This window comes from Pteronotus mesoamericanus, unplaced genomic scaffold (genome assembly GCF_021234165.1).
Source record: "Pteronotus mesoamericanus isolate MK-2021 breed Mesoamerican mustached bat unplaced genomic scaffold, CSHL_Meso_final contig_221, whole genome shotgun sequence".
NCBI classification, from domain to species: domain Eukaryota; kingdom Metazoa; phylum Chordata; class Mammalia; order Chiroptera; family Mormoopidae; genus Pteronotus; species Pteronotus mesoamericanus.
Window position 1 is genome coordinate 18,902,959 of NW_026555092.1, and position 231,724 is coordinate 19,134,682.

Here is a 231,724-nt window from a genome sequence, read left to right on the forward strand (position 1 = left end):
GGGCCCAATAGTAGCCAGCAGGCTGGCCTTTCTGATTTATTCCATCTATAGGATATTGCCTCAGAGGAAAGGGCCTTGTTCCGGATACGGATGCTCCCTGGCCAAATCGGGTGCCCTGATGCGTCTTTGATGGAGAAACCCATACTTTGTCACACAGAGGTGGAGCGGTTGGCTCTCTGGGCCTTACTTCAAAGGTAACTAGTGGAGAAGGTGGTGACAGGAGAGGTCTTCCTGCTACCAATCCTGAGTCCCCTGGGTTCAGGGCATTAATGAGACTTAGCACCTTATTCTCCTTTTCTTCCTGTGTCTTACTATGTGGGAGAGGTTTTGAGGTCACTTCCCTTCTCTTCACCATGAAGCAGTTCTCTGTCGCTGGTGAAACCCTATTATGCAATGACATAAATGCATTGACATAACGGATTTTGTCCCTTTTGTCCAACTGCTGGCAATACTGTTCCAATTGCTTAATGATACAGTAACTCAGGGAACCATCCACAGGCCACCCTTCCTCACAATCCAAAACACGCTTAGGCCAAACAGAGTTACAGTAATAAGTCAATACCTCCTTAGACATTGAATAACTGCAGTGACTATTCCAGTCCTCCAAAATTCTACTCAGGGGCTCCCCCTAGGGGCCAGCCTAGAACTGCTCTTATTGTTGCCGCAGCACACGCAAAAAACTTTAACAAGAAAAACACAGACCACGTGGAAGCTGCATATATCCCAAACTATTGTCCACAATCCAATTCCATTATTCCAAAATAGTGCTCAGAAACAAATTTTCAACCAAACAATCTCACTTCTCCAATCTCTTCCCAGGTCTGTGATCCATTTCCTTTTCACCTTGCCCGCGTGTTTATGCAGCGGGTGTCCTCAAGAGGTGTGCAGAGAAATTCTGAGACTGGGAAATTCCAGCCTTGCTCTCCCACTCCCGAGGTGGGTCAGCATGCCACGGGCGATTCTCAGCCCCACGTTCAGGCGCTAAGAAGTGTCAACAGAACATCAGGCTATGCAGTTCCGGAACAGATTTAGGGTCCTATTGTCCATCTCCAAAAACCTAACTCTCAATGCCAGAATTAGGTGAAAAGGGAGTATTTATTAAAAGTTATACAGATTTAGAATGATGAGAGAATTCTGTTTTTAAGTCCCCAAATCCCCCAAGCGGCCAAAAACACACAGTCCTGCCTCCCCTTGCCAAACCACGTCAGTCAGAGAAAGCTCAGCTAGGCTAGAGCAGTTTCCAGCAGCATCAGCGGGACCTCGGTGTTCTCCAACTCTAGTGAATTGCTACCCTACGGGCACCTAAGTTTAAATACTCCCTCCGAGTCTTCTCCTCTCCCATGATTTCTTGTATTTCCCGGGAGTTCCTTGCTTTTCCATGCAGGCGAGGTAAAGCTTTTCCCCCACTACCTGCTGTCAGTCCCACACAGACGTGTCTAAAGGTCTAAATGCTTCCGAGCCTCTCCAGGCAGGGTGACTCCTCCTCCCCTAAGGAGGTGCAAGTTAGCCTTGTCCAGCCTCGGGTGGCACAGCTATTATAACTAGCATTTCTATAGTACTAGCCAGCTGTTATTTATATGTAAAGTATCTCTTCATCACTGTGCTGCGACTCTTCCCAGACCCCAAGCTAGGCTTGTGAGGGGTTCTAGGGCTTCTCGGCCTACACCCGTTCCGATGAACCTCGTTCCACACCTGTTACAAACAGATAGTACTAACATAATACAAAAAAAAAATAGATTCTGTTTCCTAGAGCTGGTTCCCAACCACCAGTTCCACTCCCTGGCAGCCACGGTGACCTGTCTCTAATTCACCAGAGTTTGAAAGTCAAACTCTTAGGACAGCCATAACGTGCCAGTTTTTCTTATCCCCGGACTGAGCTCGATTCTAAGGAAGGAAAAGCCCGCCATTTCCTCTACCTTCCGGCGGAGGGGGGGGAACTAGGGGGCGGGGGGCGGGGGGCGAGGCCGCTTCACCGGAACTGTCGAGTGAATGCTTCTTGGGCTTTACCGATGCAGATCATGATTGGCTGTTACTCAGTATTATGTTAATGAAGTGGCTGGGTGTTTTTCAATTTAAACTTTCATTTCCACTAAAAATGTTAGCATTCATTGTTAAGTGATTGCATTTGAAAGACTGAACACGTTGGAAAGCCTCTTTCTTTGCCAGCGGAACCAGAACGAGAGTAACTGTCTTACCATGACTACAATGTGTATGGCTATTATAGACCTAGCAGAGGCGGCAAAGCAACCTTTAAGACTATACTTTCAGGGATCATTTCTATAGTTCTTTACTAGAGAAGTTCCTCTGAACGTGTAGAGCACCCGAAACCACGAGGAAGAGACGGGGTGTTCTCTCCTGAGCGTGAAGCTGGCATTTGGTGTTGCTTCAGTAACTGTCACTTGCCATTGATGATCGTTCTTGTTTTCCCTTTGGGAGAGCTAGAGGGAGAGAACGCTGTCTGAGTGGTTTCTTGTTTTCTGGAGGTTTTAAGAAAAGATGTTTGCGAATCTGCCTTGTGCATTTCACTGTTTCAGTACAGAAAGCATGTGGTTTATTGAACTGTTGTTGTTTGACTTCCGGTTAAAGCGTTTTCAATGCATTTGTGCTGGTGGTTGGTGTAAGAAGGTTTATTTTCTTTTATCAATGTTACCATTATTGGGGAGTTTTTGTTTAGGTATTTTTATTCACCGGCTTTTATTTATTTTAAATCCTACATTTTTAGAAAACTTTTTATAAAGTTAATTTTTAGAGAGGAGAAATAAGGGAGAAAAAGAAGAAAGGAAACGTCAGTGTGTGGTTACCTTTTAAAGGTGCCTTACTGGGAACTCGGCCCACAACCCAGGCGTGCTCCCTGTCTGGAAATTTACCCTTGGGTTCTCTGGCCGGCGCTTAAGCCACAGAGCCACACCAGGTGGGGCTCATTCACCAACTTTTAAAGGAAAACATTTTGCTGTTCCACCCATTCATGCATCTAACGGTTCACCTCTTGTATGTACCCTGACCAGGGATCCAACCTGCAACCAACCAACTTAGCACCAACCAGGACAGTTTATTATTTTTTTTTTTTTTAAAGAAAAAGAGATTATCATTCTTTTCATTTATTTTAGAGAGAGATAGGGAAAAACATCAATTTTGTGTTCCACTCATTTAGGCATTCATTGGTTGCTTCTTTATGTGCCCTGACTCCCAGTTTTTCATTTTTGCTAGGCAAAGTTGTATTTTTAATGGAGCCAAATTTACCAAGATTTTATATTTTCTGGATTTTGCGTCATACTTAAAAAGGCTTTCTTCACATACATATTATTAAGAAAAATTCACTCATGTTTTCTTCAATTATTTCATATAATTTTATTTTTTACATTTAGATCCCCGGCCTGTTTGAAGTTTATTCTGTTACATGTTTATTCAACTGTGAATCCAGTTTTCTGTTTTTCTAAATGGCTGAAACTACTAGTACAAGGTAAGAGCTGATTGCTCCCGGAAATTTTGGCAAAAATTATCTGAACCATTGCAACTTGGAGTTTTGGAGATGGAAGATTTTAAAATTATCATTAATTCAATTTCTTTAGTGGGTATTAGGCTACCCAAGTGTGCTAATTTTTTTTGTTATGGCAGTTTTGACATACTACACATTTTTTCTAGAATTTTATCCATTTTATGTAAGTTTTAAAATTTATTGACATAAAGTTCATTAATTTAAAATAAATATTTTTAGTCTGTCGTATCTGTCCTTTTTTCCTCTTTCATTCTGTATTTTATTTATTTGCATATTTTTATCACTCTCATCAGGTTTATTTAGCATATAAAGACTTTCAAATAACTAATTTTTTTTGCAGTTTTATAACTTTATTCAGATGAGATCGGGTGTGTTCAGGGTGGTATGTCTGTAGATGTTTTATAACTTTATTCAACAATCAGCAGTTAGTTCTCATCCACAGTACCTGTAGCTTTTTCAAAGTGGTGACAGGCATGTAGGTAATCAAAGCCTAGACCTTGTTTAGTGAATCTTCATCGTCACTGTGTTTTTTGGACAACCGCGCTGGAATACAGTGTGGGACATTCCTTAACCCTTTGGCCCAGACAGCTTTGTTGAGCCTGGAGTCCACGTGCACATCTGAAGTGCCCATCTCCTTCGTGGCAAATTTTGGGTCTCCACTCCATGGATGTGCTTGTGAATGGCAATGGTGTATTCTCCGGTAACTACATCATTAACGGCAGAACTACCTTTTTTCTTACCACTCTTCTTTGCAAGAGCCATTCTTCCAGACCCAAGTTGGAAAGACAAACAACTAGTTTTTAAAATTCTCTATAAATCTCTTTTTCACTGGCTTCTGCCTTTTCCTCACCTCATTTCTTTGAATCCCACCCAACCTTGTAGCTTTTCCCCAAATTATTAAACAAGGTATCAGGAATATTTTCTGTTAGAAATGTTTTCCGATTCAGGTTAAAGAAAACATAAACCCTGGCTGGTGTGGCTCAGTGGACTGAGTGCCGGCCTGTGAACAAAAGATCGCCAGTTTAATTCTCAGTCAGGGCACATGCGTGGGTTGCAGGCAAGTTCCCCAGCCTGGGACTGCAAGAGGCAACCGATGGATGTATCTCTTGCATATCAATGTTTCTATCCTTCTCTTTCTCCTTCCCTTCCCCCCTCTCTAACAATAAATAAATGAAATCTTTTAAAAAACATGAATAAAGGTGACTTAAACAAATAGGTGGGTTCTGTTTTTCTTTGTTTTGTTTTGTTACACAACAAGGAGCCTGGGTGTAGGTGGTTGCTGGCGTTGGTTCAGTTGTTTAACCAGGAACCTTCTTGGGCTCTTCCTACCTTCCTACTTGGCTCCTGAACATGTTGGATATTTTTATCTGATGACTATCCGCCTACCTCATGATCACAAGGCAGCTGTCACAACTCCAGACAGAACATCAATGTCCAAGGCAAGAAAAAAGGGTTATAAGATGTTATAAGAAAAGCCTCCTCATGCCATTCCCTTCTATTAGAAAATAACATATCCTGCTCAGAAGTCCCCCAGAACAATCCCACTTCTGTCTCATTGGCCAGAACTATGTGTCACATGGTTCTGCATGAGAATCTGGGAAAGCAAGTATGTGGCTTTTTAATTTTATTTCATTTTTTTAAAGTATATTATATTCATTATGCTATTACAGTTGCCCCAATTCTTCCCCCTTTTCCCCCTCCACCCAGTACCCCCACCCTCAGGCAGTCCCACACCTTTGTCCATGTCCATGGGTCATGATTATAAGTCCTTTGGCTACTCCATTTTCTATACTGCACTTCACATCCCCGTGGCTATTCTCTAACTGCCAATTTGTACTTCTTAATCCCCTCACCTATTTACCCCTTCCCCAAGACCCCCTCCTACCTGGCAACCATCAACATGCTCTCGGTATCCACGATTCTGTTTCTGTTCTCCTTGTTTGCTTTGTTTTTTAGATTCAGTTGTTGATAGATATGTATTTATTGCCATTTTATTGTTCATAGTTTTGATCTTTTTCTTAAGTCCCTTTAACATTTCATATAATAATAGTTTGGTGATAATAAACTCCTTTAGTTTTTTCTTGTCTAGGAAGCTCTTTATCTGCCTTTCAATTCTAAATTACAGCTTTGTTGGGTTGAGCAATCTTGGCTGTCAGCCCCCATTTTTCATGACTTTGAATATTTTTTGCCAATCCCTTCTAGCTTGCAAAGTTTCTTTTCAGAGATCAGCTGACAGTCTTATGGGAGCATGTGCCTTTTTTAGTCTCCAATGTAGAGATGAGTAAGGAAAAAGGGAGCTGGGAATGGCTATCGTGTGTGTCAGAAACAACAAACTCATTTGTTTTCAATCTTCCTTGTTTTCTTTATCACTTCCTGATGCCTTTTGGATGAAGCTTCATTCTAGTCTTGTTGCTCATCTTTTCATTTTGGCTGTAATCATTCTGCTATTCAACCCATGTATGGATTGAGGCAATGGGGCAGGTAATGATCCACCCAGGACCCTGGGGAGAGGGGTCGGGAGGGAAGGGGCAGTGGTGAGCGCAACTAAAACAATCTCTCCCTCAGCTTCACCGACATCTCAAGACACCTGACCCTCTTCCATTCTGAATGCAGTCTTCCCACAACTGGTTCCGAGCCACCTTCTGTCTCATAATGGATTTCTCAATTTTTACTTTAGTTTCTCAAATCCTCAACCCATCTTCTCTTCTTTTTCATTGTTGTTAAATAGAAAATTTAAAGCAAACAAAAGTTGAGTGCAAGGATGCCATTTCAATTCATGACTACCATTACTTTCTGTATCTCCACACGTCACCTCTTGCCCCCTGGGTTATTTTAAAACAAATCTTATTTCTAGTAACTTTCCTTGCTCTAAAGTCTGCACTGTTTGAAATTAACACAGCTACTCACACTTTCTTTTGATTAGTGTCAGCATGGTATATCTATCTCCAACTATTTATTTTTATTCTATATGTGTCTTTGTATATAAAGTGGGTTTCTTATAGAAACATTAAGTTGGGTCTTGGATTTTTTATCCCTCCGTGCTTTGGCCATCATGAGCTTGTTCTCTGTAACTATTTGTTTTGTTTCGTTTTTTAAATCAATTTTAGAGAAAGGAACAGGGGAGGGGGAAACAAACATTGACTTGTTCCACTTATTTATTCATTCATTCATTGATTCTTGTTTGTGCTTTGACCAGGGATCGAACTTACAACCTTGGTATAAAGTGATGACACTCTAACCAACTGAGTGACCTGGCCAGGGTCGGGGTTTTTTCTGAATCACTTGAAAGTTGAAAACATCACGACTCTTTAGCTCTATGTATTTCAGCATGCATCTCCCAAGAATAAGAACATTCTCCCACATAATCATGGTATGATTACTGTACTTAAATAATTCCCCAAAATTTTTCATATTTAGCCCATACCAAAATTTCCCCAATTACTCCAATTTTTTTTTAAAAAGATTTTATTTATTTATTTTTAGAAAGGGGAAGGAAGAGAGGGAAACATCAATGTGTGGTTGCATCTCACATGGCCCCCTACTGGGCACCTGGGCCCACATCCCAGGCATGTGTCCTGCACTGGGAATCAAACTGGTGACCATTTAGTTCACAGTCTGGTACTCAATCCACTGAGCCACACCAGCCAGGGCTCCAAATTTTTTAAAACCATGATCCAATTCACGCTTTGCATTTGGTTTTGTATTTTCTCTTTTAATCTAGAACATTCTTTGTATTTTTTTTTTTTTTCTTGATAGAGACTTTGTGGAGACCAGGCAAGATGTTTTGTAAACTTCCTGCATCTTAAATTTGCCTGATTATCCCTCATGGTGTTGTTCAGTTTATTCCTTTGTCCCCTGTTTTTGTTGGAAACAAGAACGTAAATCTAGAGGATGGACTGGATTTAGGTTATACATTTTTTGCATTACTATCTCCTGAATAATGCTATATACTTCATATTGTACCCTATCAGGAGACACATAATGTGAGCTTGCCCCACTACTAGTGATGCCATGTTGGATCACTTGGTTACAGTGATAAGTGACATATTTTTCCAAAGGTATGCTTTGCCTTTGCAAATTGTTAATGGAAATAATCTGTGGAGCAATACTCTAGGACTGTGCAACATCCTATACTCAGTAACCTTTTACCGAGCATCCACTGAATCATTTTTTTTCCCATTGGATATTATAGTATAGTTGCACTGAGTATTCTGCCCCCCCCCCACAGTGTCTGCATTTTTAAATGTTTTTCTAGTATTTTTTCATATTGCTCTATCCTTTTCAATGATTTTTCTTTTTTATATCATTTTATTTTCAATTATGTTTTGTATTATTTTATTATTATTATTTCTTTTTGTGGGGAGGAGGGGAAGGGAGGGAGAAAGAAAGAGAGAGACAAATTGATGTGAGAGAGAAACATCTATCAGTTGCCTCTCTTAGTGCCCTGACTGGGACCAAACTTGCAACCCAGGCATGTGCCCTGACCAGGAATTGAACTCACAAACTTTTGCTTTGTGGGAGGATGACCAACCAACTGAGCCACACTGGTCAGGGCATTGCTGTCATTTTTATATTAAACATACCAATTGTTGCCCTGGCTGGTGTGGCTCAGTAGATTGAGTGCCAGCCTGGGAATCAAAGGGTTGCCTGTTTGATTCCCAGTCAGGACAGATGCTGGGATTGTGGGCCAGGCCCCCAGTGGGGGGTGCCCTGGAGGCAACCACGCATTAATATTTCTCTCCCTCTCTTTCTCCCTTCCTTCTCCCTCTGTAAAAATGAATAAATAAAATCTTTAAAAAAAGAAAAAACATACCAATTGTATAGACTGTGATTGTTCTATTACCTGTTTGAGGAGGGAAGGGCTTTTCCCCATCTCTGTCACAGTGAGGTGTCCATGGTAATATGCTGTGGTTCCTAGCATATGTGAGTGCTCATACTCTAACAACTTTGTGTTTGCTAAGGTTCTAAGGGATTCATTATTCTGACCACGGGTCTCTCCAGGGTCAACTCCCCTTGTTGCTCTGACTTTTCTCTCCATTGTTGGCACAAAAGGAATTCTCAACTTTGGGAACTGAGTTTCCTGTGGGAGTTGCTGGGTTTTGGACCCCTCGATATTAATTTTTTTTTCACTTCAAATTCCTACAACAGGAGGGTATTTGAATCAGAAACAAGTTATGAGGGTTAGAGCTTTATCACCCATGCACAGCCAGGAGAAATTCCCTGGGTCTTCCCAAGGTTAGGAAACTGGAAATAAGGCCCCCTACAAAAACCCGTGTGCCCCAAGGGTTCCACATTGGTCTTGGAAAACAGCAGGCAAGTTTGCAGCTATCTGGACCCACATGTGGAAAAAGCAAAAAAGGCAGAGATGGGTCTGAATTTACATCATCCTCCTAACACAGGAGGTACAGAAAATAATATAGTGAACCTCCATGATTCATGTAAAAAATAAAATTTCTGTATTGTTGAAGTACCCCTCTCCAATAATCACATTATTCTCTCTGCCAGAGGCAACTGCTTTCCTGAATCTTAGTGTTTATCATTCTCAAACATATCTTTATTCCTTTATTACATATGTATGTATCCCTAAACAATATCCCATTTCTCTCTCTAGCATGGCTCTCATCCTCAACATTTCACTAAGAATGCGCAAAGCCACCAATGACTTAGGTGCTAGCAAATTTAAAGAATACGTCTATGTCCTTGTCTTAGTTGCCCTCTGTGCAGCTCTCTACAGTTATTTTTTCTTTCACTTCTTCTGAAGGTTCCACTCCCTGGTGTTTCTCATCCGTTCAAATAACCCTAATCTCAGCGCCTTTGCTCTCCTTCCTCTGCCCGAACGCAAAATGCTGGCCTGCCCATGGCCCAGTTATGGGTCTTCTCATCTCCAGCTATACCCTCTCCCTAGGATGTCTCCTTCAGTTCCCTGACTTTAAATTCTCTACATAAAATGACTGCCAAACCTCTATCTCGGACCTTGATCTTTCCTTGAGCTCCTAGCTTACGTAGACAACTGCTCATTTGACTTCTCCACTCTTTCCTTTTTTTAAAGATTTTATTTATTTCTTTTTAGAGAGAGGGGAAAGGAAGGAGAGAGGGAGAGAAACATCAGCGTGGTTGCCCACTGGGGACCTGGCCCACAACCCAGGCAAGTGCCCTGACTGGGAATCAAATTGGTGACCCTTTGGTTCACAGGCCGGCACTCACCCCATTGAGCCACACCAGCCCGAGACTGATATCTCCACTTTTAAGTCTTCAGGACATCTGACTCAACATGATCAAAATGAAACCCTTGACCTACTCTGTTAGGGGGTCGGTGATGTGGACTGTGAAAGAATTCACAAAGACAAGAAAATATAGAGAATAAAGATTTTAAAATTTTTTTAAAATTGATTTTCGAGAGACGGAAGGAGGTTAGGGGAGAGAGAAATATTGACTTGCTGTTCCACCCATCCATGGATTCACTGGTTGATTCTTTTTTTTATTTTTTTAAGATTTGATTTATTTATTTATTTTCAGAGAAAGGGGAAGGGAGCAAGAAAGAGGAAAAGAAACATCAATGCGTCTTGCGTCTCGTAGGCCCCCAAGTGGGGACCTGGTCTGCAACCCAGGCTTGTGCCCTGGCTGGGAATCAAACCGGTGACCACCCTTTGGTTGGCAGGCTGGTGCTCGATCCACTGAAGCACACCAGCCAGGGCTGAGAATAGTTTTCATTCACTCTCCAAGGAAGGAGAGGCATGGTGTGGAGAGATACACCAGCATTGAGGGGGGGGGACTTTGAGTTTTTATTGGATTGTAATTGGAAAAAAAAGGTTTGGGGGGGGTCGCTGCTGTGCGGCCCCTGGGCTGCTGGGGCGCTGTAGCGGGGGCTGCAGTTTGTTCCAGTGTTATCTTCTGCTGTGGCTGTAGGGGGCGGTTAGTTCTGTTCTTGCCTCCCCTAATTTCCAGTCCTGGAGACAAACTCAGAAAACTAAAATGGCTGTCATGCTTAACAAGGTCATTGACCTACTAGGCAAATGGTGCCACACTAGCAAACGGGGCTGGCTTTGTCCTTTCATACCCCACTGCCCAACCTCTTTCCTTCACGACCCTACTCCCTTTTCAGGAAATGGTTCATCATCCACTCAGTGTCTTGTCAGAAACCAGGAGTCATCCATGATAACCCTTTCTTCACCCCCATGCCCAACCTGTCAACCTAAATAAAGAGGGAAACTGAAGCAAGCTTGGATTACCAGAAGCTGAGTTTAGGTGGGAATAGCAGAGGAATTGCAATTTGGAAACACATGCTGTAGCAAGCTACAGGCTAGTCTGCTGGGCGTTTGGGACAGGATGTATATATGGGCAAGAAGCACAAAGAGGGGAAATTCAGCCAGAGTCCACGCAGCGAATTCACTGGTTTGAGGATGAGGACAGATTTTGTTGTTGTTGTTGTTGTTGTTTATGCTGTTACAGCTGCCACATTCTTCTCCCTCTTTGCCCTCCTCCACCCAGCCCGTCCCCCACGTCCATAGTCAATCCCCACACCAGTGTCCAATGTCCATCGGTCCTACATATGCTCTTTGACTAATCCCGTCGCCCTCTCTCAAACAGTTCCCACCTCCCTCCTCCCCTCTTACCGCTGTCAGGGTACTCCATTGATTCTATGCCTCTGGTTCTATTTTGCTCACTAGTTTATTTTGTTCATTAGATTGCTCTTAGAAGTGAGATCCTTGAGGAAAGATTCTTATAGGTGTTCATTGGTCAGGAGATAAGTCTCTCCATCTTCTGTAATTCAGGCATTTATGGGAAATCAGTCTTTCAGTTTCTTGTTTGTGTTTTTGTTTTGTTTTGTTTTTGTTTTGAGAGAAGGGAAGTGGTAGGGAGAGAAACAAAACTGATTTGTTGTTCTACTTATTTATGCATCCAGTGGTTGATTCTTATATACGCCCTGAACAAGGATGGAACCCTCAGTCTGGCCTGTGGGGATGACAGTCTAACCAACCAACGGAGCTATCTGGCCAGGGAGGCTCTCAATTCTTAAGTTCCTTTCCTCTGAGGGCATGTGTGAGATTCTCCATTTCATATTCTCTGGTTTCATTATAGATTGAAATCCTTTCACAAACCCAACAGCAAGACACATTCACTCCACTTTCCAAACAAGATACACCTTTAATGCATTCTATCAGCTACATTTCCATTGTCACTACCCCAGGCTAGGCTGGCATAGTCTCTTGCCTGCTAAATGGCCTCACTTCCAGTCTTGCCCCTTCAAATCGGTTCTCCACACAGCAGCAAGAATGATACACACAACATCAAATGTATCTCAGATCTTGTCACTCCTCTGCTTATATTTCAATGGCTTCTCATTAGAATAAAAGCCAAAATTATTACAAGCTACAAGATGCTAAATGATTTCACTTCTCTCTCCCTTACCTACTGCTTTGCAACCACACTGGCTTCTTTCAGTTCTTCCAACCAAGTTTTTTCCTACCTCAGCGCCTTTGTACACACCATTCTCAAATCTTAGTCCAGAAGGCTCTCCTCTTTGATATGGCCTGTCCCTCCTTGTTTTGCAGACTCAGGTTAAATCTTGTTACTGGAAAGGGGACCTTGCCTTGAGCTGGTTTGCCTAGGGCTGGCCGGTAGTGTGTGGGTTCCTGACTTTGTGTCAGAAAGATTTCACAGCACAAGTCTGGATGATTTTTAGAGCACGTTTATTAAGCTGGGGACAGTGAAACAAGGAGGGCTTAGATATTGGAAGCAATAGGACAGCCTAAGTGGGCTGCCTTGGCTGTCTAGAAATGTTAGAGCAAAGAAATGAGCCTTGGCAGAGTTGCTTTAGCTCACTAAGAAGTCAGAAAGAGGGGAACTTGAGGACAGGGTCAGGGCTTAACCCAGGAAGAGCTGCTATTGCCCACTGCTCCCAGCCTTGTGGGGTCCCTTAGAATTTAGGAGATGCATGCCTGCCGGGGAAGAGGAAGGCAGGCTGTGGGCATGCTCCTGGCAGGGAGAGCACCTGCTGGGACCTTCCTTTTGAGCGTTTTTAAAAGATGGAGTTTTGGGGAGGCCTTTGGGAGGATCTCAATAGAGTATTCATCAGCTTTATGCTGATGTACCAAAATGAGATTTTTTTCCCCTCTTAACTTCATCTGTCCTTGGGTGTGGTTGGCAAACGACACTAATTGGATTTCTGCTCTCTAGCTTCCTGAGTGGGGTGATTTAAGCTACTTACCCTCTGGTAGGGAAGTGTAAACCATTTACTCCCAAGTGTCCTTGGTTACAGAAGATAAGATTTTGCGATTTACTAGATGGACACAAACTGCTTGGCATCTAGATTTACAAGATGGCTCCCAACTTCTTGTTTGACTACCTCAGTTTCCCTGCTTGTCCTGGCTTACTGTCCTGTCTCAGTCTCACTTCAAAGATTTCTTTTCTGGCCACTTTACCTAAAGTAGGTTCCTCCATGATCGTATTCTCTATTTCAGCTCTGTTTCCCTCAGAGCACTTACCACAGTTTGTAACTTACTTGTTATTTACTTCGTTTTGTCCTCCGTTCATATCAGACTGTTAGGTCAAGGGGAGTAAGAATTACTATGTCACAAAACAAAACAAAACTAAACTATCTCTAGCACCTATCAACATGCCTAGTACGTAGTACACACAATACAAATCTAGTGAATCGGTGACTTCAATGCACTTTAAACATAATGCCTCCCCTAAACTTTGCAGTAAGACGGCAAAAGAGAAAACATGCCCCACATTGTTTGTAAAGAAGGAAACCCAGTCAAGTTTCTAACTTGTCCGTGGTCACCGACTAGTAACTGAGGGAGTCATGACTGGAACCCATGTCTGTAGGTCTCCAGAGCCCTCACTCACACACCATCCCGAAGATTCCCAGTTTTGGGGTACCCAACAATACAGAAGCACTAGACAACAAAGAGAGGAAGAGACCCACCCCCCCGCCCGAGGGCCTCGCGAAGTTCCCAGGAAGCCCTGCGCTCGGAGGTGTGGCAGACGAGTGGGCGGTGCCAGGCGCCGGAAGCCCGGCCGGAGACTACGTATCCCAGAAGGCTTGGCTGGGCGCCGCTGACTGGTGCAAGCGAGGCCGGCGACAGCGTGAGGACGTTCAGGGACGCTGGCGCGCGGGATTTAAACTGGGCAGTTTACGCGGCGTCAAGACTTTGTAGGTTTAGCAGAGTTGTAGGTTCTTGCTGTTTGGTGTTTTTTCCTGGCTCATCTCCGGACTGCCTGATGGACTCGTCGCTTCAGGCCCGCTTGTTCCCCGGTCTCGACATCAAGATCCAACGCAGTAATGGTGAGGGGCGGGGTCCCGAGGCCAGGGGGACCCGCGGGCGAGAGAGGGCTGAAATTACTGCCCCTAACCCCAAACGGCAGGCCCCTGAGACACTGTTGGGGATTCCCCTCACCCCGTAGATCCGGGTTTCCGCACTGGCGATGGGTCTTCCTTACCCAGGGCCAGGCAGGGGGTTCTGCGCAGGCGGTTGATCCTCTTCCCGTCCTCTGGGAGTAGGCGGGGCTCCTCCAACTCAACCGATCTCCAAGGGAATTTAGGATTGCAACATTAACTTCCCTTCTAAAATGCTCTTCTGAAACTGCCCTGGTCTTGTAGGGACCTCGGCTTCCTGGCCCGTATACTCGCCTGTAAATATTGTGCACTTGCAATATGTCAGGCACTGGGATTCAGGGTAACGAGACAGACCAGATCCCTGCTCTTTAGGAGCTTACAATTCTCTCTCTCTTTGGTTAAGAAGCTTCCGCAGCTCTCGCAGGTCTAATACACGTGTCATTGGGAGAACCGTCAGGAAGTAGGGAAACTATGAGGGCGCTAGAGCCTCAGTGCTGTGTTGAGGAACAGTTCGCCCAAGTACTGGAGTAACTCTTCTGTCCAGCGATACCTTTACTTTACTCTGTAGCTCTCTTTTGAGTGGCACTAAATCCTTATACCCTGAAACTCGGTTTTAAGACTGGTTCTCTGCCTACCTCACTATGGGATGTTCTAAGGGTGAAGTGTCAGGACTACTGTTAGAAAGAAAGGAAGCTGTCCTTTCCTTCAGGTCAGCTTCACACTGAGAGTCTCCGTGAGGTCCTAAAAGTGAACGAGATGGGTAACTCTGGCTTTTTCATTACTATAGGCTTAATTCACAGTGCCAATATAAGGACTGTGGACTTGGAGAAAGCCTGTGTTTCAGTGGAATGGACAGAAGGAGGTGCCACAAAAGGCAAAGAGGTAGGTTCTACCTAAAAGATCTGTGTGAAAATGGAACTTGTGAGAGCCTTCTTGTTGTCGTTGTTTCCTTTTTTCAATTAGCCATAATCGCGCCTCAGGTACACCTCAATGGCGGTGATACTGCCACTGCACAAAGCTGAGAGCCTTGTTTTTGATGCTGTGTTGTCCTCCCTGGTCTCAAACATGGTCCTCTTTGGATGCATTGGCATTTTGCTTAGTAAAACCTATTCCAAATTGAAGCAATCAACAGTTTCCGGTGTGTTTGTAGAAAGCAAACTGCACAGCATCCTAAAACCTTGCTCACCCAAGCTAGCTTCTTCTGAATGCATAGGATAATTGTTTGGGGAGCAAAATTGATAATCTAATTGAGAAAACAAAAGTATATTTCTGAGACACCAAATAACAGAAGGCAACGTGTGATAAATTGCACAGGTGAATAGTGCTGGAACAGATCAGAGTCGGAACTCACTGAGGATGAGCTGGGCTGCGGGCAGGCAGGTTTAGCAGATAGCCCTCCTGGGGGTAAGTGAAGAAGCTGGCTCCAGGCAGCAGAAGGCTCAGGGTGCTGGGTCTTCATCTCTGGCACTTAAGATGTTTGAGATTTTATTCTGTAGGCAGTGGGGTGCCTTGGAAGGATTTTGAGGAGAGAACAGCTGTGACTAAGACATTTATATTTTAGAGGCATTGAAGTGTGTAGAGACCATCAGGCTAGGAGTATGACAACCTGGATTCTAATCTGTCACTGCCATTATTTTATGTGTTCTCAGACATGTTTCTGCCCCCCTTAGAAATTCAATTTTCTCATTTATAAAATGAGAATGATAACATCTACTTCATAGAGTTGTTGTGAGGACTTATTCAACAAATCCTTTTGTGCCATTTCCAAAATGCGAGACAAGAGAAAGTACAATACAAAAGAAAACAAACAAAAAAGTGCCATATAGTGAGTGTGTTTGGTGCTGGGGATACAGGGTGAGTAAGACAAACCTGGACCCTCCTTCATGGAACTTTGAGATAACACATGTAAAGGGCTTGCTTAGCATGCTGTCTTATGGTAGGTATGCCGATATTTAGATGGTGTATTTGAGAAATAAAAGGATCGAATACTTTACATTATCTTGCCTTGAATCAAGAAGTTCCTAAAATTTCTTTCAACCAGCTATGAGTTCCATATAATTTGTTTTTGTTTTGTTTTGTTTGGAAGTACAGCTCTTGTTGGGTGTCACTCTAGCTCAAATATTGCCCATGGAGTAAGGTCCAAACTTCTTGTGAGGCATTCAAAGCGTTTTCAAGATTTTGATCCAATCAAGCTTTTTCTTTGTTTCACACAAAGCATCCTGTGCCAGGGCAAATGGGGCAGCTCTCCGCTCTGTGACCATGCCTAGTGCCTTGCTGCCTTCACACTCTTATTCCTTCCTTTTGGGATGTTCACACTCATTCATCAATGTGCAAATAGATTAATGTCAGAACTAGAATTAGGACTCTAGTCTCCTATGCTTATGCTCTCTGTAGTTTACAGGTTTGAAATGGGGGAGGGATGTGTAGTAGGGGTCTGTAGCTGTGGAAGAAAAATGGATACACACATAGTTACTGGCATACTTGCCAACTTTTGCATTTGGTTATTCTGTCTTCCTTGTCTACCTCATGCTGCTTTGGTTTCTAGCTCTTTATACATGACTTCTCTCCCCCCTTTAGAATGTTGAGCTCACTGAAGGCAAGGGTGATGATATATGTCTTAATTGATCTTTGAATACCTTCTTCCTACTGCCTTACTAATGCAGAGTAAATTTTTTAATGAGCCAATTAATAAGTAGGAGGTAAAACTCTTACCCTGGTGTTTGCACCTGCTGTGAAGTATGCTGATGAAGTTTGAGTTGTTCCTAGAGAGCTCAGTACTCTGGTGATGTAAACCTAGAATTGTGACCTCATTGCAGGCATGAGCAGAACACTGTGACTGGGGAAGAAGTTTCTGGGCCCATTAAAATATGTAGGTAGACTTAGGGTTAGGTAGCAGCTCTTGGGAACTCATCCCCGACCATAAGATCCTGAAGGGCCCTCCATTTTAACCATCACTGGGGCAGTTAGAACTTGTTTCTTTCTCTGTATCAGCCAGCAAGAGGTGTTTGAGTCACTGTGCCCAGCTGGACCCTACTGCCCAGCATAACAGTCAGGGAGCCAGCTGGCCTAGATCTACTGTGGACTGACTGACTGCCTGCCTGCCTGCCTGTCTGCCTCTTCACCTTGTTCTCATCACTGACATCTACCATTAGCTTGGAAATCAGAAAACAATATCCATCTAGATGGTAAACCACAACTAAGAAATAAATATTTGTTTATAACTGTTACTACTTGGTGGAACTTAAAGTCGGTAAAGTCTGAATCTAGAGATAGCCTTGGTTGCAGAGATGCAATTGGTTTGCACAACCAATATCGTTTCATTAAGAACTTCTCTTTGCTCCTTGCAGATTGATTTTGATGATGTGGCCGCAATAAACCCAGAGCTCTTACAGCTTCTTCCCTTACATCCAAAGGATAATCTGCCCCTGCAGGTGAATGTAACGGTAGGTGCCTGATCTGGCTGCAGCCACTGCCCCAGACGACACTTGGCATGTTAGCTCTTTGCTGGGTACTGTTTAGGGACTGCCTAGGACTTCTGGACAGCACATGGGCCCTTGAGAATTGAAAAGAGCCATATATCATGGTGGTGTTTTTTATTTTTCAGAGACAAAAACGCAGGTCAGCCAACTCCAAGATTCCCGCTCCAAAGGAAGGTAAATGGATTTCAACTGGCTTATTGTCATGGGGTTGTGCCCGGAATGATTTTCCTGGAGCTCAGGCAGCTGTGAAGTAGACTCATTGCTCCAGTTTAACAGGTGGCTTCTTTGTGATCTGAGTCCTGCAGTAACTTCCAAGCATCTTCCTCAGTGAGGAAGAATCCAGCCTATAAGGAGGAGGAAATGGGGAGGTATCAGTCAAAGGGTACAAAGTTTCAGTTATGTAAGATAAATAAGTTCTAGAGGTCTAATGTACAGCATAGGGCCTATGATTAACAATATTGTGTTTGTCTACTTAAAAATTTACTCTAAGGGTAGATCTTGTGTTAGTGTTCTTACCGCAAAAGGAAAAATAACCAAAACAAGGGGAGCGGGAGGAAACTTTTGGAGGTGATGGATAAGTTTATGGCATCGAGCGTGATGCTGGTTTCATGGATGCATAGTTATCTCCAAACCCAGTAAGTTGTATACATCAGATATCTACAGCTTTTGTATGTCAGTCATTCCTCAAAACAGTTTTTAAAAAACAAATGAATGTAGCCATTCAACCTACAGCTTTTAGGCCAACCCCTCGGGGAACTGGTGCATTTGGGAAATTTGCTGACTGGCCTAGAAGTCTTCGCTGTGGAATCCAGAGCAGTAATCAGCCATTGGCAGGCTTGTTTTCTTTCCCCGGGGTGAGGTGGTGAGCAAGCTGTGAGAAAAGCTAGTTCTGGGCTGTTTAGAAGTATAGTTGATGGTGCTATGGAGATCTGGGGGTAGGGTAGAGTGGGTGGAAGTTCAGCAATGCCTCAGCCTAGGAGAAAGTTGCACTTTCTCTGCAGAAGTTAGCATAAACCTACTTTGACTGCAATAGTCTGTGGCCACAGTGGGCAGCTATGGGCACATTACCCAAGAAATCCAGCTTATTTTTCAGAACCAGCTATACTTGCACGGCCTATTCCAGTCCAGAGAATATCACTGCCCTGCATGATCTAGTTACCTCAGGGGCCAAGATAACCACTTGGCTCGGGCTTCAGGTTCCTGGGGGTCCAGGGTGAAAGGTGGCGCAGTTGCAAGCTTGGGCTGGGCATGAGTGACATGGTGTTGGCCCCCTCTTGCTGGCCTGCAGCATGGATGGGAGGGGCAGCAGTCTCGCTCCACATGCACGACCCCAAGGGATATTGCCACACAGCTCCTTTGATGGAAAAAATCTTTATAAAGGTGCATGTTAATGCACAGTGGAGATGAAACAAGATTTAAAATCTTTTGGGACATGGGAAACGTAATAATTCGTGCTCTTTATGAAAGGCATGGATTATATAGTGCCATCAGATCAGCCTAAATTTAGGAGACTCAGAAATTCGGTATGGGTTGATTGTTGCCTATATGACACTACATGTTCTATTTCCAACTTTTATCTTATAGGTGAATCATTTCTCTCTCATGGAGGGAAACTATACAGATGGGTAGAAGTTGATAAGAATTCAAATATAACTCATTTGTTTCTCTCAATTAAGCCTTCTTTTAAGATTTCAGAAAATCAAGGTAGCTGATTCCATGGGTTTCTGATGGCTCAGGGTTGGCTCTGTAAAGCTTCCTGGAGCAATGGTAAAAGTCGAGACTCTGGAATCTGACAGTCCTGGGTTCATATCCTGACCCTGACACTTATAATTGAGTGACATTGAGCACATTGCTCAATTTCTCTGAGCTTTAAGTTCCGTTCCCTCAGATGGAAATACTGATATTTCCCTTATAATGTTGTTCTGAGGCATGGGAAGAGTGCTGCAGAATGGTAGGTATGGGGTTAGGTCGGTCTCTCTAGGAATGATTTCATATTGGCTCTAGGTCCCTCCATTTACTCAAGACAGATGCTCTTGTGGGAGATCTTGCCCTCAGGAGCCCTCGGATTTGCAGAATGTGAACAAATTCATTTGGGGTCAGCAGTACTTAGAATAATTTTTGCTTTCCTGGTGGTCTGGACCCATCTCACCCTGTATAGAACCTTGGAGGGTTGCCCCCATCAGTCCTCCTGATCATACTATGCTGATTGCCCCCTGGTTCCTCAGGTCTCCGAAGCCGCTCCACTCGCATGTCCACTCTCTCAGAGGCTCGCATCCCCACTCAGGAGAATGATATGGAGGTGGAGCTGTCTGCACCTGCAAATCCCCGCAAGCACTTTTCAGTTCCTGGTGAGTAATGAATCCCTGCTTCCTGAATCCGTGCTCCCTAAATCCGTGCTCCCTGTTTGAGGCCCCGGAGCAGCTCCTCACACATTACCCTGAACCTGTTCTTGAATATCCTAAGATTCCTACACACCCTTGGCTGAACCTGTTCTTGAATATCCTAAGATTCCTACACATCCTTGGCTTAGTACTTGTTCTGCACCTGCCCCACAGCTCCCTTATCAAGAAACTGTTTTTTTTTAACTTTATTGAAACATAATATATAGTATATACAGAAAAGTGAACATATCATTGAGTATATAGTTCTCAAACACAGTCATAAAACCAATACTCAAATCAAACAGCATTACCAGTACCCAAAAGTCCCCCTCAGGTGCCCTTCCAGTTCCTAAGCCCCCAGTGGAACGTATAATCTTCTGATAGCATAAATTAGCTTTTTCTCTTTTTGAATTTTATATATATGGAATTTAAAAATGTTTAATTTAAACTTTTATTAGATACGTAAAGTAGATGCAGATTTTGTAAGACACACAGTCATTATATCTTACATACAGAGTCCTGCAGAAGTAACGCCTGCTTGAGTGTGGTTGGTAGGGTAATAATATGGTTGTAATAATTTATAGTTTTAATTTGAACATTTCACTGAAAATGTCATGGTGTGCTTGAGTGTGATATTGTTATGTTACAGAATTACATGCTTATGATTTTGTAATAAAAAAGGGTGTTATTTGTGCTGGACCCTGTATACCAAATTTAGCCCTTACAAAATGAAGATAAACAAAAAAGGATCATGACCGAATATAGAAAGTAACGGTCGTCCTGGGTTGTACCTTTCTGGGTTGTATAGTTACTTGTTGTCCATGTTTCCATTATTTCTGGCTTTTCGGTCTTAGCTTCTGTTAACCACCTGAGTTCCAAGGCTTTTGAGAAGTCAGAAAGGTCTGGCCTAAGAACCCATGCTTGTGTCAAGCCTAAGGAATTCAGGCATTTAAAGGCTTTTCCCTCCATGGTGAAGGCTATACTGAGGTATTCACACACCCTTTTAAAATTTTTTGACCCCAGGAGCCAGCCCCTGAAAAGATACTGGTGTGGTTCAGGGTGTGGGCCGAGGTGACAGGAAAAGCCCAAGCTCTGCTCACGCTGTAGGAGCCTGAGCCCTCGCTGAGCTGGCAGCCAGTAGCCCTTCTGGCCTGTGACCCACTAGGGTTCAGCTGAGTACAGCTGTGGTAGCCTGCCTCCTTCTCCAATGACTCTTGTTCCCCTACAGCGGGCCCCCCTAGGAACGCCTGCCCTGCAGTGGCTGAAATACCATTTCCAATCGTCAGCGAGGAAGTGGAAGAGCAAGTTCATTCCATCCAAGGCAGCTCTTCTGCAAACCCCGTGAACTCAGGTAGACACACAGAGCTGTCTGCTGCCCTGCTCCTAGTGCAGGACAAGTAGTTGCATCCTGTCTCATACCTGGCCTGCCTTGGTACCTGAGTTCAAACCACGTTTGTCACTTGAGTGGTGTGTTTTCTTTTGGCCATGGAATCTATTTTTCATAAGAGGTGACCCTGTCCCCCTAAGCTGGCAAGAACCTTCTGATGTAATAGAGGTGTCACAGATATAGTGTTTTAGCTGATACCTGAATAACTATTAAGACCAAGTAGAAATACTCTTACCTTTTCTGGTTGTTGAGAAAATGCCACAGAGGTTTGGTTTGGGGAGAGCTTGGGTTAGACCTGGGGTATCACATTAGCAAGTCTTTACTTTGTGGGTTTGGCAAGAATCACATCTACTGCTTCCTTTCCTTGTGTTTGGTGATTTAAGTACAAGGGTCTAGAGAAGGCCTAGTCCTGGGAAAGGCCCAGGACTCAGTACAACAGCCAGAGAAGAGCAGGCTGGCTGGCCTAGGCAAGGGAAAGAACAAGCTTTCCTCCCTCTCCACCCTTCCTTCCCCAGTTCGGAGGAAGTCATGTATTGTGAAGGAAATGGAAAAAATGAAGAACAAACGAGAAGAGAAGAGGGCCCAGAACTCTGAAATGAGAATAAAACGAGCTCAGGTACCTTTCTTGGGAAGCTAGGGCCAGGGATTTTGGTGGGTATCCTTAACTGCAATGTTAACAGCAACACAGATACAGCTGGACCCCAGCATTACTGAGGCTCCAATTCTGATATCCAGGAAGTTAAACTGTTGTCTCATGAGAATTCAGAGAACAAATCAGTTATTTTTCTGAGGGCCTTTAGATGAGGACTACTTCATGCTGGTTGTCCAGTGGGCACGCCCATCGCATAGTGCAGTGGGCAGCAGGGCTGCGGGACACCATCGCCTGCTTTCCCCCAGCCTCCTAGTTGTGTGCATGTGTGGTGCTGCAATGCAGCTCTAGTTTGGAGCATTTCCCTTCAGTTGGGTTAATTGCTTTGGGGAATCCTACCCTAACCTCCTAAGATGTGAGACAGTGGCCCTCGCCCCAGTTCCCAGAGTGGTTTGGTGCATGCCTAGGCACTCCTGCCGATCTCTCTTCCTAGGTTTTGTCCCTGGGCTCTCAGCCTAGAGCTGGGATGGGTGGAAGTGAGATCATGTTGGGGGTTTTGTCAACTAATGGGCCAACATGAAGAGAGGTTGCTTCTGCTTAGCACTGAGGTCTGGGAGCACTTACATCTTAGCAGTCAGTTTTTGTTTTTGTTTTTTGCTCTTGTCTCTAACAGGAGTATGACAACAGCTTTCCAAACTGGGAATTTGCCCGGATGATTAAAGAATTTCGGGCTACTTTGGACTGTCATCCACTTACTATGACTGATCCTGTAAGTAAACCCAATAAAAAGACAGAAAACTTCTCTTTAAAGGAGTGAGCTTCTGGGCTCTCCCTCCTGGGAGCACGCCCATACCTCTTCTCTTCTCTCAGGAGTGCGTCTCCTAAACTGTAAGGGACCCCACGAGGCTGGCGACCAGGGGAGCGGTGGGCAGCGGCATCTTGTCCTGAGCTAACCCCCTGAACCCGTCTCCAAAGCCTCCTTTTTTCTGACTCCTCAGTAAGCCAAACATCTCTGTCTAGGCTGTCTCTTGTTGCTGCTTCTATCCTAAGCTCTTTCTTATTTCAGTGTCCCCAGGTTTAATAAATGTACGCTAAAAATATAAATAAATAAATAAATAAATAAATAAATAAATAAGCAAGCAAGCAAGCAAGCAAGCAAGCAAGCTGTGAGCCCTGGCTGGGCAGCTCAGTTGGTTAGAGCATTGTCCCAGTATGCCAAGGTTGCAGGTTTTGCTTCCTGGTCAGAGCACATACAAGAATAAGCCAATGAATTCATCAATAAGTGTTTCTCTCCTCTCTCTCTCTCTAAAATCAGTAACTTAAAAAAGAAATTTTAAAGGCATGAGAGTATTGAAAACTCTTCACTCACACTTAAGGGTATATTTAATATCCTTGGTGGGCTGGAGTTAGTGAGTCTGATCTTTTCTCTCTCTCTCTTTTTTTTTCCATTTCCAAATGCTTTATTTATTTGTTTTTAGAGAGAGGGGAAGGTAGAGAAGGAGAGAAACATCAATCGCTTGCCTCTCGCATGCCCCCAACAGGGGACCTGGCCCTCAACCCAGGCATGTCCTGATCGGGAATGGAACCAGCAACCTTTCAGTTCTCGGGCTGGCACTCAATCCACTGAGCCACACCAACCAGGGCAAGATTCTGATCTTTATAAACTCCCCTCCACTCCCACCCTCCCCACTTTCATAGGTTGGCCAAATTCCTACTAAGAATCATGAAAGTATGTTGAAACCTGTAGACAGCAGAGTGAAAAGACTGGGAAGAAAATTCAGAGCTACCCTCTTGTGCTCTTGAGTAACTAATGGGGGAGGCAGGGTCCTGGTATTACATCTTGTCCCCTGAATGGGCCAGACATGGGATTAGAAGGGGAGGGGTTCTGGAGAAGCTTTCTTTAATACTGTCCTAACCTTTTATTGGTTGGTTCTCTCCTCTCATCCTCTTGAAGATTGAAGAGCATAGGATATGCGTTTGTGTTAGGAAACGCCCGCTGAATAAACAAGGTAAACTGCATTCAGTCAGAAAGAGGTTTTGGAGTAACTGAGGGTTCCCATATCTAGAAAGCATCCCCTGAAAATACTCTCCTTCTGCAGAATTGGCCAAGAAAGAAATAGATGTGATTTCTGTTCCTAGCAAGTGTCTGCTCTTCGTACACGAACCCAAGTTAAAAGTGGACTTAACAAAGTATCTGGAGAACCAGGCATTCTGCTTTGACTTTGCATTTGATGAAACAGCTTCAAATGAAGTCGTCTATAGGTTAGTCCCTTGCCTCCTCCTCCCACCCCCCATCCCCCATCCGCCCCTTTGGTCTTTTCCATGCAAGGCAGTGTGGTAACACTGCTCACGGGCATACTGAACTCTAAAGCCCTCCCTTGCGCCTCTCACGTTTCCTTTGCATCAGCCATCACATAGAGCTGGTTTTGGTTCTGGTTCCTCCGCTGCCATTTGCCATTTTGCAGCTTTAGCAGCGCATCCTTGAATGGGTCAGAAGTGAGGTGACCCAGACCCACTGCATTCTCTGAGGCTGGTCTGGGCAGGCTTCAGGGCTGCTTCCAGTGCCGTGTGCAGCCGCCCCGTTACCCACTCGGCAAACTCTAGGACTGCCGTGCCTAATAGAGCACCCACTAACCTCATGTGGCTATATAATAAAAGTTAAATAAAATTGAAAATTCAATTCTTTAGTCACATAAGCCACATTTCGAGTGTTTGATAGCCACATGTGGAAATAGCTACCCTTGGGCAGCACAGAGAGAGAATAGTCCCATCATCACAGATAGTTTTACTGGACAACATTGCTCCAAACCAGAGGCCGACAAACTTCTGGGCCATTTTTGGTTCACAATCCCTTTTTATATGATTCTCAAACCAAGGATGATTTTTATATTTTTAAAGGATTGTTCTGTTCTATTCTAGTCTAGTCTAGTCTATTCTATTTTTAAAGATTTTAGCCCTGGCTGGTGTGGCTCAGTGGACTGAGCGCCGGCCTGCAAACCAAAGAGTCACTGGTTCAATTCCCAGTGTAGGGCACATGCGAGGGTTGCGGGCCAGGTCCCCAGCAGGGAGCGTGCGAAATACAACCACACATTGATGTTTCTCTCCCTCTCTTTCTCCCTCCCTTCCTCTCTCTCTAAAAATAAATAAAATCTTTTTTTCTGTAGGGGGAGAGAAACATCAATCCTGCTAAAGGATTGTTTTAAAACAATCTGACAGACCTACATGGCCCACAAAGCCTAAACTATTTAAGACTCCTACTTTAGAGGGTTCCCTCTGACCTTTGTAATATGTCTTATGCTGGGAGTCAGCTGCTAAGTTCAGGCTTTCATCTTATGTCTCCAGAGTCAGAAGAGGGGCTGGTGGCTTGGAGTGCGGGCCATCAGCTTGCTCTTGGCAAGTCAGTCCAGCCTCCTTAAATCAGCTAGGAGAATTTCAGATTTGTAAGTGGGGCTGGGATCAGGTTGGGACCATTTTGCAGGAGAGGATTACTAGTGTTCGGAAGGAGGAATCAAGGACCCAGGAATTCTTCAGTGGAAGGGCAGCAGGACCATGTTCTGGGGTGCACATTTTGCTCAGAGATATACACTCTTCTCTATCCCTTCTAGGTTCACAGCAAGGCCACTGGTACATACAATTTTCCAAGGTGGAAAAGCAACCTGTTTTGCATATGGTCAGACAGGAAGTGGCAAGACACATGTGAGTATTTAGGCATGGCTGGGCATGAGTTTGCCCATGGGGCAACACTGGGTTTCTGAAAAAGAAGACAGTGAGTTTCTTGTAGAAAATCCCCTCTGCACAGGTACCCATCACCAAATATGCTTGCTGTGCCAGATGCAGAGAAAGGCCTTAGCAGGTCCAGCCTTCTGGCTTTGGTGTGGCCTGCTGTGGTGATGGAGCCAGTAGTGCTCTAGCCAAGGCCAAGGGCCCTTTACCAAGGTCTTCCATCCCTTTCCTTTGCAGACTATGGGCGGAAACCTCTCTGGGAAAGCCCAGAATGCATCCAAAGGGATCTATGCAATGGCCTGTAAGTAGTATGCTCTGCTGCAGTGGGCTTGGGCACATGAAGCAGGTTGCTCACTTAATCTGTGATCTCTCCCATAGCCCACGATGTCTTCCTCCTGAAGAATCAGCCCCGTTACCGGAACCTGGGCCTGGAAGTCTATGTGACATTCTTTGAGATTTATAATGGGAAGGTAGCTGCTCTGTCTCTGCTGTCAGGGGGCCCGGAACTCTAAAACCTTGAAGTTGGCTCGGAATGGTAGAAGCCAAACACTGTGGGCTGTGTAGCTTTTGGGCTACTTTGCCCTTACATGTCAGAGGCGGGGGGTTATCTGATGGTGGGATAGTAATCACACTCAACAAGTATGGCAGGACTACTCAGCTCCTTCTCAGATGGGCGGTTTGCCCTGTGTGTGCCTTGTGCTCCCCTCGACCCACCTCCTTCATAACTCTTTTTCCTTTGATCATGTGTGTGTATTCTCATACTCATATTCACCCTTCCTCTCTCATTTCCAACCCTCCGTCTGTGTGTGTGTAAATAAACAAATAAATACATATACATCTCATGTTTTGGCATAGTTGTCTTCCTCAGAGTGGGACCTAGATAATAATAATAGCTAATGTTGATTATTAATATGTGCTAACCACTATTCTAAGCACTTGTTTCAATTCATTTGTTAATCACAACACCCTACAAGGAAGTATTACTGTCACTATTCTGCAGATGAGAAATAAGCCTAGAATGAGTGGTTAAGTACTATTCAGGCTCACACAGCTCGTAAAGTAGCAGAGTTGCATCAAATTGAGGCAGCTGGATTCAGAACCCACGCCCTCTGTTAGTCTACCTAACTCAGCCTCTGTGTGCCCTTCCTCCTGCCTGCCCTTGCCTAAGCTGGGACAGTCCCTGGTGGAGGGAGGGGGCAGGTGGGCTGCCCAGTGCTTGATGGCCTTCCCCTTGTTCCCCTGCCTGGCACAGCTGTTCGACCTGCTCAACAAGAAGGCCAAGCTGCGCGTTCTGGAGGACGGGAAGCAGCAGGTGCAGGTGCTGGGACTGCAGGAGCACCCGGTTAACTGTGCTGATGATGTCATCAAGATGATTGACATAGGAAGTGCCTGCAGGTCAGAATTCTGGCAAGGGGAAGGGGCCACTTCCTAGTGCCCAATTCAGGTTGACAAAGATTAGCTCTGAGCACAGTGTGGTTCCACAGAGGCCCACTTTCTCCAGCTTGGGGAGGGCTGTGAAGGCCTCTGCAATAAGGGGTCTCAAAGAGGCTCACCAGGAGCGACTCAAAATGTCTTAAATCTAACCAAGGCGGGCTTTATTCCCGGCCTCTCACTCCAAAGGCTTGCTTCCTGACTTCTCTCTTTACCGTTCCTTCCCTCTGTGATGGAAGACAGGAACCCTGGGTCTGTCCTAGGCTGCAAGGGCTGGGGCCACGGCCTCTGTGCAGAGGTGGGGAAGTGGCACGGGCGTGCTGGGCAGCTTATGGAGGCCCAGGGAGCAAGCTGCCCTCCGCAGGGCCCTCAAGTTCTGGCAAATGGTTCACGACAACCTCTCCTTCCCTTTGTGCCTTGCAACAGAAGTAGCTCATCTTTCCCCATGTCCTTATGGGTCCCAGGTCTGGCCAAGCCCCTAGCATAGAATCCAATATTGGGGCTGCCAGGAAAACATACAAGGTCTACAGCTGGAGGGAGAGCTTCTGCCCAGGGAAGGCAGAACAGAAAGTGGGGACAAAAATACAGGACGACTTAGACTCCTGACCTGTGTCCTGCTTTGAACAGGGAACTCACTGCTATGGCCTGGGGTGCTATGGTGGCTGGTGACTTCAGGAGCTCATAGCTTTTCTTTGTCCTCCTTTACCACAGGACCTCTGGGCAGACATTTGCCAACTCCAACTCTTCCCGCTCCCATGCCTGCTTCCAGATTCTTCTTCGAGCCAAAGGGAGAGTGCATGGCAAGTTCTCTTTGGTGGATCTAGCAGGGAACGAACGAGGTGCAGACACTTCTAGTGCTGACCGGCAGACCCGCATGGAAGGCGCAGAAATCAACAAAAGTCTCCTGGCTCTGAAGGTAGTAGGGGCTAGCTAGAGGAGGCTGGTCTGGGGGACGGCTGGTGGAGGGAGGAAGTGGGCAGCATGAGAGGAAGGAAAGGACCTTAGTTGCACCTGCTGCCTCACAGGAGTGTATCAGGGCCCTGGGACAGAACAAGGCTCACACCCCATTCCGCGAGAGCAAGCTGACACAGGTGCTACGGGACTCCTTTATCGGGGAGAACTCAAGGACCTGCATGGTGAGTAGGGGTGCTTTTAGTCCTGTCCTAGGTAGGAGGCCTGGTGCCCTTGGCTCTCTGGATTTCTGGGCTCTAACTTGACTGGACTTCACCCTGTATTTCAATACCAGGCTCCCCTTTGACTACCCAAGAAGTGGGGAAAGGAGGTACTCCCATTACTGTATGTCCGTGCCATTCTGGGTTTGGGGGAGGTCATTCCTCCCTTACCTGGTGGAAAGGAAGCTACAGAATCCGGAAGGCAGACCTTTGGGGGAGCCAGAGAGGAAGTCCTGGCTTCCGTGGCTTTCCCTTAGCTCAGTTCCTTGGCTCACAGCCTAGAAAATAGGAAAGGGCTATGGCCCTGAGTGGCTTTTTGTCCCTTCTTATCTCTAAGCCCTTCTAGCTAGAGTCTGCCCTAACTTCCCTGGAGGGAATATCTTCTCCCTGGTCTGCTGGGGAAGATAGGGATTTCTGACTAAGCTCTAAACCCTTCTCCCTGAGACATTATCCCTGAGCCTGGGCAACTGAGGGTTCCAGTAGGAGCCACAGAGCCTTAAGGTGTGACCTTGGTTTGAGGAATGGGTCAGTAAAGAGATAAAGAAGGAGGGGGGTGATAAGATATGCTTTTAAAGGCAGGGAATCAATTTTTTTAAATACTTTTCATACTTTTTAAAAATTGCATTGAGAGAGAGAAGAAGGGGGAGAGAGACATTAATTTGTTGTTCCACTTATTTATGCATTCATTGGTTGCTATTTGTATGCGCCCTGACTAGATATCAAACCTGCAACCTTGGTGTATTTGGATGACACTCTAACCAACAGAGATACCCAGCCAAGGCAGGAATCAATTCTTAAAGAGCCTTAATCTGCAGTGCCCATGTTGCCTTGCACAGAGTGGGTGCTAAATGAGCTCTCCCTTCAATACCATGTGGGTGTCAGCAGCCTGGAGAAACTCCTGGCAGCCTCTCCCCATGGTCCCCAACCTCTCTCTCCCCATGATCCTCGACCTTTCACCACCCATTCCCTCTTTTGCAGATTGCCATGATCTCACCAGGCATAAGCTCCTGTGAATACACTTTAAATACACTAAGATACGCAGACAGGTACCAGTACCTATGGCCAGGTGGGGTGGGGAACAGGGTGTGGGAGTGGGAAAAAGAATGGCAGTGATGAAAGAGGGAGGAGGCTCTGGGGTTAAGTGCCTACTATCTAGTCGTCTGTGATTCAGTGAACCTGAGGCTTGGGAGTTCGGACATGGTGCTAGGTCTGTGCCAAACCCTCCAGGCCCCGGTAGGGAGACAGCATGCATTAGGGTCCTTTCATAGGCCAAAGGCAAAGCTGCTACTCCATCCCCTTGAAGCCTCAAACCTGACAGTCTTTTTTTAAAAAGACTATTTATTTTTAGAGAGAGGGCAATGGAGAGAGAAAAAGAGGGAGAGAAACATCAATGTGTGGTTGTCTCTTGCACGCCCCCCTGCTGGGGACCTGGCCCGCAACCCAGGCATGTGCCCTGACTGGAGTCGAACTGACGACCCTTTGGTTCGCAGGCCAGCGCTCAGTCCACTGATCCACACCATCCAGGGCTGATAGTCTTAAGTGGTACAGCATTCTTGTGAATGCCAAGGAGCTTGCTATGGAATCCAATACCTTCTTGTTTCCTCAGGGTCAAGGAGCTGAGCCCCTACAGTGGGCCCAGTGGGGAGCAGCCAACTCAGATGGAAATAGAAGAGACAGAAGCCAGCTCTAATGGATCCCTGATCGCAGACAATGTAAGGTGCAGGGTGGGGCCAAGCAAGACAAACATGGCCTGCTGAGATGGGAACTAGGCCATACTGTGTATCTTTCCTTTTGGCCCCCTTAGTTTTCCAAGGAAGAAGAGGAACTGTCTTCCCAGATGTCCAGCTTTAATGAAGCCATGACCCAGATCAGGGAGCTGGAGGAGAGGGCCGTAGAAGAGCTGAAGGAGATCATACAGGTGGGAAGCTGGCCCTGGCCAGGGAGGGACTAGATATCCCCCCTGGCACAGGCCTGCAAGTGTGCTCAGCACCATTCCTTGAATGTGACCTGGGCTTTGTTCCCACAGGTCCTCAGGTTGGCATGGCAAGAGGCAACCCTCTACCCCCACATTCCTTAATTCTCTACTTATTCATCCATCTGCTCTTGTAAGGCAGCTAATACCACATCCTCTTCTTTAGTCTGGCACACACAAGCTTTCCTCCATCCTTCTAGCTGGAGCTAGTCTTGCTCAGCCATGCTTCTGATTGGGGCTTTTGGAGGGTGGTTTACATGCAGGGACCTCGTTATTCAGTGAATGTCCAGTGAGTACTTTTTATATGCCAGCTCCTGTACTGAGACCAAGGACCAGAACTATGAAGTATGGATAGTAGACCCTAAAGAAAGACTTGATCAACCCTGATTCTTCTATTTACGAGCCAATTTCCTTGTGAAAGTCATTTAGTCTCACTAGGCCACAAACCAAAGGGTTGCTGGTTTGATTCCTGGTCAGGGCACATGCCTGGGTTGCAGGCCAGGTCCTTAGCAGGTCCCCTGCAGGTCCCCAGTTAGGGGGGTGCCAAAGATAACCTATTGATGTATCTCTCGCACATTGATGTTTCCTTCCCCCTCAAAAATAAATAATCTTCCCCCCCCCCCCCCATTGGCCTTATGGTTCAACCAGAGGCCCAGACTTTGTTATGAGGGCAGTGGATGCCCTTGAAGGGAGTTAAATGGAGTGGTGCCGTGGCCGTATGAGAGCTTTGGGTACATCATTGTAACCACAGTGTGCAGTCTGGTTTGGGGACATGGGGAGAGTGTAAATGGAGGCATCTGGGAGGTGAGAGCTGTTAGGAGATCGTTGGTAAAAGAGGTGTTGGTGCCTAGACTGAATGTAACAACGACCATGGTATTGGAATAAGGGCATGAGATTCAAGAACCATTTAAAGAGTGGACTTGATAGGATTTAGGGACAAGAAAGGTGAAAGAAGCCCTGGCTGGTGTGGCTCAGTGGATTGAGCACCAGCCTGTGAACCAAAGGGTCACTGGTTTTGTTCCCAGTCAGGGCACATGCCTGGGTTGCTGGCCAGGTCCCCAGTAGGGGGCATGTGAGAGGCACACACATTGATGTTTCTCTCCCTCTCTTTCTCCCTCCCGTCCCCTCTCTCTAAAAATAAACACTTTTTTTTTTTTTAAGGTGAAAGAATAAAGTTGTTGCTCAGATTTTTGGCTTGGGCATCAAGACAGATAACAACATTCAATGGATATGATAGGGACAGGAGGGGGTATAAGGGGATTAAATGGTAATGGGGGGAAAATACAAACAAACAGACGAGGACATGTCTGGGGTAGGGGAGAGGATGAATTCAGTGTGGGCACTCCTGCAAGAGTCAGGAGGTAGGGTGTGGGCCAGGCCTGGAGGAGTGGGCTCCTTGTATGGGCATCTGCATTGCAGTAGGGCCCCAGGAATGATTTGCTAAATCGGTGTGGTCGCTGTTTGAACTAACAAGGCCATCCCTGTGTCGTTGCAGCAAGGGCCAGGCTGGCTTGAGCTCTCCGAGATGACTGAACAGCCAGACTATGACCTGGAGACCTTTGTGAACAAGGCAGAGTCTGCCCTCGCCCAGCAAGCCAAGCACTTCTCAGCCCTGCAAGGTGGGTGCAGTTGGACGGGACACAGCAGGATGGGGCGTCTGCAGGTTACGGCAGCTCTGCCCTGAGGGGATGGGACCTCTGAGACACCCACTAACCCCGAGTGTGCTGCCTCCCCTTCCTTCTAGATATCATCAAGGCCTTGCGCCTGGCCATGCAGCTGGAAGAGCAGGCCAGCAAACAAATAAGCAGCAAGAAACGGCCCCAGTGACAACTGCAAATAAATGATACTTGGTTTCACACCAGCCTTTTCACCACCTAACCCCTCCCCAGTGAACTTTGGGCTCAGGTTCTGAGCTGGAACAGGCTTTGATAAATGCCAAGCATTGGGGCATCAGGGCCAGGGCAGATGGGGAGGGCATCAGAGTGACAGGGACACTTTTGCCTCGACTGTAGCCTTGAAGGGAGCAAGGATGGGAGAATGGGACTTTCAGATATCCTGTGTGGCCCTTCTCTCCCAGTGGGGAAGCCTTGTTGGCATCGAGTGTTCCCTTGTCGGCCTTCTGCCTGTGGACTGGCCGCTGGTGGAGGGCTGCTGGGGTTGTCCTGGCTCTGGGGACGGGGACGGAGTCTTTAGTACAGCTCCGCTGGCTGTGGCCTGCCATCCACACCCTTGGTCTGGCTACTAATATGTCTTGTACTTTAAAAAGGTTTCTAGAACCTCTTCCTCCCTTGATGTTTTTTGAGATCCAAGAGGATCCCTTCTGTCTTCTGTTTTGTGTTTATACGTTGTGTCTAACAATAAAGAAAGAGGAAAAAAATCAGTCTGTTGAGTGGCGTGTGGGAAGGGCCTGGGAAATGACTGAACCTTCTGGAACTAAGAACACTACTGCAACTCTGTGTGATGCTGGTTCTGTCCTCTACCTGGGAAACCGAATCCACACCTGCAGTTAAGTGACATGTTGAGGATCCAACCCTGTCTTGTTCAGTGATGCTTACTAGGTCCCAGGTCCTGTCCTGGGAACAGGAACCGTAAGCAGAAAGGAGATGGTGCCTTGTCAGTTACAGCTGACTCAACACATGTTAGATTCTGTGGGGCTTTCACTGCCTGTGAAGCTGGGGAGATCCCAGCTGGCCAAGGACATCAGATTGCGTCTTCCTGACCCTCTGACCCTCAATAAAATGGTTTGACCCTCCCTCCTGCCAAAAAAAAAAAAAGATACTGTGGGAACACTGACAAGAAAGCACTCAGCTTGCTACATGGGAAAGCATTCCGATTTGGTCTTGAAAAATGAGAAGTTTCCTGATTAGATTGAAGGACCAAACATAGGGTATGGGCAGTTTGGGGACTGGAGGACTACAGATTTAGTGTCTGAAGCATGAATTACATAAGTGGTAACGTGCCACTAAAAGGTTTTTTGCCTCAGGGTCACACAATCAAATGTTTTAGAAAGGTCTCAGAGAGACAGGCAGGGAGCAGGGGGCACATGGGCTCCTGCAGAAACTCAGAGAAAGGTGGGGCTGAATAGATCAAGCTCTGGCCCTCTAAGCCTTGGCTACTTCATTTGTAAAATAGGGTATTCTCTGCCTTATGGTGAGAATACATGAACTTGAGGTACAATTAAATAACCAATTCAGCTGGATTCAGAAATTCAGCTGAATCAGATGTTTGACAGAACTGGCACTAGCTCTAAGGTCTTTAAAGCTTCCAAATAACCTTTCACCCTCATTTGTAAAATGTGGCCACCAGTACCAGCCTCATGGAAATGAAAAGAGGAAATGAAAGAATGCCACCAGCCTAATGTGGCTCAGGGGACTGAGCACCAGCCTGCAAACCAAAGGGTCGCCAGTTTGATTCCGTCAGGGCACATTGCCTGGGTTGCAGGCCAGGTCCCCAGTTGGGGGCTTACAAGAGGCAACCACATATTGATGTTTCTCTCTCCCCTCCAGTCCCCTTTCTCTAAAAATAAATCTTTAAAAACATGTCACGAGCCCAAGCCTGACCACCTTCTCATGTGGAGTACCATCTGAGTCCCTAACTGGTCTCCTGTTTGAATTAACTCCCATGACCTATTCTCCCCAACCAGCCAAGGAAATCTGTACGTTATTCCCTGCTTGGAAACCCTTAATAGCATCCCTCTGCACAAAGGTTAAATTCTGAATGTCCCCCCTGGCTGGTGTGGCTCAGTGGCCTGAGCGACAGCCTGTGAATTAGAAGGTCGTCGGTTTGATTCCCAGTCAGGGCACATGCCTGGGTTGCAGGCCAGGTCCCTTGTTGAGGGTGGGCAAGAGTCAACCAGTAGATGTATCTCCCACATCAATATTTCTCTCTCCTCCCTCCCTTCCCCTCTCTCTAAAATAAATAAAATCTTTAAAAAAAAAATTCTAAATGCCCTACCATGGCATATTAGGCCCTGCCCAATCACCTCTTATCTATTGGTCCAGTGGAAATGTAATTTGGGCAGAACAGTTTGGTAGCTAAAAACCCAGCTTGTGAAGCCACACTGCAGGGTGGGATCCTAGCTCTGTGACTACAGAACCTTCAGTGGGTTGTTTAACCTTTTTGTGCTGTCTGTGAAGTGGGAATACTGGTATGGAATCATGAATATTGAGTTAATATACATACAGCAGTAAGTACAATGTCTCACATTTAGTAAGTTCTAGCTATTTAGGCACATAAGAACAAAGATTTTTGTTAACATTTAATCCTGTATCAACAATGTCTAGAACAGAGTAAGCACACACAATGTTTTTGAATGAATGAATACATCCACTCACTGTTCTCCAATCACACTTGCCTTTATTTCTTGAATATGTCAGGGTTGTTTTCTTTTAAATAACAGCTTTTTTGAGATGTAATTCACATAGTATAATATTCACCCTTTTAAAGTGTACAGTTCAGTGGTTTTTAGTATACTCTAATTGGGCAACTGCCCTGGCTTGTGTAGCTGAGTGGATTGAGTGCTGGCCTGTGAACTGAAAGGTCTCCGGGTTTGATTCCTGGTCAAGGCACATGCCTGGGTTGCAGGCCAGGTCCCCAGTTGGGGGCATGCAAGAGGCAACCAGTCAACCAGTCGATATATCACTCGACGATGTCCCTCTCCCTCTTTCTCCCCCACTTCCCGTCTCTCTAAAAATAAATAAAATCTTTAATTGGGCAACTATCACCACTAAAATTCCAGAATGTTTTCATCACCCAAAATGAAACCCCATGCCCATTAGCTTTCACCCCCAATTCCCTTTTCCCCCAGTCCTAGGAAAGCACTATTATTTCTCTATGGATTTCTTTATTCTGGACATTTCATATAAATGGAATCATACAATGTGTAGTCTTTGTGTCTGGCTTCTTTGACTTAGCATGTGTTCTGAAGGATCATGTAGCATGCATCAGTACTTCATTCCTTTTTGTGGTCAAATAATATTCTATTGTATGGATATGTCTTCTTTTGTTTATTCATCAGTTGAACATTTTGGGTTATTTCCACTTTAGCATTATGAGTAAGTCTTTCAGGCTAGGAGCATCATGTACAAGTTTTTAAGCATATGTTTTCAATTCTTGGGTATATCCAAGTCCTTCAACCATTTTTAAATTGGATTGTCTTTATTGTTGACTTTTAAGAGCTCTATATATTCTGGATACTAGACTCTTATAAGAGATAAAATTTGCAAATATTTTCCCTCATTCTGACCTTGGCTGAGTATCTCAGTTGGTTAGGGTGCCGTCCTGATGCACCAAGGTTGCAGGTTCTTTCTCCCGGTCAGGACACACACCAGAGGGAACCAATGAATGCATAGGTGAGTGGAACAAGTGGATGTTTCTCTCTCTAAAAATTAATAAAAAATAGATAAAAATATTTTCCCTTATTTTGTGGGTTGTCTTTCACTTTCTTGATCATATCCTTTGAAGCACAAACGTTTAACTTTGATGAAGTTCCACTTACCTTTTTTCTATTGTTGCTTGTGCTTTTAGTGTCATATCTCAGAATCCATTGCCAAGTCCAAGGCTATGAAGGTTTATGTTTTCTTCTAAGAATTTTATGGCCTTATATTTAGGTCATTGATCTATTTTAATTTTTGGACGTGATGTGAGGTAGGGGTCTGAATTCATTCCTTTGCATGTGGATATCCAGGTTTGCCTGTACCATTTGTTGATAAAACTAATATTTTCTTGCCCTGGCTGGTGTGGCTCAGTGGCCTGAGTGCCAACCTGTGAACCAGAAGGCTGCCAGTTCGATTCCCAGTCAGGGCACATGCCTGGGTTGCGGTCCAAGTCCTCACTTGGGGACTTGTGGTAGGCAACTGATGGATGTATCTCTTGTACATTGATGTTTCTCTCCCTTTCTCCCAACCTTCTCCTCTCTAAAAAAAAAAAAAATATATATATATATATATATGTATATGTATATGTATATGTATATGTATATGTATATGTATATGTATATATACCTGTGTCCTGGTTAGACTGTGGGTGATGGAGTAATTTGGGAGATCACTTTTTAAGGTGACTAATGAAAAAAGGGCCAAAGGCATAATATGATCAATGTTAATGGTCTCAAAGCAAATGGAATGGTGGCCAGCTGGAGTACTACAGGGGAGCAGAAGAGAGGCTCTCTCCAGGATGACATGGAATTACACAGCCCCTATTCCTGGGTCTTCCAGTCCCTGGTCAGAAATTTAGATTTTACTGCAAATGTGCTGGAACGCCACTGGCAGGTTGAAGATACAGAAGAAGGGATAATGTTAGAATCCCTCCCAATGAATGGGACAGGATCTGGAGTAAAAGGGCCTATTCATCCAACACAACTTTAAAAAACTTTTCAAAGAAGTTTTAAAAAACAGCCCTCTGCTTTGTGTTCCTCTTCAGCCACCACCCTAATTCTCCCCTCTTTAAACTTCTCAAAAAATTATCTACCTATACTGTATTTTTTAATTTCCCCATTTCAAGTTTTTGAAAAATACTAATCAAATTTTTGTTCACTGCACAGAAACTACTCTTGCCAATGCCACTTAATAATCTAATAATCACTTTTAGTCTTCCTTTTTTTAAAAAAAAAGTTGTATTTATTTATTTTTAGAGAGGGAGAAAGGGAGGAAAACACTGATGCAGGAGGGAAACATCAATCAGTTGCCTCTCATACACGCCCGGACTGGGGAGAACCTAGGCATGTGCCCCAGCTGGGAATCGAACCAGCAATGATCCCCACCTGGGCCACACCAGTCAAGGCTTAGTCTTTTAACTAGACAGCACAGTAGCCTAAGACCATGACATGACCCTCACCCTGTCTCACTCTAATTGCTCCTCTGGCTTCTTGGCCAGCTTCTTTTCTCTGCCTGGCCTTAAATGTTGCCATTCCTCAAGCCTTGAACCTAGGCCCTCTTCTTGTATTTCTTTTAATTTTTTTTTCTTTTTGCATTTCTTTACGGCAGATGTTGGCAAACTACTCTGCATTGAATGAGCCCATGAACTTATGTTTGTGTTTGAAAAAAAATTCCAAAGCATATTTCATGGCAAATCCCAGTATCCATAGTTTTATTGGAGCACAGCCACATCTATTTGTTTATCTTTGTCTATGGCTGTGACACAGACACTATAGCCCACAAAACCTAAAGTACTTATCCTTTAGAAGGAAAGTCTGCCTTAACCTGTTTCCCTAGATTACACGCATTCTGGTAGCATTAATTGCCATTTATATACCAATGATTCCCAGAATAACATCTGTCCAGATCTCTTTTATAAGGATAACCAGACATGAACATTCAGTTGTCAGGGAGAGGGAGAATTCCCCTCTTATAGCTTCTTTAATTCTTATGGCTGGACAAGTAACAAAACAATAAAATTGACATAAGGCTAGATTAATAGAAGAAAAAGCAATTTAACGTGCACATGGGAGAATCACAGTATGATGTTCATATAATAAAACGAGGCTCCAATAAATAATCAAACCAGGCATCTTTTAACATTTTTTAGATAATAAATTTGTAAGAAACTGACAGGACAAAGGAAGTTAGTGCTAAGCAAGTTTTGGGCTTGGGTAGTAAATTAGTAAATTAGTAAAAGCCAATGCTTATTTGCACAGACCGTTCAGCTCTGAGCTGTTTATCAGTAAGGGGTGTCTTTCAGGTGCAGGGAGAACAACTTTCACATGGGAGATTTATTTCCTGCATTCAAGGAGACAAGGGAGAGTCAATGTGCCCTTCTGCTTGGCAAGTAACTTTAAAGTAACCAATATGCCATTACGTGATTACATTGGGGTGGCTTGGTTTGGGCCCCTACATTGTCATTCCCACTTACACAAGTCACCAAGATCTCAAAACATGTCCAGCACAGCTCCTACCTTAGCCTACCCACCCCACTTCAGTAAAAATGGCCCCAATATTCATCCAACTGTTAAGTGAGTTATTGGAAATCCTATACACATCTCCCTCTCTTTAAACTCCTACATCCAATTTCTCACCAAATTCTTTCATCTTACCGTCTTTCACCCTCGTCCAACGCATCCGCAACCACATCTCTCATCCCGGACCACTGAAAAAGCTTCTAAAACGAGTCTTTTCACAAGGTAAACAAAGCCAGGCTACTCTCCTTTGGTGGTGCCCTAGACACAGTCTTCAACCTGCAGCAAAGCTTACACAGCACATGCCGCGAGACTCCCCAACCCAATCTTTCCCTCGGACTTCAGAGCTCAGAAGAGCCTACTAGGCCCGGGGAGCTCTTGCGCGGTCGCAGACTCTAGCCACTGCAGGCGTTTCTACGGTCCCGTCGCAAAAAACGTCGTAACTGCATCGCAGTTTCAACGTTTACGGCGGGACTGCGTTTTACAAACCGGACTGTGACTCCTTCCGTTCTCTCTTTCCAGCCGGCGCCAAGCCATGGGTGAGTTTAGCTTTGTGACGGGGCCCGGGTAGGGGAGCGAGATCAATCCGGTACCATCCTGCCTCGCAGCCAAGTTAGCAGAGTCAGCGTCCCGATTCTCAGCAACGAACAGCCATGAGGATGGTAGTGCCCGGGTTTGGGCTGCCGAGGCTGGCTCTGGAGCCCGCAAGAAGGGCCCGAGCCGAGGCGGCCGGGGCACCAACATGGCTGCCGTGTTAAATGGTCCGGGCTGGGCAGCACGCAAATGATGACACTTTAGTACTGCTGCAGACTCCCGAATGCTCAGTGGGGAGGCCAACCTTGGAGAACTGAGTGTGCGGCCCGTCCTGCGCCGGGGCTTGGACCTGGCGAGGGCCGCCCCTCGTCTCAGTGGTTCAAGCCTCCGTCCCTGCTCCCACATACAGGCATTTCTCGGGACAACTGGCACAAGCGCCGCAAGACTGGGGGCAAGAGGAAGCCCTACCACAAGAAGCGAAAATATGAGCTGGGGCGCCCTGCTGCCAACACTAAGGTGCGTGCGGGTGCTTCACCTTAGTGCGTCTCCGTGGTTCGTGGTGCGGACTCTGCGCATGGCTGTTGAATCTCGCAGGGGCTCCGGAATGTTCTGGGGCTGAGCGGCATCCTCACGTTTACTGGTTGGGTGAATCCTAAAGAGACTGCACGGAGACGTGGTGTGTGTTAGGATTGAAGGGAGCAGGCTCCGCAAATTATAATCAGAAGGCTGGTGTTTTTGTTGCGTGGACACTTGATTTACAGTGTTTGAAACCAAGTTGTTTTTCCCCCCCGTTCCGTTGGAGGTAACTAGTGATGAAGAAAATACCCTTAGGCGTGGCGTGGCCGTCTTGGTCACCTATGTGCCACTTGCCAATGCTAGGATTTGTCATAGTTACACTGACTGTTGCCTCCATCCAGCCCAGGTTGATTTTTCCTCTCATCTTAGCTTTTTTCATAACGTAGTTTCTGTCTCCTTGTTTTCTAGATTGGCCCGCGCCGCATACACACAGTTCGTGTGCGAGGAGGCAACAAGAAGTACCGAGCCTTGAGGCTGGACGTGGGCAACTTCTCCTGGGGCTCAGAGTGTGAGTGAGGCCCCTGTGGAGGGGGGCGTAACTCAGCACCCAAAGCCTTCTAAGCTTCAGTAGGTGCTTTTAGCAGGAAGGTCCATGGCCTCCACTGAGAAACTGAAGTTTCTTCTTGAAAGACCCTGGGGATGTAACCAGGGAGGAAGGGGAAGAGTCTAGAGACTATGATGTGTGGTTGTCAGCCACCTGTGGAAAGATGGGTTTGTAGATGAGCTGATGCCCTGTGGCTGGGTAAAGGCGTAGAGTAGGCCCTGTTACTGTTATAGGGTGGGGGTGGGAAGGCAAGGCCAGTTAGCCTCCGGTTTACATAGCTTGATTCTGAATTTTTCCTGTAAGCAGGTTGTACACGCAAAACAAGAATTATCGATGTTGTCTACAATGCATCCAACAATGAACTGGTCCGTACCAAGACCCTAGTAAAGAACTGCATCGTGCTCATTGACAGCACACCGTACCGACAGTGGTACGAATCCCACTATGCACTGCCCCTGGGCCGCAAGAAGGGGGCCAAGCTGGTACGTATTTGGGGAGCCAGCCTCCCTATAGGGATGGGGGGAGGGCAACCTGATTCCAGCCTTCTTGTGATGAAAATTCCGTCCAGTTCTGCTACTGAAGGGAGAGAGATGAAAGCCTTTAGTGCTGAGGAAGGCAGCAGGAGTTGGGCTGTGTGGGGTTTGAGGCCGTGGTGGCATTCCTTCCTGAGTTAGGATTTGGGGACCCCCAGCCAACCTATCTGTGTCTCCTTTATTCAGACTCCTGAAGAGGAAGAAATTTTAAACAAAAAACGGTCAAAGAAAATTCAGAAGAAATATGATGAAAGGAAAAAGAATGCCAAAATCAGCAGTCTTCTGGAGGAGCAGTTCCAGCAGGGCAAGCTTCTCGGTAAGGTGGCTGTTGCATTGGGATAGGGGGGTGGGTCACAAGATATGGTGTGCCCACTACATTTTACCCTTACTTTAGTCCTTCCGACAACCAGCCGTGTGGTCTAGAGGGTCCACCACAACAGTTTAGTGATAAATGTACAAATACAAATCAACATTTGGTTAACCCATTAGTGTGAAGCTAAAATACTGAATTATGGGCATCTGCCTGTGAGTTTCAGGAGCAGTATTTTGAGAAGTCAGAGTCTAGGCCAAGGGGACTGTCTCAGTGATGAAAACTTTGTCCAGTTCTGCTACTGATTTTAAGTGACGATAAAGTATATCTGAGGAGACAGCAAGTTTCATGCCTTCCCCTAGGATACCTGAACCAATGGGGGTTTTCTTAAGAGCACATAGGTAATGGGTAGGGCCAAGTTATTATTTTGCTAAGGACCACATACTCTCTTGCAGCATGCATCGCTTCAAGACCAGGCCAGTGTGGCCGAGCAGATGGCTATGTGCTAGAAGGCAAAGAGCTGGAGTTCTATCTGAGGAAAATTAAGGCCCGGAAAGGCAAATAAATCTTCTCTCCTTTGTTTAAAGCTCACGATAAAAAAACAAAAGGCTCGCGTAATAAAGGTGTTCATTCTTATGTTGTCTGGATGCTTGATCAGCATGCTGTAGCGTACCCCAATTACTTCTCCCTGAAGGCCAGGTCTATTAAGTAGGCTGTGCCTTAGTATACCGTATTTTGCTGTGTATAATGGGCACCTTTTTGCCCAAGTTTTTGAGGGAAAAGTTAGGATGCGCATTACATGTGGGAAGTTACTGTTACATAAAACTTATTGTACCGTAACATGTTCAAAAATAAATGCTAAAATTTATTTTCAATACAAAAAACAAGTATCTAGATAATTGAAAAATTCAGAACGATTCTTTCCTGAAAGTTTGGGCCAAAAACGTGGGTGGGCATTATACACGGTGAGATGTGGTACTAGGGGGACCATTTCTCACCCCAAAGAAGGGACAAGGATGTGGCATGTAGGCCAAGCAGAGAGCACTGAGGCCCCCAACGATATTGCAGTGTTAATGGACCGAGACTGAACCAATGTTGCATCCAAAGTGGGTTCTTTCAGCCCTGACTGGTGTGGCTCACTGGGCTGGGTGTTGTCTTGCAAACCCAAAAGATCACCAGTTTATTTCAGTCAGGGCATCTGCCTGGGTTGCAAGGCCAGGTCCCCAGTAGGGGGGCATGTGAAAGGCAACCAATTCATGGGTTTTTTTTTTTTTTCTCCCTTCCCTGCTCTAAAAAAATCTTAGAAAGATCTGTACCCTTTGGACCTTGTTTTTTATTTCAGAGTTTTCAGCCTGGGTTCCTGGGTGATCTAGAAATCTTGAACTTTGGTCCAAATTTGTGTTGTTTTAAGCAAGTTATAATTTTCTCTTGAGCCCTAATCCCTTCCCCCTCACTAAAAAGTATGTTAGATTACCAGTGATTCGTGCATTGCTAAATCTGAGGGTTGGTTCTTTGTCTTCAGTTTGGTTACATTGTCTTTGTCACCCTAGTGAGTTGTCTGACCACAGAATTTTAAGTTGCAGTCCCTTCCAAACTGTTCTTTGCCTGTTTATTTTCCCCCTATCCTGGCATTAGTTTTGTTTGCTTGTCTGTTTTGCCCTATCTTGGAATATAACATTCGGGGGACAGGGATATTTGTTTCCTGCTGTGTCTCTAGTATCTGGAGAGGTGTGTAGCAATATGCCAGACACTCAAATGTGTGCTAAATTAATGAGTTCCTGAAGACTTGATCCAATTTAAAGTTAATGGAAAGTGCAAACACATCTTTACAAGTAAGTGCAAAATCCAGTTGGTTCATCTTGGCTAAATTGCAATTATGTGAATAGGCAGTTGGAAAAGGGTGAACTAGAAAATGGACCCCTTTTTTGAGTACAGAAACAAGGACAAAAGTAGTCCTAGCTGGGTGGGTGGCTCAGTTGGGGCGTCATCCTGTGCACCTAAAGGTTGTGGTCAATTGATGTTTCTAAAACCAACAAACATCCTCAGGTGAGGATTTTAAAACATAAATCAACCCAACCCTCTAACCTTACCATTGGTTTTGGGGAGAACTGGCCTCTGCCTTCCTCCCCAGTGAGGGTCTTCACACTCCACCTTAAAAGCTAACGTTTATTGAGAGCTCTGTCGGGTATATCAGAGCAACACTCGATATTTTTGCCCTTTTTTGGGGGGGGGGGGGGGGGGGTACGTGGATCTTGCAGTAAAAACCAGAAGACCCACTAGACAAATTCAAAAAGCTGGAAGCACTACTTTGCCTTTTTAAATTTGAGTTCTGCAAGGCACTGATCTTTATTACTCCTCCTTCACTCTACCTCTAAACCAAAACAGGACCAGTAGTTTCTCTCTAAGGGAGTCTACTGCCTTCACAGACGACTGTTCTTGTCCTAGAGCACGGCTACCCCTCTGTAAATCCAGCAAAGAAAACCTCAGGTACCTTCTCAGTGAGTGTCTATGGAGAGGTGCTATTGTCCACATTATAGAATTGGCCATTTGAAAGGCTTTGAAATGCTCAATATCCCATGATCACCCAGCAGTAAAGCAGCAAAACCAGTATTTAGTCAGCTGACAAGTGACAGAGGCTACACTCAACCTCTTTTTAAACACTCCTGCCTTCCCTCTTAAATCCTGGAATTTGTTATCCTTGGGTCTTTTGTTCATTTTTGACATTCACCAATTCCTTTAGTGAAGGCTGAGCTTAGAAGATGGGAACCTAAGAGGAGCTCAGTTTAGCAATGAGTCCAATCTAGTGCTCTGGGCTGTCTTCCAAAAGGTTCTCTTACCAGAAACCGAGTGCTACCAGCACCCAACTCCCCCCCCCCCCCAGGAGGAGGACTGCAGCTTTCAGCCCTGACATTTACCCACCTCGCGCCCTTTTGGTGGAAGTGCAGAAAGTGTAGCCTCCGTGGTGTCAGGATGACTGAGTGCGCCTCCGAGTTCAATCCGCCTCCAGGGCAGATTCCCAAACCCTTTATCATCACACAGGATGCCAGTTCAATTCTAAACAATTGTAACTGCACAAGTAATACATTCTCATTGTAAACAAAACAAAAAAAATTACAGATAAAGCAAAACTGCCCTACACACACTTTGATCCCTCTTCAGAGTAAGGTATATTCTAAACATCTTACGTTTGATTCAAATTGTGATCCTTGAACTCCGTTCCAGATCTAATGAATCAGAAACGTGGCAGTGGCACCTAGAATTTAAGCCCTTCGGTAAAGCTCCTGCTCAAGTGTGAGAACTGGCCTAGCGCCCGCCCATTGCGGGGCGGGGCGGGAAATGAACCGCACCTGGCTGTAGTCCTCTCTGTCTCGGCCCAGGTATCCTTACATTCTCACTTCCCGAAACCATCCTACCTTCTCCCGCCAAGGTGGACACATTCCCAGCCTTGGCTCAGGCCCTTCCCGCCATCTTCCTCTTCCAAGCTTCGTCCCTTAGTGCCCCGGCTCGGAGCACACAGGAAGTGCCGCTCTACTAGTGCCGGAGGGCAGGATGGGGCACTGCCTGGAAAATGGGCAGTGAGGGGCGGACGCGGGTGGGGTCGGGCCTGGGGGAGGCTGGCAGGGTGGCCCGGCCTGGCTCAGGGGCCTCTGCTCAGGCCTCCCGGGCCTGGTCCCCAGAACCCGCCGCTTCCTGGATGCAGCCTGTGGTCTCATGGTCGCCTCCCTCCTCGGCCCGGGAGCGCAGCAGAGGAGGGATCCGGGGAAGTTCTCGTGCGCAGCCGAAGTTCTGGGGTCAGGACACGGCTGAGCAGCGGGGGTCCACGCAGCCCGCACTGGCAAAGCCAAGCCAAGGAGGGGTGCATCCACCTGCAGGGCCTGGTCGAGGTCGTTTCTCTCGCGGAGGCCGGGCAAATGAGCTTCCGCCGCGGGCCTTCCGGGTGGACTAGCTCTCCAGAGGAAGGCGGGAAGGACCGAGTCCCTGGCGCCCAAAGCATGGGCGGGGACCTGGGGATCGCGTGACGGTTCAAGTCCTGCCTCCTCCAGCGACGGCCACTCACCGCAGTGTGAAAGTGGATCCTAGAAAGGAAGGCCTCACCGATTGGGCCACCGACAGTGTAGAGCGGCTGCGCCGAGCCATCTTCCCAGTACAGGCCCTTCTTCGCGCGAGGCAGTTTCTGCTACAGGTCGACCACAGATAGCAGGGACACCTGGGGTGGGCAGCGAGTCACAAAGATCCTCCTCTCCTCCATACTGGGGCTCTGTCCCCGGACCCCTGCTCACCTGCAAGTTGCAGTCAATGAGCTGATCGGTTTCAAAGTCATCGTCATCCTGATCAAAGGGGTTGATGATCTGTTCAGCGACCTGCAGGTTGTAAGACAGTTTTCTTCTATATCCTCTGTCCCCAAAGTTGGGATGGGCCCTGGGTCCATGTCTCTACAGAGTGTGCCAGCATAACCACCTGAGGTGGCCACCTAGAGTCAGCCAGCATAGAAGAACAGCAGAGCCGTGAGGCACATACATGTCCAGGTCCCCCAGCACTGGCCCTACTCTTGGCCAGGCTCCAGAGGCTTCTGAAGTTTGCAAGACCCTGCCTCTGGCTCCACACACTGGACACCAACCAGGAAGAGGGCAAACAATGAGGATATTGCTATGGTCACCACCTGGAGAAGGGGAAGCTTGGCCGAATGAGACAGGGAGAAATGCTATCCCTGTCCCTAAGGACCTGTGGAGGGGTGTGGGGGTCTCACAGGTAATGAAAACATATAGCAAGGTGTGGCAGCACCAGAGAGAATGGGGTCATCTTCATAGGAGACTAGGGAGGCTTTGAGGATGAGCCCTTGGCTGTTCAGTGGCTGTTCCGTTTCTCACTAGACTAAACAGCCCCAGGGCAGGTACCATCTCTAATTCTTCTCAGGGTCTCACACGCAGTGCGGAACATACAGTAGGCACTGTGACTGGGAGGTGAGAGGCAGTTACCTGGGGGTAGACAAGAGGGATGCTCGTCCAGTCACAGTGAAACAGCTTGCTGCAGTTGGCTCAGTACTTCTTCAGCTCCTAATAGAAGAGTGGGAAGAGGAGGTCGGTGAAGGTGAGGAATGAAAAATGGGAAACAACAGGGGAGCCCAGCACAAACTAGGCCTGGCCGTGGAGGCTCATTCTATTCTCAGAGGTGTTATCAGGCTGGGGTACCTGTGATGGGAAGCAATTTAGCAAAGTCACTGTAAGAACAGAATCTGGAGGCTGAATGTTTGAGTATAGATTCCAGCTTCCCTAATTATTTGTATGACTTGGGCAAATTTCTTTTCCACTCTGTGCCTCAGTTTCCTCATCTGTGAAAGGGGGATGGCAATAATAGATAGAATATACCTTACCCTTGAGCACCTATCTCAAGGACTGTGAGGGCGAAATATGTTAATATAGTCCAGTGCTTCCAACAATGTGCAGTACCTACTTGGTACCATATAAATGCTAAGTATCAAAATCATTATTCCAGCCCTGACTGGTGTGGCTCAGTGGATTGAGCACTGGCCTGTGAACCAAAGAGTCACCAGTTCGATTCCCATTCAAGGCACATGCCTGGGTTGCAGGCCAGGTCCCCAGTAGGGGGTGCTCAAGAGGCAACCACACATAGATGTTTCTCTCCCTCCCTTTCTTCCTCCCTTCCCCTTCTCTAAAAATAAATAAATAATTTTTTAAAAAAAATTATTATTCCAGTTTGCGAAGCTAGGGGAAGGAGGGCAGATGGGACTGCTCCTAGGCTGACCCATTTCCAGGAGTGGGCAGAGAGCAATGCCATCATGATTTGCCCATCCCTCTGGGCCTGGGCTCCTGGGTTGGCAAACCAGACACAGGGGACCCAGTGCTTGTTGAAGTCAGATTTCAGGCTCTCAAACGTTTTTCTCTCTTCCTGAGGCATGAAACCTGCAGTGATAAAGCAGGTGGGGGATAGACTCTGCCTCTAAAAGCTGGGACCCTGGGGCCCTGGAGCTTCCGGTGCTGACAGCGCAGCATGAGCACTGACGCCCGGCTGGCACAGCGGACAAGGGTGCGGCGCAGCAGGCAGCCATGCTGGTCCAGGCTGTGCACCGTGGCCAAGATGACACATATCAGCTGGTCAGGCAGCAGGATGCTTGTATACTGGGCCCACCAGCTGTTCACTGCCAAGGTCACATAGAAACCTGGTTGCCACCAAGGGTAGGGGGAACAGGAAGGGAAGATGGAAGGCTGGGGAGCCAGCTTACCTTGCCACTCAGCCAGACCACCTGGTCCAGGCCACGCTGAACCAAGGCAGAGGGAAGGACACATTTAGCTCTTGCCCTGCCTCGCTGTCAGGAAGAGAGACTCTTCCTCTGGTCCCAACCAGATGTTCTGGGAGGAAGGAATGCAACTCTTCTCAGGTAGAGAAGTGGTGGTTCAAGGTCAGGCAATGGTTAACTCGGAACTCTGCTTCCCATGAGGGTGAGAACCGGGTGTCATATTTCTCTAGCTCCCCTCCAGTGCCCAGAGGTTGGTGATGCCAGGCTGCAGGTAGCATGGGCCTTGTTTGGAGTGAGCATCCAGCAAGTGATGGGCAAATCCTGGCCCCCAGGAAATCCTGGACCTGACACCCAGCTCCTGTTCCTTCCCAGCTTGCTCTGGTTGACCTCCAGGCTGTGCTACTGGGGTAATTCTGACACTCAGAGCTATCAACCCAACCCAAAGATCAGGGAAGACAGTAAGGAACATACCAGGAAGAATTAGAGGGAGTCTTACCCAGGACAAAAGAAAATGGGATGAGGTCCGCAGAGCAGTTGCAATATCGGACCACCTGAGCATACATATGCCTCTGTTCCTGGGTCAGCAGCAGCCTGGGGAAGGTCAAGTGTAGGCCTAGGTTAGAGTGAGGTGGGCAGCCGAGTCTCCCACAGACCAGCCAGCCCTGAGACCTCACCCTCGCACTGGTAGGTGATGCTGAGCAGAGCACACAGAACAATGAAGAGTAGGAACTCTTTGCAGAGGAGCTCATAGATAATTCCCCTCCAATGGAGGAGCAGCCAAGAGAAACCTCCAAAGCGGGCCTCTGCCACTTTGAGGGTGTACTCAACTGCCATGGCCCTGGGGACCAGGGGTAAGAGGTCACAGGAGTTGCCCCCAGAGCTGTCCCTCTTCCCTACTAAGCATTTTCTTTCTGTTTTTTAAGCTGTTTTGTTTTTTAGCAAGAGAGACATAGAGAAACATCTATTTGTTGTTCCATTTATTTATTCATTCATTGGTTGATTCTTGTATGTGCCTGACACGCATACAAGATCAAACCCGCAACCTTGGTATATTGGGACGATGATCGAACCAACTGAGCTACCCAGCCAGGAACTCAAGCCTTCTTCTTAGCTCGCCTTCTCATCACCAAGCTTAGTTCCCCAGGCAACCTCCCTTCAAGTCCGGTCATACGCACCCCAGACTCCACCCTGTGTCAGTAGATAAGGTGAGAGGAAGCTGCAGAGTCCACAAAGCACACCCCCATTCCTTTCAGGACTCAGTGGCTGAGGGCGTGCCAGCTTGGGATGGGGAGCTGAGATCGAGGCTCTCTCATACACAAGGCTTCCCCAGGCTCCTCTTCCCCTTGTAGAGCTAAGAATAACCAGATCTCGAACCGCTAAAAACAGGAGATTCAACTCTAGCCCAGACCCACCACCATCCCTTCGGGTCTTGTTCTCGAAGCTGATAGCTCGTTTCCTGTGGCCGAGGACAGTGTCACCCCCACCCCACACCTGTCTACCTGCTCTGGGCAGCAGCCTACATTGAGGAAGGAGAACCAGGCTAGCTTTCATCCCCACCCCCCATACACACACCGAAGTACCTCCTGGGCCCATTCAATTTGATTGGACTGGGATTATCATTGATGGATTGAAGCTGCCATCCAGCCTCCCCTGGCCCTGGGAATTAGCTATGTCTCTCTACCTCTGCAGGGCCAGGCTGGCCTCTCAGGGATGGAAATGCCATCTGAATTGACCCCACAGCTCACCCAGATGACAACATGTCCTTGAAGTCAGGATGACAGGGATTACTGTCCCACACTGGTCCAGGTGAGAAAACAGATGCATGATACATTGTTACAATCATAACAGCTGCTGATCACAGAGCCCTGACTAAGTGGCAGGCACTGTGCCAGAGGCACGGCTACATCATCCTCTCACAGAATCCTCATTGCAACCCCATGAGGTAGGAATCATCCCTATTTTACAGACGAGGCTCCAAGAGGCAGATGACTTGCCCAAAATCATACGGCTGGGATATGTTGGATGCGGGATTCAAAGCTGGAGTCGATGGACTTCAGAGACTGGAATTGGTCCATCCGGACCTAAACAAGGGTTCATACCCTGGGACCAGGGTCCTGTCACCAGTCACATTGCCAGGCTTCTAGTCCATGCTCTGGGGGGCCTGGCCCAGCCCTTCCCCATTCCCATTCCACGGGCCTGACGAGGCCACAGATCGGGGACTCAGGCCTAGGAATGCAGACCCCTTCAGCCATGTCCGGCATCCTGACTTAGGGGTGCCCAGGATCTTCAGCGGCATTTCCGCTTCTGGGCTTCAATTTCTTCATCTTTCAAACACGAGATAATACCCAAGGCGCCAGCTCAGTTGTCCACCCAGTGCCAAGTTCACCCACAGAAACCCAGGAGTGGAGGTCCCTCTTCTGACCTGTTTGGGGAGCCCCTTCCCCCACACTGTGAACAGGTTCCTCCCCACAAGTGTTTCCTAAACAGAGCCCCAGTTTGGGAGTCAGGCACACCTGGGATTAAATTCCCGCTCTCTGGCTCTTTGTAACCTTGTTCGAGTTACCTACTCTCTGAATCTCAGTTTCCTCCTCTGCGAAACAGGATCGATAACACCTTCCTCACAGGGCAACTGGGAGTGTTCGAAGGAGTGGTCCAGACAGAGCCTGGAGCACCGCAGGCTTGGAGCGTGGGCTGCTATTACCATGAAAAGCCAAATCCCTTTTGCTTCTACTTACCGGTCCTCTGTTGCCTCCCATAACTTGGCAATCTTTCAGAGATGAAGAGACAGAGCTTTCCCCCGATGCCTCACCAGCCTGTCCCCAAGCCAAACGGTGCCAGGGCCTGGTTTTTACACTGGATACACAAGGCCCTCTGAGACGCCCCATGTCATTTTTACCCTGCATCACCAGCCGCAGGTCCTGCTCCTTCCCGCTGTTCCTTCACCATCCAGCTCAGACCCTCCTCTGGGAAGCCTGCTGTGACCTTCCCCCAGGCCACTCCTCAAAACCCTCTGGGTTTTCTCTCCTCTCGCAGCAGGTAATCCTACTGGTCTGTGATCTGCCTGCAGGGAGCTCTCCCCTCCAGCCTGGGAAGACCCTTGAGGACAAGACTGGATCTGATTCATCTTGGTAAAGCTGGACAGGACTTGAACCCAGGCAGGTTTTCCTTTCTTTTTTATTTATTTATTTACTCATTTTTGTCCCTTTTAACCTGAGAGACATCCGGTCCCCCTCCTTCTATCTCATAAAGGATTTCTTGGATGAGCAAGGTCTAGAAACCTATCATGGCCTGAGGAGTTGCATTCTTCCAGGGCCCAGGTGAGATGTCAATATGAGGAGAGAGTAAGGTCTGACCCGGGGAGGATGAGATACCAGCTCTGGGGCCCCGGCCGTGGTGGCCGTGCAGCCCTTTCCCAAGCTCCGATCTGGGGCTTTCCCAGAGCTTTCTGAGCTGCTTATGTCTTAGAGTTGCTTGAACCTCGGAAGCCATGCTCTGGGAGCAGAGGAGCTCGGGGGGCTTCTCTCTGACCGCGGTCCTTGAGGTCAGCCCAGCTGGCTGCATTTCCGTCCTCCACCCCCATCCCCATCCATCGCCCTCACACTTTGCCTGTTACCAGCTCTGGATTACTGGGCAGGGATTTCCCACAGAGCCTCCAATAGGGGTTCAGGACTTGAAGCCTCTGCCAGAGAAAGGGATTGGTCCCCAGGCCTTACCCAGCCCCTTCCACCTGAGTCTGCTTATCTCCCTTCCCAGGCGCTGACAGGTCCCCTTTGGTTTATGGACCAGGAGAGGGAACCAGTCCGCCTGTAAATCATCTGGCCACCCTTCTTTATCATCCTCTAGCTCTTGCCCCTCCTCTCGCCTGGCTCCCTCTCTTCGGTTCCTAACCACCAGTGCCCTCTCCCCTCCTCACAGCCCAGAGCTGGATTTATGGCTTGGCAGTTTACAGCATGGAGTCTGGAGCCAGGCTGGTCAGGTTCAAACCCAGACTCCATTGTGAACTACTTTTGTGACCTTGGGCAAGCCACTTAATGGCTTTGGGCTTAATTTCCCAAGGAGGAGATGGGAATGATCATGCCTATCTCATAGAATTGTTGTGAATGTTAAATGAATTAATATTTACAAAGTGCTGAGAATAGCAAAGCACATGGTAAGTCTGAAATGCTACTGAAGCTATAAGCATCTATCTCTCTTCTCTCCGGTATGGCTTTAGCACTTCCACCTCTGCACCCACCAAGAACTATCTGAGGTCTCTATTGCTGAATCCAATAGCCCTTCCTGCATTCTAGCCTTACTTGGCATCTCTCATTCTGTAAAAAAAAAAAAAAAAAAAAATTTAAGATTTTATTTATTTACTTCTTAGAGAGAGGGGAAAGGAGGTAGAAAGAGAGGGAGAGAAACATCAATGTGTGAGAGAGACATCAATTGGTTGCCTCTTACAGGCACCCAACTGGGGAACCAGCTCGCAACCCAGGCATGTGCCTTGACTGGGAATCGAACCTGCAACCTTTTGGTAAGTCTAAAATGCTACTGAGGTTATACTGAGACCTATACTGAGGCTGTCTTTCAATCCACTGAGCCACACTAGCCAGGGGATTTTTTTTTTTTTAATTGATTTGAGAGAGAGAGAAAAATTGATTTTTGTTGTTCCGCTTAGTTATGCATTCATTGGTTGATTTTTGTATGTTCCCTGACCGGGAGTAGAACCTACAGCCTTAGTGTATTACGAGAGCACTCTCTCACCAACTGAGTTACCCCACCAGGGCTTGCATCTTTCATTCTTGAAAGCCTCCCTTAGTTCTGTGACCTGACACTATCAAGAGATTCTTGATTCTGAGCTGCCGAGTGGGCAAGGAGTGTGGACATGTGCTCACTAGGGGTAGCAGGCCTGACAGCATCCTCTGGGGGCTGGAGATCCAGAAAGCTCAGCAAAACCTCAGCAGGGACAGGGGCTGTGAGAGTCCTGGGGGGAGGAGAAAGGGCACTAGTAAGGGAGACATGGAGACACAGAGCATTGTAGGAGGACAGGCGCAAGGACAGAGAACCAGGAACCCCTAGAAGACTCAGCGAAAGGCAAATGATGGAGTCGGATATCTTGGGTTCAGATCTTAGCTCTGCCCCTTGGTAGCTGCTGGTGACCTTAGGCAAGAAGCTTAACCCCTTGGGTGTCCGTTTCCTCATCTGTGAAATGAGGATAACAACCATAGGCACATCATAATGTTACTGTCAATAAGATAAATGCTGAGCGCCACTGCCTGGTACGTAGCAGGTGCATAAGGCCCGTTAGTGGCAGCATGTGTTACACTGAGGAAGGAGGCAGAGCAGGCCGCCAGGCCCTTCAGTCACAGCACCTGGGAGGACCTCCACTGCTGTCCCGGCTCCCGGAGGAGGGCTCAAGAACCTTGTTAACCCCCCGAGGGGAGAAGATAGTGAAGGGTTACAGAATATGCCTGAATAATAAAATACCCTCAAATATGCCATTTCAGCATATTGATTACTTTGAGCTGCAGGCACTTGAAAAACAGCAACTGCAGAAAGAGGCTTTCCTTGAACTTCCCCTATCTGCCTGAAGACAGATCCTCCAAAAGGAACTCAATTGTCATAAATCCCCCTCCTGGGAGTTTCATCTCATATCACAGGAGAGACAGAAAATCTATATCACATCCAGACAAATTTTGTCACAAACTATCATATCTCCTATCTATCCTTCGATGGGTCTATTCATCTTTCCTAGAAATCATTTACTACACCCTAAGGGGCTTACATTCTCCTTCCCCTCTCCTTACGATGATGTTTAAACATGATTTCTAAGCCACATAGGAGAATGGCTCATTTTTCCCTGGGTATCTCCCATGTACATATAAGTTACACATGTAAATAAACTTGTTTGTTTTTCTTTTGTTAATCTTTTTGCTGAAGAATCCCATCTGAAAAGCTAAGATGAGTAGAGGTAGTTTGGACTCCTCTCCAAAGTCCTAACGTACCCTACCTTAGAATTATGACTGTATTTGGAGGCAGGGCCTTTAAAGATGTATGAAATAGTGTTAAAATGAGGCCTTTAGGTGGGTCCTAATGTGCTCTGACTGGTGTCTTTATCAGAAGAGTTTAGAACACAGAAAAAGATCAGGTGAAGTCAGACGGAGAGGAATGCATCTCTATTCTCAGAAGAAATTAACCTAATCAATGCCTTAATCTTGGACTTCCAAGCCTCCAGAACTGTGAGAAAGTAAATTTCTGTTGTTTAAGCCATCTAGTCTGTGGTATTTTTATATGGCAACCATAGAAAACTAATACTAGTACATTTTGCTTTATTTTTCAAAGTAAAATTGCAATATCAAATATGCCTTTTAAGACTATACATGCCTCATCCCCATTTCCCCTGCGGGTTCGTCCCCTCTGGTCTCAGCACTACAATTTCTCCGGTGGAAAATTGTCAACCTGCAGGATAAAGATCAAATTCCTGAGTCTGGCTCGGAAGGCCTTCCCGCCCACCGTCCTCTCTTACCCCCCTCATCATAGCTACGACTATTTCTCCATATCTCAGGCTGTTTTGGTTCTCCCTTCAGTGGCCATGAAGGAGAAGTAGGCTCTTGCGGGCCTGGTGAGGGATTGTGTGGAATGGCTATACGGAGGGAGGGTGAAATGGAGACAAGACTAAAGCAGGGAGACCAGCAAGGCACCATAGCAATAATCCCGACCAGACAGACTGTGACCCAGGTGACGGTGTGGGGGACCGACGGAGTCAAAGTGGATAGATTTCAGAGATATTTGGGAGATAAAATTGATAGGAATTGGGTACTCAAATATTTGTTGACTTTCTTGACTATTCTTTTTAAAGTAGGCTCTTTAGTTACTTTTCCGTTTACTTCCTTCATAACACTTTAAACAGCCTGCAATTACCCTATTTATGTATCTGTCTGTTATATATTTCCATCATGAAGATTGAAAATTAGAGCCCTGGCTGGTGTGGCTCAGTGGATTGAGCAATGACCAGTGAACTAAGGGGTCACTGGTTCAATTTCCCAGTCTAGGGCACATGCCTGGGTTGCGGGCCAGGACCCCCTTGGGGGGGCACGTGAGAGGCAACCACACACTGATGTTTTTTTCCCTCTCTTTCTCCTTCCCTTCCCCTCTCTCTAAAAATAAATAAGTAAAATCTTTTTTAAAAAGACTGGTCAAGGTTACTGTCCTTTAATAAAAAGACTGCTCAAGGTTACAGTCCTTTAATTTACAATCTTTTTTAAAAAACTATTTTATTTATTTATTTTTAGAGAGGGGGCGGGAGGGAGAAAGAGTGGGAGAGAAACAGCCATGTGTGAGAGAAACGTCACCTGCTGCCTCTCGCACACCCCCAGCCAGATACATGCCCTGCAATTTAGGCATGTGGCCTCACCAGGAACTGAACAGGCTGGTGCTCAATCCACGGGGCCGGGCTTGACTAGTCTTACTCAGACTGTGCTAGGCATTTAGCAGGTGCTGTCAATAAATCTTTGAGAACTGAATGGCTTATGATTGATTCGATCATGGAGTGAGGGCAGAAAGGTGAGCGGGACAAGGCCAGGAGGAGGTATGTGACCCTAGGACAAACTCTCAGAGGGGATAAGACCTCATCTCTCTCTGTCTCTGGCCCGGGGAAGGGTGGGCATGGACCAGGGTTCTAGAGGTCCAGATGGTGCCCGGACCACCTGCCCAATTGTCCATTTCTAGATCTGAGAAAATCCCATTCCCATTCTCCATCTTCTGGCCTGGCTGCTGGCTAAGGGCAGTGGGTGCTTTCAGGGAAAGGGAACGGGGGGGGGGGGGGGGGGGGGGACTCCGCCGGAACCCTCGACCTGCCCCTCGAGTGTGAAAGTGGGTAGCAAAAAATGTGGCCCGGCGCATGGTAAAAACCTTGAATGCCAGACTCTGCTTGGCATTCAAGGTTTTTCCCAAAACTCAACCCCGGGCCCTGCTCCGCTCCCATCCCCCTGTCCCCTGCACAAACCGGGTACGACTCGGGAGTGTGCAATGTCTCCCGGGCCCTAAAGAGGGCAGCATTGGGCAGGGCCTGGAAAGCTCTGGCCAGGTACTTAAGCACTTAAAACGGCAATGTAGGTGACGCCCCGCGTGAAAGTCAGCGCCGCCCCTGCCTCTCCCCTCTCGGCTGGAACGCTGGTCCACCTAGTTGCTGGGGAAACTCCTCAGATGCCCAGAATCCACTCGGACTTCGGCATAAACCCCAAAGGACTGGGAAAGAATTGGCCCCCCAGTCATCAGGGCGGGTGGATGGGGACGGAGCAACGGCTGGCCCCTACAGCCTCACGGGCTCGACATGCTGACTAGCAGTAAGGCTGCGTGTTTAAGGCGTGAGCAGAAGGCTGGGTCTCGAGGTGGGTCGGGTGGGAGGAGGGGTTTCCTGATGACGTAAGGCATGGGGAGGGACGTAGCTTCCCGGTGACTCGCCGCCAGGAAGAGGGCGGGCCCTTAATGACGAGACGCCGGGGAGGGGGCAGGCGTTCATTGATAAAAACGCCGGCTGCCTCAGGCGCGAGCCCAGCGTAGCAAATCCAGGCAGCCCAGCGCAGCGCCGCGCACCGCCGCGGCCGGGCGGAACCGAGAACAAGCCCGGCCCGCGCCGCGACGCCCAGTCCGCATGGAGCCCGCGGCTGGCATCATGTCCCCGCGCCCCATCCAGCGTGCGGCCGCTCCGCCCGCGCCCCCCGCCGGGCCCGGGCCGCCTCCTAGTGCCATGCCCGGACTTGAACTGGAGACACTGGCCGGGCCGCCGGCCCCGGCCCCCGGGCGCCTCATCACAGACCCCGGCAGCGGCCGCACCTACTTCAAAGGCCGCCTGTTGGGCAAGGTGAGCGGGGGTGGTGCTAGCGAGGGTGAAGTGGGGCCCTTGCCATCCTCTTTGCCCGCGCTGGTCGCGATGGGGGCGCTTGGGACCTCTGCGGGCCAGTTCCAGCCTCCCGTGGAGCACCATGTCTGATGCCCCCTCCTCATAGGGGGGATTTGCCCGTTGCTACGAAGCTACAGACACGGAGACCGGCAACGCCTACGCGGTCAAAGTCATCTCGCAGAGCCGCATCACCAAGCCGCATCAACGCGAGAAGGTGGGCCCGAGCCCAGGCCCAGAGGACAAGGGGTGGGTTGGGGACTGTGGCGTGGGAGCCCTTGAAGGATGACAATCCTGAACCCCTATTGCAGATTCTAAATGAGATCGAGCTGCACCGCGGCCTGCAGCACCGCCACATCGTGCGTTTTTCGCACCACTTTGAGGATGCTGACAACATATATATTTTCCTGGAGCTCTGCAGCCGAAAGGTGAGGGATGGTGATGCGGAGTGTGGGTAGAGGGGCCTTAAGATCCAAAGCTGGAGATCCTGTCTCTTCTTCATCGAGCACAGATGGCGGGAGGGTCAGGGAGGGTAGACAAGGGACTGAGGCAGTGGCTCTCTGTAGTCTCTGGCCCACATCTGGAAGGCCCGGCACACCCTGTTGGAGCCAGAGGTGCGCTACTACCTGCGGCAGATCCTTTCGGGACTCAAGTACTTGCACCAGCGAGGCATCTTGCACCGAGACCTCAAGCTGGGTGAGACTTCTGGGCCCCGCAGGTGAGGGTGGGGGTGGGGTGAGGGTGGGGTGAGGGTGGGATGAGGGTGGGGGTAGGGAGGCGGAGAGAAAGGAGTCTGACGCACCTCTCTGCCTCTGTCCAGGAAATTTTTTTATCACTGAGAACATGGAACTGAAGATGGGGGATTTTGGGCTGGCAACCCGGCTGGAGCCCCCAGAGCGTAGGAAGAAGTGAGTGTTTAAGGCGGGGGTTGGGATGGGGTGGGGGTTGGCCACAGTCTATGTGTGACACAGATGATGTGCATGACAGACAGTATGTGGGAAGCACGATGACTGCCTGATGTGTGTGTGTGTGTGTGTGTGTGTGTGTGTTGGGGGGGGGTAGATGGGGACGAGATGATGGGCTGTTTGTGTGTGACGGTGGAGGTGACAGCCTGGGTCACTGGGACCGGTGGGGAGGCTGAGGGTCCTAAGGGTGTCTGAGCCCTTGTGACAGGTGGGGGTATAAGGATTCTTGGAGGTGTATGACTGATCGCCTGTGTGGATGGGGGAAGGTGACACAAGTGCTGTGTGTGAGAGACAGACTGAGAGTGTGGGAATGGCAGCACGTGACACCCTGTGTGTGTAAGAAGACCCTGCTGTGGCCATGACTGGGTGTGAGCGACACAGATAGCATGTGTGGCAGATGAGTGTTGATGGGGGATGTGACAGCTGGTGTCGGTGTGTGTATGTGGCACAGACCATAGGAAGTGACAGCCTGTGTGGATGTCTGGCAGACGGGAAAAGGGAAGGGGTCGATGGTGGGCCCTCTGTTGACCCTGGAGGAGGAGACTGGGTTGGGGCCACGGCCTCTCCCGGTCCTACAGAGCAGCTGAGCAGCTGGGCCAGGCGGGTGGGCGGGGACTCAGCTGCCACCCGCAGCCTCCATTGTCCCGGGACAAGCAGGAGTTCTCTGGCCTTTGGTGACAGGCAGCTGCTTTCTCTGGACTCACAGTGGGGGCAGGGCTGGGGCTGGGCTGGGTCTGAACCTCCCCTTCTCCTCCGTACTTCTTTTTAGGACCATCTGTGGCACCCCTAACTACGTGGCTCCAGAAGTGCTGCAGAGGCAGGGCCACGGCCCAGAAGCAGATGTGTGGTCCCTGGGCTGTGTCATGTGAGTCCTAGGTCATCTGCATACAATGGGTGCATGGGTGGGGCATACCTTCCACTTCGTTCCGGATCACTTATCTCTGTCCCACAGGTACACGCTGCTGTGTGGGAGTCCCCCCTTTGAGACAGTCGACCTGAAGGAGACGTACCGCTGCATCAAACAGGTTCACTACACGCTACCCGCCAGCCTCTCACTGCCTGCCCGGCAGCTCCTGGCAGCCATCCTTCGAGCCTCGCCCCAGGACCGCCCTTCAATTGACCAGATCCTGCGCCATGACTTCTTTACCAAGGTCTTTGGCTTACCAGACACCTGAGTCCAGTTTGCACATTCCCAGGGGGTTGAATGGGGGCAGGTGGAGGACCCCCGGGGCCCCTCTTTTCTGCTCACGTGGCTCCACTCCTCAGGGCTACACCCCCGACCGGCTCCCTGTCAACAGCTGCGTGACGGTCCCAGACCTGATACCTCACAACCCAGCTAGGATTCTGTTTGTCAAAGTTACCAAGAGCCTCTTTGGCAGGAAAAAGAACAAGAGTGAGTGTGGGATGCCAGTGGTTTTGAGGGGACAGAGCGGCAGCGGGGGGCTTGTTACACACACATACCTTGTGGTGGTGTGAGAGTGAGTGCCTGTGAGCCTCTGGGGAGAGCGTGTGCTACACAGGCACATAGGTGTGCCAGCCTTTATTACCCCTGTGGGAAGCAGGATACTGAGGGTTGTATCTGCCCCCATCCAGGTAAGAACCAACCTGAGGAACGGGATGAGGTTTCCTGTTTGGTGAGCGGCCTCACTCGGACATCCATTGGCCCTCAGGATGCCAGGCCTGAGGTGAGGCGCTCACGTGAGCGGTGTTCCCCTGACTCACCCCCATCCTAGCAGCTGCGGGAAGCTCGGGATAAAAGAGGCTGCTGAAGCATCTTGCCTTGCGGTGGCCTAATTGGCTGTGTCTCATTCGCCAGGCAGGGCTGACCTGGGCTGCCCTGGGTGCCAGGGCAGGGTTGGGCCATGGACTCTCAAGGGTTTGGATTTCGGGGCCTACCTCACTCCCTTGCCCTACCCACCCCTGCAGGCGCCAGCAGCTTCTGGTCCAGCACCCCCCAGCCTGGTAGAGACAGCACCTGAAGACAGCTCACCCCGTGGGACGCTGGCGAGTAGCGGAGATGGTGAGCAGCCAGGAATATGAGAGGTGCTAGAGGTTGCTGGGGCAGAGGTCAGGGGCCAGAGGAAAAGAGTGGCAGAAGGCCATAGCCTGGGTTCTAGGGGACGAAGGCCTAATTCTGAGTACCCGTTTCCCTTCAGGGTTTGAAGAAGGTCTGACTGCGGCCACAGTGGTGGAGTCAGCCCTCTGTGCTCTGAGAAACTGCCTGGCCTTCATGCCCCCAGGTGAGGCTGGGGTCTGGTACCTGTGAATGGTGGTGGGAACTCTTTGGCTGGGAGGCGAGGAACAGGTCCTTACTCCTTCCTCTCCTGTGACAGCGGAGCAGAACCCAGCTCCCCTGGCACAGCCAGAGCCTCTGGTGTGGGTCAGCAAGTGGGTTGACTACTCCAACAAGTTTGGCTTTGGGTATCAGCTGTCCAGCCGCCGAGTGGCTGTGCTCTTCAACAATGGCACACACATGGCCCTGTCGGCCAACAGAAAGTAAGTGCTGTTGCGGGGCGCCTCGTATCCAGGCCATTGTACCTAACCGGGATGCATCTTGGTAGGGGCTCCTGGGCTTGGGGACCTGGGGTCTTTCAGGGGAGGGGCATCAGTGCGGGGCTCGCTCTGACCTCTGCCTCCTCTCCTGCAGGACTGTGCATTACAACCCCACCAGCACAAAGCACTTCTCCTTCTCTGTGGGTGCCGTGCCTCGGGCCCTGAAGCCTCAGTTGAGTGTCTTGCGGTATTTCGCCTCCTACATGGAGCAGCGCCTCATGAAGGTGTGTGGACCGGGGTGGGGCACATTGAGGACTAACGTTCTAGTCCTTTCCTGTTCCCCTTCATGGGCCTCGAAGCTAAAGGCTGAACCTCTAAGGGAGATATCAATGGGGAGGGGTTCGACTCATGTCAGACAAGTGACTTGTCCCTGCTCCCAGGGTGGCGATCTGCCCAGTGTGGAAGAAGTGGAGGTACCTGTCCCCCCACTTTTACTGCAGTGGGTCAAGACCGATCAGGCCCTACTCATGCTGTTTAGTGACGGCACCGTCCAGGTAAGAGCTCCCCCGGGAGTTGAGGGAAGGTCTGGGAGGCCCAGGATGGTGGGGAGGAAATGCCATGGAGCCTACACCCTGATCAATGCCACCCGTCTGTGCACAGGTGAACTTCTATGGAGACCACACCAAGCTGATCCTCAGCGGCTGGGAGCCCCTCCTTGTGACCTTTGTTGCCCGCAATCGTAGTGCTTGTACTTACCTCGCTTCCCACCTTCGGCAGCTGGGCTGTTCCCCTGACCTGCAGCAGCGGCTCCGTTATACTCTGCACCTGCTCCGGGACCGCTGCTCAGCCTAGGCCCCAGCCCGGAGAGCGGGCTCTGACCCAAGCTGTCAGGCCTGAGGCCTGTGCCTGTAAGGCTCTGGCCCTTTCCTCTGTGGCCCTCCCTGTCCCTTTGGTGCCTCACTGGGGGCTCTGGACCTAATCCCCCAGGGAATCAGGGACCAGCTTTACTGGGGTTGGAGGCTACCTGTCCTAGCTGCCTCCTACCCCTTCTCCAAGAGAAGCCTGAGCCTTAGCCCCCAGCTAGGGGGCGTTATTTATGGACCACTTTTATTTATTGACAGACATTTATTTATTGGGATGTGCGCCCTAGGGAGAGTCTCCTTCTGGGATAATAAACCGTTTTTGCAGAAGTCGGACATCTCCTTACTCATAGTAGAGACCGTGGACCGTGGCCACTGCAAAGAGCGAGGCGTTGGAGAAGGTGGCGGAGGCCACACCATCATGCGCTGCGTCCCAGAGTGCACGGCTGGCCACGTGCACCCCCTGGCCTGTGTGCTGGCCCAGGACCACGCTGCACACCAGCTTGTAGCGCGGCAGGCTAAGCTCTCTCAGGCGAATGTGCACCAGTTCGCACAGCTCCCGGGCCAGCCTCCCAGCCTTGGTGCCAGAGTAGCATGTGTCTTGTAGTCCCGCAGCCAGCACTTCCTCCAGCGCACGTTGTGCTCTCGTGGCCTCCCAGTGCTCCCCCGGCGCTGGCTCAGTGCGATATGAAGGCGCCATCCTTCGGGGAAGTGCCAACGGCAACCCTGAGAAGCTGACTCGTGATCCTAAAGGGGGCACTGGGCCCAAGGATGGTCGCCGACCCCCAGGACCCACACCTGGTCCAGCCAGTGAACTGCGGCGCGAAAAGGATGAGGCCAGACCCAGCATGGAGCCACCACGGGAGGCTGGGCCCAGACCTGCTGGTCGAGCCTCAATGCTGGGCAGGTGGCCTGGAGGCCGCACCAATGACAGTTTCAGTCCGGGGTCTTTGGTTGTCTCCTCCTCCTGGTGTCCCGGGGGCACAGGCCTGCCAGCCATCGACCTGCTGGCTGAAAACCCACACTTGGATTGGGTGGCTTTCACTTGCCATCTTTGAGTGCCACCCAGTTTCTTACTCAGTAATAAGGGTTTTTACCCCCTAACCCCTTCTTACCTGTGTTTTTGATACAGGTAAATCAAATATTCCAGGGCTGAGTGGAGTCCTAGGTGCTTAGAGGGTTAAGGGCTGTTAGGGGCACAAGCAAGGGAAGAGATGCTGCTTAGACTGTCATCTTGGGCTAGTCCCTGCCTCCTGAGCTCCACTTTCCCCTGGGCACCATAGAGGTTAGCTAATTAAGCTCCCTTTCTCCCTTCCACCTGACTGCCAGCAGAAGGGAGAGGTATCTCCCTTTTGGCTTAGTTTAAACAGTGCTGCCTCCAACCCCTAACCAGGAGGAAGGACAGACAGACCCAACTCTAACCCCGGTCCTTCTTGCCCTGTGAGTATCGAATCCAGGCACCTTCCACCCCTGCCTACTCCTACAATGATGGGCACAAATTTCTCACAAGTGGCTGAGGCTGGAGGCAGGTGACTCATGAAACTCCTTCCACCCTCTGCATTTGGCCTCTGGCCCTACCTCCAAAATCAGTCCTGGGATGGCTGCCCGAAACTCCCGCAGGCACCGAGTCACAGCCTTCGGCCTCCCGCTCTCAGCCTGGCTGGCCTGAGCGGCCAGTGGGAAAATAAGGGCCCCTTGCCTGTGTTGTGGTGTTGCCATGGGTTGCTGGGCGAAGCACTCCTCCCTTCCTAGTTCCCTCCCTCCATCCTGGCTCTGGCTTAACCTGGGAGTGTTACTACTGTGAGCACGTGCTGAGTATAGCCTGCCTGAGTCATCAGGGGAAAGGGGACAACAGAGCCTTAGAGCCCAGGATCAGTCTACCATGACAAGGACAACTGAGGGAGTGGACATAGAGAGGGCTCTGGTCAGAAAGGTGTCCCTATTCCAGAGCTTTTAAGCCACTGTCCATTTCTCCCCTTGTGAAGAATGGCTCTTCACTCTTCACTGGTGAGTAAGTCTGCGAGGCCTGAGATAGGAGGAGGCCTTGAGACTGTGGGGGTGGCCGCTCAGGAATCAGGATCCCGCCCCACAGGAAGGAGCACATCAGAACTCTCTCCACGACTACCATCTCTCCTTCAGTCTAAACAAGAGCAAACATTTCCGCTCCCAGAGCAGAGCGCAGGCGGGGCTTGGCTGACTTCCTGAACTGAAGGCTGCCTTAGCACCCTGGAGGGAGGGGTGGAGGGGGTGCTCGCGTTCGGCTAGGCCTCCAGCCTCCTGGCTCCTGCTGACCCAAGTACTCTGGGGTTTGTCCCCAGCTTGCCACCTCTTGTGTTGCATTTCAGGGATGCCAGTGGCCGTGACTCCTTTGTCAGAGCTGACAACTCCTCACCTGACTCCTCTCTGGGAGAGACAGGACTGCCCCCTCCCAAATAAGCCCTGTCTGGGCCCTGAAACCTGTTCAGGGCTTTCCCTGGGTAAGGGCCCCTTGCCTGTTTTGTGAGGTTGTCATGGGTTGCTGGGCAAGCACTCCCTTCCTGGTTCCCTCCCTTGTGGAGGGGTTTTTCCCAGACATGGCTAACTTGATCCTAACCCTGTGTGTGGGTGGAGGGGTAGGAGGGGCAGGGAGTTTGAACGCTGAACCTAGGACAGGCAAAGGCCAGGGTGTTAAAACCCTCGGACTCTGCTTAGGCCCCTGCTGAGGTCTGAAGTTTTCCCTAGGCCTGTGGGAGTTGGGCGTGGCCTCCTCAGGCCAGGCTCCAGTTTCCTTGGAAACCCACAGGCTTCCCACCCTAGCGGGTGCCTGGGCAGGCTCCCAGCTGGGGCCTCATTTGCAGCTAGCCTCTCCTCCCTGTCTGGTCAGCTCCACCTCAGCCTCTCTTGGTCCCCTCCCTGAGGCCCCAGCCCCAAGCCCAGCCCCTGGTCTTCTCCACCAGCCTCTAATGCCTTCTTCAGGAACCTGGGGATCTCCTGCCCCATCCCTAAACAGCTTCTCAGCAAACAGGCCTCCCAAGCTCCTGCCCCTCCCTCTCAGGCCTTTTAGTCTCCTTGCCAGCTCTAAGGCCTGGCCAGGCCTCCTCCTCTTTCCCACCTACTGCCTCCCACATACCAGCGACCACAGGCCTCCTAGGCTATTCCACCCACTTGCTCCCCTGCCCCACCCCATCCATGGAGACCCCCGGACTGGTTGTGCATGGGGAGGCTGAGCCCTTTTCCACAGCGCTCCGAAGCCTCGTCAACAACCGCCTATACAGGTGAGGGGGTTGGCCCTGACTGCGGGTTTTGACAGCTGGCTCTGCTGGCCCCACGACTCTGAGGAAGCCCTGGGTACAGAAGAGGCAGGGAATTAGGACTTGACCCTCTTGCTGAACTCAGGGTCCATGATATCCTGAGAGCCAGAGGCGGAGGGCAGTGGGGACTGCAACCCAGAGTGACTGTGTAACCTCAGGCAAAGGCCTTCCGTTTCTTGGCTCTTGGGCTCCTGGCAGAGAAGAGCCCTCTGTCCCCTGGATCCTGAGAGATGAGATGTAACTTGAGTCCTACCGTGGGGAGTCAGAGGAGCAGATGACCCTGTTGTGGGAACTGGGGATTCACAAGAGGAACAAAGTTCACGGGACTGAGCCAGTCTCGGAGTGGAAGTAGTTCAAGGGTGCTGCCTGGGGCTCACTGTCGGCCTGGGACGCAGGTGGTGTCCAAAGCGCGGGATAGAGTATGGGGACAGGACTGGTCGGGAGAACTAGAAAGCAGCTTTCTGACCTCACTGGCTCAGAGCAGGGCTCCTCTGCCAAGGGGTGGTGACTCCCACAGTCCTACTGCTTTGGGGATCACAGTTTGGTCTGAGTAGCGGGAACCCCAGGCCTTGGGTCAGGGACTTAGAGGCTCCAGAAACTCATGCCTCCTACTCACTATGTTGTCAGAGGCCTAGAGGCTAGGGCAGGAAGTGATCAGGAAGATGGAAAATGTGGTCTGGCCTCTTGATGGTGCATTACTGCCACGTCTGTTTGCAGCTAATGCACCCTGCACCCCCATCCTCCCACCCCCTCCTGCCTGGAGGAAACTGAAAAAGCTGAGTCTGCAGTCTGTGGAGGAGGAGCCAAGAAGAACTTCTCTTGCCCCAGGACTCAGGCTGGGGAGGGGAGGGGAATGCGGGAGCAATCTGGCATCAGATGCCCCCTCAGTGATCCAGCATAGCCACTTCCCCCGAGACCTGAGAGTTCGGAATTGCCATCTAGATTCATGGGGGAGAAACCTGAGACTCAAAAGGTAGAAAGTCATTTGCCTTAGGTACTATAGAATGGAGCTGGGACTAGAACCTAGGCCTGTATGTCCCAGACCTTCGGCTGGAAGGACTAAGCCCTGTCTCTTTTGTGACAGATAAGAAACTAAAGGCCCAGAATGGGCAAATGCAAAGCCTAGCATCGCACCGTACACTCTGACCTCTTCTCCCTGGCTCTCTGCTCTTCTTTCCCACAGTGATGTTCGCTTTGTGGTCGGTCAAGAACGGCAGGAGGTGTTTGCCCACCGGTGCTTGTTGGCCTGTAGATGCAATTTTTTCCAACGACTTCTGGGCCCAGAGCCAGGTCCGGGGGTGCCTGGCCCTGTGGTGCTAAGTACTGTGCCAGCTGAGGCCTTCCTGGCAGTGCTGGAGTTCTTGTACACCAACAGTGTCAAGCTGCACCGCCATTCTGTAAGCCCACTGGGCAGGGATCTGAGAGGGTGGGGGTGGGCTGGGGGGCAGGGAGAACTCCCTTCCACTCCAACCACCCATTTTGCAGGTGCTGGAGGTGCTGACGGCAGCTGTGGAGTATGGGCTGGAGGAACTGAGAGAGGTGGGTTCATGTGGCAGGCCCCTGCCTCTGTTCCCTCGTCTCCCTTGCTTCTGTTAGACTCGGTTCATACCCTGCCTCACGACTCACACTCATTCTGTCCTGGAGAAGAACATGTGCCAATGCAGAGAGAAGTACAGATATCTCTCTGTGGAAACAGGCATTTATGTGTGCCTGTGTGCAAAAGGATACACGCATGCCTTGTGCGTGCTGTGGGGGCATAAGACATGTTTATGGCTGGTGTTGTAGACACCAAGATAAGACAGCTTTGATCCTTGTTCTTCAAAGAGAGATAAACAGCTTCCAGGAAACCAATTCAAAGATAATCAGATACCATCATAGTTCCGACCATAAATGATGCCGACTGGAAATGCAGCGGTGTTATTCCCATGACCTGCCAGGCAGCTTCCAGGAAACCAATTTGAAGACGATCAGATACCATTGTAGTTGCGACCATAAATGATGCCGACTGGCAATGCAGCAGCATTATTCCCAAAGAGAGACAGACACGTGAAAACTCTCCTGTGTGGAGGACTGGGCTATATGGCCTCTTCAGTCTCCAACTTGACCTCCCCTAACCCAGTGGCATAAGAAGTGTGATAAATGAGGGTAAATGGTGCTGAGACTGTACAGAGGGTCTCTCTCCCTCTAGTCTCACCACCAGGGAGAGAGGAGGGCAAGGCTTCCTGGAGAAGGAAACATTTGTGTTGGGTCACGTAGAACAGGTAGGAGTTTGTTCAGAGGGGGAGTGAAAGATGGCATTCTAGTCACCGGAGCACAAAAGGAGCTGGTGAGACTTTCAGTGTGGCTGGACGGAGAGTGTGAGAGGAGGCAAGGGAGAGATGAGATTGGAGAGGGTGCCAGGGGCTGGTTCATGCAGGACCTTCAAGAATTTGGACTTCTTTTACCTAGAGGGTGGTGGAGATTCACTGGAGGTTTCCCGTAAGGGAGTAAAGATTTGGAAGTTAAGGGGAGATGGGACTGGGAGAGATGGGAAAGACTTGCCAGTCCTCTAGAAATGGAGGTGGCAGTGGAAGCCCAGGGAAGCACTTCATGGCTTTGAGGGAAGTGGAACTGGCATGACCCAGTGTTTTTCTGGATGTGAGGATGAAATGAAGCTGTCATGGATGAAAATCAACTTTCTAGTTGTGTTTTTGAGTGTCTTTAAGTCAGGAGAGGGGACAAGTAGAGGAAGATAAGCATCCCAAGTGAAAGGGGGAGTGGAAATTTTGCATGGCTCTTCCCTAGTCTGATTAGCGGTGAGGGTGCTAGAAGGTAGGCAGCTGGGCTGGGCTTGTCAAGCAAGGCTCAGGGCCTAGTGATTCCCTGCCTCCCTTGGCCTGGGAGTCAGTGGGCCTGGGGCTGCTAGGAGCCTAGGCAGCTGACTGCTCCGAGCCTGCTCACTACTTCTGGGGTGGAGTTGGGGCCGGGGGCAAGGGTACCTCAGCACAACCCACATTCATTTCTGTTGCCAGATATGCCTGGAGTTTGTGGTTAAGGTGCTGGATGTGGAGCTGGTTTGTGAGGCCCTGCAGGTGGGTGTTGCTGGACCCAGGCAGGTAGTCCCAAGTGTGGAGGGCTGGGCTACATGGCCTTTCATGTCTAACTTGATCTCCCTCATTTTGCTCCAGGTGGCTGTAACTTTTGGCCTGGGACCATTGCAAGAGCGTTGCATAGCCTTCATAGAGACCCACAGCCAGGTACAGCTTCTCATTTTCATACTCACAAACCCCCGCACCTCATTCTGCTCTTCCCTGACCAGTTCTCGGATCCACAGGAGGCGCTTCGGACCCGCGGTTTCCTGGAGCTGTCAGCGTCCGCGTTGCTGCCTCTGCTGCGCAGTGACAAGCTTTGTGTGGACGAAGCTGATCTTATCCTGGCGGCCCGAAGCTGGGCGCGCGTGGGCGCGGTGAGCGGGGCGAAGGGGAACGTGGACTGAGGGTGCTGAAGAATCGGGCCGCAGGAACCCGGCCAGTGGGCAGCGGGCAGCCGGCCAGGTGCCCCCGCGCACCTGCGCTCAGGGCTGGTGTTTGCAGGCAGTGCTGGAGAGGCCTGTGGCAGAGGTAGCGGCCCCAGTTGTGCGGGAGTTGAGACTGGCCCTGCTGGCCCCAGCGGAGCTGAGCGCCCTGGAAGAGCAAAATCGGCGGGAGCCGCTCATTCCGGTGCGGACGCGAGGAACCAGGCTCAGATCAACTGAACAGCGTGGGGGAAAGGCGCGGGAGGGAGGGCGGCTGAGGGTTGCAGAGTGAGGCTGGGGTGGGGGGGACTGCAGGACTCCACGGTGATTGGCTTTCCCTTGCAGGTGGAGCAGATCGTGGAAGCGTGGAAATGCCACGCTATGCGGAGAGGGGATGCAGCCCGGGGTGCCTCCTGCCGCCGCCGGAGGGGCACCCTGCCCCGGGAGCATCATCGCTTTCTGGACCTGCCCTTTAAGTGACCAAAAGCCAGATCTTGCGAGGAACGCTGGGCCTGTCTCAAACTACATCTCCCGACATGCTCAGCCTTCGGAGCGGGCTTCCCCTCCCAGCCTGCTCGGCGAGTGGGGCGCGGGAAGGACGCTGCCGCCTGGCGCCTCGCTCTGTGGGTGGGGCCGAGGAGGAGGAGGAGGAGTGGAGAGCGTGGGCTTGGCCTGGGCCTTAGCTCGTGGCCACGCTAAAATCCAAAATGGTTCTCCCTCGCACCATACCCTAACTCGACACCCGGTCCCTGGGCTCTCCCGCCCGCCCCGTGTACTCTTAAAACCACCTCATAGCTTTTCAGCTCGGCCCCGTCTCAATTTCAGAACCGCTCCTGGGGATTGCTTTCTAAGTGTCCCACGGACACCTCAGACTCAGTTCCAAACTGTGCTTCCTCTTCTTTCCCCCATGGTGTCTTCTTTTGACCCATGGTGTTTCTCAGTTCCGTGGGTGCCCAAGCCAAGAAGCGTGGATCTCGTCCTGGCCTTAGTCCTTTTCTTCACATCTGCTTCCCGTGGCTTCTACCGTCTAAGAGACTAAAGGGCAGCCGAATATGCCAAGCCAAAACATGCCCCTTTTGGCCTAAGGATTATTTTAAGCTGATTATTTTGAGAAACAGGAGAAGCTCTGAAAATAGAGTACAAGTTACCCTTTTGTAAGGGAAATATATACTTATAAAGGAAATTTCTATTTGTAAGGGCTCCTCCCTCTTTGTACCAGGAAAAGAATGACTAACTCAAGAGAACTCTCAGTGGGGAAAAGGCACCACTGAAATCTGCCTGACAAGCCTTACCCTGTTTACTGTGCTTCCCCTGGTGGCCCTGCACTTTTCTTTCTTCTGTCTTAGCTGAGGATGGTATTTAAGCAGGTATTTTAGGCCGTCTTTGGGAGTTACTCATTTTTCCCTCGGTATCTCCCATGTATACAGGAAGTATATATGTTAATAAACTTATGTTTGTATTTCTCGTTTATGTATATTTTTATTAAAACTTTTTTTTTTTTTTTAAATTCAGGGGTTTCAGCCAAGAGCTCAGAGTAGAAGGGAAATTATTTTTCCTCCTTTACAAGATTTTTACAGCTCATTCCCCTCTTTCAGCCTTAGTTCTGTCAGTACTATCTGGGGCAAGAATTACTGCTAGATTCTAATTAGTCTTTCTGCTTTCGTTCTAGTGCCCTCGCCCCCCAGACCATTTCCCACACTGTTACAGACTTATCTAAGCTTGTCAGCCTTACTCCCTTTATTCAGCCTCTCAACTTCCCCAGTGCCCTTATGACAAAATAGAATCTATTTCACTTTCAGGGCACTCAAAATTTACTGGTGGCTGCAAATAGCAGCTGTTCTTTCGTGAATTCATTGGTCCTGAAGGCACTAGTCCTCTAGCTCTGGATTTACTCTTCTGGTGATTGAAGACTCCCCGTGCTACCTCTCTCATTCATCACACACTTTATCTTCCTGAGGAACTGACTCTCCCTGGAGGAGGATCCCTAGAGTGGGGCCCTGTTAATTTCTGCTTCCTCAGTGTCTCTCACTTAGACAGTGCTCTGTAAATGTTCCTTTATGACTTTTTTCCTTATTTAAATGCTATTTTATTCCATAAAGAGTGTGGCTCCAGAAGAGGCACCCTTAATCACTGTGCTACTGATGGGGTTCAGGACATGCTACCCCAAAATATGGCACCTTGGCATATTGAATATTTTAAACTGAAGGAATTTGAGAAAACAGGAAAGTCACTTTGACGTCCCCAAACCACTGCGTTCCACCCTACTCCATCCCACTGCACCCTCCCCACCGTGCCCCACCCTGCCCCACCCTACCTGTGACACAGAGAGATCTGATCAGATCACTGTGGAGGAATAGAGAGGCGGCAGCGTAGGACGAGTTTGCTGAGACAATGGTATGCAGTCTAGGATGGGATTGGCTGAGAAGCTGAATGATTCCAGAGCTCATGGAAAAAAGGAGAGCAGGGGCTCTCTGGCTCTCTCCCTCCAGTGTGCCTGGGTGATTGTGCTGCAGCTGCCTGCCTTCCCCAAAAGTGCCTTTTACTGAAGAAGTTCATAGGCCTGGGGCGTGACTACTCACCATGACCTGCCCGGTTAGGATTTTCTAAGATCACCCTGTGAGGTTAGTTTCAGTTAGATTTATTATGGTGCCTCTTTCCACCTACATCCCTTTTGCTAAAAGGAAAGATAGTGTTGGAGAGGAAAAAGTTTTCTTTGCCCCTTTTAGGATCTCTGGTTGGATCTGAAATCAAACTGACAAAGACATTAACAGGAGAAAAAGCATATACATTTATTTAAGTTTTACATGGCATGGGAACTGAAGCCTGGAAGAAAAGGTTAAACATGAATATTTTTATGCTAGGTTTGATGAAGACCGGACAGTTATAGAGAAATATGACAGGTTAAAGAGTGTGAGGTAAGTGTAACTGGGGGAAATTAAGCAACCCCTCCAGGTTACAATTCTTCTTGGAGACCCTTTGTCTTTGGAGATAAGGATGACAACTTTCCTCCTGGTATAGGGAAGGTTCCTCTCACCTGAGGATTTCAAGACCTGCTTTTAGGGAGGAGGGAGTAGGTGAGGGTGTTACTGCATAGCAAGTGGGGTCCTGCTGGCCCCCCGCAACCCTGTAAGCAAAATTCCAGAGGCAAAGGTTTAGTGATAAAAGAAAGGAGTCCTTATTCAAAAGCTTCATACTTTTGGAATAACAGCTTTCCACATACATTAGTCACCTAAGCCTATCAATTAAGGCTAAACTCTTTAACACCTAAGTTCTATCATTTCCCCTGCTAGTTTTAATTATTTTATTTCTATACAATTATTTACAAACTAAAACAACACAAGATACAAAAGCTACACAATTTTGTAAGAACGGCAGGCTTCTGCTTTAGAGCCCACCCCTCTAGACACCCAAAGAAGAATAACCCTGTCACCCTCTGCCAGGCCAGCCCGATCCTAGGCTGTGCTCAGAGTTTCTCCTCTAAAATACTGTCCGTTGGGGAAGGCAGGCAGCTGCAGCACAATCACCCAGGCACACTGGAGGGAGAGAGCCAGAGAGCCCCTGCTCTCCTTTTTTCCGTGAGCTCTGGAATCATTCAGCTTCTCAGCCAATCCCATCCTAGACTGCATACCATTGTCTCAGCAAACTCCTCCTACGCTGCGGTCTCCCTATTCCTCCCCAGGGATCTGATCAGATCTCTCTGTGTCACGGGCAGGGTGGGGCAGGGCGGGGAGGGTGCAGTGGGATGGAGTAGGGTGGAGCACAGTGGTTTGGGGACGTCAAAGTGACTTTCCTGTTTTCTCAAATTCCTTCAGTTTAAAATATTCAATATGCCAAGGTGCCATATTTTGGGGTAGCGTGTCCTGAACCCCATCAGTGATTAAGGGTGCCTCTTCTGGAACCACACCGCCTGCGTTTGAATCCCAGCGCCACCACTTTCTGGCTATGTCACTTGAGTGAGGCTATTTAACCTATCCATGCCTCACTTTTCTTATTTATAAAATGGATGTAATAAGAGATCCTATTCAGTAGGTTTCTTAGGAAGATGGATTTTGTAAAGTGCTTAGAACTGTAGTGGGACAGATTAAATACTGTATATGTGATTTAGAAAATACATCTATTCATCCATTTGTTCCACAAATATTCATTGAGTATTCACGTGCTGTGCCAGACATTGATTTTTAGGTCATGGCATCCATCAGAGAACAAGTCAGGAAAGTCCCTGCCTCACGAAACTTACATTCTAGGAGGAGAAACATGCACAGAGAAGTAAAGAAATTAATGGATGCTATAAGCAGAGTAGTCTGAACTCGAAGAAAAATAAAGCCTGTGTTCAAAGGATAAATGGTGAGATGGTGGGAGTGGGATTGTTTCATTGAAGGTGGTGAGTGTAAACCTTTGATGAGATAATTTTGTTCTAGAGAACTGAAGGCGCAGGAAGGAGCACAAACTTCATGTTTTGGGGAAAGGCAGGAGAATGGGGGGGAGGAGCGGGGGGGAGAGAGAGAGAGAGAGAGAGAGAGAGAGATCAGGGTAACTATTTTTTTAAAATTTATTTACTTTTAGAGAGAGGGAAAGGAAGGAAGAAAGAGAGAAAAAGGAATAAATGTGTAAGAGATACATCGATGGGTTGCCTCTCCTAGAGCTGCAACTGTAACCCAGGTGTTCGTCCTGACTGGTAATTGAACTGGTGACTTTTCAGTTAAAAGACCAGTGCTCAGTGCCCTGAACTACACCAGCCAAGGCCAGATTTGCATTTAAAAAATAATTTGGTTGTGCCTTGGCTGGTGTGGCTCAGTGGGCTGAGCACTAGCCTACAAACTGGTCAACCCATCCATGTTTCTTTCTCAAGTCAATGTTTCTCTTCCTCTCTCTGAAGTAAATAAATAAATCTTTAAATATAAAAAACAAAAAATAAAAATATGTAAGTAAATAAAAGCACTTAAAAAATAATTTGGCTGAAAATTAAGAGAGACAAAGAGAGAGTGGGATGGTAGAATGCAGTCTAAGGAGACGAGTTGCATAAATCCATGAACAGGGCTCTTAAACTAGGATGATGGCAGTGGGGGAGGTAAAATGGGGTTGTAGGAAGCGTAATTCTTTGAATGGGACCTGCTGATACCTGCAGAATTTGGAAGGTCACCAGCTGAGAGATTTTCACAATAAGCTACTCACAATTTACTAAAATGGTGTACATGTAATTGGTTAAAAGAACTTCAGTTTTTGTTTCTTCACCTGTAGGATATTTAAAATAATGCAATAACTATTGTAGAAAAAAAGAGTTGACCCAAGGCAGTTTCTGTTTTTGAACTTATAAAAATTAGCCTCATAAAACATGAGGCCTCAAAAATTGTTTGGAAACTCGCAATTGTTTCTCTCCACGGAAATCTTTAGTAAAAGGCGAAAGATTTGTTCGTTATGAAGAGAAACCAGAGTATGCTTCCCCGTTTCAGCTCGGAACCTGCCAGAGCAAGCCAACCGTCTGCACATTTACGGTTAATGCCTGCGCGGTTCGCGCTCCCGGCCTCCTGTTTGTATGGACCGCACATTTCCAACAAGCAGTGTGCCCTGCAACAGTGGACAGATTCCCGTGGGCTGGAACTAAAGCGACGTGGACTGTTTTCGTAGTGCACCACGGGTATGCAAATCGCAGGCTGATTTGTGACACCAGCTGCCTCCGCGGGGCGGCGCCATGGGGACGCTGGGGCGATAGGTTTTCCTCTCTCCTCTGAGGGTCCACCAGCAACCCGCACCCGGTTTGCCCTGAGAGGAGGTGTTTTAACGTCAGTGCTAGGGGCCGAGTTCCTTAGGGGGCTGGGATTAAGTCCCACTCGTTGAGGTTTAGTCCCGTCATTCGTTAATACCTTCACGGACTCCCCAGTTCTCAGAACAGAAGTAGAGACTGTCCAGCACAATCAGGGGAGACACATCATCCCCTCCCCACAAGGGGATTGGCATCCAATTTATCTTTTTTTTTTTTCCTAAGGTTTATTTATTTACTTCTAGAGGGAAGGGGAAGGAAAGAGAGGGGAAGGGAGGGAGAAAGGGAGAAAAACATCAGTGTGTGAGAGGTAGATCAATCAGTTGCCGTTCGCACATCCCCAACACCCCAGCCTGGGACCTAGCCCTCAACCCTGGCATGTGCAGGGACTGGGAATCAAACTGGCAGCCTTTTGGCTCACAGGGCGCCTTTCAATCCACTAAGCCAGACCAGCCAGGGCAGCATCCAATTTACCCTGAAGGATATAGCTCAGGAGAGGTGGAACAGTGTTCTAGGGGAGGGAATAGCAGAAGAGAAATTATGGGACATGAACACCGAAAGTAATTCAGCCTGTGTACAACGTGATGTGCCTGAATGAGGGCGTGTCTGGCAGGGCTCCATCCCAAGGAGAGGTGGGGTGACAGCAGAGGCTAAGTGGAGCTGGGCCTGAAAATGGCTTGGATTTTATCTTGTCAGTGATGGGAGGGGTGAGAAGGCGTTGAAATGAGAGAGCTGAGTACTGCGAGGTGCCACACAGGGTACACTGCCTTGCAAGCAGTGAGACTTGTTTCAGGGACTGGTTGTGGTCAGTGCCCCGGAACCGACCATTCCTGGGGTGGTCAAGCTCCAATTGGCTGGAATCACTTCAGCTGCTGCCATACTAGGACACACCCTTCATTCCATGTTTCAGGGTTTTCCCTAAGCATGCAATCAGAGCAAAACACTTTCGACAAAGTTAACATCTACACAAAATATAAAAATAGAGAGCCCCGCCCTGGCCAGCGTGGCTTGGTTGGTTGGAGCATCTTCCCGCACGCCAAAAGGTTGCGGGCTTGGCGGCTGGTCAGGGCCCATACCTAGGATGCAGGTTCCACCCCCAGTCGCTGCATGTTTGGGAGGCAACCGATTGGTGTTCTCTCTCTCTCTCTCTCCCCTTCTCTCTCTCTTTCTGTAATCAATAAATGTATCACCGGACGAGGATTAAATTTTTTAAAATCTTTAAAAAAATACCTTTTTTATGCCCTGGCTGGTGTGGTTCAGTGGATTGAGCACCAGCCTGTGAACTGAAAGGCTGCTGGTTCAATTCCCAGTCAGGGCACATGTCTGGGTTGTGGGCCAAGTAGGTGAGAGGCAGCCTATTGATGTTTCTCTCCCTCTCTTCCACGCTCTCTAAAAGTAAATAAATAAAATCTAAAAAATATACCCTTTTTAAAAAATAGAGAGCACTTACGAGATGCCAGGTCATTTCTTACATAAAGGATTTCATCTCCTGATGGTGTGGCTCAGTGGATTGAGCACCAGCCTGTGAAGTGAATGGTTGCTGGTTCAATTCCCAGTCAGGGTACATGCCTGGGTTGCAGGTCAGGTCCCCAGCTGGAGGTGTGCGAGAGGTAACCGACCAATGTATCTCCCACACATTGATGTTTCTCTCCCTCTCTTTCTCCCTCCCTCCTCCTTTCTCTGAAAATAAACAAGTAAAATTTCAAAAGAGAAAAAAGGATTTCATTTAAAATCCTAAAAGAAAAAGATACGATATAGTCTCTAATCTTCCCATTTCACAGAGGAAGACGCTGAGGCTCGGGGAGGTTGGCTAACTTCCCCAGGTCGCGCAGCTGGGAAGCAGCACAGTGGGCGGAGAGCTCTGGCATTGTGCCAGCCTGCTGGGCTCACCATGGTTGGCCAAGGGGCAGCTCTGGGACCACTTTCTTTCCCCAGGGCTTCCTGACCACCCAGGGCAGCCGGAACCTGCGGGCTGCCCGGGCCCTGGAGCACACGTTTGCCCCGGTGACCGACGGGGCCGTCTCCACGTTGCTGGGCCTGCTTATGCTTGCTGGTTCCAACTTTGACTTCATCGTAAGGTAGGGGAGGGCTCCGGGCAGGGCGGCAGGGCCTGCCTATGCTGACCTCAGTCCAGTGGTGTTAGGGCCACTAGTGGCCCTAATACCACCGGACCCAAATCCAGCCAGCCTCTGTCCCTTGGGCAGGTGGGATGCACCCCCTACTCTAGATTCCAAGCCAACTACTCAGTTCTCTTAAAGTCTTTTTAGGTATTTTAGTGTTGATTCAGTTGCATTAGGCTTATGGAGTGATTTTTTTCACTTTCGGTCAGAACATAATCATCTGGCCTTCAGTGTGGTGGGTGAGGGGTGAGAAGGCAGAGCTCTCAGGGTGGCGAGTGGGCGGCTGGGGCCTGGGTGTGTATTTATTTGTATCTATTGAGACCGAGCCCTGGAATAGCTGGGGAAAGGCAATACCCCCGCCCTCCACCCCCACGCTCCTTGGGGTCAGGCGGTGCTCTAGCCCAAGGATGTGGCCAGGGTCTTCAAGACCCCTGTGCAGTGGGGCTGTTCTGCCTTCAGAGAACAAACAGCTTAAATACTGTGCCTCACTCATTGCTAACACACTTTCTGAACAGTCCCGCGCCCACGTCCTGCCCCCCATGCTAATCCCCTGGATGACTGGCCAAAGGTGACTCTGTGACACCAGGCTGACAGCTCACTGGCAGAGGCCTCTGCCTTGGAGGTTGGTCTGGGCACAAAACTCCTAAAATCTCTCCCCAGACCCTGCTGTCCCCATCTTTTCAATTGGCCACTTTCCTGATCTCCCATTTCACTTCCCATCCGTGTACAGCTGTGCCCCCCACCCGTGCCCCACCTGCTGCCGAAACAGGACGGTGGGCGATGAGTGGGTGACGTGTGCAGGGTTGGGTTATGAGCGCTCTGAATGCCACATAGTTGGTTTTGACACCAAAAACATTTATATCATTTTGTATGGTGAGCATTTAACCCAGACCATTATCAAGTATATGACAACACGTTTGCTGAATACAGTCTTCATTTCCAGGTGAATTAACTAGAACTACAGTTAGGTGTCAAAAACTTAGAACCTGGGAACTTTCCGACTTAGGAATAGAGTGGGCCTAGGACCTTACGTCTTGACATTTCTACTCACAAACTTCGAACTCTGTTGGAAAGAAAAGCACCAAAGTCATTTGAGGTGAGTTCATATAGAATATATTTTACTCTTTAAAAATAAAACTTTCAGCATAGCTAACATCTGTATGAACTACAAAAATAAACATCTCCATATAAATAAGTTATGTGGTCGGAGGCGGGCAGGGATACAGGGCCTGCCCAGGAGTCACGGAGCAGTGGGGGGCCGGGCCTGACAAGGGTGCCAGAGGGTCCCTCGGGCTTGGTCTGCCAGGGGCAGCAGTGCGGGGTGGGGTGGCGGGAGCAGGGCTGCACCGCAGCCTGAAGTGCTGGCTTTTACCCCCACCCAGAGACGGGCACACAGGACCCGGGCTGGACGGCTGCTCATGGCCCAGAGGGTGTCGGTTCCGTACGGGGATCAGGGAGGTCAGTGATAGCCGAGTCAGGGACAGGGTGCTGGCAGACAGGTGGCAGCAGCAGAGCTCGCCAGGAGTCTGTCCTGCACTCAGGAACCCGCCCCTTGCTTCCCAGTGGCCTTGTGTGGCCCAAGCAGGGTCTCCATGCTTCAGCCGCTCTTTCACTCAGAGGCTGGACATGGTGCCCTAGAAGTGAGGTTGCTGGAGTTGCTGGCAGCTGGTGTGGCAGCAGGGGACCAAGTAGGCTCTTCAGAGGCTGGGTGGGTGTAGGCACCAGGCAGCGGGGGCGGGTGCAGGGCGATGGTCATGGAGGTAGTCACTCTGGCAAAGCTCTGGGGCAGGGTCGGGGGCAGCCCCCACCGGAGCCCTCCTGCTCGTGGAGCCGAGGGGTTCAGGACCTGCGGGCTCTCCTTGTACATCTGTACCACCTGGGGAGAGACACCATCCCCAGTGAGCCCAGGGGCTGCTGGAGCCACAGTCCCCTTCATCGCCTCCCTGGTGCATCGCCATGGTTGTTGGGAAGCCTTGTTGGCCTCCAGCAGCATATGACAGCTGACAAGGGACAGGGTGTCAAGGCCCAGGACAAACTGTGCACCTTGTTCTGGACCCTAAAGGCTAAAGCCTAAAGTGGGTTCTGTAAGGCAGCCCGGAGAACCCTGGCCAGGTAGCTGAGGTGGTTAGAGTGTGGTCTTGATACACTGAGGTGGCAGGATCGATCCCTGGTCAGGGCACATATAAGAATCAATCAATGAATGCATAAATAAATGGAACAAATTGATGTTTCTATCTCCCTCTCTCTAAAATTAGTAAATAATAATAATAAAAAAAGGCAGCAGCAGCCAGGAGCGATGAGGGGCAGGACACGGTGTCTGGGCAAAATGTCCTTTCAGTTGGTGGCACCTCGTGGGGAGGGTCTTTGTGAGTTGAGCCCTGTCTCTTGGCCACTGAGGGCATTTTGTCCTGGCTCTGTCCTTTCCCCTGCCTGTCCCACCTCATCCGCTGGGCTGGGGAGCGTATGGTCACCTCTGGCGGGGGGCCCAGGAGGGACAGCAGCACAGGCAGCAGCACGAGCCCGTGGAGGAGGCCCAGGAGTGTGAGCACTGTCAGCACCATGAAGAAGTACCTAGGCGGGGGTGCGAGGTCAGCTTGGAGGACTCTGAGGTCAGCATAGGCAGGCCCTGCCACCCTGCCCGGAGCCCTCCCCTACCTTACGATGAAGTCAAAGTTGGAACCAGCAAGCATAAGCAGGCCCAGCAACGTGGAGACGGCCCCGTCGGTCACCGGGGCAAACGTGTGCTCCAGGGCCCGGGCAGCCCGCAGGTTCCGGCTGCCCTGGGTGGTCAGGAAGCCCTGGGGAAAGAAAGTGGTCCCAGAGCTGCCCCTTGGCCAACCATGGCCAGCTCTTGTGTCCCCAACTTCTGTGCATCTGTCCCCGGGGTCATCCACGCCTTGGCCCAAAGAAGGCCAGGTGAGCCAAGTTCCTGGAAACTGTCCGGGCAGCACGCACGGGTCTGTTTAGGTAACACTGTATAGGTAAATCTGGTGAGACACAGACCTAGAAAAGGTTGGCAAACTACAGCCTGTCACCTATTTTTGTAAATAAATTTTTGTTTAAATGCAGCCACACTCATTCACTTCTGTATGGCTGGTGGCTGTTTTACTGCTGCACCAGCAGAGTTGCAATAGACACTAAATGACCTGCCGAGCCTGAAGAATTCACTGCCTGGCCCTTTATGGAAACAGTTTGCTGTACCCTGGTCTTGGAGGATGGACATTAAAGTGATGAGTTACTTCTCAGGGTGGCGTTTGAGAGGGTTTTTATTCTTTGTACTTTTCTACATGCTAACACCCCCCAACCAGGAGTGTATACTGTTCTTATGACCAGAATAATAGTAGGGCTGCTCTGGGCGGAAAAGGAAGGGAGCTGTTCGTGGGGTCCGGCCAGGCCTGTGCCGGCACCTCCAGCAAGTCCACGGCTCCCTCTGCCTCCCTCCCCTCCTCTGGCCTGGGCTGCCTCAGTTCTACCTGTCTTGGCAGAAGCCCTCCTTTACCCATATGGCCACCTGCTGCCAACCTGCTTCTCTGATCCCCTTCACAGTAAAACCATCCGAAGGAATCACTGGTTCCCATATTCTCTCCTCCATTCTGTCCTTACCCCATTCTGGTCAGGGCTTTGTCCCCTTCTCTCTACTGAATCGGCTGCTTATTTATTTATTTAGTTATTTATCACCACACTCTAGAATATAAGCTCCTCGAAGCCCATTTATATTGCTATTATAGCTCCAATTCTTAAATAGCCCCCAGCATAGTAGGTGCCTGATGAATATCTGTTGTATTCTGAACCAGCTGGCCCGCCCGCCCCCCCGCAGTGCCTGTGCTCACCAGAGCCACGTGGACTGTGAACTCGACACCAATGCCCACAGAGGCCACAAGGATCACCACGGGAATGGCACTCAGCTTGATGCCCAGGAAACCCATGATGCCGAAGAGCTCCACAGTCATCATTGCGAGGACCAGCACCTGGGAAGGACAGAGCTCACCCAGGGGTCCTGGGAGGGGCGCTGGTGGGATGGGCAGGAGAGGGTGGGGGAGCCGTGGGTCTCTCCAGTCCCAGCCCTACAGGACTCACTATGAGGCCAGCTGTCCAGGGATTGAGCAGCAGCAGGGCACAGACGAGGAAAGTGCAGACCAGCAGGATGCAGACCGCCAGCAGGAAGCAGCGCCGCAGGCCCAGATACTGCTCCCAGAAGAGGAAGGGGGAGCCGCTGGGGTAGGCGCGCACCCCGGCCTGGCCTGCCTCAGCGCACGCTGCCCGGGCCCCCTCGATGGCCTCCACGAAATCCGAAGTCTTCTGGAGGCCATGCAGTAGGAAGGGGAACTGGGCAAACTCCAGGGGCTGGGCCGCCGGGACTGTGGAGGGGACGGGGTGGCAAGGAGAGGGAAGGGCGGCCATTGAGCACAGGGCGCTGTAGGCAGGGCCGTAGGGTAGGGCTTGTGTGGGCCCAGGCCAAGGCTCTTGCTGGCTGCCCCCGGACTCACTGCGAAGGTTCTCCCCGGTGGTGTCATACTTGTCGTGCAGCCACTCGGGAGGTGGGGGATAGAAGTTGGCCTGCGAGGCTGCCAGGCCCAGGGGGTCACTGCTCACCCACACGGTCAGCCCCACGTAGAAGAGCTCGGGTGGAATCAGCCCCTCCTTGTCCACCAGCTTCCTCGTGGTCAACTGCAGAGGCAGGGAGGGCTGAAGGCCTGGGCCTATGAGGTCCGGGACCCCTCCGTCCTCCCTGACTCTTCCAGCCCTCTGCCAACCTGGCTGAAATCCAGAGGCTCCCGAGCATCACCGGTCTGGATGAGCAGCTTGTAGGCCAGGGCTCCATCCTCAGAGCCATTGCGGTACGAGTGGCGGGTAATGCGCCCAGAAGCCCAGTCCTGGTCAAATGAAGCCTGGATTCCTGGGGGAGAACAGGGTCGGGTGCAGTTAGCCTGCGGCCCCAGGGCTTCGGCCTGCAGCAGCCCTCCCTCCAGTCTCCTCGCCTCGTACCCTGCAGCCAGTTGCGGTAATAGTGCAGCCAGGTGCGGGGCGCCTGAGTGGCAGGTGGGGGCAGCACGGCCTTGAGGGAACTGAAGCGCTGGTGCAGATCAAAGAGGGCGCGTTGGGAGTGGGCGTAGTCAAAGCCACCCTGTGTCACCAGGGCCACCTCGTACAGGGAGAAGTACCTGAGCTGGGCGCTCAGGAAGGCATGCTCCTTGGTGCCCCGAGGCACCACATCTGTCAGGGCCAGCCCGTCCTGTACCAAGGTCGCTCCGTAGAGGCTCAGGCCCAGAAGAGCCCCAAAGAGTCCCAGCACCACAGCCTGTGGGGAATGACAACTCGGGTGGAGGCCCAGGGATGCCGCCAGCCAGCAGATGCTGGGCTAGGCCCCCCACCCTGGCCCACGCCAACTCCTCCAGGCTTGGGGTCTTACCTTGGCGTGTGACTGGAGCAGCAAGGGCGCAAACTGATAGCGGGCGAAATAGGCAAGATTCCAGCGGGCACAGGCCGGAGACTTGCAGGCTGCCTTCTGCCTTGTCCCTTCCACCTGGCCTAGGAGGTCCCGTGTGGACCCTCCTGGGCTAAAGAGCTCCGAGCTCAGCGGGTCAGAAGGCGGGGGCACCAGGTGGGCATGGGGAGGCAGGCTGGCGACCACGTGCTGGCTGCCGGCTTCGCAGTGGGCAAAGGCTTGGACGGTGGCAGTCAGATGGGCAATGCCCACTGGTACTGTCCTGTCCGCCAGCTCCTGGGGCAGAATCTGAATCACCCGAGCAGAGCAGGGGCTGAAAGAGGCAGAGAGACAGGGTGACAGGTCTGTGCCTGGAAATGCCACTGAGGGGACAAGACGGGGCCAAGGAAAGAAACCCTGGCGGGGTGGGAGTGGGGGTGCAGGGACAGTACCTGGAGAAGCAGCAGAGCACATCAAGGCGCTGGCAGTGGCGCCGGCGCAGGTCCAGGCTGAGGACCGCTGGGAAGACAAGCATCACAGCTGCGAAGTTGCAGCCGACCACGATGGCTGCCTGGGGGGTGGACAGGGAGGGCGCAAAGGCTGGATGAAGCACGTGTCCAGGCCCACGCCCACCCTGCGCCCGGACCCCTTTGTGAAGCCTCACCTGCAAGGAGAAGGCCCGCAGAGCGGGGATGGGAACCAGGGCGGCCATGAAGAAGGCGACCATGTTGTTGATGGACGTGAGTGCGACACTGGGGCCTGTGCGTTGCAGACACTCGCCCATACGCTCCTGCCAGGACAGGGGAGGGGGCCGTGAGCCCTCAAGGTAGAGTGAAGGGGAGGCTTGGGAACTCGGGGCGGTAGAGGAAGGACAACGACCACAGAGCGGCTAATATATACTGAGCACTAAGTACGTGTCTAAGCACTCGACTCGCATTATCTCACCGATCCTCACATCAACCCCTACGACACAAGCACGATTTTTACACCCGTTTGTAGATGAAGGAGCTGAGGGCACAGAGAGGTTAATTACCAGCCCAAGGGCACCCAAACGAGGAGGCTCTTAACCCCTATGCCGAACTCAGAAGAGCCCAGGCTGGAGGGTGAGGCCGCACCTGGAGAGGGGTCCCTGGTGGAGCCTCTGTAAAGGCATGAGCCAGCAGGAATATGTCATCCACGCCGATGCCCAGTGCCAAGAAGGGCAGCACCTGGAGGGGCACAGGGGCGGGCAGCTGGAGGAACCGCGTAGCCTGAGCCGTGAGCACCCGCGTCTGCCCTACAGTCCTGGTGTACCTGGGTAGTGGCGGCATTGAAGGCGATGCCGAGCAGGGCGCAGAGCCCGAGGCCCGAGGCCACAGCCAGGGCTACCAGCAGTACCCCGGCGAGGCCCACGGCACCCTGGGACTGGGCACAGTCCCACCGCAGCATTGTCACACAGGCGTAGGCCAGCTGTGGGGAGAGAGGACGCTGCCTTGGACAGGGGTTCCCAGGGCAGGCACCAGGTGGCGTTGGGGGCAAGGTGCCAGGAGTGGGACCCACCATAAGCAGATAGCCTCCCACCACGCGGGCAGCACTGACTTCAGAGAAAGCGTGCAGGATGTCATCCAGGGTGGTGGAGGAGAAGGCGTGGATCTGCTGGGACCCGTTCTCAGGCAGGGCCTCCTGCGCCAGCTGCAGAGGCAGGGTGGGTCTGAGGGGCAGGCGGGGGTGGGGGAAGAGGCCTCGGGGCGCCGCTCTGCCCGTCCCCTCACCGACCTGCACAAAGCGCCGCTGCCAGGCCTGCAGCACTGTGCCAGCCTGCTCCTCGCTCCAGCCGATGTCATGTGTCTGGTAGTCACCCCGGAAGTGCTCATACAGCTGGCGGGGACTCATCAGCAGGAAGGTGCTCTGCAGGGCCTCTGCCCTGGGGCGGGGGGCAGGAGAGCCAGGTTCCGAGCTGGTCTGAACACCCCACGCGGGGTGTGCAGGCGGCTTTTGACAGAGCTGCCTGGAATCGGAGCGTGATTCCCAGTCTGGGGTCCCCTTGCCCAGTCCCCGGGGAGGCCCTACCTCAGCAGCTGTCCTTGGGGGTCTCTGGCCATGCCTCCCAGCAGCAATTCCTCCTGCCAGTGCATGAACTTGTGGGAGAAACCGTGGCAGCCCCCGCTCAATTCCTGAGCCACGTTGGGAGCCTGCAGGGGGGCGGCAGAGGGGCTTATTACTCTAGGCCCTGGCAGTGGATAGCTGGTGTCCCTGGGCTGGGACCTCCAGGGACCACGGAGCTCAGAGGGCCTACAGTGCAGGTAACTGTCTTCTGAGCTGCTCGCCCATGCTTTACGTGAGCAGCAGAGAGCAGGCCACAAGGGGGAGCAGGGCCTGCGGGCAGGCTGCTGGGAAGAGCTGGCATCATTTTGCTCGGTTTTTGGAAAAAGGTCACATTCACAGGGCCACAAAGATACACAGGAAACTAGGTGTGATACTTGTGCTTAGCTAATTTGTCCTCAGTTTCCCTGTACAAGTCTATTTTGATAAAGCCCAGCCTTTCTGTGCTTAGAAAAGGACGAAGGGATTCACATTGCCACCAGAGGGTTTCTTGGGGGAACTGAGTGAGAACAGAACACTCCAGGTGCCCGGCACCGTGACGACAGGGTAACAACATCCGGGAGACGGAGGGCAGAGCACAGAGCAGTCTGCTCTCTCCCGTAACAGGGGAACATATGAGGAGGGGAAAGGGACAGAAAATAGCCTTTCTGTGGCAGACCTGGCTGGAACCCACCTGCCTGCTGTGATGGTTAGGAGCGCTAGACGGGCAGTGAAGGTCCTCAGGGTTCAGACAGGGCCGCCCCACGTAGGCCTGGCCCACCTGTGCCTTGTCAAGCAGTTCCCGGAAGCCCTCGAGGGAGGCAAAGGGGCCCAGCTCCTCCAGGAGCTGCTCAGGATCCAGGTTGGTCCACTGGATGTCAGGACGGCCGCTGAGGGAGAGACCATGGCTGGTGAGAATCAGGGATCAATTCCCACCCCTCCGAACTGCTACGAGGGGACCTGCGCTGTGCCCTACCCTCCTCCATATGGAGGGTGTGCAGGGCTAAGCTTCCCGGAGAGGCAGGCTGCGCCGGCCCCCCAGGCTGCGGCAGTGGGCTGAGTGAGTCACCAGGACAGGTGGGAAAGGCTCAGAAAAGCCCCACCAAGTCTCTCCCCAAGCCTCCTACCCTTAGTTCCAGTGCACGACCATATGGGCGTCTGCCTCTGATAGGTCTTCTCTCCAGCCTGGGCAACAGTTCAGCTGACACCTAGCTTAAGTCCCCCTGGCAAAGTTTCTTTCTGGGGATCTCCTTTCTTCTTTGCCCAGGGCTTACTGATCTTTGTTTTGTTCTGCCTGAGTCAGACAGGTCTGCCTTTCCTGTGCTGTGATGAGAGCGGGGCGTGGAGAGGGCCCGGGGCAGCCTGTGCTCTGACCCTGGCCTGGGAAGTCATTAGGCCCTTGGGAACGTTTCGATCGTCATCTTTAATCCCACCCTCTTTTCCGCTGGGGAAGCCCCCGAACAGGAGAGGGCAGGGCCCTGGGAGCAGCCATAGTGGCACTCACGGCAAGTAGGCAGAGCCCCCTTGGAGCTTGGCTCCCTCCCAGAAGCAGTCGAGGGGGGTGAGGATCACGCACGGGAACAGCTTCTCAATCATCTGCCAGGGACACCGCGGGCCACATCAGTCCTGCCTCTGGGCTCCTTTCCCCATGACCTTTGTCGGATGCCCTCTACAACCCCCTCCCCCCGACCTTTAGCCTCCTGGAGTCTCTGAGCCTCCCCTACTGCAGAGAAGGTTCCACCTCCACGCTGTCTCACAGAACAGCTCCGGATACTCACCCGCTCAATCATTCCATTTTCAATCAGGGGAACTCCTGACTTGTAGCAGATTTTGTTCAAGTCCCAGGACCTGCAGTAGCCAGGGGCACAGGAGATCAGCAGACAAGGGGATTCTAGCCCTGCCATCACCCCCAGGTGCCTCACCCCCAGCTGCTCAGGGGATCAGCCAGACTCACTTTCCATAGAGTGATACTTGCACTTTACTGGCGGTGAGGGCTGCCTGGAGGTGGAGTCGAAGTGCCTCGGGTGTTAGGACGTTCTCTCCCTCCTGACGTGGGGTCTGTATCAACATCTGGGAGGTGTACGCAGCCTCCTCTCCCAGCTTCTCTTTGGTATACCGCAGCTCCTGGCTCACCCGGCTGCCCACTGCCAGGGCAGAGAGAGAAAAGGCTCAGGGGAAGGAGCCTTGGTGGATCAGAGCTCTGGGGGATGTGGGATCCTATCCCGTGGATGCCTCCCAGGAGAGGTCGGTGATGGCCACACCGAGTCCCCAGGCTCCTGTCCCTCCACTCAGAATCTGAAGTTCTGCCAGGAAAGCCAGAGCCTCAGTTGCATGGCTCTGTGGAACTCTCGTGTGGTCTAAGATTTAAGCATGAACCAGGCTGGCAAGGTTTGGGGCATATAGCTTAAAGAACGAGAGATCATCCCTGGCCCGTGTGGCTCAGTTGGTTGGGCGTTGTCCCAATGACCGAAGGGCCGCGAGTTCATTTCCAGGTTGGGGCCTATGTTTGGGTTGTGGGCTCAGTCCCTCATTGGGGCGAGTACGGGAGGCAACTGGTCAGTTTCTCTCTCACATAGATCTTTCCCCCTCTCTCTTCTCTCTCCTTTCCCCTCTCTCTAAAAGAAACAAGCATATGCTTGGGCGACGATATAAAAAATATATATATAATATGAGAGCAGTATGAGGCGGGCCAGGGCTGGGGTTACGGGTGCATCCTGGTAAGGGAGCTCTCTCTCAGTTCCTCTCTGCTCTGGTGGGGCAGACAAGAGGGACAAAAGGGGGCCAGCGGGGAGGCTGCCATTGGAAGGGTCTCCTAAAAGAACAGGCCCAGGGCTGGGGCTGGTTCCTAGCTCAGGTTGCCCCAGGCGGTGAATTATATCCATACACCCTTTTGTAAACTGTTCTGCCAGGAGGGTAGGGATGGGAGGGCCTGGTAATCATAGGCCTGGAGGTGGCACAGGCCAGGCGCAGGAGCAGATCGTCTCTCAGTGTGATGCTGTCAACATGCTGCTTTCGCTCACGCTAGAGGTACCTGGGACCAGCTCATGCACCTGGGCAGAGGCGAGAGCAAAGTAGGTCACGGGGAAGAAAGGGTTCCAGATGCCTCCCACCGGTCTTACTGGCCAGACCACAGGGAGTCCCAGGGACAGGCCTGCCTCAGTCTCCTTGATCTTAGCTCCCCCCATGTCACTAGGGCTTGGGGGAAGTGAGGACGCTGCAAGGGGATATGACGCACCGGTCTGGAGGGTGAGGGACAGTGTCAAACCACCCCACAGGCTTTATAGACTCGGTCTGGCCTTAGACCCACTTCTGCCTCTACCTGTTTGGGACCCCTTCCCGCTGGTCCCCCCCCCCCCCGCCCCCCGCCGCCGGAGGCCCACGTGTGCTGCTTCCCTGAGATGCCAGCCCCACCTGGCATCATCATGCTCCCAAATCCCTTTTGCAAACCCATGTAATCTCACTCATGAGAGCCCCAAACCCTTGGTAACCCCCCAAAACAGATTTACCTATATGCTCACCCCGCCCCCTCCCCGCCCAATCACATTCCTGGCCTGCTCCTCACGAATCCAGAGTCACACAGCGGCCCTGCCCACTGCCATCTACTCTTTTTCTTCCTTCTCACTCCCTCTGCTCTCCCAGGCCAGGGCTGCAGTGCTTGTTTCACGGCGCTGAGGCCGGAGCTGCCACGGGACGGGGGGACAGGTCAGGCTCCCCACAGTGAGTGAGGGTGCTGAGGGGGTGGAAGGCGTCTGGAGAGAGCGAATAAGGAAGCGGAGAAAGAAACACTGACAACTTCAAATACATCAAAGAGAACAAAGAATCCTGAGGAAAAATGAGAAAGAAAGATGAAACGCAGCTGACAATGACGACGATAGACACAAGGACAGATTATATGGGCCAGGAGAGACAGCTGGTGCAGGGGAGAGCGTGAAGGCTCTGTACGGACCGGGCTTCGCGCCCTGGCTCTAACACTTAGTCAGTGCTTGGGGCAAATTCCTTAGTTTCCTTGACCCTTAATTTCCTCATCTGTCAAATGGGGATAGTGCCTACCTTGGTAGAACTAGAATCAATTCTAAAGTACCTAGGAAAGTACCTAGGAAATTGTCCGGTACCTAGTAGGCACAGATGTGGAGTTATTATTCAATAGTTGCTGGGAGAGAAATGATGTAACAGAAAAATGAGAAAGAACTGGAGGGAAAAAATGGCTGTGAGTGGGGAGGAAGTAGGAAAATGGGAGGAGACATCAAGATCGACATTTGTTAAAAACTATAGAAGACAGAGGTGTAGGTAAACATGGCTCTTGTCTTTGTACAATACAGGAAAATTACAACTGAACTACAGGACAACTATCACTCAGAACCACCTGGAAATTGAGCTGTATGGAAATCTGACTACTAAGGAATTAAAGAAACCACATTCATCCAGATGGGTAGGAGGGGTGGAGACCTGGAGATGTGGAGACAAGGAACAGGCTGGTCCCACACCCACGTGTGGTGAATAAAAATCAGGAAGGCTATCTGGGGAGTGAGGGATCCCAGTGCAACACCAGACCACACAGACCAGGGTTCCAGTGCCAGGAAGATAAGTCCTCACAACTTCTGCCTGTAAAAACCAGTCGGGTTTGGGTCAGCGGAAGAAACTGCAGGATTCTCAGGTGTCTTCTCTTGAAGGGCCCGTATATGGACTTACTTCCTCTGGGCTCCAGCACCAGGGCAGCAGCTTGAAGGACATCAGTGGCCTACAGAGAGGAACTGAAGTGTCTGGCATCAGGGTGAGAGCTGCGGGACAGCTTCCCCATGGACGGAACTGCAGGCAATGGTCATTGTTCCTTTTCTGAGTCCTCCCCCACACAGAGCCACAGTGCAGGGGCACCATATCTGCAGCTCCATCAACCTGACTCGTGCAGTTTACCTAGCCCTGGTGATTGATTACCTACGGCTCCGCCCCATCCAATTTACGGGCCCACCCAAGCTGTTAACAGCAGCTTATCCATATGAGTGGCTTGGCTTGGTACAGGCTCCAGACCTTCCTATATCCGTGCAACAAGCAACAGCTGAACCCAGCCACTGTACCTCTTGCTAGGAGGTCCCAACACTAGCAGCAGCCATCTGCAGATTGCTTTATAGCTTACACCAAGCGGCCTCAAACAGAACACAGGTGGTGGCTGACCTTGGCTTGCACCACCTGGGAAACCCCAGAGCTTGTGCATCCAGTGGAAGATACAGATCATGTTGGAGCACCACAACCAAACCACCTCCAAAAGCCACAAAGGGAGATGGTTGGTGGCCATGGGTCACAGCCAGTCCTGTCAGCTGTCCGAACTGGGTAAATGCCTCCTGTTGACCTGCTAATAGCAATCAGGACTCAACTACAAGAGGACAGAGTACTCAGCCCACACACAGGGCGCACCTCAAGTACCCAGCTTGGGTGATAGGGGAGGCCTGTGCCACTCGGCCCTACAGGACACCTACATTAGGCCATGCTACCAAGACAGGGAGTCAAAGCAGCTCTACCTAATACATAGAAACAAACACAGGGAGGCTGCCAAAATAAGGAGACAAAGAAACATGGCACAAATGAAAGAACAGATCAAAACTCCAAAAAAGAACTAAACAAAATGGAGATAAACAATCTATCAGATGCAGAATTCAAAACACTGGTTATAAGGATGCTTAAGGAACTCAGCGCATATTTCAACAGCATAAAAATGATCCAGTCAGAAATGAAGGAGATACTAATTGAAATAAAGAACAATTTATAGGGAATCAACATAGTGGAGTGGATGAAGCCAAGAATCAAATCAATGATTTGGAACATAAGGAAGCAAAAGACATCCAATCAGAACAGCAAGAAGAAAAAAGAATTAAAAAAAAACCCCAAAAAACCCCAAGCATAGTGTAAGAAGCCTCTGGGGCAACTTCAAGTACACCAACATTTGCATCATAGGGGTGCCAGAAGGAAAACAGAAAGAGCAAGAAATCAGAAATTTCTCTGAGCCCTGAATGGTGTGGCTCAATGGATTGAGTGCCAGTCTGCAAACCAAAGGGTTGTCTGTTTGATTCCTAGTCAGGGCACATGCCCAGTTTGAAGGCTAGGTCCCCACTTGGGGGCATGCGAGGGGCAACCAAACACTGATATTTCTCTCCCTCTTTTTCTCCCTCCCTTTCTCTAAAAATAAATAAATAAAATCTTAAAAAAAAAAAAAAAAGAAAGAAACCTATTTGAACAACTAATAAAAGAAAACTTCCCTAATTTGGTGAAGGAAATAGACATACAAGTCCAGGAAGCACAGAGAGTCCCAAACAAGATGGACGCAGAGGCCCACACTAAGACACATGATAATTAAAATACCAAAGGTTAAAGATAAAGGGAGAATCTTAAAAACAGCAAGAGAAAAGCAGATAGTTATCTACAAAGAAGTTCCCATAAGACTATCAGCTGATTTCTCAAAAGAAACTTTGCAGGCTAGTAGGGATTGGCCAGAATTATTCAAAGTGATGAAAAACAAAGACCTACAACCTATATTACTCTACCCAGCAAACCTATAATTTAGAATGGAAGGGCAGATAAAGAGTTTCCCAGATAAGGAAACACTAAAGGAGTTCATCATCACCAAACCATTATTATATGAAATGTTAAAGAGACTTATTTAAGAAAAAGAAGATCAAAGCTATGGACAAGAAAATCACAATAAATTCATGTCTATCAACAACTGAATCTAAAAAACAAACTAAGCAAACAAGAACATAGAAAGAATCATGGAAACAGAGAGTGTTTTGATGTTTTCCAGATGGGAGGGAGGTACAGGAGAATAGGTGAATAGGTGAGGGGGATAAGGTGTACAAATAGGTGGTTACAGAATAGCCATGGGGATGTAAAGTACAGTGTAGGAAATGGAGTGGTCAAAGAACATATTCACCTGACCCATGGACATGAACATTGGTGTGGGGATTGCCTGAGGGAATGAGGGGTGTTGGGTGGAGGGGGGCAATGGGAGAAAAATTGGGACAACTGTAAAAGTGTAATCAGTTGAAAAACAAACAAACAGAAAACCTTTGATGTCTAGACCTGACCAGGTAACTCGTGTGGTTAAAGTGCTGTCCCAATATGCCAAGGTTGCGGGTTTGACCCCTGGGCACTTAAAATAGTCAACCAGTGAATGCATGGATAGGTGGAACAACAAATTGATGTTTCTCTCCGCCCCCCCCCACCTCTATATCTCTAAAATCAATAAACAAAAATTAAGAAACCAAAACTTTAATGCCTACAAAGGTGAGAATATAACTGTGAGCCAGCATGTAAAAAGAGCCCACCTTATAGGTAATTCTATAAATGTAAATTGGAAGAGCAATAAATTACTATCTATCTAATTAACAAAAATAAAAAACTGATGGCACTCACTGCTGGCTTACAGGAGTGCACTCTAACCTACCATAGGAGTATAATTTGGTACAATATTTGGGGAACAGCAATATTGCAGTATGTATCAAGAAATGTTCATAATCTTTGGTCTCGAAGTTTCACCTGTAAGGGCCTGTAGGCTATTGTAGGGTCTCAGGCCACCACTGAGTGAAATGGGAGCCATGGCAGGGCTTGAGCAGAGACGTGAGATGATCTGACCTTTTCATTGCTTAACAATATATTCTGGAGCAAGCTGTGAATGATGAGTAGCCGTTGGCCAGGGGAAGAAGTCAGGAAAAGACATTCTGAACCAAGTGTGTGCAGGGAACTGCCGAAGGCTAAGCACTGCTGGACCGCTTTCACCAGAGCAGAGACAATGCCTCAGAAGCAACCAAGAGTAGAACGTGTGCGAAGAAGCTTGGACTTGATTCCGGAGAGTCCCCAGGACCTAGTAGAAAGCGGTGGGAGGACCCTTACTGGGGACTGCCTTGGCAAGACTTAGATACACCACAGGAGGGCAGTGTGGAGGCAGATTTGAAGGTGAAGAGGAGATCAGTCACCTCTTCAACGGACCTTGATTTCATTGGCCATCCTCTGAAAGGCCTCGTGATTCGGGGCAGCCGGGCCCCTCTGATTAGTCTCGGAAGCCAACTGCAGTCATTCCATTGCCTTTGCTCAGTGACGATTTAGCCAAAGGGTGCTACACATTCTTGCCAAAGTGGCCATATGTGAAGTCAGTAGAAGACTTTGGTAAATTTTTCCTCACTTTTAAAAAGGGATGCAAGAGAGGGATGACTTCGTTTTTCTGCTGCTGAAGCAGCCACAGCAAGGAGGTGAGAAGCCTGAGGACAAGAGCCCAACATGCTGAAGAAGGCAGAGGAGAAAGAGAGCAAGGACGCGGGTTCTTGCTGACATCCTTAGGTTGCTGAAGTGACCATTCTGGAACTCCTCTACTGTCCACTGCCAGATTTCCTGTTACAGAGGACAGTAAATCTGTCTTCTCCTTTCCTCCCTCCCTCCCTCCTTTCCTTTCTTTCTCTTTCATGTGGCTGAAAGTATTCTAAATGACAGAATCAGAAGCTCACTGCCAGAGACTGAAAAAGGACTCAACTAGGGCAATGGCCACAGAAGTGGGAAGGAGGGTCTGTTACGAGAGAAGTTCAAAAGGAAGGATTCGCTGGTTTAGTAACTAACTGGGCACGCAAGGAGAACAGATGCCAACTTCCAAGGTTTTAGAAAGAAAATCTGGGTGTTCCACCAACTGCTGATGTGTGGCCATGTCTTGCCTTCTAGATAGAGTGGCTATGTGTTTATCTTCAGGGACAGCTCCAATTTCAAACCATCTCTTTCACAGTTTCTGTAAGCGCTGGCTGGGCTATACGCTGTGATTTTTATTTTAATAATCCATCTCTGAGCCCTTTAGCTTCAGTCACATTCCAGTTCTCACCATGACAAAGCTGGAGAGAAGACCCTGAACTTAGGTTCAGAACTCTGATAGCCAAGGTCTTGCTTCTGTCTTTGCTTTCTGTATTAGCAAAATGGAAGAGAATAGAGCATACCTTTCTATCCTCACCTTGATTAGCTCCTCCTTGCCTAGGGCATTGCTGGGAGAAGCCTCGACTACGGAAGTACCAAGAAAAGACCAGGTCAAGATCATTGCTTTTACCTCACCCCCAGCCCTAGCCAATACAGAACAGAGCAGTATTCTGAAATGAAGGAAAAAGTCCTAGGAATTGGCTAGGACCTTCTTACACCACTCTCCCACAAATAACAGCAAAAATCTGGTGGGATCTAGCCTGCCCTGAGCTGGAATAAGGAGAGAGGATGAAGAAACATCGAGGTTCAAGCAGTGTTGAGATGAGGAAGACCTGAGGAATGGAGAAGAAGGAAGAGGGAGAGACAGCTTCTATTGTGGCAGGAAATCCAAGAGTAATTCAGGACCACCCAGGCAGCAGTGGTGTGGGTGAGGATGTGTATGTGCGTGTACGCACATGTGTGTCCCGGGGCTGGGGGCAGGCAGGCAGGCACAGAGAAACATCTGCTCTGGACGCCAGGGCTGGCCTGGAGTTGTGTATGTGAGAGTCTGCAGAGGGCTGGGGGTAGGGTGGGGATGGGGTGTGGGAGCCCAAAGGCAGGCAGGCAGGCTCCAAGAAACATCTGCTCTGGATCCTAGAGCTTGCCAGCATTTGAAATAACTCAAGGGTGTGAGACTCTAACCTGAGCCCTGCCCTTGGGTGTGGGCCAGGGCTGGGGGTGTTTTGGGGAATCACAAATGCACATTTTTAGGCAAGAACTGAGGGGAGTTTGACTCTGTTAAAGGGCTGCCATATGAAACCAGGCCCCAGGAGAGAGTTACGCTGAAAGTATTCATAAGAAACCATTTTTATCTAATACTTCCTTTAGGAAGTGAGGATTTGGTTTCACTGGACCCTGCTGTTGCTTCAAAGTGCAGATTCACTAAATGTGAGCAGGGGGCCTGGGTGCAGGGGACCTCTGTCTTAGAGTCCTGCCAGGTGATTTTACTCAGTTTCCCCAGCCCTCCAGTTATAACTTTTCTGGTTCTCCTGGTCAGATGTGATCGCTCCCTGCCTTCTCTTATACAGCATAATCATATGCTGCTTTGTATTATATTGTATACTGTATTCCAGTGCATGTTTTACTTTCCTTGCTACTGAAAGATGGGTCTTTTTTAGTTGCCTTTGCATAATCCTGCCACGAAGTTCAAAAATTCACATAAAAGGTGGGCAGTAAATGCTAAACGCACTCACAAATCACGATTCTCTGCACCTACGCACAGGACTCTGTTGTCTGCAGATGTCCATTTACAGGTGAGGGAAAGAGCAGAGCTCCCAGATGCCCAAGGCTCTAGCGGGCAGCTGCCCTCTCCAGACCCAGAGACAAGCCCACTAGAACTCAGGAGCCAGCTCCTCACCCTGTCCTTGTCCTGCGCTCACCGTACCCAAGCTGCTATGGTCGGTGTCCACAACTCACCTTCTACCCAGAGCTGCTCTAGGTCTGTCTCAATGATGGCCACGCGGAGACCCAGTGCGAGGGCCCCAAAGGCCAACAGTCCCAGGAAGAGTACTTTGCCACAGTGTCTCTGGATCCTGCAGCCCAGAGAGAAGAGCAGGCCCTGGAAGTAAGCGCGAAGCCAGAGCGGAGCCTTCAGGCTCCCAGCTAGGATCTGGGATGGAAAGAGAAGGGTCATAGGCATTACTGCACCAAGGCATGAAATCCTTCTTCTCTTTTCTCCCTATGTGTACCCTTTACCAAGCCCTAGCTTCTTGGTTTCTGGATGCTGGATGCTGGACGATCTACATAGACAGAGGGCCAAACTTGGAATAAGATTTAACTCCATTCCCTGTCCCCCCACCCAATACACACCTGAGGAAGGCAGAAACTCGTTTTCTGAGAGTAGGATACATGTATACACACCTGTTCTCAGGCGGACAGAAGCGAACCCACGGACACTCTCACAGGCCAGATGCAGAACACACACACACACACACACACACACACACACACACACACACACACACCCCCACCCACCCCCCCCACCCACCCACCCCGCTACCTGCCCCTTTCCCAGGCAGGCGTAAACACAAGGCACTTAGAAACATTGCACCTTGCATAGGCCTGGGTGACTGTTCCTAGACCCAGTCCCGAGCTTCCTTCTTCCGGCTTCTCCTTCACTCACCTGGGGTGCTGCGGATCTAGCTGGGGGTGTGTAGTCTGGGGGCAGTTCCCCGAGGGGTGGCGGCCCTGCCATGCTGGCGGGGATGGGGGGCCTGGGCGCCCCCAACCCGCGTTATCTGGAAGCCCCCATAGGCTGGCCTGATCCCTCTGGAGCGCGGGGTCACTCAAGCGCGGGGCTGGGTGAGCGTCTGGTGCGGACGGATTGCGGTGGCTGTGACCCAGAGGAGAACAAGGTGGGGCGGGCCGGGGCGGGCGGCGGCCGGACCGAGTACCGTGTGCCCGTAGAGCTACCAGCCGGCGAGGTCCGGGGCGGCTCGAGGTCGCGACGGCAGTGCCGAGAAGGCGTCTGCCGCCGCAGAAAAAGGGAGAGGGCAGGGGCGACGCTCTCCCATTGGCTGAGGAGCCCGCAAATTACCCGGATCCGCTGCTAGGCAACAGCGCCGCGGGGGGCAGTGCTGGAGACCACCCAGGCAGGGCCACCCCTAGTCTTGCTTCCCAGCCCGCCCGCGGGGCCCTCGGGGAGGAAGAGGGTGGGAGATCACGGAGAGGCACGGCGCTGGCCAAGTATAAGTGAGGAGAGGCCAAAGCTGCGAAAGGGTATCTGCTGGCCGACCCAGCCAAGACCCAAACCCTTCTTTTCCCTCTTCTCTGCCTGTATTCTCGCCCCATTCAGGCCACTCTCTTCACTGAGGCCAGAGTCATCTCTAACATGCAAATCTGCTAACTCTAAAACACAAAGCCCACTTGGAGCAGAGCGCTCAGCGTGATCTAACTGAAGCCGCATCTCCCCCGGTTTCTCCACACCCACCTAGTGTTTCTTCCAGCCCAGCTGTGGCACATGGAATTGCTTACAAGCACCATGTTACGCCTTGCGAATCTGTGTTCGTACACGTTGTGGCCCTTTTGTTTCAGCAGGCAACCTTCATAACTGACCACACATCCATCACCCCTCTTTGAAGCCTTCCTTGATTCACACCTCCCTTCTGACAGTTTGCTGCTTCTTTTGCGCTCCTTGTAGCACTCAGTTTGTGTATGTATTATTGCATTTATGATAATTTATGTACTTGAAAGTCTGCCTCCCTCACTAGAAAATAACCAGATGCTCGATAACTGTTTTTGAGTAATTGAGAGTTGAATAACCAAGGTGGAAAGGACTAGAAACAGGGAATGGTCCATTTGTTAAATTTTCATCAACTATCCCATCTGAATGCGCCGTTTCTGCTAGGCTCCTGACTGCTTAACCTTGAGAGGCAGAAGAGGGTAAAAATCAACTTTCTAAAATTTGGGGAAAATAATCTCCAATAATTTCATTACTCTAATACAACTCCTATCTCCGGCCAATTCCTTGGTCAGTTCTTCCAGACTTGTTTATCATTACATCATAAATATTTCATGTTACTACATAGTCTTTGTATCAATCATTTGGAGACCATCCTTAGGACAGATTCCCAGAAGTGGGGGTGTTGGGTCAAAAAGTAGAACATTCTTATGGCTCTGGCTAAAGATTGCCAAATCGCTTTTCGAAAACTTGTGTCAATTACCATCTGCTCCAGAGCTTCGGTTCTGGGGAAAAGGAACCTTTTATGCTGAGGCCGTGAATGCCTAACAGGTTTGTCACTTCCACTGGTCCATTCATGTAGCAAAAAGTGCCTGTGGAGCAACTAATATGTGCATGATGCCTTTGGCCAAGTGGTAACGGCACATTAAAAGCAGCGTATGTGCACAGCACTTCGTTACTCCCTGTTGTAGAGCAGTGGGCCCTGCTGTGGATAAAAATAGTGTGCCCTGAGCCATTGTCTGGAAATAGAAATAGCCTCTAAACTAGGCTGTTTGGGCCCCTAGACTGCTCTTGGGGCTATAGCCAAAGACGGGTATGGCCGGGTGTCATCAGGACCGCAAGTGGAGAGCATCTGCTGGAAGTTGCTCTTGAGACCTGTCCCTTCTTATCGGAGTCTGCAAGCCATAAACCCCGTGGAGAATAGATTTGTAATTACCTGGGCCTTGGGACGACTCTCCCTCCGCAGCAGGCCCATCATTTGTAACAACTGTGGTGAGGTCCAGCATGCCTATGGATGCTTCCCGGGTAGGGCCCGCCTGCTGAGAAAACTTTTTGCCTCGTAGGTCAAAGGCCGGAGTGGGAGGACTTGGGTCTGTAGTTCTAACCATTCCAACTCAGGGCCTCGTGCTCTCTGGCTGCTCCAAGCTCCAAAATGACCTTTCTTCTCCCCAACAAAGTGATTTCCTGAGTGCAGCTGAGCTCAGCCAGAGAGAACTAAAGTCACAGACCCCAGGGAACAGGAAGGGGAGTAGAAGCTCCTTTTTTCTCGCTGCAAGCAGCCTGCTTCACTGGGCAACAGCCTGGATCACTGTCACTTTGGCTGGACCTAGGTATGTGTTTTGGGTCCAAACTAGAGAAGTTGTACAAAGAATAACAAGAGAAAAGCAATCTAATTAAATTCATTATCACCAAGGAGTAAGTTTAATTACTGATTAATGAAACAAACATCTCTGCAGGCTGCATGCTGCTCAGGATGGCTATGAATGTGGCCCAACACAAAATCGCAAATTTACTTAAAACATTCTGAGATTTTTTTTGTGTGTGTGATTACGTGTTGCAACGTATTTAAAGTGTGGCCCGAGACAACTCTTTTTCCAGTGTGACCCAGAGACGCCAAAAGGTTGGACGCCCCTGTTGGGGTTTCTTATGTGTCCTATCCCTTTGTTAAACTCTCTGGGGTTGCAGAGTACCTTACCTGTTTTTTTAGAAGTTCATACTTAAGGGAGAGAACAGAGACCACAGGGGAAACCGCTGCGAGCTGTGGACACAGGGGGTTTCCAGAAGTTGAGGAATTGGATCAGGGAGGTGGGACAATGACTGAATCTAACAGAAGATGTGATTCAGGGTATGGATCTTTAATTTACTGGCCGTGAGATCTTGGGCAAATCACATAAGCTTTGACCTGGACATAAAGATTAAATGAGGTAATGTATGTGGCTGAGGAACAGTGCCAGGAAAAGGGAGGACACACACACACACACACACACACACACACACACACACACCCCTCACCCCCCCACCCCCCCCTCCCCGGGGTGAAGTGACCAGCTGGGCTTCGGGGTAGGCTCCATGGGCCAGGAGCCAGGGCAGGCCTTTCTTCTTGGCACTCCCCCGAGCTTCTCATTCGCCACGCTTTGGGATCTCTGGGCCAGGCAATCAATGACCCTGAGATGTGAAGGGGCCCTGGCAGCCCTGTTGTCACCCATTAAGTTTAGGGGCCAAGCCTGGGAAAGTAAGCCCCTTCCCCACTGACAGCTTTAGGTCAATAGCTCATGTCAAGTCTCTAGTGCCAGAGGCTGCAACCAGAGACCAGAGACTGCCTTTCACCATGGGGGTGGGGTAAGAAGAGAGGCTACGAATCATAGCAGAATCTCCCCATTTGTCCATGGCAAAAGCCCATGACGTAATCCTTCTGGGTGGTGGGAGACGGCTCAGGTCGAGGACAGGTCACCCTGGCCTCCAGCAGAATGTGTTCTCCTGCCCAGCTTCGTTTCCTCCCTGTCAGCTCCATCAGAGCTGAACTTTCTAAACCTTCTGTCTGGGTGGTCCTCCCCACATCGCTCTCCCCCATTCTTCAAACACATTTAACTATTTAGAAAGCAGTATAAGAAAGCCTGGCTTATGTACCTCCTGAGGGGTACGGATGGCTATGGATATCGAAAAGTATACTCTTCAATTTTCTGGAAATAGAAATAGCTTCTAAACTAGGTTGTACAGGCCCTGGATTGCTCTTGGGGCTCCGGCTAAAGACAATTCCCTCCTCGCTCTACAGTGGATGGGAGGGCCATAGGCAGGGTATTGCGGTGAAGGACTGAGAAGTTTAGCCTCTGGCCTTGGGAAAAAGCTTGGAGGGTGACCTTGGCAGTCAGTTCCCTCAGAGGCTTAGGAAGCTCTTGCCGGCAGGTAGGGGTGAGGTGGGAGTGGAGGAGAAATCCCTGGAGTGGTAGCCATCAGCTCTTGTCTGACCTAGTAACTCCCAGAACTCTGTTCCTCATCACCTCCCCAGAGTCCTCCCTGATCTGTCACCCAAGGTCCCCTTCTTCCTCTCCTCCACCTCCCTCATGGAGCATCACTGAGAGGCACAGCAGATCCCGTCAGTCCTTTTCCTGTCTGGCCCTGCTGGCTTCTGTCCCACAGAGAGGTAGCTGGCCCGTGAATATTCAGTTGTGCGCTGTATTTCAGACATACCCAAACCCTCTGTAGCTGCTGCCAAAAGAAAACAAAAACTGTCCCTGCCTTCTGGCAGACAAATAGAGCAAAGAGAAGAGAAATCAAAGCATCTTGGGCAGCCAGCCAGTCCTGCAATTATTAGAGACAATAGCAGCAGTGTCCTGAGCTGGGGGCTGCTCTCAGCTGGGACTCAAACTCAGTAAGGCCTTCCCTGGGGAACGCTTGCCCTGCCTGTCTCCCCCAGGTCTCATCTGTTTCCTGGTGTAGTGGCTGCTCATGGGCTTGTGCAAAGGAAGGAAGAGGAAAGGTTTTTCCTCTACATACTGTAAGGGGTTCCCAGGGCTCAGTGGGGAAGATCAAGAAGTGTGGGAAGGCTCTGGGACAGTTGAATCAATCACTTCTCCTCCCTCATCTAACCCTCCCTCCAAACCTGCCTTGCTCCATCCCCTTTCTGTGGTCAAGGAGCAGTTTTCTGGCCTCTTGGGCCACCCAGACCTCAAGGGTCAGAAAGCTCTGAGAGAGGAGACAAGACCTGAGAATAGGAAGGACCTTTATTATTTTTTTTACATTATTATTATTTTTTTAAAGATTGTATTTAGTTTTAGAGAGAAGGGAAGGGAGAGAGGGAGAGAAACATGGGTGTGTGAGCGATACATCAATCAGTTGCCTCTCACACACCCTTAACTGGGGACTTGGGCTGCGATCCAGGCATGTGCCCTGACTGGGAATCGAACTGGCAGCCTTTTGGTTTGCAGGCAGGCACTCAGTCTACTAAGCCACAGCAGCCAGGGTGAGGAAGGGCCAGGGTGAGGAAGGGCCAGGGTGAGGAAGGGCCTTTAAACGTTACCCAGTTCAGCCCTGGCCGGGTAGTTGTCAGTTTGGAGCGTCGACCCCATATGCCAAGGTTGTGGGTTCAATCCCCCGTCAGGGCACATACAAGAAGCAACTAATGAATGTATAAATAAGTGGAACAACAAATCTGTGTTTCTCTCTCTCTCTCTCCCTGCTCCTCCTTCCCCTCTCTCTGTGGAGTGCAATAAATTACCAAAAAAAAAAAAAAAAAAAAAAAAAAAAAAAGGAACCAGTCCAACTCTCCCTGTTTACAGTTGGGGAAACTCAGACTCAGGGACAGAGGAGAGGCAGCGGCTTGGCCAAAGCCAAGCAACATTACGGAGGGCAGGTCTTCTTTCCTCCAGGCCAGGACTGTCTTCAGCCTCATCTGGGCCCCACAAGTTTAAGTTCGGTGCCAAAGAGGACCGCCTTGGGCACCACCACAACTCTTAAGTCCCACTCCTGCCGCTGCAGCCCTATTCAGCCATTTCTGCTGGGCCACTTCAGCTTCTGTCTGATTAGGACAAACTTTCAGGAACCTTGTTTTGACCAGTGAGAAGAACGTGGAGCTGCAGAGCTCCCAAGATGGGGCTGGTGGAGGTGGCTATCCCCTGGGAAGGAATGCTCATCCCGTCAGTCTCCCACAAGTTCAGTGAGAGCAACACTAAGATTCAGGCAAGATCACTCAAATGAGCTTAAGAGACTTCAGATTTTTGAGGCAATGTAGAAACCAGTACTTTTATGATTATAATTACTGCCACCCACAGTGAGCACATCAAGAGAAACCTTTACTTTGTTAACCCTGGGTGGTGAAATCTCACCCCAGGAACCACTTTTATCTTCCACCAAACTCCTGCAGGTTGTGAAAGCAGCACAGGGATCGGTAAGAGCAGCGTGCACGTGCATCTCGGAGAGGGGTGCTAAAGGGAAGGTGGATAGGACTCTAGAAGAGCTGTGAGCAAGGAAATGTCATTTCTCAATTATCTGAAGCAGGAGAGTCTGTATAATTAGGATATGAAGACAGAAATACAACCGGAGAAGGGTCAGAAAGAATTTCAAACCATGATATAGTTTCCTGGATGAACAGATCACACTAAGGGGAGGTGGGAAGGAGTCTGGCTTCTCAGACCATGGCTTTCTTTTATTGCTCTTGCCCCACTAAAACTGGTGAGGATAGGTTTGATGACGAGGCAAGGGCTGCCTTCTGCTGGCTTTAAGAGTCTCCAAGGGACATAGTTGAACTGCAGAAATTGGCTACAGGCTGGGAGGGTGGGGGAGGGAATGGCAGGAGTTAGAGGGTGAGGCTGGGGGTGGGGAGATGGCAGGGGCTGGGAATCTGCGTGGCAGGTATGGAGGCAGAGTATTAATAAGTCCTGGGCTGAGACTCATGGGCCAGGCGGCCCCAGATAGGCAGCTGTACAGGGGACATGTCAGGCAGAGGTGGCACTGCCAGCAGCTAGGCCTGCGGGCCAGGGACTGAAGTACCTTCAGATCCTTCCAGGTGGGATGTGCTTTTGCGGGCTAGGGCTAGGCTAGCCCAGCCAGTTGGAAGGCCACCCTCCTAGGAGCTTTACCGCTGGACAGCCGCTGCCCCTGCCTAGTAACTTCAGTACATGGGAGCTTGGCGATTGTGTCCTATTTTGTTCCACACACTGGCTCTAGATGGTGTTTACCATTTGACTCATCAACACACACTGTGTATCCCTGGCCCCCCCAGTATGGAGCGTGGCACTACTTCGTAAGTCTCCAGCATGCCTTTGGGAGCCCTTCTTTATTGGGAAATAAATACAGAGTCAAACAGATGGGCCAGCCAACATCTGTAGTTCTGGGGGCCAAGAGGAAGATGTCTGACTTGCTCAGAACTCAGATCTCCATGAGTTGGTCATTCCCCACGATCACCTCATTTACTCGTTTGGCTACAAAAGAAAAGGAAAAGGTTGTTTGAAAACTGTCAGCAACAGATGCCATTTCAAACCTAATTACTTCTAATTTTGTGTTTATAAACATTTATTCCTCTCTTATGTGACGCTGCTCTTAAGAAGCTCTTAGGAATATAACTTGCCAAAGGGACTATAGGAGAGACAGTATCTTCCCACACAGCAGGAGGGGACTGACTCTGTACACCTGGCTTTTGGGAAGACTTCATGTAGGAGAGGAACTGGAGCTGGGTCTTAAATGATGAATAGAATTTTTTTCAGGAAGTATATCAAAGGGAAGGCATTCCAGGCTATTAGAATAACATAAGCACCCTGGCTGGGCAGCTCAGTTGGTTAGAGCATCAGCCGAATATGCCAGGGTTGTGGGTTTGATCCCGGGTCAGGGCACACACAGGAAGCAACCAATGAATGCAAAAGTGGAACAAGAAATCAGTCTTTCTCTCTCCCTTCCTTCCCCTCTCTCTCTTAAATCAATAATAGTAATAAAAAATAAAAAAAAAATAACAGCATGAGCAAAAACATAAAGATGTATGAAAGGGGAACATGAAATACTGTGGTGTGGCTTGGGGACAGGAAATGAGGGAAATGAGTGAGGAGAAATAAGACTAAATGGTTAAATGAAGATATCCAAAGGGAAAAGGGAAATGCCTCATATGTAACATGGAAATAACAGCAGCAACTGTATAGGGTTGTTGTGAGGATTCAATGAATTAAAGAATCATTGAGTGCTCAATAAATAGTGGCAGCTATTATTTTTGTAAAGCTCAGACCCCTATAACCCTCCACGTCCTGACTCTTGCCTACCTCTTTAGCTCCATCTTCCACCATTCTCCGCTTGTACCTAAAGCAGTAGTATTTTATAGCTCTAGACCTCAGCACATGCTGTTCCACCACGACTTTCTCCCCTACCACACTGTACCCTAAATGCCCTAATCAAGCACCTCCATTATGGGGTGCCACCCCTTCTGAATTGCCCGTTTTCTGCTTTGTGAAAACACACCACCTAATACATATCTCTGTCTCTACATTATTGTATCATTCTCTTCTACTTCTGTAAGACTCTTGAGGGCAGGGGTAGTGTATTTATGATCATACCCCAGTGTCTTGCACAGCTACGGGCACATGAACGATTTCAGAGATTTGTGGTAACGGTTATGTGAGCAGAGAGCTACAGTTGAAAGGAGGTAAAGGTTGGTAGAGTAGAGAAGTTCAGGAAATTATGAAGCAGGGGTGTTAGATGGTTCACTGATGAATGTTTTTAAGTTGTCCAAGATATCTCGAAAAGGGAGGGAAGAGGAATACTGCGAACCCTCAATATATTTAAGGGAGTGCCCTTAAAGCTGACTAGTGATGTGATGAAAGGTAAGAGGAGGGTTAGCTTTCAGGAACAAGAGCTATAGAAAGGAGGCAGGGAGCCAATGGTCTGATAGGGACAAGGGGAACCAGGAGTGTCACGTCTATTTCTTGCCTATAGGTATGGGACAGATGCAGGAGACAGAAGTTTTTTAGGGTTCTATTGGCTCTGACAGAAAAGGTTGACCAGCTGGCTGAAAATGTATTCTTTTTGGGCTAGCTTCCCATGGCCTCTAAAGGTCTAGTACCTTTCTTGCCACACTTAGGGGCTTGAGTGTGACCCTAATAGGTGAGGCAGACGCTTTGTCTTTCCTGAGGCTCTACTTCAGTCTCAGAGGGCTTTGGTGCAGCAAATGAAGATCCTTGATGATGGGACCAAGTCTGATCATGAGACGTTTGGGTGTGTTCACACGGCCCACAGCTGGAGCCTCTTTCTGCTCTGCCACTGGAGGGGGGTTTCTGACTGAAGCTTTGGAGACCTTTGAGATTTCAGACATGTTCTTCTGTTCTACTCACTTTTCTAGCTTGTTTTTTTGCTACATCTCCCTTGTACCCTATACTCTAGATTTTCTAAATGATTTCCAGTTTCCAACACATCAATTTGTTTTTTGGCCTTTAGGTACTTGCTTACTTACATGGTTCCCCTTTGCTTGAGAGGTTTTTCCCTTCTGTATATTTGGTAAATAGCCCAAAATTTCAGGATTTGGCCTTAATCCCTTCCTTTAAGATGGTGCTCTCGACCCTTGTGCCAAGAACTGATCCATTTTTCTTTTATGCTCTTAGTCCTGATAATCCTCCACCATGATACCTGTGAAATTTTACTGTACTTATTTCTTTACTCATCTGTCTCTCTACATAGACTGTGAGCAGCTAGACAGCAAGAGGGAAGTCTTATTCATTTTTATATATGCCTTATTAGAGCCTAGAATATAGTAGGCAGTAACTCTTTGTTGAATATTTGGGTATTTTGGGGGTTAAGTGAGAGTAGAGATTTAGAGAAAAAAGCCTATGCAGAGGAGTAGGTCTCCAATCTCCTTCTCCAAGGGATTATAATTGGCACGTCTCATGCATTAGAACAACAGTGCTTGGGGATCCAGAATCCTCATGCTTAATTCTCTCACTTTCTCCAAGGGATGAGAAAGCTAGGTCTCCATCTTGCACAAAATTTGCCGTTATGGCACCGCATCGGACAGAGGCAATCTCATGTGAGATGAAAGGGACAGGAAAGAGAGGAAGAAACAGTGACAATGTAGGAAAGGAAAGAGCTCCTGAGTCATAAAGATCTGAATTCTAATTAGACTTTGAGCAAACTGTTCCAAGTCTTTGGGCTTTAGTTTCCTCACAAAGTTGGGTGGGTTCAATAAGGTAACTGATGTAAAGAGCCCGGCATGGTGCTTTGATAAGTATTAAACAGAGATTACAGAATGGTGCTGGGGCTGGCCCGCGTACTCCTGCCCTGGGAGGTGCTCCTTTTTACACTTGTGGCCATCTGCTTCCTTCAGGGAGCGGGATGGGGAGGAGGCCCAGACAGCGCTCAGGCCGCCAAATCCCCTAGGGCAGGGCTAGTCTGGAGTGTGACTGTCAATCAGGCTCCACCCTTGAGATAAAACTGACCAGAAAAGAACAAAGGAAATGCTTTTCTGATTAGCTTCCCAGGGCACCTCCAAAAGTCGTACTTTACCCTTTATCCCTCTATAGCCATGAGTCAGCCTCATCCTGTCATATCTAGACCTTGACATTTGTTCCTCCTTCATCCAGTTTCTTCTTAGTCTCTAGGGATACTGGGCTGTTCTGAAGACAGTCCTAGTTCCAACTAATGTTCTTCTTGGCCCTCGGTGCTCCAGACCAGAGGGGCCAATGAGGTGCCTGACCGGGTCAGACAATGCTTTCTTGTGCTCTGCCAGGCTCCAAATAAAAACCTGAGCCTTCACTGGCTTGCCTTCTCTACTCTCCTCTGCCCTCTGGTCTGCTCTTGGCCTGGGGGTGGAAGAAAACTCACTGGGCTTCAGGGGAGAGAGATTACATCTGGTATTTTGGAGGTAGACATATTTTCATGGAGATTTAGTAAGGTGGGGGAAACGTAAAGGGGAGCAACAAGCAGTTCTAGTTCTACTGGGCCAGGGTTGGAAGAGGGCTCCAATAAACATCCTGCAAAAGTTCTGGACTGCACTCAGGTTGGAAAAGATCTTAAAGGTAAGAATATAAGGGAGAATGGTAAGTTGGGGAAAAAAACAATTGGATGGAAAGCAATGAGAAGTCCCATATGAAAAGCTACTCTGTTGGGAAGCTGGGAAGGATTCCGGCCAGCCAGGACTGGACCCACACACCCATCAGGTCTACTTTCATGGCCAAAAGACTGATCGCTGTAGTCACAGGACAGAGATCCAAGTTCTCTCACTGATAGTGATATAAGACTCAGACGAAGTGTTCAATTGAAGTCTCCAAGGTATTGACTTTGTTGGCTCTGGCTTTTCTATTGGCTTGGGCAGGAGGTCAAACTTGGTTGCCAGGATTTTTGCCAGAGATAATTTCATTAACTGAGTCTGATGGGGTGGGGTGAAAAAAGCCAAAACTGTTACAAATGGCTTGTCCTCCTAGTAGTGTTGGAATATGGTAGAAAAGCCTACACTGAGTCACATTTTTGAGATAAGAGACTGCTATGGATATGGTAACTCTGTGGTATGCAAATGATTGGAATTTGGAGAGGGGACAGCATTACTTCTCAGGATGAATGTTTGAGTGCTTTTCCCCCGAAATTATTCCATGTGAGTAAGACTGACTGGGGATTTGCCATCTATTGAGCTCTTTGCTAATGAAGACCTGAGTTGTTGATGTTTATCTGGGTCATCCTTAGTAACAGGTTTTGAGGAGCTGCAATGATGGCTAGGCATTTGCTTTATTCATATGGTTCAGCCTCAAGGACAAGTGATAGTGGGGACAGGTGACTGGCCAGGAGAACTTGTAGCAGGAAGGCACTGACTACTGTGCTGGATACACCGGTCCCCCGCGTAGAGGACAGAGTGGGAAGCGTTGGGCTTCTCCAGTTTACCAGACAACTTCCCTGGATACCTCTCCTTCAGGAGGACCATTAAGGGGTCTTCTTGTTAAAAACATGGGCACATAGTATTAGAGCCAGAAAGCCCAGGAGACACTGAAGCCCAGCCCTGCGCTCCCTGGTGGGAGATGCCATGCCTCAAACCCTCAGTATCTGGCATTCAGTTGTCATTATGAATTCTATACAGGAATAAAAAGGAGTCCTTGCAAAGTAAAAGGGAGGAACACCATTACTTTGTTGGAAATGGGGAGGAGAAGCAGGAACTGTGAAATTCCAGGTTCCGGTGCACAAGAAAGGGGGGACCTCTAGGGTGCTGGCAAATGGAGTTCACTCATTCAAATAAGCCTGTGGAGTAAACTCTTAAAAACAACAAAAGGAAGCAGCTCCTGGTTCCAGGAGAGACTGAAAGAAGAAAGCAGTGGGGGATGTTTCTACTTTTTGTTGAGCAGGAGATAGTTTACAAAGACAAAGGGGCAGGAAGGAGGTGGAAGAAACACTGTGTGGGGGTCACAAACCCAAATAGAAGAGAACAAAGGACAGAGAAATACAATGAGACGGGGAAGGGGCAGGATAACAAAGCAAGCCCACAGACCAGCTGAACAGCTGCTTTTGAAACAGTGGGGACCCTTTCCAAGGCCTTCCACAGAGTCAGAGAAAAGGCTGGGGGTTCTGAATCCTATTTTTAAGAAACTACCAACAGACTTCGGCTGCTCAAGAAACAAGTTCCTTTGCAACCTCAGGGTAGGCCTTGGTGAGCTCATATGTTGCGGAGGAGGAAGGAGCTAAGACCTGAGGTTCCTGAAGATCAGAAAGAGCTTGGATATGGAGTCAAATACATTTTTTCCTATTGGTCTGGGAAAGATGGACTAAAAGGAGAAACAGGGTATCACTGATCAAATTCTGCGGGGCAAGTCAGGAGTGGCTTCTTCCGTTGGTCTTCTTAAAGGCCAGTTGGCAATAATTGAGGCTGCAGACCCATTTCTGTCATCTACTAGCTCTGTACCTTGGGTAAATTTCAACTTTTCAAAGTCTCAGTTTCCACTTCACCAAATGGGTCAATAACGAATCCGATGTCAGACGGCTTTGACCAGGATCCAGTAAGACAGTGTATGTGAAAACATTTTAAAGCTGTAAACAATAGCTGTAAGCCAACAGCATTCCAGGAGAACAGCACCGTCCATGCCTGCAGGGCTGGAGTCTCAGCTGGTGTCCCAGCCCTCTCGCCCGGGCTCCTACCCTCAGCCTGTGTGTGATCACAGCAGAAAGTGCTGGTAGCCAGCGCGCTGCTGCTGACCAACACTCCTGCTCAAAGGTTCTCTGCTAAGACCCTGCGTAGAGTGTCTGCCAGTAATTAAACTAAAAACACCAGTGTTCTTTGAAGCTAGGGCATGGACATATGACATTGGCTTGACCTATCAGGCGCTGCAACCTCAAACCTTGGGCTGGAAACTAGTGATACAAAGAAGGGGGAACCAGAGAGAATCTACTCTGGGGCTGCTGAGTGGTTGGAGAAGCAGCGCGAGCCGTCCCAGTGTTCAGTGGGAATGGCAGCAGTGTCTTCACCAGAACGGGTTGGGGTATAAATCCTTGGCTGTAACTTCTTTTCTTTCTTTCTTTGTTATTAAATATTTTATTTATTTATTTTTAGAGAGGGGGAAGGGAGAGTGAAGGAGAGGGAGCGAGACAGATGTGCAAGGGAAACATCGATCGGTTGCCTTCTGCATGCCCCTGACCAGGAACCTGGCATGCAACCCAGGCATGTGCCCTGACTGGGAATTGAACCGGCGTTCAGTTTGCAGGACGACATTCAACCCAACTGAGTTACACCAGTCAGGGCTATAACTTATCTTCTATGCCTGATTTTGCAGCCATTGAAGAGCTGTGAGCTAGCTCTTCACCTGTGCTAGCTCAGTGAATTCTTTATCAGCTTAAATCAGTTAGTTTATTATGCTTATAACAAAGAACCTTATTGGTAAATTGGTGATATCCAGGAAAGGCCTTTCAGAAACGGCAATTCTCACATGCAGAGGAAGAAAGTGCTTGGAATGTGAAAAGAGAGGCAGTGAAGAGGATAGTTCCATCCAGGCTCAAGAGGAGAAGAGTGAAAGATGGCTTCAAGCCAAGGCCACATCTCCCTAGTTCAGTTATCAGTGCTGCATGTGGTTCTTTTATTAGTATAAGTTTAGAAAAAAAGCAAGGAGAGCTCCATGATAATTGCAACTATCTCCTGGAGCACTTTCCAACCTGAAATCCCCCAAAATATGCTTTATGGATCCAAAATTCATTCACTCATTCTTCCCCCCTGCGCCCCGACCCCCGGGCCCTGCCCAATCTACTATGGACCAGGACTTGCTCTGAGAGCTAGGATACATGTTGGAATAAGTCAATCTTTGCCCTTGAGGACCTCAGTCCAGTAGGGGAGGTAGATTCATAGATAATTGCTGTAACTTGTGAAAGTACTTTAATAAAGGTGTTGACAAAGTACAGGGGTGCAGAAAAGGAAGGAATGCTCCGTTTGGCTGTAGGGAGTCATGGGAAGAGTCAGAGAAGGTTCTATAGAGAAGAAAACACTTGGGCAGAGTCTTCAAGAAAGGAATTCCAGAGGGAGAAGGGGTGTGTCAAGGCATGGAGAGGCACAACAGCATGGAGTGTGGAGCTCTAAGTCCGCTGGTGTGCTCCAGGAGTTAGGTGTACTCCTCATAACATTTAACTGTATTTAATTCTCATAAAAATTCTCCAAGATAGGTATTGTTAGCTCAATTTTTCTAGTTTTGAAAATCTGAGGCCTAGAGATTAAGAATTTAACTTCGCCCTGACTGGTATGGCTCAGTTGGCTGGGCATCATCCCACAAAGTGAAAGGTCACTGGTTCAATTTCCAGTCAGGGCTCATGCCTAGGTTGCGGGTTCGGTCCCAGGTCAGGGCATGTACAATAGGCAATAGATCGATGTTTCTCTCTCACATTGATGATTCTCTCCCTCTTTTTCTCCCTCCCTTCCCCTCTCTCTAAAAATAAACACATTTTTAAAAATGTTTAAACAAATTTTAACCTGGTACACATCTAATGAGTTGTACAGCTGAGACCTGAATTCAGGTCTGATTGATTCTAAAGCTCAAAAGGGAGGTGTGTGACTTCATAAAAGGAGAAAAACAGTGAAGAAGGCCTTTATTTATTGGGGAGAAGGAAAATGATGTGGCTTCTACCAATACAGAATTGGTGGGGCACATTCCTTCAGGAACTCTCCCACTCCACCCTATTTTAGGTTTAGGAATAATCTCAAAAGGAATTAGCCATTCCTATTATCTTGAGCTTTGTCTATTTTTTGTCTAAAAACATTCAGCCAAATTATGGACCATTCACATTTTCCCAGCCCAGCAGGGAAACCCTGATGTTCCTATGTCTCTCAAGCATTATATATCCCTTCTACAGCTACAGAGCAGAGTGAGCTAACAGCACAGCTCATAACATCACCTCTAAGTGGTTGAGAATGGCTCTGAATGAATGGCTTTTGAAGAAGTTGCCAGGAGTCTGTGGGGCTATCTCCCTTAAGTATTGCATCAGGTCAGATGAAGTGCTCAAGGCCTTCATGAGGTCAGAGCCTTTGTTGGATTACTGGCCTTTCTCTCTCATATCCAGGAGTCCTTGTAAACTATTAAAGCCAATCAGGGCCATTTGATATATTTGTTATGTTTTTAACTTTTGGATAGTAAGGATGCATACATATCTGAGCTTATCTGTACAATGAATTCTTAAAAATGGAAATAAGTCAAATTTAAAAAATTTGACAATGATGTCAATTCCCTTGCAAGAATAACTTTATCAGTTTATGTTCTCACCTGCAGTGTATGCATGTGCTTGTTCCCTAGTCCTCACCAGCACTGAGCATTATCAGTGTGACAGGTAAGAAATGGCATCTGTGATTGTAATTTGGGTTTTGTTTACCTTTGGCTTCAATCCTCTGGCCATTTCCAACGAGGCAGTCCTTGACGTCTGCTCCCTTCTCGATCACAGCATTGTTGCAGATGACGCTGCCCTGGATGATGCACCTGTAACACAGTAGCTAAGTTAGGGAGCACTCCGGGCTCCCGTTACCGTCTTCACCACTATGGGCTGGGGGTTCTGGCTCCTCCAGAGGCTAGGAATAGCTGCTGCTCAGTTCAGGTAACCGCTGCATGCCTGAAGTTATCACTAGAAGACAGAAGGGCTCAGCTGGGTCAAGGGAGGGCCTGGCTTTCGGGAAGCCCAGAGTTTGGATATGGTCACAGTGATCTTCCTCCTAAAAGCCTGAAAAGAGCAGACACTCTGACTTCAGATTTTTAGGCACCCCAGACCTAAATTCCATCCAATCCTTCCTCCGTTAGTTGAGGGTGGAAGCTGGTGCTGGTCGCTGGGCTGACCTATCCCTCCTGCCCCTTGCCTGGGAATATATACCAAATTTCATTTATAGCTCAGATGCCGTGAATCTTCCTAGGAGATGGGCTGTGGAAATAACGGGTGCCTCAGAGCTCTCACCACAGACTGTGGTTAAAACCATATTCATTTAGGAAAAACAGGATGCTTTTCAAACTATCTGCATGCCACGTAAAAGACTACTCCAGACCCTAACGCCACACTCCCAAGAGTAGCACTGCTGGCTCTTAACATTTAAATGTGTTTAAAAAGCATCTTCCTGGCTCTTGGAATGTGGTGGGTGAGAGGAAAGAGAGAGAAGATTTTGAAACTCTCCACGAGCATTTATTGCAACCTACTCCATGCTGAATACTATGTTAAATATTCTATGTATATTACAGGAGTGTCTTACAAATCTAGCCATTTCATCAGAAAAATCACCTGGATAATGTTAAAAATAACAAACAAAAACCCTCTCAATGTGCTGGCCCCATCAAACTTTTTGGTAGGTCTAGGATGAAGGGCCTTGCGTATTTAATTAGGAAAAAAAGCTTCCTAGATGATGGTTGAGAGTATCATTTTTACCTCTGATGTAGTAAAAATAACCACATTTTGTAGATAAGGCAACAGAGAAGTTAAACCATTTACTCAAAACCACGAAACTGCCAAGGAGCAGATTCAAATCTAGGTCTGCCTGACTCCAGAATCTGTGCATTTAACCAAAACACCATACAAATAAATTAAGAAGAGGAAAGACTGGAGGAAGCCTGGATCTGCCGAGTTGCTTTGCAGAGCTGAGATGGCTCTGGAAGGAGCTCTGCCTTAACAAGGCAATATTCAGTGCCCTAAAGAGTCAGGGGCAGATGGAGGGAAGAAAGAGGTGAGTAAGAAGGGTGTGAGCATCCATCTAAACAAAACAAAACAAACACAACAGCCCTGACCAGTGTGGCTCAGTTGGTTGGGTGTTGTCCCGCAAAGTGAAACGTCCCAGTCAGGGCACATGCCTGAGTTGTGGGTTCGGTCCTGGCCAGGGCACGTACAAGAAGCAACTGATCAATGTTTCTCTTTCATATTGATGTTTCTCTTCTTCTCTTTCTCCCTCCCATTCCCTCTATCTAAAAATATATAAATAAAATCTTAAAAAAAAATTTCCAAGAATGAAAAAACAAAACAAAACACCAACTAAGGAAAAATCCTCAGGCAACCTAGGAGGCATGGGGGATGGAGAAGGGGTATTCCAAGGACTGAAACTATTGATGCACAGCCTGTTAAAAAAGATTCTCTCGAGTGCCAAACCTTTAGTAAAATGAAAAAAAAAACCACCAAAAACAAAACACAACCCCCCCCCCCAAACCTAGCATTTTATGTCATTCCAAAATCTTTTTACCTCTATGCTGTGGGAAAGCAGTAAATGGCCAAGGCCATAGCACCTTTGCTGTATGTGCTAGAGATGGGCGGGGACAGTGTTAGTTTGTGGTTTGTTTGTTTTTTTGGCTCAAACTCAGAATGTACTCACTAGGTGGGCATTGAGGGACCTTCCACAACTTTCCAACTTGCTCTCTATGTTAGGAAAAGCAGTCCAGTCAGAAGTTAGAGTGGTTCCTGCTCCTTGGGGGAAACTCTCCCCTGTAGAATAGTAGGGAATTACAGAAAACTTCAGATACATAGGCTCCTGGGACAGGGCAGGCTTGCAACTGGCTACCAGTTTGTCACTGAAAAAACTGGGGGGTTAGGGGCACACTTCCTGCTCAGGAGTTTTAAGAGCCCATGAAAGCATGCTCTGGAGCTGGGCAAGATGTAAACATGGTCAGCAGACAAAAAACAGCCAACAGAAACTCAAGCAGCCATAATTAGAGACTAGTAACTGGCTATTTTGGAATCTGGGATGTGAGTGGGAACCATTTCTGAAAGGAGGCGACTGGAATGACTGAGGTCGGAGCCCCCCAGCAATGGAGAGCCTGGGTTCTCCTTGTGCTGAGCAGGCCTGACTGAGGTCTTCAGAACCTCTTATGTGGCTTTTCTTATCTGTTTTGTGTGTGGTGTCCTCTGAGACACACAAACCACTACTGCACAGTCTGCAGATGTGACCGGGAAAAAGTGGGTTGACTCATGCGAAGCCGGGGGTTCCCCTGAGGGTCTTGGTCAGTGGATCAAGGCTTTGAGGTGAACACCTAACAAGATGGTTTGTGAGAGTGAAGCTCTTTTCTACCACTTGTTTCTTCAATTGTTGCCCATAATCATTGCTGCAGTCACAAGTCACCTCCATTAGCAAAGCTGAGGTACTCTGCAAAAATTTCAAGTCACTATACCCTTCCCTCTGTCCAGAAGGAAACCCTAAGATTAAAGATTTTACTGAAAATGTTTGTGTTTGTTCATGCTAGAGGTGCCACTGTATTAAACAAGTCTTCTCCAGCTTGCCAGTCCACAGTAATGCCTCTTCTGCTCACGCTTAAAGCGGGAGGGGAGGCAGCTTCCTATGTATTGTAACTCAAGAAAAGAACCGGCGCCAGTACCAGCACTACGGTTTTTGCTTCTAGTTTTAACTTTCCACATGGTACTAAGGAGCCTGCTGTGCCAACGCCTGGTTTTGTTCTCTAAGAAGCTGCTCGGAGACAGCTAAGATTCCTGGGGCTTTGGTCTTCATTTCTCCTTGGTGGGCTTAAATTTTAAGCAAAGCTGCGGGTCTTGGTAAATTACCCTGGAAACTCTAATGCTTAAGTGGAGAGAAGGCCATGAGAAAACAGAGGACTTCAATAAGTTCACCGCTTGGCCAGGAACACTGTGCGACAGGCTTCAGCAGACGACATGAGAAGGAAGCCCTGGCCTGGGGAGCAAGAGTGATTCCAAACTGTTGTTTCTCTTCTGGCTCCAGTCAGGACTTTCTTCACCTTAGTCCAGGAGGAAAGGGAACTCACATAAATCGAACGTCTAACAACTTCTCCATTACACAGAGCACTTTATATTCATGTGTAACTTAATCTTTTTAGCAAACCTGTAGGGATAGTGGTATTTATTCTAATTTTTAGAGAAAATTGAAGCTCGCAGAGGTTGAGCAATGTGCCTAAGCCTACACAGTGGTGACTCTCCACTGTGTCATGGGCTTCTGCCTCAGGTGTTGACTCGGGAGCACTTGGCGAAGAGCCATGAAACTTCTGTTACTGAGGACAGGCAGGCTCTTCTCCAGAGGTTAGCTGGCAGGCTTTCTAAACATACTCATAATCTTTTCTAGGCATGTGACTAAAGGCCTGACTCATTACTTCAGCCCAAAGATTAGCGCTGACTCATCCATATCTTCCCAGATGCCAAAGCCTCTTAACCTTAATCCAGTGATTTTCAATCTTTTTCACCCCCATGGTACACATAAACTAATTACTAAAATTCTGCAGCACACACAAAATATACTTTTTTGTCAATCTGACAAAAAAAAAAGGTATAATTTTGACTGATTTACAAAAAAATAAAATAAAAAGTAACCACCTACCCTTTTTGTTCCTAAGCGACTTAAAAAATCAGGTGCCTATACTTGTATGTAAGGATTTCTCGTACCAAGAATTAGCCAGTCAGATGTAATCTTATGTGACGTGACCAATAAGATGTTATTGTATGACCTACATATTTATGGTTCAAGACAGGGCATTCACACCAGACGGCTATTTTTGTTTTTGGTTGTCATTTTTTTAATTTGACAATCTAAGGAAAAAGAGGTCAGTGCCCTTGACTAAATAGTCAGGTACTCAATGTTTAAAAATTCTCACAGCACACTGGTTGAAAGTCACTGCTCTAGATGAAGAACCATATATTATTTTTAATAAAATGTTTCAGGCATAGAGAAGTCCAGAGAATATAAAGAACACCTGTGTACACACCAAACAGCCCACGAAACAAGCACTACAACCTGCCGCGCATCTTTCTTTGGTCCCATTTCCCTCCTTCCATCAGAGGTAACCACTATTTGACTCTGGTGTTTACTGTTCTTAAGCATTCTAACTACACCTGGATGCAGTATTCTAACCACACGTGCCCTACACAGGCCTTGTATCTCCACAAATCTGCTCCTCCCTCACCCTTCCTCGAGTACTCCACCATCTTCCCTGTTTCCCCAACTAGAAACCTGGGCTTCACCTACCAGCTGTCCTCTTCCTTACCCTTTTTATCCTTTCCTTGCTCATTCTCTGTCAGTTTCCTTAGATACCACTTCTTACTTCTAAAATTCCTGATGTTCTCCAAGATTTTATCTTAGCTTCTCTCCTTTTAATGCCACACACTATCCCTTAGTGATCTTCCCTACTCCCATGGCTTCAGTTACCACCTCTATGCCAACTATTCCTAAATCTGCACTCTCCCTAGTGGACAGAATCTCCACTGATTTTTGCAGCCAGATGTTATGTGGGCTCCTCTTCCCAGCTCTGGTGCTCTGGACTGGGAGCCCTGCTTGGGGTTGAGACCCTATGCTCCTCGGTGGGGGCAAGGAGAGTGGTTTGCACCTACAGTGGCCCTCTGGGTTCTCAGTCGTTACAGGTGGGTGTGGGGCCAGTCCTTTTCTCTGCCCTTCCTACCAGTCCTGATGTGGCTTCTTCTGTAAATCCTTCGTTATAAGATTTCTGTTAGCTAGTCTATTTAGTTGATTATTCCGGTTGATTGTTGTGTACTCTACCATTATCTTGGATACCTCCACCCTCTTTTTTTTAACCAGGATTATTTCAGTAGACTTCTTGCCTCCATGTTTACCCTCTTCAGATCCTCCTCCACACTGAAGCCAAAATGATCTTCATGAAATGTGAATTTAATCATGTTATTCCTTTGCTTTAAACTCTTAAATTACCATTACCTATTAAACTCCTTAGGGGATAGTCTATGATTTGGTCTTTGTACATCTATACAGACTTGTTTCCTGTTGTATTATTCTTCTTTGAATTGTATATTGCAATTATTAAGAATTGTTTAAGATTCTTTTATGTAACAAATACGTATATATTGAGTCCCTATAGGCCCTCAAGATATAACAGTGAAACAGAAAGATGAGGTACTTCCATCCTCAAAATAACAATTTACTTGTGAGAGACAGGTGAACAAGATAAGGACAGACAGTAAAAATGCTATAAAGGAAATAAAAGAGGTTGATGTGACAGAGAGTATTGGGACAGATTACGTCTGATCAGAATAGTCAGCAGAGCCTCTTCTTAGATGGTGAAATCTATCTGAGCTATCAAAATGGGGAGATGTTTCTAAAATAAAATGTTATCATATTTTTAATTTCCCAGAGGTCTTTTTCTGTTCTTTGAAATGACAGGTTACTTGAAAGTGTCTTTCTCTCCCTGCAGAGCCTCTGTTTCTTCTAAGTTGCTTCTCCCAACCTCACGCTGGCAGCCAAGGGAGGCAGCGCAGCTTTTGCTGGCCCTGCAGCCCTCCCCTACACTTCTCTCCTATCTGTTCCTGGGCGGAGAAATCAACAGATGTCTGAGCTACGCTCAATCTCGGCTGATCCAGCCTAGTGGTTTTCAAAATCTGTTTTACAGATCTGCTTCACATACTATAGGAAGGATAAGTTCCCCACTGTATTCCAAAGCACTATGGTTTTATCAGTTTTGAATACTGAGTTTCTGCATAAGATTTATTTTAAGAAAAAGTCTGAAAACCATTTATTTTGTAATAATCCTCCTCTCTCCCATCACCTATGCTTGCTTTTTATACAAGGAAAAATCTGAAGTCCATACAGAGGAAGAATCCTATTAAACATCATTCAAGTTTTCTTACTCTAAGTACAGGCTGTTCATAAACATGGTTTTCGACACTATGGGATCTCAAAATGGGTGACTATTCTCCATAACTTAAAACAGAGAAACTCTCCCTCAAAACAGTGTGTGGCTTATATGTCCAGTACCCTTGGGCCTCTGCCTTCTTCAGGGCTGCTCTGGACACATACAAGGGAAGGTGACCCTTAGATATTGGTAGTGTCATTCCAGCATTGCCAGTGGCTCACTATTATGCCATCCCATCAAGTAGGATATCAAAGCAAGAGATGGCAGTTTCTTACAGGACCATATTTGTCACATGTGTGAGAAGCCACTGGAAATCCTTTTGGAGACCATTTCATTATGGAGCCAAAACTAAGACCTCAAAGGGCCTAGAACATTCCTCCCTTCACCTTTTCCTCTTTTTCCCTTTCCCCAGTCTGAGCCCTTTCCCAGGCTGGACTGGCCCCCAAAGCTTCCAAGGGGTACCAGGGTCTTGCCTCAAGTGGTCACAAGGGGAAACATACCCTTCCTCCACAGTGACTGAGTTCATGAGAAGGCAACTGGTGATAGTCACTCTGTCTCTTATGACACAGGATGAACCAATGACCGAATGCTTAATGGATGACTTCTCCCCAACCTGTGTATCTGGACCGATGAGGCAGTCACCTCCAACCTGCAAAAGGCAAATATAAAACTTTGTCCACTCATCTCAGCCAATACAAACTAACCCCCCAGATCCCTTAGTGGGGTCTAATAGGGTATTTTCTCAGAGACACTTCAGGAAGAGGGACCATCATCAGTATTTCTCAGGGTCACAAGGTTACATAATATCTCTGGGACCAACTCAAACTTATACACTCATGCACTTGGGTATATAGATGTGCTTTCTCGCAGAGAGTGCTCAAATAAGGGTAAGAAAAGGGAGAGAGATGGAAAACTCCTGTATATGAATCCCAGGACCTTCTTTACAGGGTTTGTATAGCTGGGGTCAGCATCTGTGCAGGCAGATTCTAGAGTGCCTGAGCTAGAAAATGAAATCCTACAACCAGAACCCAGTTAGGATTTCCCTGGGGCTAATGAGGTTCCAGGCTGGTGAGCCAATCCAGCTTCACAAGGATACGCCTCAAGGCATCCACAGATTGTCCTATACCTGCCCTGCCCAAGATGGTACTTACCAAGTGCCTGTTGACTATCTGGGCTGATGAATGGACCAGCGATTCTTCTGGACAAAGAATAGGTAGCAATTTCGGCACCTTGAGGAAAGAGGTTTGGTCATTAGAGAAAGACCAGAACACACTTGAAAGCACCTTAGGTAGAGCCCAATGCCAGTGAGAGATGTGGGGAAAGTTCAGCCACAGCTTCCTATCTGGATGAGGCAGAGCAGGAGGCTGTTGTATTTCCCCTAGGATGAGGATTAGTTATGAAGTAGCTTCTAGATGGTCTTATCCTTAGTTTCTGAGCTAAGAGTATCCTCCCTGAAAGTAATGCCATGTCCCTCAGCTGGGAGGTAGTGAGATGGGAGAGGAGGCCTAATGAGGGCAAGGAGCATCCTGAATCTTGACTGTAGCTATCCTAGGTTCCTGCTCACCTCCTGGACCACTGTGGCGGGCATGAGCTGAGAATTAGAGTAATGTTAGACAAATTCCATGATCAGGACAGACCCAGAGAAAGCATCCATATTCTTCACCAGCTAAAATAAAATGCTGAAGGGAAAGTTTCCACCATTCTCTCTCTAGTATGAGAACACTGAAAAGGTTATGAGTATGGAGAGTTTTCGCTCTGGACCCCTTAAGAAGGCACAGATAGTGTGCCTCCCTATGACTCTGCAGCATGGGCAGACTGATATGATATCCTACTGTGTGTGGTGGCCACAATGGCTGAGGGTGGCCTTGCCGGACTGGCGGCACTAGCAGTATGAATGCTAATCCCTGTCCCAATCCCTGGGCTCGCTATTACACCCCAGCCAAGGCCATTCGGGCCTGTCTGCGGCATAGCCTGCGCGGGCACTTCAGAGGATACTTCTCTAGCCTCAGGCTGTCCATGGACCTGTTTTTGACTTGTCTGACAGACTCTAGTCATAGAACTGAAGGAAGAGAACTAAAAGTCAAATTAAAGAAGGTTTCTAATGGCTCTGACCCTAAACTGGGGCTAACTTTATCCAGGACTGCTCTGAGTGAACATGGGACTAGTTGTGATTTTTCACACACTCTCTGGACTGGATTCCCTTGGATCTATAACCAATCCAGGTCGAGGCCAGCTTGGGGTCTGGGGCTGAGGCTATACCCGCTGCATGGTGTGGGTCCTGAAGATTCCTGAGCCAGGTTTTCTTCAGGGACTCAATCCTAATCCCAACTCTCAACATCTTTTATCACTCTACCTCACCTCTCCATCCCATTCCCCAGCTTACACCTGCACGGAGTTTTCACAAGGTTCTACCAGGAACCATGTCAACAGCTAATCTTCACGTGATCTCATCCCTGTTGTCCTTGAATGCCACTCATCTGTCTTTTCCCATTCTCGTTTCAACCCTTCACTGCTCTGCATTTCCTTTCATGGTCTCAACATCCCTCTCTCCTAAAACCTTCCTCCTCCTGCGCCTGCTCCATAATAAAGAGCTCCCTTATACCCCTGGCCCCTTCACTGTCCCCTCTGCATCCCTCAACTAAACTAAAACCTGGCCTGTCTTTCACAGCGCTGCTTCCCCTTCAAAAGAAGCTACTCATTTGTCATGTCTCATAAATCTCAGGGTTAAAGAAAAGGGGTTAGCAAGACTCTAACCTCTAATGCTGTCTCCAGACATTTCTCTCTCATAGATGTTTCTTCCTTGAGGCTTTGCCATCTGGCTATTCTATACTCTGTTCCTTTACCTTCTTAGGAAAGCCTCCTCTTTGTGCCTATGTTCACCACGGTAATGATTATGCAGTATTTAAATATTTGTTTGTGAAGTAGTGTAGAGATCCCCGTGCTGAGCAGAATACAGGAAAGCTACTGAACCCAGATGCCTTCCGGGAGACCTTAGCCTTCCCCTGGAGTCACCAAGGCTCTGTCTCTATGGACCAGGCCCTCTGCTGCTACTTTTGCTATACTTGGGTACCTCTGGTCCCTCCTGACATTTCAGATCTTTCTCAACCTTAGGAATGACAGGGATTCTGAACAAGTCACTGTCTACCTAATGAAGAAATAAGACAAAAGACTTACTCTGGCCCTGGCCGGGTGGCTCAGTTGGTTGGAGCATTGTCCCATATGCCAAAGGGTTGTGGGTTTGATTCCTGGTCAGGGCACATACCTAGGTTGCAGGTTTGATCCTGCAATGGGGCACGTAGGGGAGACAACCAATCGATGTTTCTCTCTCACATCTATGTTTCTCTCTCTCTCTCTTTTTCAACCTTCCTCTCTCTCTAAAATCAATAAACATATTTTTGGTTGAGGATTTAGAAAAAGAAAAGACTCAGTCTGTTTCTAGGGAAGAAGCTTCCATGATTTCTCTTGTAAACCCATCCTCTCACCTGTCTGTTTGCTTCTATGTAGAGTCCCAGGGTGCTCAATCGAAGGCAGAGCCCGTCTTTCATGATGTGGACATAGCAGCGCACCTGTGATCTGGACAAGTCTTCCCATGTGTCTCCTCGACAGGCATTCCAGCAGCCATCATAGGGAGCAAAGGTCAGTGTGTTGTCCTCTTTTATAAAACTGTAAATATCTTCAGAACAAACACCCAAACCAAGCAAGTGAATGAGAGAGATGAGAGAGGGGATATACACTCAGTTAAGTTTTGAAAGAGGGTACAGCTTACACCTCTCCTGCTGGGACTCACCCACGCAGCATGGACCCTGAGGAAATCCCACTAAAGCCTCAAAGACTAAGTAAAATTAAAAGAGGCAATGTGCTTTCTGGTACATTTGAAATATTGTATGATACAAAAGTGTTTAAAAAGAGGTTCTAAAGCAAGTTTAACCAATAACCAAGCATTACCGGGGAAAAAAATAGGTGACTCTTGTAAATCATGAAGCAACACAAGCAAGTGTCCAGGTTTTAGCGACCTGCCATATTGTCAGCCTGGCCTCTATCACCATATCTGGGAGTTGTACTAAGACAGAAATAACACAGAATAGTTGGGCTCTAGTTTCTCAACTCTTACAATAATCATTTGGGATCTTTTATTTTATGATAAGAAAACTGGGGTTCAGAAGGCTGAGTACACCAAAAAGCAACCTAAATCTATCTACATATCACAGCTGAGGCAAATTGGGCAGTATGTTATCTAAGGTCAAATAAAATGTCCTGTTTTGCAAAAAAAAAAAAAGGAAGAAGATTAAGTAACCTCCCTCAGATCACAGAGCTAATAATTCATTTCATAAATATATATTTTGAGGCAGGGATATGAGAGCAAACAAGACAGACCTTGCCCTTATACCCTGGGAAGGAGACCTCTGGCCGGCCTCTGGTTGGACTGTAATTGTACACCTTTCTTCCCTTGACAGAAGCGGCTGAGTTTAGTCAGGAGTGGGGCTGCCCAGAGCCTAGAAAACAGGGGAACTGAGAAGTGGCGGGCAGAGTTTAAAGTTAAAATGGTCTAACGAGGAACACAGTCAAACCAGAGCTATGAACCAGAGAATGGACCTGAGGCATGATCAGTCTGTCTCTGAAGAGCACAGTGACAGGATCTGCTTGAGCAAGCTTACCCAGAGCTCAGTGAGTGGCACAGCGAGCCTGTCTTGCCGGGTGGCTAGACAAAACTCTGTTGCCTTGGGACAGGCATCTTAGGCTGGGCTAAGCTACCCGGGCACTCTTTCCAAGGGCGCTACTCCCCCGACCATATTATGCCAACCCAAACACTAACCTAGGGACTTGAGCTCCTTTTTCTTTAGATCCTCCTCTTTTTCTTCTTGTCCTTGTTGTGAGGAAGCTGAGGAAAACTGTTTTCTTACTAGGTATGGAATCAGTTCACTCCGGACGGACGTGATTGACCTAGGAAGAAAGAATGGTCGAATATGAGAAATCTTACCGTCTGGATCCTGGTGGGCTCTAAAACTCTGGGCATCCAAGGAAAAGCCAAATTCCTTCTGCCATGCCACCTTGGGACTGCTAGAGATCAAAAGTGGCATGAACGTGGCAGTTTTGGAGAAGCAGTGGATCTAAGTTTTCTATCAGCTTTATGCTTCAGGAAAAGGGAGGGTAATATACTGAGTCTCGGATTCCCCTCTCATGATCTATGCAGAAAAAGTCTTTCTCAAAGCCCCATCTACCTGGCATGCATGTGTATATGTTAACATGGTGCCTTGACTCTTAACTGGCAGTAACCTATGAGAAGACAGAATGCTCTGATTGTTTGAAAAAAGTTGTCTAAAAAACTTTCTCCATAAAGGCTTTGCTTATCTTGTTAGCTTAATCCTAAGTATTGTGTATATATGTATTTTTAAAGATTTTATTTATTTATTTTTAGAGAGAGGGGAAGGGAGGGAGAACGTTAGGGAGAGAAACATCAATGTGTGATAGAAATGTCCATTGGTGCCTCTCACCCCCGACTGGGAATCAAACCCGTGACCTTTCGCTTTACGGGATGATGCTCAACCAACTGACCCATGCTGGTCAGGGTAGTACTGTATATTTTTTGTTGGTATTATAAATGGTGTCTTTTAAGCAATTATTTTCTTCTTATTGTTGATTTATAGAAATTCAGCTTATTCTCTGTTTTGATCTTACAGCCAATCGCTGTGCTAAAAATCTTATTAATTCCAATAATTTATCTGTAGATTCTGACAATCATGCAGCTATGAAAACAACAATTTTCTTTCTTCCTTCCTAATCCCTATATATTTTGTTTTCCTTATTTTATTGTATTTGACCTCCAATAAAAGGTATAAGACCTCCAAAAAAAGGTATAAGACCTCCAATATAATGCTGAGAAGAAGCCCTGATAGTAGTCATCTTTATTTGTTCTTTTTTTTTCAAAAAGAAGATTTACTTATTTATTTTTAGACAGAGAGGAACGGAAGGAGAAAGAGAGGGATAAAAAATCAATGTGTGATTGCCTCTCACAGACCCCCAACTGGGGACCTGGCCTGCAACCCAGGCTGTGCCCTGACTGGGAATCAAACCTGCGACCCTTTGGTTCACAAGCTGGTGCTCAATTCACTGAGCCACACCAGCCAGGGCTATTTGTTCTGACTTCAAAAAGAATTCTTCTAATATTTTATCATTTAGACTGAATATTATTATAGTTATTTTTTTCATTATCAAAGCTACCATTTATCGATTGTCTTCTTTGTGTAGCAATGGGTTTTCATGCTTTATAGGTAATAGCTGGCACATGTTATAAGCCTTTTTGTATATATCTTTTATCAGATTAATAAAGTTCTCTTTTATTCCTAATTTGTTATGAGCTTTCATCAATGAACGGGTATTGAATTTTATTTAAAAAAATTTTTTTGCATCTATGGAGCTCATATTTTTTTCTCCTTTAGTCTGTTTGGTGATGACTTTCTTTTTCCTAATAATAACAGCTGTGCTATTCAAAGACTGTATACAAGATTTTTGCTCTGTACATCCTCACAATAGACAGACTACAGGAGATTCACTCTACGCAAATTATCGAATTCTACAATTTTAGGCCATTCTTAAGTTTCTTGTCCATCACCTTTTCTTAGCTCCTATGAAACTACTCTCCTGATGTGATTCAGATTCTGTAAATGTAAAATCCAGAAGTACTTAGTGACTAAGTACTTCTATGCAGATTTCATCCTTTAATCTATCTAACAGTTGGCTCCCTCATATTACAACCGGTGTACTTACTTACCAATGACTATCAAAGAATTTCTAGAACAAAGTTAACTTGAATTTACTTTTACATGTCATAAGATTAGCCTAGGACAGCAATTTTCAACCTTTTTCATCTCATGGCACACATAAACTACTCAAATTCTGCAGCATACCAAAAAATATTTTTGCCAACCTGACAAAAAACTAGGTATAATTTTGATTCATTCACACTGGATGGCTATGGTGGTGTTGGCTGTTGTCATTTTTAAATTTGACAATCTAAGGGAAAAGAGGTCAGTGACCCTGACTAAATAGTCAGGTACTGCATGTTTTAAAAATTCTTGTGGCACACCAGTGTGCCTCTTGCAGCACACCAGTTGAAAATTGCTGGCTAGGACAGTATGTACAGAAAATAAGATCAACGATCAACATGTAAAGGGCTTCTAGAGGCAAAAAAATTCCAGCACTATGTTTATGTTACATTACAAGCAGTAAGTAACTTTGGCCAAGGGCTTTAGAGCTATTCATTTGGCCTTTTTGGGTCTCAGAAAGCATAGTGCTTCCCTGATGAGACAGGATTTGGAGCCTAAATGACTAGGACTCAGTAACGGGGAAGAAGAGGCCTGATCCTTAGTACAGTGAACATGCTTTTGATTTATACTGAGCAAAGGAAATGAAAGCACAGAGGGGTGAGAGACTAGCACATAATTTTTGATTTTCTCTCTCATACTGTGACCTTGTTAGAATTTTAAATCACTAATTAATTTATTTAGCATTTAACAAGCATCTATTAATATGCCAGTAACTGCACTAAACCTTGGTAATAAACAGTTTCTGACTTCAAACAACTCATAATCTGGAGGACAGTAGCCTGATTATGAATTTAAGGAGAAGGGTAGAAGGAGATGAGGCTGATTAAGTAGTAAGGAGCCAGATCACAGAGGCCTTATGTGGTAATTTTTAAGCAGAAAAATGACAGGCTCAGTTTTATTTCTTAGTAAGATGATTCTGGTAGCAGAAATAGGCCTGGAATAAGGAGGTTGAAGCCAGGGAGGCCATTAACAAGACTAAAAACAGCCCTATAAACCTGATTGCTAATGTGTACCCCCCCCCCCCCTTCAAAGCTCTGCAAGCTGACAGAGGACCACACAGATGGAGTGCAGGTAGGAAGGCAAGACAGAGGCAGAGGCTGAGGAGGGTAAGCGAAATTATGAACCCTGGAGCTACACAGTTCATGGTTTTTGTCATTTTTTGAAGGATCAAGCCAAAACATCTTTGAAAGATTCTGTGTAAGCTGGAAGCTCTTGTACTGAATTTCAATGTGATTTTTCTTCTGATCATTTGATGGAGATTAAAAATTTCCATATGAATACAAAGAATGAAACATTTACTCTTAGCTCTTTTTTCTCCCCTTTTAATGCACCAAACCAGTGTTTGTAGCAAATGTTCCTGGGCCCCCTCTGGTGGAAAACAAGTCAGTTCCCTTTGAAGAAATGACAAAGCATGGCCCGCTGGGGAATTTCAGAGGCATGATATTTACACAATGGGCCAAACAGAACTGCCACTGCAAGAAGCAAGCTAGCAGGCCCTGGCACACAGCCCTTTCAGGAGATCATGTACCAGAGGACATGAGGCAGTCCGGCCAGTTCCCACCTGCCTCTCCTAGCACTCAACAGCAGGTCAAGTCCCATAATGCAATTGGCTCAGCAGCATAATGGAGGCCAAAATTCCTCTTCGTGTTTCCTACTCAAAGTAGAACCAGTTCAAAACTGTGCTAAGAAGTGGGGCAGGCCACTGTGAACCACTGCGAACATCCTGACCTTGGGGTTGAAGACCAGCAGCTGGATCCACTCAAAGCCCCTGGCCTGGGTCACTCACTTTCTCCCTTCCCTCTTATACACACACAGCCTTCCCAGAAACACCTGCCTCATGAAATTGTAAGCTCCTAAGAAAAAAGAAATCACAAAGGAGAACAACAGACTTGATCACTAGCAGTAAACGAACAACTGCACCAAATTAAAAAGACAAAATAACTGCTTTAGATAGGACAAAAGATTAATATCCTATAGATATAAATGTTCAAAAATATAAAAATATTTTTTAAGAAATAAAAATTAAATCAAGCTGTAATTTCTAACTTCCTGTTGAATGAGCAGATTTAAAACAATTCTCATCCTAGCTGGTGTGGCTCAGTGGATTAAGTGCCAGCCTGCGAAGGCCTGCAAACTGAAAGGTCGCCGATTCGATTCCCAGTCAGGGCACATGCCTGGGTTGCGGACTAGGTCCCCAGTTGGGGGAATGCGAGAGACAACTGATTGATGTATCTCTCACACACTGATGTTTCTCTCCCATTCTTTCTCTCTCCCTCTCCCTTCCCCTCTCTCTAAAAATAAATAAATAAAATCTTTAAAAAAATATTTCTCATTGCTAATAAGAGTACTTGGAGATAGTTACTCTCATATAAAGGGAGTCTTAGGATACACTAGTAAAATCTTTTCTGAAAAGTAAATGGAATACATAGCAAAGAGTAGAGAGGATACTCTTTTTTGACTTAGTCAACTACAGAAATCCTTATCTTTTTTCACTGCTTCTATACCAAATTACTGCTGCCATTTAAACTGTCAGTACATCCCCTTTCCTTCCAATCACAAAACATACAGGGGTGGGTAAAAGTAGGTTTACAGTAGGTGTTCATTTGGAAAATAATACAATAATCAGTAAATAATAATACAAGAATAAACTGTGTTTCACATACAACCATTCCTGTATATTGAACGCCTTACCAATCCAAGTATGTATCTAATTTCAAAGAATTTTCCTGTATATTGAATGCCTTACCAATCCAGGTATGTATCTAATTTCAAAGAATTTTGGTAGAAGAATTAACATGTAAACAACTAAAAAAGGCACAGGGCAGAATATGTTAACTTTCATTGGTGAAAAGTAACAAAGGATTACTACAGCAGTCTTTTCTGAAGGTTGCAACTCCTAGATTTATTTTTTCCTTTCCTTGCCTAAAGATGTCATCATGCCATAATCAGATTATTATAAATAACTCCAATTTACCTTGAAGAAGTCTCTTTTCCACCCACAATCATCTATGTTCCCCTGCCAGTTTACATCATTGCTCATTCCATATGGGACCATGCTGTTTAAAGATCTCTACTCCCTGCTCAGCTTTCAAGGCCTATCTCCCACAACTTTGAGACAAGGCATCACTATTCCAGCCAGGAATAAAGAATCTCTCTCAAGTATTATTCAAATTTGTCCTGCTGTGTGCTTACTTTTTCCTGATATATTGATATTTATCAATTTTCAGTATAATGCCTTTATGCCCAACAGCTCTGAGAAGGACAGATGGGTGAAGAACGAGGTAAGGGTCTCCTGAACAGAACTTGAGATGGGGAGGCAGTTTGAGCTGCGGCTCTCTGTATTATTCTCTATTACAGCAGTTCTGAGAAAGTCCTGTTTGACAGAGCTTCCGGATAGAAGCTACAGAATCACCAAATTCAGGCTTGTCCTCAAGGGATGTATCACTGCATTACACTTGCCAGGTGTGGGAACATCTTCTGGTGGTGGTCAAATGAGCTACAAAGAAGCTCGTATCCTGGTATCCAGACAAAAGCTATGTATATCCATGAAAAGCTATAATCCCATTTGGCAGTATTAAGGAAGCACTGTTAGGGTTTTTTTTTTTGTTTGTTTTTTTAGAAGTTATAATGGTATTAAGGTCTTTGTTTAAAAGATTAAAAAATAGCCCTGGCGATGTGGCTCAGTGGATTAAGCGCCAGCCAGCCTGCGAACCAAAGGGTTGCCAGTTTGATTCCCAGTCAGGGCATGTGCCTGGGTTTCAGGCCAGGTGCCCGGTTGGGGGTGTGTGAGAGGGAACTGGGCAATGTATCTCTTACAAACTGATGTTTCTCTCCCTCTCCTTCTCCCTCCCTTCCTACCTCTCTAAAAATAAATAAAGGCTTTAAAAAAAAGATAAAAAAAGATGAAAAAATACCGTTTAAGTTCTAGAGATACATACTGAAATATTTACAGATAATTACAACTGAAACAATTACCCATGAAACTGTACCATAATGACTTGCTTTAAAATAATCCGGTGTGACAGTGGGTGGATGGGTAGTAGCATACACAAAACAAGACTGACCACGAACGGATCATCGCTGAAGCCGCGTGATGGATCCATAGGAGTTCCTCATGTTACTTTCTCTACTTTTGTATTTGTGTGAAATTTTCCATAGTAAATAGTTAAAAAAAAAAAAAAATCATGATCTCTACCATTGCATCCCCTTTCAGCACATCAAGGACAGAGCCTATTTCATAGGACTTCATATTCATTTAGAAATGAAAAATAAGCCCTTTAATGACCAAGAGTTAACTTCATTTTTGGAATACAGATAGCTCAGACCGGTAACTAGCAAGCAGGTCCTGGATTACTCTCTAATCTTGGCAATACATTTCCTTGCTGTTTAAAAAGCCGAGGTCTCTAAAGTCCACTGTGGAGCTTAGCTCTAAGTTCCATGAGGGCAGGGCTCATGCAGCTTATTCACCATTGATTCTACAATTGTTTTAGCACAGTGTCTGCCTCATAATAGATGCTTAATAAGTTGTCTGTTGTTTGAATGAAAAAAAACATAATAGTAAGTCAGAGGAGAGAGAGCAGGCGAACAGTATCCTGGGAAGGAAAATAGAGAAACAACAATCCTTGGGAAAGCGGAGAGTCCAAATGATTTGTTTGACCATTGTCTATACATGGGTCTTCCTATAGGCGTTTAGCAGGTGCTGTAGGGGACGAGGGTTAGGAGGCTGCAGGAAATATCATATGGGGCACAGAGGAACAATTCCCTTTCCCCAATATATCCAAGTCCATCAGCTAAGGGCATGCTGGCATTTCTGCCTCGGAAACTTACTGCAGTGGTTACACCATGCTGCCTGCTTTCTGGTCCTCCCATGCTTAGTATTCAAGGGTGAAACTTATTCAGCAGCTGCCAGGGGAGACTAGCTGCTCCTCTTCTTACCCATGCACTTATTTAATCTTTTCCCACCTCTTCTTCTGAGGACTCTAGTTGCATTTCCTATCAAAAATCCTTGATATCAATAGTAAAAGGAGGTCTTCCCTCTGGAAACCCAAACCCTGTGATTTGCCGGACACAGTCTCTGGGAATTACTAAAGCCCACAGTTTTGTTCTCAAAGCAACATCAGAAAAGTACTAAAATTTGTTTCTCTGCATTCATGGACGGTCACTCAGTAAGGTGGACTTCTTTTCCAAATTGGAGGGAAATTTGCTCTTTTTGTTTTCCTCCTCTTGGGTAATTCTCCGGCCCTTTGCTAAGAGGGTCTGTCCATAGGATAATTGCCTGAGGAAGGACGTCTACTTGGAGACAAACGGTGCTAGAGCTCACCCTTGCAGAAGGAAGTAAGAGCAGCCTGGAACTGTGCAGAAAAAGGAGCCACAGGTTACTTTTAGTTTCATAAAAATATCTTTCTGATTTATTATAACACAGGTCCCAAAAATACAAGTTGGAGACTCTGTGGCACAGACAAAAATCACAGTATGCTGATGACATTTCATTTCTAGAACAAAGGTGAAAAAATTGTTATTTTATAAACTGGTTATCTAACATTATCAAGGTTTAAAACCATTAACTAAGTCACATGGTAACTTAAGAACTGTGGGTCTGACTCTTACTCATTTTCCATTAGGAAGTCCACAACGTATTTTTTCATGCAGTAGAGATGGGCGTCCACAAGGCCTGTGTGGAAACGTATTCTAGGGTGCCTACGAAAAAAGAAAAGACAGAAGGCGCTCACAATCAGGTAACATGGGTTCTATCCTATTATCAGGTTGTAGGCATTAGAAAGTCTGTAAGAACCATGCTGCCTGCACTCCACTCTGAGGAGACCAAGGCGGTGGACACCAGCTCTGATCCAACCACAGAAAAGGTCTTCTCTTTATAGAAACCTTATTTTATAATTTATGAGGCTTTTAGGCTTCTAAAGACATTAAACCAAAATTAATAAACCATCAAATCACTGACAAGCCACCTTCTATCCTATCACTCCTACCCACAAATGTTGTCACTAAACTTTCCTGGCTTCTAAGCCAACTGCCCCGCTTCCTGCAGGCTATATACTTTAGCTATGCTTTCCCCCAGGGTTTGGCATGTATTACTCCATTGTCATAGAAGATGAAGTGAAATTCTATGAATACTCTCTAATTCCCACTCTTATCTATCTATTCATCGGACCTTCCCCAGTTGTACTTCCTCCAGGACACCTTCACCCAAGTCTGTGCTCTCACATTTACTTCCACCTATATCAGATAACTTTCTCGCTAAGGTATCAGCCTATTTAAGTGTCTCTCTCCCATTAGACTACAAATTCCCTGAGGGCAGAGATTTATTTTTGTAGACTGAGCACTTAGCATTGTATCTCACACAGAGTGTTTACTAAATAGCTGTTGAATAAGCAAATGAATGAATAAATTAGGTCAATTAAGGCATGTGCCTGGCTGCTGTCTGTTTCAGTTTGCCATTTTGGTTTTAGCCTTAAGAAATGTTATGCTTATAGTGTCCAAGGTCATTTTATCTAATAAAAACAGACAGCTGAGGGAGAGGAGGAAAGAAGGATGGAAAATGAAGATTCCAATCATAGCTGCCTGGTTGTCATTTTTCTTCTGCTGTGTTACTTTGTTTTGACTGGCTTATTATTTTAAGGAAAATTATTCTCAAGGGAAGCAATTTATCAAATAAGTTAAGGTGCACCACCCTGGACTTCCATTCTTTGAGAGGAGGGGAAACAAAATGCTTCCCAAAGAGCAACAGAGGAATCAGACGCAGTATCCCACAGCCATAACACACTCACATCCCTCACACAGCCAGTCAATATACACACTGAGGATGAAGAAGAAAGCAGAAAGTTCTTCCCAATCCTAACTTTCTGAGATTCTTGACTCTTAACAAACTTCTTCAGGAAATAAAATTTTGCAAATATGAATATGGACACCCAGTGGTACCAGGGTTTCACCTGAGTCCACACTGAGAATTCTCTCCCTTGATCTAACCAATTTAAAAAGTTACACTTTCCTGTTCAGTCCCTTGGTTTACAAATTCCCAGAAACATTCAACACATCTGCCTATGTTCATTTAATCCTCACAACTACCTCATGAAATTGATATTTTATTCTCATTTTTATAGCAAAGGTCAACTTGTATTACATAAAGGAATGAATTAACAGTTTGAATAATCATCTTCTACACTCTTATCAATCCCTAGCATATATGTGCTAACATTCTTATAGCATTTTATAGTTTATAAATTTTCCCCAACATTTTGTTCTCATCCCAATAAAGTAGGTAAAAAATTCTTCCATTTTTAAGAAAAAATTCCAAAAATTTAGTTAGAAACAGTTCCAAAAATTTAGTTTGAATACTCACAGCTAAAGATTTAGCTATAGATATGAAATACAGTGAAGACTTAGAGATGGGCAATTCAGAGATTTTTTTCTTTCATATTAAATTTGTACTAAATGTAAATCTTGGGATTGGGAAACTGATGGCCTTTAAGTTTCCCAAAAGGTGGTTTTTTTGTTTTACTTTATTATTTTTGAATGATATGAGAAATAAAGGTTGATATTTTAAAATGAAACAAAATAAACAAACCCAAAAAGACTTCAGAGGCCACCAGTAAAACCTGGGTTACTGGCTGATTGTTCTGAGCCAGAGAGGTTTTAGATTTGTATAACATAAAGTAAGAAATCAGTAAATAGACATGAATAAGATGATTAGAAATACTTGTAATTTCATGTTTGTAAAGTAATTAAAAACATAATTTTCCAACCATAGAAAAAGTCCATTATAATTAAAAAATATGTGAAAAATTTGCAGGAATCCTTTCAACAATAAAAGTTCAGAGAAATGGTATAGAAGTGTGTAAGTTCATTGTGAAGCTCACACAGGCTTTTTATAAAAAATTTTCTTCAACTAACATAAAAAGAATTTTAAAAATGCTTTTAAAATGGTTTATTATTCAAAAGGAAAAGGAAAAAGGAGTAGAGAAGAGAATGAATGATCTTAGAAAAGATCTGACACAGACATAGATACAAAAGACTAGGAAATCTAGGACAATATAAGCCATCAGGAACATAAAGAATATCTTTGGGTTATTTTATTTATTTATTTATCCTCACCTGAGGACATTTTTTCATTGCTTTTAGAGAGAGAGGGAGGGAGGGAGAGAGAGAAACATTGAAGCAAGAGAGAAGCATTGATTGGCTGCTTCTCACATGCAGCCAGACTGGGTATCTGTGCCCACCCCAGGAACTGAACCCACAATCTTTTGATTAGGGGACAACACTCCAGCCAACTGAGCCACACTGACCAGGGTTCTTTGGGTTATTTTTATATCTCTATTTTTATTTTTCAATTACAGTTTACATTCAATATTATTTTATATTAGTTTCAGGTATAAAGCATAGTGGTTAGACAATCATGTACTTTACAAAGTATTCCCCCCAATATTTCAAGTACCCACCTGGCACCATACATAGTTATTACAATATTATTGACTACATTCCCTATACTGTACTTTACATCCTCATGACTATTACTGTTTTGAGACTACCAATTTGTACTTTTTTCTTTAATTCTCTAATTCTTTTTTTTTTTTAATATTTTTTATTTACTTAATTTTAGAGAGAGTGGAAGGGAGGGAGAAACAGAAGCAGAGAAACATCAATGTGCCAGAGATACTTCGATTGGTTGCCTCTCCCCTGCCCTCAACTGGGCACCTGGCCTGCAACTCAGGTATGTGCCCTGACTGGGAATCGAACCAGCAGCCTTTCAGTTCGAAGGCCAGCACTCCATCCACTGAGCCACACCAGCCAGGGCCCAATTTGTACTTCTTAATCCCCTTACCTTTTTTACCCAGCCCTTCAAACCTTCTCTCCTCTGGTAATCATTAGTATAAATCTATTTTTGAAAGAGTAAGCTATAGATTTTAGAATTAGAATTTGTAATGTTTATTTTTAAAATATATTTACTGATTTTAGAAAGACAAGAAGTGGGGATGGGGCAAGGGGGAGAGAGAAACATCGATTTGTTGCTTCCCATATGTACCCTGACCAGGGACTGAACCTGCAACCTATGTATGTGTCCTAACTAGGAAATTGAACCCCCAGTCTTCTGGTATATGTAACAACGCTCCAACCAACCAAGCCAACCAGCCAGGGCAAATTTGTAATGTTTAAAACTGTTAGGGAAATAAGCATGTTTTTATCACCTCAAAAACACGGATATCAATTTTTAAGGCAAGTAACAAAACCAATAGGTGAAATAATTATAATTAATAATTCTTATTAGTTTGCAATAAACAAGGAATGTATATATGAAATAAATACTGGAAAAGATCCAAGGATAAGCATTTACTGTGCAATCACAAAGATCACTGGCTTTTGAAGCATCTTCATGAAAGCCCTTAGCCTGTCTATACCTGCCCTCTGTTGCCAGACACAGTACTGGCTTTGATAGCACTCACAACCAATGGCGCACAAGCACCCATGTCTATGCACTACACTGCCTGAGTGAAGATTCATTCTGAGGTCAGCAGGGGCAGACTTCTCAGGTGGCATGATTCACCTGGCAGGCATTAGTCTCACAACCTCATCTTAGGGGAAAACATTCAATCTTTCCCTATTAAGTATAATCTCTGTAAGTTTTTTTGTAGATGTCTTTTATCAGGCTGAAGAGAGTCATTTCTATTTTTAGTCTGTTGATGTTTTTTATCATGAATGGGTGATAGATTTTCAAATGTCTTTTGTTGACTATTGAGATAATCATGTGTTTTTATCTTTTATTCGGTTAATATGGTCTCTATTACATTAATTGATTTCCAGATGTTAAAACAGCTTTGTATCCCTGGGATAAATCTCACTCATGGTGTAAAATTGCTTTTATATGTTGCTGTATTCAATTTGCTAATATCGTGATGAACATTTTTTCACTTATATTCATGAAGGACTATTGGTCTTGTGCTTTTCTTGTCTAGCTTTGACATTAGAGTTATATTGGTTTCACAGAATAAGTTGGGAAGTATTCCCTCCTCTTTCAGTTTCTGGAAGACTTTGTAAAGAATCATTATTATTTCTTCTTTAAATGTTTGATAAACTCACTAAAGATGCTATCTGGGCCTGGCTTTTCTTTTTTGAAAGAGTTTCAATTACTAATTTCATTCCCTTACTTGTTATAGGTCTCAGGTTTTCAATTGGATTGGCCAAAAAGTCCATATGTTTATTTCCATAAAAAAAGACATATCTTTCATTTTTACCAATAACTATTGATTTGGGTATTTTGAGTATGTCGGCTATTGCCCATTATTGGCTTCTAGTGGGTAGAAGCCAGGGGTGCTGCTAGACATCTTCCAATGCATAAGACAGCCCAACAGCAAAGAATTATTTGGCTAAATGTCAACATTACCAAGATACTTCACAAACCACTTTTAACATGTTTGATCAGTCACTGCACCTTCTCCATACACTGCACAAATCTTTTCTTTGCATTTCAGTTGTGTTCTTACCTTTCTAAAAATAATAAAGCATAATATGCTGAAAGTGTTGCATATCTTCTTCCATCTTCAATATTAAAATGGTTGCACAAAAATGCGCCAATTTGGATGTTTTTTTTCAAAATGCATGCTGATATGACAGCTGTCACAATATAATCTAACAAAATTATTTCTAATGAAGTTAAAGACAATTAAACACAACTACAGCCACCATAAGGAAAAAACATAATGGATTTTTATGGCAACCCAATATTTCTTCTTGAATTACTTGAGTCATTCAGGATGTAGCACACGATCTTTGTGGATCAGACTGCACCACACTGATTAATCTACGGCTCTCCTCTGGCCTGAACACTAATCTTTTCTCAGTTTATCACTATGTGTAAACCTTAACTCAATACTTTAATTGATTCTAGTTACTTAAGAGAAGGAAGGGAACCAACATTTGTTGAATGGTTTTTGTGTCCCAGGCATTTTGCAAGGTGCTTTCACATATACTAATCTTCAAAACATCTCTGTCTTCATTTTAAAGATTTAAGTAACTTTTCTAGGACACAGAGAAAGGTAGTGGCAGTACTGGAATTAAAACCTAGGCATGTGCCCCCTGATCAGTGTGGCTCATTTGGTTAGGTGTCGTTCTTCAGTGCAAAGGGTCACTGGTTTGATTCCCAGCCAGGGTGCATGCTTGTTTCTCTCTCACATTGGTGTTTCCCCATCTCTCTTTCTTTCTCTCTCCCCTCTTCTCTAAAATTAAATAAAACCTTTAAACAAATGCCTTAATGATAATGAGCTATTCAATATATAATTGAACCAAATAAAACAATAATGAAAAAGAAAAACCTAGATATGTGTAACTAAAACTTTTCTACTACCTCTATAACTTTCAAACAACTTGTCTCTTTTCTTAACATATAATGCCAGGAGCTCCATATAGATAAAGCCCTGCTTCAAATAGTCTCACATCTAAATTTGGAGCAAAGAAGGCAGAATGCTTGGTTGGGATTAAAAATCCTTGTTTTTGTACTTGATGCCTTGCAGAATACCCTACTTAGGAGTTCATTAGCCACTAGTATCATTCAAAAAGTAATTTGCTAAGGTATGGGGTTCTCAGCATTGACTTGCTTCCAAATTTCCTCATACATTCTTGGAGAGCAGGAAAGCAGATATTAAATGCTCCTAGCTCACCAGCCACAGGCCTTGGTACCTGCAGCTAAAGGTGCTGGAGACTATCGGGGCAAGTTGCCCTTAGCAATCCCCCATGGAGGAGCTGGGGCTCACGCTGCAACCCTGAATGCTTGCACCTCCTACTGGACAGTGAGGAAGGTGCTGGCAGAGGAGCACAGAAGAGAGTGGCCTGTGCAAGATTGAGTGGAGGTGACCAGAATGTATAGCAGAGGATTTGAAGACTGTATCCTCTTGCTTCTAGCACCAGCATTTCCATGTCCTGTGATCAATGTGAGTCATAGGAACTTCTTAAGTAACAAAGGAAATGAGTCAGAGGAATGGAAAATATGACTTTTATATTGCTCTGGCACTGGCTATGTGCTCCAGCATTATCATTGAAGGGAATTTCATTAAAAAAAAAAAAAAAAAAAGGTCTTCTGTAACTTGCCAGAAGACTTCATGAGAGCATGTCAAGGTGGCCATGCATATCTTAAAGAACGGGTGTGGCGGGCTGGACTTCTATCAATGGGAGCAGGTGAGGTGGCCAACTTTGCACCAGCCACCCTAGTGGCTGTTTGGAGCTCTCAGCATCCTAGTAAGTGCCATTCTTTCTTCACACTTTCTAAATGAAAGACTTAATCTTCATTTAAAGAAATGAAGACACTTAGAAAATTGGATGTTTTCTCAGTATTCTAGGATTTATAGTTATGGCCATTCATGTTCCAAAGAAGAGGAAATCAAGACTTTACATGAAATGTCGCACAAGTTCAAAAATCTAGGTTTTGTGGTCTTCATGACACTTGTGGTCATTGTGTCCTTGATACTAATTTTTGTGGTGAGACTCCACTTTGGACTGATGAACATTCCTGTGTACATAACGATATGTTCTGTGATGAGAGTGTTTTGGTCTCCTGGTGAGGGGCCTGGGCATTGCTATCAAAGAGCTGCTTGTGGCAAGCCTGTGCTGCAATATCCCATGCCCTGGATTCTACTGTTGAGCCTCATGATCTGTGTGAGCGTACAAGTTAACTATCTAACAGGGCTCTGGACATATTCCACACTTCCATCATGGCTCCAACCTACTATGTATTCTTTACAACATCCATTTTAACTTGTTCAGCTATTCTTTTGATGATGATTGGTACTTTGAGTGGCTTCTATACCATCACTGTGGGAATATTCCTGTTGCACACCTTAATTTATTTTTTAAAGATTTTATTTATTTATTTTTAGAGAGAGGGGAAGGTTGGGAAAAAGAGAGGGAGAGAAACAGTATGTGAGGGAAACATCGATCGGTTACCTCTCACACACACCAGCTCACAACCCAGGCATGTGCCTTGGCTGGGAATTAAACCAGCAACTTTTTGCTTTGTGGGACAAAGCTCAACCAACTGACCCAATCTGGTCAGGGCTTGCTGTATGCCTTTAAAGATGTTAGCTTTAGTCTAGCAAGTCTTTCTCTGTCTTTTCGAAAAGACGAGAAAGCAATGAATGGCAATCTTGCTAATAGGTATGACATCGTAAATAATAATGAAGAAAGTTTAACCTCTGGGATTGAATAGCACAACTGGTGAAAATATCTCCTGAAGAAATGGAAATTTGACAAATTTTTAAGAAAGATGAAATTAAAAGGTAATTCTAAAATTGTTGTTATAAAGTGGATTCGAGTATGAAAAAGCATTGTTCTTGTCCTGGCTGGTGTGGCTCAGTTGGTTGGAGCCTTGTCCTGTAAGCTGAAAGGTTGTGGGTTTGATTACTGGTCAGACCACGTGCGAGAGGCAACCAACTGATGCTTTTCCCTTACATCGATGTTTCTCTTCCCCTCTTTCTCTCCCTCTGTTCCCCTCTTCTATTTAAAATCAATAAGCATGTCCTTGGGTGAGGATTCAAAAAAAGAGTCCATGGTTATCCCCCTCCCTATCCCACATCGCTTTATTTGAAAAAAATTTAAATCCTCACCCAAGGATATGTTTTTATTGATGAGAGAGAGAGGGATCAATCAGTTGCCTCCCATATGTGCCCCTACCAAGAATTGAACCTGCAACCTAGGTATGTGCTCTGACCAGGAATCAAACCTACAACCTTTTGGTGTATAGGACAACGCTCCAACCAACTGACCCACCTAGCCAGGATGTCCCATGTTCCCTTATAAAGTGACTTGGAAGCTCCTCCAATCAAGAGGTAGAGTTTATTTTTTCCCACCCCACGTGGGCTGTCCTTGACAATGCTTTGACCAAAAGAATGGGTAGGAATGATGCTGTTTTAGCCCCTTCTCCAATATACAAGATTAAAAGGTCTCACTCAGCTCTGCCCACAAAAACTGCATGTCAGAGTACATGCAAACTCAAGGTGACACTCTGGCTCCATTAATGTCCTCTTTCAACAAATTTACTGACCTCTTACTATGTTACGCCAGGTATAAAACCATAGGTTTATAAAGACAAATAAAACACAGTCACTGTCCTTGTGTAACTTGTAGTCCAGAGCAATAAAGGGTTATAGGTGTTATCTAGAAATCTCTACAGTATATGGGAGAGCACAAAGGAAGAAGGGTCACTTTTCAATTCTGCCAAGTGAGAAAAGGGTCATCGAAGTTTTACAGAGAAGTGCTATATGAGCTGAGTCTTGAAAGAAGAGCAGGTATTTAGCCAGGGAGAAAAGGGTAACTTTGGCTGAAGAAGTGCAGAAGAATGGTGAAAGCAAAAAGACAGAGGTGTAAAAAGGAAGGCAGAAGTCAGAGAATTATAAGCAACTATCCATAGATATATGGTACAGTGCTGATACAGGGCTGCACTGGGGAAATGGTGAAGTAAAAGGCTGGAGGGGTAAGCGTGGTTAGATGACTGACAGCCTTAGGAATCTGCGCCTAATCCTATAAGCAATGTATGTCTATAGGTGTATCGGAAAGAAGTAGTAGAAAGCAAAGTTGAAAATTCTGGATAGTGTGGGAAAAACTGATGGAGCAAGTTTCCAGGGGAGGCAGAGGCGAATGGGGTAAAAGACGTAAGTCCTAAATAGGAGGACGGAAACTTGTCCCTCTAAGGCTAAAGAAAAGGAACTGACAGTGGGTCAGAATAAAGATAAAATCATGGGTAGAGGTAGTATGGTGGGGAAATCTGGTAGTTAGGATTTTCTTGGGAGGAGGAGGTGGGTCACTTTCTGACAGAGGAAAGTGGTAATGGTTGAGAACAGCTGCTGAGAGAAGGGGAAGGCGGCCCAGGACAGCTGTAAGAATGCGGCGTGGTCTGCGGGCTTGGCTAAGGTCAGAACCATGAATCTATAGCTGTGCCAATTTACAACATTGCGTAATATTTCTCATGAAGTCTTTAATAGAGCAGATGTAGAAGTAGACAAAGTAGATATTAGAGTAATCCAAAGTTGAAGTTTATGAGGGCAGATAGAGCAAAAGGGCAATGAGTGAAGATATGGAGGGGAATGTCTGAAGTAATATACCATAGGGTCTATATTGGATGAAGAAAAAATGAGGGAGGAAAAGAAGAAAAAGACAGAGGAGGGGGAGGGAGGGAGGAAGGGAGGGTTGGTGAGGGACTGAAAGGTAAAATGGGATTTGAAATGAAGAAAACAGAATTCTTGGTAAAGATGGCAGATTAAACACAGGTATAAAGCTCTATTCCTTTTTTTTTTTTAAAACCACTTCATTTATAAATTAATTGATTGATTGATTGATTCCCTAGTCCTTTTGAAAGCTCATTAAAGTGACAGTAAAGGGTGTTGTTATTTTTTAAAAGGCATATAACCCCCAAGAATAAAGATTAGGAACAGAGAGGACAGCAGCAACATTTTGCAAGCTGGAAGGCAGAAGGATGATGTAACAGATTTAGCATATTGGAGAAAGCTGGAACCTAAACCACTAATAAGGAAAGCTGAGTGGCAACCTGGTTTGTACAGCAGAAGCCCTGAAATGATCAGGATTTGGCTTAGGGAAAAGGCCTAAGGATGCTGACATGGGAGTTCTTTTACAAATAACCTGTCCATATGACTTTATGGAAGTGAGGGTTAAAAGTATAGAAAAGTAAGCATATGCTGGACAAGATTGGGAAAGTTTCAGAATCCTGACTTCTACAAGCCCCTCTGCACCCCTCCCCCGCAAAATTGCAAAATTAGAGCAGTACTTTAGCAATTTATGGCTGGTTTGCAGCAATGGGGATACTAATTTAGATAAATAGTATTTCAAGACTTTCCATACCATTGGGAAGATAATCAAGAGTGTAAACCCATTTCCCATCATCCCAGAAATACAGATCTGGCCATAATCTCTGAGGTCTGATTCAAATCCTTGTCTTCCCAAATATAAATGTCTAAACTTTCCAAGATGAATGTGTGAACATTTTATTGCATTTTAAAGATATCCTTTAAAAGCTTGTTCTAATTTTTCATTACTCTTCCAGTAAAAAACAAAAACAAAAATAACTTTGACTAGTATTCAAAAGAAAACAACATAACATTGGAGAAAAGCTACATGATTTTCTTATTAAATACTTGGCACAAATGCCTTTTACTTATGAATTATTAAAAACAGATGTCTTTCAGAAATAAAACAGGAATTTTAGAGCTGCAGAGATCTTTAAAGAACTAAGTCAATTTTAGTTGGGAAAACTGAGGCTTAGAGAAGCAAAGTGATTTGCTCCAAGTCATTTAGCTGGTGGTTTGTTTCAAAACTAAATTCGCAATTCTCGGCTTGAATTTCCAATACCATGTTCTTTCTACCAGCAACATTCTTTTCTACCACATGTAATGCCTCTCCAAGTCAGTAATGCATCAATTCCACATTTGGGGAAGTTTTCCTGCTTTCTCTAACTGCACTGAGGTGGTAAGAATCCAGGTCCATTGGAGGCAAGTTACACCAATACTACCTGATGACTAGACAGCGTGCTGGGAGACTGCCTCTGCACCTGACTATATAGGCTTAGTAGGACTCGTGCTCCAACAAGCGTCTTCCACTACCTCACTTTCTAGGACAAAGTATGCCTGAGGCCCAACAAAACAGAATGTTATCTTGCAACAAAGCAAACGCTTCAGCCTCTTTCAAGAAAGGCAGAAAACAAATGGATATAAATACCATTATTATTGTCCTTTTCTCCTACAACCACTATAAAAGTAAAAACAAAAACAAAAACAAAAAAACCCTTTAAAACAAGAGCTGCCTGTCTCTTCCAGATACTTACACAAAGCCCTTTTTTTCAAGAACACTTTGGTGTTTGCCCAGTAGGAACTAGCTCCAACTTTGGAAATTCAGTTAAAAAGAGGACAGAGAGTATTGGATTCTCATATTCAAAAGTGTTTAAAATCTGAATAGAATTAGCTTTTATCCACCATCTCACTGAGGCCAGGAGGAGCACAATGCCTCAGAAGGGTCATGGAAATGGGGAGAACATTTTACTGCTCATCTATCCAGCCTGCTGCCCTATTATGACTATACTTCAGAGTTCCTGAATCACTGGGGTGTAGATCACAAATTAGAAGAATGGAGGGAAAATACCTGCCAACAACCAAAAATGCAACCTAGCCTTAGGAAACCGGTAGAAGAGCTGGTCTTCATGGCCCCAGTGCTTACCCAAGGCCCTGAGCTCAACAGCTTTGCGGGAAAAATACACCGCCACCTGCTCTTCATTTTCACCTTACTCTGTTTATGTCCATCTTCTTTTCTCCCATCATGCTCAGACCTTCCTCTTTTATGCAGGCACTGGGATGAAGGCATTTACTAACAGGTCACCCTATGGAGCCATAAGCTCGTTCCCAGGAAGGTTAAAGAGAAGTTGAAGACAGCCTCCGCCCTCTAGTTCTAACTACAGAAACATGACTAGTTTCTAAGAACTTACCATCTAAGCCTGATGACTCTAATACAGAGCAAAGCATAAACACCAGTGCTTGACAGTGTAAATGAGTAAGGTTGCTTGTTTCACATAACAGATAATCACGATTATTTCTTTCTTCATTTCAAAAGACACAATCCCTTTACCTTTTGAAGTCTTGTGAATTTAACAATACAATACTGTGATACATTTCAGGTTTTATACTTTAACTCTATCTTGCTTACTGCTATCAGATCATCTTTCCAGAATCCTGAGTTTGAACCAGCATTTCCCTCCTCAAAAAGTGTTTAATAATTTCCTGGTATTCAATGCTTTCCGTACCAGCTTAATTTTCTATCCTTATTTGCTAGTGCTCCCCAAAAGGAACCTTCTTTCTGGGCCAAACTGTTCCTAAACAAGTCTTGCACACTCTGTCTCCACACCTTTGCTCACAGCATTCTCCCCATACAGGATTCAGCTTCCCCTGTCTATTTCCGAATCTGATCATATCCATCCTTCAAGTTCAAATTATTCCACTAATTCCCTTGATCACCTCAGTCCCTAGAGATCAGAACCTCCACTGAATTCTGAGAACTGTTGGACATAATTGTTCAGTGTCCTGATATTTTTGCTATTGTTTGTTAATCTTTTTATGCATAATCTTGTCTTCCACCAAGGCTAATAAATTCTTTAATATAGTTCCCTGCATCAAGTATCCCCTTAAATACCAAAGGAGTGGGTTAACCAGAGGAGGAAACTTGATAAACATTTGCCAGTTGAACAATGTGTTCCTGAAAAGTAGAAAGCATGTATTAAATGGAAAAGGCCCAGTTCTGAACCTAATTAGATACACGATATGGAACAAGCCCCTCTTATGTGGCTTTCAGTATTATTATCTGAAGTGTAAGGGACTGGAGTAAGTGGCCTTCTAACTGTGGCATTCTATGATTCTAAAGTATCTATAAATAAGGTCATTTTCAATACATTAAGAGATATTATTTAATTGCATCTTATGGTGAGCTCTTCTAAATTACAAATAAATTCTTTTTTCCCAAGAACTTGATTTTGATAAATGGATTTAGAAAAAAAAGAAAAAAATTCATAATAAAACCCTTACACTTTTCTTCAAATTCCAAATCCAGTCAGCTATATCCCAACAGCTATAAGAAACAAGCTGTGTTAACAAGGTCCCATCAAAGCTACTCTTTATGGGGGGGAAAAAAGAATTTCAGTGGGCTGCCAGACTACAGCCTGCCAGTTGGATGAGCCTGCTGCCTTTTTTTGTACATAGGTTTGTTGTTGTTTTTTTTTAAGATTTTATTTATTTATTTTTAGAGAAGGGAGAAGGGAGAGAGAAAGAGAGGGACAGAAACATCAATGTATGGTTGCCTCTTGTGCTCCCCCAACTAGGAACCTGGCCTGCAACACAGGCATGTACTCTGACTGGGAATTGAACCAGCGACCCTTTGGTCTGGAGGCTGGCACTTGATCCACTGAGCTATACCAGCCAGGGCTGTAGATAAAGTTTTTGTTTTTGTTTGTAGATAAAGTTTTATTGGGACACAGCCACACTCATTTGTAACATATCTAAAGATGCTTTTGTACTATAACAGCAGAGTTGAATAAATGCAACAGAGACCATATGGTCTGCAAAGTCTAAAATTTACTATTTACCCTTTACAGAAATAGTTTGCCAATCCCTGTCCTATGCCCCAATGTTCATCACAAAGTGCCAAAGCCCTAGATTATACACCTTAAATCACAGCTGGTCACTAGGTCATTTCTCATTCATTCATTCATTCATTCAACAAATATTTACTGAGATTTCTTATTTCTAACTAAGTCCTTATTCAATTTCCCCTGCTGTAAAACAGCATATAATAGTATCTACTTCATAAGGTTATTGTGAAGATTATATAAAGCCTTTAACACAATGCCTGACACAAAATTTGAAAAATGATAGCTGTTGTCATCACCGCCATCATCATTATCATCATCCTTTCCTGACGTCCTAGGAAAAGCAGGCTCCTCTGACGGCCATGACCACCTATGTGACAGGAGAGAACCCTAACATCCCTGAGGCTTGACTTCGTAGCAGGAAAGAGCTTTATTATAACAGCACTCAGAATGGAACAGTAAAAATAGAGGGAATGTTCTGTTGATATGAAATGACAGTTGACCCCACCGTTCCCTGACACCAGAGATATCAAGAACTCATTATCTTTTCCAGGATTTATCAGGAAGACAAATAGGATTCAAATTTATAAATACCTCTCCTGAGAACTTAGAGCTTGCTTGCAGCCCCGAACACAAAGCAACAACATTAAAAGACAATGTGAGATTTCTGATCGGGAGGCTAGGATATAGAGCACTGTGGAAAGTTAAGGTTCTTGAGATAGTTAGATCGTCCTACATTATCTTGGTGGGCCCCAATGTAAGAGAGGCAATAGTCAGCTACGTACTTTAAACTGATAAGTCATTTAATTCCCCAGAATCACCCGGCCATAAGTGCTCACATGGTAACCATTTCGTTAGGCCTGACTGTAACACCACAAATCTAGTGGGCTGCCATTTGAGTACTCTAAGGTTTATTTGGTCCTGCAAATACAACTTTGGTGTTAGACAGGTGTGGCCTGCACTAGCTGTAGCCCTCTCCTTCCCCAGTGGACATGGCCTGCAGCCCCTAGAGAATGAGAATCAGCTCAAGCGGCAATTTCAGGTGCTGGATCCACTTTTATTACTTTTTCCATTTACTCCTGGAGAGCTGGAAAATTCCTTTACACTCTGACTAAACAAGTGACTCTCTCTTTATCAAACACATGAAACAGCACTCTTGGACCACAAATTCTAATAAATTGAGCAGGAATATCTAATACAATGGTTTTCAATCTCAGTAAAATAGAATCACCCAAGGAGCTTTTAAAAAGTGCCTGTACTATGCCAGACCAGACTTCCAGTCAATTTGGAGGTGCAGGTAAACATGGCCTGTCTCCTTGCATGACCACAGCAAAATTACAGCTAAACTACAGAACAAACATCACTCAAAACTGTCAGAAAATGGAGCTGTATGGAAGTCCAACAACTAAGGAATTAAAGAAACCACATTCATCCAGACCCAGACAAGTAGGAGGGCGGGAGGGACAGAGACGCAGAACAGGCTTGTGGTGGATATAAAACAGAGGGAGATCTCAGGAGCCAGGATTCCAGCCCCACCCAGGCCCCCCAGCCCAGGGTTCCAGCGTCAGGAAGATAAGTCCCCATAACGTCTGGCTGTAAAAACCAGCGAGGGTTGGGTCGGCAGAAGAAACTGTGGAATTCTCAGGCGTCTCCTCAGAATTACTCAGGCTCACTCCCGTGGGGCTCCAGCACTGGGGCAGCACCTTGAAGGACACCAGTGGCATCTAGAACAGAACTGAAGTGTCTCACATCAGGGAGAGGGCCGGAGAACAACTTTCTCCCAGACAGAACTGCAGACAGCAGCACTGCTCCTTTCCTGAGCCCTTCCCCACACATAGCCACAGAGAAGCAGCACCATAGCCGAGTCTCCACCAACCTTAGCTCACATGGTCAGCCCTGCCCTGAGGACTACCTAAGGCTTCACCCCATCAAACTTATGGGCCCACCCAAAATGGTAACACTGGCTTTTCCGTGTGAATGGCTGGGCTAGGCACAGGTTTCAGATCTTCATAAATCTGCTCAAAAAGCAACAGCTGAGCCCAGTCACCCATACCTCTTGCTGAGTGGCCCCAGGTCAGGCACTAGCAACAGTCATCTGCAAATGGTTTTATAGCATATGTCATAGGGCTTCAGACAGAACACAGGTGGAGGCTGACCTTGGCCTGCACCACCTGGAAATCTCCAGAACCTGCACACCCAGCAGACAGTTAAAGGCCACGGTGGAGCACCACCATCCTACCACCTCCACAAACCATGGAGGAAGGTGCTTTGTGGCCAGGGGTCACAGCCAGTCCTCCTTGTTGTCTGGACTGGGTAAATCCCTCCCGTTGACTTGCTGACAGCAATCACAATTCAACTACAAAAGGAGGGAGTACTCAGCTGACACGGAGGGTGTACCTTAAGTACTCAGCTTGGGTGATAGGGGAGGCCTATGCCACTGGACCCTACAGGACAGCTACTATATTAGGCCATGCTTCCAAGACATGGTGTCAAAGCAGCTCTGCATAATACATAGAAACAACCACAGGGAGGCTGCCAAAATGAGAAGACAAAGAAATATGGCCCAAATGAAAGAGCAGAACAAAACTCCAGAAAAAGAACTAAACAAAATCGAAATAAGCAATCTATCAGATGCGGAGTTCAAAATACTGGTTTTAAGGATGCTCAAGGAACTCAATGCGTACTTCAACAGCATAAAAATGACCTAGTCAGAAATGAAGGAGACACTAATTGAAATAAAGAACAATTTACAGGGAATCAACAGCAGAGTGGATGAAGCCGAGAATCAAATCAATGATTTGGAACATAAGGAAGCAAAAGACATCCAATCAGAACAGCAAGAAGGAAAAAGAATCCAAAAGAAGCGAGGATAGTGTAAGGAGCCTCAGGGACAACTTCAAGCAGTCCAACATTTACATCACAAGGGTGCCAGAAAGAGCAAGAAATTGGAAACCTATTTGAAAAAATAATAAAAGAAAACTTCCCTAATTTGGTGATGGAAATAGACATGCAAGTCCAGGAAGTACAGGGAGTCCCAAATAATATGGACACGAAGAGGATTACACCAAGTCTGCATAATTAAAATGAAAAAGGTTAAAGATAAAGACAAAATCTTAAAAAACGGCACGGGAAAAGCAGTTAGTTACCTACAGGGCCGTTTCCATATGACGGTCAGCTGATTTCTCAAAAGAAACTACAGGCTAGAAGGGATTGGCAGGAATTATTCAAAGTCATGAAAAGCAAGGACCTACAACCTAGATTACTCTGCCTAGCAAAGCAATCATTAGAATCGAAGGGCATATAGAGTGCTTCTGAGAAAAGGTACAGCTAAAGGAGTTTATCATCACCAAACCATTATATGAAACGTTGAAGGGACTTATCTGAGAAAAAGCCCTGGCTGGTGTGACTCAGTGGATTGAGCACCGGCCTGTGAACCAAAGGGCTGCTGGTTTGATTCCCAGTGCAGGGTACACGCCCGGGTTGCAGGCCAGGTCCCCAGTAAGGGGGCACGCAAGATGTAACCACACATTGACGTTTCTCTCCCTCTCTTTCACTCTCCCTTCCCCTCTCTGAAAAAATAAAATAAAATCTTTAAAGAAGAAAAAGAAGGTCAAAACAAGGAGCATTAAAATGGTAATAAATACATATCTATCAACAGCTGAATCTAAAAAACAAACTAAGCAAACAAGCAGAACAGAAACAGAATCATAGATATAGAGAACACTGGGATGCTGGTCAGTTGGGAGGGGTGTATAGGGGAATGGGAGGAAAAGTGAAGCGGTTACAAAGTGCAAATTAGCAGTTACAGAATAGGCTGGGGGACGTTAAGAGCAAGTACAGGAAATGGAGTTGCCAAAGAATTTATATGCATGGCCCATGAACATAAACAAAGGAAGGAGGACTACCAGAGAGAGGCAGGGGTGCTGGGTGGAAGGGGGCAAAGGGGGAGAAATTGGGACAAAAGTAATAGCATAATCAATTATAAAAAAAACTTTAAAAAATGCCTGTACTATGCTAGACCAATTAAATAAGAATTTCTGGGGTGGGGCTCAGGCACCAGAATTAAAAAAAAACAAAACTCTCCTTTGTTGAAAACTATTGTCCTTGTGAGAAGGGCATACAAGAAATCAATGCTTACAGTAGAATAAAGCTGGAAAGACTCTGACTGAACGGACAGAAACCTTTGGTACATGCTCAGTCAGGAGTTACAAGAGGCACAAATGTTATTAGATGACATACATGGTATTTATGCATTCAGAGGCCAATGAAGCAGATTTGCTTTCAGAAAAAGGAAACAAACTAATCACCCAGGCAGTTTATTTCTATAATTGAAAGAAAAATTCCTCCAAAGGTGAGAAAAGTTGCTTTACCAGGCAACCGTTAATTAATTCCACTTTCTAGAATTAATTACCTGGTTCTACCTCAGAATAAGTGTTTCTTATTTAAAAAAAAAACAAACCAAACTTATTTTTTTAAAAAAGATCACATTTGTTGTAGGACTATCATGGCTTCCCTATTACTGAATTCTTTATTTTGATCCAATTCTGTCTTCACTGTCAGTCTTTTTTTTTCTTCCCCAAGAAGGGTTCGTAGATGCCATATTCTTGATCCTTCATGTTTGAGAGTCTTCCTTCTTCTTCTTCTTTTTAATATCTGAATGATGTCTTCATTATTTATAGCATTCATTCTTCAGTTCCAGTTTCTGAGAACTCTGTGATATTGTTCCTCTGGTAATGAATGCTGTAAAGAACTTTTCTTTTCATGTAAGTGATTAGATTTTTGCTTCTGGATGCTTGAAGAATTCTTTCTTCATCCCTAAAGTTTAATAAGTTAACTAGGATATATGTGGCCAGATTTCCTTAGAATATCCTATACTCTTAAAATTTAGATTTTTACTTGATTCAGGAAATTTTATTGTATCGTCTTGTTTTTTAATTCTACAAATTAAATTGAAGTTGTATATGTAGTAGTAAGTAGTTTCTCACAGCTCACAAAGAAAAATTTCAGTCCTCCATTCCCCCTTCTCCCCATGGTGTTACCTAGAAGCACCCACTTTCAATTCTTTTTTTTTTTTTAAAGATTTTATTTATTTATTTATTTTCAGAAAGAGAAGAAAGAGAGGGAGAGAAACATCGATGTGTGAGAGAAACAGTGACTGGTTGCCTCTTGTTTGCCCCCAAATAGAGACCCAGCCCATAACCCGGGCATGTGCCCTGACAGGGACCAAAACAGCAACCTTTTGGTTCGCAGGCTGGTGCTCAAACCACTGAGTCACACCAGCCAGGTCTCAATTCTTTTAGCAGATCCATTTAGTACACACACACGCGCACGTGTATATGTATGTATATGTGTATGCATGTATGTACATATACATACAGGTCTATATATGTATATATACATATATGTGTGTATTTCCAACACTACTCTTATAATATTATTTCTTAGGTTTCCCAATTCAGATAAAATCTGTTGATTCCCCACTATGGAGGATGAGGATTTGGCTTTCTTTCATTACCAGCCTTGCCCCCATCACATGTACCCATACCCTGTAACTCCTACCTTCCCAGTATTATTGTTTCATTATTGTAGTTAGCTCAATAATCAAAGTTTAAGTTATTATGACTTTAGCTTTAGTTACCAGCTATTAACTATGAAAGAGGAAGTTTATCTCTTTTTCCCCTCGTGCCTCCAACACACTAACCTTCTCTTCCACCATAGCAAAGTGTTTATATCATAATTTTGGTTAGATTGAGTTGGTGATTACATTATTATGTATATATAAATATTAGTGACAGCGAAGCCATTTAGTAACTAATGATTATTTTTTTTTCCTACACATTTTTGTTATTTGGCTTGGCATTACTTAATTCTCATTTCTTAGTTTTCTAATAGATAATTAGCAATAACTCAATCCCAAACTAACCACCAAGTGCTTAAAACTCCTCTCAAAGTGTTGAGACACATTAAGTACTCTATCATTTTCACCAGAAGAAGTATGGTCATCTTGAATAAAATATTCCCAAAGCTTTGTGATTTATTCCAGTCTTGACTGGTTGTATAGATGCATACTGGGCGCACAGGTGTTATCCTGGAATCTGCCCTCATCGTCATCTTAGGGATTCTTTATCATATTTCCTATGTCTTTCTCTTTCTTAGTTTATGCTAGAGCTTTGGTGTTATATATCCTGTTGGAGCTTTCTGAAACAGATGCATGGAAAGCCAATGTCTGGAAAGTTCTTAGTCTACTCTCATACTTGATTGATAGTTTGGCTAAATATAGATTTAAGAATTTTGAAAGTGTTCTTTCCATTGTTTTATTGTTTCTAGTGTTGCTGTTAAGAACTTCAAAGCTATTTGTGGGCCAGGTCCCCAGTTAGCGGTGCGCAAGAGGCAACCACACATTGATGTTTCTCTCCCTCTCTTTCTCCCTCCCTTCCTCTCTGTCTAAAAATAAATAAAATCTTTTTAAAAATCTTTCTGAATAATGTTACTTATTTTGACATTTTCTCCTCTCTACATTAATATCTGTTTCCCTTGAAGTTGATTTAAAAAAACTCTAGCAAGAGAGGGAGGGAGAGAGGGAGAGAAACATAGACATTTGAAAGAAACATGCATCGGTGGTTTCTCACATGTGCCCCAAGTGGGGATTGAATCTGCAGTCTTTTACTGTACCAGACGATGCTCCAACCAACAGCCACACTGGCAAGGGACAAGTTGAATTTTTTCCCCGTACTAATTTGTTGTTGTTGCTTTCCTCTTTATTTGTTCTGGCCTCTAGATGTGGTAATTCTTGTGTTTTTTTGTCCAGGTTTAAGAGTGGCACAATAAATACCTGATTGGGAGCACTAAACATGTGGTGGGCTTTTTCAGCTTTGAAATTCAACGTTGAAATGTCTGTATCTTTAGGTCTTCCCTCTTAGACTGTCTGATACCAAAGAGAAGAATTCTCTTTTCTCCTTGCTTGATAGGTGCAGGCCTGGCTGCTACTATTAAGGGGCCAAGCAAGAGAAAGATGCTGAGGACCTCACAACAGAAGATTGGATTAACCCTCATTTTTTTGTGCTATACCTCCAACCTCATCTGATATTCTAATCCAGAGATCCTCTATTTTACCCTTTTTTGATAATAATCTCCTGTCTCTTGCTAGAGTTGTTAAGGTTTGAAGGGGGAAATCTGAGGATCTAACTACTTTTTGAACAAATTTTCAAGTAATCCTATTTTTAGCCTCCCTTCTAGTTGTATTTCTGTGCTGCCAAATCTTGACTCTTTCATGAGTTTTGCAGTGCACATAATGTTGTATCTCAGCTTTCCCCTCTGCTGGTTTAGCATTCAGCTTTCTCAGGTATGTTACATTGTCCTGCTTTCCTTCTTCCAAACTCTTGTTGTTGCTGTTTTCTTTTTCATCTTCTTTAGCCTTCTGGATTTACACCTTTTTAAAATGCCTTTCCCTGGCCAGATAGTTCAGTTGGTTAGAGTGTCATCCCAATACACTAAGGTTGCAGGTTTGATTCCTGGTCAAGGCTCATACAAGAGTCAACCAATGAATGCATAAGTAAGCGGGACAGCAAATTGATGTTTTTTCTCTCTCTCCCTTCCTCTCTCTCTCCAAAATCAATTAAAATAATAAATAAATAAATCCCTTTATTGTTGTTTTAGTGAGTCTCAGAAGGTCACTAATATTTACTAGTTCTTCTTTCTTTATATTAAAACCCTTAAATGAAATTACTTTACCAAGACATCCATATATCTTTGAATACATCTTTTGGCCACAGAATCAGTTCTTTATTTCAGAGACATTAATTATATTGAATTATCTTTGTCTTTTATTTCAATTAGATTCTCTGTCACTTTGAATCATTTTGCTTTTCATCTAAATTAGTGAATATCTCAAACTTTTCCTTTATAATTTTCAGTGGTGTCTATTATTCTGTTATTTTAAAATTTTTTAGTTAATTCTGTAATTAAGTTACTTGGTCCTCTATTTTTAGTTCTATATACTCTTATCTCATTTTGTTATCATCTCATTACTGAAATTTTATTTATTAAATCCACATTTTAATGAATTGTTTTATAATTCTAGAGTTGCACAGTTGTAAAAAAGTTCTTTCTGTTCATTGAGTTGTTTTTTTCAGGATAGGTTCCTTGTGTTTTTGGAGGGCTTTCTTCTTGCTTTCATTTTGTTTGTTGCATATTTGTACAGTGACATGATTCTTTTGGTTTTGTTCACAGTCGTTACATTTATTTTGATATAACATAGATGAATTCTTGTCTCTCATACTCCTGTGTCTGAGACCACTATCACATGAGTGGTGGTTATTTTGTATTATATGTACTTTTCTATGGCTTCAGGGGATGATGTGAGTGGGAGAGATGGAAGGGATCTAGGCGACACATCGAAGGTACTGTAGAGTCTTTGTTAGAAGATTTCTCTTTCCTGAGATTCTGTTAAATATTCTTATTCCATTCCACATAATTAAGGTTATATTCCATTCAGGTGATGGGGTAAGTCTCCAGCTTTGTATTATTTCACCTGTTCATTGTTTAGATCTTTTTTTTCTGTTATAGAGTCAGCTGTAAAGTTCATTTTTCCTGCTTCATCATTTAGTCCCCAGCAGTTGTTCCCACTGCTTCTCAGTCAGAAGGTAAAGGTTCATTTTGCTTCTTTCCAGACTTGGAGCTATTAATAAGAATTTGCAGGGTTTCAATAATACATTAGTATGGCTTCTGGGGAGTGGTGGTGGGGTAGAGATGGGAGCTTAACTTTATTTCTTTCTGTTACTTACTATATATAATCTTATTTCTTCCCTTGGTCACCAGTTTTTATGCTTTATTACAGTTAATTATCCTACCTTGTTTGCTGCTGTTGAAGTTTCTGCCAGTGTCTTTATTAATTTATTTTTCATACTCAGGAACTAGTGGTTGAAAATTCTGTGATACAATCTGAAACAGCCATTTTAATCTGGAAGTGATATTACATAATTTTTTTCAAGAGTTGTTTATTTGTTTAGCAACAATAATGTCTACTTTTTTTGGTCACTTAAACCTATTTTTACAGATGAAATAACCGAAACTCTGATATAGAATTCTAACCCATAAGGGTAGATAATTGGGCCAGTTGAGGCTAGTTATCTTCCTTTTCATTAAAATATATACTCTGAAATATGTCTTTTACCTCTGTTGCACTGGATAGCAAAAATAAAAAGGTATTTTTATTTATTTTTTATTTTTTAAAAAGATTTTATTTATTTATTTTTAGAGAAGGGAAGGGAGAAATAGAGGGAGAGAAACATCAATGTGTGGTTGCATCTTGCCCACCCCCTTCTGGGGACTTGGCCTGCAACCCAGGCATGTGCCCTGCACTGGGAATGGAACTGGCGACCCTTTGGTCCACAGGCTGGCACTCAATCCACTGAGCTGCACCAGCCAGGGCAAAAGTAAGGTATTTTTCTTTCCCAATTTACTCCTCTCACATTCATATCACCCGGGCTTTAAACATTTATTAGGCATTCCTATCTATTTGCATCAGGCAGTAAAACTCTGAGGAGGGTGGCTTCTGATAAAAAAAAGTCTACATTGGGCAAGCACTCAATAAATGCTGATTGAAGAAAATGTGACTGCATTGCCTATCCAAAAAATAGAAAATAAAAGTCTTGGTGAGGATGTGGAGAAATTGGAGCCCTTCTGTTGGTAGGAATGTAAAATGGTACAACTACTATGGAAAACAGTATGGAGTTTCCTCAAAAATTACAAATAGAACTATCATATGATCCAGCAATACCACTCCTAGGAATATATCCAGAAGAATTCAAGGCAGGATCTCCAAGGGATATTTGCCCACCAAGTTCACTGCAGCATTATTCACAATACCAAGAGGTAGCAGCAACTCAAATGTCCATCAACAAATGCGTGAATAAAGAAAATGCTGTACAGGGCTTCCAGTCAATGGTGGAGTAAAACCCTGGTTGGGTGGCAGGTGGTTAGAGCATTGTCCCGATAAGCCAAGGTTGCAGGTTTGATCCCCGGTCAGGGCACATACAAGAGTCAACTAATAAATGCATAAATAATTTTTAAAAAAGATGATAGAATATGTAAATGCAGTACTTGAATCCTCCCACAATCACATCAAAATAACAACTAAACTACAAAAAACCATTATGGAGAACGACCAGAAATCTAGCTGAACAGAAGTCCTATAACTAAGGGTATACAGAAGAATCCATGTTGAGACTAGTAGGAAGAGCACAGATATAGAACAGGCTAGTCCCACACCCAGATGTAGTAGTTAAAAACTGGGAGAGATATCTAGGCTACAGAGGGACCCCTGAGGAGCAAGGAGTCCTAGCCCCACACCAGGACCACAGGCCCACAGTTCCTGTGCCAGGAAGAGAAGCCCTTATAACTTTTGGTTGTGAAAACCACTCATGATAGTGACTAAGTAAGGCAGAGAGCTGTTGAAGTGTCATGCGTTCCTCTTAAAGGGCCTGTACACAGACAGACTCAGACTCACTTGCTCTGAGCTCCAGTGCTGGGATAGCAGCTTAAAAAGCACCAGGGACATAAAAGAGGAACTGAATTATCTGGCTTCAGGACCAGGACTGGAGAGGTGGTTTTCTCCCAGACAGAGGTGCCACAGAGGTCACTGTTCCTCTGCCAGCTCTTCCTCACAGCATAGGCAGGCAGGCACCATATCTGAGTCTCCATCAACCTGGATCACACTGTTCTCCCTCCCAGGTGATTCCCTGAGACCCCCACCCCACCCAACTTGTGGTCTCACCCAGGCTGTTTCCAGTCGTTTTCCCATACAAATGGACTGTCTTGGCTCATGTGGCAGGTTATCCTGAAATCTCTCAAAGGTTCACAAGCAGCATCTGGCTTTGGCATGCTCTGTAGCTCTTGCTAAGTAGCCCCAGGCCTGGTACTAGGGGCAGCTGGCCTTGGTTCACAGCTTAGCCTCTCTCAGGTACTTTCAGCCCAGCACGAGAGGCAGCCAACTGCGGGGGGTCACTTTGTAGCTCATGCTGGGTGTCCCCAGGCAGAGCACAGGTGGCAGTTGACCTTGGCTTGCACCTCCTGGGAGGCCCTGCACCTGGTAGGCGGCTTTAGACCATGGTGGAGCACCACACAACCACCCCCACGAGAAACATCCTCGAGACGTAAACTCATCAGGCAACAGAGCCCCACTGAAGTAAGTTCTGCTCTGTGGGGCTGGCCCCTGCATAGCACAGCGTCCGCTGTGGTCACGGCAAGTCCTCACAGCCAATCAGCCTGGGGATAAATGTTTCCCACTGATGTGCCAACAGCAATCAAGGCTCAACTATAACAGGAGGGTGCACACAGCCCACACAGGTGGCGCATCTGGAGTGTTCAGCTTGGCAACTGGGGAGGCTGTGCCACATAAGGGCCACTCTACCAATACCAGGAGATGTAGCAGCTCTACGTAATACACAGAAACAAACACAGGGAGACAGCCAAAATGAGGAGACAAAGAAACATGTCCCACATGAAAGGACAGAATGAAACTCCAGAAAAGGAAATAAACAAAATGGAGAAAAGCAATCTACCAGATATAGAGTTCAAAACACTAATTACAAGGATGTTCAGTGATCTCAGTAAGAACTTCAACAAAGAGATAGAAAACATAAAAATGGAGTTAGAAAATATAAGAAAGAACCAGTTAGAAATGAAGAATACAGTAACTAAAATGAGGAATACATTACAGGGAACCAACAGTAGAGCAGATGAGGCAGAGGATCAAATCAGCAATTTGAAAGATAAAGAAGACACCCAATCAGAATGGCAAAAAAAACCCAAAAAACAAAACAAAACAAAACAAAAAAACAAATCCAAAAATAGTAGGATACTTTAAGGAGCCTCTGAAAGAACTTCAAGCATACCAACATTCATATCATGGAGGTGCTGTGGGGAGAAGAGAGAGAGAGGAAAGAACTGAAAACCTATGTGAAAAATGATGGAAAACTTCCCTAACCTGGAAGAGGAAATACACATGCAAGTTGAGGAAGTGCAGAGAGTCCCAAACAGGATGGACGCAGAGAGGCCCACATGAAGACACGTCATAATTAAAATGCCAAAGGTTAAAGACAAAGAATCTTAAAAGCAGCAAGTTACCATAAGACTGTCAGCTGATTTCCAACAGAAACTTTGCAGGACATAAGAGATTGGCATGAAATATTCAAAGTGATGAAAAGCAAGGACCTACAACCAAAATTATTCTACCCAGCAAGGCTATCATTTAGGATTGAAGGACAGATAAAGAGCTTCTCAGACAAGAAAAAGCCAAAGGACTGGCCAAGATGGAGACATAGGTAGATAGGCTTCACCTCCTTGCACAACCAAAAGAGGAAAACAACCAATTTAAAAACAAAAAACAACTAGAACTTCCAGAAAATCAAACTGTATGGAACTCCAACAACCAAGGAGTTAAACAAGAAACATTCATGCAGACTGGCAGAAGAGGCAGAGATGGGCAGCTGGAGAGGAGAGGACAACTGGCAAGGTGGCAGCGGGAGGACTGGGCGGTCACACATTTGCATGTGGATAAACTGGGAGGAACAACTGTGGAGCGAGACAGACTGTGCAACCCAGGGTTCCAGTGCAGGTAAAATAAAGCCTCAGAACTTCTGTCTGTAAAAATCTGTGGGGGTCGCGGCAGCACGAGAAACTGCCAGTCTCTTGAAAGCAGGGCAATAGCAAGCAAGTGGCATTGTTCCCTCTGTGACCCCTCCCCCTACAGCGCCACAATGCAGCGAAGTGAGTTGCCCAGACCTAGCGAATACCTAAGGCTCTACCCCTTACAATGTGACAGGTATGCCAAGACAAAGAAATATGGCCCAAATGAAAGAACAGATCAAAACACCAGGAAAAAAACCTAAGCAATGAGGAGGAGATAGCCAGTCCATCAGAAGCAGAGTTCAAAACACTAGTAATCAGAATGCTTACAGAAATGATTGAGCACGGAGGCAAAATAAATGAAGACATTAAGGCTATATAAAGTGATATAAATAACAATATACAGGAAACCAAAAATGAAGGGAAGGAAACTGGGACTCAAACCAATGATTTGGAACAAAAAGAAGAAATAAACAACTGGAACAAGAATTCAAAAAAATGAGGAGAGGCTGAGGAACCTCTGAGACAACTTTAAATATTCCTACATCAGAATCATAGGGATGCCAGAAGAAGAGGAAGAGGAAGAAATTGAAAACTTATTTGAAAAAATAATGAAGGAGAACTTCCCCAAGCTGGTGAAGGAAACAGACATAGAAGTCCAGGAAGCTCAGAGAGTCCCAAAGAAGTTGGACCCAAAGAAGAGCACACCAAGGAACATAATAATGAAATTACCCAAGATTAAAGATAAGGAGAGAATCTTAAAAGCAGCAGAAGAGAATTACCTATAAAGGAGTTCCCATAAGACTATCAGCTGATTTCTCAAAAGAAACATTACAGGCAAGAAGGGACTGGAAAGAAGTATTCAAAGTCATGAAAAGCAAGGACCTACATCCAAAATTACTCTATCCAGCAAAGCTGGCACTTAAAATGGAAAAGTGCCTCCCAGATAAGGTCAAGTTAAAGGAGTTCATCATCACCAAGCCCTTATTATATGAAATGTTAAAGGGACTTATCTAAGAAAAAGAAGATCAAAACTGTGAACAGTAAAATGACAACAAACTCCCAACTATCAACAACTGAACCTGAAAAAACAAAAAAAAAACTAAGCAAACAACTGAAACAGGAACAGAATCACAAAAATGGAGATTACATGGAGGGATATCAGTGGGGAGGGGTAGGAGAGAAAATGGGGGAAAGGTACAGGGGATAAGAGACAAAGAAGGCCCCAACAATCTTACTTCTCGGTATTTATCTGAAGAAACCCAAAACACAAAGTCATATGCATCCATATGTTCACTGCAGCATTATCTACAATAGCCAAGACACAGAGGCAACCTAAGTGTCAATCAATAGATAAATGGATAAAGAAGTGGTGCACATATGCAATAGAATATGATTCAGCCATAAAAAAAAGGAAAAGAAATCTTGCCATCAGCAACAACATGGATGGACCTAGAAGGTATTGTGCTGAGTGAAATAAGTCAGACAGAGAAAGACAAATGCCAGGTTATTTTACATACATATACGGAATCTAGAAGACAGAACAAACAGACAAGCAGAAGAGAGACAGACTCAGATACAGAGAACATTTTGATGGTTGCCAGATGGGAGGGGCATTAGCGGGAAGGGTGAAAAAGGTGATGGAAATAAGAAGTACAAATTTGTAGTTGTAGAAGAGCCACAAGGATATAAAGTACAGCTTAGGGAACACACTCAATAATATTTTAATAACTATGCATGGTGTCAGGTGGGTAATAGATTTGTCAAGGTGATCACTTCATAAGTTATATAAATGTCTAATCACTGGGTTGTACACCTGAAACTAATATACTATTGAATGTACATCAACTGTAATTGAAAAATTAAAAAATTATTTAAAAAATTAAAAGAAATGTTAAAGAGACATAAAATGGAATATTATACAGCCTTAAAAAGGAAATTCTGACACATGCTACAACATAGATGAACCTTGAGGAAATTATACAAAGTAAAGTAAGCCAGTCACAAAAAAGACAAATACTTTTATGATTCCACTTATCTGAAGTATCTAAAGTAGTCAAAACCATAGAAACAGAAAATTGAATGGTATTTACCAGGGGCTGAGGAGAGAATGACAGTTGTTTTTGAACAGACATAGAAGTTTAAATTTGTAAGATGAAAAAGTTCTGGAGATGTGTTTCACAACAATGTGACTATACTTAACACTACTGAAATGAACACTTAAAAATGGTTAAGATAGTAAATTTTATGTTCTGAGTTTACGACAATTTTTTTTTTAAAGGAAGCTCTATAACATTGGCAGAAAAACAGCCCTTTTCCCTGTTCTCCCCACAGCTGCTTTGCCCCACTCCTATGCAGGATTTGACTCTACCTTGGCAAGAAAAGACACAGGGAAAAGCTAAGCTTTTGTGGTGGAGAAAAACCTTTCTATCTCATGGGAAAACATTCACATACTTTTGTTAATTTCACACAGTATAATCTAGTTTTCATTCCCTCTTTCCCATCCACTGGGTGGTTTTATTTTGTTTTAAGACAAGAAGAATTGCCAAGAAGAAAAACCCTAGGGCTTACTTCTGCAGGATGGATCCCTTAATGACCAGCTCTTCATCCAAGTCCGCTTCATTAACCATAAAGAGCAGCCTCTTTCCTGTGCTGTCCACTCCAATGAAGTCACGCTGCTCCACTGAATCATACAAAAGAAGGAAAATCAAACAAAGACATTTGCCCTGCTCATATGACTAAGTCAGGGGGAACAGGATACCTGTTCACATTTCTCTCGGAACCAAATACAAGATTGAGTGTTACGTAGCACATACGCATTACAACATTTAAAAGACAGGCAATCGAAAAAAATTTTTATTGCTCTAAAGGATATTATTAGGTTAACTGTGAATTTTGAATAAGTTCTGTATATTAAAGTACTGTGTCAATGTAATATCCTATTTTAAGAGACTGCCCATTTTTAACAGGGGGGTTGGAGGATGAGAGGAAAGGATATATATTTGATTTTTCTTTTTATATATATTTTATTATGCTATTACAGTTCTCCCATTTTTCTCCCCTTTATGCCCTCTACCCTGCACCCCCCTCCCACCAGCATTCCCCTCCTCCTTGTGGGTCACACATGTAAGTTTTTAGCTTCTCCATTTCTTATACTATTCTTAACCTCCCCCTGTCTATTTTGTATCAACTATTTATACTTCTTATTCCCTGTACCTTTTCCCCCATTCTCCCTCCTCCCTCTCCCCTTTGATCTCTATTTCTGTGATTTTGTTCCTGTTCAAGTTGTTTGCTTAGTTGTTGTTGTTTCTTTTAGGTTCAGTTGTTGATAGCTGTGAGTTTGTTGTCATTTTCCTGTTCATAGTTTTTTATCTTCATTTTTTTCTTAGATAAATCCCGTTAACATTTCATATAAGAGCCTGGTGATGATGAACTCCTTTAACTTTGTCTTATCTGGGAAGCACTTTATCTGCCCTTCCATTCTAAATGATAGCTTTGCTGGATAGAGTAATCTTGAATGTAGGTCCTTGTCTTTCATGACTTTGAATATTTCTTGCCTGCCCCTTCTTGCCTGCAAGGTAACTGTCTCCTTTTCTCTTGCTGCTTTTAATATCATATCCTAATCTTTAAACTTGGGTAATCTAATTATGATGTGCCTTGGTGTGTGCTTCCTTGGGTCCAACTTCTTTGGGACTCTGAGCTTCCTGGAGCTCCTGGAAGTCTATTTCCTTCGCCAGACTGGGGAAGTTCTCCTTCATTATTTTCTCAAATAAGTTTTCAATTTCTTCCTCTTCCTCATCTCCTTCTGGCACTCCTATGATTCGAATGTTGGAATATTTAAAGTTGTCCCTGAGGTTCCTAAGCCCCTCCTCATTTCTTTGAATTCTTGTTTCTTCATTCTGTTCTCGTTGAATGTTTATCTCTCTCTTCTGCTCCCAATCGTTTGTTTGAGTCCCTTCCCTTTATTGTTGGTTCCATGTACATTTTTATTTCACTTTGCATAGTCTTCACCTTTTCCTCCATTTTGCAACCATACTCAACCAATTCTGTGAGCATCCTGATTACCAGTGTTTTGAACTGTACACCTGATATATAGTTATCTGTTCATTGCTTAGTTCTATTTTTGAAGCTTTGATCTGTTCTTTCATTTGTTTCAGCATCCCTGTTATGTTGGAAGGGGCGGAGCCTTACTTATTCACCAGGGCAGGGCAACCTAGGTCACTGTGCTGTGGCGCTCTGTGTTGGGGAGAGGTCCGAGAGGGAACAATGCCCCTTGCTTGGCTCTCGCTCGCTTTCAGTCACTTCCCCCGTTACCCACAAGTGGGCCTAGAAGGGTGCTGACTCCCAGCTAGGTGGGTTTGTGTACAGGTTGTAGGACTCTGTGGGTCCCTTCAATGGACTGTCTGTGAGGTTGGGGAGTTCTTCCTGCTCCTGCAACCCCCACAGGTGTTTACAGCTAGAAGTTTTGAGGCTTTCTTTTCCCACACTGGAACCCTGGGTTGTGTGGTCTGTATCGCTCCCCAGCTGTTGCTCCCGGTTTATCTGCATGTGAATATGGGACTGCCTGGACCGCCAGCCCCCGCCTTGCACGCCTTGCACGCCTGGCCCACCAGCCATCTCCTTGCTGTGTGACCTCTCCACCCCAACTGCCCATCTCCGTCCCTCCTACCGGTCTGGATGAATGTTTCTTCTTTAGTTCTTTGGTTATTGGACTTCCATACAGTTTGATTTTCTGACAATTCTTGTTATTTTTTGTTTTTAAATTTGTTGTTGTCCTTCTTTTGGTTGTGCAAGGAGGCAAATTATATCTACCTATGCCTCCATCTTGGCCCAAAGTCCTAGGTTTGTGTTTTTCAAGGCAAAGGGAATGATGCCTACATCTTATTCTCAAATAGCTTTGAAAAATAATAATTATGTATAAAATATGTATGTGTATGATATATATTGAGTATATATTATAAGAGAGAGAATGATAAAACAAGTATTAACATTTGGGGAATCTGGGTGAAAGATATTTAAGTTCTTTATTCTATTCCTGTAACCATTTTATAAATTTTAAATTATTTAAAAAATAAAAAGTTAAGGAGGTGATGGATACATTAATTAGTCTGACTGTGGTACTCACTTCACAATGTCTACATATACCAAAATATCACCTTGTACATCTTAAATATATGTAATTTTTATTTATAAAACATAAAAAGTTAAAAAAAAGAGGGGGAGTCAAGATATTGCTTAACCAAATAAGTAGATGTATCACAGGCCCAATGTATGACACAGAAAGTACAGCTCTGACTGGTGTGGCTCAGTGGGTTGGGTGCCGTCCTGCGAACCAAAAGGTTACGGGTTTGATTCCATGTTAGGGCACACGCCTGGTTTGAGGGCCAGGCCCCACACTGGGGGCATGAGAGATGCAACCAGTAGATGTTTCTCTTGCACATTGATGCTTCTCTCCTCTTTCTCCCTCCCTTCCTCTCTCTCTAAAATTAAATAAAATCTTTTGTTTTATTAAAAAAAAGACAGATAAGAAAGTAAAAGAAACTCTTTCTTTGCAAATAATCACCTAGTTCTGCTCACTGTGAAAATGGGAATAACATTATTTAAGGACATCTACATTCAACCAACATTAACTATATGTCTGCTATGCACGAAATTTTATGCTGTTTATAGGAACATTCAAAGAAAATAAGGTACATATTTACGAAATCTACAGTTATCTCATAGATGGGGATTTTATAAGCTGCTCTATTATTGCTCTTTTCTGTGTTATATTTCTTCAGCCCAACCATATTATAAGCTCTTCAAGGCAACCGTTTTTGTCCACTTAACAAAATATGCTAATATTTGTATAGTATCTATCTATAGCTAACGAAAGCATTTTCACATAGAGGCAGCATAGCATGCATAATTAAGAAGAGAGCCTTTGAAGCCAGACCACTTGGGTATGAATACCATTTACTAGATGTATCTCTGTAAGCAAGACACCAAATCTTTCTGTTCCTCAGTTTCATCTGTAAAATGGGGATAATCATAGGCTTGTTATAAGGACTAAATAAATTAATAATGCTCTTACTTGATTCTCACAAAAATCAAAAAAAGCAATGATTTAATACCTCTTGGAAAAGGGAAAGTGAAAGTTGCACTTGAGGAAAAATATTATCTCTTAAGGATGAATGTCTCCTATTGACAGTCAATGACTTCCATGTAATTGAATGTGGCTTCCCTGTCAGCTTCAGGCCTCTTATACCTAGAACCAAATGTATTACTGAAGTGTATAACGTGTTTAGCTCAGGGGCTAAAGCATTCATTTCTTTGGATGGTTTCTGGTCATCATATTATACACAGTGTCTGAATCTGAATAGGGAGAAACTATCATAAAAAGTTATGTTATTTTTTTTCAATATATAAGATTGGTAAACTCCAAATAAGGAAGGGTAAATATGCCAATTTGAAGGTAAGTTTTACAGAGATTTTCAAAGCTAAAAAGGGCAGAGAATTTCAAACGCCATACAGCAGCTTTGACATATATCAAGTCATTCATCCATTACATGGAAACTTGAGAACATCAAGTCTGCAAAGGTCTGATTATGAGCCAATATTTTAAAAAGAAACAGAGATGTTATTTTTGGATATGATTAGTAGTGCTTACCCTGTCCAAGTCCTCAGGCCCACAAAAACCTTGAATTACTGAATGTCCTGGGAGCAACAATTTTCAACAAGTCAATTTTTTAGTTACGGTGCACTTCAGTCACATTCCCCTCACTCTCAGGTCCTACTTCTTGTATTTGCTTCTTTGTAGCTACCATAGTAACTGGTACCTCAGAATATGATACACATTATAGGGACTTGGAAAGGTTTCTGTTTTCCTTTAACAAAGAGAATTCCACTTTGAGAGAAGAGCAAATAACATTATAATGTTCATCCTATAAAGAAAGACCACACAAATACTGTTAAGAAAGCAGTTAAAACTATGAAGTTCTATTTTTTTTAAATTCTGTCATATTCAACTATTAATACTTTTTTCTACTTCTTTCACCCTTCTGTTTCCTTAATAGTCATTTACCTATACATTCATTCATTCAACTAATAAATATATTTGTGCATCTCCCCTGTGACAGGCATTATGTTTGGAGTGGGAATTCCATCTCATTTTGAGACCAGCATGATCCTCATGCCCAAACTAGAAAAACATAGTATGAGAAAGGAAAATGACAGGCATTTTCACGTTATTATATGAATATAAGGATTCCAAACAAACTATGAGCAAATCAAAACTATTAGTGTATGTAGCAGATTTAAAAGGATAACAAATTTGTTGCAGCTCTTCCCTTCAGGTAAGTTCTAGAATGTAAAATGGTATACCCACCATGGAAAATAGTATGGTGGTGTCTCAAAAAATTAAAAATAAAATTAACCATATGATTTAGCAACACCACTTTTGGGTACGCTGAATGAAAGCATACCCAAAAGAAATGAAAGCAGGGTTTTGAAGAGGTATTTGTATACCCATGCTCATAGCAGAATTATTCACAATAGCCAAAATGTGGAGGCAACCCAAGTGTACATCGATGCACTAATGGATTAGCAAAGTGTAGTACACACAAACAATACTATTCAGCCTTAAAAAGGAAGGACATTCTGCAATACGCTACAACACGAATGAACTTTGAGGACATCATACTAAGTGAAATAAACCAGTGACAAAAAACCCACAAATACTGTACATAAAGTAGTCGAAATCATACAGACAGAAAGTAAAATGGGAGGGAGGAAAAAATGGTGAATTATTGCTTAATAGATAGAGAGGCTGCAAAGGAGGGGAAAAGAGGAAGTTATTGTTTAATGGGTATTCAGCTTTACAAGATGGAAAAAGTTATGAAGATGGATAGTAGTGATTGTTGCACAACATTATAAATGCAATTAGTATCACTGAACTGTACACTTAAATAATGATGGTAAATTTTATGTTATGTAGATTTTACCACAAAAATTTTTGAAGAAAAAGAAAAACTGCTCACAGGAAAAAAAGAAAAAAGCGGTTAGCTTTAGTTGCCCATCCTTCATGTCTAGATCTAGGCTGGCCTAGCAATGAGCTTTGACTAAAGAGTGCAGAAGAAGTGACAGAGTGAGTTCTGAGTTTAGGCTTCAAAAGACCCTGTAGTTTCTTCTTGTACTGTCATAACCTGCCGCCGCCACCATGTGAACAAGCCGAGGCTATAGCCTCCTGTCTGGTAGAGACTAGATGGAAAGACAAGCTCAGCTGTCACAGCCGATGATGTAAACATCTTATTCTCAACATCTTATTGCGTCCAGCTATGGTGAGTAAGCTCTAAGAATAATTGCCTCCTGATAGTCACACCTTTCTGAATCCTCTCCCCTTGAGTATGGGCAGGCCTAGTGACTTGTTTCTAATCAAAGGAATATGGCAAAATTGATGAGATGTTACTTTCATCATTAGGTCACAGAAGTTTGTAACTGCTGTCTTGCTAGAAGGTTCTCTCCCTTGCTGGCTTTGGTAAAGCAAGTTGCTACGTGGAGAGAGGCTGTAGTGATTTTTAAAAAAATGAGGGCAGCTTCTGGCTAACAGCTGGCTAGAAACTGAGATTCTTGGGCCAGCTGTCCTTGCGGAACTGAAATTTTGCCAATAAACAAGGAAGCTTAGCAGAAATCCTTTCCTTGTGGAGCCTTCAGATGAGACCTCAGCTCTGGATGACACCCTGATTTCAGCCTTGTGAAAGAGTCTTGGATTATTATATCACTCTTTAAAGTACAGGCATATAAAGTGTTGATAAAAATGAAAACCAAATTTAAAAAAAGGAAGCTCACGCTACGGAGTCAGAAGTCATGGGTTGAAATTCTGTCTCTACTACTTACCACTAAAGTAATCTTGAGCAACTTTCTACAACATGCTCTTAGGCCATAAATGGATATAAAAACTTGGTAAATAACAAAACTATCTTGCTCCATTCACTGGATTTTAGCTTGAGAGCAAACCTTGATTATCTCTGTTTCCATATAGGGCTTAGCATAGATTTTACATATATTATGTCCTAAATGCAATGACTATATCAAAATGTAATGCATTTGTAGGTCAAGGATCTGATTTCAAACCCACTAGCCTGTTTGCACATAAGTAAACTGCTAACCTCCTTCTTTGCAAATATCGTGTTTTAAAATATTTTTCCTATAACTGAGACATTAAATTGTTCCCTGTATTTTGTACATGCATGGTACTTATCACATTGTGATTGATGGGTTCTAGGGACATTTGGACTTATTTCTGTATACTGTTTCCTCAATTATGAGAATTTCAGTTTTGAATATGTAGGAATTTCAGGTCACTTCTGTGGGACGTAATGAGAAAAAAAGGGTAGGGGAAGGAGTGGGAATTGAGAAGAGAAAAATTGATCAAGCAGAAGCCCAAGCGGGAGTAGAAGTTATTTTGTTTGTTGGTTTGTTTGTGTGCAGTACAGCGCAGAGAAAAATGAAGGAAGCTGAAGCAAAAGAAACATAGGCTCAGAACTGCGTACCAATGCAGTTCTGAGTGCAGAGTGAACTACGTTGATTGAGAGGTGACAGTCAACTGACAGCTTTCACGTGCGTGATTCAGTCTGGCTCCAGAGTTCTTACCAAGCCACTGTGCTATGCAGCCTCCCCACCTGTGTGGTTCAGAAGCACACTAATATATACTGATTCTAGTCTGGATCAAGAGTATATAACTCTGAAACTGGAGCGGAATTTGAGAAATATTACTACAGTAAACTGGGTTAAATAATTTTTCTAGAATTTTTCCATTTCAAATATCCCAAGAGACACAGTGCTACTGCAGAGATAACAGTCAATAATTTGTGTCATAAAATCATAATAGTGTAAAATATTTGCGCAGAGGAACATACCAAAAAGATAAGCCCCTTAATAAACAATATCTGGAATAAAGCAAAATAAATACACTATATTCTCATCAAAATTTAGGAAAAAAGGAAATCTAGAAGTTTCTAACAAGCAAGAGATGGTAAATGGAAATTAATGATTTTTACACATCACTGCAAGTTTAAGACATATGTATTATGGTATCACTGATATTCATTTTTATACATATTATTTTTACTGTTTGATTTTTGTGACTGCAAAAATTACATATATGAGGTCCTGGCCAGGTGGCTCAGTTGTTTGGAACGTCATCCCATACACCAAAACGTTGTGAGTTCACCTCAGTTAGAGCACACGTGGGACGCAACCCCTTGATGTTTCTCTCTCACATTGATGTTTTTCTCTCTCTCTTTATTCACTCCCCACCCCCCAAAATCAATAAACGTAACTTTGGATGAGGATTTTTAAAAGACTGAACATAGGAGATTTCTCAAAATGCCCTATGACTAGGGAGGGGTATAATGAACATTTGTCTGTCTACCCTTTAGGGTAGGAATTTTTTTTTCCTGTGTTTGGCATAACACATACCCAGTAACTGTGTTAAATTGATCTCTTGACTCATTTGCTTAATAAATAATATTAAGCAATGGTGGAATAATGGCTAAACACTGACAAGTGGCAGATTTTATATTTCAGTTATGGTACCCATTGCTGCAAAAATCAGTAAATAGGACCTGCCATATACCCCATTTCCCTGCACAGCTTAGCTGCGTTTCTGGGTCCCTCTTACACCTCTAAGTCATCCAATTTTTCTCTGAGAAGTTGATACCTAAAATAGCTTTTTTTTAATCACTAGTAAAAGATACATGTAGTCCTTCCAAAGAGGACTGTCTAGGCCTTTCAGGCTGCCACTATTAGTTTCCCTACAGACTTAAAAGCTATTATGTAAATAAAAACATTTTGATACTTTGTGGTCTTTAAAGGATTGCCATTTTACATAAAACATTAAAAAATTCCCTTTAAAAACAACATAGCCCTGGCTGGTGTGGCTCAGTGGACTGAGTGCCAGCCTGAGAACTGAAAGGTCATCGGTACGATTCCCATTCAGGGCACATGCCTGGTCAGGTCCCCAGTTGGTGGTCTGTGAGACAACCAATCGATGTATCTCTCACAAATTGATGTTTCTCTCCCTTTCCTTCTCCCTCCCTTCCCTTCTCTCCAAAAAAAAAATTAAATTCAATTTAGAAAACAAACAAATAAGTAAATAAATGTGATTTGTTAGGCTACAGGACCAAATTACTTCCCACAGGACTATTTTTGTTCTCACATAAAATATATATGAAACTGATAATGATAGTGGGAATAGTAATTACAATTTATTAAGTGTTTCAAGGAGTAAACAGAATGCTTTACAAACATCTTATTTCTCACCAAAAAAAAAAAAAAAAAAAAAAAAAATCCTGGAAGGATTCGGTTGCACTTTACAGCTAAAGAAAATGAAGTATGGTTAGATAATGTGACCAATATCATACAGTTTTGGGGCACTGAAACCTACACAATCTGAACTCTAGGACCTGTGTTCTTAGCAGCCATGCTATAGCAACTATAGCAACAGGTGTTTAATTAAAAATCTTGAAAACATTTCTAAATATAACTTATAGACAATGTAGTATCAGTCTAAAAAATCATTATAAATTCATGCTCTCATAACACCCATGCATGAATCAAACTACAGCTCAGACTCACATAGGCAGACCCCTTAACCATTCAATTATATCTACTGACTGCGCACCATGTGCCATAACTGGGCCAGATGCTGGGGATGAAAATGAACCAAACAGATATGATGCTGCCAGAGCTTACAGTCCAGCAGAGGAGAGAGTAAACAAGATGGCAGGGTTCTCATATGTAGTCAAAAAAGAGGATATAATTTCACATTAGAGGATAAAGGAAGGCCTCTCTCAGAGAATAAACAGAAGGATAAACCGGATTCAGAGTGCATGTATTGTGGGAGAAGAGGGGATTGAGCATTCCAGGCAAATAACATGTGTAATGGCCTGCAGCAGGAAAGAAATAGTCCAAACAATCCAAACATGATTCTGATGCTGTCTTCCTCAGTATTTACATCTCCTACAAACCTGCTGACGAGAAAGTGGCAAGGGGGAGAGAGATGCTCCTGAAACATCAAGCTATAACCATTCCCCTGTAAGTCAGTGAACCGTGATTCGAAAAACTTGGACCTAGGGGATCTAGGCTATTAAATAAAATATGGGAAAGAGGGGACTGCTGGCTATTGTGGCACACAGTAGCAGCCAAGAAGCAGACCAAATACACAGTCTGAAAAACTTAGGATTCTTTTAAAAAATGCTTATCACTAAAATGCATAGTATCCATGGGGGGAATTCAAAACTCAGATATTTAGGCGAGCCTGTCTTTAAATATAATAAAATACAGAAAATGAGAAGTTCAAAATTTCATATTAAGAATGAAAAGGCTTTTTTAAGAAATATTTATTTATTTATTTATTTATTTATTTATTTATTTATTTTTAGAAAGGGGAAGGGAGGGAGACAGAGAAGGAGAGAAATATTGATCAGTTGCCTCTCACATGTGCCCCAACCAGGGACTGAACCCACAACCCAGGCATGTGCGCCAGGGAATCTAACTGGCAACCTCTCACCTTGCGGGATGACGACCAACCAACTAAGCCACACCGGTTAGGGCTAAGAAAATCTTTTTAAACACAAATCTAATTATGATATTCTCTTGTGTACAATTCCTCAATCACTCTTCACTGTTTGGGGGATGAAGTTCAAACTCTTTAGTATGATTCCTCTTTCCTCTCTGCTTTCATTTCCTGCTTCCCTGACTTACATGTTCACATTCCAGCTAAAAAGCAAGTTACCAATATATACATCACATTTTTTATTTTCAAATATTTTGTTTGTTTATTTTTAGAAAGATGGGAAGGGAGGGAGAAAGAGAGGGAGAGAAACATCGATCGATGAGCCTCTGGCATGCCCCCATCTGGAGACCCGGCCAGCATCCAGGTGTGTGCCCTGACCAGGAGGAATAGAACCTGCAACCTTCCAGCTCCCAGGCTGGTGCTCAGCCCACTGAGCCATTCCAGCCAGGGCTACATCACACTTTTTCAAACAGCATAGAAAAACCAGCTTAAAGGAACTTCCACTGGCCAAACTGTGAAAACTTAAGGATCAAAGCATTTTTAAATGGATGGGCAGACAGATATTAGTTACAGTTCATGTAAAACAAAATTGTAAGAATCTATGCATTTATAATAATACTTAAGAGAAAAAAGCTAACGTGAAATGTTCTAAAATATTCTAATACCAATAAGAGTAACTATAGCAGGGTATTTGATTTTTAAATTATTATAAATAGAGAAGTACATAAAAATTTATATTTCTAAAATCTGTTGATAAAGTCTGGATATACAGTTGTTTCTATCTAAGTCCAAAAGGCTGAATACAGGGAATTATGAGTACGCAAGCCAGACTTTGCAAAAGTAGAAAATATATCAAGAACAAAAAGAATGACTGACATGAGGATTATACATAATAATAAGGTAAAAAGAGGAACCAACAATTAATCTGCACCAGTGATCACAAAAAGCGACTAGAAAGAAGTTTTAATGCTGTAATAGGAATGTTGTAATGCTTCCAAAATAGGAAGTTAACAAAATGCTCTAAAGGAGAGAGCTAAAAATACAGACTAATTACTCAAATCCTAGAAATGAAAGCTCTAGGTGGCTCTATTAATAGTAGGGTAATAATTCGCCATACATAGCTTCTAGTGATTGTAAGAGACTATATCAATATGTACTAATGACAGGACAATGGGTTACATAATGCTGGTTAAACAAAATCTAAACTCATCATTCCAGGGAAAAACTCCAGGGTAAAAACATATCAATCCAGGGAAAACTAAAACCTATATACACAAAAAGTGGGATCTGACAAAGATTTTTGGCCAGTTTTTAAAAGTAACCCAGTCACAGAATCAGTGGCTCAGGTTTGAAATATTCTGGGAAAAGCAATCAGACACTATGCTTTAATAAAATCAATAACTTGTCAACAACTCAAATTCTATGAATAGTCTAGAATATTATTCCACTTCTTTTCAGTCTGTTAGGATTACTATTACTCTCTGAGGATTAAAAAAAAGATTAACTTACTACTATAATCTTAGGGAAATATAAATATAAGTATGTTGTACTAAGAAGACAAAGTATGGCCAATGACTATCTTGTTTATTTAGACCATTCAAAAGAATCAACCATACCAATTTGTAATAGTAATTTTAACCATTAAAGGTATCTAATTAAATTTGCAATCAGGCTTTAACTATTTAAAAAAATTCAATTTTAAATTAAATTTTTTGTTTCTTAGGAATACATGTCTTTGAGCCTTAAATACAATGCAGTTTTGAGTACTCTGCTCTGCATACAAAAGCCTCTTGGACCTTGCAGAATCTAATCAATAGTTATAAACCTCTTCAAGTCAGCAACTGTGTCGTATTGGACTTCATGTCATCCACCGCTAGCAGTGCCTGCACTGCCATCAGCTTTCAATAAATGTTTCATAAGAGAAAGTGTGAATGACAATAATAATTATAAAAATCCAAACGAATCAAATTGCTGTTTCCTTACCTGCTTTTTTTTTCCCCTTTTGACCTGGAACTGCTTCTAAGCCATCTTGACCTTTTCTCATTAACATGGCGAGGGATGCATCATGAGCTCTGAACAGGTCCACAACCTCGTGTAAGGCAACGTCTGTTATTAGATCACAGCTCAGGACCAGTACATCTGTCTGTCAAATGGAGAAGGGAAGAGTCAGTATCACAAAAGACAAAGGATCGTCCCAGGATAAAGTACAATGGCTTAGAAACATGCACAAAATGAACACTTATTTTCAAACCTGTTTTATAGTAGCAAAATAAGTAAAATAAATGGGGTTGTTCTAATTGAACTGTACTGGGAGACGGTTTGGAATATCTACCTCCCCTTTGTGTGTGTGTGTCTTACTACAGCCATTCTTGAAGCATCTCTGGAATACTGGCCTCTCTGAAACAGAGTCTGAAAACCACCACATTGTCTATTTCCATGACTATGAAGTTAATGATCTTAGGTTTATACATCCCTTTACAATCTGAAAAGCATTTCATTAAGTTTGATTATTCAGCATGGTTATGTTGAAAAGTGTCCAATTTGTACATGTTTCTAAACCTGTAATTTATCCCATGATGATTTGCATGATCCATTGTTCTTGCTGCAGTACTGGGAAACAACAGAATGACTATAACATAATGCCTTCTTCTTTGGGAAATCAATCTAGTTAGCAAACAATTATAATACAACTCAGGTACATATAAAAACACTCATTTAATCCTGATAATAATACCATGGAGATAAAATTGTTACTTATTATTGGCCCCTATTTTTATGGATAAGAAATATAAGGCCTACCCATCACAGTGCCTGGTATATAACAAGCATTTAGTAAATTGTTTGATGAATGAATGAATAAATAAATCCAGTAAAAAAAGGTTTTTTCATGTGGTAGACCTTTTGATTTCAATTCTAGTACTCAGATTAATTACGATAATAACTAATAATGGTAATTAGCATTTATAGAATGCATATCATTGACCGGGAATTGTAATAACACTTTGCACGCATTACCTCCATCTTCCAAACTCTGTGCTATAAGCACTATTATTATTTGTACTTTACAGACTAAGAAACAGGTTAACAGTAGTTATGTAACTAAGATCAAACAATTAGTAATGACTATTCATTTAACTAAAAAATCTGCACTACTGAACGGTGTTTAAAGAAATAGAGCTGACCTTTGAACAATGTAGGGGTTAGGGAGCCCGACCCCTGCTTCCCCTACACAGTCAAAAATCCACGTATAACTTTTGACTCCCCCAAAACTTAATGCTAATAGCCTGCTGTTGTCTGAAATCCTTACTGGTAACAATCAATCAATTAACACATATTTTGTATGTTACATGCATTATGTAGTATTTTCTTACAAAGTAAGCTAAAGAAAATATTAAGGAAATCATAAGAGGAAATACATTTACAGTACTGTACATATTTATTTTTAAAAAATTCATGTAAAAGTGAACCTCTGTAGTTCAAACCCACGTGGTTTAAGAGTAACCTATATAGCTTTGCTAGTATTAACACCTGTTTAAGAGAGGTTCTAGTCCATATTAAGTACCTAAATGGTACCTAATTAGGTACATATTAGGTACCACGCAGACCTAAATCTAGATCCTAGATACCCTATGTTTTGGTCTGCCTACTATTAAATACTGCAGGTCCTAGGTATCAGTAGAAGTATCATATTGGGTTGGCCAAAAAGTTCATTTGTTTTTTCTGTAAGATGGCTCTAGTAGTGCTTATTTGTCTTTAACTTTATTTGAAACAATTTTGTTAGATTGTATTGTGACAGCTGTCATGTCAGTGTGCATTTAAAAAAATTATCAAAATTGGTGATTTTTTTGTGTAAGCATTTTAATATTGAAGATGGAAGAAAATAAGCAACATTTTCTATATGCTTTATTATTTCAAGAAAGGTAAAAATGCAACTGAAACACACAAAAAAGATTTGTACAGTGCATGGAGAAGATGCTATTGCTAATCAAAAGTGTCACAGGTGGTTTGCGAAGTTTCATGCTGGAGATTTCTCACTGGACATATGCTCTGTGGTCAGGTAGACCAGTTGAAGTTGATACTGATCAAATCAAGGTATTAAATGAGAACAATCAATGTTATACCACGTGGGAGACAGTCGACATACTCAAAATATCCAAATCAATGCAGCTATTGGTGAAAATGAAAAATGTGTCTCTTATTTTATGGAAAAAACTAAATGGACTTTTTTAGTCAAGCCAAGATTTTAAGAGTAACCTTGATAAACTAAAAATGTGTCAGTAAGAAGGTAATGAAGATGATTGAAAAGCTAGAATACATGACAGCTGAAAGAACAGAAGTTGTTTAGTAGGGAGAAAAAGATTGTTAAAGGGGGGACCCAAAAAAACCCAGAAAATATCTTCTGGAGAGCGGGCCCCTTGTAATATAGGCTTCCCCACTAGGTGAGTATTCTAGGAACCCACCTGTATCAGTGCACTAGCTGGTATCCATGTGAGAGGCTGCGCTCAGCTTCAGTGAATTGTTTTGGAAGACTCTTTCAACGTGTTTGTCCATTTCATGCTGGGTGATTTACAAGCGCACCTGTCCACACCCTGCTGAGTGTTCAGCAGTTTTTTTTACCAAAAACAGGATCACCCCTGCATCCCACCCTTCCTACTCACCTGATCTTCCCCGCCCCGCCCCCGCCCCCCGCCCTGAGCTTTTGTTTCCCCTGGATGTAAAAAGTCCTCAAAGGGAAACATTTTGCTGATGTAGAAGAGGTGAAACAAAAAATGACAGAAGCACTAAAACGCAACAAAATCAATGAGTTCAAATACTATTTTGAACAATGGACAAAACATCTTGATAGGTGACATGTATCAAATGGAGAGTACTTTCAGGGTGACTTAGGTTGAAATATATAAGATTAAATACACGATTTTTAATACAGAAATTCCATTTTTTGGGTCCCTCCTCAGATGTGTGGGTGACAGTGGGTAGGACAAGGAGCAGGGGGTGGCCAATGCCCTGGCCAGTGTGGCTCAGCTGGTTGGAGTGTTGTCCTGTAAACTGAAAGGCTGTGGGTTTGATCCCTGGTTAGGGAACATGCCCGGGTTGCGGATCCGGTTCCCAGTTGGGGCACATGCAAGAGGCAACTGATTGACATTTCTTTCTCACAACGATGTTTCCCTCCCTTACTTCTTTCCCCCTCTTTTCCCTTCTATTTAAAATCAAAAAGCATGTTCTCAAGTGAAGATTAAAAAAAAAAGAAAAAAAGGAAAGAGATAACAGCACTTTTTAAATACTTGATAGTCCTAAGGAAGAACCAAATTTTACCCGAATAACCCAAGACTACAACTAACAAGAAATAGGTAAAACATGAAGAGAAGTATTTTTTGTTTCCATATTAATTTATGTCTGTCAATCAGAGCTAGTCAAAAAGAATAATTTTGTAATGAATCGTTATAAATGCTCAGGCAGAACTAGATTACTGCTTGTAATAATTCACTTATTTAACATTTACTGAACACTCACTCTATGCTGAGACAAGTCCTATTCTGGAACTTGGACGAAACTTGGACTGTGTGTTAATGTGCCATCCAGTTGGCTCAGACTCCTGGAGACCCTATGAATGAGCGATGTCCACAATGTCCTGTCCTCAGCAGCCCTGCTCAGCTCCTTTAGATTCACACCTATGGCTTCCTTTTATGCAGTCAATCCATCTCATATTTGGTCTTCCTCTTTTCCTGATGTTTTCTATTTTCCCCTGTCTTTTCCTTAAATCCCTGCCTTTTCATGGTGAGCCCAGAGTAGGACAGCTTCAGTTTCGTCATTTTTGTTTCCAGTGGTGTTTTGGGTTTAATTTGTTCTAGGACTTTCTTGTTTGTCTTTCTGGTGGTCCAGGGTATTATCCGTAGAGCTCTCCTCTAACTCCATATTTCCTATGAATCACTCTTTTTTTTTTTTTTTTCTATCAGCCTTCTCCACTGGCCAACTTTTGCATCCATGCATAGTAACTGGGAATATGAGGGTATAAATGATCTTAGCCTTGGTTTCTAACGACACATCTTCACTTTTGGTGATCTTTCTTGATCTATAATGTATTAAATGTGAGTGGCTAAGAAAAGCTACTTAATATATTTTAAACAAATTTCTACCTATACATTCTGCAATTATATTTTATATAATAAATGCAGAAAAGTCCAAAAATAGTGAACTGGAAAACAAATTCCTTAAATTGTAATTTAAATCAACTACATCAATGTTTCTCAATAGCATACCTACAGGTTCCCAGAGGTGTCTCAGAGAAAGGCTGATTCCTACTGCCATTTCTGAGTCAATGAAAACACCTCCTCTTCTTAATTTTATTATCTAGGCTTCTGTATAAGCGTTGGTTTGGAAAACAGGTTCTGCTACTTTTGAAAGTCTGAGAAACATTGGACTAAATTGTCTCAGGTTTAAGAATAAAGTGAGTATCTATATTCATAGAAATTTTTGTAAGTGGTTCCAACTTTTATAAGATTTTAATTTAAAATCAAGACTCCTGCTTTGGTTGGGAAAATGGATGATTTCAATACACATTCTACTACAGCAAAGGGTAGTTCATATGTGCTCAAAAAGTGAGGCTCAATGATCCAAATGCCTTGTCTTACTGCCTGAAATTTCTTATTTTGAATATACATGCTCCTCAACTTAGGATGAGATTATATCCTGATAACCCCATCTCAGCCGAAAATATCATTGAGCTGAATATGCATTTAATACACTTAACCTACTGAACATCATAGTTTAGCCTAGAATGACTTAAACTTGCTCAGAACACAATATCCAAAAAAATGCTGGTAACACAGTACACTGTAGAGTGTCAGTTGTTTACCCTCATGACTCCGTGCCTGGCTGGGAGCTGTGGCTCACTGATGCTGCCCAGCATCATGGGAGAGTACGGTACTGCATATTGCTAGCCCAGGAAAAGATCAAAATTCAGGATTTGAAGTATAGTTTTTACTGCATGTGAATTGCTTTAACACTATTGTAAAGTCGAAAAACTGTAAGTGAAACCAGTGTTAAGTCAGGGACCATCTGTACAGAATCTGTATCAGAACCATCCTTTCTTTTCATATATAACTCATTATTTATAGCCTAAACAATTCCTTTTGAAGGCCTTATCTTAAGATTAAGAAGTTCAAATTTGGATTTTTTTTCTACCATTCTGCTTCTCTTTTAGTTCCTTTTGGATTTTAACTCTGGGCTGAAAAAAAAACCCCAACTGTCCCTATAAACATCTTTTTAGGGGAAAAATTTTCTATGCCTGCCATCCAGGAGCTACCACACATTAACAAATCAGCCCACATACATGCAAGCTAAGGAAGGAATAGCCTACAAAATCCTACTTTTTCTAACAATGCTTAGAAAGACAGGGAGCTGGGCCATTACTAAAGACATGTCACTGCAGAGGTTGCCATATTTCATTACAATGAAAATCACAGTTTGCTGAGAAAAAAAAAAATCTCCTTTCTGTTTTCTAAGTTTCTCTGATAAGATGACTGATGTTTGCAAGCTGACTGTTCTTCAATAAATTCAATTTTTAAGTACACTCCAAAGTGAAAAAATTGACCTCAACACAGATGCCTCTGAAGCAGTGTCAATGTTTCTTGGAAAATAAAATGCTTTTATCATTCAATGTCTGCAAAAAAAAAATCTGTCAGTATAGTGAATGCCAAACAAGTCCTGCATAATTGTGAACAGTCGGCAGCCTCATTTTTCTCTTTGCTTTCAGGTGACTTTTTGCGAAGCTGAATGCAAAATCCCCAAGGAACACAAGAAATGGACCCCTCCTCCCAATGTCTGGTTGCCATCTGTTCACTGTGAAAAGAAAGGCATCAGTCTGAAAGGTCAGGGTCTGGGATACAGATGGAGGCGCTCTCCGTCAGGACTCTCCTGCCTCTGTTCCCAGAGTATGCACCATGCACGACTCACTGAGACCAAACACATTCCCATCCTCTTTCAACTCCACCACTTCCAAAAGTCTTTGCTTTTTGATTAATGTACTTTGTTTCCAAAGTTGGTTATCCTGGAAAAAGAATCAAAAGTCTAAAATGAAAACTGGCCCTGGCTGGGTAACTCGGTTGGTTGGAGCATTGTGCCATACACCAAAAGGTTGCGGGTTTGATTTCCAGTCAGGGTACATACCTAGGTTGTAGATTCAGTCCCTGGTTGGGGTGCATATGGGAGGCAACCGATTGATGTTTCTCTCCCTCTCTCTCTCTCTTTTTCCCCCTTCCTCTATCTCTAAAATCAATAAACATATCTTTGGGTGAGTATTAATAAAAAAAAAAGAAAGAAAAACTAAATCACCTTCACATCTTTGTTAAACTTGTGTGCCACAAGAACTTTTGAAACATACAATACCTGACTTTTTAGTCAGGGGGACTGACCTCTTTTCCCTTAGACTGTCAAATAAAAAATGACATAGACAATACAACAATAGTCTTCTGGTGTGAATGAATCTAAATTATATCTTTTTTTTTGGTCACATCAGCAAAAAATATGTTTTTTTGGTGTGCTACAGAATTTCAGTAGTCTATGTGTGCCATGAGATGAAAAAGGTTGAAAATTGCTATTTTATCCTATAAGATAAAGAAAATAAATGACTATTGTTTTGATTTTTTATTCTAAACATGTAAAGCCCACTCTAGAAATGCAAATGTTCTTCTACTAACTGGAGCCCAGAGAGAAAAGCTGAAAAACTATTAAGAGACAGAAGTATTTGTGATCATGTGTGACCACAAGCAATGAATAAACATAGACTATTTGGAGTGTAAAGCAACTGTACAGTGTATCTGAAATGCAATTCCCTTGAAAGTGCCGCAGACACGCCAGCCCTGCGCTGCCCTGTGTTTGGGGGACCACTCCCTTTCCAAAACCAGCAGTGAGCCTCTTCCTCCGCAGAGGCCAAGTGGAATCCCCACAGACCTCTCTACTCACTATTTTAACTTTCCTCGGTATGCCTCACCCCAAAGCTCGCTCCTCTAGAGGTGCCAAGGCAAAGTCAAGGGCGAAAGCACAGCTCTAAAGAACAGCAAATGTGTGTATTGTTGACAAAGTGGAAAGGTCTTCAAGGGAAAGCGAAGACAGCACTTTAGTGCCTGGGGAAAAATCATGACACCCAGGAATTCACAACCCAAACTGCTGCTAGTTAGTCTTGGCTGAAATAAATCAAGCTCAGAAAACCCAATTACCAAGCCATGGCAAAGCCCAGAAATCTCTCATTACAAGAGTATTTTCAATCAAGCCAAAACTACGGAGTAAAACTAGATGAAAAAAAAACAAAAGTTAAATCAGAAAACCGGATGTATGTGTGTGTGGTGGAGATGGCCGGGTGGGAGGTGGAGAGAGCTACTGGGAATGGCCTCTTTTCTTTTCCTGGCAACTGTTCCACGGCAGATTGTTATAAATAACACAATCTGGCAAATGATTTCCTACAGCAAGAGAAAGGAAAACATACTCCCATGGAAAAAACTGCCAGGGCAGGGTAACTAACACACTTTCACCCACCCAGCACTTTTACAAACGCTGGCTGTGATCCAAATCACCACCCAGTACTTCACCCCTGCCCATATGGAACTAATGAATTCAGTTATTTGGTTATGCCTATGCATTGTCAAATTTACACAAATTTACACGGTAAATTTGTAAATTTACAATCCCAATCCAATACCCAAGAGTAGTTTGGTGCTTTAATAAGCACCAATGGCTAACTAGGAGACTTCACCATGACCATGCTCAATTTTGGTTGAAGATGCTTGGAAAAGATTCCCAGTCCACAGTCCCCAAAGTGTACAGCAAAGAGTCAACTGCCATTTTGTTTTTACTGAGTTTGAGGCATTAGGTGCAGGATGGAACGACCAATTCAGTCTGTAAGAAATGTGATAATCTTTCGGTCAGGAGATAAATATCCTTCCTGTGATGCTTACCTTAATCACAGTGTCACCACCACCCACGATCTGAAGTCAGGAATCTGGCCATTGTCCAGGACTGATGTCTTCCCTCCGCTGCCCCCTTCCCCAGCTTCTCATGGTCCCAAAGTCCTCCTCTGTTATCTCCACTGCACTACCTTAGTTCAGGCCTTGAGCTATTATTTCCCCAGTCTTAACTGGTCTCTCTCTCACTCCAGTTTTCTCTTATTCTAACGCATACTCCAATTCTACTACATATTTCATTCCCATGTTTAAATACCGCCGGAAATAGTGTTTCCAGGGTGGAGGGTAGTAGAAGAAGATGGAGGAGGGGAAAAAACAAGAAGTTAAACAAACAAAAAGAAAGTTTTCCAAATATAAAAAATGTTGACTATGTCCCCTTATTCCTACTCACTTTTAAAACGTATTTTAAAATACAGCCCTGACTGGTGTGGCTCAGTGGATTGAGTGACAACCAAAGGGTTGCCTGTTTGATTCCCAGCTAGGGCACATGCTTGGATTGCACACCAGGTCCCCATTAGGGGGCGCACAAGAGGTAACCACACATTGATGTTTCCCTCCTTCCCTCCCCTCTCTCTAAAAATAAGTAATATCTTTAAAAAAAAATACATAAATCATAAATTACATAATATGCTCTTTATATAACACACAAGAAAAGACAAAATTAAAAGAACTAGAGATTCTAGTATTTTCCTCTGGTAGTCCATCCTGCACACCCTCTGGCTTTAAGAACAGCTCATTTGGAGATCACTGCTCTACAGGGCTGAGTTCAAATTCCTTCGCATGACATTAAGGGTCTTTATGCCCTGGCTGTTGTGGCTCACTTGGTTGGAGCATTGTTTTGTAACCAAAAAATTGCAAGTTCGATCCCTAGTCAGGTTCAATCTCCAGATGGGGCGCCTATGAGAAGGCAACCAATCAATCTCTCTCCCCATCTCAAGCAATGAAAAAATAAAATGTCCTTGGATGAGGATTAAAAAAAGGGTCTTCAAAATATGACTCCACTTAACTCACTCAGTCTTCTCTCCCACAATTCCCCTTCCACATCGCTAATGTTAATTGCCAAGAATGCGCGCCCTATTCTCTCTTTCCACCCCACTACACATTCATCCATCAAGAGTCATGTCTTGTCACAGTTATTATAAAGGGCAGAGTCAATATATTATCTCCTCTAGAGATGAAGTCTTTTCAGATCCATTACAGACCTTAAATCACTAAATTGGATTACATGGTTTCTTACCCATCTAGACTCTCAGCTTCATAAGGAGCTCTTTTAGCTTTGTATCCCCACAGTTCAACCTAGTGCTGGCAAACAAGAATCAGTAAATGTTAGCACTCTTTCTATTACCTCCTTCTTCTTGTTTGAATTGACTCAAAGATTAAAATATCCAATTTTAGATATTTAGAAACAGCATGCTTTCTGACAGGGCTGTGCCCCCTTTGCAGAGACTGTAACTGTTCAGAGTTAGGAGAGGGCCACAAAGGTAACTTTGCAGCTCCCTAAAGCAATGAGGTAGGGAACAAACCTGCCACTTCCAAGGAAGAAAAAGGCAGAGATGTCTGAAAGGGAAGAAATCAGATGCAACTGCCCTGGAGGACATCGCCAGGTTTATAATTTTAAAATACAGGCTCATCATTTATAGTTCCAACGTTTTCCTCTTCAAGTCAACAAACAATGGAATTCTACTCATGGTTCCTGTGTGAAGCTAAGAAAAAAACGGAAATGTGCTAATTTCTAACTCTTTAAATGAGTTCTCTATAAAAATGCTAGTCACCTCTCTTCCAGGATGTAGACAGATATGTGCAATTAGTTTTAATTTCCAAATGCACTGATATTAATAGGAGAATAACGAAAGGCTTTTTTGTTCTATCAAATCAAACATTCACTTTGAATTAACATATTATTCTAAATTTATATTAAATAGTTTCATTCTTTTTCTTTGGTCAGATACAAATGTGCCACAGGACAAAACTATTATTGTCCTATTTCAAGATCATGGAACATGTCTTACAATTACATTATGTTTTCTGCCTGTAACTTGAGTTTTAATCATATCCTTAAGTATGACATGGAAATACTGTCCAGCTTACATGCAGACCAGAAAGCTTGGGAGATCAGCAGAGGGTACTTAGGGGCTGTGGAAAAGGGAAGATTATAAAACATAAGGAAAAGTCAATGAACAAGTTGAAAAAAGCTAAACTAAAATCAGGGTTTTATCAGCCCCAAAAAACAACTTCTAAGATTAGGTATGTTTTCTTTTCCTATTAATTCCACAGATGACTTTAAATAAGTCACTTCCTCTTTGGGCCTCGGTTTTTTCACCTATAAGATGAGAGGCACGCACTATCTCTGAAGTCATTTATGGCATAAAATTATATGATTATAAGAGTCAAGCTATTTTTAAATTTTTATCTATGCATTAATAATGATGGTGACGCTCAAAATCCTGAGTTTCTCAGCCACTTTGGGAATCATCATGAAAAATTAAATCATGTTAAGTACAGTTTTGATGTTTAGCACATTTAATTAAATCAATTCTTTCAAAAATAATAATCCCTGTATGGCATGTATGGCAATTCTCAGTTAATCAGAGAAGTCAGGCACAAAAATCCATAACCAGCTAACCATCCTGTAACTATCCACGTTTTCATTAAAGGTTGTCTCTAAATACATTTTCAGTAATAATCCATAAAGATTTCACTTTGGAATCAGTGATACACTACCTGATATCATCAGCTCAACTGATGGTTGATGGTTGATGGTTCTAAGGCTATGGAATCTTTAAATTGATGGCAAAAACATATAGGTTAAATTGATGGGTTAAAATTGGACAGCATTTTACTGTTTACAAAGCTCTTATACATACTTTTTCATTTAATCCTCAATAATTCTATAACATCTATGAGGAGGGACCCAAAACAACCCAGAATTATCTCCTGGAGGGCAGGCCCCTTGTAGTACAGGCTTCCCCTGCTAGGTGCGTGTTCTGAGAACACATCTGTATCAGTGTACCAGCTGGCGTTGCTGGCCTTGTGAGAGGCAGGGTTTAGCTGCAGTGAATTTTTTTGAAGACTCTGTCAATGCATTTGCCCATTTCATGATGGGTGATTTGGAAGGTATTTGCCCACACCTACTGAGTGTTCAGCAGTTTTTGACCAAAAACGGCAACACCCGTGTGCCCTACCCTTCTTATTCCCATGATCTCTCCCTGGGTGACTTTTTTTTTTGTTTCCCTCAAATGAAAAAAGGCCTCAAAGGGAAACGTTTTGCTGATGTGGAAGAGGTGAAACAAAAAACGGCAGAAGCACTAAAAAAGCATCAAAATCAACAAGTTCAAAAACTGAGCAGTGGAAAAAATGTCTTGATAGGTCTATTCCATCAAATGGAGAGTGCTTTGAAGATGACTGGAGTTTAAACATGTAAGAAAAAATGTACAATTTTTATAAATAAATTCTGAGGTTTTTTGGGTCCCCCCCTCATATAGTTAAATCCATTTTATGGACAAGAAACAGACAAGAAAACAGAGGCTCAGAAATACTATGTGATCTGCCCCTTTGTCATCACATTGCCTTTTAAAAACACACACACACTCACACACCACTGGTAGTGCTAAATGCATCTAGGCCTCTTTAAATGTACTCATGTCACATTTAAATTTGGTCAGGAACCTTACTACTTCAAACCAAATCATAGTTCACTCTTTCCAGCTGGCACTGAGCCACGGGCATCTCTCGGGACAACTGGCACAAGCGCTGCAAGACAGGGAGCAAGAAAAAGTCCTACCACAAAAAGCAAAAATATAAGCCGGGGCGCCCTGCTGCCAACACTAAGATTGGCCCCACCGCATACACAGGGTCTGCGTGCAGGGAGGAGACAAGAAGTACCATGCGTTGAGACTGGAGGTGGGCAACATCTCCTGGGGCTCGAGTGTTACAGACACAGAACAAGGATTATTGATGCATCCAACAATGAACTGGTCCACGCTAAGACCCTACTAAAGAACTGCATCGTGCTCGTTGACAGCACACAGACCAACGGTGGTTTGAGTCTCAATATGCACTGTCCCGGGTTACAAGGAGGGGACCAAGCTGACTCCTGAGGAGGAAAAGATTTTCAATTAAAAAGAAAAAAGATCAAAGGAAATTCAGAAGAAATAGGATGGAAGGGGGAAAAAAAATGACAAAAGCAGCAGTCTTCTCAAGGAGCAGTTCCAGCAGGCAAGCTTCCTGCATGCATCGCTTCAAGGCAGGGCCAGTGTGGCCAAGCAGACAGCTATGTGCTAGAGGGCAAGGAGCTGGAGTTCCTGAGGAAAGTCAAGGCCCAGCCAGGCAAATAAATCCTCCTCCCTCCTCTCTTAGGTCATGTAATGAAGTATTTATTGTTCTAAACAAACAAATCATAGTTGATAAAAAACTAGAAGATAGGCTGTATTTAAAAATAACATATATGATACCTAAAAATTATAAAGTACTGTTTGATTATGACTTTGTTTTTATTGAAATTAATCAATCTTTTGTGATAATGGCCTCAAGATCATAGATGTAATAATACCACAGTCATTTACACTGTTCAAACCAGATGTCAGAAAAGTCAGCGGAAGTTACAAGGATGCTGAAGGATCTGAAGATCATGGGAGCCAGGGATCCGTAGACAGAAGAGGGGAACGGCTTGGGGACCCAGTAAGAAAGGCTGCCACAGGAAGAGGAAGATAATGTGTTTTGACTGCTCAAGGACAAAATATGATCAAAAAGTAGAAATTTAAGAGGGGCACTGATGAGTACAACATTACAAAGAATTTTCTAATATCTAGAACTTCATGAGAAATCTCCCCATTGGAGGTTTTCAAACAGAGCCTAACATAATCTTCGTGGGAAATAAGAATAGATTCTTGTGGACGGTAAAAGATTAGATTAAATGTCTTTATAAGTCTTTTCGAATCCTGAGGTCCTTAGAGTCTATCACTCTTGATTTTAACAACACCCAAGAATGTAGGATATTTTTTCTGTCCTTCCTACTGTCCTCCACCAAAAGGGCCAGAGGCGGAGTAGGTGAACTTCTTGCTTCTCAATAATTTCCAGGCCATTTCTCTCACTCTGTGACCTCAGCTTATTTGAAGCACACGACAACAGACAAAACATTCTACTCTTTCTTATAGGTCAGCTACTGAACTCCATGTCACCCCTTTTCTTTTAGGGACTGTAGAAGTTTTAAGTAAAGACAGCAGATTGAAGATGCACAACTACATTTCCCCTTCTCCAAACATCACTGAAATAATAGTAAATGGATTTTTTAAATGGACATAACCCTACAAAAATAGGAAGAATGGGAGAGGAAACATTAAAAAATGACTCCTAAGTCAGTCTCAGGAAAACTGAGAACTAACTCAACTTACACCTGATCCTTCAAAAGGCTCAGAAACTGATATGGGTAGAATGCTGGGGAGGGAGTAGTTAAAATAAAAAAGGCTGATTGAAAGATCCCTATTTTCTACTTCCTGCAACCCGACTACTAAACAGGTCCCACCCTACCAGAGGGCTGAAGAGACTAAAAGAGAGGATACCTGGACAGGGAAAGAATAATCACAGCTGGGAGCAGGGAGAGGCAATGCACCTTACTGAAAAAGGAGGACTTAAAAAAGAATATATACAAGAATCTGAGACACCTCACCTCAACCCTGACCTTCACTCATTTCTTAGAATGCTAGGAGCCAAGTCTTTACCTTTCAGAAAGAAGAATTTAATAGTTTTCTCTGAGGAATCTGAGAGTCTAAGAGACAAAACCCTAAAGATGCAGATATAAGAGACTGCCCCAAAAGAGCCCAACCACATTATCACATCACCCTACAATGAAGCTCATAGTCATCACGCCCCATCCATATATAAAGTATGAGCAAAAAGATAAATAAAAATATGAGAGAAAAGAAAATTAGAGTACCAGTCTAAGAAACCTATTATCAGAGTAAGTTTCCAGAAAAAAAAAAAACCCACATAAGAATCATTAACAAAATGATTTTTTTAAATATCCCTAAACTGAAGGACATGGATATCTAAACTAATAGCGTTCACTGAGTGGAAGGCTCACATGGATAAAAACAGACTCACATGAAAGTACATCATCATGACATTTAAGAATACTTGGGACAAACAGGGAGATGCCACAAATTTCCAAGAAAAAGCTGGTCACAACTGAAAACTAAAGACAATAGAGCAATGCCTTCAAAATTCTTAGGTATCAGCTTTCCAACTGAGGATTCTATACCTAGTCAAATTATCCATCAGGTATGAGTCCAGAATAGAGATTTTTCAGGCATGCAAGGTCTCAAAAACTTTCGCTTCTTTACAAATTTTATCAGGAAGCTCTAGTAAGTTTTCCATACAAGGGGAGAAACCAAGAAAAAGAAGAATGTGGATTTTAGGAAACAGGACATCGAACTGAAGAAACTGATGGTGAAGAAACTGATGGTCAATATAAAAGATGACATAATGACAACTGCGGACAAGGCGTGGGAAGCGATCACTACAAACTGCTTTATATCAGAGGCTCTGGGAGAACTTCGTTAGGAAGATGAAATTGGTAGAATAAACGATGAGTCTAAATATTTCAAGAGGTAATCAGACAACCAGTAAAAATGTTGAATTAATTTAGTTCTTCTCCCATAGTCTCGTGCAGGGAGATGATGATGTAACAGATAATTTTAATCCTCTGTGCAAGTACAAAAAAATGGTACCTAATCTAATCTTAGAAAGTCAGAGAAGGATTGTTGGAGCAGATCATGCCCAAGCTAATAGCTGAAAAAAGGTGGGGTAGCTAGTGGTTATTTCCAATGAATTCCCTGGTCACAATGGCAGAATGCTTATGGACTTCCCACAAATTGTATGGTGCACTCCATCAGTCAGGCTATAGTGTTACCTTATGATTCAGAGCAGGACAGGAGATCTGAGCAAGAGTTTCCAAAAATCTAAGTCATGTGGGCTGCTTGTCATTCAAAGATAAACAGAGTTTGTGATGACAACCTGGGCTTTCTCCCATAATTCCTAGCTATCAAATCTCTCCACTATCCTATAGCCCTTCATTCCATAAAAGTGTTCCTATTGATGAAGGAAGGAAGAGACTCAGAAGACTCGGGCTCACACAGAACTTGCACGTTTTCTGGCTACCAAAGGCACTACAGGGCTGCAGAAATCACACACAAAGGCCAGAGTTCCAACAAGTTGCAGTCTGTGAGAGGTTAAGATGAAAACACTTCAAGCTTGTGCATACAGATACTTGGTTAGTACAGTCAATAGAAAAGCTCCATTGAGATTAACAGGAGGAAAATAAAGTTAAAAAATTCACTCATTCAATTTGTTAACTTATTTCTGCCATTCATACCTGCTGGGCTTTTCACTATACCACCAGCAGGCTCAAAGAAAGCATCATCACGGACATAGTGAGGCCCTCCTAGGCAACAACAGCCCACCAAAGCAGTCGTAAGAAAAAAGTTGCCACTTAAAAAAGCCTTCAAGCAAGCTGGGAGCAAGTTCTCAGATCTTCACTTGACCAAATTGCACTCCTTTTCAAACAGATAGAAATCTGCCAAAAACAAGTCTCTGGGCAAAATGAAAGGTTCCAGGAAAGAAGAGAGAGATTTATAATTTGATAAAGACATCAAACACTCAACTGAAAAGAACTTGCACTTAGCTTTTTGAACATCTAAAAATAGCATGTATGCTCAATCTTTCTAATAAGCTGTCTCTGGGATGGGGATTTCATGGGCATAGTTTGTTCTCTGTTGTAGCATGTTAGCTGTTTCATAAGAGAGATAACAATAGTCCTTTTCCTACATCAAAGGACTTAAATAACTAAACCTCTAACTAATGTGTTGGTATCATTATCCCTATTTTCTTGGTTGTGAAACTGAGGCAAAGGATAAACAAGGCTTGCCTGAGGCCAAAGAAAGATTCTTGCCTAGATTAAATATAAAATTATTAGTTCCATAATCTCTAAATTAAGAGAAGCCATCAGACCTGCAATATAAGATAAGTGCTTTAAACACACTACAGAAATCGATTATAGATTTAGTCTGCTGAGGCCTCTTAATATACCTCACTAAACTATTCCCAAAACACTTATATGAGAAATAATCACATTGTTTCTAAAGCACAAAAATGGCACCAATGGCCAATTACCTTAGCCAATTAGAGGAGCATCTAATCTAGGAGCATCTAGAGGGTCAGGTTCAAAGTCCGAGGAGTCAGCCAGCTTTGCTTTATGTGCTGATTACAGGCTGCATCCTTACTTCTTATCTCAGAAGAGTTCTTTTTGCTCAAAAAGAGCCAGGCTTCTTGCTTATATGGTTCTAGACAGGATAAAAAGTCTTCCTACAGCAATGTATCTCTCTCCACTTAGGGAAAAATATCAACAAACAATAGTTGCCCACTTGCAAGGCAAGGATACTACATCGTTTCCTGAGTCTTGTTAGACTTGCCAATTTAAAAATGTTTTATACAAAAAATATTTGATTAAGAGTTCTATAACCACAAAATTGCATACTTTAATAAAGTTCTATATACAGGGTGAGACAAAAGTAGGTTTGCAGTTGTTCATATGGAAACTAATGCAGCACTGGCTGGTGTGCTTCAGTGGATTGAGCGCATGCCTATAAACTGAAAGGTCGCTGGTTCAATTCCTAGTCAGGGCACAGGCTTGGGTTGAGGGCCAGGGCCCCAGCTGGGGCATGAGAGGCAGACAATTGCTATCTCTCTCCCTCCCTTCCCCTCTCTCTGAAAATAAATAAATAAAATCTTTTTAAAAAAATAACAATACACGAATAAACACTGTGTTTTGTGTACTCATAACTGCAAACCTACTTTTGCCCCACTCTGCATAGATATAACTATCTGATGTCCACAACAAATTCTACAAACATCAACCCCACAGATTCACAAAGAGAAGAAAAAAAGTAATTTTGAAATATTAGACAAACTTGACCTGTTTTAAAGCCAAGGGTCTAGAATTAGTGTAGATTATAAGGACTACTGATGCTTGTCTTTTGGAGGCAACATGATAGAGTGAAAAACCCACAGGCATTTGAGATGCACGAACACATCTCATAACCCAGGGCTGGGTTTTAGCTCTGGCTCATCACCTTACCAGGTGTGGGCTTTGGGGAAGCTTATTTAAACTCTGTGAGTGTCAGGTTTCTCAACTGAAAAACAGGATAATACCATCTACCTTTTAAGGTTTCTGTGGGAACTAAAAATCTACAAGGCCAGACACACACAGTAAATATGAAAAATCTCCCTTATGATCTTCAGAGCAAACATACTAGGAACTCCAAGAAAATAAAATTTACATCCTCCTAATCAGCTTACAGATGAATTCCCTACTTTAGGGTAGTCTCTAAGAACAGGAACTAATGTTCAGAAATAAATCAATTAATTTCTCAAATGTACTCATTTATACAGCTTTTGCAAATTTAGGTATCCTTAGAAGTGCTCAAATGGCCACAGAGATCTGGTGTGAATAATCAGCTACTACTGCAAAGCAGGTCTCTGATGCTTTTCAATTTGATTTTTCTTCTGTCTTTCTGTTCTCTCCAACATGTTCAACTTCTAAAAAAGAAAGATCAAATTACACCTTAAATGTATGTAATTCAGGCTGCCGCAACTCAGGAAAAAAAAGACTACCAATAAAGTTATTTCACTGATATGTTTTCTTTTCTTAGTATGTATCAAAGAATAGAGACCTATGTAAAAGTTTTAAAAGTATATGCTTATACTTACTGAGGCCTTCATATGACACTATTTGGAGCTAAAAATATTCCGTCATATCTCGGCTTCGTAATCCTTCAACTGTTCAAGTACAGGATCTATAAACATTTTTATGCTTTTTCTGGGGCTAGTCTGTCCTCTTCACACTAGGAGTATGTGTCCCTGCACAGGGCTCTAGGATCACAAATTCTCCCTGTAAGACTCCAGGGGTCAATGAAGCAGTCCTTCAATAAGCAGATCCAAGCTGTGTTTCCTGGTACTCCTCTAGAGGGCGCATGGTACTTTTCTAACTCCTCTTTACCATGCCCCTAACACACCCTACTATTGCACTATCAGCTAAAAATTCAATGTCCACCGAGATATGTGCCATCTGGCTGTACCTAGCTGACATTACCCTACTAGGCCCTTGATTACTCAGTGCATTTACTGAGACTTTGGCAACTTATGCATAGTCTGTCCTTCCACATGAACTTTAGGGAAGGTACTCAAACTCTCTGAGCTCTACTCCTCTCAACTGTAAAATGCGTATAAAGATAGTATTTACCTGAGTGTAGTTGGAGGATTAAGTAAAATAATGTACATTAAGTGTTTAGCATGAAGGCCTCTGGTTTTGGAAAATTGGTGGACTGAGAACCCAAAAATTCTGTTACAAACACCTAAAAGATTTGGATAAGACATAAAACATTGCAAATATATTAGAACTTTCAAGAAAGAACGGGGAAAATATTAAGTGCCAGAACTGAAGAAGGATGAATAAGGCATTCTATGGGCCCACCTTTTTATTCCAGCAATTTCTCTGGCAATCAGCTATGTAACCTGATAGCATTTCACTCAGTTCACCAGTCACCTCTCATTTTCTGCTCTCAGACTTCCAGCAACCACCAAGTGGGATTTCCGTGCGAATCCATTCAACTGTTCTGGCACACATGCAAACCTTAAGTGTGAAGAAGTTTATACCCATGGGGCAACTTTTGACCAATGGGGAAAGGAAGCCAAGGAATAAATACTCCTCTTTTCCCAGCCTTGGACAATTACTCTGAGGTACAACCTACCTGGCCCTTTAAAAATCCCCAGTGGAATTGCACCTCAGTTGCTGGGAGTGGTAACCAAATACATAACAGGTACTTTCCATTTTCCCCTATATCACTATTTCTAAATCCCACCCCTGTTCCTTAGGATCACTTCTCAAAATAAACTGCCTGTACACATACCTTCGTCTCAAGTTCTGCTTTTGTATAAAATCCAGGCTAAGGTAGAACATCAGGAATAGTTATTTAGGAATAGAGGGAACTGCATGTATTCCAGATAGATGTTCAAGTATCCAAATTTGTGGAATAGCAAAGGAGTAGTATATTTAGTGAGCAAAACATAGCTACACGTCTTACTATCCCTATAAACCTGTTCCTCATCTTGTGGCATCTAACTTTGTGAATGTCACCACCATCCGCCCATTTGCTCTTGCTAGGAACCCCAGGAGTCATGCATGACCCCTGCCGCCTCTCTTTATCCTCCCATATCCAATTAATTAGCCCCAAAGTTCTCCTAAACATTCTCCAATTTGTTGCCATCTCTCCATTACCACCACCATTGCCTTGGTTTGGTCCTTCATCACTTCCTACAGGTTTCTTATAATAGCGTCCCTGTGATCTTTCTGGCTCTCCTCACTCATGCAGTGACATTTCTAAAACATTAACCTGTTAATAATCCTTCAAAGTATTCCTACAGGATAAAGTAATATTCCATTCTTACCACTATCCCAGGCTGTATGGCACAGTACGGTAGTTAAGAGCACAGGCTGTGACATCAGAGACCCAGGCTCAATCACTAACTTTCATGAAAGTCTCCTAAGACTTTACCCCCCTGATCTGCTCTCAGGCAGGTGTGCAGAGACTGGGGCAGTCTTGGCCCTACGAGCTGTGGAAACTGGCAACAATACTCACTTTCAAAATGAAGCCATGCAATGAGGAGAAATTGCTGGGAATAGAATCCAAATTAGGTAGGGCAGGAACAATCAGTGCAAAGAAAAGAGGAAGGTCAGATACAACGGAGATGCTAGAGCACAGAAGGAAGATCTCAAAAGGGGGAGCTCTAGAGCTACGGAACAACAGAAGTTGTCCTGACCCCTTCTAAAAATTTAGGAAATTTAATTTCAGGTAAAAATTAGCAATATAAAAGGATTACAGTCAAATTCTATACAAAGTTGTCAAAAAAAGATAATAAAGGTTAGAATAACATCTCTATAATGAAGCACATGTCACTAAATAGATTAAATCTGTAGCTTAATATTTCAAAATAATCTAAAATAAGAAAATGACATGTGAAGGACAACATGAATCTCAGTTAGAAAAGTTAGAAATAAGATGACAGAACTTAAGAAAGAACTGGAAATAAGAGCAAAAATCTTTTCAGAAATAATAGCTAAACTAGAAAAAAACACAGGAGTGAATAAAACCCAACTCATAATGCCTTAAAGGAAACAGGATATAAAAGAGGAGAAAATTGTAAAATTAAAAAAGAAATAGATAAAAAGTAACAGAAAGAGAAGAAAAGCAGCAAAAATTAGCATAAGAGTCCCAAAGACTAAAACCAAAGGAATAGAACAAATACATAAAACAACTCTAGAAAATTCTCCAAAATAATAACAAACATTGAAACTGTATATGAAAAGCACATACTGCATATCTAGGAAATATGATTGAGAACAATCAATGGGGTATATCATGTAGCAAAACCACAAGATTTTAAAGAAAAATAAAAACTCCTTTGGGAATCCAGATTAAAGGACCAAGCCATTCATAAGGGAAAGAGACATTTTCACTTGGACTTTTTTGACAGCAACTTTTTGTCAGAAGATAATGGAAGATGTACATTTAAGATATACAAGGGAAAAACGTGAGTTAAGGATTTTATATCCATATATATATTGGTGTTGACATATAAAGGCTGCAGATAATCTGTTGAGCGTTGATATCATGAGCACTTCCTAAAGATTCTATTGGAAATAAGCGTCCGATAAGCCAAATGACTGGAGGGACGAGGACTAGAGACTGGTAGTAATGATAATTAAGAGCTGTTAGCATCACAAAAAGGGACACAATCCAGAAAATTATGTGCTTCACCTATTAACAGTCTTGTCCCCTTGCCCCAAATTCAAACCTGAGTTTAATTAAGTCTCTTGGTCCAACTGCCAACTTACAGAAAATACAGAGGAGAGCAGCACTTATTAAACAACACTACAGGATTGCAATCAACAAAATACGGACTGTGGGAAACTGCAAGAAAAACGCCCAGTTCCCTCAACAAATAAGTTACTTTAAAAACAAAAAAGAAAACCTATATATTTAAAGAGACATTTCAACCAATTTTAATACTTAGTGCATATGTACCCCGATTTAAATAAACACACTAAAAAACATTTAAAAACTATATTTATAAGGCAACTGGAAATGCATACACTGATTGGGTATTTGATGATAATAAAGAATTACTAGTAACTTGGTTTATTTAGGTATTATGATGGCATTAAAGTTTTATTTTTATTTTTAAGGCATTCTCACCTTAGCAATATATTCTTAAACATTTACAGATGAAATAATATGTCTGAGATTTGATTTGCTTCAAAAGAACATGAGAGACAGCTAGTTGGGTGGGGATATAGATGAAATAAGATTTGTTATGCTGGTGACTGTTGAGGCCATGTGACAGATACACGGGCAATGTCTACTTTTGTACATATTTGAAATTTTCCATAATAAAGTTTTTAAAAATAACTATGTCAGGTCCACAACTGGTATTTAATAAATAACAACTATAATCATTATTATTAATTGACCCTCAATAAATATTCACAAAATAAATGAGTTAAGACATAGATAAGACTGACTCATTCATCAACAAATATGAAACACTGTTGCAGAGAAAATATAAAATCTAAGAACTTGCATGCTATCAGTAGTAGCTATAAGAATGGAATTCACTCACCCAGGGCCTGGGAGAATGAATGAACCAATAATCTCTGTTCTTAAATCAGGGAAAGAGGTTTGGGCAACTAAAATAAAAAGTGAGAAGCCAGTAAATCAGCAAAATTGTGAGATGAGATAAGGCAAAACGAAGTTGAAAATAGTGCCAGAAGAATAAAATCAAATGAAAAATGTCCTTTAGTTGAAAAAAAATAACAAATACGATGTCCAGCTTCAATATCTCATAAGCACACATGATTTATTCCCACATATAAAACTGCAATATATTTAGTAAATTCAATACAAATTTTTTTATTATAAATTAAAATGGTAAAATACATTTTAGACAAAAAAGGTAAATAAAGTTGATATACTACTGTGGTCTTTCTCTGAGAAAAGCAGAAGCCATGTAGGATAACCTCACATTAGTATTTGGGCAACTCAATCTGCAGGAAGTAGGGAAAGACAAAATAAACAAAAGCTAATGAACCTAAAATCTCAAAGGGATTATTCTTTATCTTATCTAAAATTTTACTGAAAGCAGACCAAAAGAGAGTCTCCAAGAGTTTAGGAAACTGCTTTGTGGGCATAGAGGAAGACAAATGAATTGGCTTAAGGGGGCACTGAGTTTAAGGCATGGCACGGCCCGGGGTACAACCTTCTCCTTTAGAGAGGTACCTGTCATCCCTTAGCAAACACTGACAAACTGCCTTCTCAGGCTATCTCACTGTCTTCAATTGTTTATACCATTTCTACTGCCCTTCCTACAAGTTTATATGGATCCCAACCAGATAGCTCTGAATTTTGGCTTAGCTCAGCTCAGGTTTTACTTTGTTGTTGTTGTTCTTTTTTTTTTAAAATTCTTTTTTAAAAAGATTTTATTTATTTATTTTTAGACAGAGGGGAAGGGCGGGAGAAAAACAGGGAGAGAACCATCAATGTGTGGTTGCCTCTCGTGTGTCCCCCCACTGGGGACCTGACCCACAACCCAGGTATGTGCCCTGACTGGGAATTAAACAGGTGACCCTTTAGTTCACAGGTCAGTGCTCAATTCATTGAGCCACACCAGCCAGGGCGGTTTTACTTTGTTCTTAATGGTGATTTAGGAGTCTACTTATATTCTTCCACAGGTTGGCTTTGTTGTCTTCTGCTCTGGGTTGAAATGCAAGTAGATGTGAAGCTGGGATTTCAGGAGCCACTAGTATAGGAAAAACGAAGTAAAGATAGCAAAGATAGAAGGCAGAAACTTCCAAATCAAAGTCACAGCTTGAGAAGGTCCAAGAGTAGGGTTATATGAAAAGGATACAATGTAAATGATGTGGAAACAAAGGGTTAAGGGAGAAAAAGAAATGAGACCATGCCAAATGACTTAATGAGAATTCTGATCTTAGGTGCAAGGGGAAGCCTTAAAATAGGGAGCAAATAATCAAAACCATAAGAAGAGGTAGGAACTTCGGAGTAAAATGTTCTTCTGGCAGTCACTTTACTCTCCTCCTCATATCCTCTCCTATTAATCATTGCCACTAATACTTCTCAAGCCTCTAAGAGTTATAGGAATTCATTTGCGCGTGACTCCTAGCATCTCTCTCCAGTTCCAGGGTAAGGTAAACATAACATTTCTAAGATTTACAAATTAGGCAAACAGTGAGGATTCACACTTCCATCCTAAACTTTTAGACAGTAGTTAACACAGCCTCTGGGAAGACCACTAAACATCTTTAGTTTCTTTGTAAACCTGGCATCTGACCTGTGAAAGAGCAGAATTCTCATTTCATTATCTTAATGAAATTGCCTATATTTCCCGTGAAGAAATCTGTAGTTGCTCTCCAGAAAGTAATGCACCCAATATTATGGTATTGAAATCCCCAGCCTAATCAGAAGCACTGATTTGAGTAAAACCTTAGAAAACAAAAAGGGAGGTAAAAAAATACATGGAAATGTCTATATACATTGCACGGGAGGCCCTGGCCAGGGCAATAAGACCATAAACAGAAATAAATAGTATAAAGATTAAAAAGGAAGATGTAATACTCTTTGCATTTGCAGGCAACGTGATGGTGAATATAGTAAATCCTACAGAATCTACAATTTTACAAGGTCACGGGGTACAAAGTCAATATACAAGAACCAGTTGTATGTCTATATACAAACAATAAACAGTTGTAAAATAGAATAAAAAATACCAGGTACAATATCATTAAAAAGTTACCTAGGAATAATTTACCAAGAGATGTTAAAAATCTCTAAACTGAAAATTATAAAACCATATTGAAAGAAATGAAAGGAAATCTAAATAAAGAGATGTTCAAGAATTGGAAGAATCAGATTTCCGGCCAAGATGGAGGCGTAGGCAGAAACACTTTGCCTTCTCGCACAACCAAAAGAAGGACAACAACAAATTTAAAAACAAAAAATAACCAGAACTGCCAGGAAATCGAACTGAATGGAAGTCTGACAACCAAGGAGTTAAAGAAGAAACATTCATCCAGACTGGTAGGAGGGGCGGAGACGGGCAGCTGGGGTGGAGAGGGCGTGCAGTAAGGCAGTGGCAGGCAGACCAGGAGGTCCCACATTCGCGTGCGGATAAACCAGGAGGAACAGCTGGGGAGTGAGACAGACCAGCAATCCAGGGCTCCAGTGCAGGAAAAGAAAGCCTGAAAACCTCTGGCTGTAAAAACCTGTGGGGGTTGTAGCAGTGGGAAAAACTCCCATCCTCATAGGAGAGTTCGTTGGAGAGACCCATAGGGTCCTAGAATGTACACAAACCCACCCACCTCAGAATCAGCATGAGAAGGGCTCAATTTGCTTGTGGGAAGCAGGGGAAGTGACTGAAAGCCAGCAGAGAGCCCAGCAAGTGGCCCTGTTCCCTCTCTGACCCCGCCTCCACATAAAGTGCCACAATGCAGCAACCTGGGTTGCCCCGCCCTGGCGAATACCTAAGGCTATTCATGATGTTAATAGGGTAGGGTAAACATAACAGGCATGCTGAGACAAAGAAATATGGCCCAAATGAAAGAACAGATCAAAGCTCCAAAAACAGAACTTAGAGATCAACAGAGAGCCAACCTATCAGATGCACAGTTCAAAACACTGGTAATCAGGATACTCACAGAAATCGTGGGGTATTGTCGCAAAATAGAGTAAAAAATGAAGGCGATGCAAATTGAAATAAAGAAAAATATACAGGGAGTCAACAGTAAAGGGAAAGAAACCGGGACCCAAATCAATGATTGGGAGCAGAAGGAAGAGATAAACATTCAGCCAGAATAGAATGAAGAAACAAGAATTCAAAAAAAAGAAGAGAGGCTTAGGAACTTCTGGGACAACTTTAAACATTCCAACATCTGAATCATAGGGGTACCAGAAGGAAAAGAGGAAAAGCAAGAAATTGAAAAGTTATTTGAAAGAAGAATGAAGGAGAACTTTCCCAGTCTGGCAAAGGAAACAGACTTCCAGGAGCTTCAGGAAGCTTAGAGAGTCCCAAAGAAGTTGGATCCAATGAAGTACACACCAAGGTACATCATGTGTAAGTTACCCAAGATTAAAGATAAGGAGAGAATCTTAAAAGCAGCAAGAGAAAAGAAGACAGTTACTTACAAAGGAGTTCCCAGAAGACTATCAGCTGATTTCTCAAAAGAAACCTTTCAGGCAAGAAGGGGCTGGAAAGAAGTATTCGAAGTCACAAAAGCCAAGGACCTACATCCAAGATTACTCTATCCAGCAAAGCTATCACTTAGAATGGAAGGGAAAATAAAGTGCTTCCTAGATAAGGTAAAGTTAAAGTAGTTCACAGTCACCAAGCCCTTACAAGAAATGTTAAAGGGACTTATCTAAGAAAAAGAAGATAATCAAAAACTATGAACAGTAAAATGACAAAAAACTCACAACTATCAACAACTGAACATAAGAAATGAAAACAAAAATAAAAACAAAAACAAAAGCAAACTAAGCAAACAACTAAAACAGGAACAGAATCATAGAAAAGGAGATCAGAGGGGTGGGGGAGGAGAGAAGAATGGGGAAAAGGGTATAGGGAATAAGAATAAGTAGTAGGTAGAAAACAAACAGGGGGAGGTTAAGAATAGTATAGGAAATGGCCTTAGCTGGTGTGGCTCAGTGGATTGAGTGTTGGCCTGCGAACCAGAGGGTTGCTAGTTTGATTTCCAGTGTAGGGCACATGCATTGGTTGCAGGCCATGTCCCCAGAAAGGGGCACACAAGATGGAACCACACATTGATGTTTCTCTCCCTCTTTGAACTTATATGTATGACCCCTGGACATGAACTAAGGTGGGGTGGGAATGTTGGTGGGAGGGGGCGGTGCAGGGTGGAGGGGAATAAAGGGGAGAAAAAAAATGGGACAACTGCAATAGCATAATCAATAAAATATGCTATATATATATGTATGTATAAAAGAATTGGAAGAATCAATATTAAGGTATCAATTCTCCCCAAACTGATCTATACATTCAATGCAATTCCAATAAAAATTTCCCCCAAAATTTTTTTGCAGAAACTGACAAACTAATTCTAAAATTTATATGGAAAACTTCCGGCCAAGATGGAGGTGTAGGTAGATATGTTTTGCTTCCTCGCACAACCAAAAGGACAACAAATTTAAAAACAAAAAACAACCAGAACTGCCAGAAACTCAAACTGTATGGAAGTCCCACAGCCAAGGAATTGAAGAAACATTCACCCAGACCCGTAGGAGGGGTGGTGACCAAGAGGACACAGGGCAAAGAGGATGGGGCAAGGTGGTGGCTGGTGGACCGGCGGATCCCACATTCGTGTGCAGATACACTAGGAAGAAGCAACTCATGTATTGCTGATGGAAGTGTAAAATAGTATTGTACAACCAGTTGGAAAACAATTGGCAGTTTCTAATAAAGTAAACCCTACAACCTAGAATGCTTTCACAAATAGGGCAATGTTTGTATAGCTTTATTCTAAATATCCAAAATTAGAAACAATCCAAGTGACCATCAACAGGAAAATGGGTAAAGAGTGTTATATTTCTTCAATGGAATACTATTCAGCAATAAAAAAGAACAAACTAGTTATACCTGCAAAATGAATGAATCTGAAAAATATTATGTTGAACAAAAGAAACCAGAATAAAATTGTATGATTCCATTTATATCTAGTTCATAAACAAACATAATTAATATATGGTGACAGAAATCAGAACAACAGCTGACTCTAGAGGTGTGGGACTGACTGAAAAGAAACACAAAGGAAATTTCAGAGGTGACAGAAATGACCCAGATTTGGGTAATGGTAAACTGGATGTATTTATTTGTCTAAACTCATTGAACTGTATACTAGTTAATATCTGTGTATATTTTACTATGTGTAAATTATTGCCCAATCAAGGGGAAGGAAGGCCATGTATATTTCTGCATTAATTTTTTGTTCTTTAGTGCATAGGTAGGTTGAAAATATTAATACATCTGTTTGCAGTCACCAGAAATAGCAGAAGAAAGTCTGCCCCGCTATTCAAACAAGATGGCACCATTATCACACAGACTGAATTTTTTTCACAAAGATCAATTTTAGAACTAAATTTATGATGGATCTTTCTCAATTTATGGGCCACCGGCCACTGCAGACACTGCATTCTCATATCCATATGTCCTTGTTAGTTTTTTAATCACAAGAGACTAAAAGTTTAAATATTATTATGTGAGGGGACCTAGAATTTTTAAAGTTCCTCTATAATTCTGTCCAGTTAATCGGTCATCTGCAGAGTTATTATATCATTATATAATAATTTTACTTATCCATGAACTTCATATAAATGGAATCTTGTAAATTTGAAGTATTTTTTTAGAAAGATGTACTATTATTTGAAAATACTGGATACCAGTGACTGTGAATGCCTAAATGCCTAAATCTTCACTAGCAATTACATTAAACTAAGACCAGTTGAAGAGTACATGGGCAACAAAGTATGTGATGCCAGAATACATTTTTTAAAAAGTATTGTAAACTATAATGCACTGGAGAAACATACGATGATATTTATCTTCAATAAACAATAAAAATCAAGAAATAGTTTTTTACCTTAAGTTTTGGATATATGTGGCGCAGGGAATCTGCAGTTCCCTTGTCAGCTTCATCAGGAATACACACAATATCTAGCTTCATTTTCACCTTGAATTCTGCAGATAGAGCTTTTTGGACATCCCTGGTTGTAATAACAATGACTTCTATAGCACAAAAGAAAAAAGAAAAACACAAAAACTCTCATTCACTTAGATTATAATTTGTCTATTTCAATTAGATTTGGTACTTCTAACAGTTAATATTATTGAGCCTTTTCAGGTATTTTACACACATTGTCTCAATTCTTACAACAATCTCATTATTTACAACTGAGGAAACTTGGACTATAAGTTGTGTGGCTTTGTTCAGGGTCACAAAACTAGTAAACAATAGGTTCTAGATAAAACTCAGGTCTGTCTGATTAGAGCCCACACCCTAATATATGACATGATATTTCTTGGAGTAAAGAATTGGAGTGAAGAGCATTCATCAAAATGTATCACGTTTTAACTCTTCATTCACTACAAAGAGCTGTCACCACTTCCCACCAGGTAGCCATTAGTTCCTCACTGAGGATCACAATGAACCTTACTAAGAAGCAATTTCCACATATCAGATGTCTTTACCCATGTAGCTATTTGTCATGGAGCTATCTGTTTACCCTTTGGTAGGGTAATGTAACCCGCTATAACATAACAAGTGTTGCTGATGTCCAAGGACTGAATTTTATCACCTCAAAAGTGGAATAATTTCCACTTGTCCCATGATAGTGCTCCAGGGGATAATTATCTCTCCCTTTCACTGTAATCATTCTTTTCTTTTCTATTTTCTTCCCTTCTCTTCTTTTTTCCTCTTTCTTGTTCAAATCATCCTTCTTTGATTTTCTCTTCTTACCTCCTCTCCTCATTCTGCCTTCTCTTAGTCACTTACTCACTCATTCATCTAATAAATACAAATATATTTAATATGTAAAGGACAAATAGGCACTGAGAATTCAGAAATGAATTCAACATGGTTTTTATTTTAAAGAAAGTTAACTATAATTTTAAAGAAAGTTCCTATTTGAAGAAATTAAACATGGAAATGATTAAGGAAGGTTTCATGGAAGAGATGGCATCTGAGGTAATCCATGATGAATTTAAGTACAACAAAAATTTCTTTAGTATATACTATATGCAAACTGCTGATATAATAAAAATGAGTGAGACACAGTATCTGCTCTCAAAGAGATCAGTCTGCTATGCCACTAACTACAGCATAAAACAGACCTTGAGAGGTAGTAAGACAGAAAAACAAAGTGTGATGGGCATAGAAGACAGGGCAATCATGCTGTTTGAGATTTCAAAGAGGTGACATTTACATAGGTTAGAGAGACCATTTAGGTAGAGTAGACAGAGTGAAGGGAGTAACTTAACTGCAAATATGGCATAGTCAGTCTAACAACTGGACCAAGACACTTCAGTATGGAGAGAGACAAAAGCTAAGGGCTATGTTAATTTCTCCAAGATCATGAAAAATATAAAAAGAGCAAACACAGGCTTGATTGCTAAACTCCAGAGTCCTATGTGAAGAAGGCATGCTCCAGCCCTGGCTGGTGTGGCTCAGTGGGTTGGGCATCGCACTACGAACTGAAAGCACACAGGTTTGATTCCCAGTCAGGGTACATGCCTGGGTTGTGGGCCAGGTCTCCACTTGATGGCATGTGAAAAGCAACCGATCAATGTATTTCTCACATATTGATGTTTCTCTCCCTCTTTTCCCCTCCCTTCTCCTCTCTCTAAAAATAAATGAAATCTTTAAAAGAAAGAAAAAAAGGAGGCATGCTCCAATTTCTGAGTGAGCCTCAGTGAGAGGAATTTTCTATGTAGTGGGTATTAAATATACCACAAAACACCATCCCCAAGCATAACTAAAGATATATATAGCAAAAGTAAAAGGAAAAAAAGTTACAGATGACAAATCCTCAGGGGTAATTAAAGGAAATTAGGAGTTTTTAAAGTATATTAAGGTGTATCCTTCACCTATGAGATTGAGCTCTAAAAAGAAAATCTCTTCTAAAACATAATCTCTTACCATTAATGTCATGTAGACTACTGCATAGAAATGTTATGGGTCTGTCCCAGGAAGGCAATTCTCACAGTGGAATGATCACTGGACCCCAAGACTGGGCCCCACGATCTAGCACCACCTCCATGCGGTCCTCTGATTTGGTACGTCTTCCTATAGGGTAACTCAAACTCATTGTGGCCAAAGCTGAACTCATTCTCTTCATTCAAACCTGTTCCTTGTCTCTTATTCCTTTTCCTAGTAAATAGCATCACCTAGTTACCCAAGCAAAACGTAGCGGGAAAGCTTCTTCCCTCCCTGTTTTTCTATTTCCCCTCCTCTTAATTATCCACTTCCTCAAACATTCCCTCTTCTCCATCCTTAGTACTACTTTTTTAGTTCAGGCCCTCTCCACTGCTGGTGTGGACTTTTGTATCAATCTCCTAGCTCATTTCCCTTCTTATAGTCTTGACTCCCTCAAATCCATTCCTCATGTAACTTCCAAAGCTATTTTTTTAAAAACATAAATCTAAGTTATGAAATTTATTGTCAAATGTTGTTCATAATATTCCCTTATCTTTTTAAGGTCTGTAGAATCTATAGTTATGTCCCTTCTCTCATTCCTGTTATTAGTAATGTCTTCTCTTTTTTTTGTAGATCAATCTAACTAAAGATTTAATAACTTTATTGATTTTTCTGTAATGCTTTTGCCTTCTATTTCATTTATTTCTACTCTTATCTTTTTTAAAATCTTCTTCCTAGTTATTTGGGTTTCATTTGCTCCTCTTCTAGTTTCTGCAAGCAGAACTTTGATGATAATTTGAGATACTTCTTCTTTTCTAATATAGTGCTTAACGCTATATAATTTCCTCTACACAGCTTTTTAACTATATCCCTCAAATTTTAATACAGTGTATTTCATTTTCAGTAAATTAAAAATATTTTCTAATTTCCCTTCTGATTTCTTCTTTAACATATGGTTTATGTAGAAGTATGTGATTTAATTTCCAAACACTTAGGGATTCTCTTGATATCTCTCTGCTATTGATGTCTAATTTAAATCTACTATGGTTTTGTATGAGAATATACTTTGTATGATTCTAATGCTTATAAATTTGAGATTTGTTTTATTTCCAAAAATATAGTCTATCTTGGTAAAAAGTACTTGAAAAGAATGTATCTTCTGCTTTCCTGGATGAAATGTTCTACAAATGTCAATTAGGTCAAATTGTAGAAACTCCTAAGGAATCTACAAAAAGCTATGAAAATTAATAAATGTATTAAGCAAAGTTGCAGGATAAAAGGTCAGTTTTTAAAAAACTGTATTTTTATGTACTAGCAACAAACTGGAAATTAGAATATAACACTTACCATTTATAAGAGCATCAAAAACATAAACTACTTAGAGATAAATTTAATAAAATACATGTCAATCCTACACATGGATAACTATAAAATCACTGAAGTTATAGAAGATAAACAAATAGAGATATATACTGTGTTCATGGATCAGAAGACTAAGTACTGTTATATGGATTCTCTTCCTCTCAGTCTATGGATTCAATTCAATGACAATCAAAATCCCAGCAACACTTTTTGTAGAAATTGATAAGCTAATTCTAAAATTTATATAAAGATGCAAAAGACATCTTTTTATTTAAACCTTTCACTGGTTCCCCCTGCTTTCAAAAAAAAAATCTGTATCCCTCAGCATGGAATACAAGGCCCTTTATAGCATGACCCCTGCCTATCCCTCTCACTACATCTACTCTTCCCCCTTATATTTTATATTATAACCACACAGAATAAATAGCAATTGCCAAAACATGCTGTGCTGCATCTCTTCATATCATTTCTTTTTCATGGGATGCCTTCTCCTCACTTGTCAATCTGATAATCTATTTTTCAAGACTTGACTCAAGTCAAAAGACTTGAGCTTTTTCAAGCTCACCTTCAAATCCAACATGCTCAAAAAAGTATATATTTCAGCTACTCTGTGAAGAGTTCCCTGAATCCCTCAAGGAGAAACAGCAAATTCCTTTGTATTTTCAAGCACCTATAATACACCTCTGTTGTAATATTTACCATATTACACAGTAATACTCTACTTTTTGATAACTTCCACAATGAATTAACTTCCTTTGTAATCTTTTTTTTAAAGATTTTATTTATTTATTTTTAGAGAGAGGAGAGGGGAAGGGAGGGAGAAATAGAGGGAGAGAAAAATTGGTGTGCAAGAGATACCTAAATCAGTTGCTTCTCACATGCCCCCAGTTGGGGACCTGGCCCGCAACCCAATCATGTACCCCAACCAGGAATCAAACCAATGACCTTTTGGTTCACAGGCCGGCACTCAATCCACTGAGCCATGCCAGCCAGGGCACTCTATTTATGTGTATCTCTCCATTAGACTTTAAGGTCTAGTGAAGATCAGGACCTGAGTTATCTTTTCTATTCTGTACCCCAATGCTTAATATAGTATTACTTGGCATGTAAAGATTCACAGTAAGTACTGTCTATCAGGTACTTGAACTCCTACTGTGTTCTTTCTGATATGCTTACAAGGTTCATTTTAGGTCATTGTGGAGACCAGCTCTAAAACAGTAACACTTAGAGCTATCTTCTCAACCTTTTTCACACAGCAATAGATTACGCCTATGCTCCTAATTTAAAGAGACCAGTGTCCAGCCAATACTGGGCCCTAGTCTTTTCTCATTCATCCTCTCTCACCCTCATAAAACTGACAAATCATTGGGGTCAAATGCCCTGAAAGTTTTATGAGTACATTTCATTGCCATAGCTCACCTTCAAATCCAACACGCTCAAGCAGGTTCAATGGGTACCAAATTAAAGGTTTGTTCCCAACTGGAAGCAGAGGCTTGGGAATGCTTGAAGTCAGATCTGTCATCCGAGATCCCCCTCCAACTGCCATAACTACTGCTTGAAATTCCATGTTTACAAACTGTAATCACAGAGAAAAATAGTTAACAGGAAAAAAAAGTAACAAAAATCAGAGCATACACAGTACTAACGCAATTTCTGTTTAGGTTATCGGCACCCACCAGGTCAAAAGCATCACTTTAAACTCCAATGACCAGATAAGAAAGGCTCCTTAGCTGCAGTATAAACATCACCTTTATCATACTCTCTTACTCACCAATACGGGGGTGGGGGGTGGAAAGTAGGTTTATAGTTGTTTGTATGGAAAGAAATACAATAATTTATAAATAATAATACAAGAATAAACTGTGTGTTTTATGTACTCACAACTATAAACCTATTTTTCTTTCCTTTTTTTTTTTTTTACCCTGTATAATTGTACACTCTCAGCTCCAGTCTGGGGAGATGAGCTAGAGGAAGGATATGTATTTTAAAAATCTGGCCCTTGCCCTTGAGTTGCCTGTAATTTAAGTGAAGACAAATTCAGTAAATTACAATATTCTATCATTAGTGCTACTGCAGAGATATATCCAAGATGCAGTAGGCAAATAGTGAAGGTAACACCTAAGTCCTCTTAGAAAAGACAGGGAATGTTTTATAGGAAGGTAATGCTTGAGTTGACTCTTGAAGAAGTAATAGTTTACCAAGTGGGCTTCTGATTCAATTCTTATTCCTTGAAAATGTTTAAAATTTCTGGTTAAAATTAACAGCACACTACAAACATATTAGGTCTCTGAAAAGTATGAAATGACTTAAGATTCCTCCAATAATTCAGCCAAGTACCTCCATCTTCTCATTACCCCAGCTATAGATACTATACACACATGTAGGCTTGTATCTGAATTTAAATTTGAGGAGCCCAATTGCAGAAACAAACCAAATTAATTCCTTTTCGCAAATTTAAGGAACCTATTTGACCTTCAAAAGAATCTGTTTACATGAGCTACCACAGAAGAGAAGTACAGTAAAAGGTTCTTTATTGATTAAAAATAAAAGTACTCTTTGACGTACAACAAATGATGTAACCTTTTTAATACAAGTGTGAAATGCAATGTTCAGAAAAAGAATTTATTTAACATCAAACTGGCAAATAATATTGCACCTTTACCATAATTACGACCTGTCGTGGGCCCCTCACATCAGTATCTTAACGGCAGCACTTATATTCAGTATACCCAAAGAACTAAGAGAGGGCTATTGAATAACATCCACAATTAAAGATAAAGTAATCCAAAGGTTGCCTCTCACACGCTCCCCAACTGGGGACCCAACCTGCAACCCAGGCATGTATGCTGCCCAGGAATCAAACTCCTGATCCTCGGATTTAGGGAGTTACCCTACCAACTGAGCCATAACAGCCAGGGCAAAGATATGGTAATTTTGAATGTAGCAAGCGTGGCCCCAGATCGGAATTTAACTTCAGTCTGGCACCATAAAACTTCCATCACACCTGACGTTACTAAGAAAAGAGCACTGGACCTTCCAGAGTCAAAAGACCTCAGTCTGAGTTCCGATTTTGCCACTTATGGGTGACATGACCAGGGGCTTGACATTTAAACTCTCAGCGTCCCCATTTCATAGAAAACAGCCTGGTACTTAAGTTCACAGACCCTTAAGCCAGACTGGCTACGTTTGACTTCTAGCTCTATGGTGTATTAGCTGTGTGAATTAGGGCAAGTTACATAACTTTTCCATGCCTGAGTTTTCTTCATTTTCTAAGTGAGGATAATTATAGTTTCTACTTCACAGAGTTGTTGTGAACAGTAAATGAGTTAAGCTATGTAAATCACACAAAATAATGTCAACCCCACAGCAAGCACTATAAAAGTGTCTGATATTACTAGACAGAGGCTAGATCATCGAAAGCCTCCTGCGCCAACTGAACCATGCTGTTGTGTAATTCTCGTCTCTGTATTACCATTCTTGCTTCCTAGGTACCTTTCTCCTGTGCCTAGTAAACACGTACAAAACTTTTAAGACTCGGTTCTTCGAATCATCATGCCTAAAAAGCCATTCCTAATCCTTCCCACCTCCTGGTAGAAGCGACTCCGTTTCCCCTAGGTGCTTGCACTCTACCATGTAGAGATCATCTCTGCCTTTACAGTCTTTAATGCCCATGTATTTAAAAGTCCATTTCTCTGCGTTCCTTGAAGGCAGGGACTGTATTTGTCATTACTGTATTTCCAGTACCTAACACAATTTCTACCAAATGCCAGACGCTCGGTGTTTGAGGAATGAGCGCTTTTGAACTTCACAACAATCCCCTGCAAGAGTCAAGCTCGAACATGTGCAGAAGGGACATGAGAACCCAAGCCAGGAGAATGTGAGTTTCCTGCTCTCGATGAGGCTCTGGGAGATAACCGCGAGCATAACTAGCCATGATACCAAGCTGTCAAATGCCTCAATGTCACTGCCACGACTCCGGGATGGGAATCGAGGCGACGAGTTTCTCGTTAGCCTCTCCTGTTTAAAAGAGGGAGGTCACGGCATCTCAGGCATGCCTTAATCATAGCACTCACTGCCTTCTTCCTTTGTAAATTGATAAGATAAAAACAATGTATTCAATATTATAATTGACCTCTCGTGCGGACCTTATTTATTCTATTTTATATTTCATTGCCTTGCACCTAAACAACTAAAAATAGTCAGAATAAAGAGTTCAGTCACTGAGCTAAGGGCATCTGGTCCTCACTCGCTGTAACTTCGAGCAGATCCTCCCCTTTCTGAAACTCAGTTTCTCCATCTGTTGCACAAGGTGGCTGGCTCGGATTCTCCCCAAGTTCTTCTCTAGTTTGAACACTTGACTCCCTGGCCGGGTCGAGCAGGGACTCGAGCTGGCGACTCTGGGACTCTGGATCCTCCTGCACCCCCGCAGGCCCTCCTCGGCCAGGGTCGAGAAGCCGCCTCTCTCTGATGAAGCTGGGCCATACGGCCACCACAGAGCTGCCCACCCCCGTCAGCCAGCTAGAAGACAGCCTGGTAGCTCAGAAGGCAAAGCTTTACCTCGGCTCCAGCCGCGCCGCTGCCGCTCCCGCTCCCAGCGCTCCCCACGCCGCCTCCGACTGACAGCCCAAAGGCGCAGGCGCGCGATGGCCGAGCCGATCGATAGGACGCCAGGGCAGGCTCACGGAAAAGGGACGAGCGCCGAGCGGTAGATTGAGGGCCAGCCGCGCGCGCACCTCCAGGAGGAAAGAAGGCGGGGCCGTCCTTGCTTTTCATTCATAAATTACCAACACCCTTGCAGTGTCCCTTTCAGGATAGGGCTCCTGGAAATCAGATTGGAAAAAGTCACAGTCTTCCTTCAGGGAGTTCTCCTTCTAGGACCTGGTTTCGACCGCCAGTCCGTGAAATGAAAGCTCATTTAGGAACCGCAGTTTTGAGCTAGCCTGTGGAGAAATTGAAACGGAGTGAAAGCCCTCCACTAACCTGGCTTGGGGGATGGGAAACCTTGACGCGCCAAAAGAAAGCCCTGCCTGAGGCACCAGGCTCCGGGAGACGGGAGTTCAAAGTGAATACTTAAACTAAGCGTGGCAGCCACTCCCGCTCTTGGCCTTGCAGGTTGAAAGGGTGCAGAAGAAACATGCCACGTCGTTTTGGAGTAAGGGCTGGAAAACACCGCCAAGGGCTGATGGTGCTGGGGATTGAGGGACCTGCCTAGCCAAGCACGGATTACTGGGCGAGTCGGGAATGCTGAACTGGGACCGCGGGAATGCGGAGCTACAGATTTATGTTTTGGGGTGTTGTTTTTTTTCCCCCCTTGAAAGAAGGTACCCTTGACTGGCATATGGTTTTGTTTTTGTTTTGTCCTGAGAGAGAGAGAGGGAGAGGGAGAGGGGAGAGAGGAGAGGGAATTTTAAATGGAGTGGGACTTACTGGCACAATTCCGCCATTATCTTAAATTTATAACTTTTAAAGATTTTATTTATTTATTTCTTAGAGGAGAAAGGAGGGAGAGAGGTAAACATCAATGTGTGGTTGCGTCTCACATGCCCCCTACTGGACACCTGGCCTGCAACCCAGTCCTGACTGGAAATCCAATTTGCGACCCTTTGGTTCAAAGGCTGGTGCTCAATCCACTGAGACACACCATCCAGTACTAAATCTGTATAACTTGTAAATAAAGAATTCCTTTCCTTTTTTACCAAACTCTGGCATTGGGATTCTTGGTGGCTGGCAATCGAGCCCACATATATGTTTCAGAATTGCATAGGCTGGCATTCTGTAACAAAATCACCAAATGTCTTCGCAGGCCAGGTCTTTCTATGTGCATGATATCCAGTGTGGCAACTCATGTTGGCTTTTTGAAAAAAAGCTGTTATTGTGGAAAACATCCACATTTAGCCATCAAAACCGTGGGAGTTGGGTGGAGGGAGAGTCAGAGAGGGTCTCAGTGAGTCAGTTACACTGAAAAGAACCATGGCTTGAAGAGAACTGGCAGGTGGAAGTCTTGGGTAAGAGCCTTCCAAGCAGACTAGGCAGCAAATACAAAGATGCTGAAGAGAAACAGCATGTTGTAAGAATACCAGAGAGGCCAGTGTGACTGGAGGGAAGTAAGCCTAAGGGAGAGTGAATAAATGGTACTAGAGATGATAGAGGCCATGGGGGAGAAGGTGGAGAGTTCAGATCTTGTGGGTCTTGTAGGCCATTGTGATAACCTTGAATTAAGAATAGGAGGGACATAATATGACAAGTTTTGGATCACTCTGCTGTATTAATAGACTCTGGAAGCAAGGAGACCACTTAAGAGGCTGCAACTGCATGAAAGCCCACAAACGCCTGAGTCTAGACAACTCCAACAATTGTGAGATCGTGAGATGTAGTAAAATAATTGTTTTAGGCAATAAGTTTTGGGGTGGTTTGTTAAATTGAAGTAGATTACAGGAACAACGGTCATTCTCTCTTTCCCACACATTCCTGCAATTTTCCAATCCTCTGGAAGCTTTCTCTTTTTATATGTCTCTTAAATGTTGAATTGCTTTAGCTCCCTGCCATTTAGGAGACAGAGTCATTCACAGTATTAACTGAGTGCCTAATACGTGCCAAGCAATATTTTAGATGCTTGATGCTGAAGATACAGCATTCAATAAGAAAGACAGGGCTTGTAACTTTCCCCAGACTTTTAGTCAGAAGAACAGAGCTCTGCCTTGGTCCTGTTAAAAAAAAAGACCTGAGGCCATATCCATACAGCCCCATCCCTGTACTGCCTCTCCTTCATTTTATGATGCTTATGATAAGTTATTGAATAACTATTCATTTTAACTCAACTATAACACTGTTGGTAGAAGCAAGCCATGGAGTGATTGATTTTGCCACAAGAGGCCTAAAATTTGAGTACTCCTTCCTTCCACAGTCAAGATTCTCTCTCTCCTTGGTATAAGCTCAAGCAAACAGAAGCCATCAGAATTAAAGCATAGTTTTGAGGTAATATCTAGTTACAAAATAAGAACAGCATTCCTCAATGTCACTAATGATCAGAGAAATGCAAATCAAAACCACAATGAGATACCACCTCACATGTATTGGAATGGCTATCATCAATAAATCAACAATCAGTCCTGACCAGTGTGGTTCAGTTGGTTGGGCATCACCCCACAAAGTGAAAGGTCGCTGGTTCAATTCCCAGTCAGGGCACATGCCTGGGTTGTGGGCCAGGTACCCAGTTGAGGGTGTGCAAAAGGCAATATCTCTCACACATCAATATTTCTCTTCCTCCTTCCCTTCCCCTCTTTCTGAAAATAAATAAATAAAATTTAAAATTAAATCAATAAACAACAAGTGTTGACAAAAATGTGGAGAAAAGGGAACTCATACACTGCTGGGTGAGAGCGCAGACTGATGCAGGCACTGCAGAAAGCAGTATGGAGTTAACTCAAAAAAGTAAAAATGGAACTGCCTTATGACCCAGTGATTCCACTTCTGGGAATATATCCAAAGAATCGCACAACACTAATTCAAAAGAATATATGCACCCCTGTGTGAACTGCAGTGTTATTTACAATGGCCAAGATTTGGAATCAACCCAAATGTCCAAAAAAGCTTTGGTACATTTACACAATGGAAAACTACTCAGCCGTTAAAAAAAAAAAAAAGGAAATCTTATCCTTTGCAACAGCATGAATGGACCTGGAAAGTATTATACTAAGTAAAATAAGCCAGTCAGAGAAAGACAAATACCATATAATTTCACTTATATGTATAATCCAATGAACAAAACAAACAAATTAGACTCATAGATAAAGAGAACACACTGACAGCTGTCAGATGGGAGGGAGGAGGGGGACTGGGTGAAAAAGATAAAGGGATTACGCAAAAACAAAACAAATAGCCCCTCATAGACAGACAACAGCATGGTGATTACTAGAGGACGAAGGGGTGGGAGGAGGTAGGAGAGGGTCAGGGAAAGATAAATGGTGATTGATGGAAGGAGATTTGACTAGGGGTGGTAAACACACAATACAAATACAGATGATGTGTTATAGAATTGCACCCCTGAAACCTATATAATTTTATTAACCAATGTTACTCCAATAAATTCAATTTAAAAAGTAGAATTGAATCAAAGTATAAAGTAAAAAAACAAAACAGTATTCAACCCCATATCTAGCATTCATTTTAAATGCTCATGTTTACTAACAAATGTTTTCAGAGAACGAGAGGAGTGTTTCCTCTAGTTGAGGAAAAGTAGTTGAGGGATTGCTTCATTTCAACTCTAAATTATTCCCTTACAGCAGTGGTTCTTGAACTTTTTGGTCTCTGGGCCCTTGACATTCTTAAAAATTATTGGGACCCACAAATAACTTTTGTTTATATAGATAATATTTATTGATAGTTGCCATATTAAAAATTCAAACAGAAATTATAAAAACATGAATTCATTTTAAAAAATAAAAATAATAAAACTGCTACATGGTAACATAAGTCACATTTTTATGAAAACATGCGACGTTTTCAAAATAAAACATTTACTGAGAAGAATGCCATGGTTTTGTCTTTATTTTAAAAAGCTTTTTTTTAACCTCAACTGATGACATTTTTTTCACTGCTTTTAGAGAGAGAAGAAGATAGAGAGGAAGGGAGAAAAACTGATGCAAGAGAGAAGCATCGATTGGTTGCCTCCTATATGCGCTTAGACAGGAAATCCTATGCACTAGGACTGGGGATCAAACCCGCAATGTATATACGTGCTATGACCAGGAATCAAACCCGAATCCTTTCGGTCACCAGACAATGCTCCAACCGACTGAGCCACATGGGCCAGGGTTGGTTCTGCTGTTACAGATCTCTTTGATGTCTGACTAAGTAGAAAACAGTTGGATTTTCCCATAAGTTATGATACATTGTTTTGGGTGAATTATATGATGAAAACCTGACCTCACACAGATAGGCAATGGAAAAGAGAGATATATTAATAGTTTTGTCAGACAGTTGTAGGTTTTCCTTGATACTACACCAAACTCAGTAAGTTGTAGTTTGTAAAGACTGGTTGAAATTTAGAATAATTATATCGATCAATATTTTGTACTGTTATAATACATACTCTCACTTTGAATGGATGTTTTACCCATGCATGATTTTGCAACTTGATGCACTGATCATTTGTAAAATATTGGTTCCCTGAGTTATGCAGATCTCCCCAATGTTGACTCATTCTGCAATATTTTAAAAATCACATTTGTTAATATCACCAATCTCATCAGAAAAGTCCTGAAATATTGGAAAGCTGGCAAGCTTATACCAACAGATACAAGTTTTCCAAACTTCTGATTTTATTCTGAAAGCTCAAATATTATCATTGGCAACAACTACTGCTGGTGGTTTTCCTTGAAGTGAGTGGCTTACTTCATTCTGATAATTTGTTGGCCATAGTTTGTCAATTGTTCTTTCAGGTAAATATAGTGTTCTATGAAAAAAGCCACAGTTCACAAATCAAATGATCATACAAGTACTTTTTCTGGAGACAGTCATCATACTCCTTTAGTATGCACATGAGTGTTAACATGTATACTTTCCATTTCATCACATAGACTATCAAGATACATACCCAAGGACCAAGATTTAATACAATTATTTGATTGCCTCATCAAAGGCATTCTTTAGTTAAACTCACTTTGCTTTATTACTATTTTTATTGCAAGTGTGTAGTAGGGAAGAGTAAAATGACTATTAGTACAGTTTGGGATCACTGCTTTGATTCATGCTAAAGCAGCAGCAGTTTTTACTCATTATTGCTTTTGCACCGTCAGTGTAAATATCAATACAATGAAAGAGGCAAAGAGTGTTTTGGTATTATTATGAAAATAGTTTTGACCTGACAGATGCCCGGCAAGTGTCTTGGGGACACCCAGAGGGCCACAGAGCCTACTTTAAGAACTGCTGCCTTATGAATTCCTTCTGTCTGTCTCTCACTGTGTCTAGTACTTACATTGTGGCACTTACCACGAACTGTCATCCCCTGTTTCATGTCTTCTCTATTACATGGGGAACCCTTTAAGGACAAAAGCTGTATCTTGTTTGCTTTTCTCTAGAAGATAGAACAGCTCCTAGCACAGGACCTGGGACATGCTAAGTAAATAATAGTAAATGAATTTAAATTTTTTTTATAGATTTTCCCTTGACCTTCCATTTGGTGGTGGGGAAACTGGGCTGAGGGCCAGGATCAATGACATCTCTTCTCCTGAATATTCTTTCTTACGGAATCGATTCATATTATTATCTCTCATGCCTAACCTCATGCATATTATTTATTTTTATTTATTAATCACATTGAAAGTACTTAATGCATATTGAATGCAAGCTGTCCCCTATATTTGTTTCCTGCTTGAATTTCTTCTGCTCAGGACATTTGTGTGTATGTGCTTATATGTGGTGGGGGAATAGTTTAAGAAACTCAAGCTCTATTCATGGCTGGGTGGCTCAGTTGGTTGCACGTCATCCCGCACACCAAAAGTTTGCAGGTTCAATTCTGAATCAGGGCACATACCTAGGTTATGGTTCAATCCCTATTTGGGGTGTGTATGAGAGGCAACTGATTGATGTTTCTCTGTCACATCAATGTTTCTCTCTCCCTTCCTCTCTCTCTAAAACCAATGAAAATATCTTTGAGCGAGGATAAAAAAACAACAACAAAAACAAAAAACAAACCAAGAGGTCAAGCTTTCACTGTGGGAGACAAAGAAACCTTTCAAAAGTTGGGCCTTGGCTCAGAAACACTCTTCCCACGGTCTGCTTCCAAGAGCTCTCTCTTTGGGAATTTGCTGGCCACGTCACAATATTCATCTATTCCATTTGGCTGTGGATTTGTCAGTGGGGCAGGGAATTATTATTGTTAGAGGGCGAGTAAAAGATAAAAATGAAAAGAGAAATTCTACTTTCTCTTTTCTGATTGCAGGTACTAAAATATTTGTGTTTTATTTCTGTACACAGGCCCAGCAGTTGTCTAATAGATTCATGATAAATTAGGGGGCAAATATGACTGCAGTGTTTATATAGAGAGCCTGGGAGGGTCCTTCATTAGTTAGGACTTTACTGTTTCCTTTCAAGCACATGGCATTTTCACTGTTGGTGGTTTTATAGGTTAGAATGTAAACATTTGTGCTTTAAAATAGCAATTTTCAACCTTTTTTCATCTCATGGAACACATAAATGACTAAAATTCCACAGCATACCACAAAATATATACTTTTTTGTTGGTGGTGTGACAAAAAATAGATATGGTTTTGATTCATTCATACTAGACAGCTATTATATTTGCTGTTATTTTTTAATTTGACAATCTAAACGTTTAAAGAGGTCAGTGCCCCTGACTAAACAGCTGGGTATTACATATTTTAAAAATTCTTGCCCTGGCTCGGTTAGCTCAATTGTCTGGAGCATCATCCCGTACACCAAAAACGGTTATGGGTTTGATTCCCAGTCAGGACATATACCTAGGTAGCGGGTTCAATCCTCAGTCAGGGGTCGGGGTGCATATGGGAGGCAAGTGGTCCATGTTTCTCACATTGATGTTTCTTTCTCTCTCTCTAATCAATGAACATATCCTTGGGTGAACATTAAAAAATATTCTTGTGGCACACAAGTTGAAAATCATTCCCCTAAACTGAGGGGTCACTTTTAAACATAAGTAACTTAATCAGTTTGCTGATTTTTTCCCATGCTTATTGAAAACAAAACTTTGCAAATGGCTTATTTTCCTTGCTTTTCAATTGGTAAGTATAGTTTATGGGCCACAGTTCACTTATTTATTGAACAGCTATTTATTGAGTGACTACCAAGTGTCAAGGACAGTTTTAGGCTCTTGGAATATATATTAGTGAACAAAAAAAGATCCAGCCCTTACCCTAACAGGCAGAGGCAGCATAAATTATAAAGCAGTGTAAATTAATAGGATAAACTGTACAGTATATTAAAGGTGGTAAGTACTGTGGGAATAACGAAAAGTAGGCAGGGAGGAGGACTAGGGAGTGAACCACCACAATGACAGCTATAAAGTCTTGGAGTTTTATAAAGGTTATCAGAACTTGGGACATGTATCTTATTTGAATCTTTCTACAACTTTCTAATAAATTTAGAAGCAAATAAAAAACGAACAGGTGAAATCAGTAAAAATGGTGGTCCTCGAAAAATTCTCTCCTCCCCTAAAGCAATGTGAATACTGTCAAAAATATCAGAATCAGCTTTTTTGGATGTTCATCATGAGCAGTGAATCACATCAATTCTTTCAGTCTGTTGGTGATTAATTAGTCACTATACATCTCTTCTTCAGTTCATATACAGATGGCAAAGAATATAGTTTATTGCTTTCCTGTCTCCCATGATAAACCCATGTGACATTTAAAAAAATAATTGAGAATTGGCCAACAAAATGAAAGTACAGCAAAAAAAATAAAAAAAAATGAAAGGTGATAATGCCGGGAGTGAAACTGAAATTGAACATAAATGAAATAATAGAAGAAATAGCTGGTCATGGGAATGTTGTTGATAGTGCCATCATGAAAGCGTAGATAGGCAGCCAGAGGAACTTAGTGAAGGCAACCTTATCTACATAAATGAGAAAAGTGCCTGTGATAAAAAGGATGAAGATGTCCCAGAGGAAGTGATGCCAGCAAAAACTTCACATTAAGGGAATTCTCAGAGATATTTCCCTATATCTGAGTACAAAGACTAAAGTACAAAGTTGAAAGTACAAAGAATAAAATGTTAGGAGCTGATCCAAATTTAAAAAGGAGCATGACAATTCATTAAGGCATAGTGAAGATTAAGGCATTGCTTCATATTATCAGACAAGAAAAAAGAGGCAAGCACTGTTCAATCTATTCTTGATACGTTTTTACAAAGCAAAAACCTAATTCTCAATTTTTCTAAATGCTTCAGATTACAATGTACTAAGTAAATATTAGTTTTACTATTTTTTTATTTCCCTATACATTTATAATTGACAGTGAGTTTTTAATGTTGACAAAAAATTTTAAAGGTCACACAGAACAACAGTAATTTCTCCCACTGATTATTAAGTTTTCTGCTTGGTTTCAACTTGCAGGGTCATTTTTACAGTTTTGGCATTACTGTACTGTGCAAAATGAGGATTTCTTATATATAAAAATTTAGCCTCAAATGATAAGTATGTGAAAAGGTCAACATTTCAAATCAATGGTGAAAGTATAGGTACTTAAAAAAAGGAAGCTGGGGACACTGATTAACAGCTAGGATGTGGCGAAGCGAGGACATGAATACAGGCAAGCTGACTCTGGAGAATGTGCTCTTAACTAGTGTACTATACTGCCTTCCTATGGTATATACCCAATAAATAGTTTCTTCCATGAAGATTCTGAATTCATAAAAATTAAACATTTTGTACATTAGGAAAGACTATGTATGAAATTAAATGGCAAAGTACAGACTGGGAAAACATATACAATACCTGGCACAACAAAGGGGTTAACATAAGCACCCTAATTACCACACCAGTGGGCTTTGGAGCTCATGGACGACCGTCAAAGTTCTAGTTTCATCAATTATGTACTATTTATGTGACCTAGTGAGGCAGGAGGCAGCATAGGAAGAACTCTGAGACTACACTGCTGTTACTAGCCAGCGTCTAGCATCCTGCTTGTCAGGAAATGCCTTTTATCACTTAGGTAGAATGAATAGTAAACCAAGGCAGGGAGGGGGAGGGAGACATGTCTCACGCACTAACTCAGCAGTCCTGAGCCTGGTCCGAGAATACTGCCAGGTGTTCCAAACAACACAAGAAACACTATATTAGCAAGGAATGAGGGAAGTCCTTGAAATTCTATGTAGCGTCTCCACTATCTGCAAAAGAAGGCCTTGAAACTGTGCTTTCATCCCAAGGCCTGAAATGCGGGCGAGGGTCCACAGTGACCAAAGCAGCAGCCTATAAATAACTTTGGGTAATTGCCCCAACTTTAGTTAACAGTCTCAGGTCACGTATCTGTTTTACAAGATGAACAAATGGGCAAGATAAGGATTCGGGCTAACAGACCCCTACACACACCTGCATTTGGGTGGTCACATCCCCCCAGGAAAGCTGACACCACACTCACCCATTAATCAATATGTAACATTTTTACTCCCATCCCACCAACTATACAAGTCCTCAGAACAAAGGACTTGCTTTCTTGGCATACTGGGCGCTCTTGGCTCTCTGGCCACCTGGCATCAGGCCTCAGGCCTCCCAGGGGCTTGCCACCCCAGCCTTCGGCTGTTCTTACTTTTGCCGCCCTGCTTTCCCCTGAACCTCTGCCTTTCACGCCCCCCCTCCTCCGCCCCCGTCCCCCCTCCCCCCGCCCCCAATCTTAGCTAGGCCCATTCTCTTCCATGGGCACGGATCACTAATAAACTCTGATTGTATGCTAATAGATTTGCTGATACGTAATTCTTTAAATGTGTCAGCAAGAAGAACCAGGTCTCTCCCATCACTGCTAGGGCAAGGTACTTACTTCATCTTTGCTCTAGGTTTCTCATCTGGAAACGGGCATAATAACAGTATTTAATTCATAGAGTTGTTCAGAAGATAAAACAAGATAACAGATGTATAGCTCTTAGCACAGTGCCTTATCTTAGTACCTATTATTTTAGTACTACATAAAGATTGTTATAAATCAATAAGAAAAGTAAAATCAAACCAATGAAAAACAGACAAAAATACATAAAGAGCAGTCTATAAAGAAGAAAAACATTTGCTCAATACAGTAAATATTTCAAGCAATGAAGGTTAAATTAATCATACAATTTTCAGCACATTAAAATATCAGAAAATATTTTTAAGTGTTAATACCCAAGGTTGGTAAGCATTTAGGGAATAGACACTAAAGAGAGTGAAAATTGATACATTTTGGCAATTTCATAGGATAAAACTGGCAATTTGGCAGTTTGATGAAGTGATTTTATGAATGAACAGCAAAAAAATTCCTTACAATATAATACAATGCAGTCAATAAAAAATAATTATTAAAATAGTCTCAGCAACCATCATTTCCTGCTTGGATTACTCCCTGCTTCCAGTGTCTTCCTCTCAATTCATTCTCTACACAACTGCCAGCACCAAATACAACCATGTTTCTCCCTTGCTTGATGCCCTCTTGGCTGTTCATTGCAAAATTCTAAAAAGGCCCTCTGAGGCTGAAGTCCCTTCTCCCTTCCTTCACACTTCAGTAACATAGGATTTAACAAGCTTCTCAGCTGGCCTTTGTGCCCAATTGCTCTACCTCAGGATTTAGTATTCTATCGAGAGCCCAACTGGTTAGAATCATCCTGTTCTGTCCTCCAACAATACCCTTCAGTTTTCCTTTGGAGTTTACACACGTTATTAAATGTTTATGCCTGTATTTGTTTACTACATTGTCTCTCCCATTGGAATCTCGAAAGGGCAAAAATTGTCTCTTTAGCCGCTATTTTATTTATTGCACCTGGTGTGGTGCCTAACATAGGTGCTCGATGCATTCACTGAATGACTGAATGATTAAATGAAAAGCATGCTACAAAATATAGAGTGCAAATCCAACTTGTTAAAAGAGGGACTAGAGACTCCTGTGGCCAGTAACGGACAACATACGCAGAAAAGGACTGACTCGGCAAGCCGGCACTGGCCAGGTGTTTCCCAGAAAAGGGGAAAGCGCGCTTGGGTGGGAGGGACACCGGGCAGGAGCTTGCAGGGAAGGGCAGAGCAGAGGGGGAGCGGCGGCTTCTGAGGGTCCCGTCCCTTCAGCTCCCTGCAATGGAAGGGGCTGCCAGAGGAGGGTGGGGGACGGCTCCCGTGGACCACCGAAGGTACAAGGCTCGGGTAGCCGCTGGTCGAGAGCTGCCAGGGAGGGTCGCCCGGGGTTGGACTCAAAATTATGCGGGGAGCAGGGCGAACAGCTGGGGGGAGGGGCCGAGCGCCACCCTCGGGAGTTTCCAGCCTGAGCAGCGTCAGGGCGCGCCCTAGAGGACCGCGTGGGGAAGCGTTAGGAGCGAACCCGCGCTTGCCACTCCCCTAGGGACCCCATTTGAGAGTGACTGCCCACTGTGCGAGCGAGCAAGGGGACTGTATCCTCACTTCTCTCAAGGGATACTTGTTCTTCAAGACTGCACCTTAGCAGTGTGAGAGCTGGAGGCGTAATGGGGGTGGGTTTAGCCATGCTGCTGCCTCCTGTTCTGTCAACATCCGGACCTGGGTTGTTCTTCGGCCACCTCAGGCTTTGTCCTTCCTGAAGGACTCCCACCTTCTAAACCACTACACCCATCCCAGACGATGCCAGGCCAGCTTATTTCACCCTCTTCTGGGTAGTGGGGCCCTTATTTCCCTGCCCAGCTCCAGGTTTAATGTTTGCCACTAACAAGCCCACCACTCCCACTTGACAGACATTTCCTTGGCTCCTGACAGGACCGTGAAGTCCTGGAAAAGCCTTTTCTAGTATCACTCAGGAGACAATAAACATGTTCTAAAGGAATGAATTCAGCCATTTATTCAATTTTCCCACGTGCAAGACATTTTTTGATGGAGTGTCATGGAGGCCCTTGAGGGAGGGAGAGGTGGGGCAGGGACTACTAAGGCCTAGAAGAAGTAGGTTTAAAGTCTAGGCTTTATCTTAGATTTGGGTAAAGAGAAGCTATTGAAGATTTGAGAGAGGAGATAACTAGATTTGTGCAAAATCTTGGGAGTGAGACAGAAGACAGGGAATCAGGCTGGCAGTAAGGCAGATGTGATGAATATGGGGCGCTAGTGGCAGTAAAGATTTAATGTCAAGTGGATGTAGGTCCTGACCCAGGGAAGGTAGTGGCACTTGTCAATTGAGACTATGTTGGAGGAAGGGAGGAGAGAGCTCACACCGTGAGTGTGGAGGGAGAGGAGGTACAGACCAGGAAATGGGGAGCGGTGCTCAGTTGTTGCTTTATTCCTGGGGCAGGTGACTAAGGACAAAGACCATTATCACTCCCTACCCATCCCCTGACACCTTGTTTGGGGAGGAGCCTCCACCATCCTACATAGTTTTTAGTTTTGAGTCCAGGCTGAAGCCAAAGAAAGACAAGTTGAAAAAAAAGAGGAGCCAAAAAAATTGAAGCCAAGTCCATGGTGGGTTTGGAGCTAGATGGCCTCCTTCAAGTAACTCAGGCCTGGCAGCTTGTGCTGGGCTTGTGGAAGGTTCCTCCTCACAAAGACTAAATAACTCCGGAAGCAGGGCCCAGCCCGTGCAGGGCTTGTGCACCTGCGGGGCCGAGTCACCTGTGGCAACTCACCGCCCCTACTCCAACCCTGTGCCTGCTGAGTTTTTCTGACTGCATCAGCTCAAGCCCAGAACAGGAGCGCAGACCGCAGCTGGTCCAGGTGAGGTGTCCTGCCCTAGGCAAGGCCGAGCGGGATACTACGGGCGCACGGCTGCCCCCCGGCGCCGACTCACTCTTCCCAAGGGCTCATGTCAGTGTCGATGGCCACGCAGTTGTAAGCTGCATAGCGGAGCTTCTCCTCACACACTTTGGCACTGCGATGGGGTGGGATGGGAGGCAGGGAGTTGGTCAGTACCAGGTATGGGGGCGCCCCCATCACTACCAAGGGCAATGGGGCTCCAATTAGTACACTTCAGCACTTCATCCACCCTAGGATGTCACCTTTCTCCCACTCCCCATTCTGAACTTGAACCTAGGAAACCCACCTGGCATAGTGCGGTAGGAAAAGGGTGCTGGAGCAGGTGGAAGACTCGGGCAGCGCGTCTGTGGTCTCACCGCTAGATGTGTGGAGGGGCCACAGATCAGAAAGAATTATAGGGGCACAGGGCAGGGCTCTGACATGTATGTGTGTGGGGGGCTCGGCAGAAGGCTGGACACAGCACCTTCGGACCTGACCTCTGCACTCACCCCAGCTTGTCCGGGTAGATGTAGATCCGTGCAGGCAGCCGGCTGCGGCCTGTGACAAAGCGCAGGAAGCGACTCCGGTCCTCTGGATGGAAAGGAAATCAGTGTCTGCACTTCCAGCCTGACTCTGTATCCCACAAGTGGAGTCAAACCCAGGTATTACTCTGTCCCTTCCCACTGACCATTGGTGAAGTTGTTCAGTGCCTCCCAGAAATACTGCACCCGTGTGTCAGATGGCTCGAAGTCCTCAAACCGGGCTGGGGGTGACAAAGAGAGAATTCATTCTTGTGTCCTGACAGACATAGCCCTTAAGCTCTACCCCGGAGCTGCCCTGCCCCACACTCACTGAGCTTGCGCAGAGCATCCACAGTGACCTCTGGGTCCCCGCACACCTTTTTCTCTAACTCTTGCCAAGTCAGCAAGTCCAGGACAGCCTGCGGCACCACCTTCAGCAGACCTGTCTGCATGGCTGCCACCTGGGGAGGGAAAATGCCTGGCTGGGGAAAAGGGCACAGCTCCCAGCTCAGCGTGTGGTGGGCCACTTGGCCTCCGCTCATGGAGATAATGGGGGGCATGGTCTTTGCACTGGGGGTACTTTTGTACTCCACTGATTGGCAGGAATGTGGGGCAGAGGGATGGTGGGGACCAGAGTTCCTGGGATTGGGTACTGGTGGCCTAGCAGGCTGGGCTCTGGCTACTAGAAGCTGTCCAAAGTTCTCTGTTCTTCTGGCCACTGGACAGTACCTGCTCCTTGCTCTCCTCTAGCCGTGCCTTCTGCACCAGCTGGATAAAACGGGAACGATCCTCATATTCCACCACAATGCCTGCACCCCCGGGGATCAGCTCCACCACCTGCTGGTCACTCAGTACAGTGGTGAATGTTAGCTCCTTCCCAAATTTGAACTCAAATGTCTCCTTATCCATTCCTTCCATCACTTCCAGAAGCTTCACCTAGGGGTTAGAGAGAGGCAGGAAGGTCAGTTTTTCATTGTGGAAACAGCCCTCGTTTTTCCTCAAGATACTCACAGGGAAGCAGAACAGACAGCCAAGCAATGAGGGAAGCGAGGGGATCAGTACAAGCCTATGAAAGCATCAGGACAACATGCTTTCTGACATGTGATCAGGCTCGGAAGCCAGGGAAGGCGTCCTGGAGGAAACAGGATCAATGCTGAGACCCAGATGATAGCCAGGAGTTGGTTGGGCCATAAAGAATTCAGGGGAGAGAATTTTGGGAAAAGGGGGAGAGAACAAAAGGCCTAAGGACTGTGTCTGGCTGGACCCTGAACGTGAACCAAGTGGCCACAGAGACATGGGTCATGTAGGCCTTTCTGGGTTCGCATTTTATCTTAAACCCAAGGCAGAGCCATTGAAAGGTTAAATGAGGAGAACTGAATTACTTTGGCTGCTGGAGATCAGATAGGTAAGAAAAGACAGGGACACGAGCTTTCGTAGTTGGTGGTTGGGTCAGAAGGGAAGGCGGCCTGAACCTGGGGCATAGCGGTGAGATGGGAAGAACAGACAGATTCCAGAAGGAGATGTGACAGGAGGAGGGTGGTGAGGAAGGAGGAGGAGTGAAGAATGAGTCTGAGGGCCTTGGCAGGGGAAAGGGTGGGTGGCAGTGCCATTCGGAGACAGGGAGCTCTAAGAGCAGTAGGCGGGGGACACGAAGTGTGTGCTGAACTTGAGGTGCCATCACAGGGCAGATATCCTGCAGGCAGATGCCCGTATGGCTCCAGGCTTTGAAGAGAGGCTGGGGTTGGAGGTAAAGATTTAGGAGTCACCAGAATACGGATAGTAGTTGAAACCATGGGAGTAGATGTGATCGAAAAGGGAGCGTGTACATGGTTAAGAGAAGGTTCAAGACAGTCCTGGGGAACAGCCACCTTCAGGGGCTGGGCAGAGGAAACACTAGCTCCAAGCCCTACTCACCAGCACGGAGTCCACAGCTGGGAAGTCCTTGCTCCAGCTCACCTCCTCGCCAGATAGCTGCTTCCACACGAAACCAGGCAGAGCCAGGACCTGTGGGGCAAATATTCACTAATGTCTTCTCATCCTGAACTGCCCAAGTTTGGCTGGCCCTTCTTCCTTCCAGAACCCAGGGCTGATCTGAGTACAGATTAGGCTACTCACCAGGAACTCCTTACCCCGAAGGGCAGCCCCCATCAGCTGTCCAATCCACTCGTACTTGGCAAAGTCTCGGCAGGAAGGGTTGGGCACATACATGTCCCGGGCCTCACCCGTGCCATTGCCCTGCCCCCAAGACAGAGCTGTCAGCATGGCACGGGATGGACCTTCTCTGTTGCTTGAGATCCCTCAAGTTCCCTGAACACCTTCCGCTCCCCAGCGGAATGACCCCTCTGCATGTGTAAGGGCTCGCCCTTCCCTGTGTGCCCAGAGGCTGCCCAGGGCAACTCAGATCCTCTTCTGCCCCCGCTCTAGCTCAGCCTGGTACCTGTGAGGCTTGCAGAGACAAAACAGCAGAAATGCCTCGGGAGGCAGGAGTGGGAGATTACCTGGTTGGCCGTGCGCACAAAGAAGGGCAGAGGCACAGGGGTGTCTGCCGAGCTAGGACACAGCTCTTCTGACATGTCTGCCAGGCTATCCCGGAAACCACCCCCTGAAATGACAGAGAGATGCCCTCAGTGGGGGCAATCAAGAGCTCCAGCCCACATAATGGGGTAATACAGCAGGTCCCTATCTTGGTTAGCTTGTGACCCAAGAAGCCTCTACCACTCTAACCAGGGCAGGGGACTTATTACCCTCCTTCGTGGCCTCACCTTGGTCAATAATGCCTTCAGCAATGAATTTACACTCCCACCACTGGTCATAGCGCATGGGCCACCTGCAAATAGAGGTAGACCTCTGTCATCATGCTGGGCCAGGGCTCAGGACAATTCCCCGGCCCAGACACCAGCCAGGAGTAGGGCTGCAGATGGGGGTGCCGATGAGGGGTGCCACAGGCAGTGTATGGGCGTGTATGTGTACACGTCGGCTCTGAGAAAGCCCCTTACCCTCACGCCATACCTGTAGTCCAGGGGCTTTTCATACTTGTCAGAGGGCTTGAGGCCTTCATAAACCTGGGGCAGGGGAAAGGAAGGAGGTGTAGGAACGTCTATGTCAAGACCTGGCTCCACTCTAGCCCAAAGACCTTGTTCAGACCCCTTTTGGCCCAACCTCCTCAGCCCCTTCCTGACCCTCCCTCAGTACGACCCCAGGTCGTCCAGACCTGGGTGAAGACAGCATTCTTGCAGGTAGGGTCCCTTAAGGGGCAGGCACGGTGCTCCATGGCAAGGCGCCGGTTGATGTACAGGCGTGGCATAAAACTGGGCTTGCTGCTCTCTGAGTCACGCAGGCATTGGGACACTAGGCCTGGCCGCTGGTGCGACAGCAGCAGGAACTGCTTCACTTGCTGGTGAGAAATGGTGGTTAGAGCAGACTGGCAGGGAGTCAGCCTCTGTTCAGACCCTGGAAGCTTCCTCTAGGCTTGGACCCAATTCCACCATTCCAGTCCAAGCCTAGTCCATCCCGGTCCTTGCTCCCAGTCCCTCCCTTAGTTCAGCCACCAGGGGGAGCTTTCTAAAACAAAAATATCCATCTTTGTCATTACCTTACTTAAAACCTTTCCGATGTATCTATTGACCAGGGATAAAGGCCCTGCTTCACAGGCTGGCCCACAGTGCCCTTTGCTACCATGGCCTGTTTCCGGCCCACCCCCGCCCAGCCTCATCCCCATTCCATAATCACATCATCTAGATGCTGCTAGCACGCCTCTCTCATATCATCTACAACTGCTATTAACTCCCAGTATGTACTCTTTATGCAACTTGTCCTATCCATGTCATCACTTTTCCTCCCCCAGCTTTTGTGTATTTCACACACTATCTGAGGGTCAGCACCCCAAAGGCTAGATTCTGACTATTTGCGTCCCGCTTTCTTCCGATGTACCCAGAGCCCAGCAAAAGTCCAGGCCTAGAGTAGGTTTCAAGAACTGTCTGCTGAAGAGTGAACGATTGCATGAGTAGAAACGGGGAGCCCACTGCCAAGACCATAACCAGATGGACCAGACTCACCTTAATCTCACTGAAAGTGCCCAGCGTGTGGTCCCAGGCAGGTACCAGGTGGTGTAGGACGCTGTCTAGGATCTTTATGAATCTGGGGTGGGTGGGTAAAAGTGACTGCAGCTGAAGAGTTTGCCGTGGATGTAAGATCCCCTCAAACCCCAACGCACAGGTACAGGAGCAACCAGGACCCAGGGGCTACTCTGATATGTGAAGTTGAACAGCTTACAGTATAAGACCTTGGGAACCTCTTCCACATACACATATAAGGCTCAAGACAGGGGCAAGGGAACACTGGCAAGTCCAGGACCACAGCTACCTCTGCAGGAGAACAGCTCTGCGGTATAGTACTTCTGGGTCAGTGCCTTCCAGGCGTGGGTATCGCACCAGGCTGGTGGGCTGGAATAGGTCTGCATTCAACCCTAGCTCCCGCTGTCTTGATGACTTGATCTTGACCCCTCGAAGACGCACATCAATCCCGTCATCTGGGGGAATAAGTCAGAGTGAGGTCACTTACTGTGCCTGTTGCCTCCTTGGCCCTCAGGCCTGAGAATGCCTCCTTAATGCTCAGCCTTTTGTCCCTACTCACTTGGGACCTTTGAAATCCCCTTCTACTCACCTATTTCTGGTTATTATATTTGCTGGTCCTTCCATCCACCACTATAATTGTTGTAATGCCTGAGGGGTCCCAACTTAGTTCCTCTTCCAGGTGAGCCTAAAAATCTCTACGGCTTTAAGGCAGGTCTATACCCAGTAGTTTCCACCTGGCTCAGGCCCCGAAGGTTCAAATCCTGGAGTTAGTTCAGCTACCACCTTCATTGCAACTCCAAGGCCATCCCTTTTTCTCCACACTCACTGCCAGCTAGCCCCCATCCAGACAACGGGGCTCCCTTTCCCTCCTTACAGCCTTAAGCCACACCTCGGCATTCGACGATGCGGATCTCAATGATTGGGAGGTGGACAGTCATGTCCTCCAGGACACAGACATCCCCGATCAGGGTCCTGAGGAGACAGATATGAGGCACTTTGGAGATCCCTTACCATCAGGGGTTGCTGGGGTTTCACCCAACCTTCCAAGCCGGGCCAGTCCCCATTGCTAGGATCATGCCCCACCTCCCACCCAGGCCAGCTTGCTCACTCGTCAATGCTCACGTCACTCAGCTTCTTCAGGTTGTCTCCTTCGCCCCCATAGACCACTACCCGCTTAGGCATAAAGTTGTCATCTGTGGTATCAACTGTGATTAGCAGCTTCCTAGGGGGTCAGAGTAAGCACATGGGTCTCTGTACACTCAGACACATGGCTCACCCACTTGTCCTACTCGGAGCCCACTCACTTGACAATGGTGCCCTTTTTCATGGTAAGCCGCACCCAGTGCTGGCACTGGGACCCATCACTCTCCCAGTAGGTGTCTGCATTGCTGTCTGTCAGGCAGGACACATTGAACTCCTCCTGAGGAAGGGTGGATAGGTGGAATCAGTGTTCACCCCCAGTCCCTGCAATGGGAGTGTGCTTTGGGTCAGAGAGCACAGAAGAGAGAAAAGAGTGGATCTGGGTTAAATGGGTGGAATTATCTAAGGGTTCCTACAGGATTCCAAGATGGGGGGGCTGGACTAAGTCTGGACTTTGGGGATTTTGGCTTAGCCCCAGTCTAGAGGTGAGGGTACTGGATCTAGCAAGATATAACTACTCTTGCTTGGGGTGGGAGGAGTCCCAGCACCCACCGTGTAGGAGGAAACGTCTATGCTCTCCACATACTGCTTCACGCTACCCAGGTTCTCATCCTCCTTGCCCAGGTGGTCGTACAAGAAATGGATCAGGTCCTCGTCGCACTCGTAGGTCCACGTCGGGGGCACATAGCTAAGCAACCCCAAGTCCCTAATTAGGTCGGGCCCAGACCTGGAGCTCCTTCCTCCCCATCCCACCCAAGTTCACTCACAGTAGCCTTTGTACAGCTTCCGTGTATGCCTCGGCTGCTTGAGGCCTCGATCCCAGGCGATGTGAGTATGTAAGGTCTACCACCTGTTCCCACCTGTGGGCGGAGAGTGTGGGGGCGGGAGTGGAATGGGGGAGACATGAGCAGACAGCAGGACAATCCACCCGAGGCCTGGAACCTTACCCAGAGCTCTACCAGCTCCGAACTACACGACCAGAAGCCCCACCCCAGCTCTTTCAGGCCCCGCCCCTCCCTGCTCTTAACCCTGCGGTCCTTCTGTACCCCTCCTAATGGCCGGCGCCAGACCACTTTCCAACTCACCGGGCCCCTAACGACTGAAAGTGAGCCCCACCCCTCCAAGTGCAAGACCTGAGCAGCGGGCGGTAGTCCACTCCAAAGAGCTGTTGCTGTCGCTGGAGGTGGTCGGGAGTGTCGATGGGTACGAGGCGGGCCCCGCCTTCTGCCGGGCGGCACACCAGGAGCCAGCCTTCCTCCAGCCCGCAGTCGCCTAGGTGCTCTGCCAGTTGCTCCTGCAGGGATGCGTCAAATGGGGGCAGGTGTCAGGGAACCGCCCATGACCAGAGGCTGCCCTGCCCAGCCCAAGGGCAAAGGGCACCGAATGCAATGCCACCTCAATATGGGGAGGGGAGGGGAACAGCCAGGGGCTTCCTAGAACCCGAGGATCTTTTGCGGAGCCCAGGACAAGCCAGGGCGCACCTTGGTCAGCTTCACCCAGAGCCCATGGCCGTTGCACAACTCTTCGCCGGTGGTGCGCACACAGGAGCCGCGCCGGAGCTCGATGCTGTTGCGAGCAGCGCGTAGGGGCCCGGAGCCGGTACCAGGGGTCGTGTTCGCAGCTCCCACGCGCAGTCCCAGGCCCTCCGCCTCCCACACCGGCAGCAACACCCGCGACGGTCCCGCCGGGTCCTTGTAAAGCTTGTAGAGCACCTCGCGCGGCACGAAAGCCAGCGCCGCCGGGAGCGGCCGCCCGGATCGGAGGCTCCGCGCTGCCTCCGCCAGGAAGCGTACACGACCCAGCAGCTGCCGCGGGGTCTCCAGCGCCGCGCCCGGGCCCGGGCCCGCCATGGCGACGTGGCAGAGGGTAGCCCAGGGGCGATCCGGCTTTCGGAGCAGCGGCCGCGAAGGTGGACTGAGCTTCCCACTGAGCTCTGCCCCGCCTTTGGCCAGCCTTCGCCGTAAGTTCTGGACTAAGCGCACCTGCCTCTGTGTTGCCCTCTGTACACGGATCCTCAAGCATGTTACCTGCCTCAGTGCCTCCCACTCTGTGTCAGCCAAACAGACCCAGGTTCAGTAGTTTCTATGTGATCAATCTCACCTTTGCTATCCTTCTTTCTACTACCATTTTATCTCCACGGCCACCACGCTTATTCAAGTCACCATCCTATCTAGGATGGATCATTGCAACCTCCATTTTTCTGATCCTCTGGCCTCCTGTTTTGCCTTCTTCCCAACAAGTGATAAAGCCAGAAGGATCTTTCAAAATTTTCTAGACATCCTCTTGGGCTCCCTATCCTAGAGACAGTGTGACTAAAATGTTTGGGAGAATAACCTCTTCCCCAGCCCTGACACTGTCAGGAGTCTTCAGTCAGTCAGGCTTGATCCCGGTGTTTAATCCAAATCCTAGGATAGTTGTGATCATTACCCAGTTTCTCCCAGTAATTCTGAGCCAAATGAGAGGAAAAGCCTAGATGGAAAGGGAAGAGGCAAAAAAAGATGGACAGGGGCAATTGGTAAAGTACAATCACGGAAGAAAAGGCAACTGTCCCCTTCTCCCATTTAAAAAAGATTTTGTTTAAATATAATTCATATACTATTCAATTCATGCATTTAAACTGTGCAAATCAATGCCTTCTGATATATTACATTAAAGTTTTTTTAAATTTATTGATTTATTGAGAGAGGAAGGAGTGGGGGGAGAGAGAGGGAAAGAAACATGGATTTGTGGTTCAACTTACTTATGCACTCATTGGTTGCTTCTTGTATGTGCTCGGACTGGGGATTGAACCTGTGAGCTTGGCATATGCTCTAACTGATTGAGCCGCCTGGCTAGGGCCCATATTACGTTAATTTTTAAAAACTGGTAAAATGTGTATAACAAAAATTGCCATTTCAATAAATTTTAAGTGCACAATGATCCATTTTCAAAACTTTTCATCACCCCAAACAGAAACTCTGTACCCTTTAAGCAATTAATTCCTTATTGCCTCCTCCCTGGCTTTTGGTAAACAAACTGTAATCCACTTTCTGCCTTATGAATTTGCCTACTCTAGATTTTCCATGTGAGTGGAACCTTACAAAGTTTGTCCTTTTCTGTCTGTCTTAGTTTAGTCAGCATAATGTTACAAAAATGATGTAGCATTTATCAGAACTTAAATTCTTTTTTTTGGCTGAATAATATTCTATTGTATGTATATCCAGTCAGCTGTTGATGGACCTGGGTGGAAACTCTGTTTTGATATGGTTTTGCAATAATTGAAATTATCAATAAATTAATAATAAATGATCCCATGTAATTTTGACAGTTTCCCTTTTTTTTTTCCTCACTAGAAAATTGAGAACATAGTGTTTTTTCCTTCTCTTTAAGCTATTTCTATGCTGTAACTCTACTACAGGATAAAGTGAACAAATATACTTCACCAGGGACCTGCATGACCCGAACTCTGTAGACATTCCCAGCCTCTTTAATTCCACCAGATTTACCTCCTGGTTTTCATAGTAATAGCCCTTTGTTCTTTTGCCTCTTAGCTTTACTCTTGCTATTCCCTTTTCTTGGAACACCCCCGCTGCTTTCTGTAGCTCCTTAAAGAAAGGGGCTATCTTGTTCACCACTCTAACTTCTATACCTATTATAGGCTCTTAGTAGGTAATACAAATATTTAATGATTTTAGTTTCCTGTATAGTTTGGTTCCATAATCCACTGTATGCCTGGCTGGGCCAGGCATCAGATTGTTAGAATCATGGAGGGTGGGAGTGAAAGTGAGACCTACGCTGAGCCTTCGGGATCCCTAGTCCATCAGAGAAGGCAAATTCCCCACTCACGGTAAAGGGTAATTTAAAGTGAAGTACTTTTTTCCCCCAACCCTTTTTTGCTGCGTCCCTACACTCGATATTACGGTTAAGAGAAGTAGGGAGTCCGCCGGGGAGCAGCCGGGGCTGCCGGGTAGCGGTAGCTACAACCAGATCATGTGACTCCCAACATGGCCACCGCCTTGGCTCAGTTCAGGAAGGGGCGGAGCTTGGGGAGGGGCCGGCTAAAATTCAGGTTTAAGTGGGACTGCCTCGAAGTTACAGACATCTTACCATGGAGGCGAACGGGTTCGGGTGAGTTGTCTGCCTCACGTGCGGTCCGGCCAGCGAGGCTTCCGACCTGGGCCTTCCCGCTGAGGGATCTGTCCCTATACCCCCTTCCCTGGAGAGTCCCCAATCTGAACCAGAGTCTGGAATCCCGAAAATCCTCCAGTCATGGATTCCTGAGACTATCCGTCCCCCTAGACCGTCATTTAGGGGATGCTCGTAGGACTTTGTAATCCTCAGTTAGGACCCCTATTTCCAGGCTATCAACTCTGATCCCTCCTTGGACTAGCCCACAGACCTGGAACCAGCCCATTTATACTCCCCCGTTCCTGTGATTTTTCTGATCCAGGGACCCTCCAACTATCCTTTTGGGTTTCCACCCGCCCCCGCCCTTCCACCCCCGCCACCCCCACTTCGCTAGTCTTTCTAGTGGCTTTGAGCTTGGGGAAGCTGGGACTGTGGTAGGGTAGAGGCCCCAGCGCGGGCCCTCGTAGTTGTGGGCACCACCTGATAGCAGAGAGGAGGCGAAATGGGCGGGGAGCCACAGCTTGGGAGCTGTTCTGGAGAAGGCAGATAACGGTGGTGGGCTGAATCTGCCTTAAGAACCTGAGCCTTCCCCAACCTTCAGCCTAGATTACTGACACCAACCTCCCACCTCCAACCCCCATTTCCAGACCCCAGGGCTTTCCAGAGCTGAAAAATGACACATTCCTGCGAGCAGCCTGGGGAGAAGACACAGACTACACTCCGGTTTGGTGCATGCGGCAGGCCGGCCGCTACTTACCAGGTCAGGGTGAGGGCCTGGGAGTCTAGGTAAAACGGTGGAGGGCAGTTTTTGAGGTGCAGGGGAGAGCTGTAAAGGTTCCTCAAGGCCGAGCCCTGCCTTTTCTGTCTACAGAGTTTAGGGAAACTCGGGCTGCCCAGGACTTTTTCAGTACCTGTCGATCCCCAGAGGCCTGTTGTGAACTGACTCTGCAGGTGAGGGGTCCACAGAAGAGGGGAGTGATTTATGCACTCAGCTCACTGTCTAGCAACCTGTCTTCTATTCCCCATAGCCCCTGCGTCGCTTCCCTCTGGATGCTGCCATCATCTTCTCCGACATCCTTGTTGTACCCCAGGTACCTGCTCAAACCTGATTTTGGGATGGATGAAAAAGGGAGTAGACAGTGAGGCTCAAGAAGGACACTCATCCTCACTGGACAGTGGGAAGAACTTAGGCTGAAGAGATGGAGTTTGGCTGAGCTGTACTCTCCTTTTCCTCTTTCCTGTTATGGGCTGAACAGAGCCTTTCTCCTGGAGTTACAGGTTGGGAACACGGATGTTTTCTTCCCCCCCAGGCACTGGGCATGGAGGTGACCATGGTGCCTGGCAAAGGTCCCAGCTTCCCAGAGCCATTAAGAGAAGAGCAGGATTTAGAGCGCCTCCGGGATCCAGCAACAGTGGCCTCTGAGCTGGCCTATGTATTCCAGGCCATCACCCTCACTCGACAACAGCTGGCTGGACGTGTGCCGCTGATTGGCTTTGCTGGTGCGCCGGTAATGTGAAACAGGGCAGGTACTTGGGCATAGGGAAATCACACTGGCAGGTCTGATATAGACAAGGGAAGGAAGTGTCAGACTTCTACACCTGTGATAGTCTCTGTGTCCTTTTGCAGTGGACTCTGATGACATACATGATTGAGGGGGGCAGCTCAAGCACCATGGCTCAGGCCAAGCGTTGGCTTTACCAGAAACCAAAGGCCAGTCACCAGCTGCTTCGCATCCTAACTGATGCTCTGGTACCATATCTGGTGGGACAAGTGGTTGCTGGTGCCCAGGTGAGTCCTGAGGGAGAGACAGATAGGCTGGGGTTTAGTATATAAGGACCAGAATCAACATAGTTCCCTACACCTGAGAGAGTAGGTATCTTAATGCCAGGCATGAAAGAAGTTTGGCTTGCAATGATCTGGCTGGAGCACCTAAGCCCCCCAGAGACTGGCAGGGGGCTTAATGTTTTGTGTGTTCAAAGACCAAAGTTAGCACCGGGATCTGGAGAGAAAGACAATACTTTTTGACTGGAACTGGGTTTATAGGCTTAGGCAGTGTCAAGGGTTCAAGTCACTTGGGAGGAAAATTGAGGCACCTTCTGTGTGTGGGCCTGTTTCCTTTTTGTGTTAAATGTTTCTCTTCACCTCCTAACTGTAGGCATTGCAGCTCTTTGAGTCCCACGCAGGGCATCTTGGCCCACAGCTCTTCAATAAGTTTGCACTGCCCTACATCCGTGAAGTGGCCAAGCGAGTAAAGGCCAGGCTGCAGGAGGCAGGCCTGGCTCCAGTGCCCATGGTAAGAATGGGGATAGGATGAATGAAGAAGGTATGACTGGAACATTCAGGGCAAGTCCTGCATGGAATGAAGTGGCGACTGAAGGGCAGCAAAGGTAGAGCTGAGATAGTAGGTTAGTAGGCAGAGCAAAGGCCCTCTGTAGCCTCAGATATCAGCCCTTTCTTTCCCCCAGATTATCTTTGCTAAGGATGGACATTTTGCTCTGGAGGAGCTGGCTCAGGCTGGCTATGAGGTGGTTGGGCTTGACTGGACAGTGACCCCAGAGAAAGCCCGGTAAGTAATGGAGGGTGAGGTAGAGGGGGGTGCAGCTGCCTTATGTGCAGTCACTAGAATGAACCACCAACTCTGCTTCCAGGGAGCGTGTGGGGAAGAACGTGACATTGCAGGGCAACCTGGACCCCTGTGCCCTGTATGCACCCGAGGTAACAACCAGGGTTCCTATGTATGTCTGTGAGTTTGTCTGTGTGCACTCCATGGCTATAGATATGGTTGTATTATTGTTTTTATGTCTGCCCCTCCCCACTACCCCATACACACCATGTGAACTTTAGAAAGACAGGAATTTGTTGTTGTTGTTTGTGTTTTTACAGTGCCTGTTTGTGTTTTTACAGATACAGTTTCTAGGCATCCAATAAATTTCTTTGAATTAATGACTGAATGAATAACACTGAGTAGAATCATGCCTACATATATTTGTGTCACTATTATGTATAGGGAGGACAGAGCTTTGCTGGCCCTCCCTGTAGCCAATGCCCTGTTGGTCCCCCAGGAGGAGATTGGGCGGCTGGTGAAGCAGATGCTGGATGACTTTGGGCCACAGCGCTACATTGCCAACCTGGGCCACGGACTTTACCCTGACATGGACCCAGAACATGTGGGAGCCTTTGTAGATGCTGTACACAAATACTCACGTGTACTTCGACGGAAGTGAACATATATTTTTTTCACCTCAAGTACCACCAACACATAATATTGTTTCCAGGAGAATAAAAGTCCCAGAGTTGGAATCTGGCATGTGGTTTTGTTTGTGAAAGATCTATGCCCTTCTCTTCAGTTCCTTCTTAGCCTCTGCTCTTTCCCCAGGGCTCCTTTCTGCATCTTTTCCCAAAGTCATGGGAACTCAGGTATCGGAATATATAGTGTAGAACTTAATATCAGGGCCCTCACCACTGTCTTGTTCTCAGATCTCCAAGCCCCAGAGCAACATGAGCCACACTACATGGGTAGAGTTTCCTAACAGCTGGGGCTGTGATATTTGCAGAGAATTTGGGTCCCCACAGCTTATGGGGCCAAATTGACAGGGCTTTGTGTCTGGGTGGGGAGAAGAGTATAGATCAGAGAACGGCACAGGAATGGCTAGAATACTTCAGAGAGGCCTGTCAAGGAAGATGGAGTCTGGGTAGGAAAAGAGAAGCTGAGAAGCCTTCAGCTTTGATACAAAAGATATCAAAGAGGGGAGGACATAAAGACTTAGAGCTGGGTTGCTTAGGATTAGAGCCTTAGACCTGCATCACTGAGGTGAGAAGGTCTAAAAGTCCCTATGGTACCCAGGGTTCTTCTGCATACTCTAATTTTCTCAAGATCTTGGTGTTTCTGCCCATTATGATGGTATCTATTTCCTGGGACGAGGCTCTGAGCTGCCTTTGAGCTTTGGAGAGGGGTCTGGTGTGGCAGGAAGTCGTCATTTGTCATTCCACATCGTACATCACTAGAAACCCACTGCACTATAGGCCCAAATGGCTCCCTGTCCCAGCCAGGGCAATGCAGAAGAGAAAGAAGGGCTCCATTTATTGAGAGGACACAATGTCTGATTTTACAGAAATGATCTTTTCTGTGATCCATGATTTATTTATAAAAAAAAGCACTCGAGTTCACATACTTGCTAAAAAAATGGCAATCGTGATACAGAAATGGGAGTGGCTTTTTTTTTTTTAACCCAACCTATTGGGCCTAGAGGTTATAGGGGCCCATGGCTGAACAGTAAGACTTCATCAGCCACAAAGAGCAAATACAACTTACTGGTTAGTGTGGAGGGAAAAAACGGTGACACAATCAATTTGTCAAAGAAAGGAAAATAAAGCAGACAGGTCCTTAATTCACACTCTAGCTATACCACCCTTTCCCTATCACACCCCACCCCCTACTCAGAAACTAAAACCTAGAACAGTAAACACCAAGACACTGGCATCCAAATGACTCTTCTGAATGCCCTTGCTACCTCCTATAACAATTACAGGCTGAGTATAGGGTTAGGAAGGTAGCAAGAACATCATACACTGGAGGTCAGCCAGGGCTAAGACAGAGGTTGCCCACTAGGGCTAGAAAGTAGTCAGGGAAAGGCCAAATGCATCCCAGCCCCAGCCTCCAAATCAGTAATCAATGGGACTGTGATAAAGCTTGAGGTAGCGAGGCAAGGGAAGAATGCAAGTACAGGGTGAGAAGAGAACTGTGGAGCTGAAGAAGCCACTCTTAAGGTAGAGGGAGACGTGCTTAGAAGCTTGTTTGGTGACAGAGAATACAGGAGGCACAGAGATGGGAACATGTTTAGCTGGTGAGAGAGACTAAGAGGAATTGGGAAGGATTCTGGCAAAAAGGGAAGAGCCACATTTATGCAGATCCTCATGAATTCACAGATATACCTACATGTTGAGATATACACAGTTATTCATGTAAAGACAGGTCAATGGAGAGCAGGCATACACACAAACATGTTTATAAACATGCACTCATGTGTGCCCAGATACACACTAAACATGCATCAACATGAACACACACACACAGATAAGTATTCTTACATATTCACAAATTGTGTATACCCTCGCGCAAACCCAGAGTCCAGCACACAGGCATGTATTCACACACAGATACATATATGTGCACATACAGGCGTGCACAGATATAACTAAGCATACAGGCATATGTACTTAGCCATACAGATATATACACATACATAATTAGAGATGAAACCAGACACTCTTTAACACAAAGGTGACCAGAGCAGATGAATACTATGAGCTCCGTGGCCTCCCAGACCTTCACCTTCTCCCTGCACTTGTTTCTCAGGAGCTCAGCAGGCTCCTAGAGGCTGCATGAGGCAGGAGCAAGAGCTTCAGTGTCCTCGTGGCTTCGTGCATCAAAAGTCTAAGTTCAGTCCTGGTCCTGACCCTCACCCACCACATGGCTATAGATACCCTGTCTGCAGGCTGGGGTTTCTGCATAAACCAGACTTGGGATTTATTCTAACTGGCCATTTTTCTTTCTGCCACCCTCACTCTTCCACTGCCAACAGCATATACTCTGCAA

General features: G+C 45.0%; 10 protein-coding genes, 7 non-coding genes and 2 pseudogenes across 17 annotated transcripts; 11 read left to right on the forward strand and 8 right to left on the reverse strand.

The window, feature by feature from the left end:
• The first annotated feature begins 2,252 nt into the window (after positions 1-2,252).
• On the forward strand, positions 2,253-2,467 carry LOC129069510 (small nucleolar RNA U3). The gene has a single exon (XR_008529008.1). It is a non-coding gene; the product is annotated as a small nucleolar RNA U3 (small nucleolar RNA).
• Positions 2,468-13,723: 11,256 nt separating this feature from the next.
• KIF2C (kinesin family member 2C) lies at positions 13,724-31,799 on the forward strand. Its single transcript, XM_054572126.1, has 21 exons — positions 13,724-13,787; positions 14,626-14,720; positions 17,186-17,287; positions 17,443-17,491; positions 19,543-19,665; positions 20,927-21,049; positions 21,601-21,701; positions 22,348-22,443; positions 23,629-23,683; positions 23,774-23,936; positions 25,280-25,370; positions 25,635-25,698; positions 25,776-25,867; positions 26,650-26,792; positions 27,540-27,744; positions 27,854-27,964; positions 28,979-29,046; positions 29,607-29,712; positions 29,805-29,918; positions 31,468-31,591; positions 31,717-31,799. The coding sequence occupies exons 1-21, from the start codon at positions 13,724-13,726 to the stop codon at positions 31,797-31,799; spliced, it is 2,172 nt and encodes a 723-aa protein (XP_054428101.1).
• LOC129069513 (uncharacterized) lies at positions 14,789-14,858 on the reverse strand (annotated as a pseudogene).
• Positions 31,800-38,268: 6,469 nt separating the features above from the next.
• RPS8 (ribosomal protein S8) lies at positions 38,269-40,982 on the forward strand. The gene is made up of 6 exons (XM_054572127.1): positions 38,269-38,402; positions 38,807-38,913; positions 39,382-39,481; positions 39,824-39,999; positions 40,237-40,366; positions 40,816-40,982. Exons 1-6 carry the CDS (start codon positions 38,399-38,401, stop codon positions 40,923-40,925), a joined length of 627 nt encoding a protein of 208 aa, XP_054428102.1. The 5' UTR covers positions 38,269-38,398; the 3' UTR covers positions 40,926-40,982.
• LOC129069538 (small nucleolar RNA SNORD55/SNORD39) lies at positions 38,642-38,721 on the forward strand. The gene has a single exon (XR_008529033.1). It is a non-coding gene; the product is annotated as a small nucleolar RNA SNORD55/SNORD39 (small nucleolar RNA).
• Positions 39,202-39,303, forward strand: LOC129069547 (small nucleolar RNA SNORD46). The gene has a single exon (XR_008529041.1). It is a non-coding gene; the product is annotated as a small nucleolar RNA SNORD46 (small nucleolar RNA).
• Positions 40,062-40,131, forward strand: LOC129069546 (small nucleolar RNA SNORD38). Its single transcript, XR_008529040.1, has one exon. It is a non-coding gene; the product is annotated as a small nucleolar RNA SNORD38 (small nucleolar RNA).
• LOC129069545 (small nucleolar RNA SNORD38) lies at positions 40,629-40,697 on the forward strand. The gene has a single exon (XR_008529039.1). It is a non-coding gene; the product is annotated as a small nucleolar RNA SNORD38 (small nucleolar RNA).
• A 1,623-nt stretch (positions 40,983-42,605) lies between the features above and the next one.
• On the reverse strand, positions 42,606-42,666 carry LOC129069537 (U7 small nuclear RNA). The gene has a single exon (XR_008529032.1). It is a non-coding gene; the product is annotated as a U7 small nuclear RNA (small nuclear RNA).
• A 1,065-nt stretch (positions 42,667-43,731) lies between these two features.
• Positions 43,732-47,450, reverse strand: BEST4 (bestrophin 4). Its single transcript, XM_054572214.1, is given in 13 exon segments — positions 43,732-44,146; positions 44,194-44,308; positions 44,418-44,468; positions 44,470-44,567; positions 44,641-44,721; positions 44,832-44,868; positions 44,870-44,906; positions 44,909-45,020; positions 45,337-45,414; positions 46,124-46,316; positions 46,367-46,538; positions 47,113-47,207; positions 47,299-47,450. Coding segments are annotated over 13 exon segments (1,356 nt in total). The 3' UTR covers positions 43,732-44,011.
• Positions 47,451-55,233: 7,783 nt separating this feature from the next.
• Positions 55,234-60,123, forward strand: PLK3 (polo like kinase 3). The gene is made up of 15 exons (XM_054571625.1): positions 55,234-55,458; positions 55,604-55,711; positions 55,806-55,922; positions 56,061-56,190; positions 56,315-56,402; positions 57,229-57,324; positions 57,412-57,610; positions 57,726-57,852; positions 58,053-58,144; positions 58,386-58,479; positions 58,616-58,699; positions 58,793-58,955; positions 59,107-59,236; positions 59,393-59,506; positions 59,613-60,123. Exons 1-15 carry the CDS (start codon positions 55,249-55,251, stop codon positions 59,802-59,804), a joined length of 1,944 nt encoding a protein of 647 aa, XP_054427600.1. The 5' UTR covers positions 55,234-55,248; the 3' UTR covers positions 59,805-60,123.
• Positions 60,077-60,979, reverse strand: DYNLT4 (dynein light chain Tctex-type 4). Its single transcript, XM_054571626.1, has 2 exons — positions 60,928-60,979; positions 60,077-60,823 (listed from the first exon to the last, which is right to left on the reverse strand). Exon 2 carries the CDS (start codon positions 60,810-60,812, stop codon positions 60,156-60,158), a length of 657 nt encoding a protein of 218 aa, XP_054427601.1. The 5' UTR covers positions 60,813-60,823; positions 60,928-60,979; the 3' UTR covers positions 60,077-60,155.
• A 2,000-nt stretch (positions 60,980-62,979) lies between these two features.
• Positions 62,980-67,075, forward strand: BTBD19 (BTB domain containing 19). Its single transcript, XM_054571628.1, has 8 exons — positions 62,980-63,066; positions 64,286-64,499; positions 64,588-64,641; positions 66,114-66,173; positions 66,270-66,338; positions 66,416-66,547; positions 66,675-66,800; positions 66,941-67,075. Exons 1-8 carry the CDS (start codon positions 62,981-62,983, stop codon positions 67,073-67,075), a joined length of 876 nt encoding a protein of 291 aa, XP_054427603.1. The 5' UTR covers position 62,980.
• A 4,840-nt stretch (positions 67,076-71,915) lies between these two features.
• On the reverse strand, positions 71,916-72,030 carry LOC129069515 (U5 spliceosomal RNA). Its single transcript, XR_008529011.1, has one exon. It is a non-coding gene; the product is annotated as a U5 spliceosomal RNA (small nuclear RNA).
• Positions 72,031-75,800: 3,770 nt separating this feature from the next.
• On the reverse strand, positions 75,801-93,380 carry PTCH2 (patched 2). The gene is made up of 22 exons (XM_054571629.1): positions 93,058-93,380; positions 92,352-92,544; positions 83,914-84,103; positions 83,738-83,807; positions 83,464-83,555; positions 82,654-82,849; positions 81,948-82,069; positions 81,654-81,801; positions 81,438-81,569; positions 81,192-81,347; positions 81,014-81,106; positions 80,563-80,688; positions 80,351-80,469; positions 79,884-80,232; positions 79,460-79,772; positions 79,228-79,370; positions 78,961-79,141; positions 78,551-78,831; positions 78,304-78,441; positions 77,129-77,271; positions 76,945-77,044; positions 75,801-76,349 (listed from the first exon to the last, which is right to left on the reverse strand). Exons 1-22 carry the CDS (start codon positions 93,127-93,129, stop codon positions 76,083-76,085), a joined length of 3,624 nt encoding a protein of 1,207 aa, XP_054427604.1. The 5' UTR covers positions 93,130-93,380; the 3' UTR covers positions 75,801-76,082.
• Positions 93,381-98,662: 5,282 nt separating this feature from the next.
• Positions 98,663-203,517, reverse strand: EIF2B3 (eukaryotic translation initiation factor 2B subunit gamma). Its single transcript, XM_054572128.1, has 12 exons — positions 203,449-203,517; positions 200,311-200,467; positions 195,478-195,623; positions 167,731-167,890; positions 155,763-155,874; positions 127,040-127,129; positions 119,422-119,549; positions 118,091-118,281; positions 115,760-115,837; positions 115,109-115,257; positions 108,403-108,506; positions 98,663-100,031 (listed from the first exon to the last, which is right to left on the reverse strand). Exons 2-12 carry the CDS (start codon positions 200,456-200,458, stop codon positions 99,979-99,981), a joined length of 1,359 nt encoding a protein of 452 aa, XP_054428103.1. The 5' UTR covers positions 200,459-200,467; positions 203,449-203,517; the 3' UTR covers positions 98,663-99,978.
• On the forward strand, positions 133,400-134,688 carry LOC129069391 (magnesium transporter NIPA2-like; annotated as a pseudogene).
• Positions 203,518-215,182: 11,665 nt separating the features above from the next.
• HECTD3 (HECT domain E3 ubiquitin protein ligase 3) lies at positions 215,183-223,941 on the reverse strand. Its single transcript, XM_054572129.1, has 21 exons — positions 223,502-223,941; positions 223,154-223,314; positions 222,788-222,880; positions 222,573-222,708; positions 222,185-222,300; positions 221,989-222,102; positions 221,770-221,852; positions 221,170-221,335; positions 220,863-220,944; positions 220,019-220,201; positions 219,817-219,869; positions 219,570-219,634; positions 219,306-219,409; positions 218,923-219,042; positions 218,722-218,811; positions 217,537-217,743; positions 217,139-217,268; positions 216,975-217,049; positions 216,796-216,877; positions 216,594-216,665; positions 215,183-216,422 (listed from the first exon to the last, which is right to left on the reverse strand). Exons 1-21 carry the CDS (start codon positions 223,868-223,870, stop codon positions 216,338-216,340), a joined length of 2,586 nt encoding a protein of 861 aa, XP_054428104.1. The 5' UTR covers positions 223,871-223,941; the 3' UTR covers positions 215,183-216,337.
• A 2,102-nt stretch (positions 223,942-226,043) lies between these two features.
• UROD (uroporphyrinogen decarboxylase) lies at positions 226,044-229,414 on the forward strand. Its single transcript, XM_054571630.1, has 10 exons — positions 226,044-226,127; positions 226,775-226,887; positions 226,999-227,078; positions 227,156-227,218; positions 227,438-227,635; positions 227,755-227,916; positions 228,284-228,421; positions 228,594-228,694; positions 228,777-228,843; positions 229,191-229,414. The coding sequence occupies exons 1-10, from the start codon at positions 226,108-226,110 to the stop codon at positions 229,350-229,352; spliced, it is 1,104 nt and encodes a 367-aa protein (XP_054427605.1). The 5' UTR covers positions 226,044-226,107; the 3' UTR covers positions 229,353-229,414.
• Positions 229,415-231,724: the final 2,310 nt, after the last annotated feature.

Excerpts from the sequence above, each read along its gene's own strand:
- UROD (XM_054571630.1), top strand. The coding sequence starts at position 226,108 with ATGGAGGCGAACGGGTTCGG. Across the intron at positions 227,219-227,437 it reads ACATCCTTGTTGTACCCCAG|GCACTGGGCATGGAGGTGAC; the intron begins GTACCTGCTCAA and ends CTTCCCCCCCAG. Across the intron at positions 228,844-229,190 it reads GTGCCCTGTATGCACCCGAG|GAGGAGATTGGGCGGCTGGT; the intron begins GTAACAACCAGG and ends TTGGTCCCCCAG.
- BTBD19 (XM_054571628.1), top strand. The coding sequence starts at position 62,981 with ATGGAGACCCCCGGACTGGTTGTGCATGGGGAGGCTGAGCCCTTTTCC. Across the intron at positions 64,642-66,113 it reads GGCTGGAGGAACTGAGAGAG|ATATGCCTGGAGTTTGTGGT; the intron begins GTGGGTTCATGT and ends TTCTGTTGCCAG. Across the intron at positions 66,174-66,269 it reads TGGTTTGTGAGGCCCTGCAG|GTGGCTGTAACTTTTGGCCT; the intron begins GTGGGTGTTGCT and ends ATTTTGCTCCAG.
- EIF2B3 (XM_054572128.1), bottom strand. The coding sequence starts at position 200,458 with ATGGAATTTCAAGCAGTAGTTATGGCAGTTGGAGGGGGATCTCGGATG. Across the intron at positions 155,875-167,730 it reads AAAGGGGAAAAAAAAAGCAG|TGGAGCAGCGTGACTTCATT; the intron begins GTAAGGAAACAG and ends TGTATGATTCAG. Across the intron at positions 119,550-127,039 it reads GACTTCCTAATGGAAAATGA|GTCAATCACGTCCGTCCGGA; the intron begins GTAAGAGTCAGA and ends CTTTCTTCCTAG.
- RPS8 (XM_054572127.1), top strand. Across the intron at positions 39,482-39,823 it reads CTTCTCCTGGGGCTCAGAGT|GTTGTACACGCAAAACAAGA; the intron begins GTGAGTGAGGCC and ends TCCTGTAAGCAG. Across the intron at positions 40,367-40,815 it reads CCAGCAGGGCAAGCTTCTCG|CATGCATCGCTTCAAGACCA; the intron begins GTAAGGTGGCTG and ends ACTCTCTTGCAG.
- KIF2C (XM_054572126.1), top strand. The coding sequence starts at position 13,724 with ATGGACTCGTCGCTTCAGGCCCGCTTGTTCCCCGGTCTCGACATCAAG. Across the intron at positions 25,868-26,649 it reads TTGAGATTTATAATGGGAAG|CTGTTCGACCTGCTCAACAA; the intron begins GTAGCTGCTCTG and ends TGCCTGGCACAG. Across the intron at positions 27,745-27,853 it reads AAAGTCTCCTGGCTCTGAAG|GAGTGTATCAGGGCCCTGGG; the intron begins GTAGTAGGGGCT and ends GCTGCCTCACAG.
- HECTD3 (XM_054572129.1), bottom strand. The coding sequence starts at position 223,870 with ATGGCGGGCCCGGGCCCGGGCGCGGCGCTGGAGACCCCGCGGCAGCTG. Across the intron at positions 219,635-219,816 it reads GAAAAGCCCCTGGACTACAG|GTGGCCCATGCGCTATGACC; the intron begins GTATGGCGTGAG and ends CTCTATTTGCAG. Across the intron at positions 218,812-218,922 it reads TTCGGGGTAAGGAGTTCCTG|GTCCTGGCTCTGCCTGGTTT; the intron begins GTGAGTAGCCTA and ends TTTGCCCCACAG.
- PLK3 (XM_054571625.1), top strand. The coding sequence starts at position 55,249 with ATGGAGCCCGCGGCTGGCATCATGTCCCCGCGCCCCATCCAGCGTGCG. Across the intron at positions 55,923-56,060 it reads TGGAGCTCTGCAGCCGAAAG|TCTCTGGCCCACATCTGGAA; the intron begins GTGAGGGATGGT and ends GGCTCTCTGTAG. Across the intron at positions 56,403-57,228 it reads CCCCCAGAGCGTAGGAAGAA|GACCATCTGTGGCACCCCTA; the intron begins GTGAGTGTTTAA and ends ACTTCTTTTTAG.
- DYNLT4 (XM_054571626.1), bottom strand. The coding sequence starts at position 60,812 with ATGGCTGGCAGGCCTGTGCCCCCGGGACACCAGGAGGAGGAGACAACC.
- PTCH2 (XM_054571629.1), bottom strand. The coding sequence starts at position 93,129 with ATGGCAGGGCCGCCACCCCTCGGGGAACTGCCCCCAGACTACACACCC. Across the intron at positions 81,570-81,653 it reads GGCAGCGGCGCTTTGTGCAG|CTGGCGCAGGAGGCCCTGCC; the intron begins GTCGGTGAGGGG and ends CTGCCTCTGCAG. Across the intron at positions 80,233-80,350 it reads GTGCTCTGCTGCTTCTCCAG|CCCCTGCTCTGCTCGGGTGA; the intron begins GTACTGTCCCTG and ends TGCCTCTTTCAG.